Source organism: Anthonomus grandis, chromosome 13 (assembly GCF_022605725.1).
Source record: "Anthonomus grandis grandis chromosome 13, icAntGran1.3, whole genome shotgun sequence".
Classification (NCBI taxonomy): Eukaryota; Metazoa; Arthropoda; class Insecta; order Coleoptera; family Curculionidae; genus Anthonomus; species Anthonomus grandis.
Window position 1 is genome coordinate 13650590 of NC_065558.1, and position 278005 is coordinate 13928594.

The following is a 278005-nucleotide window of genomic DNA, read 5'->3' on the forward strand; positions in this document are numbered from 1 at the left end:
TTGAGTTTGTGATATTTTTGTCTTATTATTCACAAAAACTCAATTCTTATGCTATTTTAACCATTTTTTTACATGGTTTATAATCAGATATTAGTGTTAGTGTTATAATCAGATAAGTCAAATATTAGTGTTTAAAAGAATCTTCGTTCTATAATATCAACCTAGGAGAGAAAAAGAAAATATAAAAAAAATTATACTCGCATGTAATTTTACACAAAAATCACAGACGGAGGTAAACAGTTAAATATTACCGCTTTTACCTAATTTATTATAAAACACTTAATATTATTTGGTTTTATTATAAATGAACAGTTACGTCGAAATTATTATTATTATTTCTATTTCTTAAAAGCGATATTCTAAATAAATTGTATATTGACATTTATTTTAATTTTTTGCTGTAAATAGGTTCAAAAACAACCATTCAAAAAAAATATGCTTTTTTTTGGTTCTTTTTGTCAGTACTCATATCTTTAATAATATTTTGGTGTCAAATTATTAAGCAGTAAATTGAACAATTTTCGCATATTTTAACCCTCCTCATACTGATTATCGAGATATAATTTTTATATGATATTTGTCATAATAAAAATCAAATTCTTAGGTTTTACTTTTTTGGTTTTTTTTCTTACTTTAATTTGAATTTTTTTTAGTATATGAGTATAATACAGCTCGATCTAATTCTCTCGATTCTAAAAAAATTATGCTTTTTTTTCGGTTCTTTTTGTCAGTACTCAATTTTTTAATAATATTTTGGTGTCAAATTATTAAGTAGTTAATTGAACAATTTTTGCATATTTTAACTCTTCTCTGACTGATTATCTAGATATAATTTTTATATGACATTTGTCATAATAAAAATCCAGTTTTTAGGTTTTACTTATTTATTTTTTCTTACTTTAATTTGAATTTATTTTAGTATATGGGTATAATACAGCTTTATCTCTATTTCATAATTTACCCAAATCTTTGAATTAATACGTTAAGCACAAGCTAAAAAATGCACTTAAAAATTGAGATGATGACATATGAAGCAAGTAAGGAAATAGCTTTCAAAAATTAAAAAACCCGATCAAAAAATATTTCAACATTTTCCTTTAATATTTTTATTTATTTCTACTGCATAGGAGCATCTCTATAATATTGTCTCTTTATTTATTTTTTACTTACTTTTTAAAAAAGTTTTTTTTAAATCAGGGTAAAGGTCTATGGTGTGACTTTACCTTTTAACCCTAAATAAGCGAATTTATAATGTCGCTGGTCGTTGTTAAAAAAGATACCGACATATTTATGAATTTGCTCTCTCAGATAACGCTGGGTTGTTCTTTCTTTTTTGAGAAAATATCGGTGTATGCAAAAGCGATAGTCTTATTTGGGCTAATTTATACCACTGCTATTTTGTCCAATGTGTTTTGGTATCTTTATTGGGTGACCAAAGTGTAACATATCGGTAGTTTTTTTAATTTGAATGTCATATGGTACATATGCCAATGGAGGTTGAGAGAAATAACGGTTTGGAATATTAAAACTAATAATATTTTAAGTTATTTTCATAAAAATTCTAGCTCTAGGAGAGTTAGCCTTTAGCATAAAAATGAAAATCGTCAAAATAATTATGTGCAAGGTATCCCAAATTCGAGTGACTATTGGAATCGCAATTGTAAAAGAAATAATTGTTGGATATTATTGGACTCTTAGGAGTTATTGAGTAGTTTTTCGATGCATTAGAAAGGCTTTGCAGAATTTTGTATGTATTTTTAAAACTCATGTAACAACAATTTTGTTAATATTAGTTTTACGTGAAAGCTTACAAGTTTCTTTACCAAAAAGATCATTTTATATTTTCTTGGAAATACAAGCCGTAAAACAATATTGTTAAAATTCTTGATACTGGTGAAGCTCTCTTAAAAATCTAAATATTTTTTTTTCAATACCTATACTAAACAATTATTTAACAAATATATTGGCTACTTTCCATAAGACCTACATGAGAAAGGAAAAGGAGGTAGATACTGCAGTTTTGGCACGGTAATTGTTTACTGTAGGAAGATTTGTACACCTAAATTAATAATTTGTGCTCTGAAAATATGTTTTATTATGAAAATGCCATATATCGTTAAACAGTATTTACCCGAACAATTTGAGCGTGGTTTAATATAACATAACATAGTGCTTATAAATAAAAAATTTAATAATGGTTATTAGGAGACATATTATCAATACTAAATTACTACGATATACGTCGAAATAATTGGCGTTTATATTTTGCATTATTAAAACTATGTATTTCGTTTAAGGTGTTTACTTTTCAAATATTTAATCGGAGTCTTTTAAATAGCATTTTAATAAGAGTCAAACTACATAATCTGATGTTATTTAACCAACTTTATATCTTTTACAATTCCGAGATATCACTTGAATTTGGAGCACCCTATATTTTAAATTTCTTTGACAAAAAAGTGCAGAAAAATTGAAATGAATGTTAATAAAAATTACATTTCATAAAGTTACTATACCTACTCAATGGTATCATTACCCTTGTGAATTATGCTAAAGTCAATGATATTAGTCATCATGCAGTCAGGCAGTAACACCATAAACTTAGAACATTGAAAGGCTAGAATTAGTAAACAACAACTTTGTTTGAGTTCAACATGTGTGCAGAAACTTTTACAAACTTATTTATCGATTCTCTATTGTCAAGTTTACACACATAGTCAAAAAAGGAAATTTTCAACTATATATCAATGCATATAATAATATTAATTTAACTTTTTGATTTTAGATTAAAAATAAAAAGTAGAAATAGATATATGTTATTCTAAGCGTAAAAATAACAATTTCGAAGTAAAAAAAATTAAAAAAAATTCTTCTAAAAAATTTGAGATGGCAACACCGCAGGTAAAAGCTGTTGTCATCTTGACAAATGGCTTTGTGTTTACACTCGGCATTTATGAAATTTTGTGTTTTTTCTTTAGTTTTTGGTTAAAAAACGAAAAAGGTTAAGTCATTTCAGTGTTTTTGTGATCTGTTATGATAGTAAAACGATGTTGCGATGTTGTTGCTTTTTCTCTTGTTGCTTTTCTCTAATATACGGTTTCTACATTCATTTAACTTTAAATGTTGACTTCTTTATAGAGTATCTTATCATATTTTAGTAAGGAGGAATAGTATTATTTTGTGCCTGTTGAAAATAACTGACAATTTGCATCATTGCATCAGAGATATTGCAAGCACATAAACTGCCTATAGTTACACGTCAATGCTAATTCTAGGATTTCAATGTTCTAAGACTATAAAGTAAAATTAGGTCAACTAGTGTAAAACAATTTCATACAAACAAAACGCATAAACGTCTGTCGATTTTTTCTTGATCTTTTATCTCGCCTTAAACAAAGAAACTAAAAACGCGAAAGTAAGAAAAAATATATACGAAGCAAAGATCGATGGAACCGTAATGTAGAAATGCAAGCATAATGGCACAAACGGCCACAAGGCGATCGTTATGATGATAAGTTTATGTTGGCGTTTTTACTTTGGGCTTTTTAATGACGTCGAGACTGCAGGTCGTGAGAAGATGGGACGTTCGCCCAGATGCCACACACATAAGGGAAACCCTTATATATATATATCTAAATTACCCAACTTAGCTTTACTGTTTGTTAAAGGAGTGAATATAACACTGATCATTACAGTCAATTTGTCATTTTGTTGCTTTAATACAGGGTATCCCGAAATAACATCGCAATATTTTATTAGCCGCATCTTGAAAAGTGAATCGTTTTCATGTTACAGGGTGTTTTATAATTCCTATTGAAGATGGTTTTTTGTTGGTTCTTTTTAATTTTACTATCCAAATAATTAAAAAGTAACCAGAAAAAAAGTTATGACATTTTTATCTTTGCTGACCACTAATTTTAAACGACCCTGTATACATTTTAACATAAAATGTTATAAAATCAGTTAGTAATAATAACAGTAGTATACGATAAAAATTTCGAACAATAACGACCAGGCGTTTCGAAAATATTAACAAAAAACCATCTTCAATAGGAGTTATAAAACACCCTGTAACATGAAAACGATTCACTTTTCAAGATTCCTGTATATGAAGTTTTTGTCCTATATATAGACAAAGATGCGGCTGGTAAATATTGCGAGGTAATTTCGGGACACCCTGTATAACATAATCGCTTTAGAGTTGCAAAAGCTTTATTTTTTAATGGTTTGATTTAAACTTCTTAATAAAAAAGTATTACAGAATTGTATGTAAAAAGCATTAAAAAACGACAATTTAAATCCTTAAAATAAAAATAAATCTACTTAATACTACAACATTCACTATTGCATACACATTTAACATAAGAATAACTTTAATTTTATTTAAGATGGCTTCTTTGCAAAATTTTTTATATTAATGGAAAGAGAATTATGAAACTTAATTGAAAGGTATCCTGGGCCATTTTCTTCAACCTATGGTAAGTAAGTATAAGCAAATTTTGTTGTTTTGTATTGTAACTTTGGACCCCACGATGCACACTAACTTGTCTCAAAGCTGTAATCCTTACAAAAACCCAAACTAGCCATGGTTCGAATTGTCCTTCTCTGTAGCCTAAAGAATCTTACCACAAAAGGAGAAAAATCCCAAACCAAGATACTATAAGTGTTAAGTGAAAGATGGTATGATAAAATGTAGAAATTACATTGGTTGAGACTCATTTAGTAAGATTCAGTAGAACTAATAAAGCCATATTTAATCTTGAATTTTTTTGTTCGCCTCAAACCAACTCTTCACCCTTGACAGTATATTTTTAAGCTTGTATTGCCAGAGTAACAAATCCCACCGATAGGAAGATCGTGATGTCATCTGCAAAACAGGGTCTAGATATTTTTATTAGAGTTAGGACGAAGATCATTAATATAGGCGAGAAGTAGTATTGATCCAAGAACCGATCTTTAGGCCACTCTAATAATTAATCTCCCTTCAGCAGAAGACACCCACTTTGATAGACAAGCAATAAAATCTAAATTAATGCTATTAATAAATCAAGAAATAATATTGAGAATATTATTTACAAACATACACTTTTTTGCATAATTTGACTAGGATGACCTTTTACCTGTGTCGAATTTCAATATTTTAAAATAGAGAGTTTTTGCTTATTATGCATTTTTTAAATTTTAGACAAAATTTGTCATTTGGTCATCAGCTTGTGAATTAATGAATAAATAAAAACCTCGAAATGAGGAGCGCCTAAATATGCAACAACCATATTGACCTCAATAGGCATATAGACTTACAGCGGATCGAATATCCAAGTAAACTGATAAAACAACTATTAGGAAAGTAGAAATAACAAGGAAAGAGCCACAGTGAAACTAAACTAGATCCTTTGGATTTCTTTAGCCACAACTAAAGAAATCCAAAGGATCTTTAACGATTTTGTATATCAAAGGAATATTGAAGAAAATCAGGAGAATTGCCAGAAAATTCAACATCAAGAGTGTCTTCACTTCGAAAACTGCCATACGAGGTTTAGTACCAAAGCCCAAATAAAAATGCCTCCTGGACATCAACAACTGCATATACCAAATCTTCTGTGAATGTGAAGAGTCAGACGAGACGGCGACTGAAAGTCAGGACAAAAGAACATCAAAAGGACCCAAATAACTGACGTTTACGGATTAGGAATAGCAGAATACGCTTAGTCCAATGACCATAAGATACATTGGACAAAAGCAAAAACTGAAAGAAGCAACATTGGAAGAAAAAAAGGTTCCTGCAAGAAACTTAGATCTATCACGCAAAACCAAGGAATCTTCAGCCAGCTCAGTATTGATATTGTCAATATATAGAGACCACTACTGTAAAGGACCTTACAGGAATTAATGCACTTCACACATGATATGACTCGAGAGCATACACCTCTACACACACTTCTATTATTTTGGCCTATTGAATAGTTGTTAGTTTACACTTGAAACGTTGTTCTAAATTTAAAATAAATACAATGGAAAATTAGACTTTACTAGTTCACCAATGCTTACCAGTTTAAAAAATTAAAATCATGTAGTTATATGACTTGTATTTTTTGGGTGCCATTTCCTATCGGATATTGGATATCAGTATTGTTACTTAGTTATTACTATTCTTAATTTATTTGCTGCAACTTTAAAAAGTTCTATTGTGCTACAAATAAACCAAGTTCTTAAATTTCTCAGCCATGAAATTCTCCTGCTATATGACGTAAATATTAAATTTACCTCCCGTACAATAAAAAGACATTTTAGAATTGTGTGCTTTCAAGAAAAATAAATATACAAAAAGAGAATAATTTACTTCTATAGAGCGAGCGCACTGATTATATGTATACCCATAAAACGAAAATAGCGATACAAACTAATAACATACGCCAAACAATCTAAAACGCTTCCTTAATAATTCGTCAAATAAGCCCGGTGCATAGACCTCTACACACGCAAAACGGAACAAATTTCTGGAAAATAGGGGAGTTTCATCGGAGTATTTTCTTGAGCGGCAATTTCCCGGAGCCGGCCTGCGGCAAAATATGGAAATTTCGGGTTGGGAGAACCCTCCAATTACAGCAGAGGTGGAGGCAAAATGGCGTGAACGTAAAGAGAAGGTATCTAAAGATTATGTACTAGGTAATGTTATGAGTATTTTTTAGAGGATGGGCTGATTAGGGTCACTTCAATTAGTTCTGTTTTTACTTAAAAAGCTCTACAATTCAATAATCCAAAATTAAATATTTGCATAAAAGTGGTTTTTGAACTGAATGTCAATATTTAGGACGTTATTTTTGGATCTATTTTAGGAATAAAGCGCCTTTAATATCTGACTTGAATTTTAATATGTGAAACTCAAAAACAAAAAAACTAATTTGGGGTAAAGCTGACATCTGACCTATTTAATTATAATTAAATTAATGAGTGGTTTATCAGTTGAATTTAATAAAAAAGGAAAAAAATTCGTTGTGTCCATTTTGACTGCTGGATATCTCCTTTATTATTAAAGATATAATCTTGAGGTTTTCTGAAACTTGTGTCCCTTTTTTATCTTCTTAAGTCGTAAATAAAAACTTTTATTCGGAAATAGACGAAAAATAAAAATTTAAGAGTAATATTTCATGTTAGGGCCTGCATAATTTCGAAAAAAGTTAAAATTACTCTGATTAGATATTTTTGCGTATAATCAAAAGAAAAATGTAATTAAATGTTCACATTTAATTTTTTTGTAAGTAAGAAATCTAATTGTTAAAAAAAAGTGCACTTATCAACTCGAAAGAACATTTTTCGTGTGATCATTTGATCACAAATAATGTTATAGTTGGTTTTATATTTTTTTCTTTGGCATAGGACTTGATATTTTTATGAATATTTTTTTAATTATCTAAGAATATTTCCCTCTGTCTTACTCTTTCTTATTTATGTAATGTAAATATCAATATTAAATTATATGATGATTTGATTCTGCACATACAGATGTTTTACATTTAGGTGCTTGACTGCATAAATATTCACTAATATTTAATTGTACAGGAATATTTTAATATAACCATATTTTTTTGTAATTGACATTTTTATAATTTTCAAAATTGTTAATCTTTTTTATTGGCATTATATAAATATATACTTTCATTAAATTTAATGGAATTTTTTTTTTAAATAGTTTTTCTCAATTGTTTGCTTACAAGTATATTTTTAAACTCGTTATTTAACCAAGCAGATTAATGATTTTCTTACCAACCTTTCTTTCGTTTTTCTTACCAAAATTATACATTTCTATCAAAATACGCAGTATTACGTTTTGCACGAACCCCATTGGCGAAAATAAGAGATATGGAGACTCAAAACCACCTTTTTATAATTGTCATATTAAATTTTTTTTATATTATCTAAAATAGTATCACAGATATTAATAAGAAGATCCTTTAAACCTAATTCTGATTTTGTAAGCTAATATTAGGACAAGTTTTCTATTTAAAATCACCCCACAGTCAAACCACAGTAAAAAGGTAACTTTTTTGAGACAATGTTCTGCATATTTAGTATAATATGAGCATTATAGTTTTTTTATTTACATCAATTAAAAATATATATATATATTTTAGAATACAATTCAATGTCGCCATAACTTGAAAATTATAAAAAGAAGGGGTGAACAGATTATTTAATGCGGTCAAGCTAAATAAAAAATAAGGTATTTACGCCAATTTCTAGACATTAATTAAATTATTTAAAAAAATTATTTTCTCTTACCCCATTTTTAAAATCACTTCAATTTTTACTTAAGCGGGTATAAAATGGAATATTCTTTAATCTGATACAAAATGTGGATGCTGACTCGATTTGTATAAGCAAATTACTTTTATCAATGAATATTTTATAAATAATTTCAAATTTGAGAATAACAATCAATGTTTTTTGTTCCATCACTATCGCAAAAAAAACTTTCTGCTTCCATGAACATTTCAAAAAATATATTTATTTTTTTAAGAGCTCTTTGTTTCATCTGATACAAAGACTATTTAAATTGGGCCAAACTAAATCAACATTTCAAGAGACTTAAATTATTTCCAAAACACTTTATATAAAAACTATTTTCAACATTCCCTTAGCGGGAATTTCCCGGAGTCTGCATTTAAGTATGCAAATTTCGGGTTGAAGGACCCCTCCTCAATTAGCGCAGATATGGAGGCAAAATGAAGTGAATGCAGGGAGCAAATATCCGAAACTTTATGTATATACTTTAAATTTACCATAGCTCTAAAGCTAATAAATATATCGATAAAAATGCATAATCATCAAATGTTGGTTTTCAATTTCATAGATAAATTATAAATAGTTTATTTTTAAAGAAGGCACTATTATGAAATGTTTTTATTCTGTTACGTTTAATTTTCCTCAATTTAAATTCATAGAATGATCGCTGCTTAGTAATAATTGATTTCCTGCAGGAAAATATTATGTAAATGTTAAGTTGGAAAGACCCCTAACTAAAACAAGCATGGGGGCAAAATGGTCTAAAAGCAAAAAGAAAATATCTGAAGCTTAATATTGTCTCAGGACAATATCATGATTACTTTTAAAAAAATTACTTATTAAGGCCATTCAATTGTCTCAGGCTTTTTATGAAGGGTAAATCATTTATTATAAAGTGCGATTTTAGTTGGATTTGTAAATGACTAGGCAATTTGAATTTTCTTTGTTAGTAGGGCCATCAGTCAAACAAAAAGTATCTAACGTCAGTATAGAATAACACATTTATAAAACGAATCGCATAATCAATCACCCTCGGAATTTAAATTGTTGAATAATATTCGTTTCAAAAGGACTGTCTATCAAAAACTAGGAAAAGATTATGCAAAATATCTATTAGATTCAAACACAGACTAAAGAAAAATAAAGAAAATTGAAAAAAATGGACACATTTAAACACACATACCTTCAGCTAAAAATATTGCTGATGCGATTTTAAAAAATGTACCTATTGACAATAACTGATTAATAAATTGATATCAGCAATTTTGTGATATAAACGGGTAATTCTGATAAGATTTAATAGACTTTAAGAAGACATTTAATGAGTCAAATGTCTTCTTAAAGTCTACAAATATCGGTATCAATGGCTTGTTATATTCTATAACTTTCTCTATCAGGAACTGTTTCTCCAGTGGTTGCTGAAAATCTAGATTACTACCGGTAGACTATGTGCTTTGTAGTATTCTTCCATGATTTTCGGTATCGCTTGTTGTGCGTTAATTACGTGTCCTTGCTTATTTTTTAATTTGTGAATGTTCTTTAATCCCGTCCTCAACCTTCGTTTTAGAACCTTTAGCTTATTGTTCTGTATTTCTCTTCTAATAGCCTTTAAATAGACTTTGTTTAAACTTCTTTGCTTTATTATGTTCGTTGTGTCCTTTCATAACTTACCTTTTCTGCATTAGGTTCCTTGTGTCTGTAATAAGTTTTTAAGCTCTCTTCCCACTTTTTTGCGTTTTTTTGAGTACCTTCACAAACGCTTCAATAAGCTGTCCAATATTATTTTTGTCTAGCACGTAATTTTGTAGGTTTATTTTTTTCTAATATGCCTTTATGTTAGTAAACTTGCCCTTTCCATCCTTGCTACCACCTTTCTTTTTTGTCCCTTTTTTTATTATATTTTGCTAACTATCATTGCTCTTACGATTTCATGGTCACTACCAGTTAAAAATTTGTTTAATATAGTTTTGTTTTAAGTAATCTCTTTTTTTTATTAGTGATTATAATGTCAATTTCTGCCATTTTCTTTGCAGGCTCTTTTTAATAATATCGTAAAATTGATGTTTTCTTTTTATATCTCAGTATTGACGTCGTCGTTGAATTATTTCACTTTTTCTGTGTGGGCACTTGTAATGACGACTTAAATGATCATTAATTGAATTTGTTTATTTACTTTGTAGAAAAGATATATAACTCTTATTACTTATGCTTTTAATTGTAAGAATATTTTTTGTGTCCGTTCGTATCGTTCGTATTGCAGACCGGGCAGACTATACATGTCAACCTGTTTAGGATATTCAGAGATTTTGTGGACGAGTTAACCTAAATAACTTTCTTAAAACGCAATAAATGATTAACATTGTTTCGGCCAAAAATATTTTAACTTATGCCATTCAAATAAACTAAATGCATCTCTAATTATAAATAGTTAGAACTAACTATAAATAGTTAGACCACGAGATTAAATTGAGGAAAGACATACAGACCGCAGAATTAAACAGGAGAATAGGATTGATATGGGCAGCTTACAAAAAACAGAAGGAGATCTATAAATCAGATTTTTCCATCTATCTAAATAGGAAAGTCTTTGATCAAGGTGTGCTCCGGTTCTAACATATGGAGTAGACATACTGATCACAACCAGGAAAGTAGTAAACAAAATTCATATAGCACAGAAAGCGATGAAGAGATTAACGAATTTATCTCGCAGAAATAGAGTTCCAAATCATATAGTTATGAAGAAAGCCAGTGTTACGAATGCACTTAAATGAATTACAACGCGAAAGTGGAATTGGGTGGGCTAAAGTCAGAGATGGAAGAAGGGTTAAAGGGAAAAAGGTAGAATGAAGACCTAGACGTGAGGCATATTAGAACCGTTTCCCAATGAGATGATCGGCCGACATCAAGCCCATCCAGCATAACTGGATGCAAAGTTCTAAAGACCAGAAGCAATTGAATGATTTGCGGGAGGCCTATGTCCATCATTTGATGGTTTTTGACATCAACTGGTATCCAAAATAACAAAATTTCTTTTATTCAGACCCCTGGATTTTCTTTAAAGTTCGCACCTAATGACACCTTTGCCAAGCTGCCTACTAAATGTTCAATAGAAGAAATTGTATTAAAGTGATAAAGGGTGACTCACATTAAGTTTCCACCTATCTACTAAAGTAGTATTAGGATGCCACTATCACGTAGCACTGTTTTACTAAGAAGCGTATTAAAATAATTTAAGCCTATTATTAAAACGCCAGATTGAGGAAAAATGCATTTCGTTTTTAACATGAATTTTTTGGCGCCCAACATTAAAACTTTTTGGAGGTTAACTCGGTTTATAGAAATATAGAAATTTCAGCAAACTGGACCTGTACATAAAGTTAAAACTCTACACCGTGCTTTTAGATACCGTTTGAAAGTAAAAGATTTCTAATTACACCTTTACAGATTAAAAATAAGTCAGGAATTGAAGCGAAAGACCCTTACGAGGGATGTGCATTTGTCTAATTGATAAGGAAAAAAGGGGTACAATTTTAATAAAAACTGTCTTTAGCAATGAGGCAGATTTTTCCGCTGAGGGGTTTGTAAATATGCACAATCGTCTTATTGTAAACATCCATAAAAGGTGATTGTTTGGTGTTCTTTTTATACCGTAGGAGTAATTGGTATATTTTTGTGATAAGAGGTTCGTGCAGATATTGGAGTCAATATTAATGACATTCGTTTACGAAACATAAATTTTTCTGGGAACAGTTAGAAAAAAATATGGATAAGTGTCAGCACGCAAAACGACGTAAGAAATATACATTTATTATCTCTTCTCTCGCTAATACTAGAAGAATACATCAATCAGAAACAAATTTCTCAGTTTCTTTTAATGAACTCGAGGCTTTTGACGTATTCTATATCTTTTCTGTTCTATACCTTTTGTGCTCCAACAGTATCATGACCGATATTAGTTTACTAAATTTAATGTTTGTGGATCGTAAAGTTTCTATAAACAGTAAAAAATGTTGGTTCGATGTTTGAAAAGTAGGACGTCAATGCTGCCTTTTAGAAAAGTGATTTCCATTTTTTTAACTATTCTTTAATAATGATCAGGATGAGACTGTAACAGTGGTTTATAATAAGATATGACAACTTATTTCCACGGGCTGAAAACTTAACATCCAATATTATTTGATGATTCGGTGAGATATAAACAAGGTGAGTTTGCTCACAACATGACGAAACTTTTTTTTGAACCCTTGGATTAGAATTGACAGTAAAAAATAATATTTGCTAAGATACCTACTAGAATTCACTAAAAGAAATAGCGTATTGAACTGATAAAATATGATTCCATTTAAATTACCATGTAACTGTTAAGATAAAATTGATCTGTCACTATTATGTATTATTAAAAAGTTTAGAAAACGGCCGATTGAGGAAAAATGCATTTTTTGGCGCCCAACATCAAATTTTTTTAAAGAAAAATTTGGGATTTGGTTGAACAATTCCAACAAACTGAATCTATAGCAGACATTAAAACTCTGCGGCACACTTTTAGTTGCTGTTTGGAAGCAAAAATTTGTATTAACATATTTACAGACTTTTAGTAGGTCAGGATGCCAAACCAGGATGCCAATGTGTATTTGTCCAATTATTAAAAAGAAGCGATATAATTTTAATGAAAAATTTCTGTAGCAGTGAGGCAGATATTTACGCTAGAGGGTGATTCTTCCAATATATACTAGGACTAGAAAGAAAGAAGTACAGATGGCTAATGTATTTTCATCTGCTGGTCAAATAGAGAATGTGCCTCGAGGCTATATGCTATATTTTCAATTATATTTATTAACATATATAATTATACATATGAGCATTTCAGGCTCTCATGTGCAGTTGTATGCAAATGACACCCAATTATTGCATTGCTTTGACCCGGTTGATCCTTAAATTGCTGCAATATTTCTAAGTCGTGATTGGGAGTCAGTTAATTTTACTTGGGTCAATTCAACATAATTTAAGGATCAGTACCTAAATACGTCAGGATGCCCAAAGGCTTATGTTAGGCAGTCAAAACACATATATTGAAAATTTCTACTGTCTCTTTGGTTACAACTTATCTGTTTCCTGATCCACGTGTTATAAAAAATAGGCTTAAGTTATTGAAAATTAATCAAATCAAATCAAATAAAGTAAAACTGCCCATTGTAGTTTTTATCAAGATAGATAGAACGTCAATGCCGATTTATTTGAGAGAGAAATTTATATTTTGTGAAATAGTGCACAGAAGAATATATGATCTGTTAAATATGCCTCTTCTTCAGCTTTCCCTATTTAAAAGAAGTCTTATCGAATCCATGCAAACATTAGTTTCTAGAATTCACTACTTCTGATATATAGTACGTTTATTACCAAAATGTATAAACATATCCAACTTGCTTTTAATCGATGACTGCTACTAGTTTAAATGCAAAATGTTCGTGGATCATAAAATTAGCATTTTCATGAATTCTATTACTATTTAAACGTTTTTATCAAAAGAGGCAAAAATTAAATGACATCTGATTTATAATATATAAATAAACACGTTTAAATACGTGCATGTTCCAAAAAAATGTTCTAAAGTAAGTTCAAAGTAAGTCCCAAAAAAAAAATATTTTGGTGTTTTTGGCGCCCAACAAGTTCACCTCCGTTAAATATACAGCTTTGCTCCCAAAAGGTAAATAGTATCAGTAATTTTGAAACTACTATTTTGTGTAGTTTTAGTATTTTTTGCCATTTCACGGAAACTGTAGTTGGGTTACCATAAGCAAATAACGCTCACGAGTGTATACGTTTTCGATAAAAACGTATTGTCGGAATCACAGTTGAGGCTTCTTGTTTTTTTTTTTTTTAACTATTCGATGGAAGTCGTGAACCGTAAAATTTAGGTCAAAGAGTTCGGATAATGCGAGTATCAAACTGCGACAAAATTTCAAACTAAATTACCTTTTTTTTTGCTTTTTGATGCTAAAGAGCAAAGTCACCGTGTTTATATTCGGTAAGATAGATTAGCGGAATGCGTGACACTTTTCGTTTTGTCGACATGCGAACGGGGTCGGTTTAACTGACAGCCACTTCATAATTTCGGTCCGGACGGAGACATGAATAAATGGATTTATACAAACCAGATTTTTTTTTGTGTTGAAATCCCAAATAAGGACACAAACTTTGTTACTAAATCATTGTGTTACGAACATTTAAATATAGTGTCAGCTTTTATAGGGAATTTGAAATTTATTTGTAGCTTCGTAAAAGCGCCCACGGTTTAAGAAGATAAAAAATAGTAAATAATAATGATAAATTGGTCCTTTATGTATACTTTAAAAACAAATTAGTGCATAATATAACCTCTTTAAATTTAAAAATATGCAATAACCGATGCAAAGAAAGTATGGCAAATTTGTTCTTTGTTTTAACATTTTCTCTGGTATAAAATGATCATTCCAATTTGAGCGGATATTTCTGTTATTCTACAGTAAGTTTCGAGTTTTCTTATCATTTTCGAGTTATTCTCGAAAATGGTAAGAAATACGTTCGTATAATTAAATGTTAGGGATTTTTATATTTATAATGTTGTCAATAGTTTTTTCGATATACAAAGGAAAATATAAAAAACATTTAAAATTGATTTTATATTATGAACTAAAAAACTATTAATAGCGAAATACTTTCTTCGCTTATTTCTATATTTTTGTCTTCTCTACAAAATGGTTTACTTAGTATTATGATAACATAATTAATTAATGTAAAGAATAATGTAAAAAATACCAAACAATCTACTGATTATACGTATGTTGATTTTGATATATATACAGACAGTATAGAAGGATATTTAGATAGTTAACAAGATATTTTGAAATGAATGAAAATAATTTAATGAACTTTTTATATAACTAATTCTCCGAATATACAAAGTCTATCAGAACTAAACAAGACGGTTCAAAGTTATTTAAAAACTAGTGCAATGATTCCTGCATATTTTCGACTAATAAATGTATTGCCTGTCCTTGATAAAATTATAAAGACAATTATATATTAACAGTGACAATATTATGAACAACATTAACTGTTGTATATTACACAATCAGGGTTTATTAATAATTACTCTAATGAATCTGATTTTCCGTATCTGTAGAACATAGTAAAGAGGCATTATTTATTAGTGTATTTTATACTTCAACGTGCTTTTGAAACAATAGACTGTAATGTTTTTATTAAAAGACTGTTGCCTTAGGATGTATGTAATATAGCTTTGTACTAAATTAAAAATTGCTTGGATCAGGGATATAATAAATTATGTATAGAACAAAGATTTTCAAACAAAATAGAAAATTACAAGTTTTAGTCAAAAGTCTTAAACTTATATTATGAATGAGAATATGTTACACGTGTTTCGCCCTTAAAGGCATTTATTAGACTTGATCAACATCGTTCAAAAATTATATTCTTCATTGATCCATAGTGTGCACGTCTTAAATTTGCTCTGTTTCTTGGTGTTCAAAATATATGTTGCATATATATATATTGAAAATATTGCACAATCAGGGTATATTATTAATCACTCTAATGAATCTGATTTTCAGTATCTGTAGAATATAGTAAAGACATTATTTATTAGTGTATTTTATACTTCAACGTGCTTTTGAGGCAATAGACTGTAATGATTTTATTAAAAAACTGTTGCCTTGGGGTGTATATAATATAGCTTTGTACTGGATTAAAGGCATTATCAGACTTTATCAACACCGTCCAAAAATTACATTCTTAATTTATCCATAGTGTGCACATCTTAAATTTGCTCTGTTTCTTAGGAATGTAATTTTAGAAGCTGTTGATCAGGTTGATGGTACCTTTAGGAGCGAGACACGTGTAACCTATTCTCAATCTTATTATAAGTTCGACATTTTTGACCAAAATTTGTAGTTTCTTGTAATTGGTAGATCTCTTTTAAGAAAAAATGGACGACTACTTTCAAAATAAAAAATATTATACCACAAGGAAGTGTTTTTGGACAGTTGTTGTTAAATATTTATATAAACGATATCTATACTATTTTAAAAAACCTATTCGTAAATTTATTTGTAGATGATACAGTGAGTTGTGTATCAGTTAAAAATTACAGTAAAGCTACAAATCTTCTACAAAATTCAGAATTGAATATTTTGTATCAATGACGTAAAAATAAATTAAAACTAAATGAACTAAGGACAAAATGCATGTCCACTAAAACAATATATTTAGAGGTATTCTTAGATTAACAATTAAATTTTTATAGTAATGTAAATTAAATTGGTAAAAACTTTGATTTTTTTGGAGAATTTCTAACTGCTGGCCTCAATGGACTAAAATGTTATTATATAATACAATAATTTTACAGCTCTTTAATTACTGTTCGATTATAGTTTTTGTCCTAAAATACGTCTAAGTAACAAGTAGACTTAAAATTAAAAATAAAGAAAATTTATAGGGCGTTTCATTAAAAATAAGCAAAATAATCAATATCTGTTATAAATTATGCCAGAAATATCAAAATATTCAACTTAGTGATTCTCTTAAAATTACGTCAACACATTTAAAACAAAACTACAATGAAAGCAAAAAGAAAATGGGAGCACGTAAAGTTAAACTATTTTAGTTTTTGTTCCTAATTCTAAATTTTATTGTTCTCTTTTTAGCTTTGTCTTTTTTTACTTTTATAATTCTTAAAAATATCGTACTTAGTTATATTTTATAAGTTTCAAAAGTCCTGGAACATGTTATTATACGAAAATATATTATTTACAAATAAAAAACAATATAAACAACTTAACACAGATGCCCAGGGCTGTAATCAACGAATAAAATATTTATAAAAAATATCGAGAATTATAGAGAAGATATATTTCTTGTATATTGTTTGTAATGAATGGCATGATGTATAATTTACCAACATAATAATGTTATATTTATTTATGTTCTTTGGGTTAATCATTAAAAAAAATCTCTATTAGCGATTTTAAATATTTCGCCAACAAATACTATATTTATAGTTTAATAATTATATTTACATGAAATGTAGATATGTGTGTAGATATGTACATTTTAAGAAAATTATTATTAAATCCACAACATAATATTACGATAAAATCAATTTTTTATTTGTTTGATGGTAGATAGATAGATAGTAGATAAGATACGCTTCGTAAATCTTTTCATTTTAAGTGTAATTCAATTTGAATTTAGTTGTACAACAAAAAAAAAGACTAATGAACAAAATATAAAAATTTTAATTAATTCATTCATCATAGACTTTATTTTGAGTACAATTTAACCGTAAATCTCTTAGGGTTTTGCAGATTCACACGTTTATTATAAATATATACATGTATATTGGGTACAGAATAGGTTTATTGTTTCTAACCTTAGAGTGTATCTAATTTATACAATATATGTATCTAATTTAAACAAACAAACAAATAAAAACAGAACAATAAATACCAATTTAACATTAAACAACAGGTGCATCATTCATAAATTTGTTTGTTAAATCTGTTTATATTGTTATGCATTGAAAATCCGGTCGCTTCTGATTCTACTAAATCAGTTAACGGTGTTGTAAACAATTGTGGCTAATGAGTTAGGATGTTTAGAGATTTTTATTAACAGAAACCAATTTTCGTATAGATTTTTTTAGATGATTTCAATTAATTACCCACTTCATATTTCTAGTAACTACATGAAAAAAAGACTGAATAAGCATCTCAAGGTGCAAATCAAGAAGGTCAAACATATTTATGCAAGGTAGAATAGTTTAGGTAGTTATTGGCTATATGAAGTTGTACTAGAATCAATGGTCAGCTATACTGACGTTACTCTGGTTTAGAATCAGAAGAAACGTATCTACACTACAGCTGCAGTCAAAGTAATGCTCGACATTAGATTTGCAGTAATATGCAGGGTATCTACTATAAAAACCGCCAAACTTTAAGAGGTGATTATACAAGTCATTCTGGTATTTAACATTTTTTGATTTTACCAAATTTCTTCGTTTTTTTTTTCATATAAACAAGAATATCTTCGTTATTATTACCATCGCATAAAATTTAGATATACCATCTAAAAGAGAATTAAATTTGCTATAAGATAGTTTCCATTTGCGACACCGTAAATAAATAAGATATCCCGATATTCAATGTTTGTGAAACTAGGCATTATTTTTTTAGGCAAGTTTAAATCAAATTACTTACTTAACTACTTTAAGTCGAAGTGAAAACTTAATGACGGTTCTTGTCAAATTGTAAATATCTATGCTTTTGTTTTAAAATCAAGTAATACATGGTTTGTGAATTTCCTTCTCTTGCGAATTCATTGCCATTTACAAAAGAAGGAAAACCTGCCTTTTTTCTTAAAGAATGAATATGTTATTTATTTACGGCTTCTCTAATGGAAATTTGTGGAGTTGTTGTATTAGGGAAGATAGATCTACAAATACTCACCGCAGTGGTGCTCAAAAGGTCAAGAAATATAAAATTTGAAAATTTGAAAATTTTTGTGGTTTTCTTTCTTTTGCCCATGATATTGCTGTGAAAACAAATAGCTATCACAAAAGTAAGTATATCATTGGAAAGCATATTTATTGCAGTAGTTTTTGCTGAAAAAAAACTTGTTCCTATTTACCAAATTTTAGATAAACGACAACAAAGAAGATACCACAAATTTTGCACATTTCCCAAATGTTACATTTAACTTCTGATAACACCCGGTATAAAAAATTATTCAAAAACTTAAATATATCCATCTTATAGCAAATTTAATTCTCTTTCAGACGGTATATCTAAATTTTATGTTATTGTAAAAATAACCGAGATAATAAAGAAATTTGATAAAATCAAAAAAATTTAAATACCAGAAGAACTAACAACTTTTCGAAAAAATGTTATTCGACTTTTTTGTTGCAAATGACTTGTTTAATCACCTCTTAAAGTTTGGCGGTTTTTATAGTAGACATCTTGTATAGAGAATGGGATTGAGTATGCAATTATTTAATATTAAATACTGAATATAAAAATGACTAAAAATATGGTAATAACAAAGAAGCGAAACAAACAATCAAACATAAATTTACTAGATCGACAAATAGAAAGAGTTTGAAAACATACATAACTGGGCCTCTGAATTGCAGAAAATAAAACAGCAAGAAAAGTGCTAAACTAGAAATAGTCCTCCGTTACAGAGGGGAGATCTCTGAGAATTAAAAGTGAGAAGATTAAGCTGCTATGTGTTTTTCAAACTTTATTATAGGCTGGAAAGCTAGACCTTCAAAATGTGGTTTTATAGGAACATGCTCAGGATATCAAGAATAAAAAAAAAACATTTAAATACTTCCAGGAATGTGTAAAGAATATCAAGTAATTAATACTGTAAAAGCAAGAAAGTTGCTTTTGTCGTGTTAAAGATGCTTAGACTAATTATGCAAAGAAAGATATATAGGAGAAGAAGCATTGGTAGAAACGAGAATAGTTGAGATACTTAAGGGATTGATTTAACTGTAAATCAATAGAACTTGTAAAAGTTGCGGCAAATAAAGTAAGACGAAATGACAATGATGATTTCTAACCACCGATGTGAGATGGCCCATAAAGAACAAGAAGTATCTCAGGATAGTAATGCCAGAAAAAAACTACTTTTGAAAAACAAAAATATAATTTTTTTCATTGTAGGGACCAGAGTCATACGAATCGACCACTATTTATAGCCAAGCATCGGTACGAAGCCTGGAAAACTTGATCACTACATCAGCAAGACAAGGGGATGGGTTATAAGGATAAAAACTAAGTGTCACTGGATTATACAGCCTTTTGGCTTATCAATCGCTAAATAAATAAAAACCAAGCAATAATAATGAGCAAACCCCAAAGAACTACAAAGTGGAGTTGCTTACAAAATTCCGTGCTCTGACTGTCAAGGTGTACGTTAGTTAAAAACTAGGATAACGGAACACATAAGAACCGTTTAACCTGAAATATTATTAAGAAAAAAAATATGTAACAGCTCTGGCAGAACATGCTGACGCAAACACACCAATTTAATTTTAAAAAGGTAAAGATCATCGACATCCAAAATACAACAAAATAGATTATTTTCAGAAATTATAAACATAAAATAACATTAAAAAAATATAAACAAAAACAAGATACGACAACTTAAGCACATCTCATGCAAATTTAATTAATCTAATAAAATCTAAAAATCAAAATTGAATACTTTCCAAACAACCCTTGTATTCAACAACATTTAAAAGCATACTTAAATATTAACATACTTAAATTTATAATTTAAGTATTTTAAATAACATAACGTTTTAACTTGTCTATATATGTTTTTACTATATTTTTTTTAACTTTGTAGTACCCTGAAGAAGTCCTAATATAGGCCGAAACGTTGGCAATTAAAGGAAAAAAATTGAAAATCTTGGATTTTATTTGACCATTTATCAAACTAAACCCTTAAAAATTAAAAATAATGAGCATTGTGAAAATTTCTTTCCAGAATTGATGACAATCAAGCCAACTTGTTCAAGAGAACTAGGAAATGTACAATTTGATCATTATTTCCTAAAATTATTCAAATATAATTTTTATAATTATTTAAATAATATTACATTATTATTGCAAATATCTTATATCAGGGGAGTGATCGACTTTTTGGAGGTTTGTTTTCGTAACTTCTACTATTAATTTAAAGATAAGTTTTACGCAAAGGACAAAGAACTTTCTAATGGGCTTCATGAGTACTAGACATTATATACATAGAGTGGTTTGACGAGCACATCATAAAAATAACTATCATTTATCATTTGGAACAAAAACGATACAGAACTAACAAACTTCTAGAGCACCTTAATAACACTAAAGTCAAGCATCAAGTTCAATCACTTCAGCACTGTCCTATGAACTTAATTCTATAATGCAAATTTGATTCGATACCGCAAATTCGATTTATATAATAAAAGTATAAAACAAATGTACAAAATTAGGACCAAAGAAAATACTTCATGCAAGAACAATCTGTGTACATGACTTATATTTTAAATTATTTTTTTTGTAATTTAATATGCAGTTGATATATAAATTTCCTATATTTAAAATAATATTTTCAGAAAACAAAAAATAAGTATCTAAAGTTTCTGTTGAATAAAATGTTTATAACAGCATTTTGACAAGTAGATAGTTTTCTTAGATTCAAATCATATATACTGCCCCAAATAATAATACAATAGCTAAGCATTGGTTCCAGCAAAGATCTGCACAAAATTAGCAACATTTTGAAATTAAGTTTCCAATTTTCTTATTTAAATAAGTAGCGTGTTTTTCCTATTTTAGATATTTATTAAACATAATTTGCTTGCAATTCTTTAAATGAATTTACAAAATGAATTAATACAAATGGGGTTTATTAGACATTGTAAGGGGAAAACTAAGAAGAAATTTTTTAAAATAATTAACGGTAAGCAAGTTATCCAGCTGTTAGTGGTCCAGCCAACCATATACGCTAGTCAGACCTATATCTTCTCTTTTAAAGGTTTCTCCCAAGTTTTTCCATTAAAAAATAGAACAGTATCATCCGCATATGAGATAATACTACAGATATGCTTTGACAAACAGTACCAATGTTGTTTATATATAATAAAAAAAGTATGAGACCGTACCATGTAATATACCAAATTCTATTGTTTTAAGAGCACTTATTGCTTTAATAATGTTTACAGCTTGATTTATATCTTTTAGATGGTTTTTTATTAAATTAAGATGTCCATTTAAAACTTCATTTTCATTAAGGCTTTGAAATGAAATATAATGCATCACGGTGTCAAACCCTATAGATAAGTCCAAAAAAATGCCAAATTTTTTGTTTATTCTAATAATTTAAATTAATAATTTTTACTAGTGCATAAATTGCATCCTCTGTACTTTTTTGATCTCTGAAGCCCTATTGTTGTTCATAAAGTAAATTGTAAGTATCTAAAAAGCTAACTAATCTTTGCTTTAGACATTTTTGAAAAGTGTTTGCAAAATTATTTATTACTGATATGGTTCATCTCTTGTTTATTTCCAGCTTTAAAATATGTTAAAAGTTGTGAATATTTAATATAATATATGCAATGAAGGTTTTTGTAATTTGAATATGTATGTTTTTTTTTTATAAAAATAAATGAGATTTTAACATGACTAGATGATGAAAAATTCCGTTTTGCTTACAGGCCTTACCATAAAAATTAACAATCAGGTTCTTTTTCAGGACACATCTTGGTTTGTATATCGATACTGACTTGAGATTTTCCTACCATGTAACATCAAATTACAAGAGGGGTATTCGATGTTAAAAACTTTGTACCTAAATGATCATGCTTTGGTTACCCAGGTACAACAAATACTCTGTGACTCTCTTATTTTATTGTATTTAATTTTTTTTACAGTTTATAGCCCCTGCCTAGATAAACTGCCTAAAGAAAAATTGCAAAACGGGTGTATTAGATTTATGTTTAGTATAACCAAGACTTATGGAATGTCTCATAAATTAAAGGATCTTGGTTAGCTTATGTTACCGTGGAGAGATTTATATTATATCGTTTTTATACAAGATTGCCCACTTTATTTGTTTAACAAAGTAATACTTAGAGCTATATAAATTAAGCTATCACTAAAAATAGACATTCCCCAATATCGCAAGGAAATTTTTAAATAGTTATTTTCTTATAATATTGCATTCATAGTAAACAAACCTATACTTGAACTTTCTCCATTCACTACTGGTTTCGAAAATAAGCTAAGAAAAAGTTCAAATTGTTTATTTGAAATATATTTTATGATAGGCTATAACAGTTCTCAACTATGTTATTGGGAGGCTGAAACTTGCCTTTTAATCCGCACTGCCATTATCATGTATATATTGTTTTTAATTTACTTTGTGGATTAGTAAACGTTATTACTATTAGTAATATTATTGTACAATCATGATTGTCGTATAAAATATGATAAAAATGTGGATAATTTTCCGCTTAAAAGCTTTACAATCGCTTATTGGTTTCGAAGAGGATCTGTAATCAAAACTCTACTCTCGTAAACACAATATTCGATATTTTTTCTATAATTTTCTTATAGATTTACATAGAACATAAAACAACTTAAATAACCTTAACCTTGCAGGAACACTAATAATATTCTCAACCAAAATAGCATATATGAGAAAGAAAAATTAAAAAGTCTGCGACCTTTCTATAGTCCCTTCTTCTCACATCACTTCAATCGAAGTAGATGTAAACACAAGCTAATTTTAGTCCCCCTATTTTAATTTAACAATCGTGCCGCCTTTTTTAACCTGCTTGCTTGGGTCTTATATTTTGTCTTCATATATGATATAACGACAGCAATATTTGCTCTAGTGGCGGATTTATGAAAAGCTTTTCGAATCCCCCTTGGTGTTATGTAAATAACGTGCTATTATTACAGTAAATTCATAACGCTTTGCATACTAAATCCACCAATGATTTATTCCTAAATTACTCTTAGGAAACCCCCTGGTATATTTGTATAATGGCTTAATAATTAGACAGTATTTGGATTTCCCATCTAACAAAAAAACACACAATGTCATTAAGTAATTTCATATTTTAGTTCATTGTTGTATAAGATAATTGTTGAGAAAAGATTATTTAAGTGCGTGCTTTATAACCTTAAAAGTTTGTATAAAGTGAAACTATAATGCCAATATTCGTTATTAATTTCTAATGATAAACATGTCAAGAAAACTCTTGCAATTAACTGAAAATGGCAACGAGACAACAAGAAACTTTTTCAATCGAAAAATAATTAAACGCCTTGTTTCCAAAAAGACTGCAGACTTTCTAAAATGGCATTCGAAGGTATAAATGGGGAAAACTTTCAATGCCAGAAAGTTCTCTATTAGATTTCTTTTAAAGTTTAGAGAGGAAATAATTGAGAAATGCTACGAAATTCTTTTATTGCAAATAAAATAAATTTCGAGGAGGCTTGTATTCATTCTGGCGAATAAAACCTTAAACTCTCGTAATACAGCTCACGTTTTTATCAAGTGTACGTATCCGATTGTAAACAACAAAATTAATTTTCCGTCCGCTCGTCAGAAACACATAAACCAAATTATAAAATAATATTTCCAAGTCTCGTCTTGATGAAGAAACTTTTTCAATTAAAACTTCCAACTTATAATTTATGCAAACAGTAATCTTACCTCCTTTCTCCGCGTTAGTAATGGTCACCCAAAAGTCAATAGTTTTTTCCGGGCCGAGCTCCTCGTAGTCCCACTTCTTCCTCACTTTTACCGAGCCGTTGGGTTCCACTATAACCCAACTGTTCTCATCCCTAATTTTAAACGTTTCCTTTTCGGTTTCCTTTTCTAGCTGGAAAACTACGCGGCCTTCTTGTTCACCATCGGTTTCTGTGAATTCGATGCGTTTTGTTGGACGAACTGCTCGTGTTACTCTACGTTTGTCTCGGTGCAGAATATGGATGTCGTCTGCAAATAGACGTATTATTGTTTTAAATTTTATAAAACATTTACAACACAATTTTAGAATAATTCAAATTCAATTTTTTTTATTTGCTCAATATATACGTATATACAAATTACACACAAACAATTTTACACCTATATATACTATATAACCCGAGGTCAAAAAGACTACAGCGCGACCATAGTGGCCGATAACACAAATCATATGTATTTGTGCGCAGTACACCTGTATAACTTAAACTATACGAGGTACGTCCAGAAAGTAAGTTCCGTTTCTATTTATATCCGCTGCAGCGCTGCAATCGCAGATTCGCGCATGCGCGATAGACGCCTATATCAAGGAGAAGAAACGTGCGCCAGTTTGAGATCGCTGTCAGCCACGTATGCTTTGTTGTGCTTGTGTACAATGTCGATATTGATTGAAAATCCCGTTGCTTGTGAAATTAGATCTGTGAGTCGTTTTCTGAATGATAAGCAAGTGAAACCAATTGAAATTTATTGGCAGAATTGCGAGGAGGACCTAGTAAAGTGCACGATGAAGAACGAAGTGGGCGTCCATCTTTGATTACAGAAGAACTGCTTCGGGTGATTGATAAAAAGCTTAAGAAAAATCGTAAGTTTACAATTAGTGCTCTCGCTATGGAATTTCCCCAAATCTCACGATCATTAATTCATAAAATTGTTACCGAAAAACTGAAATTTCGTGAACTTTGCTTACGTTGGGTTCCGAAAATTCTTACTGAGGAATACACACAACAAAACGGATCGATAGTGCAGTTTTTAATCGGTTATGATAAAGGCGGCGAAGATTTTCTATCACAGATAGTCACAGGAGATGCAACTTGGGTTTCTTACGATACTCCTGAAACTAAGCGGCAATCAATGGAATGGAGGCACACTTCATCCCCAACAAGGGTTAAGCCGAAAGAAATCTTGTCACCTCAAAAAATCACGTGCACAGTGTTTTGGAAAGGCATCTTACCGATTGATTTCTTACCGCGAGGTCAAACAATCAATGAGGATGTTTACTGCGAGACACTTAGCAAATTTTACCGCGCAATACAGAATAAACGCCGAGGATTTTTGTCAAAAGGTGTTGTTTTTCTTCACGACAATGCACAACTACACGCTGCAAATATGATGAGAAACCTCCTGCAGGGATTTGGCTGGGACGTGTTTGACCATCCTCCGTTCAGCCCTGACCTCGCTCCTAGCGATTTTCATCTGTTCTTACATCTTAAGTCTTTCCTTAGAGGTTAACACTTCAACAGTGACGAAGAGCTGAAAGAAAATGTGTCCATCTGATTGAAGACACAGGCGGCAACCTTCTGTGAAGAAGGTATAGAAAAATATGACAAATGCCTGCAAATTTCGGCAGTTATGTAGAAAAATAGTTTAAGAGTAGTAGATTTTTGTGCAATAAATATTTTTTCTGTATCAGTACACAATTTATTTTTATTACCAAACGGAACTTACTTTCTGGATGTACCTCGTATATAAATAAGTTAATAAGATTCCTAATGGAATAGCAAATGGCAGAAAAAAAAGGGTGAAAGGCGTGCGCGACACAAACAGGGGAAGCTAACCCTAAATATATTAATTTTACAGGTTATTCTATCTTATCTTAGCGGAAAAATCTTAGCGAAAAAACAACCGCACAGCACGCATGGTTTGGAAGAAATGTAGGTTAACTTTTTTTATTAATAAGAGATTGCTAAGCGTATTTTAGGAATCTTTTATAAGTATAAGTTTCATTCCTTCACTTTAATTGGGAAAATATTTCACAATTTAATCCCTATGTATGTAAAAGATTTCTGAAAAGCTGCAGTGCGATGTTGAGGTACCTTGTATTTATTAACAAATCTTGACTAATAACGCTGCAAGGTATGAGGGTTGTCCAGTTTTTAAGATTCTATGTAAAAAAGTATAAAAATTAAGTTAAGAACTCATATTAAGGATATTTTTATTATTTAAATGGGGTGTAATATGTTATGTAATATGTAAATGGAATATTGTAAGAAAAACGCATACAGCTGTTTTGTATTAGTATAACCATAAACCACATCACCGCACAGTGCTTCGAGCAATGGACAAAATTCAAACATTCAAACCCAAAATTTGGAAAGACATTGTATCATTTATAAGTACTACACCCTGTATATAAATATGTTGATATTTTCCTTTTTTTGCCTCTCGTTATCAGTAAAATTATTGTAAAGTTGACCGTCTCATTTTTTTTTATTTTGTACCTGATGTTTGAGATCATACCGTTTGAAAAGTGTGTGGTATTTAATCGTTTTTATAATTTTATATTATTTTTCAATCCTTTTTTATCCAATCTGAATCTTATCCTTATTTATCCCAAAACACTCCTCAAGCAAATACTTTATTAATGGGCTTGTTCGATAGCTTAAACTAAGCTCAGTTTTCGCGGTAATTTGCGGTTTAGCAAATATTTGTTTTTTTAGGATCTCTTGTCAGCATAACGCACAAAGATTTACTATAAACATGGCTGGTGGATTCCAAAAAAAGTAAAACCAAAGCAGTAAGTGATAAAATTTGTCAATTGATTTGTCAATCAATTAGCAAAAAAGTTTTAGAAATAAAACTAACTTGTAATTCACCATAAGACATGGCTAGAATCTAAAATGTGTTTGAATATTAATACTAGGATAATTAATGAGCTTGGACCCTCCCTCGAAATTTAAAGGAAGACCTGCAAAAGATTTTACGGACAGTAGCCAAAAAACGAAATAAAGACGAATTGCCGATTTGGTTTCCAATTATACATCGGAGGAACTACTTTCGCCGCACAGGAGTCCGCTAAATAAAATACAAATATCGTTGCAATAAAAAAAGTCTTCCCCTACAAGATACAACACTTTTTTTAGATTTGGACCTTTCTCAAAGAAAATACAATTTGCTGAGGTCAGTTATTAATAATTTATATGATGATTGTTTGCCATCTTTTTATAAAGTTTTGTGTTTTCAAAATCAATTGATTCCGCAAAAGTTTATCTTTACAGAACAAGGAGCAGAAATTAAATTACAACTTCGCTACTGCAATATACCTTTAAGGGCATTTTAAAAATTTTAGAAAGTAAATCATTAAATATGAAATTAAATGAAAAGCTCATTCCTGTTTGTAAGTATGGTTTTGATAGGAGTTCGGGGCATAGCATCTACAAACAAAAATTTGGTAGTTCTGATACTATAACTGACGAATATTTGTTTTTAGTTACTATGTCACCTCTTAAACTGGTAAATGAAGAAGTCGATGTTTTCTGGGAAAACTCTCGAATTTCGTCTACGTTTTATTGTAAACCCATAAAATTTTTATTTTTCAAAGAAAATTCCGATTTAGTCAAAAGCGAAAGCGCCAATCTTAAGAACCAAATTGACAATTTAGAAAGTTGCCATATTTTAGTTAATGGTGTGTATGTGCAAGTGCAGTTTCAATTTCATTTTACCATGTTAGATTGTAGCTGCATTAATACCCTATCTGAAACCAATTCAGCTCAGAAATGCTTTATCTGTGGTGCATCTCCAAAAGAGATGAACACAGATAGGTTTCGAAAAAGTTAGAAAAATTGAGAATCTTAACTTTGGGTTTTCATCCCTTCATTTGTGCATTCGTATATTGATTAACTTTTAAATTTTCACAAATTTTAAGAATTGTGTCAATAGGATAAAAAATTAGAATACCGAAATTTAAACAGCTTTTGAAGGATACCAGTAAATTCTACATCGACCTATACCCTTGGTATTACATTCCATGAAGTGTGCATAAGCTCCTAGTGCATGGAGGCGAAATTATTAAAAATGTTGAGATGCCAGTCGGACTTTTAGCTGAGGATGCTCTTGAAGCACGGCACAAAGAGGTTAGAAATGTGCGTCTAAATCATTCAAGAAAACACTCAAGAGAAAGCTTAAACAAGGACATCATGAATAGATTATTACTTACTTCAGATCCATTCATATCTTCTTTGAGAAAAGTTACAACTTCCAAATCGCGAGAATATAACATAAATGATATTAAAGATTACCTGTAGGATGATACTTTTTCTTTGCAATGGTATTCTGATATGTTACCTACAAATATTAATAACCTGAATTCAGACACGGATGATTCTGATTTGCCGAAAAGTGATTAAATTTAAAAATGAGTTGTTTAATTTGTCGTGTTCTTGTCCTGTTTTAGAACTATATATTTGTTAATTTGCTTACAACTCTTAGTGAAAATGAAACCTACTTTGCATTTTTTTATCAAAGGTCAACATTTGGAGGGTACTTAATTGAAAAAGTTTGGTGTATATAAATAAAATAAATTATTTTCTATATTTTTAAGTACATGAGTGCGAAATTAATTATGTAAAATATGCCATATATAGCTCAGTGCATAAGCTTCATAATAGTTTTGATTTGGTTTAAATCGGTTAGGTACAAAATGAGTAGTTATTTTTGTTCTGTATTCCCATATACTCGAAGCACTGTGCGCCGTATCGAATCCCGATAATATTAAATCACATAATTGATACTTTATTTTGGATGGTAGCCATTTTTTGAAATAATTTAAGTTTTTTCAATCTTATATAAGCAATTTTAATTTGCTATAAATATATGTTTGTAATGTTAGCGAATCATCAATAGGTATACCCAAATTTTTCACCTGTGAAACTGAGGCCAAAGGCATATTATCAATTTATGGAACAAATAATTGCCTAATTCTCTCAATCTGATATTTAGCATTAAAAAATAGCGTACAGGATTTAGAGGAGTTTAGTTCTAAATTATACTCATCGGAGATTTTTTTAAAATTATTTAGGCCTGTGTTAATTTTGTCAATATTTTCATTTATATGAACTAAAGAAAATAAAGTGTATATTTGAGAATCATCAGCATATTGCTAAATTTTAAATAAAATATAAAATAAATTAAATTCTTAATAGAATTACTCATATCTGCAATATATACATATGGAAAACAACAGAGGGCCCAAAACTGAGCCTTGAGGTACACCTGTGGCAATTGGTACAAGTTCAGATCAAACGCACGAAAAGATTTTCACTCTCACAATTTCCGCACAAAAGGTTCTATCTAATAAATATTGTTTAAAAAAATTTACAGAATTATTAGAAAGTCCTTAGTAATCAAGCTTGGCTAATAGCATATTATGGTTAATCGTATTGAATGTGTTGGTTAAATCAAGAAATGCCAGGCAAGTTATCAGTTTTTTATCTTCACCGTGATGAACATCATTTAAAAGATTAACTAAATAAGTAGAGGTGCTGTAAGCAGATCGAAATCCTGATCGACATAATGGGATAAAATTTGACGTGTTTAGGAAGTCGTACAATTGTTTATTGATATATTTTTCAAGAAGTTTAGAACCTACCGAAAGAATACTGATTGATCTTAGATCCTTTAGTTTTTTTAGGATTCGTCTTTTTAGCTAGCGGTTTTACGATTGCTTTTTTCCATGAAAATGGAAAATAACTTTCTAAAATACAGGATTTTAATATATTTAAATAGGGGTGGAATGCAGTATGGCAAGCAAAGTTTAATGTGCCTTACTGATATACCATCATCGCCAACTGCTTCAGTAGATATACTATTCAGAACCTTTAATAGGGAATTCTCGTCTATAAGCGTAAAATTTAGTTTGATATTAACATTGGGATGGATATTTAAACGGTAGAAAAAGATTTTGTCATCTGATATAGAGTTAGAAGCTTGAAAAGTAGATGAAGAAAAATTGCAAATAATTATTAGAAAATAAATCATCAGCCTAAAATGTAAAACAAAACAAAAATTAAGTAAAACATTTAAAAATATATAGTCATATTAATGTAAAGATATTGAGTTCCTCACATATAGAGTCCACACTCTTTATCTCTTTACCATCTACAACTATTATCAAAGGAAGACAATTCCTTTGTCGAGTATGAAACTTAACGCACTGCGTTAATATATTTAGGTATAAGGAATTGCAATAAAGGCAATTGTTTACATGGGTTGAATTTTCGTTAATTTCTTTAATATTATCTGATTTATATGATATTATTATAGACGTATCGCCTGTAAAAGATGTTACAGGCATATTGGGAATAACATTCGATAGTTCATTTACATAAAACAAAAAAAAGCTGGGGTCCAGCAAGGAGCTTTGCGGAAGAGCCTTATGTGTATTAATATTTTTCGATCTGACTTGACATTTACTGTTTGCAGAGTAATGACTCATAGAAACTTATTCTTGAGAAATTAAAAAATTGATCTCTAAAATCATAATTATGTAACTTGTTTACGATTGATAAGAATATTTTACGATCTTTGCAATCGAAAGCCCTGCTAAGGTCACACAATACCTTAACGGAACTCTTACTCAAATCAGTAAACTCCACAAGTTTCTTCAAACCTATGAGCAGCGATACCAGTGGCTTTATCGTGCTAAAAGTCATGCTGTTTCTCATGAATTATGAAATTTTTTGCTGTATATAAGAATAACTTGTCTAGAAAGCAATATTCAAATATCTTCGAACAAGAAAAATATAAAGTAATAGGCCAACAGTTATACATAGCATGACATTTTAAAAAAATGTAAATACAAAATGACAAGTTAACCAAGCAAACAAAAGGATTAATGTAATTTCAACTAGACGTGTTGAAACACTTGGCACTTTATCATTCCCCGACGATATCTATTATCTCTTAATTTGTTTATTATGAATTTGCAAATTTATAGAACATGATGTGATGAATGATATTCTTTTATCACATTGGCTTATGCTAAAATTTGTATTTTGCACTAAAGAATCTATTAAAGTCTGCCACTGCGTACGGACAATCAACGAATTTACTACATTATTTATATGCCAAGCAACTTTTGCAAGATTAGATGCTTAATATGCGAAACTTTTTAAAAAAGAAGTTATGATTTATTATCTTAAACCTGCGTACTCCCTCTATACTCATTATTAAAGACGCTAATCATTACAAGATACCAAAGTAAATAAAAAAATGTTAAAAAACATATTTCTTACCTTCCTCGAGCCTTTGCAAATCCAACACTCCATTATTCTCCGATGGTTTAAAATGGAAAATAATCTGTGCGGGCCTCGGCGACGTCCTACTGGGTACTCTCAAATCATGCGCCTCTACCACCAGCTCCAACTCCACCTCTTCCATCGGCTCCAGAGCCAACAAAATATCACCAGTTTGAGGTACGATTACCAGAAAATTTGTTGGAGTAACCAGTTTATATGCCACCTTATCACCATCCGCGTCGGTAGCTTCTACTTTGCCAATAGAAGAGAATCTTTTCCAGTTGGTGGTGACGTTATCACCCTCCATAGAATCATCTCCCACAATAAACCTGTAGACTTTTTGCGAGAACACTGGACTATTGTCGTTTTCATCAAGGATTTCTATTACAATATTGGTGATGGCTTTGTTGATACCACTTAAGTCACTTGCCTGGATAGTGAGGACGTATCTGGGAATATCTTCGCGATCCAGTACTTGCGCTGTGACAATATAAACCCCTCCAGAGTTATCTACTGTTACGTTAGCCATATTGTCACCTGTGACGCTGTTTCTTAATCCAAATGCTTGACCTATGTTACCAGCTATAATGCTGTAAGTTACCGGAAAGTTGTGACTACCAGTGGCTTGAATCAGACTTAATCCAGTCACCCTGGTACCTATGGGCTGGTTTTCCTCCACCCTTCCCACAATCTCTTCACTTTCATCTTTGAACTGCAACATGTTTTTCCTATCCAGCACATACAACTGAACCAGATGCTTTTTGGTCATATTGCCGTTATTTTCGAGCACCAGCAGATCGACCGGTTGATCTACCAGAGGACTCACATCGCTCACGGTCATAATCGAACCATCTTGGAGCATGGTGAAGAACTCACTAAAACTGGAATTGACTAGAGTGTAGTGTTCGTTGAATTTTTTGACGCTATAGCCCGGATGAGCATCGTGGGGTATCACTGAAACGGTGTCGCAGCTTGCGGATGAGAGGAGGGTGATGGCTGCAAGAGCCAGCATTGCTATGGCCCTCATTGCGGTTGGTTTGGTGAGCTTTCAGCTGATGTTGTTTGTCGATCGGTGGGACATCATTCTAGTACCCTGAAAGTAGAGAATAAGTTTAGTTTGGTGCAGTGAAAAATTATAGATATTTTGATATAAAAACTGATAGTGATTGTTATATTAGAGGTGATTTAAAGGTGAGTCTGCATAAGGACATTTATACTTAATATACATGGTCTTTTCAAAGTTGAGTAATTTATTTTTAAACCTTGTAAAACTTGTAAACAGAGATTAATACCACCAAAATTCACCTATATAAAAGTTGCATATTAAGACAGTTACTTCAAATTATTTTAATACAAACTTTAATTAGTTAAATGATAACCGTTTTTACAAGATTAGTTTAAAATTATCTCTAGCTGTTTGATTAGTACAGAGTCTTGCTCGCGAATTCACGACTCTTAAAAAGCTTCGAAAATAATATCCTAGTATTCACGAATTAAATCACAAAAATTTTGAATGCGCTTCTGAAGTTCTTCCAGAGTAATTGATCTCTAATCTAAGCTCCATCATGATCCAGCATTTCATTCAAATAGCCCCATAGAAAAATATCGCAAAGGAGCTAGGAGGCCAAGAAATGGGTCTATTGGGCCCTACAGATCTATTCGAAACCTCATTATGTAGATATTCATTAGCTTCCTGTCTAAGATGTGGTTGAGCCCCATTATGTAGGAACCACATATTATGGCTCACATTTAGAGGAATATCTTCTAATAACTATGGCAGATTATTTCAAAAAGAATCTAAATAAATTTCAACGGTCAGTTGACGTGGAAAAAAATATAGAGTCCAATAAGCATGCCATTCACCACGCCAGCCAATGTTTTTAATAAAAGTGAAACTATGTTGAAAATTAGATCTTTTTACAGCACGCAGATTTTTTACTGTTCCATCATAACTGTTTTGGATATTTTGCACTCCATTTCTTATAAAACCGGTCTCATCGATTCCTCGATTCTAGTGACAAATTTTGAAAAACGGTAAGAGTAGTAAACAAAAAATGCTAAGAATTTACACGGTATTTGCCGATAATATAAAAAAAAAATTTATTAACACTAATATTTATTCAAATTTTTAATGTTTTACTATCTCTTTAATTATGCAATTTGTATATAGGTGATTTTTGGTATATTAACTCCCGTTGACAAATCCTAAAAGCACTAAAAATGAATGACTCAATTTTAAAATACCCTGTATATAAAATTAAAAAAAGTTTAAGTTAACCTTTAAATAATTCTAACCCAGATGGGAGAATTTCAACTTAATTTTTATCTTGATTGTCTATCGTGTCCACTACTGTTAGGTACCAGAGCATCCCATATTTTAAATTTAACAAATTACGGGAATTTTTATTATTCCGTCTACGTTCAGATAGAAGACCGCGCTTATGTTTTGACTTTATTTCGATCCACATGCTACTTACTATTGTATTTTTTATAAATATTTATATTGATTGCGTTTTAATAATTATAAGTAAATAGTTTCGTACATCACATAATTTTCATTATTGTATTTTATCCTCATTCAATTTAATTAAAATTATAGTCATCAATGCGGTTTATCTGCAACCGCTTTTCCCAGGCTAGAATACTCGTATTTCATGCGGTTTATTTAAATGTTAGATATATCGTTAACTTAAGAATAATAAATTAATTAAAATGAAGAAATCTATACCAAAATTAAGGGAAAATACATAAACATATTTAAAAAATATATAGAGAGCGACTTAAAAGTAGATTTATTATATTTTTTTTAAGATAATATATTAGTTAATCCAGTTTTTAATTTTGCAAATTCTTCGCACTATTTAAAAAATCTATTTAGGAAAATAATATCTAAAAGTAATATAGATATTTATAATATATGTAATACGCTACATGAATTATGCATTAAATTGTCGTAGAATCCGAAACTGCATTTAAAAATAATGTGTGCTTATAAAATATTTAAAACTATCAATATATCTTTAAATATTATATAAGGTTTTTTTTTGTATTGATCATATATAGGGTAGGCTATTTTAGAAATTTGTAGAAAAAAAAAGAATGAAAGAAATGTCTATTTTTTTTATTTTTAATAGAAATCGTATTAATTTTTTCTCTTAATAATAATTGAATTATATCTAATTTCTACTGAGGCAGAATATTTAGGTAAGAGAGTTGTTCAAGCTAATTTCATTATAAAACAATGATGTTTTTGATGCAGTTGTTATCAAGGAAATATTAAAATGTTGATATGATAGTGATTTGTATTCAAGCAAATTTTCACGAGTTACAAGATATATTTTTAAATAGGTCACTTGTAAGTTTTGCAAAATTTTATAGCATAACTAGCATTTTTCAATGCTAAGCCACTATAAGACATTTACCATGGGGATTATATCTATCACAATTTAACAAAATACGCATTACTTTATCTTATTGCATTTTAAGTGTGTTAGTATCTTCTTTTGTGCATGAAATTAATAATAAACAACAATAAGAAATATGAGAAAATGAGAACCACAAAGCATGAACTCAAAAACGGCCTTATACTATTTTTATTAATATCTTTATTTATGGAATACATCATTGGAGTCAAAATACAAAAAAATTAAATTAGTTAAAATTATTTATTTATTAAAAATAAAGATTTTTACTTTTGTCATTTAAAACTTCTTGTTAGACGAACACTTTTCTTTTTTCTTGGACATATTTAACAAAATAGCCATAAGTCAGTTTTTATATAACGTAATAAATAATTATATAAAGTAGTAATCAATTTCGAAGCCTAAAAACTATATAAAAAAGAACAAACTATGGTAATTAATAAATTTAAATAATTTACAAAATACCTTTTTTCAAATATAACGTATTATTAAAATTTTAAATAATACATTACATTTGTTAGAACACAAATTATTTAATCCGGAAACGTATATTATATTTATTAACGTATATTTCTACCACAATAATTAATCTACGAATTGTTACGTAATTATGCTTAATTCAGACGACGAGCATTGTTTTAATATATAAATAACAAGAATCCTTTCAAATGATTTTAAAATAAATTGAGATTATTAGATAGACTTTCTGGATAATTTGTGTAAAAATGGATTAAATATTGAATTTTTATAATAATTTTAAATTTTAAATCTCTTGCAATTGTCGCCTTATTTTAAATTATATTTTTTTACGTTAATAAACCAAATTTCTTTTACTTAAATTGAAGAATCTGTCTAAAAATGGATGAAATTTTATTTTTTCGGTTTTGTTGGGCGCCAAATTTGTTAACTGTTTTTCTGACAACACCTAATTGGGGGTTCCAGGGTTCATGGTGACATATTTGTCGTATATAAATAAATCGCAAACTTTAACGATAAGCCCAGCTTTAGTGTTACGAAGGATGGCGAGACAATATTACAGATAAAAACTTCTTATAAAAGAATACATTTTAATAATTAATTTTAACTTCAAGTAATAAAAAAGGTGTTGCAACTAACTATTCTTTAATTAAATTAATTAAGAACACAGGTTTTTGCAAGAATTATTCACATGAATCTCTGGTTGTGATAGATGTGATCATTTTCTTAGAGCTCTTGACTGTGATAATTTTGTATTAGCAGTATTTTTAAATTTTAAGAGATAATTTTATTAATTAACATTATAACTACCTTCTTCTTCATATGATTTTAAGACAGTGTCTTGTTTTTTCATAGTTGTAAGTTGACTCCGATATCCAGCTTTCCGTCTATTAAATAAGATCCCAATGGCCCCGAGGTGTCATTGGGATCTCATTTAATTCAACTGCCTGGAAAATAATTCTCCTCTTAAATGCATGACTGGTATGGTTAAAAGTTTAACAAATTTGGCCCTAAGAACCACCAGATTAAGTCATCTTGATCCTCTGATAGATGTGATTTCCTGAAGATTTGACTATGTAGACGACATACTTCTAATGGGTTTAAAATAGAAAGGTGTCACTAGGATCCCATTAAATTCAACTGCCGAGACAATAATTCTACTCTTTAATTAATGACTGATTTGGTTGAAAGTTCAACAAATTTGGCCATGTCAATCACCTGATTTAGTTTCTCTTGATCCTTTGTTAGACGTAGGCCGATCTTCCGAGGATTTGACTATGTAGATGATTTGACTTATTATAAACTTCTTGTAAGGCCAACACTTACGAAACTTAAAAATATTTAACAAAATAGTCATAAGTCAGTTTTTATATAACTGATAATATTTATAAGGTAGTGCCAATAATTTAGAGTGTTACAAAATGAAAAAAAGTTTTGAAAATAAATTTTCTTTTGCTGAATGTCCAAAGTATGGTTATTAATAAATTTAAATAATTTACAAAATACCTTTTTTTTAAGTACAACGTACTATTAAAACTTTAAGAAATACGTTACATCTATTAGAACACAAATTATAATATCCGGAAACGGATAATAGTCATTAAAAAAAGGCACCACAATATTTCAAACCGTAAAAAACTAAATAAAATAATTCTATTCGCACAGTTTCTGAATTTCTATCACATTGTATTTTATAATTATCTTTGCAGTTCCTCCTTTAAGATTAATTTTTTAATAGTTATGCTCGACTACGAATAAAACATAATTTTTTAGGACTATTAACGATTGATGGCCCATGACATAAATGATTAAATTACAAATAAATTACATGTTAACTTTTTCTGTTTCTAACACAATAATTAATCTAAGAATCGTTACGTAATTATAGTTAATTCAAGACGACGAGCATTATTTTAATATATAAATAACAACAATCCTTTTCAATGATTTTCAGATAAATTGAGATAATTAGATAGACCTTCTAGATAATTTGTGTAAAAATGGATTAAATATTGAGTTTTTATAATAATTTAAAATTTTTCGCATTTTCTCTCGCAATTGTCGCCTTATTTTAAAATATATTTTTTTCACGTTATTAAACTAAATTTCTTATAATTAAATTGAGGAATCTGTCTAAAAATGGATGAAATTATATTTTTTCGGTTTTGTTGGGCGCCAAATTTGATACCTGTTTTTCTGACAAAACCTAATACTTAACGATAAACCCAGCTTTAGTGTTACGAAGAATAGCAAGACAATGTAACAGTTGTCAAACTAATAAAAAGAAATATTACAACAAAAAAAAAGAATATAATTTTAACATGGAATAAAATAATAAAAATCTTACTTAACATTTTATAAGTTATGTTTTATCTCACATATGCGCGTATACTTAGTTCCTGACATTAGTTAACCTGAGGTATCTACATGAGGGTATCTGAATATCTGGATGTCTCCAACTCAAATCCGTCAAAATGGCTGCCCGTAGATTTTACCATGTATAAGTCATCTGTCAAGCTTAAAACCTTCCAAAAATAAAATACCATCCTTAACATCTACTGAGTAGTACTGTATGATTTCTAAGTATGTACCAGCTACAATAAAACTAAAAGAAGAGTAAGATCTTGAGAAGAAAATTAATATTTAGATTAATTTATTTACAATTTTGCTAAACCAATCATCGCAGACCTCACACAATAAAATCTCATTCCAATTTTCAGAATAACACTAACTAAAGCAAATCAAATGACCAATCAAATCAATGAATGAATCTACAAAAACCCGCTAAGGAACATCAAGGTACTACACTATCAACACTACTACCACACTATACACTATCAACTTAATCTAGATTATGCTTTAATTATGAATTTTTATCTCAATAATTAATGTTATAAAACAAAAGATGTTACCTATAAATATTTGTAATGTGACTTAAATATAGTTATTTAATTAAGGTTGTTTATTAAATAATAAATTTTAAATTAAAAAGTCTTAGCAATAAAAACACCATAGCAGTTTTAACAGCTAAAATTATATGTTCTAACGTGGTTTTGCCTACTAAAAACGATCAACTGCCATGATCATTATTGCCATCCTTTATGATTCTTGGAATCTAAGACGCACGGTCATGTCTAAAATTAGGTCATTGGCTATTTTTTGTATTTCTATCTCATTTTATATTTCACTGATGACCTGAACTATCTTAGAATACTATTTTTCTTGTATAGCTAAAAAAGCAAAAGCTAGAAAAGCATCAAGTATTTTATTTATGTATTCTTGAGTATAATATGGATAATCATGCATAAAAATGGGTAAAATAGGGTATATTTTATATGGTATATTTGCTACTATATTGTTTTGTAATTTGTTGTTGTGGGCCATGTTGGAATAACCTAGGATTCTTTGGAATGAACATGATAATAATAATGGCACAAATATAAACTCTCTTGACATAGGTTATGTTTACATTTTTTTTACGTTGTTATGCATACGACCTGCATGATTTTATTGCAATTCTCAACGGTTCTGGGATGTGGGATAAAAATTCCTTATGTTCGCCTAGGGTCCGATAACCGGCAAAACCGGCACCAGTGGAAACTGGTGTCTAAAATATTTTTAGGTTAACCGTTTTTCTTCTTATACCAAAAATAAATAAAATTGCAAACTTAGCGGAATATTTTGTATATTACTGCATGCATATTTGGATTTTCCTGCAATTTTCAAATAATTTTAATATCGTGTTTTGGGTAAAGAGTCATCGAATTATAAGATTAACTGATTATGAAGAAAATATTTTAGTGGCTAGAAAATATATTATTGCTTTTTTTCAATAACAAAAAATTCCAAAATTATATTCTACGATTGACGAAGAAGTAACTCATGTGTGTTTTTAGGTTTAGCCAAGGCTTTTTATATCATTGACCATAGAATTTTGATAAATGTTTTGGAAAACCTTGCACTAAAGACCATTTAAAGTAACGTATTTTATGTATTTGTTATTCATTATATGTATGTTCCTTATATTTATATTCCAACATTCCACTAATAAGGATTTTCTTTTTTCAACTTGAATTTAGTAGTAACTACCTTAAAATAAGTTCATAAAACCGTTACAATTTTTATTTAGTACCGGGTATTCTTTATTGCTCCTACGCTATTTATTACTAAAGCTTGCCTTATGTGCTTTTTCTTAGCGGGTCTTAACGAGAATTATATATATCAAAGGCCCTTAAAATAACTCTGGTGCGTGTAACACATGTTTTCTGCACGTGCATTAACTTTGGGAAGTCGTTGGAGGTTTTTTCTACCTATGTACAAAATTTTAATTGCCGACGGTCCCAAATATTATAATGGCTATAGGAGTTACGGATGTTGAGAAACTTTACATAAAAAACACACACAGGTAGTAAATATTTAGATATCTCTGATTACTTAACTACAATTAAAAATAATTTCTTAAAAGAAAAATAAAATGTTCAATTTAACACAATTATTTCCTTTGCAAAATTGGGTTAATTAAGCAGTACGAAACAGCGGACGTCCTTTTTTAGTAGTTTTTTTCAGTATATTAGCAACTTTTTCTTACAATTTTTTAGGTATAATTATGCAATTAGTTTCTTTTTTATTTGTTAAAATATCTCGAACAACTTTAAGTAATTTAATGGGCCAAATATTGATTGGTAGAAAGGGCACTTACAAAATGGCCAGCAAGATTTACAAATTTTCCACTAGCGGATTTTTTTTTATTTTGGGGTTATTTAAAACCAAAAGCAAATAAAAAAAAACTTAAAATTTAAAACTTGCAATTAGATAGGAAAAGGAAAATTAGTCGAAAGGCTATTTAAGTGAACTACTCTATACATTTTTGAAATATACTATATTTTGGCCACAATGTTCTTCGTAGACTTTGTTGTCAAATAATAATTTCTTTTCAAAAACTTTACTAAACATATCTGAATTATTTTTCCAAAAATGTTGCTCATGAAGTTTAATACTGACATAGTTCTATAGTTATTTAAAACACTTTTTGAACTTCTTAGATGCTGTTATTTAAGTGAATATATATTATCTTTCTTTTAGGCTCTAGGAAAGTATCCTGATTCAACACATTTATATATCAAAAATTCTAATAAATGGTTGCTAAGAGATTTCGGTTTTTTTTTCATCAATATCTTACCTTAGTGACATTATTACTTTCATTATTTTATTGTCAATAGTTAAAAACGAAGATGAGATATCTAAATAATATATATTTGTTAAGCAATAAGGAAAAATATGAAAAGATGTAAAAACGTCTATTTTACTCCAGGCATATTTTTCAAGCAAATAAATCGAAACCTACCATCGAATAAAAACATTTTCTCAAAAGGGTCTGACCAGCACCCTTTTAAACTAATAAATTAACATAATTCACCTTTGAAAGGGCTCACGCCAAGCTTAAGGAATTTTGTACGCCCATTAACATTTTATTCAGAACTCAACAATGTGTTGACAGATTCGTGTTTTATTTTTTTATTTGAAGAGTCTTATCTTGTCTTGGGATCCAAAGAACATAACGAAAGTGAAAAAGCATTCTTTATAGATAAGTGACATCACAGGACCAATGAGAGGGAGTCATTAATCAATGTATATTTTGACATTTATTGTAACTTTACAACGAATAAAAGACATGATTTCAAAGACAACATTAACGGTCATACTGAAATTTTTTTAAACATGAAAAAAACGTTGTTGGCGGTTTGGGTGTTTTAATAAACTCCGTGAATTTTCACTTTACATCACACCGAAACTACACGATAATGATCGAGTTGCTCGACTGAAAAGTCCAAATTATAGGGCAGCAGCCGGATAATAATTTTCTGGTTGGATAAGTGCGAGTATTGAACGCGGCAAGGTGCATGAAGGTTTCGTTGGCCATCTTTATTGATTGATTATCGTGCCGTATCGCTGAAATTAATTTGCCCGTTACAAAAGAAGAAACGAGATTATTACCATGGGAAATAATACCAGAGAGCTGAATAAATTCTGATCAGTATTTTTTTAAGAAACAAATTGCAGATGATTTGGTTGAAAGAGTTCGAATTGGCTTATCTTATAAATTTAATGAAAATTATATTTCTCTTTGCTGCGCCCACATTGAAGATTCGAGAATTGCGTAGATGAGTTACTAAAAAAATACTAAATTTCTCCTAAGAGCTGAACTTTTTGCCCCATATGAGTACCCAAATATATCCTATAGAAGTATTGATTTTTTGCTTATAGTTCTTGAACTCACAGTTACAGGATATGAATCCACATGAACAGAAATTTGAAATGTGTCAAAGGTGTAAAGTACAACTTTTTTGTTGTTTGAATATTTGGCACGGGAATGCCTAATTTAGAGAAAGCAACACTTTGTCGTAAAAAAGGTAGTCGTTCAAAAAGTCACTTGAACTTACCTTTTTCGAGTAAAGAACGTTAAAAGAAAATCATCCGTGTGAAATTCTAATAGTAAATCAGAAAAAATTGGTAAATAAATTTGCAATTTAAGTTTAGTGTACCCTATCCCAAATAACGAGCTACAAATTTTAATTAGTTCTAGAAAATACTATTGTATTAATTTATGGTATACATTTTGTGAAGAAATTAATCCAAAATGGCTCTGTTCCAATCCTATAGCTGATAGGTGCACCTTGTCCCAATATTGTTAGTATGCCAAAGTCCAAAACAATTATTAAGTGCATACTCTCACTTACAAAGAATCGCTTATCTTTTGCACTAAATCTTCAAAAATCATTTATAAAAACTGCTATTATATAGTTCCAGAAACTCACCTTTGAATTTTGTAATTTGATATAAAGCCAATGTGAGATCATAATAATTAACAAACACACATACATCCAAGTAAAATCCAGGAGGATTTAATGGAACCCTTTGAATTACAACATAAGTCTCCCCAATATCATATTCGGTTTTAGGTTTCATTTTTATTATACTCCTATGTGTCCTCGCATTTGTCACATATTTTGGGCAGAAACAACGTTACCAGAAAGCAATCCAACTAAAAATTCTGCAAAAACTAGAAGGACGTTGGAAAATCTAAGAGTCGAGGAGTGGACCCCAAACCATTCAATACCTTAAATCTGCTGACTTTATATTTGTATTAGTATTTAAGCAACCGTTTGTTAGATTTTCGTTTAACATAGTGTTAAAGGTGTTGCTGTTCATATTATTTGTTCACCCTGATTTAAGTGCGTTTTAAATAAAATTTCCTTTTTTAAAACGTTAGTTTCTGTACCAAGGACATAACTTACGAATGATAAAACTTTAGCTTAAGATTTAAATTAAACGTAAGCTTATTCTTTTGAAACCAATGAAGTATGCCTCTTACATCTATTTTAGCACTATTTTTGACCTGAGATCATGAGTCAGCAGAATAAGAATTGCCGTGACGTTAGCAAGACTTATGATATTATTTTACGATTCTCTTTGTAGAAAACTATGTAAAACTTTGTAATATTTTACTATCCAATGCTTCTAGATTTCGCTCGTAAGCGCAAATATTGCATCTTCTTGACTTCCTTTTTTTGAGTTCAAATTGCTTTTCTAATTCTTTTGTATTTATCTTTTCAACAATTTTATAAATATTCGATATAAGTAATATCGATCTAAAATTGCTTATTTTAGGTTTTATTAACCCAATCTTTAAGATATCTGGCAACGCATCAACACTGCAACAACTGCTTTTAGTGTTTTCCGGTGCGCATGCACAGGGCGGTAGATTTCATAAGGGTAGTGAAATTTGAACCATATAATTCGGAAAAGATTTGTACATACAACATCTAAGTGAATTTTTCGATTGATTTATCGAATAAAAATGGTCTATGGATCTTGGGAGTGTTTGCACTTATATTCAGTTGAATCAATTCATTTTTGTTTTCTCAGAACTAATGCAATGTAAATTATGTACGAATACAATGTACGAATTGCTTAACAACTTGAAAAAAACTTGGCTTAAAATCTTTGAGACTTTAATCTTGTTTGAGGAAGATGTAACTGAAGATGCGACTACACTTAGAGTGTCAAGACGACTGTTTCCAGAAGAAGAAAAAGAATGTTATAGAGAGGAGATAGGGAAGTTCGGTTTATAGGTAGTAATAATTTTCGGCTGAATACTTTTAGCATCATCCTTAGCAACTCTGATTTGGAATTAATAAAAGCTTCCTAGCATATGAACAGATCTACGATATATTTTCACTGAATACTAAATTTTACAATATCGATTTAAGTAAAATTCGTAAAAGATCGGGTAATTTGAGGAAACCTTATACTTCGGATATTGAGTTAATATTCGATGACGAAATGATTTACTTTTACGCGTACTGTACTTAATACTAAAACGTAATTTCGATTATACTATTATTGCCCAACAGTTCTTTGATAAGTAAATTCAATTACGTGAAATGCATTTAATATCCCTTTAAATTGTATACTCAACGATCTTTCAACATTAGTACCATAAACAACAAGAGATACAAGTTTAAAAAAAATAGACATTTTATAAACTTCAGTATTGTCTGTACCGGAAGATGTTTTAGACTGGATCTCCACTTTAAAAAAAACACTCCTAATCCTCCTTTAAGCATGTTTTACTTGATTTGCTTTTGATTGGCCTATTTCTGTTAAACTTTGAAAATACTAGGAAACATTAGAAAACATTGAAACGATTTCGAATTGACAACGGACCATTTTTTTCCCTCTGTCATCATGCTTCAAATATTAATAAATCCTACAACCCCTATATATTCCAAAACTAATGGCAACCGCGCCCTACAATGCCCCAAAATCAATAATACGAGCCCTCCTACTTGTTTTTGACGTTTTTCCTCAATTTTTTCGGGAAAAAAAGTCCGGGGGGAGAAAACTTATTGTAAAGGTGTGTCTGTCTTGTTTCGCTTTTAGGGCTGATTTTCTTTCTGACGAGAGAGACATGAAGGGCGAATAAAGACGTGAAAGCAAATAGTGTTAATACCATCGCGAGGGGGGAACTTACGAGTGCGTTTGAAGAGTAAGGCTTAAATACGTATTTTAGACGTTCAATATAATATCAGCGCTTTTAAAAGTGATTTTAAGCGATTAGATTTTTGAGCTTAATAAAATAAAAAGATCGGTCGTATAGATTTTATCATAAATTTAATAAATAAATTAATAGATTTATATTCTGTTTTCAAAGTTTTTATAGTTTTGTTAACAAAATATTATCTAGGGTGATTTTCCATACTTACTATATGAAAGGTTGAAATAGAAGGGGAGGAATAGCATATAAATATATAACATCTTTTTTTAATTTTTATTATTTTGTTCACTTATTTTCATTTAAAATCTTATAAAAGCTATTTTTAATTATATTATAGCTTAAGGTTTATTTCTTTAACTACAGTATACAAAGTATTTATAGCAAGTCAGAAGTAAACATACTACAAGCAATATTCAAAGAGGTGACACAGTAAATATGTTGACACGATGATCAACTATGTCTGAGCAATTTTCAGTTGAAATGAGTTATTAGTAAAAATGCGCTTATTGCTACTTTTAGATTTTGTTCTAAAACAGTATGATTTTATTAGGCTATTTATTATATAGATTAATACGTAAACTATTTTTGATGCTTTTAGTTAACCTGTAATGTGGCATTTCGTAAGTTCCGCGGTTGAAAACTATAGATAATGAACCAATTGCATAATGGAATAATTTGCACAAATCGCTAATATTGTAATAAAAAATTAATAGTGAAGGTGATATCATTATTCCCTAAAGGGAAAAAAGTTTATTTATTTATTTTGCAACACTACCTCACAAGTAAAAACCGAATTCCAAGACAATAAAAAAAATACAAGACCTACTTAACTTAACAACAGCTAAAGAAAACAAACTATTTCTGTTAATAAAAATAGATACCTATTATAAAAACCTATTTATATAATTTTTCTAAAACTGGCCAGAGATTCCGCAAATAGATCGACATTCTCCGATATAACATTATAATTATTACACATTGCATGTAAAGGTGAAAACTCCAAAACATTGAACTGTGGTACTATAAAATTTAATTTTTGATTTGAAGTAGACAGGAACAGTCTAGCATATTCTTTTCCCCCTTGGTTTACTAAAGAAATAATAAATAATATTATTAAGAAGGAAAAAGCCTTTGGAGACTTTAAATCCCATCGCACTCATTTTTATCACTCCAGATACACCTTCTTGAGGGGTATAAAATACCAGGTGAATTTAGCTTATCGAGATCATGTTATGCAAGCAGATGAAAATATACATTCGGATCTATCAATCTTTTGGTCATTTGTTCATAGTAGAGAAGGTACGTCCCGGATTTCTGCATCTATGAAGGACTCATTTTGTTCGTATGTAGGCTCAGAACAAATTGTGTCAGCCCTTGCCCGTGTCTTTACGAACGTGTACAGGGACACTAAGCCATTAAATCAACAGAAAATGTCCACATAAGTCCCACTATCACCACAGGTGAAATTATTAGTGCTGGTAGATCCCTGAAACATAAAATTACCGCAGGTTCCGACGGGATCTCTAGCTTTGTCGTTAAGAATTGTGTGCAGGTACTATCATTATCACTAAGTCATATATTCAATCTAATAATCCATACTGGCACATTTTCTGAAATGTGGAAGACCGCAAAAGTGTGCCCTGTATTTAAGAAGGGTGATTCCAGTTTTATTGAAAACTACCGACCTATGTCGATCCTATACAATTTCAATAAATTATTTAAAACAATCCTCTACAATGATATTTTTTCAAAATTTGTTCTCGACTATCTATCGACCAGCATGAATTTTTCGCAGCTCGCAATCTTTGTTGTTTTTCTCGGCAGGTGTGTGCGGCTATTAATGAAAATGCCAAGTAGATGCGATATACACAGATTTCCGGCTTTTGACCAGATTGACCATCAAATATTGATAAACAAATTAATGTGTATGTATGGATTTTCAGTGTATGCATGGATTCTACTTAGTTAATGATATTTGCTATGATGATATAACTATGATGATTTCTACCTGACAAACAGAAAATAATCTATAGAGATCAAGGGATTGAAGTCTGTTAATTTTACTCCAGCTGCAGGGGTACCCCAAGGTTCTAACCTGGGACCACTATTATTTATTGATGACCTAAATATCATTAATTATCATTAATTAGTATAAAATACGCGGATGATTTAAAGATTTTCCGGAGGGTTACTACCCTCGAAGACTGTTCCATCTTGCAGCATAGTCTTAACTTGGTTAGGGAGTGGTTTTGTTTTAAATAGACTTAGTTTAAATATATCTAAATACTTCATTATACCATACTATACAAATAAGAATCCTATAATATTTGACTACCAAATTAGTGATGTTTCCCTAATAAGAATATCTGAAATTTTTGATCTGGGTATAGTGTTTGACAAGGAACTCATTTTTGTTCGCCTCAAGGATGCTAGGATTTGTTTTCAGAAACTGTAAACTATTTGATAACACCTCAGTTAGTAAAACACTTTTTTATAGTTTTGTCAAGTCAAGACTTGAGTATGGTTCTTTAAATTGAAATTTTTACTACATTGAATTCTCTGGAGGCCGTTCCAAGGTAATTCCCAGATAGGGGTATAGATCATACTTTACTGTTATCAAAATTTGGAGGAGTGCCCTTAGCTGAACGCCGGACCTTACATTCAATCACTTTTCTGTGGAAGGTCATTAACAACAAAATTGATTGCCCCTTCTTTATGGAACAATTATCTTTTCATGTACCCCGGAGCAAGGTATAAGCTTGCTTTTACTCCCGACCAAGCTAGATCGAATATTATGTTGCATGATCCCATTTTCATTATGTCCAAAAATTTTCATCTCATCTCTGATGAGGGACCCTATTAATTTGACGCTAGTCGTCAATGACACAAGGCTTAGGATGTCCTTCCTCTTTGGAAAATGGACTTAGAACTTTCTTGTTTTATTTTTTTTATAAATTTGGATGTCAAGTTAGTAAAGAGCATCAAAATATCTTTTGAAAAGGTGCTCTTATTGCAACATCATCAACTCAAAGAACGGCACTGTATTTTGAATGAGATTGAGGATAACCCTACTCTTAGCGTAAGACCAATTGCAACTCAGGAAAATATTCCGTAAAGTGCTTTTAATGAAATTTTACAAGAGCATCTCCTACATCCCTTTTATTATCAAAACATTTAAGCTTTAAAGCCTAAAGATTCAGTGGATCGACTTAATTTTTGTAGGATCATTAGAAACCTTCATAATCGTAATCAAAATTTCACACGTATATTATTCTCTTCAACGATGAAGCTGGCTTTGGATATCATCGTTTAATAAACCTTCATAATGAACATTACTGGTGTGACGAAAACCCTTATGTAGTTATAGAATAACGTTTTCAGAATAAATTTTCCCTCAATGTGTGAGCCAATATTGTCGACGATCATTTAATAGGACCAAAATTTTTCCCGCAAAGGCTAAATGGTGAGGTCTACTTAAACTTTTTTAAAAATGGGTTGCCCAATCTACTAGATGATGTTTCTCTTCAAATAAGGCATGAAATGTGGCTGCTACAAGACATTTATATCAAAATTTTCCTGAAAGATGGTTTGGACGCGGTGGGTTTGTGCAATGGCCTCCTAGATAGACCAATCTAAGCGCTGTGGATTTTTTCTTTTGGCATTACCTAAAATCTCTCGTTTATAAGGTACCTGTAAATAACCGTGAAGAGCTGAGACAACGAATTATTGACAATTGTGAAATAATTAAACAGAAAGAGGGCATATTCTCTAGGATTCGTTGAAACTTAATTAATTTAAATACTTATTTTATTTAACAAATTACCCTTTAAAAATGTATGTTATGAAGGCTTGCTGTGTTAATTTTTAAAATACGAATTTTTAATTAATAAAGGTACGGTTAATGTTTAAAATCGTTTTTCACATAATCCGTTAATTCTACGATCGTGCATTAAAAATATCTTTTTAAAAGATATTTTGATGCTCTTTACTAATTTGACATCCAAATTTATAAAAAGAATAAAACAAAAAATGTGTAAGACATTTTCCTAAGATGGAGGACAGCTTAAGACATTTGTCATTGATAACAAGTGTCAAATTAATAGGGTGAATACAAAGAAACACGAGTAATATGCATGCAAAATGGCGAAAATTAGTACTCTAGAAAACAAGTTGTTAAAAAAAAAATAAGATAAAAAATATTTTTTTAATACCCTGTATCTTCCTTAATTTGAAGTTTTCGAAAAAATTGTATAGAAATTTGTTGCATTAATTTTTCATGTAGAATCGCACACAGAACTCCTGACGCGTAATTTCCGGACATCCTGTATTTGGTTGAGTATAATAGTAAGTAGTGAAGTCAAACCCACTAAAAACCAACTAAAAAATATATCAAAAAATGCCTTAAGGACCCTTTATCTCTATTAGAATAAAATAATATCTATGTCAAAAGAAGGGATAGAAACGTATTAATAAAGCACCGTCGTAAATAATCCACTGCCAGACACCGACATGTACTATAAAAGCCCAGTCACGCATATTTTATTCCACATGAAGCACAAAAAGGTGTAAATTTATCAGGCCACACTATATAAATTAAATTAAAAATAAAAAAAAGTACCTGCCAGACGTGGGTAGCAATGGCACTTTTACATATTTTAAACACAATGTTGTGATCCTGTTATACATTTTTTAACTCTCTATGTTAAGGCCGCTTGACATGATCACAACATTTTTGACTATATTTTACATAACTCGGCCCGGGAGATGAAAAGAGTATATTTTCGTTTTTATGCTTGTGACAAAGGCTGTAGCAAAAATTTTTTTACATACAGCCTTATGTAGGAATAGGCAAATTTTTGGGTTCTGCGTCCATTATTTTTTTAATTTAAATAAATAGTGACTTGAATAAATGAAATACAGGCTTTATACTTATAGATATTTATTGTTTAACGTTGCGAAAACTTTATACGATTTAGTAAGTTATTAGATTAACTTTAAAATAAAACTTTCTGATCGTCATATGTCCTAAACTTCTTAACTTTTGAACTACTGGTAGGATGGTTTATCAGATTTTAATAATGACTTTAAATTTTTTTAGATAAAAGCAAATTTCCTTATTAGGAGCTTAAGTCTGATTATACAAATTATTTAATTCTTTATTTTTTTTTTCAAATAGCCTATTTTTGTACTTATTTATAAATTTACTATTTTTTTTATACAAATCCTATATATGGAATTTATTTATGGATCCCTAATGATTATATAGAAGAACCAATTTCTGGTTTAATATTTTTTTTGTTGGGGGAAAGATTATTAAACAATAATAAAAATATTACAATACCCTATACAAGAAAAAATTAAATAAATTTTGTAATAGTTAAAAGAAATCAAATATTCGTTAAATATTTTTATTATTATTTAAACTAATTTTTTTAATCTGTTCATACATGTACCTTATACTTTCCCAATGTTTGGAAATTAATTATTGGCAACAACGGACATATTTATAAATTTATTTAATTCAAAGCGAATCTGGTTTGCTGCACATACATTTGTATTTATAATAATCCCTGCCCATTAATTAGGTTGGCAATTTGTAATTTTCAAATGTGGCAATTTGCATGCAACTAAATCTCGTATGTTATTGTCGATACACGCAATTGAGCCAAGTTTAATTGTGAATTTATTTAGATATTATTGCAGAAAAATATGGATTTCCAATTTTTTGAAAAGATATATCTCCAGTTTCTAAAATTTTTTTGTATAGGAATTTTCAACTGTATCTTTGTAGAAAATAGTCCCGGAATATGTCACTGAACTATACATATACGAATATTCTTAAAGTGTGCTACAATATGAGTTAAGTGAAAGAATCTTTGTATAAGTTACTTACACGTAACTTGAAATTAGTACTCTTTTTCTCAAAAGCATTTATTTAATTGATTATTTTTACTATAATAATAGAAGTAGGTAATGTTTAAATTGAGTAAACTCTTCAATTGAGTTATACTGAAAAAAGACCATTTAGGTAGATTCATATAAAAAATATACGTTTTTCTACTTCCATCATGCACTTTTTACACTTTTTAGTTTTATAAATATAAAAAATAAAATAAAAAATAATAAAAACACATAAAGCTGTTTCTATTAGTAATGAAAATATTTAAGCATCTGGAATATTAATTTCTTAATTTTACCCAAATTTAATCATGAAAGTTAAATGAGCCTTTTGAAAAATGCTTTTTTCTCTCTGCCTCTTTCTGTACTATTGGCAAATAATTTTTATAGAGTAAATATATTTTTTATTTATGTTTTTAAATAGCATCTTGCTCCTTTTTGTTTATTTAATGTATTTAAAATCACTCGTTCCAAGCATCTATATAGTGCCTTATATTAAGACGACTTTTATAAATGACACACAATACTTAGATCAAGAAAAGAAGTGTTTACATATAAGAAATACTACTTACTTAAATGAAAAGAATCAAGAAAGTGTTTATGAACATATTATTATGTCATACACGTCAAAGATTTTGAACTTATTTTTTTAACAAAAAACTAATTTTTTTCTATATCACTCTTAATTACGATTCTGTTAATTTGACGTTTTGACTATAAAGAAATGTGCATAACTTAATGATTAATGATAAATCCTTTCATAAATGTTTGAAAATGAAGAAACGTTTAGTCAAGATTTAGTTATCGTTTATTTAGTCGAGAGACTTGAAAGATAAACATAACGTTAACACTAAGGTACTTCATTAAATTGTTTCCTAGTTGGTAAATCAAAATCCCATTAAAATTCACCAGTGATCATTTATGTGAATGATGAGTGGGAGAATCAAAATAAGTTGAATTTCACTGCCCTCTGAAATTCTAATATAATGGTCTTTATAATAGTCAAGTTATCTCTATAGATATTATTCTGAAAATTGGTAAGGAGTTTCTACACATCCGGACCCATTTTTCGATATACTATTTAAATGTTTATATTCGCCATTATCGTTCATACAAGCTTTAAACTAATTTTTGAACTTATTATTTCCTCTTTATCCATTATCAGTTTTGAAATATGATGAAGTGAAAATAAACCATTACAAGAAACTGCAAATATAAATATTTTCTATGTATTCATATTTCTAATACACGCTGATAAATTACACATTATTCATCTTTGCACACGTTAAAATATGAGAAAGAATATTTAATATATGCTTGTCACATGCATAAAACTATTGGAAAAGATATATTTGACCTCTCATCATTGTAACATTTTTGAATTAAATATTTTGTAGATTAGTAAACATCATTAGTTTGTTTTCTTCTTTGTATATTTCACAAACTGGGGAATCTCAATATAACCTCTGTGAAAAAATTGTGTTTTCCTCCTGAATCTCACATATTATTTTTATTACTTAAAGGTACGAATAAAATTCTATATTGAATAATATAAATATTAAAATTTATTTAGTTTTGAAAAAATATTGACAATACAAACTGGAAAAATATATATTAAGTAGACCAGAAAATAGAAAGAGCAACAAAAAACCAAAAATCAATCCAAAGCTGTATTTATTAAAAAAAATTAATTAATTACAGAATTATGGCTACGATGACAGGAAAACAAATAATTTAGAAACTCTATTTATATAAGCTCAGGACAAAACAAAAACGATTTGGCAAAATTTCATGTTTTTTTCGAGATATCCAAATTCCAATAATTTTGCTGACTTATTTATTTTGACAGTTTGTAGAACTTATAAAAAGTAGCTGATATATCAAAAATCAGTGATCTAAAAGATATTTACAAAGAAAGAAAACCCTCCTGTAAAATACGGTTGTTCTATGGATTGCTGTGGAAATTATGCATCATATTTTGGGTAAATGGAATTTTGTCTATAAACATAGTTAATTTTCTAAAGTCTTCATTATCGATATACTGTTTTAAATGCAGCTCTTCTTTTAATAATAATATCAAATGCAGGTTATAAATCATATGCTTATACAGTTGAAATTTTTTATAGAAGAAGATGAAGAAACCCTTTTTATAATTATTTATATATTTTGCGAATCATTGGCTGATTTATGTTACCAATCCAAAAATCATAAAAAAAATACCAATCAAAGTCTATATTTTTCAACGAAAATAAAAAATGTAGAAGTATTAAAATATATTGCATTGAATGTATTATATTATTGATTATGTATTATTAATTAGACTTTGATAATATTCATTTTTCGAGAACAAAATAAATAATATTTTGATCATCAAATGATTAAATCAAATGATCAAATGATTGCTAAATTTTTGAAAATAATTGTTACAAATTGTTTATAGAAAGAAGAACATTAAACAATAGATAATTGGTTAACTAATTACGTAATAGAAAATAATTTACATATATACAGAGTGTATTACTAAGCACATATTGCAGCTGTATCTCAGGAACTGCTAATCTGACAATAATGGATTTTTTTGATATTATAAATGTGACCAAGAGAAAATTTTAAAAATTTTTAGGTTCAAAATTTGGTCACTAGGGGTCGTAATTAAATGGTCAATAATGCAATTCTAATTTTGTCCCTAAAAGATCAGCCCTTTTAATTACGTTCCCTAGTTAAAAGTTAAAAATTATTAAAAAATTAAATCAAGGCATATTAACTTGGTGAAAATCGCGGAAATTAAATTATCATCACTCATTATTTTTCTGAAAAATGATTATGGTAATTATTCTTCAGAAATAATAATTTTTCCATTGAAAAACATCTTAGGTGTAATTTAAGATTAAACCAAGATGAATTTACGTGGCAAAAATATATTTTGTACCAGTTCTTGTTTCCTTATAAGTCAAATTGTTGTTCAAACTAACCAAAAAATTAAAAAAACTACAAATAAATTATTCATGTTTTTTTTAAAAAGAGAAGTTCCTAAAGAAACTTTCAGACAGAAGTAGATCCTATAAGTAATCTAAGTATATTTTTTTAAAAATAAGAATTATTTAAATGAATAATATTAAGGTAAAATGACGAGTAAATGAGCTGAAAAAATTACTTAAATAAATTAAAACGTCAAATAAGTTTCTTGCTGTGGTTTCTAAAGGTTTAGCAACGGTACAAAAAAATATACATTATATTTTTTTATAATTTAGGTACGAATAACAATTCACTGTAATCATATAAAAAATTGTAATAAATGCTATAGTAAAGAATTAAATTAAGTCATTTATAATAACTTCTTTACCTTATTTAATTTTAGTGCTAAATTTGCTAAGGGCGCTAAGATATACATTTAAATCAAAGATTAAAAATAATATTATAATTATGCATAATTTAAATGGATATGATTTCCATTTTATTTTAATTATTTAAAAATATAATTATTCTTTCAGATCCTATGACTCTTACATTAAATTTATTTAATTTTTTATCACTTCATTTTTATTCATCTGGTGGTAAGAAAATGTAAAATTATTTCTATTTGGTTGAACTAGTGTATTTTATTGATCACGAACGTTTGATTAAGCCAATATTTTAACATTTTAATTTTTCCCTTAATTTTACTTTATATACTATGTTGTAAAGATTATATTAAATATATGTATCAAAAATATTTCATCTTTTTCAAGATCATATGTATATACATTATTTGGAATATTTTGACGCGTGATGGTTGATCAGAACGTTTTGCAAATATTGCAAATAAGTATGTGGTTTGTATCTCAGTTATATATAAAGAGTTGATATACAAAAAAAAATATTAAAAACACGAAGCCAAAACGTCTGATTAAATCCAAAATAGAACATCATTAACTAACTTTATATACATAAATAATATAGCCCAAACCCAAAAATTCTAATACTAAAGTACATAAGAGCCATATATTTTCGCCGTTCCCCCTTTATAGTTGATATATATTTTACATAATAAAAAACATGAGTAATTTAAATAAATATTACGTTTTGAGGTTAAAAAGCGAGTGCATGAACTAAAAACTTAGTTAATTAAAATGAACATCAAATTAGTTTTGCTTCGGTTTTTAAAGCTTTTTCAACAGTACGAGAAAATATTTATTAAAATTTTATATACGGAATGGTTCTTATATAGGAATAAGTAAAACTTACAATTCCCTATAATCAAATAAACATTTTTGAAGTGTAATAAAAAATTAAATTAATTTATTAGTATTAACTTCTTTATCTAATTTTATTTTTACTAAATTTGCATCGGTAAGATATATATAAATCCAAAATAAAACATGTAGTAAGTAAATTCATTATTTTTCGGGTATAGATTGTTTTAGAAAGAAATCTGAAAAAAAGTCATTAAATTTTTTTATACCAAAAATTATTAATATTAATTAAATAAATAAGTTAATTTTACTTAAAGGAAACATGATACTTCAATCTGTGTTCTTAAAAGTTGAATAAAAGAACAATTAGTCATTTAGTAAGTAAATTAAAAATGATTATTGTTAGAAAGAAAAGCTTGTCAAGAGAGTGCCAGACAGAAGCAAATCCTCCCTCTATTTTTTAGTTTTTTAAGTCTAATTTAAATATCATTTAGTAAATATGAATAATTGAAATAGATTTACGTAAGTTAGTTTTGCTAAGGTCTTTAAAGCGTTATCACCAATACGAAAAAATATATATTATAATTTTGTATATTTAAATAAGTACCATTCAAATTTTATACTTAACATTAAATAAAGTATTGCTAGAATTACAGATTTAGAATAGTGAATTTTATTGATTAAAAATGTTTTTAATTAAGCCAATGCTTCGACAATCCATATATGAAATTTTGGAATTTTCCTCTAAGACTAGTATGTCAATATTCATAAAATTATACTCCAGATGCTATATTAAAAGGATTGCAGATATATGTATCAAAAATAACATATATATTTCAATTTATGTTTTATGTATTTATTATTATACAATTTATTTTATGTATATACATCTACACGACAAGTAATTTGTAAATACTTATTTTTAGAAAAAAAGAGCTTAAAAAGAAAGTTCCAGAAAGTGCCAGGTAGATAGCAGACCCCCCCTATATAATTATTCTAAGAATATTTAAAAAAAAATTAATAATTTAAATAGATATTACCTATTGAGGTAAAATAAGGAGTATATGAGATGAAAAAATTTGTAAAATAAACTGAAGATTAAATTATAAGATATAATTAAAACAAAGGCCATCATAGGGTTATGTAGAATAGTATGTAAAGCTGAACTTCTCCATTTTTTGTTAAAACATGTACGTTTACAAGAGTAAAGACATTTATTATTATTAAATCATATTAGAATTATGCATAATTTAAATGGATATGATTCACAACATATTATAATTATCTATAAATTCCTAAGTATATTTTTTTTTCTAGATTTTATAATCTTTCGCATTAAATAAAATTCTAGAATTTCAAATATTGAATAATGGATTTTATTGATCACAAACCTTTTTTTATTTTGACATCAGTTCATATATGGAATTTAAAATTTCTCTCTAAGCTTATTATGTGAGCATTAAAGGATGAAAATAGATGTATGTATTATAAATATCTTATATATTTCAAGATATTATGTATGTATATACATATTAATAAATTATTTGGAATATTTTTATTTGGAATATTTTGATGCATCATAGTTCTATATGAAGAGTTGATTGATATACAGGAAACAATATTAAAAACACCAAACAAAATATTTAATTGAATTTAAAATAAAATATGATAACTTACTTAATATACTAACTAACTTAATAAACACAGATTCTAAAGCCCAAACCCAAAAATCATATCATTGTAGTACATAAGAGCCATATATTTTGCCGGTATATCAGTCCTTATTGACCCTAGATATTTCACACTACAAATCAACAAATTACTACACTACTCCAGTATCACTCTACTCCATGCTTTGCCCAATTGGAACGTCGCGCACGCGCCATTTCCCACTTTTCCAAGCCCCAATATGACAGCCAAACTGGCTTTTCCTGAGAAAAATGTGCAAGTTTTTTAAAGCAATCCGATTTATCGTTTCCACCATTATATATATAAAATACTGATTTATTTCTCAAACTGACTTATTGCGGCAAAACGCGTATTATGCGTCGCGACGCCTACCTTACAAGACATCTTATAAAAAAATACTTACTAGCAATAAAACTCGCCTAAGCACTGGGCACTAGTGTATCATATAATCCAAATTGCACTAAATTAAATTCACTATAATCAATAAATCCCTATCGCGCCTTTAAACGTCCAAAACAGACCGCCGAATACCGGAAGTATTCGAAATAACTTTCAAGACAGACTCGCCGGATGAATCAAAATTCTCAAAAAATAAAATAAAATCAATAATTTTGAGAGTTTTTTTTCAAAAATTGAAAAATTATATTAATAAAATTGAATAATTTTTGAAAAATTGATTATGGCAGTGTTTCACCCGACGCCTAAACTGCCCAAAGACCGCGCCGCATCGATACTATGACAGAGCAGAATAGCGCTCGTCTCGACTACGATGGGAACGAGGGAGACCTCGCGCATTCGGGATCGACGACGCGTCGATGTTGCCGCACTTCTTCGGGAAAATTCGGGAGAGCCGGGAGTGGAAGGGAGACCGCGTCGCGACGCTCGTTTCGGGATCACGCGTTTGTAGTTACTCGATCGGAGAGGGTGAAAGTTTTTCTTCTACGCTCCTGGGGGAGAGTGAAGAAGGGTTTTGAGGTGTGGGTGCGGACAGGTTTTCTTGAGCGGGGTTTTTTGCCCTTTAAATGTTATATAAGATTTATTATATCTGACTGTTAGCGCGTGAAAGACGTATCTTTAAAATATTGAAATGAGAATATTCAATATTATCAGATGTATTTATTATATACTCATTTAACTTTTTATACAGTGGCGCATCTAAAACGAAACAAAGTCATTTACTGGCAGTTCAGCTTTTTTTTTTGGAAAAACGCTCAGAATCGTCAATTTTGTTTTCGAGAGGGGTACAAGTTTGCTGAAAAATCACCTATCAGTATTCTTCCTACTATCTCCAAAGAGGTAGAAAAATTTTGGAGAATCAAAATAAGATTTATGTTAACAGATTTACTATTTTGCCTTCAGATCAATCTGGATTCAGAAGGGACTTCAGCTATTCCACTGCCCTCCTAAAGGTAATGGATGATATCATGCAAACGGCTGAATGTAATGAATTATCAACTTTAATACTCTTGGACTATTACAACGCCTTTGACAAATTAAATCATAAATTATTATTGACAATATTAAGCTATTAAGGCTTTGGAAGAAATGCTTTGTTCTTTGCAAGGAGTATTTGACAGGATAAACACAGTCAGTAAAAATCAATAGTTGTCTTCTTTTTTATCCTTGTTTGCGGCGTACCACAAGGATCCATTTTTAGAACTTTGTTTCTCACTTTATATACTTCGCAAATATCTTCTTATCTCAGATACGGGTATGAGAGAAATATACTATACTAGATGCTGATAAGATACAAATTTACTTGTCATTTTTACCAAATAAAATTAAAGAGGGGGACGAACGTTTTTCTCTGCTTTCATTGCCAGAGCCTCCAAAATCACTATTTAAATTTAAATCCAAATAATCCCTTCTCTTTGGTATTCAATGTAGAAAAAAGTATGAAAAACTTGTAACAATTATCGTAGAGGGTGAAACGATAAAATGGACTACTGTAGCTAAAAATCTTGCTGTACTATTGGATGTTAAGTTAAAATTTAGATAACATATTGACAAGTGCAATCGATTTAAAGCGTATTCAATACATTTAATTATTGCGTATAAGACTAATAAATAAAATAAGAATGTAACTGATGAGATGCCAGAGATAAAGTGGTTGGATATGGCTAAAAGAAGGTAACGACATAGTATATTAATATTTAACAAAATTATAGGATGCTAATGACCTAGACTTCAAAAGAAATAAGAACTTTATAACACCTCCTTAACACAAAAGATATTTATTTGAAAGAAGTGTCAGTTACTGTATATACAATACAATGTCATACCTTCCAATGTAAGCTGCCTTCCGCTTCCTCTATTTAAACGTAGAATTAAGATTTTTTGCCATAAAATTAATTTAATCTTGTACTTGTTATTTGCAACATACAAATATTTGTCTAAATGTATTATATTTATATAGCAAATCATTATTATTTATTATGTTAGCTGTATGGTTAAGATAGGAAGCATGCCTCATTGTTATTATTATTATTATTTCAGTATAACATTATATTGAATATAAATTTTGACAGTAGCTGAATAGTCCTATGGTTGGAACCTTTGGTATGACGCTTAATTTTCGCCTGAAGAAGAAACACGTGTCTAAAAATAAAGAGTTTTAGTTAGTGGTAAAACTGTCTCGAAATTTGAGTAGCTGAATGCAGAGCAATTAAATTTTAAAATAAAAAAAACTAACTGAGTAAATTTTTATATAGGCCCTAATTCTAAACAAGTAAAATTCTTTATCAAATAATAAAGGAAGATATTTTCATATTAATAAAAATTCCTCTATTCTCAGAAAAGTCATTGCTTTTAAAACAATATAAAACTTTTATAACCAGTTATAAAAAGAATCTTTATTCAAAACTCTAATATCAAGTAAGCCCTTACCCTGTTAAATAAATATAACTAAGACAATAAACGTATGGGCATTAATTTCAATAAAATTTTATGACTCAACCAAAACAGCGGATGGCGGGAAAAAGAACTAAAGAGAACCGCCGCAGTCTGCCTAAACAGACACCATATACACAATTAAGCCATTTAAATCGACCGAAAATACGATATTCTTGTTAATTAATAATTCCTTACTTCTTGTATATTTTATACAGGTTGTCTATTAATTAATCATCAGACAAGATACCCTTCACAATATCTGTCAGTGACAGTATCGGCTAAAAATAATTTACCATCATCGGGCCGCCATTTTTCGACCCTTTGGACTGTCTCCCTCTTCCCTTTAGAGCATCGGCGTCTTTTTTTAGAGCGGTGTCTCTTGCTAGGTTGTCATATTTTCATGCAAGTCCCTACAGATATGATTTTTAAAGTGTTTCACTCACATAAGCACTTACTAACTATAAAACCCATTTATGGATTTTTGTTAACAATAACACCCACGATATATACATACAGATCCTTTTTAGTTTTAGTTTTAAATTATGTAAATATCCACGTAAACCGTACCTGTCTTTTCGTGTTATATCTGAATGAGATATTAGAAGTTAAAAGCTTTTATGTGGAATTTATGGTAATTTTGTTTGGTTTTGCTTTTGAAGTTTACAGATTAATATGGGCTTAGTTCTGATTTGGCTGGTTCATCTATCAGTTTTTATACTACAGGGTGTAACTTAGTATAAGATGAATTATGCAATTAAGTGCTTAAAAAGGATCGTAAAAATTTGCAATTGAGCTTATTAGGATCATTTATGTTTTTATGTTTTTAGAAGCTAAACTTATGAGAATCGAGTGTTTTTTCTGCTTTTTTATGAATTGCAGCATTCTACGTTTTACAAGTTATTTTGTTAAGGGAGATAAGGTAAAATATAATTATTAACTAAATTACTACAATTTTTACATAATATATATTCATAAAAGCATTTTACAAAATTGTCTGTTGCTATGTTTATATTACTTTCACTAATATACACAGTTTCATGTTTCGTTGGTGATTAAATATTCTAGTTCATTTTGGTCAATTGAGCCTTTTACTTATTATTTGTTTTGCTCTTGTATGTTTTTATTACTATCGGATCTGTCTTTTAGGCGAATATAGCAATAAGTCACTAATTCTCTGGAAAAATATAAAAGGCTTTATTTTTCTAGAGATTGTATTTAATTTATGAAATATCTGTTCAATAAATCAAGATTTATATCATCTATCCATCCATTGGGATCGAATTAATTTTTGTTTTGTCCTAAAAATGCACGTTAATGTTGGATAAATAAATGTGTTTAATCCAAGAACATTTACACTTTTTAATTTTTTAACTAACAAAATTATAATTTTTATGTTTTCCAAAATTTGTATTTAAATCGTAGTGTAGATATTTCTGCATATGTACAGCCATACCGTATGGCTTGATACTTGCCCATTATAATAAAATATTCTATAGCCAGCGATTTCCAGTAATAAGGTGTCTTCAATATTGAACGTTTCAGTTAAAACTAGAACATTGAAATTTAATTATGGTGAAAACGTAAAAAGGTAGCGGGATTAGGGACAATAAATCAACCTCAAGTTTTTAATTGGCCGACGTTTTGACGATATATATTTTTCGTCTTTATCAAGGCTAAAAAGAGATAAATTTCCTTTATTAGTTTCATTAAAAATCAGGCCCTTTTATTGCAAAGACACAAAAAACACAACGGAATAAAAAAAAGAGAAAAAATATAAATAATAATAAATTATCCCACAACTTATAAGTACTCTTTGTACATGATAAAACACAAATTAAGATTAAACATAACTTAAATAAATTGGATACTGAGGTTAATTTTCAAGTTAGTTTCGACAGTAAAACGGCGACTTTATAATGCTGGTCAATTACAAATGCAACATCTTCTGAAAGTTATGGTATGGCCCCCACAATCACCGCACCTCAATCCTATCGAATTACTGTGGGATGAACTGGATAGACAAGTGCGAAAATCATGCCCCACATCAAAAGAAGACTTGTGGAGGATCATCCAAGAAGAGTGGCACAAGATACCTCAGGAAACTTTGGAAAAATTAATTAGAAGACTACCGAAACTCTGTGAAGCTGTTATTAAAAATCGAGGCGGACATGTAGATGAATCCAAAATTTGATTTTCTTAAATTTATATAATTGAAAAATGTATTCTTTATATTCATTTTGTTATAAATAAACCGTTTTATAAGAATAACTGATGGGTTTATTATTTTTAGTTATAACTTTAAAACAGTCATATGTGGGCAAATACTTTTGAGCGGTAGTGTATATCTAAACAAAAAGAAGGATCAGAAGTAATAACATCAATTATTAATCTAGAAAATATAGATGTGATTTTAGCTAGTGATTTTACTAGTTGATAAAGATGCCTGCATTATCAGTTAATAAGAAGTCAACGTTTAAATGGCCACCACAAAATACATAATTAAACTGAGGTAAAAAATTTGTTGTCGAGTTTTGTAGATCTTCATTAGGCATATTTAAATTTGCGCTTAAAGGGCGATAAAGAGATCAAAAGCAACACGTTTTTCTTTTTATTTTTACCCTGTTTCAAAGAGGGATAATCAGACACAGAAATTCTTCATGTTTGGCAGAAAGGCTTAAGGTTGGACCTTTTAGAGATCTTTGAACTTAATAGAGCCAGAGGCAATGAACAGACTAACTTTGATAGCAATCTATTTTTTAACTCCTTAAGTACACACAACCTTTCTACTTCCAATAAATAAATAATATCCTTCTTAAGAAATACTTATCATTCATATCTCTCCCTTCCCCTATCTTCTTAATTTTACCCTTTTCTTAAATAAACTCTTCTCCCCGCGCTACTATAGTACTCTGTCGACGTTCAATAATAATTCGAGCCTATTCGCCTTTATCGTTATAAATTTATCTTTCATGTTCAAACCTTAGTTTTAACTGTGTTTACTAGATTTCGCGCCATTTACTGTTGATTTTATTATCATAATTATTGTTTTTCATGTAAACATCACAGCTATGTAGGTAAGGTTTTTTTTTAAACTTTGACTTTTATTTGTAATTTCGTTAATTTCTGTTATACCTTTTAATTTTGCTTACTGTTGTTTTAATGTGTTTCTTTTAAAAGAGAAAATAAATGTTAAAAATAAGTGAACCCATTGAAATACATAACTATTGACAAAAGATTGGCATTTTCATTTGAGGAGAAAAGTCTTCCCGCCCTGCCCAACCCGCTACATAAGAAACCAATTTTTTTTCCAAATTTTCAAAGTGTCTCATTCCCTTAGTTTTGCTCGGATCCCGTTATCTTCAACAAGATCATCCGCAAGGTCGTAGCTCTTATATTAGCTTCCATCGTTGATTTCTAAAGTATATCCCTAAATGTTCACAATATAATATAACTTAAATCCATTCAAATCATTTTATTAAATCATATAATAACTTCAATAGTGAATTTAAAAATAATCATTGTTCAAAATATACTCAATCCTCTCCTGCTGCTTTGGGGTAAGGGTTATTAGTTCCTTCTTATCGATCTTTGATATAATAGGGTTACAAAATTCCCTTAAAAAAGAATTATACCAATAAGATATGAGTATTGAAATGAAAAACAAACTACCCACCTATGGATCCGGACCCCGTCCAAAGCTCTGGTCCGTAGCAACTCGTGAGCCTTAATTTCCTTGATAAATTGAGCCCTCATCTTTTTGCCGGCGTTTATGTACCTTTGTCTACATATCACGCTACTAAGAATCCGGAAAAAAAAGGTTACAATCATGAGTAGGGTCAGCTTTAGGGTGAAAAAGACGGCATTATATGTGATTTAAAAGAAGCTTGAATTTGGAAAGGGAAGAAAGCCAGGTTTTAGTAGAAATTCCAAATTTTAGTATAGAGGTGGTTTGTTTTTTTTATTTTCAAATTCTAATATAATTTCAAAATGCTTTCATTATCCAAAGACACAAAAATCTTATTGACAAAAATCTACACAAATATAATGAAAATAGGTCTTATATTTACCAACAAACAAGTAGCAAAAATAAGTTATGTAGCCGATTATACAAAAAAAAATAGTAAAGATTTAAACTTAAAAATTGAGTAGTATAGGTGTACATGCACAAAGCACCCAAAATACATAAAGAAAATAACTCTAATGTATATAAATAAATAAAATAAATAAATAAGTAAAACATGGAACAAATTATAATATTTAAGTAAATGTGTAAAACGTGCATACACAGATATGACAGAGAAATATACATATATTATACATAAATAACAATACTAATTAAAAAAAACAGTACTAGTAATTGATAAAATTAAACACAAACTACTTCAACACAAGTATAAAAACAAGAAAACACAAGCCCATACAAAGATCAGGAAAGGAAAACCAATACCTTTAGATAGTGTATACATTAAAAAATTTTTAAAAACACTATACAGTGCATCCTAAAAGTTATGTCTAAATTCATTTAAAATTCAGGGGTGTGTTCGAAAAAAAAACGCTCGGAACCGTCGATTTTTATTTCAAGTTGCGCATTTTTGTACGTGAAGTTTGTATATACAGGGTTGCTCAAAAATAAATTACGACCATTAACTTAATTTTTTCAAATAAAAGCACCTTTTTTTATTTAATTTTTGAAATTCGCGTAGAATTTACGTCTGTTTCATACATCATGTCCTATACCTAAAGTTAATAGTTATCGAAAAAAAGACGACCAAACAATTATTATTGAATACAATTATTTGATACCTTACGAGTCACTTTATCTCTGCGAATTTTTAGGAGCCCTAACAACTATATATTGGAACAAGTAGTCATTTTACGAATAAAATTCCAGTTTACCGTAATTCTTTTAATTTATTTTTTTTTATTTAAAAATAATAAATAATAAATTAGTAACATTTTTTATGTTTTAGAGAATTATTTTTAAGGTTTAATAAAATTTTGATGTTAAATAATATTTATTTAATTGTTTGATAATTAAAAAATGTTGACAACTTAATGTTGGAACATGGGTTGCTTTTGCTCAAATTTTTTCAGTTTTATTAGCATGACGCGAAGATGGCTTTGAATAAACAAAAGTAAGTAGTGCGTTGTCAACAATAAAAATTTTGATGCGTCACTTGACCATTAATAATCAATTACTGTCATTTTTATTACGAGTAAAATATAATAATGGCTCATGAAAAACCTACTGATCTAAAAGTGCGAGAAATTATTATCCGGCAGTACCATAAAGGGAAAACAATGCGAGAAATCTCCAGTGAATTAAATGTTGCAAGAACTACTATATTTAATATAATTAAAAAATATGGTGAAACTGCCAGTATTGGTGTTCACGGCAAAAGTTCAGGACGTCCAAAAGTTGTTTCTCAAAGAAATGTAAGGAACTTGATTAAAATTTGTAAGTCGGGAAGAAGAAATACTCTACGAGAAGTAACTGCAAGATGAAATAGAGAAAGTGCTGTTCTGTGCTATATTATTTTTATTTTTCTCATTTTTTCGCCTAGGCCAAAGAAAACCCATTGTTAACGGAGGCTCAAAAAAGGAATCGTTACATTTGGGCCAAATCAAAACTCTCGTGAACCAAAGAAAATTGAAGCAAAGTTATTTATAGCGACGAAAGCAAATTTGATGTCTGTGTCAGAGATTATCGAAAGCGTGTGATTCGGGACAAAACATAAGCATTCCATAAGGATTGTCTTAAAAGGACTAAAAAGTTTCCACAGGGCGTCATGGTGTCGGGTTGTATGTCAGCTAAAGGGTTGGGAACGTTACATTTTATTGATGGCATAGTAAATGCAGAAAAATATCAAGACACTCTTGAACTAAGTGCAGCAAACTTATATCCATCTGGAGATTTTATCTTTTAACAGGACGGTGCCTCATGTCACACTGCTAAATCTACCAAAAAATGGATGGGGGTCATTGGTCATTGTCAGCAAACAGTGTTATTTTTCATGCAATATCTTAAAACTTGCAAAGTCGTTCATATATAACAGAAACCCAATAGGTCTAAGCATTGAATCCTGAAGCACACCACATATCCTCTGACTGGACGCAAAGTGCTCATATAAGACCAACTGATTTCTATTAATAAGATAAATAAGAACTCAAACCATTTTAAAGAACCTCCTCTAAACCCAATCTATACCTCTAGTTTGTGCAAAAGTGCTCCATAATCGGTGAGGTCGAAGGCCTTTGTTGAATCACAAAATATAACCACAGATATTTTGCGATCATTCCTAAAGATGAATGTAAAGTAAAAACTTTCTAAAAAATTAAGAACAGCATCATTATCATTGATTTACCTTCTAAAAAGCTATAATGCATCGAACATAGGATACCGTTTCTTTTTACATAGCCGACTGTCCTTTTCTTGACAAGCATCTCTATTACTTCTCTGTTACTTTAAATAAAGTTGGGTAACAAAGCAACCAGTCTATAGTTTAAGGAGCTATCTAAATCCCCACTTTTATAAAGAGGCACTATATTTGCAATTTTTAGGTAGGCAAATATAGTGCAAATATAGGTTGTATAAAATCCTTTGACAGGGCCTATTTCAAAGGATTTTTTATATTTCGTCAAAGTTCTAAAAGCTACCTCGGGAAGTTTTTGCAAAACTCTTTTAGAAACAGTATCCCATATGGGTTTTTTATGGTTTTTTAATTTAGACAAAACCTTTTTTATTTTACATAAATCAGTTGGCGGAAAAAAAAGGAACTCTGGAACATGTAAATTTTTAATGGAGTTCTTAAAGTTTCCTTTGGGTTTTATATTAATGGAGATGCATTGCACTATAGTATAATAAAAAATGTAAAGTTCATCAACCGTTAAATTACTATCAGGCAGGAAATTGACATTGACACCTCTAAGCTCATGTACAATTTTCTATGCTTTTTTATATCTATCAAAAGAGAAACCATATCTGTTTCTATTAGAAAGTAGACCTATATGCAGAAAAATAATTTACAAAATTGCCATTAAAAATATTAAATTTTCTTATACTTTTTCTCTTTCTTTGTATAAATCTTAGATCTTTCTTATATAATTTATTTAGACCTCACTAAAGCATTTGATAAGTGTCCATTGACATATACCATTCTTTTAAAAAAATTACATTATTATAATTTCCATAACAGTGCAATCCAGCCATTTGAATCCGATCTTTCAGATAGGGAACAATATGTTCATTTTAATAAGTGTGATTCTGAAAAACAACATTTAGAGTTTGGTGTACCACAAGGGTCAGTGTTGGGTCTCATACTGTTTTTCATTTATATAAACGATGTTTCTTTCTCTCTAAGTCAGAAATTCAACACCGTACTATTTGCTGATGACACTACCTTTTATGTAAGTTATCATCTTTCAGAAATTCATAATATTAACTACCACGCATCAGAATAAAATCTTTTTGAATGGTTTCTGGCGAACCGTCTGTCTTTAAATAATTCGAATCACAAAGTGTAAATTTTTTTCTTCTCAATACTAATAATCAAATCATACTAAAATTAATATTAAATCGCATGGTAATATTCCCCAGCCTTTGTTGCCTTATTGTAAATAGCATGCAAAGTTTCTTGGTGTATTCTTGGATGAGGGCTTAACCAGGGAAGAACATCTGATTAATCTGTCAAAAAAATTATCACAGCAACTTTTTCTTTTTAGAAACCTTGTTCTGGTAACTTCTAGAGAAACCCTTTTAACAGCTTACTATAGAAATTTCCATTCTCATTTAACGTATGCCATTGTATCGTTGGGTCATTCCTGCCATATGGAAAAAGCTTTTGGACAACAAAGAAAATGCATACGCATCATGTCTGGTCTTGGCTATAGGAATGAATGAATATTGACGCTATCCTGTGTATACATAATGCAGTGTCTGTTGCACATCAAGTAAAATTTGAACCTATATAATTGTTATAAAAACAGCCATAATTATCCTACAAGGAACCACACCAATCTTGTATCTGATTTCTGCCGACTTAAGACATCCAGAAATGGCTCCAGATACCTATGTGTAAAGTTATATAGCTGTGTACCAGCCAGAGTAAAGATTTAAAATCTAAACCAATTTAAAAAAGAAATTAAATGTTTAAAAAAATATTTTTTTCATTTGGGGAGTATTTTGAATCAAATTTTAATTTGTCTTAGTTCTTTCAATTTAATGATAGCCAATTTGAATTCTAAACTTCGATATTTCAATTTTATATTTTTATATGCATATGTACAAGCTATGTAAATACTTTATTTGACTTGTAAAAAGTACGTTTTTGTATACTAATTAACTATCTATCTACATACATCCACTATATATCTATCTATGTTAAATGAGGATTAGTAGACTCTAAAATTCATTGCTGATTTTCTTATATCAATTGTTAATAAAAGTTAATGAAACTCTGACAATGGATCTTGAGTCCTCCATAACCCCAACTTGTAAAAACCTATCATAGTTATTTGTTATAAAAATCCTATCCAGTCTTCTGGTTCTCTTTCTGTTTTTCTTTTTAATAAAAAAAGGACACACCACCTTCGTGGCCTAAAAGATCGTTTTTAGTAACATTACAATATACTTCATCACTACTGTACTTCTACTGTACATCACTAGGAAATACATAATCCAAAGTTTCAGGCTGAGGTACCACATGAGTGAGTGTATTGGCATGTTATTACAGACCACCAGAAACTATTAAATTTTAAAGCATTTGTGTATTTAAATTAGTTATGGTGTAATTTCGCAGTTCCAATGTGGTCACCGAGGTTCCAACAATCATTCTCAAGTTTCACATAAATTGTTTAATAATTGATTTAAAAAAAAACATTAAACCTCTTTTCTATCAAAATCATTTTTGCCTAAAATGCACGGTTATTTCAAGAAAAAAAACCTACTATCTGTCCCTACCAAAATTTTAACAGAAGTTTACCCTCTTGCCTTTTTAAATTATAAGCTTAACGATCCAAGGTTAAAATTACCAAAACAATAAAAAAATCTTACTAAGGTAGCTTCAGATTGGTGTAACTGGGGTCGTTACTGTCGTTTGGGGTAAGTTGATATTTGCTCATATCAAATTTGGGCTTTTCTTCTGCTGGCTGTAAATTAAACGTACTTTCTTCCGTGAGGATCAATTCAGATTGTTCCTTTTTGTCCTGAGGGGCAGCGGGGATTTCTGGATTATAATTGGTCGCTTGGATATGTTTTATCTAGAAAATTCACAGTTTAAGTCAATTTTTCATATAACTTTTATTCATTTCCTCACTTCTTCGGGAGACAGGGAGATCCTATTTAAGTGTCTGCTGCTGCCTGTGAAGTCCACTTCTATCACTTTATCACTCTATAAAAAGCTTTAGGTACATAATGATTTTTAAATGTTTTTTTTTTAATACTTACCTGCTGTTGTACATAAGGGCACTTCATTTTAGGAGTTTCAGTGTGAGGTACCTCGGACATTATTTTATTTTAGCTGTAATAATATTTATATAAAAAATATCGGAAAAGCTGTTAAAAAATTATTGAAAAAAATCGTGACAAATTCAAATGTGACGGCGAAGCGACAAATTGCGGTTTTATTTTTACGTAAAACAAAGCCACCATATCATATTTAATCGATTTAATGGTAGCTATGGAAATATATATAACTGATATAAATATGGATTACGCGTTCAACCGCGAATTTATAAATTTTATATCTAATTTATTTTATACAGGGTGTCCCGTAATAACATCGCAATGTTTTATTAGCTACATCTTTGTCTAAAAATAAAACAAATACTTCATATACAGGAATCTTGGAAAGTGAATCGTTTTTATGTAACAGGGTGTTTTATAATTCCTATTGAAGATGGTTTTTTGTTAATATTTTCGCAACGCCTGGTCGTTATTTTTCGACATTTTCATCGTATAGTGCTGTTAATAACTGATTTTATAACATTTTATGCTAAAGTGTATACAGGGTCGTTTAAAATTAGTGGTCAGCAAAGATAAAAAGTCATAACTTTTTTTCTGGTTACTTTTAAATACTAAATATAATAATCCCAGTTTAAACCTTTATTGGATTAACCGGGTCAAATAATTAAGAGAAAAAAAGGAAGCTTTTAAATGCTGTTTCTAACATTGCTATTCAGGAAATGTCCTATTCTTTTAAACTTGAAAAGAAAACTGTTACAATCTTACTCTAAAGATCTGATAAGAGTCAAGTCAAAAATTAATAACATCTATACCACCCAATTATTGTGTAGCCTCTAGCAAAAAATTTAAATATATGTCTGGGAGATTTAGTTTTTTCCAGTGAACTAAAAATCTATAGAGTTTTGGATTAAGAAATTCAAAGGCAATGGCTATCAAACAGTTTATTGATTTGGTTAATAATTATAAATTGAAAAATTAGAGAATATACAGCTGTTACTTTTTGTCATTTGAAGGCATTGGGCTATGTGTTCTTTATCAGTGTTGCAATGAATTTATTATAAATTTTCAATTTCAGTTTGTTTATCTATTCCTAATTTTAAATTTTCTTTTGCAACCTTCGCATGTTTGTAAAGTAATAATGACACATGACAACACTAATAATAATATATTATAATAAATGATTTTTATTAAAAACTTCATAAAATTCAAGCTTCTCCCTCGTTATCCGTAGTAGGAGGTTCAGTTGGGGATCCTTCTGTGTCCGCTGCTTCTACAGTAGCTTCTGTCATTTCTGACGTCTCCACTGGTTCCGAAACTTCCGCACCAGCCTCCGCCGGTGCTGCCGCTATAACAATTATATTAATACCAAATTTAAAATTCCCATAAATAATTAAATTACCCTCTTCTTCCGCTAGCACTGCGGCGACCTCTTGCGTTTCTTCCTTTACTTGATCCTCATTCAGCTCTTCTGCTGGTGCACCTTCAATTGGTCCTTCTTCAACAGCCGGTTCTTCTTTTACCTCTACTTCTTCTTCAACCGCTCCAGTTTCGACTGGCTTTACTTCAGCCTCTCCCTCAGCTGGAGCTTCATCACCGCCTTCAGCAGGAGCAGAAGCTCCCTCCTCTACAAGGCTTAATTAGGCATAAAATAGTAAAAGTTTACTTCCTAAAATAGACCTTCAACAGGGGCAACTGCACCCTCCTCAGCAGGTGGGGCTTCTGGAGGTGCCTCCGCAGGAACCTCATCCACGGCTTCTGGTTTAATTTCATCTCCCTCAGGTTGTGGTGGGACCTCACCTTCTGGAGATGGCATCGGACCTTCTTGCATGTCTTCCATGCCAATAGGAGATTCTTCTGCTGGAGTTGGTGGTGGAGGTACCTCTTCATCCAGCTTGTCTGTTTTGATTGGTGGTACCTCTGGTGGAGTTTGCTCTGAATAAGACAATTGCATTACGGCAAGAATATGGATTAGTTAGATGTAGTATACCGACTAAGGCTTCTTTAGAGGCCTTTTTATCTTTGGGTTTGGCTTTTTGGTCTTTGGAACCAGGCGCGAACAATTTAAATTCGTTGGGTAAATCGTCATCGCTGTGTAGTTGATCAGTAAAGTATATTCGTCTTATTCGTACATTTGCGTGTATTTGAACTCTTACTGTTTCTAGATAAACTGAACCTAATTTAGGATAATTTTAAGGTGAATCTTTAAAAAAAATACTATTTTTACCATAAGCCCTTTTAGTGAAATCTGCCAAATTAAATTGCACCTGATTCCATCCTGCGGCGAGCCCTATAGGCATCGTAGTACAAAAAGGTCTAACCTTTGTTGTAGATTGGAAATTTGATACTCTAAAGCGGCGTCTCATTTCTTTATCATCTGAAGTCAAACATTATGTTTATTTGGTATTTAAAGGCTAAAAAGTTTTGCTAACCTAAAATTTGAATCTCAAAAGAAAAATATTTTTTCATGTTTTTTATAACCATCACCAAGAAGGGCAGCTTGACCCCTAGTGAGGCCCTTGGCTTTATTGGACAAGTGATATAAGTAGTGGCCACATTGGTGCCTCCAATATCTAAGACTAAGGATTTAACTTCATCGTCGATTACTCGTCTTATGTGTCCGTTTTTGACCTGCAATTATTGAGAGTCGTTGGAGTTAAAGAAGAGCAGATACTAGAGATTTCCGACAACTTCAGGTACCTGTTTATCCCATAACGCTAATGGATTGCTTCCCACACTGTAAAATATGGAAATGAATCCACTCTGTTGGGCACTAGAAAACATTTTCTGTTGTCAACTATTTGCGGTTTTGTTGAAAGACGTATGGCAGATCAAATCAAGAGAGAAGGACGTATTCAAAAATTTAGTCACATTCCACAATTGTTGGCTTTGAATGTACACAATGCATGCTTAAAATCACTGCCGAGATAATCATTTTATCACTTTCTAGATTATAAGATAAAATATTTTATCATGTCATTTCATTGAAGAACCTTAAAAAATTGCTGTCGAATTATATTTTAAATACAGTATAATGAACTTATAATGCTTGAAGCTTATAATGGAAACTCGCATGTAATGAACGAATTTTGAAGTCTCGGCTTAAACACATGTAAAATCCTAGGACAAGATGGACTCCTTTATAATCTCGGAACCTTGCTTATAGTGGACTAAAAATTAGTCTACTGTGTCTATCATAAGCGAGGTTTTCCGGGAATCCCCTGAAACGATATTTTCTGATACAATAGTAAACAAGCTTTTGTTCGAGCTCGGGCTTGCAGTTGTTTTGTAAGTGTTATTCGAGGTGCCGTATTCTCGAGACTTTTAAAAAATATGGAGAAAAACGTAAAACGGGCTTGTACGCTACATGAAAAATGAGCAGTAATAAGTGGTATTGAAAAAGGAACTTCTCGGGCGAATGTGTGTTAAAAAATGGGGTAAAGAAAATCCACTGTATAGAATATATGGAAGAATCGTGAAAAAAATCAAAATGATTGAAAACTTAACGACCAAAAGAAAAAAATGCGTTTGTTTTCAGATCCTCAGGTCGACGAAATGTTATTCAAGTGGTCTCAACAAAAAAGGGGCAAACAATTTTTCAGTAAGTGGGCCAATGTTACAAGTCAAGGCAGAAGAATTTGGAAAATTAATCGGCGAGGAGTTCACATGCAGATTTGGATGGATTGACCGCTTTAAAAAAAGGCATAACATTGTGTTTGGAAAAATATGCGGTTCAGTCGATTTCAGTAGAGAGAAATATTAAGAGATATTGGATGACTGGTTGGCTCGTGTTTGGCCTCTGATTGTGATGACATATTTAAGGCCGACGAAACTGGATTCTTTTTATAAAATGTTGCCCGATAAAACTCACAAGTTAAAAGGTGAAACATGACGTGGGGGAAAGATGTCAAAAGAACGTATCACAGCAATGGTTTGCGCTAATGCTTCTGGAACCGAGAAACGAAAATTACTCATTATAGGTAAGTTTAAGAGTTCATAAATGTAATTTGCAATTTTAAATTCCATAAGAATTTTTAGATTTGTTTTGTTGCTTAATACATACTGTGGTTACGAATACATTCTCTGCTGTTTCAGAAGAAATTCAAAAATCCCCGGTGTTTTAAAAACGTTAAGACTCTTCCTGTAGACTATTCTTGGAATAAGAAAGCTTGGATGTGGGACAGACAGCTCTTCAAAAAAAAATGGAAAAATTTTATTGCTATAAAATATATTGCTTATAGTGGATAATTGCCCGGCTCATCCGAAAATTAGACTCCATTGTTTATTTTTATTTTATTTATTTATTTATAACATCATATTATAGTTACACAGTTATAATGAGTTATTACAATATCAAAATTATGCAGTTATATTCCCCTAGATGCAAGCATCTGTATGGGAAGTAATAAATGAACAGTGTACAATAAACATTTTTCTTCTGTTCAACTTATTTAAAGAAAAAATATATACATTAATATGAGCTCCTAAGTATATTTATAAAATAATAACAGTGAGGTAATAAAGTACCTAAACAATTTAACAAGGGAAGGCATCTACTAATATTAGGATACAATAGACTTAAACTTATTAAGATTGTTTACAATATATTCCTTCACTATTTTTGAAAATTTTTTATTTTTGATGTTTCTAATATGTTTAGGTAATAAATTGTACAGTTTTGGTCCTATAAATTTAATGGATCTCCTTCCGAACTCACTACAGCATACAGGAAGAATTAGTTGATTATCTTCATTAGATCTAGTGTTTTGGTTATGGTTTATTGGATATCTAATATTTTCACGATTGTGTATGAAGCAACAAACAGTAATACAGAATAAAGTTCTTATGTTTATATAGGTTTCATTATAAATTTCTTTAGTAGGGTATAAGAATGGTTTTTTAAGGATTATTTTTAATATTTTATTCTGCATTATCTAAAGAGGATTTAAAGAATTGTAATGCATACTACCCCAGAGTAATATTCCATATCTTAGTATTGATTCCACTAAACTTTGCTATATGGTTATAAGCATATTTCTGTCTAAAATATTTCTAATAGTGTAAAATTTGTAGACTAGGAAATTTAATTTTTTTGTTAAATGTGCAGTATGTAAGTCCCATTTCATGTTACTATCAATGATAATTCCCAAATACTTTACATTTGATGCTTCCTGTATTTTATCTGGTAGATTTTGAACATCTAAGTGTGTGAACAATGCTCGATTTATTTTAGTCTTTGAGAATGCAATATAGTTGGTTTTTTGGACATTTAATGTTAATTTGTATATATCAAGCCATTTTTTTACAAGCATAATTCCAGTTTGAGCACATTTTTTTACTTCCTCCCACGTATCTCCGTCAAAAGCAACAACAGTATCATCTGCGTATGAAATAATTATACCGTTTATGTTTAAAGTTGTAAGTGAGTTGATGTACAGAATAAACAACAGGGGTCCCAGAACGGTCCCCTGTGGAATCCCAATTCTCACTGTACATGGGTCACTTAAAGTGTCATCTATTTTAACGTACTGTTGCCGCTCCACAAGATAGTTCGCAAAGACCTGTAACACGGGACCCCTCACCCCGTTTTTCTCGAGGACATCAAGAAGCTGTTTGTGGGGCACCGTGTCAAAGGCCTTCGCCAGATTCAAAAATACTGCTAAGCACTTTTTGCCAAAGTCCAATTTATACCTTACATGTTCAATGAGTTTGTGCATGGCATCGCCAGTACTCAAGCCCAAAGAAAAACCAAACTGGTTTTCAGACAAAAGTCCATTTTTATCCAAAAACCCGGCTGGTCGCTCCTTTAAACACTTTTCGTACAATTTTGCGAAATTAGAAATTGTACTGATTGGTCTGTAATTATCAACTTTTGTCTCCAGATTTAAAAATGGGGGTTATAATGGATGTTTTAAAAGATTTAGGAATAATTCCGGTTTTAAAGATTAAGTTTATTATATATGTCAAGGGTTCAATTAGAAAAATGTGAAGTTTTTTAATTAGTTTTGCTGAAATACCATCATGTCCCGGGGCACTGTTACTTTTTAAAGAGTTTATATGCCTTATTAATTCATTGTGATCTACTGGCCTTAAGAACATTGAGTTATTTGCATTTTTTTATTGAAATATATTTGACGAGTTTGGTATTTTGTTGTACATATCGAGGCCTATCTTAGAGAAGTAATCATTACAAAAATTTGCTTTTTCTTTTAAATTGCAATTATTTTTAGCTTCCATGGGAATTTTAATAGGGATTTTATTTTGTTTTTTATATTTATTGTTATATTCAGATAATATTTCGTATATTTTTTTTAAGTTATTTTTATTTTCATTAATTTTTGTCTTGTAGTAATGGTTTTTTGTGTAGTCAATTATTTTTTTTAAATTATTACGGTATATTTTATACTCTCTTTCTTTTTCTTCTGTAAAGTTCTAAAAATTTGTTTATGAAAAGTGTATAGGCTTCTTCTGGATTGTTTGTTTTAGACACGTCATTCCAGTTTTCATTCTCAAATAAATAATTTAGTTTTATGTAATTTATTTTATTTTTAACATCAGTTTTTACAATATTTTCTATTCTCTTTTTCATTGTATTTCATTGTATCAATTTAGTTTCTTTACCACCTAATGTAACATCAGTTCTATAGCCCATGGCCCAGGGTATCATTTGGAGTTTAAAATAAGTTTATAGGAAACAAACGCTGATGAAAATAATGGAGAATATGAAAAATACTACCAATATTCACAAAAGCATTACTAGTTTGGAAGCTGTAAATTTGTTAAGTCATGCATGAAATGAGGTTTCTTCACAAACGATCCATAAATGTTTTCGTCAAGCCGGGATAGTAAAAGCAACAGTTACTACTACTATGGAATCCAATCGTGAAGATGACCTTTCACTGACCGAGTTGATAAGAATAAACAAATTAATGGTTTTAGAGAATTTTGAGGATTTTGTTAATGTTGATATGAACGTTACTGTAAGAGAAGAATTATCTGATGCAGACTTAGTAAATCAAACACTTTAGGAAGAAGAAGTTGAAGATATTAAAGATGATACAGCAGAAGAAACCGAGGTAACCACAGAAGAGGCTCTTAGCTGCGTACAAATATGACAACGTTATTTTCTACAGGAAGAGAACAGCACTGAAGTGTTTTCAAAATTAAATTAACTTAAACTTATTTTGCAGAACAATTATATAAAAAAGCACTCGTAGCTAAGTAGAATCAGCATCATTAAGTATAATAACTAGTTGATCAGTGGCAAAGAGGGCAATTGCCCCCCCCCAGAAAAGCTAGGGAGAAAAAACATAAAAAACATATATTGAGTTTTGCTAATGACGCAACATATTTAAGTAGTACAATACAAAACGAAATAATAAACGCATGTAACACAAATATTTTACGAAAAATAATAGCAGAAGTAAAATCTGCAAAATATTATGCAATCTTGGCAGATGAGACAACTATATTGCCAAAATAGAGCAGTTTGTTCTTTGCGTTCGGTACGTATGCGATAAGTTATCTATTAAAGAGTCCTTTCTTCAATTTATTCCGGTAACTTCAACCACTGGGCATAATTTAGCAAAAACAATTATCGAAAATTTGACAAACTGGGGTTTAGATTTAAATAATCTTAAAGGCCAGGGTTACGATGGGGCAGCGGCAATTAGTGGTCAGTTTTCTGGGGTACAGGCTATTATAAGAAAGGAATATCCTACAGCTTTATATGTTCATTGCGTCTCACACTCTCTTAACCTTGCTATATCCGATGCATGTTCTGTCCAGGCTGTACGAAATTGCCTGGGTGTTATTGAAAATGCTTACAATTTTTTTAATACTCCCAAGCGTCAAAATATTTTAACTAAAAATTAAATGAAATGCCGGATAATGAGAGATCAAGACGAGAAAGATTAAAACAACTTTGTGCAACTTTGGGTTCAAAGACAAGATTCAGTAAGCGTAATGAGAGAGCTTTTAAATTCTGTGGTATTGGCTTTAGAAGAAATAGCTGAGTGGCCAGACAAAGAAACGTCTACTTGTAGCAAGTTGTTACTAAACACCTTAATTACATCAGAATTCCTCATTACTCTTTATGTAATTGAACATGTTTTTGCATTTACCACTCCGTTATCAAAGTTGCTGCAATCAGTTAATATTGATTTAGGCAAAGCAATATTACTGGCTGAAGATTGCTTAAAAGAGCTTAAAGATTTACGTCATAAAGCAGATAATAGTTTTGCAACTATTTTTGCAGACGCAAAAAAAAATATAAACAAATTATTTGGTTTAGAAATAACAAAACCACGCATAACTAGCAGACAAAAAAATAGGGCAAATTTGAAACTAAAACAACTGAAGAATATTTCAGAATATCAATATTTATTCCATTTTTAGATTGCGTCTTATTACAGTTAGAAGAGAGATTTGTTAAACATAAAGATATATTACAATCGTTTAACTGTCTGATTCCACCAGTAAATAAGAAACTTTATAATCAACTTCAAAGTCTTAAGTATTTTGTAAATTTTTATAAAAATGATTTAGAAAATTGTTCATTTACTATGGTTTCTGCTGAGCTCAAACTTTGGTATAGAAAATTTGAAGCCTGTGCACCAAAAAAATATCCGAGCTCCGCTCCCTAGTAATTTGTGATCAGGATATATTTTCCAATATATTTATACTGTTAAAGATTTTTGTACTTTAAAGTAAGCACAGCAACCCCTGAAAGAAAATTTTCTACACTTAAATTGTTAAAGACTTACTTACGAAATACAATAAGTGAAGACAGATTAAATGGTTTAACTCTTTTGTACAGAAATCTCAGTTAGTGCCGAGGAAGTACTTAACGAAATGCAGCTTAAATCGAGGAAACTTGATATTGTTATTTAATTTTATTTGGCTTTTTTTGGTATTTTATATAGATACCTAATTGAGTTTTGATCTTGTTTAGTTTTTTTAGGAGTCAATTTATTTTTGTTACTTTAGAATAATTTTTTGTTTGCCTTGTGCCTGTTTTACTATCCATATATTATTTTAGTATCTTTTATTTTTGTTTATTTTTGTAGCTTTTAAATTAATAAAAGCATTTCAAAAACTAATAATAACTAATTATTTCTCCCTTCCTAATGAATAATACCATATCTCCAATAATAGGCCAAAAAAATTAACTAACATACACATACATACATATGTAAGTATATTGTATATTAAATGGTGATAAACGATGTTGCCCCCCCCAGGAATGAATCCTGGATACGCCACTGTAGTTGATGTAGACCATGTCAGATGCTTAATCATGATCAAGCTGTTAAAATGTTTTCACGAAAGTCTCATTTGGTGTTTTTTACGTCACCTAAAGCTACCGTGGAAGATGTGGCAAAACTGCTCAAGTATTTCTGGGATAAATTTAGAATTTTGGATGTAATAGCACAGTTACCTTTCTTAGCCTATCAAGTGGTAATATTTTCAGTTACAGGCCATTTGATATGAATATTATGAAGCAGTATGATTTTAGAAAAGGAAATTCAAAGAAATCCATTTGTTATTTATTAAAATATGTAGAATTGAAATACATACCAGCTGCAGGTATCGATATTTGAAAGATATCCTACAGCAGTCAAAGATATACCTTTAGCCCTAAAGGGTTTTAAAATATACAGAAGTGTGCCAACTACGTCAACGTATTATGGATAAGATGGAGTGACTTTATTAGAACTGTCCAGGAAACTAAAATTTTTCCATTAAGTTGGCACTAGGTAATGAATATAAATATTTCGGAATGGTATTGAGAAATGGCACCACTATAGGTTCTTTAAGTCGAATTGTAGCCAAGACAATAGATTTACAAGCCAGCGCAATAACAAATTCCGGCATCAAGTTTTAGTAGGAATAGGCTATTGCTTATTTATTTTCTAGATTTCTGTAAGTATATTATGTATTAATGTTGTGAATTTAAAAGTTTAACAGAATTGTAATTGGGCTTTGCCCGTTTATAAGTAAATAAATTGCGGAGCTTTGCCCCCACCTACGTTTGAAATAAATCAGTTGAATTTTTCTACATACAGTGTTTTAATTCACACCTTAACAAACGGTAAAAACGCTGCAATATTGTAATAATAAGTATTGTGGGTTGCCTGATACGAGCGGTTCGCTGGCAACACCGATATATATTCAAAATAAGTTATTCTGTCAAATGTCTTGGCACAGCTGTTGTTCTATATTTTGACGTTTACTTATTTGTTTTGATTTTTTTTTATTTGTATGAACATGATTAATTTATTATGCTTTCTTAATAAATGTCTCTCCTGAGACCGCAATGCATAAGTTTCAGTTGGTTTTTAATTAATTATTTGCGACACGCTTCTACACAGCTATTTCCCCGGCGACCCGGTTAATGGGTAGGTAATTATTACGTTCTGACTGTTCAGAAAACAAATTACCTTATATTATATATAGCAATTAGAACTAATTTTGAGGGGGACATGATAACTAAAGTAGGCCAGTTACGTCGCTTCCCAGTTTAATTCGAACAATGGATTCTAATAGTAGGAGCGAAGAATTAAAGAGAAAAGACTCGGAGCTTACTCAGCAATGGCTCCAGACACTAAGCCAGATGCAGAATCAGCATATGAACACTGCTCAAAACAGAATTTCAGTTCCTAACGCTTATGCTCTTCAGCAGCCAATGTCCCATAGACAACGCTACTTTTTAAGGTGAGCCAATTCTTTTAATTTATCTCTGTGAGACCGAATAATGTGTGGCCGAAGTGAGAAGACATACAATTTCTGTTGCCCTTAGAAGATATTAATACTAATAACATTTATTTGTTTCTAGAAATATTAATAAATAAATAAACATTTAGTAAGCAACAACAAAATATTACATAAAAGGTAACATTTTTATAATGTGTTCTTCTATGCTGCCTGAAAAATACAGTATTTCTCAGGTATTATAATGCTAAATATCATTACTAATTACAACAAAGGTATATACAAATCTAACAGAAAAGGCTTTTGTATTTTTTCTTAAAAGTGAAAAGAGAGCATGACCTTATTAAGTTGTATACTTCAGAGTTTAATAAAAATACACCCTGAGGCAAATAAGTTTTTAAAACCTTCAGTTCTATGCAGTGGTATTTAAAATCTTATGTGTAAATCTTGTCTTATTGTAAAATAATCTGAAAGGTATTTAGGGTACCTAGACTTGAAAATTCTAGAAAAAAACTGGCATGCATTATCCCAGAAGCAGAAATTGTTGAATGTAAAGTTAGCTTAGGACTGTGGTGACTGTAGTGAGCACCCATATTATCAAGATGAAGTTTCATTTCAGAACATCAATATATCAACACTCACAGAGCTGAAAGTCTCAAAATGTGTGAAAAAATTAAAGAATAAAGAAACTGCTGGATTTTACAGTATACCATATTTTCTCCACAGAGACTGCACTCTTATACTGTCAGGTCCTCTGTGTAAGATATTCAATTTATCAATTCAGACTAATAGGTATATCTCCTGAGGAGTGGAAGCAAAGATCTTGCTAGATCTTCACCTGTTATTGACAAAGGTTTGGTCAAGAACTACCCGCCAATCTCAATATTCACCAATTTGTCAAAGGTTTTTGAAGTGTGCATATATGACAGCCTTTTTCCTTGTGTCAAACATCTTATATCCTAATATTAGTATGGTTTCTTTCACTCTAAATCAACTAGTACTGTTTTAATGACATTTCTTAACTCTACTAAAATAAAAAAAGTAAGGATCCTTTTGGCTCTACTGTAGAACTAATTAAAAGCATAAAAGATCTGTTGCTCTCACCCCTAATCAGGCTTTTTAACCAATGTATAAAAAATCACATTTTTTCAAGTATCCTAAAACATGCCACTGTTATTTAAAAAAGGTGCAATGGATGACATCTCTAATTACACACCAATATCTCTACTTAACTACGTCTGTTCTCAAAAATATTTAAAAAATGCTTCAGAATTGCCCAGTTTTTTAAATCCAACAACCTTGTCACCAATAGGCAGTTTGGCTTCCAAGCAAACCTGAATAAATCAATGGAAATACTAGATCTTTCAACTTTTATTTTCGATTCCTTTGAGAGAGATGATTCAGGCTGCTGGCTTTTGCGGCCTTAGTAAGGCATTCAATTGTATTTCTCATGATATCGTTATCAAGAAACTGCTACATTATTACTTTTACATAAAAAGTGTCTCTCTCATAAAAAGTTACTTCAGTGAATGGTTCCAGAGAGTCCGTGTGGGTGGGGTTGATTTACAGGAGAGCATTGGGGTGCCACTGGGATCAGTCCTTCGACTACTGTTGTTTTTGATTTATATCAATGATTTACCCTGGATCGCACTTTTTTCTGATTTTTTTTCTTTTTGCTGATGACACCACAATTGCCTGCTCTGCTGGAAGCAGTTTTGAGGCAGAGGGTCTAAGGAAAAAGGCACTGTCACACCTCTGACCAATGGTTCTCATGTAACAAACTTTTTCCAAATTTCTCTAAAACTTAGAAAATTACCTTTTCTTGTTGTGTTAGGGATACAGAGGGCACTGGTAAAAATGTTTAATTTATTGGTGTCTTCCTAGAGCCAGAGGTTAGATGGAATGCTCATGGTGATTCTTGTGTCGAAATTGGGAAGCAATATATTCTTGCTAAGAGGTCTGGCAAACTGTGTTTCTCAGCATCACTCAAGCCTTACTACTCCTTATGATACAGGAAGCTCCGGAGGTTTCCAGGGTGCTCTCCTTGCAATGTAAAGCAGTTAGGATTGTGGCGGGTCTTGCCTATCAGGCTGACTGCAGTCCTGCTCTTATTGCCCTAGTGATTGTGGCTATTCCTTTATTCTTTATCCTTGAGAGTCTCCTTTATATTAAAAACCATATTTTCCAATACCAGATTTATCAGCAAGTAGGTACATTCCCATAATACCAGAAACAAACAAGATCTTGTTCCGAGTTACCAACACTTGGAGAGATGCAGGGATGGTCCTAGAGGCCTGGCAGTACAGTTCTATAATCACTTGCCTAAAGCTATAAGAGATCTACCTTTTTGAGCTATTTAAAAGAAACATCAAGTCTCTTTTAGTCAATAAAGTCTTCTACAGCCTTGACTTTTTAAAACACGAATTTTAATTGTTGTGTTCCATTACAATTAAAAACTGTTATATTTATTGTATCTAATTTTTATTTAGTCTTTCATTATTGTTTTAACTGCTTTAGCATGAGTATGTATAATGTATACGTCTGTTACTGCAATGTCCTTTTATTTTATTGTTTTTTTTATGCAACATATTAATTATTTTAGTTTTTAAGTTAGTTAAGGATGTTTAAATTTAATTTATTGAATATTGACCTGTGCAAGTGTTTTCTTTTTGGCACTGTCGGCATTAATAAGCAACAATTATAATTACTTTGGCTATCAAGCCATTTGACAGGATAGACCATGCAATTCTTGCTCAAACTGGTCTTGCACAATAATCTTGTCAAATTGTTGTTCTCCTATATCACCAATAGAAGCCAATTTGTTGAGTACAGTGGATTTAGGTCTAGAGGATATGTTGCCTCTAGTGGTGCTCCTCAATGTTGCAATCTTGCACCCTTTCTGTTCTCTATTTTTATTAACGACATAATCACAGAAATCTCGAGCAACTGTCTCCTTTTTGCTGATGACATGATGATATTTTGAGTCATTGGCACCTGGGGAGTTTTTGATTGGTGCACATTAAATAAATTACCATTAACCTTAGAAAAATGCAAGAAGCTTACTGTATCCCTTTTAATGCATGAGTTTAATTTTGAATATTCCATGCAGTGCCTCGTCTAAATTGCGAGTCAGTTCGCGATTTGGGAGTTATCTTGCTTAAATCTGAGCCTCTATCGAGCTTGCTCTTAGTTTAATGACCTAAATAGGACAATTGACATTTTCAGCCTACCCTTAATTGCATTTAGAAAGCTGATTGTAGGTAGTATTGGTTCTGTTAACGTGTAATAATTTCCGTAATACAACGTGGATGTGGTAGTACTATAGGTGATTCTGTTGGGGACTCGCTGGGGAGATTAGATTGGATTTAATAATTTACTCAAAAATTATAAGTATAGGCTTTAAATTAATAATTTTGCAACCTGAGTTTCGCTATTCTCTAGTTTTTTTACTTTTTTTATATTTCTTAAATGGTATATAATAGTTTATACATATTTTGTATTTTTGTTATGTCATTTAACCTTAAACATTTTAGAATTGTCTTCTTATTGGGATATTCCTATTAGACTATAAAATTTTGAATTACCAGGAGGAAAATCGGATAACAGCTGTGTCATCATTTGCATAAATATTTATGGAACAGGGGAATTTTCCAGCTATAACACTGCATTCTAAGTTGTCCCTTGGGAATCAGATTTTTTAATTGTTATGGCAGAGAGCAGTTAAGTTCTGGCTCATCTGGGCTACATATGTGATGTACAGTCATTTTGTATATGTTTCTTTGGTAAAGTAAATAATTTGTATTTGAATTTATTTCAAAATTCATCATGTTATAAAATGTAGGAGCTTAAGGACTTGTAGCATATCTATAATGACTATAATGAGACGTTTAGGTGACAAAGGCTTTCAAGAGAATAATATTACTGATATACTCTATGATTTTAGCAAAGCATTTGACTGTGTTGGCCATAAGAAGCTGTGATATCAACTGTAGTACCATGGCTACAGAGGTTTATCACTTTAATTCATATAGATCTAACAGAGTGATAGGCCAGAGAGGAATCCTATCTGATATACATATGCAATCCGTAAGCTTGAAATCCTCAGATGTGACAAGATAACTACATTATGTTAGTACAAAAGAGAACAAAAAAAAAACATTTTGTTTTTATTGCATTCATTTTATGTCAAATTAATCAGTTGCTCAGTTCACTCAGTTGATGCCAAGCTACCACTGTAGATAGAGTGAGTGCAAGTTGTTTAGAGAGATAAATTGTTTAAGCAAAAATATGTTCTAATAGTTTCACAATTAAAAGTTAAACTAAAACAAATACACATAAATTTAATAAAAAGTGAACAATAAACGCTATTGCATAATTTTCCAGAACAGGATTTTAAATTTTATCATGTTATGTCGGGTTTGCGATTTTGGAAAAGACGCTTAGGTAAAAACCATTGAAAGAAATTGTTCTCAAAGGTCGTTCATTAATATGGAAATAAGAATAAGTATGTCCTAAGGCAGTGCTTTGTAGTATATATTTCGATAGTTAGGTATCTGATTTATTCGGATTGAAAATATAATAAGAGAAATAGATAACTTGTTTTAATAAAATACATTCAACTCACTGAATATGATTTTTAAAGAATACTGCTCAAACAATCGAATGCTTGCGTAAAATTGAGGAAACAGAGCAAAGATCACGAAAGTTTTTAAATTTTTCCAAGTAACGACGAGTATAATGTTCGTTAGAGCTATCGGATGGCAAAAAGAGGTCTGATTTTAAAACCATGATTTATCTGATTAAAATACGTATTTCTTGGACCTGAATAGCAAAAAAAGATTGGGTTAAATTATATAGTTATTATAATAACCAGTCAAACACTTACCTTTCAAAAGAGATATCACTAAGTACTTCCGAAAAAGTGGGGTAATAAAGTCGTTACTATTTTTGTAATACAAAACACAGTTTTTCACACAGACATATGAAGGACATGACTTGTGTGTTGAAAGATGATAGTACACTTTCATATAGAGTAAATTAGTATTCTTAATAACTCAGTTTGAAATAAACTTTTGAAATAGGGCTGAATATCGCTCTATCTCTATATGCAAAAAAAAACATATTTTTAGATACTATTAGACAATGTAGAAATGAAATTTGTTATTTACTTGTAAAGACATCAAATATTTTTTCAAAAATTAAATCACTATTAAATTATCATTATTATCACTTCAAAATTCATTGCCACAATAATTGTACGGGGCATAAAATTCAGACATGTTTGAAAATTGTGGTCTGTAAAATTAATTTAATATATTTTTATTCCAGTCCTACAACAGAAGAATCGATCAAAATTGTTGGCGTTGATCGGTGAGCTTTCCCTTAATAAAATGTTTATTGTGTATTCTACTATATAGCATGGTGATGATTATTAGAAATTATTATTTATTAACCGAAAATTATTTGTGTGATTTTTTATTTAAACCAAATGCATTATTAAGTTACCATTCATCTAGTTCTAGTAATGCTTGCTGTTTTACGTTACATTATTAGATTCCTAGACAAAACCTGGGCAACATTACATTTTTAGCGTTTAAAAAAATGTGTTTTCTTTGTGTTTTAATTCGTGATATATTGTTGCAACTTTAATGCCATTAATCATAATACATAAAAAAATTTATATTTCAATGAATCATATTTAAATATTTAGGGAGCAATTATCGTGCCAATCGGATGACAGCCAGTGTAGCAGTGTGGAATCAGTTCTAGAACTGAGACGACCTGATCCAGAAGAAGTCTTATCTAGTCTCGGTTTTGGACCTCCAATCAATTCAATTAACGAACGACGAAGAATTCCTGCTCGATTCTGTCAACCTTCTAAGGTATGTACATATTTTGTCTCAATATATGACTTTTAACTTTATTTGTAAAAATATAATTTCCAGTTACTGCCTCATATAGATGTGAACAAGTTCCTGGAAAAGTATTATGGGGAGAGCTACACTAATTACTCAATGTAAGTTTTTGATTGACAAAAAAAAATAATTTAATTGATTTATTTCAGGTCTCTCCCAGCTTCGCCTATTAAACATAAAGTAAAATCTCCAGAAAAAAATTGAGATTACTTTATCTTAAATCTGAACTTGTGTTTCTAATTCACATAAGATTCTTTTTATATCATAGGAGCAAACTTTTAGGCAATATTCTGTAATAATTTTTTTGCTCAATTGTATGTTATTGGTGCTAATAATTGTAGTTTTATGTCTTGCCATTCTTTCTTGAATGTAGACCAACTATTCTTCTCTAGTACCTGTCATATCGAATTTAAATTTTCTATTTTTATCTGTGTGAATCATAAGATCAATATATATAATTATATTTTTGTGTAATTAAGGCTGATTATTACATAATTATGTAGAACGTTAAGATGTTTCCTCAACCTACGTTTATTATAGTTCCCTATACACTTATAGAATTATTTGGGAATAAAATATAGTTAATTACAATAGTATAGATTTGGGCAGCTTTTGTGTTATTTTATATAGGAGACTCGTTATATATTAATATATATTTAATAAGATGTTAATTATTGCCATTTTTCCCACGTTATATTTGCTTATAATATAAGATTTTATTCTTTTGTTTAGCATGAAAATCATGACCTTTTTACACATATAATTTTTGCTTTATTTCCTCTCATTTAAATCCCAATTTGATTCGATCACCTTGAGAAAAACAGATGCTTTTACATTAAATTTAGGAGTTTCGGTTTTAAATATAAAGCAGCACCCTCAGTCACCTAGAGATGGGCAAATATTTAATATTTAGATAAATATCCAGTCAGATCCAAAGGCCTTACTTTTAATATTAAATATTATCTTACCTACTTTTGCTAGCAGCTGAGAAGTTAATGTTCAATAATGTCTTTGTTAATATTGTCCATACTATAAAACTGAATCGAATTATTGTCTAGTTGAAATGAAACCTGTGTCTGATTGGTCAAAAAAAAATACAAATTGTCAAGAGCTTAAGTTAAATTTTCAGAAATTTTATAAATTTTTAGTATTAAGTTTTTCTAACTCTGTCCATTTTTCTCTACAGTTAAATTGAAACTTTTTATTAGTTTTTTCAGCGTTTATAGCGCACGCTGTATAATATCTTATTTATTTACGGCATTACCATTTTACAATAAATAGACTAATTATAGCATACATATATGGTAATAAAATAATAGATAAAGATCACACAACCACTACTAAAGTTCAAAGTACTTACAATATTAAAAATTATATCACAATGATTTATATAAAACATATCACATTACAACCTGCTTTAGTATTACTGCTGTATTATTGCTGATTGGCTACTTAGTTTTCTTTCTAATAGAACACATATTAGAAAGAAAACTAAGCAGCCACTCCACCACCGACCCCCAAGACCCTTAACTTTGCTACCAAAAGATTGTAGTCCACCCTGTCAAAGGCCCTTGAGAAATCAGTATATACAGAATCAACTTAAGCACCTACCTCCATATTTCTTGAAATAAAATTTGTAAATATTAAAAGAATGGTATTAGTAGACCTGCCTTTAATAACCCCATGCCGTTCCTCATTGAGTATACCAAGGCAATTACTGGTTAATTTTGAGTAAACAGATAGCCACATTAGATTTAAATCTAATGTGGCTTTCTTTACAGAAGCTTGGAAATATTCCCAATGACATCCACTTTTTAAATATTAAATTTAAAGGCATGGCTAAGAAGTATACACATTTTTTTTAGAAAATAACATGCAATTCCATCTGGTCCACAACTAAGTTTAAAAGGCATTAAATTTACAGCCTCAATTATTTCCGTAACATTAATCTGGTAATAATTCACATTAACACAGTTCTGAAAGACATAACTAGTAGAATAATTCATAAGGTATTAATTAAATTAATTATTAATTAAATTAAAGTAATAATATAGGTTCTTTCTATACAGTTAAAAACAAATCTACCAACACTTGATTATTACTGCACCAATAAATTCAGCTACTTGGGGCAACATAAAATTCTTTTTCAAATTTTTTTTTGTTAATAAATGTCCAAAATAACCTAGGAATATCATTTTTATTAGACTTTATGTTATTTAAACGCGAATTATCGCATGAATCTATTAGTTTTTTACTTTGGTTTCTAAGTGTTACAAATGTTTCATAATCATGAATATAACCTGTCTCCATGTATGATTTATGGGCTTTTTTCTTGTCTATGATCATAGTGCACAGTTCCGCACTGAACCACCTTGGAAATGTCGTCCTAAATCTTTTTAAAGGTACATAATGTTCAACAGCCTGAAATAAACAGTTGTAAAAGAGACACATTCATTACCATCTAAAGCCATGAAACAATTTTTCCAATCGTAATCCCACAAATAAATGCTGCATTTAACAGACTTTAAGTATAATTTTCTCCTTGCTATACATCAATTTTTGGTGTCGTTAAGTGTTAATATTCAATTAATACAGTCGTTTAAGTATTAATTTTCATTTATAACACGCGTTTTTTTTTACTACCCCGATATAATTTTTACCACGTTGGCATTTTTTACTGTGTTTTTTACGAAAATCGAAGTGTAATAAGTATAAGATTTTTTCAATCAGAAAATCAACAACTTGCAGATAAATAAGTTTAACACGTTGACTGCCAAGCACGAGATAACTCGTGGTTGGCAATCTATAGTCAGTCGCCAGACACGAGTTGCATTTGCGTTGAAATTTGTGGTGCTGGGCGCTCAGAATAGACCAGTAAAACACATTGTGGCGTCATTTTTAAATTATATTTTCATCTTGTTTAGTACAGAGGAAGCAAAATGCAGTGACACAAAAAGAAATTAAAAATGTTTTTAGTTCTAACAAAAAGCGGAAAAATATAAACTGTGCCTTAAAATAGGGAAACTTAATTGTTAGTGTTTACAGATAGTTAAGATAATAATATGAAGTTTAGAAAAAAAAATGTCTAAAAAATCTTATAAAAATAGTGAAAATCTGCTGGACTTAGGCATTTTATCACCGAGAAGAGTAGACACAAACATCTCTCTAAATTTTAAAGATTTTATTCTGTTTCCGGTCGATTTACGAAACAGCAAGTAAGCGTTATGTATATATATTTCGAAAATATGCAATGCAATCTTTTTCGGCCATCTAATGGTTTTTCTTAGTGCACTATAGTAACTTTGATCGGACTAGTCGATACCTGACATTCCTGCATCGTAGTCCTTTATTATATTAGGTTTCACAGAAACTTTTCCGTTCCTGTTGCGCACTTCAATCATTTGTACTTTATGCATATTTGAAATCGTCAATACCTCTCGCTTGTCCTTCCACTTGCAAACAACTACTGATTTGCGTCTTTGCCATATACATTCGCCTTTTTGAAACGACATACTTTGGATTTCCCTTTCGATTACCGCGTAAGGTGCCACAAATATATGTTTTTTTCGCTGTCATGTTATTAGTTAAGCCTACTGAATCATAAAAATTATCAGTATAGAGTACATAACCCTTGTCTAAATAATTTTCCATTAAGTGAAGAACCACACTTGCAGCATGATACAGATTCGTATAGTTCATATAATTTTACCCCGTACTTATGCTTCTTATTTTTTATATACATCCAAAAATAAGCCTGCCACGCCATAAGACCATTGATTCATCAATGCATAAGTTTTTGTCTGGAACATAGTGATTCTGCATTATTTTGTTGAAATAATCAGGACTGGTCTAATCTTAAATAAACGATCTTCAATCACTCCCGAATTGTCAGCGACATGCAAAAAACGCAACAGTAACTGGAACCGATTTCAGCTCATAACCTGGCGCTAAAAGGGCATCTTGTACATGATATGTTGAGACCAATAATGCTCAATGGATGGGAAACTGCATGGACCCATATGTAAAAGAAGACCGAAAAATATTTGCAGTTCAATTGGGGTGGTTTCGACCCATCAGGTCAATCTGGAGGACCTTGTCAAAGGATCTTTTGCGATCTCCTGAGTCGCATTCAAATTTGTTTGTTGTGCCAAATAGCTTAAAAACTCATAGAAAATAATAAATTTACAAGATATTTTATCGTTACTGGTTCTTGAGACATAAATCCAACATCATTTACCAAAAAATCAAAATGTGATGGCTCCTCCTCAATGTCAACCCACTCTGCGTCTAAGTCTGGCACATCTGGTAGCTCGTCCGCAATGTCAACCCACTCAGGATCTAAATGTGATTCTTCGGGTAGCTGGATTTGATCCTGATCACTTTCACTTGAAGTTTGTTCACTAGACATTTCATATTCCGGGTCCTCATCCTAATTATCCTTTAGGAAACTGTCCCACTCATTCTCATCCATTGCGGCAAAATTCTCAAGCTAACGGTCCTTTAAAGGTTCGTTTTCGCGACATTTTTATGCTCAAGTAGCTCAAACAACAATAAATATATGTCGAAAACAACCAAAAACCGTTAGCAATAACCAATAGTCCACACGTTTACAAGCCTAGCCGCATGCTAATACTAAACTGCCTGCTTCTGCGAGCGAAAAAGGTTGTGCCACCACGTGTTTACCATCTCTCCACCTAACGAGTTATCTCGTGGTTGGGCGCCGCAAGAAACTTCTGCTCGGAGACGCCCGACCACGAGATAACTCGAAAATTGTTTTTTTTTTACAAAAAAAAATTAATATAATAAAAAAACATATAATACTGCCGTAATATTGGAAAAACTAGTAAGTCAATATTTGAGATATTGAATAATGCTTTAGGTTTACGTTTATGTTTCGCCTTTTATTTTAATTAATACAAAGGCAAAAATAAAAATGGTTTTCCTGTTTTTTTGTATGTTCCTCTCAAATATTGGTATAAAATTATTCTAATATGATTGAAATGGGAGAGTTTGATATTTACTAGTTTTTGCAAATTTTTATAAACAAGTGATTATTATATTATAGGAATTTAGTACACAGTAACTAGGGTTGCTAGGTTTTAATTAAGATTATTTGAAATAAAACACAATGGGGACATTATATTGAAAAAATAACAACTGCATTTGCTAGTTTTTTAAATGAGGTTTTAATATCATGACTGTTGGAAAATAATAAAGCTAACACAACTTACTACGTTTTAATTATGTATCAAATTTTACTAAACATAAAAAACATCTTTTAAGAAACCTAGTATGTCTATTTACTAAAATAAAATAATAATTCACAAATAAAATTAATGACATAAAAAATATAATGATTTATCAAGTGATATATTTTATACAAAGAAAAATAAGTCAAATGTCTTAGTCATTAAAAAACAAATAATTAAAACTCAACAGTGGGTAAAAATAAAATATTTTCACTACGCAAGTTAATATTAAAAGAAAAGCGTGTTTTTTTTGTTCTAGATTTCTGCAATAGATCTAAAAAAATTATTTTTCAGATGTATTGCACAAATCTGGAGCATTATCATTCGTTGGCAAAAATTGCCAAAATAATTTTCGCCTTTCATCTTGAAAGGCGGGGCATAATGATTGCAAAATTTTGTCTTTTTTAGCAGTATTTATTCCCAAAGGCACAGAAACAGGACTTTCCGGGAAATTCAAATTAATTTTTTTTTTAAGAAATCATATTCCTGAAGCTTATCAGAAAAAGATTGTTTATAATAAAATTGTTTTGATCCTTTTCTAAACTGAATGGTTTAGAATTAAGCATTTTGTTTTTCGAGACGACTTTTCAATTGTTTCTACGAGTTGCTCAAAGTCATAAATGTTCGGATTTCTTTTCATTTCAGCACTTATATTCCCATGAACAGAATCCGCTGTCATAAATGAATGTCCTGGCTCAAAGTATTTTATTGTGATTTGTTCTGGACCCCACGAAGCATTTACAAACAAAGCAAGTGATGAATAAAGTGTCCAGTTCTTGTTTTGCGCTGAGCAATTGTCCGCCCAAAAGACAAAATCGGTTACAACTGCATCATAACTTTTAATAATATTATGATAGGCTGAAGTTACGTCTGCCGCAGATCTTTCCCTTGTAGCTTCATGCCATACTATACATATATTTTCATCCAATTTTAGAGATGCAAAAGTTTCGTTAAAAACAACAAGCCTAAAAAATACTATACGTTTCAAATACATGCACATTTTATAGCGAAGTTTTTTTTGCTTACTTTTTTACAGAGACTTTTCCTTATCAGCTTGATATTCTTTTCTAGCATCTGTATATCTAGTTTTGTGATTTGCCATTTTGCTGCAGGTTTCACAATTCTCGACAGGGCAGGTTTTATCGTCTAAGAGGTGGCTATTATATTTTAAACAGGCATCACACTCATCTTGAGAAGGGCGGCTGAATCCAATATTTTGTTGGCCGAATATTTTTCGGTAGAGATCGTAGAATATTTTCTTAAATCTGCTGCAATAATCATCCCACAGATATTTAATAGTTAGTTCTGGAGAAAGGTAACGCCTATTTGGTGAATGTTGAAGATTATAGTGAGAAACTAGTTTTTCTGTTTCCTCTTTTCTGCTTTGTAATAACCCTCTTGAGATTAATCCCCTTTCATCTTCTAACTTAGCAAGGCCCTCGGAGCTATTTAATTTTGATGAGAAATGACTGGTTATTATACCGTCTGTTTTTAGCCCCAAAGTATGTAAAAACATAGGCTTGCATACTGGTAGCCTATCATCTTCATTAACAAGACGTGGTAGAAAATATTTTAAAGAAAATTGCTTGGGTTTTAAAGCTTGTTGACTTCGGTACTTTATTTTATTCTGAGTAATATAGGCTTCTAAAAAAAGTCTTCTGCCAAAAAAGTTTAGTTTCCAACATTTTTTCCTAATTTCGTCTCTTGAATTTTCATTTATTTTAAGATAACACTTCTTTCTGCAAGTATTAGTGCACGGACCTAGTAAAATATGCTTTTCGAGATGGGACGGTTTTTTCTTTTTACCTTTTTCTTTTAATCCGAGTACAACTTTGTTTATAATATCTTTTAGCATTAATTCACAAATGTTGTCAATATCTTCGGTCTTTGGTGAATTTGATACCGTTACGGCATCGGTATCGTTAACGGCAACGGTTGTCAACTTATCGGATGTATTTTCAGGGATTTGATCAATTTCTCTTAGGTTATCAAGATCAAAATATTGTCTGACTTTTTTAGTTCGTTCAAGACTGGGATCATAGTCTGGGTCCTTATCGCTGTCATCAAAATTAGAATAAATAGGACGGTTATCATCATCATCCAATGGCAAATCTTGATCTGCAGATGTGGATTTCGCCCTAAGAACAAACAAAAAGTTTAAAATATTTAAAATATAATAAAAGGTACTCCTTTCTGTAATATTACTTACCTCTCTAAGCTCATTTGCACAATTTTTCGTGCACAGGATCCCATTATAATAAAATACCTTTCGTTTATAACCACAAAATCCAAAATCACAAACAACAAAATTAGTAAAAACACGTGGACGCGACCGTGCACCACCAACCACCACAACTACACTCTCCTCTATGAACAATTTTTGACTGACAAAAAATTTCTAAAACACTGTAACTCAAACATACTTATAAAAGCTGCTCTTCAGTATTAGAACTCTGGGAAAAAAATTGGCAAGACCTAGTAACTTGAGTTACTGAATTTTGCACAGCACAAATATAATTTTTTTGTCTACTTACTAGAAAGATGCATGGTAAAATAGGCATTTTTACGGATAAATTGGGCGGGCAAAAAGTCATATAAGATAACTTTTGGCGCCAAGTTCAAAAATCGATAATAAATTAAAACCTAGTAACTCTAGTTACTAGTTTGTTCCATATCACGGCAGAATATTAAAAATTATTTTAATTTTGACATAGTGGCGTCTAAGAATGGTTTTTATATAAATGTAATGGCAGTCAACGTGTAAACCGGACTAATTTTCCTTAGATTTAATAACGATTTACGTTTAGCTACTTTTAAAAGGTACTTTACGATAGCTTTTCCCACTGAGAAATATATTCTCAGTCATTTGATAATATAGAAATTAAATGTACATAAAAATAGCAAAACTGTAATTGTCGATTTCTTTATTTGCTATACAGAACAACAGCTAAATTAATTTAAAAAAAAAAAACCAATCGCCATTATCATAACACAAAATAAGGCACAATGGGCCAAAAATTAAAAGACTTTATCTCTGCATAGATCCCAAGTTTAATTAGGATATAAAAAAACAAGCATTTCTTAAAAACTAAACAACGAAAGAACGAAAGAAAGTACTAAATTAACAAACTGATTTAAGACTTTGCATAAATAAATCTTAGCTGCATTAAGATTCAATTTTTAAAAAAATGGTAAAAAGTATCCAACAGATCACTTAAACAAAAGCGATAACGCCTTTCTGTATAACGTAAATAATATATATGTACAAGTTTTAAAAAAGCGCAATATCATATAACATTAAAGTCTTATTTACAATGTTTACTCAACATTCTCACCATCGCTGGACAATAGCCTGGACACGTAAGCAGGTACGATCTTATCGTCGTGACTCCCTGACCTTCTACCGGCAGAACTGGAGGGTCGGCTACTCGAGCCGTTGGTCGTATTTTCACTTTCTAAAAAGGGACTGTGGGGTCTCGAGATGGCCCCCGGAACGATTTTGTTATCGTGGCTTCGTCGAGAGGCCGCGCTACGTGGCCTGTCGTCCAAAGCGCTTGGCGGTCTCGACTCTGGGTTTGGTAAAACTATTTCGGTATGTTTGTCCAGACTAGATCCATCAGGGAGCTAGAATTTATGGAAACATGAGTATCGGAATTATATTCAGTAATTTCTGATGCTCTTATCTGCGTATTTTGCAACTAATTAAATTACTTTTTTATAATATTCTTTAGATTAGGGTAGCGCCTCACAGTGGTCAATTTTTGGAAATTAGCAGGAAGAGAAGATTGGTGAGAATTATTTGGCATAAAATGATAATACATGATTGTAACAAGTTTTGTACGATAACTTAATAAAAATTAATATCCAAATAATAAAAAAAAATTCCCCACAAGGTGTTTTAAAAAATAAAGCTAAAAATAAAATGTTTAATTTTTTAATTTTTTCAAAATTAGTTTTTTTTATATTTATATTATAGTTTCAAAATAATTTTAAAAACTTATAATTAAAATAATTTAAATAAAGTACATAATATGTATATACAGGGTGATTGGTTATTTCGTACAATAAGTAAATACGTACGTACTTTTTAATAATTAGTCCCGAGGCTTATTGATCCATGGTTTAATTTAATATAATTTTAATTTATTTTAATAAAATTCCACTTTCATTCACCATATAATTTTTTTTTCATATATACATACATATAAAATAATAATTTGGTCTTTTTGTCTTGTTAAAAAAATTGTTTTTTTTTTTTATGAGAAATAAGTTATTGATATGTCTCTATGTATGTTCTTGATTTCAAAATTAAAGATTCTACTTCATTACACCTTTATGAAAATTAGAACATTTCAAAATACTAAAATACCTTGACATACCGAATTTTATTATACATTAACTCTACTGTATTATTTCATTCTTTTTGGAATGGACCGTCTTTAATCGCCACCCATATCTAAAGCTTAAGATTAAAAAAAATTATCCTTAAGGGCATCAGAAATAAACTTTTATCTATTGAAGGAAAAAAAGCTGAAAACGTGCATGAAAAATCCGCAGAAAAATAATGAAAGTATATGTGAAAGTAAAAATATATAATATTAAACCCACATGAATGGCTCATGAGGGTTTAGTTAACTTAATCCTTGGGCAATTTTAAATAAGAACATTTTATTATTTTTTTTTATAAAAAGATACTATTCGATTTTATATCTGAAGAAATTCGTAGATATTTAGGACATCGAAAGATTGTGCGAAATTTCATCTAAATTTTTCGGATTTACCTCAAATATTTTGAGGCTGTTAAAGAGAGACTATTACAAAAGTTATGGACTTTTAGAAAGCCACAATTTACTAATCAGGTGTAGAACTAATTTCTTGTGATTATGAATTACAATTTTTGTTAAAAAGTACAATAATTACTCTAAACTAAATATGACCAATGAATAAGAATAATAATAACAAATATATGAGGTGTCTCAAAAGAAATTTTATATCTGTTTAGCTTGCTGTGTTTGTTATGCACATATGATTTCATTAAAGGAAATACATCGAGCCAAAGAAAAAAAATTGTGTCTAACGCTTTAATAAATATTTAAAATAAACAGAATTTACAAATTAAATTTACTACAAATTTTTTTGTCAAATTTTCGCCATTGTAAATTGTTTTCTTTCGAATCCATTTTTTGTGCTTGATCAAGTGCATTAGGCGAGTTAATTTCTTAAGGATTACATTGTTTATTGTGAAGTCTTGTATTGAGTCGGCGATCTTCCATAACACCATACATTCACATTCGGATGGCATTATTTTTTAAACTTACCTTATTTTTTATCCATTTATAAAATTGAGATTAAATTCTTTTGAGACCCTTTGTATAATATTGTTGTGCTACCATCGAGTAATTTAATAAATGCCCAAAATGCACTAAGATCAACTCAAACAAGCAAATATGTGAATATTAAAATATGACTTAGCAAAGCTTACAAATGCGTTATTAATAAAGATACCAAAACCACGTGCCTTTAAAGTGAACAGATCTTTTAATTACCTTTTCGCAGAAAAACAAATTATAAGACTCAGGCCTGTTGAAAGAGGAAAAAAAAGTTAATCTCTTGAGAAACAAAAAAAAAACAGCAGAGCTTAAAATTATCTATCTTACCTGTGTTGAGGCCTCTTCAGGTAAAATGTTGGCGTCATTAGTAATATCCTTGCTATTTTCAACATTCTGGCATGCAGCTTCGGTTTCTTTTTGCGCCTCATTCTGGCATTCATTTTTGGATTCTTTTTGCGCCCCAATTTCTGCCACTGCTTCATTTCTGGATTCTTTTTGCGCCTCAATTTCTGCCACTGCTTCATTTTTGGATTCTTTTGGCACCTCAATTTCTGCTACTGCTTCATTTTTCTCTTCCTCAATAGTAACTTCTTCATGCTGAGAATCATGCCCGGAATCGACTTCATACTCGGGCAATTTTTCTAGCTGGGGTTCTTCACTGGCTATCTCACTTTTATCACTGGAATGCTCATGTTCGGCAGTATCACCGCCTGCTTGGTGGTCAATGACTTGATCCACACTGTCAGTCTGAATGTTTGAAAGGTTTAGATTGTTACTTTTTACACCGCCCAAACGTGTCCTGATATCGGCGCCATCTTTATATAAACGCACGAAAGCTTCACCGACTTTTTCCACTTGAAATATGGAGCCTAAAAAGTAAGTAAGCATCTATTAGCATAAAGCTATAATCTATTTAGTCGCAGTAGACACGTTTAATACCGCTCCCAGTAACTAGTAAGATTAAATGGTTTAAAGAGATGATTACTTAGTGAATATTTGCCCTTTAGAGCTACGGTTCTAAGTGCATATTATTGTTTCGGCAAATTATTGCTTTTTGAAAATTAAACACGAAATTTTGTGATTATTGTTATAATATGCCATTAAATAAAATACCAATTATAAAGAATTTATTTCTAAATTTTTAGCCAAAGAAGTAGTAGAATTACGTCGGGAATACGAAGGCATTAAGCTCGAAATTGATATTTTAGAAAAGAAGTCTAAAAGTAAGCAAAGCAACGAAATCTGCAATACTACATCGAAATATGGTGAATTTATCTAAAAAATGTCTCAAGGGAATAAGGATGAGCATCTTAGAGGAGTTAACCTGATATTGTCATAGTTTATTAAGATATGCTAAGGAATAGCAAAAAATTACTAATGTGTGAACAAAGCTCGGCAATTAAAATCGATAATGTAATTCACCTTATTAAAACCATATAATGATGTAAAACACTTAATTGATTAAAAACTTTGGGAGTTTTGAATTCTTATTCTTTGTCCTTTTTTATATTCTTTTTTTATTTGATTTCTAAATTTTAATAAAAGTAGTAATTCAGGGTGTTTTTTTTACACTGGGTAAATGAAAGACTAGTCAAGTAAAATGAATATTTTAAATGAATTTAAAACATTTATTTTACAGCAAAGATATGATGGCTTATTGATGCACATGGGATCACGATATGGAAATCGACTTTTGAATTTATAGGGGAGCATAAAGGCGCGTGTGGGGGAGGTGTTGGAATCTATATAAAACAAGACATAAAATACTTTTACTGATAAAGTTTAAAATTAATAAAAAAAGTATATACTAGGTAATATAATATATAGCTTTTGGTGTATCTGATCACCTATTCACATATTATGAATTAGCGTAGATGAAGTTCGCAGGTTTAGCACCAAGAAATTAAAAACTTCCTTTTTTGAAAAGGTGCCGACGTTTCGACGTTTATTTACGTCTTTTTCAAGTCTGTTTACTGTGAACAAGCTTTTTTGTCGACTGCATATACAGTGGTGGCCAAAGAAATAAGAGTGCCTGGTTTTATTTTAATATTCCTAATCATATATTGTGCTACATAGAGAAAAAAAAACAATAAAGATTTCATATTTGTACAACGTATGCCATCGGTGATAAAAAAATAAATACACGTTATTCTTTGCCAGTTTAATTTGTAATTATAAATAAATAATTTATTTCTTACACGTTTTATGGCGGACAAAAAAATAAGAGTATTTTTCAATAAGTTAATCTTCGTCTTATCACTAAAAGGAATGTTGCACCATTTTCTTTGAATATTTTCATTAAAATAATTCTTAATAAATGCCAGTCTTTGTTTTATATTTTTTTTTGTCCACTCGACTATACAATTTTTGGTCTTGCAAACGTCTTCTTATCGACCTAGTGCTAATACTTAGGCTTGAGTTTCGTTTTATAGAGGTAGATGTAGAAAAAGGTTGTTTACTGACTTCGCGTACAATAAGCTTATCAGTCTTCCGTGTGGTTTTTCTTAAACGGCCTCGACTTTTAGGAACATTTTCCGTTTTACTTTGTGTTTTTAAAACCCTGGAGATTACACAAGATGATCTTTTAAGCACATTTGCAATAAATGCATAGGATTTATTTTGACTCCTCAATTACAAAATTAGACGGCTTTCTTCAGGGCTACAATGCCTTGCGCGACCCATATTTACCAACGCGATGCAACGATCTTGTTGAAAATGACTTGTATTTATGGAAAATATCACAAACAAATCTTTTATCTGAATAAACGGAGACCAAATAGTTACAATAAAGAAATACTCTTATTTTTTTGTCCACAAAATTTTTAAACAATAGTGAAAAAAACTTGCTTTTAAATGATATGTCATTCTTGGTTTATTTATAAATTTTATCAAGTAAACAGATTAAATGCCGGAAGAAAATACATAGTATTTTATTTGCAAATTCCAACATATATAATTCAGTTTGATTTAAAATTTGATATGCACTCTTATTTTTTTGGCCACAACTGTATTTTTTTTATACTTCACATCACTAACATATCACTTTTACGATATACATACATATTTACAAATAAACGAAGGCGGTCATCAATAGAAATGAATTTTTGCAAGTCAAAGTCATTTTTCCTTTTTCTCACTTCCTCTTTAACGGATCTTTGAATGTCAGTATTTTCTTGATTACTATGTTTTTTTAAGAATTCATTTAGGGGCAAGTCAGCGTCTGAATCAAATTCATCTTCCACCTCAAAAAACTTGCATGCTTAAAACAGTTTGCAATGGTTTTTGCACTTACTTCCTGCCAAGCTAGATGTATGAAGTTTATTTACATCTAAAAGACTCACTGAAAAATCTTGTCCATTATCAATTGCCTGTAACATGTTTATTATCATTATTTTTCTTTAATGACTCTTCAATGAATGAATTAATGAATGAAAAAAAACTTCAATGAATAAGAACTGGTATTAGGAGGCATAAAGACTTGTGCTGTAAGATGTGCTGGAAAATTATCGACTAAAAGTAATATTTTCCTCTTGTTCTTCTGTAACTCTGCATCCCACTGGAGCAACTCTTCAGTAAACAAATTAGATGTGATCCAAGCCTTACTGTTTGCTCTGTATTTAACTGGCAACATTTTGTTTTTAAAATATCTAGGATTGGCGGATTTACCGATAACAAGCAACTTTCTTTTTTCTGTTCCAGACATGTTTGCAGCGACTAGCATTGTTATTCTAACTTTAGAAAGTTTTCCGCCAGCACAGGTTTCTCCAACAAATTTTAAAGTTTTATCTGGAGTTAGTTTATAGAAAAGTCCGATCTCGCCAGCATTAAAAATGTCATTACTGCTGTAATTCTTACGAAGATCGGGCCAAACAGTAGTAAACCAGTTATTAACAACATCCATGTCAACTGATGCAGACTCATCAATAATTTTCCCTCCAGTAATACAGTGTCTCTTCTTAAAACGTTCAATCCAGCTTCTAGAACATTCAAAAGTTTTTCCTTCAATTTTACTACCCATTTCACTAGCTTTTTCTTGAAGAATAGGACCACTTAATGGAACGTTTTAATTTCTTTGTTGTGTAAACCACTGTAAAAGTCCTCTATCAACCCCTTCATGAGCCGATTTTCTAAGTCTTTTACACTTTGCATTAACTTTACCATATGCTGATAAAATCTCTTCCCTCTTTTTCCAAACTATGCAAACGGTTGATTTTGGCAAATCTAATTCACGACAAATATCACTCTGTTTAACACCGCTTTTCATTTTTTGAATAATGTCATATTTTTCTTTTAATGTTAAAGCTTTACGCTTATGCTTCTCCATTTTGACTGTCCAAGACACCCAGCACAAAACAGCAAAACACTCGTATAAATAACTCACAGGAAGTAACGCGTAAAGTGAAATGCCACTGAAAACAAAACAACGGCGATCGTGCTAAATTTAATTCTCGGGGAATTCCCCGAAAAGTTCACTATAAGCGAAATATTTTTCTTGGTCTTGATAAAATTTAGTTCACTTTACCCGAGAGTTCATTATAACCGGGTTCGCTATAAACGGAAAAAATTACATTGTTCTTATGGTAGTTTTTTTTTGGGTATTTGAATAGGCGTTTACTATAACCGAATGTTCACTTTAAACGAGTTTGTTATATCCGACGTCCACTGTATATTGTTCTGTTGCCATTAGTATATACCAATCACAAAAAACTGACAAAAAAGCATCTTCACAGTAAACAGTCTTGAAAAAGACGTCGAACCTTTTCAAAAAAAAAAGTTTCTTGATCCTAAACCTGTGAACTCCATCTACTCTACTTACTAAGGACGCTACTTTTAGTCATTATGAATTAACAGATTCAAACGACCATCGGAAATATACACATCATGCTGTTTAAAGAACAAAGACGACAGCTTATTTATTGATATTTTAAGAATTGCTCCTTTTGAAAACATTTTGCAGATTTCTGATACTTTAGCTCCCTACAAAGATGTAGTCATAAAAAAACCGCAACCTCCTTGGTTATTTAGTTATTATTAGACATATGATTTCTTTGAAAAACGAAGCTCTAGACAAATATAAAAAACCCAAACTTCAGACTGATTGGGAATAGTATAAGCAATTCAAAAATAATTTAAGTTTAGCTATAAAAGCTGAAAAGCAATATTTTTAAAATATTCTATTCAAAATAAAAACAATTAAACAATAAACCCTCGACATATCATACAAAAAATGTACATTGCCAGATAACTTAAACAGACCTAATGAATTTAATAAATATTTTTTAAGTATTTCTAGTATTTAAGAGCCTAATAATGAGTTATATTCTACTCTACTAATCTAATGAGTTACTTATTATATTGGGTATTACGTCACTTATAGCAAAAATCAATTTAGAAATTTTTTATCTCACACGCTCAACAATTATTGAAAAGAAGAAGAAAATAGACTTATTCACGTATTTAAAAGAAATATGAACTTAAATCTGTAACGATACCGTTCGATATATTTAATTTAATTTAAGTTCAATAAGTTTTAAATACAATAATTTACTTGAGGTATAATAGATTTTTTTATATACCTAGGAGCTGAGGTATAATCTATTAATCTCTGAGCTCGTTTCTTCTTTTCAATATCCTACCTAACTTTGTTATGAATATTATAATTAAAAAACGATAAAATACAACAAGAAGACCTACTATTTTTAAAAAATACCTAATTTGAACCAACGTTTCGGTAGTTATATCTACTACCGTTATCAAGGTAATTAAAGTAAAATTAAATTAAATTAAAAATAAAATATACTTATCTTTCAAATTTTTAGTAATCCAGTCTCATCAAAATTTCTTCCTAATTCGAAAATACTTTATATACTTTTTTATATGATTTGACGGTTTATTAATAGTTTGACAAACTATTTTGAAAGATAACAAAATTTTCAAAGGTTACTTTTTTAAAAATTAAAGGGGGGGGGTTACTTTTATTAGTTGTTTATTACTTTTTTAAATTAATCATTTTTTTTAATTATAATATTCATAACAAAGTTAGTTAGGATATTGAAAAGAAGAAACGAGCTCAGAGATTAATTGATTGAACCTTAGCTCCTAGGTATATAAAAAAATCTATTATACCTCAAGTAAATTATTGTATTTAAAACTTATTGAACTTAAATTAAATTAAATATATCGAACGGTATCGTTACAGATTTAAGTTCATATTTCTTTTAAATACGTGAATAAGTCTATTTTCTTCTTCTTTTCAATAATTGTTGAGCGTGTGAGATAAAAAATTTCTAAATTGATTTTTGCTATAAGTGACGTAATACCCAATATAATAAGTAACTCATTATGAATTCGTCACAACAATACAGATTCTACTAATCTAGTTACTAATTTTAAAACGAAGTTCAAATTTTCATTAATTAATGAAAAGACTGTTTTTAAATATGTAACAGAAATTAAATCAAATTTCAATGTTCTGATAATTTAAATGTTGAAATGCTCCGTTTATGTTGTCCTCTTATATTACCCTATGTGGTACATATCATAAACACTTGTTTTTTGGATTCTGTATTACCTGAAATATTAAAAACTTCTTTTGCAAAAATTTGAATACATATTCAGATGTAATATTATAGATATGTAATATTATATTAGTACAATTATTAAATGGTTCATCATGACTATTGGAATGGAAAGAACGGAATGTAGATTTTCGGATATATTTCTGTTATTACTGGACATAACCGCCTTTGTATTGAATACTGAAGGTATATTATAAGAATCATTAGCTTCATTTTGTACAAAGCAAGAGGCTGTTGGCCCAAAATGATTCCGAGTTATTTGAACTTGTACAAGATGATTCATGGGTATTTCCATCACTTTGAAAGCTGACATCGCCATAATTATTCAACATTTGTCTTGGCACATCTACTTTTCTACCAATTGTATTTTCTACATAATCTTTCGCTGCCGTTGAAGATTTCCAACCCCCGTGTTTTTTGACCGTTAATTAAGCACCCCCAGAATTGGCGAACATTGTAGCAGACGACCTCCGAAATGACTGTTCAATATAAAGGCTAAAATTAGATAAATTTCAGCAATTTAAAGACATTTTCCCAAATGCTTTATTATGCTTCTAGGTTGCATCATGCTCTTGTTTATTTTTTGTGAACCTGGAATAATATTGAAATAAAAATTTTTCAATCTTATTTTTTTTTAAATATATATATATATTTTTTGATAGTCGATAACACGCGTCTTTTCAAGAGTTACTACAACTGTGTCATTTGAAATAAAATTGTAATTCTTACATTTTTTGAAATTTGACTTTTTTCCTGACAAGTTATCGAATAAAAACTGTTTTATTCAGAGGTTTGCTCCTTTTTTTCACCCCTACGACTTTGATCCAATGAAGTAAAATGCAGCTCTAATTTTTCTGAAAATTTTAAACATAAGATCAAAGCTGTAGATCTTACGGTATAGCATCTATCTATCATGGAACTTCAGATTTAGTACGTGCAACAATATGACATTCTCAGACTACAGTTGACTGTACTGTACAATGCTGATAAAATGTGTAAATATTTATACAGATATTAAAAAACATTTTTTAACCTGGCAAAAAGTAAAGCAGCTGTTAGATCCTAGTATAATATGCTGGAAAATCAGAATAGAATGCATTAATTATTTTAAAACTCTGCGGTAAATAGTTCGTTCGCAAGCGTTAATAAAGGAAATCAAAAGTCGCGCAGTCGGTCTGACCCTGAGACGGAAAAAACTGGAAATAGCAATCTCGAATTGTGCAGCAGTTTGACAAGAAAGTGTGTTTTTTGAACATAAAAAATGCTTTAAAAAAAGTGCACTTTTGACTTTTTCTATATTAGCACCTACCTTCGGGATACAATTTCAAAAACATCTTATCCGACTCTTCGTCCCATTCCATGCCGGGCATCGGCTCCAAACTAACCGTATTCGGCAACGATTCTCCATTTATCGCCACGTTAAACTTGGTCAACGTTTCGAACTGTGTCAGCATACCGTCTTCAGTCTCGGGAAGGATTTTTGGCATGATATTTTCACCGTCAAGCAGCAATTCGACCACGGCCGTTTCTCCAGTGGTCACTTTTTTCATTTCGAAGATAGTTTGCCCATCGGCAGAGAGCGTCGAGAATTTCGCTTGAGCCTCCTTGCTCCAATATGGGATGCCTTCCGGTTTTTGTAGGCAACACTTTTGAGCTAGCGGCGGAGTTACCAAGAGGTCCTCTGGTAGTTGTCGGAGGCTGCTGCTAACGCACGAATTGCCATAATCGATAAATAAGAGTTCGATCCCTACAAAATTAAAAATAACGAGGATTAATATTGCAGATAGGAGGTAAAACGACGGTTACATAGGGTGCAATGAAAGCTGTATGTAGCTGTACTTATGGTCATTTTAACCGTAACCACGAGCTTCTGCTATTTATTTTCTAAATAACTTAAAACATCTATTTATTACAGCTACATTTGGAAGGATGTACATGTCATATTTTGCTATTCGAACTTTTCAATATGTACAGGGTGAGTTTTTCAAAGCGCGGAGTAGTATTATGCATTGATAATATTATTTATCGATGACGTGCTCCTGGACTATTATTTGGTTAAGCATTCTTCACATTTTAAAAATATTTTGACTATACAGAGTGCTCCGAAAAAGCAGGGCACTACAAAAGTTAATTTTTTTAAATGGAACACCCTGTATTGCAAAACATTTTTGAATTCTTTGCGTAATTACCAATCTTTTTTGATAATGGTTTAATATGCCAAAAACTAATAGTTTAGGAGATAAATCAAATTTTGTTAAAAATTTAGAATTTGCACGCATCTCTTTATTATTAAAATTTAGCACCTAAATTTTGAATACAGACTTAATTTTTATCATCAGAAGTAAAATAAAGTTACTTTGATATGCGTGCTATGTAAAATTATTCATTTTGTTATACAGGGTGTTTTTTTTGAAAGGCCAAACTTGCCCAACTTTAAATATAAAAATCTCTCTTATTTTAAATGAAACACCCTGTATATTTTCATGTCATCTAATAGCTTACTTAAGAGCCTATAAATTTTATTAATAATATTCTATCCCTATCTCTAATAGTTTTTGAAATATACTTATATTTCTTCATTTCGTGTTATTTTTTTCTTATAAAATGAAATAAATTTATGGACGTTTCTTTTTATTAAATTCACTTATTTTTATATAATAAAAGTTAATTTCTGTTCAACAAATGTTCAAAGATATGTCCTCCTTGTTCGATACAAATATTAATTCTTTTAATTATATTTTGTCGAACATGGTATAACATTCCTGGTGTTACGGTTTGACAGGCATCCCTAATTCTAATAATCATATCCTCCCTTGTAGTTGGTTTTGTTGCATAGACTTTCTCTTTGAGATAACCCCACAGAAAGAAATCTAGCGGCGTAAGATCGCAAGACCTTGGCGGCCATGCAACAAATCCTCCGCGACCAATCCATCTTTGAGGATATTCTTGATCCAAATATTCCCTTACTGCACGATGAAAATGGGGAGGCGCACCATCTTGTTGAAACCACATACTTTGCCGTTCCTGGAGATTGACTTCTTCTAATAATTCAGGCAATTGCTGCTGTAAAAATACTCGATATGAATGCCCATTCAAAGGTTCATTAAAAAAATATGGTCCAATTATACGGTTATTATGGATGCCGCACCATACATTAAGGGACCAATGATTCTGGTGCTGAACCTCACGTACCCAATGAGGGTTCTCTGTTGCATAATAGTGCATATTATGCCTATTGACAGCACCATTGCTTTTAAATGTCGCCTCGTCCGAATACATAATATAGTTAACAAAATTTGGATTAATTTCAATTTTGCGAAGTAACCATTCACAAAAAGTTACACGTAGCTGAAAATCTTGATTGTGAAGTTCTTGATGCAACTTAATGTGATATGGGTGGTATTTATATTTCCGTGTTGTCCGGTTTACCGTTGTCTGCGAAACATCAGAAAGTAAGGCTAACCTACGGCTACCAATGTGGGGATCCTCCTCAATTTGCAAAAGAATTTCAAGTTCTTTACCTTCATTTGCCACCCTATTAGCAACATTACCTTTTGGCAGATCCACGCTACCAGTCGTCATAAATCGGTCCATAACAACGCGAAAACTGCGGGAATCGGGTGTGCGCCGTTGAGGATATTTTTCTCTATATAGCCTTTGAGCTAGCAGACAATTTTTATTTGCTTCACCCAAAACAAAAATCATATCAATAAATTCATTTCTTGAATAATTCATTTTTAATATTGAAAACAAATATCTAAAAAACACTTTAAAACAAATCTAACTATTAATCTCTAATTAACTAATGTAACTGTCTTTTTGTTATTGAGATTTTTTCATTTGTTTCCACGGCGCCTTGATGGATACATAAAAAATACGAGGTGCTTCAAAACTTTAAGTCGGCATTGTCAGTTTTTACAGGAGAAAAACAGAAAAATCCATGATATCTCAAAAACTGTTAGATATAGAGATAGGACATTATTAATAAAATTTATAGGCTCTTAAGTAAGCTATTAAATGACATGAAAATATACAGGGTGTTTCGTTTAAAATAAGAGAGATTTTTATATTTAAAGTTGGGCAAGTTTGGCCTTTCAAAAAAAACACCCTGTATAAAAAAATGAATAATTTTACATAGCACGCATATCAAAGTAACTTTATTTTACTTCTGATGATAAAAATTAAGTCTGTATTCAAAATTTAGGTGCTAAATTTTAATATTAAAGAGATGCGTGCAAATTCTAAATTTTTAACAAAATTTGATTTATCTCCTAAACTATTAATTTTTGGCATATTAAACCATTATCAAAAAAGATTGGTAATTACGCAAAGAATTCAAAAATGTTTTGCAATACAGGGTGTTCCATTTAAAAAAATTAACTTTTGTAGTGCCCTGCTTTTTCGGAACACCCTGTATAGTCCAAAATATTTTTAAAATGTGAAGAATGCTTAACCAAATAATAGTCCAGGAGCACGTCATCGATAAATAATATCATCAATGCATAATACTACTCCGCGCTTTGAAAAACTCACCCTGTACAGGGTGGGCCAATTTAGACGTTTTCTTATGGGAAGTCATGTCCCTGTTAGAGATAAAAAAATTTTGACCTCCATTCTCCGGGCTCAAATTTTAAAAGAAGTTTATTGAAGCAAATGAAATTTTGCTATGGCAAACAGTTTGGCCGCTAGAGGGCGTTTCTGAAATTTGGTCATTTTCGTTTTTCGGCTATGGCTGCTGTGTTTTTAAAGATAAATGATTTCTGTAAAGACTTTCTTATAGCACTTTTAAGCGCTTAACATGCTCATGATATTTAAATTTATACAGGGTGCTTCATTATTAAAATTTTTTTTTTTTTTTTTTAAATGGAATGCATATTATTTTTTGCATTTTCTTGTAGCCCTTAAAATTCCCTTTTCTTTTTAAATATAAAATAAAAAATCCAGGTCCGTATTTAAAAAAAAAAGTTGTCGCATAAAAAATCTAAATACACTTTTTTAATCAGAATAAAATGCCGCAACTTTTTTCTAATGTAACCGCCCTCGTATCTTTTATAGGATAGGAGATAGCAATACTGTCCCTATGAAAAAGGAGACACCCTGTATATTTGTCATTACAGGTATTATTAGCTGAGCCGCCATGATAGGCGTGGGGTTGTTTTCAATTTCGCTTTTTATCTTTTAATTGATTAAATTGTGTTGGTTAAAATATTAATATTTTATATTGATTTTAATTGTATTTATATAGTCTTATAAGTTAGTAACAAAACAATAACATAACATTAATAAAATAATTTTGTAAATGCTTTATTATAAACTGGAATCAATTTTATAATCTTAGATAAAACTATTAAACGAGTTTAATGAAACAAAAATATTTTATTAGCGTGGGCCCTTTTTGAGTTACAGTATTTATAAATGCTTATAAGAGCAAGTTTAACGACAATAAAGTTTTTTTTTATGTTATATAGTACGCTATATGATAATTTAAAGCACATTGTGCTACTTGGGCATGATTTGCGAACATAATTTATATTATAGCCCTGGTAATCATCTTCAGGTAAGTTATATAGTACATATAAAGTATAATTTTGCACATTCAATGCATCGTAACTCAAGAACAGTAGATCGTAGAACGAAAATTCAATATTAGTTTTGTAGGTTTTCTACGTTTTTTCAAATTCCGCCGACAGTAAAAAGAAATGTACGTCGAAAAATCAGAAAAACGAATTTTTAGTGACTTTGACATCCTCTAATTTTTTTTCAATTGGTTGTAAAGCCTCACGTCTATGCAGTGAATCGTAGAGAATTGAATTGTCTACATTTTTTTGTAGAACTTACCGCTTAGCGCGAAAATCAAATCTAAAGATATTTTGAGTATTCCAAAAAACGGCAGGAGTGAGGATCCATTCTTTTTGATTTCAGGCTTTTCACATGAACCACAAACGATAGCCAAATTATGAAAACTTTAAGAGAATTTAAAGAAGAATTTAAGAGAACTCAGATTGAGTGACCTAGTATTTAATTTGGTTAAATTCGTCGAATTAAACATAAAAAATAAAATTAACAGTTTTTGTACAATTATGCTGAAGTGCAACGCCAGAGAAACTAGGAAATCAACGACAAGGGCATGAATCATAGATCATTAGGGCATTAGTATAAAATAATGACAAAAAAACAACAGATGGAAATAAGAACATACATTGTCGCGATAATTTTCTATAAAATAAGTGGTTGAATAGAGTTTCTCAGAGATGAACAAAAACACTATGATATAAAAGGTTATTTCCAAAATGAGTATAAAACATTAACAATAAATTTGTCATTAGTTGTCTAATAAGTGTTATGTATTTTTTAAATGGTCTGCAACATAACCAATGTGCGTTAAGAAAAATTTAATGATTGTGTTATTCTCTCCTACAGGCAACGTACTGATAAACAATGAAATTGAATTTGAAAGAATTCTTAACTGCAAATTACCGTAAAAATTACAGTAACTTTTAATATTTACTTTTTTTAACTGTTCTGTCACTAACAAAAACCATTCACTAGATTGTGTTATGATTTTTAATGAATGGTGATACCATATAAAGAGTCATTTAATTACCACATTTGCGTGCAAAGAAAATAGCTTTTTGCATTCCATGAAGTTACATTCTATTAATTTCATGTAATGCAAATATTTCTGATTTTTTTTGAACTTTTGAATTTTTTTTGAACATCGGCAATAAGCATCACTATAATCTAAATGCATTACATCTTACCGGCAATAGTGTTTGATAAAATTCTCGCCCTATACCACATTTCGTCGTCAACATATAGTGCGGCGCATAGGGTGCCCGGCGACATATCTTCTAGCTCCGGGAATTTTTCTGCACCAGAAAGCTATAAAATTAAAAATTAGAAGGAAAGAAACTTTTAAATTTAAAATCTTACTTGTTCGGCAATCCATTCCAATTCATCGATGCAATTCTCCATTTGCACCCAGAATTCCGAGGGCGAATTTAGGTTGCTTATAAAACATGTCGATTTACTTGTTTCGACCACTTCACAGGGCACCTAAAATATTTAGGCCATATTTATTTAATTTCACAGACATATAATACCACGTCTCTGACATGAAACAAGAATTATTTATGAGATGGAATGTATCAAAGAAATCTGATTTTTTAATAATATATATTGTCCTGAGGCTGCTAGAAATTTAATAGAGCAAATTTTTATCAATAATTGTTTTTATTAGAATTGTTTTATATAAGATACGGCTAAACAAGAATATTATAAATGGGTGAATAAAACTAACTTGTAAGACAAGTTGAGTAAATGACCTTCCCCCTCCCAATATAAGATTAACTGTTTAGCCCAAGAAAAAGAACATGACAAACATTGTATTTACACACGTAATATACAGGATGTCCCAGAGTTCACGGAGAGTAATGAAATTGCATATTCTGCATAAAATTCTGAGAGGAAAAGCCCTTTACCACATTTCTGTAAAATGGAAATTGCTGGAGTTCCCTCGGAAGTTACTATTAGGCTATTTTATTACTCTCTGCAAACTCTGGGCACCCTGTATAAGGATGTCCGATAACCACAATATTGGTCAAAGTAAAGCAACCTTTAAAAAGTCAAGTCAATTTTGACTTTAGAAAATTTTATTTAGCTTTTGCAAAAATAAATAAAAAAATCTTGTGTAATTCTTAAACTTAAGAACAGCTTAAGTTTATTTTTACTATAAATATTGTTTTCTATATAATCATTGTTATTTTTAATTACTTCCAGGCAACGGCTTTGCATTGCAGATGCGAAAGCCTGTAAATAATTTGAGGTTGCAAATTTTCCATGCTTATTTTACAGCTTCATAAAGTTCTAGTGCATTTCAATAGGATTTTGTATTTTCTTATCCAATATTTGCCATAAATTTTATATTGGATATAAATCCGAAAACTGCCATAGCCACATCAAAACCTTTATTTTTTCTTGTTTAAACCAAGCTTTCAAGTATTTGAAAGATATGATATTGCACATAATGCTTTAAAGGCATTCTGTATTTGGAATATAGTACCATGTATTCTTCTCAAATGTCTATTTAGATAAAGCGATCCTTAGCTGATCCTGAAAAACAGCCCCAAACTATAACGAAACCACCCCCAGCTTTATATATTTTATTATTTGCTTTACAGTAGGCACAGTGTACTTTGGATTAAGCGTTTGATTCTTCGATCTTCTAACAAACAAAATTCCATTATTATTAAATAAATTAAATTTCATGACTCCAAATGACTATTTTCCAATTATAGTCTGTCCAATTAGCATGAAGTCTTGCAAATTCCAGTCGGCCACGTCTTTTCTGAGAGCAATGGTTTTTAGCCGGTCGTCTAGCACGTACTCTAGCATCCAAAAATCTCTTTCAGTTCTTGACGATACTTTCACCCACTTTAATTCTTGAGAACATACGACCTTCCTTATGAAATTGCTGCACAATTCGGGGTATAATTGATTTATGAATACAAATCATCTCGCTATTTGTATTTTTTTAGATATTCACGAAAAAAGTCGACTACGCAACTTTTGAATTTTTTTTTGGTAATGCTTTTCACATTGTATCAGCATTGAATACATTCCTGGAAAGGTACAGGTGGTCATCTATATTTCATTACAGTAAAAGTTAAATATTAAATAATAATAATGGAGCAAATGATTTTTTTTTAAGTTGCTTTATATATTTATGATGAAACAATGTCCTGAATAGTATATTGATTGTTTCCTCACTCCACTATAGCAGAATTATAATTTTTTTAATGCGTTGGAAGATAATGGTTAGAAACTTTTAAAAAAAATGTATACTACTCGGTTACGATTTGAAGCTTTCATCACCAGATGTGGTCACCGACATAATACGAGAAATATTCAAACAAACCCTTTTTCCTCAGTATCTCAACACCGATCAACTTACACGCATCAGAGAGAATTCAAATGCTTTGAACATATAATAAGAAGGTATTTTATTTGCCATTCTATTTCCCCATAATTGCACAATTATTAACAGAGCTTATCTTGTATATTATTAATTAATAAATACTATAATGAGAGTTTGTTAGCTGGGCACAACTAAATATCACAGACGTCTGTACATAAATATCAATGTTCGACCTGTATCAAGGCATACTCAAGATACTTCAACGGAAAATACATATTTTGGAATGGATTTGTACCAGTTTTCTCCTAAGTAATACAAAAATATAAAAGTTTAAAGGTAATGATATAAAAATTAAAATATTGATAAGGTTAAAAGGTTTTATTTAAGTAGGTTTTTCAGTATTTTTTATCGTTTATAAAACTGGACCAATAAAAATGCCATGTAAAAGATGAACAAGTCGAAACGTCGACATTTCCGTTAAAAGTTTTGTGTTGATTTGTTTATTTGCCCTATCCAACAAACTCCCACGAGAAATTATTTAAATAGATTTTGAATACAGGGTAAGAAATATTATGAGCATTAAATCCGAAAAAACATACCTTCATATATCAGACCAAAAGAAAGAATTAAAACAGACGAGAGAATTTTTTCTCTATAAAATTCTTAAAAAATATTCGGCACCTGATAGGCTTAAAGTTCTATTTTAAGGTACTTTCTAGATCTTAGTAAAGTAATTGGGGTAAAAAATCAGTGTAAAAATATCAGTTAAACAAAGTTAAAAATAAATTAAAAAAGTAAAGAAGCTCACTTTGATCCTGATGATGATTTAGTTAAAAACAATTTCAATAATGAACTTAATTTAATCTCGAAGTACTGAAAAGAACATAAGTTAGTCATTAACCCCAAGAAAACTGACTATTTTCTAATAAAAATTCGCGTAAAAACATTAGATTAAAAGGAAATGCTAGGTTTAACTTTGAATGACTTTTTGAAGAGATCATGTCAGTATTCTTATACAGATCGGTGTTATTTATGATTTGAAATGTCTTAAAATACAATATTTATATAAATGCTTGATGTCTACTTTATTATATCGTTTATTTAAAACTTAAATTTCTGAATATTTTTATGATAAACTTTTACTCAGGAAATCAGGCTCATAGTCGAAAGCTCAAATGTAATACACCGACCATTCCGTCATCATCATTCAATGGCTCTGTTTACCCGGTCTCTTATGACAATGCAATTCATCTTTTCATTAAATCCTGTGTTTAGTGACAGTTTGTAAATGTTCAAAAAAAACTTGAAAATGTAAATTGTTTTTCTGATCAATTTAACATTATTTTATAATTGAGTCTAATCTACAGAGTGTCCTATAACTTAGATGGACAGAGACCAACGTTGAGTTAAAGTTTTAATTTTATTTTCATTATTTATTAATAGTTCATACAAAAAATTAAACATATCAGCACAAAATTTGGTAAAAGAGGGTTATTGGTGTCAAGAAATTCGAATTCATGTGTAAATCCTATACAACTTTTTTGTAGAGTATAAGGATTTTTCATAGATATCTTAAATTCTAATTTCTATCAATATTACTTAGGAAAGGTATACCTTTGTCAAATCGCACAAAACAACCATTTTTGAGAAAATTGAATTTTGAATTTTCACCGCTTCAATTTTTGATTTGGTTCAATTACTGAAAAGTATGGAAATAATGTGTCAAGCAGCATAGTCATGTGTTTTGTAAAGATATAATTAACTTAAATAATTAACTTAATTTAATTGTTAAATATGTCTTGAATACAGTACTGTATTACACAACAATATTATTTATTATAATGTGATTACATAGTAGAATATGGAACAAGAATAAAACGGTAATATCAACAGCAATGGACATTAATTTTTTTTTTGACAACAATTGCTCAAAACGGCCTCTGTTAACTTCAATACACTTAGCTACCCGTTTATTGAAAGACAACAAAATGTTGTTGATTGTTCCCGTAGCTCTTGCCGAGTAGTAATTATGTCTTGCTAAACAACTGGTTTCATGTATCCCCATATTGCAAAGTTGAGAGGGTTAGAATGGGTCCTTAAGGGAAAATTTGGCTCCCACGACCTATTTAGGATATGCTTGATCGAGATATTCCAACATCCTGCAGGAAAATTATGGGTCTCCGCAATTGCAATTGGAGTTCTTCCAAAATATCGATCAGCTTATTTCGATTTAAAAAATCTAAATAGAGTTCGCCGTTTAAATTCAGTGGTAACTCTGTTGGTCACAGAAAGTAATTATCAATAATATGACACTAAACATTTATTTTGAATTCGTGCCGGAAGTGGCCTTCTGTTTTCAAATGAGGGTTTTCATTATTCCAAGCATGTTTATTTCTGAAATAGAAAATTCCTCTTATAGTAAAAGTCGCTTTGTTACTGAACAAAATCTTATTTAGGAAAAATAGGTCGGCAGTTTGCTGGTTGTTGGAGCAACAAGTGAATTTAAGACTCTTCTGTAGATCGAGAGGTAGCGAACTTTTTAAATAAGCCGCATTAAAAATTGCAGATTTATTTATCTCGAAAGGGGTCGCTCTGAGCGACTCGACAAAAGTATACCTTTTAAGACTAATATAACTTTTTAGACTGACAAACTTAAATACACTGACGCAGAAAAAAATTGTGCATGTTTTATTACCTCACTATGTCGCTGACAGCACCCTCTAGAATGTACACAAAAATGATAATTGAATTCAAATTTATCGCCCACAAAAACCCCCTAGCACCAAATTTTGTGCTAATATGTTAGTTTTTAAAGGACTTAAAATAATAAAAATAAAATTGAAAGCATTATTTTAAGGTACGCAAATTTTTACAAAAAACTTGTATAAAGATCATATGGGTAATATTCAAATTTAAAATAAACTTCGTCTTCAAGGTCACAGTTTTTCGGTAAATTTAGATATATCCCAGAGAACTTTTGTCTAAAGCATTTTACTTCATTCAAAAAATATTGTTTTCCATACAAGAAATTATCTAAAGTTTAAAAACCAGTTTTATGGTCGGTGGGATTAGACGAACGTTTTTGTCTAAAACTTGCTTTTGTATCAACTGAAATAATAGATTAAAATTGGACACCATGTATATAGTCATTAGAGACCATCTAGTAACATAATCTTTATTTTTTTAAATAGAACTCTATATTTATAATAAACTCTTGTATTTACACTTGCTCAAATTCTATTTTGGAAATGTTGTTATCTCTTGAACCGTATTTCAAATTAGGATTTCAAACTTATAAAAACTTTTAGGTTTGATACAAGATAAATAAACGCTCACCTATAAATTGGTTTTAACATAAATTTTACTTACCGCCAAGTTTTGAGCCAACAAACCCTCCTTAACGTTCACCCCATTCGAATACAACTCTACAATATTCGTCTTTTCGTCTTGAATAATGAATTCAGCACTCAGATTTTCCTGGTTACCCAGCAATACCTGGAAGGATTCGATTGCCTCTTGACTCCACTCGTCTTCTAACGCTTTTAATTTGAGGCTGCATCTAGTAGCGTAAACCGCCAAGGATAATAAGTTTGTCGGCAGTGTTTTAATTTGGGCGGTTTTGTTATTTATAACGTCCGTATTGCCGTAATCTACGAACCGGACGGTAGTGATGTCTTCGTCTGCGTCTAAGACTTCGGCTCTAAAAAGGAATATTTAAAATTAATTATTAATTATTTAATTTCAAAGGCAATTAAATAATTAATAATTAATTTTGAAATATTATAGTTAAATAATTTTGTTTATAGAAAATTTGGATCTTTAATATTGTGATATTTTGGTTCTTACAGAAACGTTTAATATTAAAGATACCGATGGCTATCATAATCCTGGTTACAACCTATTTTACAATGAAGGAAATTATTATAAAAATAAAGGTGTTGTAGTATATATAAGGGGTAATATTGACATTTTCACTTTTTTAACACATAAACTGCCAATTTCTGGAGCAACCCTTAGCCGATTTGTTTTTTCCATTGATCGTATTATTTCTGGTCTCACTTCGGCGTATAAACCGCCTCCAATTCCAATAAATTCTTTTATTGACGAGTTAGAAAACTTTTTGTAACGAATGTAGGAGAATATGGTGACATTTTTACTGGGGACATTAACCCAAACTTAACAAAAGGGATAAGACATATATCATCACTAAATTCGTTTGAATAACAATTTAATGGTATTCCCAACTAGAGTGACAAATGAAACCGAAATCTGCAATAATTTTTTTCTGCAAAATGTGAGGGTGATCAGCTGAGTTATTTATCCTAAATACACACATAACAGATCACTCTCTGATCATGCTACAAATTGAGTCCCAATTCACTCAACTGAAACTTACAAAAGATCATTTTCTTATCAAATTTCAAAAATTATAAATAGCTGCCAAACTAATACCGAAAACATTTTTAGCTTATATTCTTTAAAAAAATACATTTTTAAGAAATTACTGCAGGAACAATAAAGCATAATTTAGTGGTTGTTTCGTTCGTTTCTTTTTTTTTTTATTTTGTACTTTCTTTTCTCTATTCCGATGATGATAACAAAAACAATTAATGCAATAGACTATATATTATGACATACATACATATAACAGAAGACTGTATCTTTTGCTTTGTGATGTGTTTTGTTTGTGGGGTTGAATTTGTTTCTTTTTCCTTGTGTAGGCATATATGCTGTCACATTTTGTTTTTTTGCTAGTTGATGTACTCTTTATAAATTATAGCGTTTATATTATTCCTATTTTGAAACTTAGTATAGTATAGATAATTAGGTTAGATGGAAGAACAGGCATTTAGATATCTGAATCTTTGTGCGCTGAATCTCGCCTTTAAACTATTAACCTTGTAATTATTGTATTTTTTTTTCCTAAATAAAAAGACCTTTATTATTATTATTATTATTATTATTAATAATTAAGGCTAATTCGCAAAACACAAAAAATACGTATCAAATAATAGATTATGACAAATTCCGTAATTTAGTAAGATTGGGCTGACACCATGGAAACAAGAGATGTAGACCTGGCGACTCACAAATTCACCACAAAGTTTATAGATATTCTGAACTCGTGTAAAATTGAAAGACCTAACAAACATAAGGCAAGAAAGATAAAAGAATGGATATCTATTGAGCTAATAATTGCAATCTGTAAGAGGGACAAACTAAAAACGAAATTGGCTAAAAACTTTAAAGTTTAGAAATTACAGTATTGGCCATAATAGTTGGAACTTTTGAAAAGTTATTATGTTTTGTGTGCCTTTTAATTAGCATTTTATTTTTTTTTATAAAGTTGTTGTACACGAAAAACTAGTGTTAATTAATTTAAAGGTTGAAAAAAATTCAGCACCAGTAGCAGTTCAGAATAAAAAATTTAAAAAAGCTGGACAAAATACTTGGAACTAAATGATTTTTATTCAAAAACGACATAAAACATAACTTATTGAAACCATAATATTATAATTAATATTTGGTATGGTAACCCTTAGCATTAATTACTGCATGCATTCTTCTGGGCGTTGATTCAATCAAATTTTCAATTATTTGTCTGTCAATGTGAGTCCAGGCTTCAACAAGCTTATGAAATAGTTCATCAGCATTTTTGACTGTTCCAGATGCCCGAATTTTGCGATCCAGATGTTCCCATAAATTTTCAATCGGGTTTAAGTCTGGACTCTGGGCCGGCCACTTTAAAACTGTGATCTTTTCTTGGTCCAAACATTCTTTTACCAATTTTGACGAATGTTTTGGATCGTTATCATGCTGGAATACAAAATTTACTGGCATAGACTCAAATGTGTAAGGCTCCATTATATTTCGAAAAATATCCCGATACATAAATGCATCCATTTTCCCCACAATTTTATGTATTGGCCCAGTACCATACCAAGAAAAGCATCCCCATACTATCACATTACCACCTCCATGTTTAACCGTAGGTCGGATAAACTTTTTCTTGAGTCTTTCACCTTTCGGTCGTCTTACATGAAGTATTCCATCACTGGAAAACAGATTGAACTTAGATTCGTCACTGAATAGCACTTTTTTCCAATCTTGTACAGTCCAGTTAAGATGATCCATTGCAAATTGTAGACGTAACTTGACATTTTTCTTCCGCAGCAAAGGTTTTTAGCAGGTCTGTAGCTGTTAAGTCTACCAGAACCCAATCTCCTTCTTACCGTTCTTGCAGAGATAATGGAAGGCTCACCTTCATTTAATTTTTGTAAAATTTTGGAGGATGACAAAAATGGGTCATTCTGGGAAATATTTAAAATTCGCCTATCTACACAGGCAGTCGTGGCTTAAGGTCTTCCAGTACTTTTACATGGTCCACATTTCCAAATATACAATATTTCTTAATTATCCGTGACACGGTGTTCTTAGGAACGTTTGGTCTTTGAGCAATATTACGCTGCCTAACACCCTGATTGTAAAAATCTTAAATTCTTAAGCGAATGTCGGTGGAATAGGCCTTGCCTTTTTCCATGATAACACAAAATAAAATAAATAAAAAGAACCCACTTGCACACTGGTATGTCAAAGACTGCCTGTAAAATACATCTTTTATAAAAAGTTCCAAGCATTTTGTCCAACACAAAAATTTAAAGTATTTCTTATTGTCTGAAACAAGATAAGGTTGAAATTCTGGTATGCTTTTTTGTTTACTTATAAATATGTTTATTGATTGGATGTACAAAAATAAAATAAAATTTAAAACATTGGAAAAATTTTAAATTTTTAAAAGTTCCAACTTTTATGGCCAATACTGTACTTGAATGATTTAATAAAAAAAACCAAATTTTGAATATTATAAGAACCAAAGTCCGCAAAATAGTAAAAATATAAAAAAATCTATCAAATCACAAAGGATGTGGCAAACGCGAAGGCAGACAGGAAGATTAAGGCAAGCATAGTAAATACCAATGGCAAGAAATTAACATCAGAGAAAGATATGACCAACAATTGCAATAATTACTTCATAAATATTGGAAATAAAATGAAAGAAAAGATAAAGCCCTCTAAAAAAGACACTGTTGTTCTACGACTGTTGTTCATTGACATCCTAGAACCATTAAATAATTCAATATTTTTAACACCTGGTAAACACAAATGAAATAATTAAACATATTTCGACACTAAAGTGTAGTGCTGCATCAAGAATAGATCAAATTCCAACCCAAGCCATAAGACAAATAACTAGCAATGCCTTTGAGCCATATTGTAAACCTTAATTTTACAAAATATTTCAAACAGTCGATTGTCACGCCAATACATAAGAAAGGTCCCACTGCAAAAGTTGAGAATTATCGCTCAATCAGCCTAATAAATAATTTTTTTAAACTTTTAGAAAAATGCACTAAAGATTGTTTAAAAACTCTTTTGAATTCACTTGCGAGTTTTATCAAATAATCAATTTGGCTTTTGAGAGGGTATCAGTACAGGGTGTCCAAATTTGGACACTTTTGTTGGTTATCTCGGTCGTTATAGAAGATAGAGCCATGCGGTTTTCGCATTACTGTGCTACTTTTTTATAAAACGAAATATGCAATTGTCAAAAATTTGACAATTTTTTTTTATTTTTTTTTTTAATCTACTTGAATCTACAAAGTGATTTTTAAAATTTTGGATTTTGGAATCCCCCTTGTTAATCTCCGTTATTGTTTAACATTTTAAACAAGTAAAAAAATTATTACGAATTTATAATCTGTTTTGCTGTAATAATTTTGGGTTTTTAGATGAAAAAAATGCGTGCATCTCAAACAGAACGACATATAATTAAAAACTATGAGAAACATGCAGTCTCCATCCATGTCTATGTTTATTCTAAATATAGATCCCTCAATCTTTTTTGTGAAAGAACAGGAACTAATTTAAAAATCCTAACAGGTTTGGGATATAGCAGTGTCAATCATTAGGGGGTCACTAAAGGGAATTGATAGTGAACGAAAAAGGAGACAAGGGCAACACAGAAAGGATCTGAAAATTAATACATCGTACTTATCAGGGTTTGAGTTTATGTCAAAAGTTATCACAAAGTGATATCAGTATGTTCGAGTGACATAGAAAGAGAAATCTGACACATTCATTCACCAGCGCTTGTATTAGTCTTGGGAGAAAATTGTTATTTAAATTGGGTTAAAATCAACGAATAAAATCATGACATAATAGAAAGACCTATGTAGACAATTTACGGCGTTAAAACAGTTAAATCATAATAGTCGCAAAGTCAGGCCACCATCTTAATATTGTATTTATGAGAAAAGATTTATCTCTTTTTCATGTACTATCGTGCCGAAAAAAAACTGGGATAACAAAATCTCCTAAATCTCTTGGTCTATTAGAATAATATATTTTGATGTCAAAGTTAATTTAATTTTGTGACAGCCGCGTCAACAAAATTGTTCTTGATGTTCAAAATGCCTGCATTATCTCCTCAACAAAAAAGCGATAATATACACTCGTCTGATAGATGGAGTTCCTATAAGAAGAATCGCAGAAGAAATGGTAAAAGTCATTACATCACATTACATTAGTAAAAATACCGTTTCCTTAGCTAAGGCAAAACTGCAGAATATAGAGCTATTGTAAGAAATCCAGGTTCTGGTCGACCAAAAATTTCGAACGACATTCAAGATAGAGAGTTAGTTGGCTTTCTAAGAAACAATTCGTTTGAAACAGCAATAAAGGCGAAAGAAGACACGAATTTTCCAGGTTCTGCTAATACAGCTCGTAGTAGGATAAGAAATTCGAAAATTAAAAGTTGCTGTGCAACAAATAAAATATTTTTGACTGAAGCAATCAAATAGGGAAGATTAGAATTGCCCATCAATATGCACACCAAAACAACGTATACGTAATATTTTCGGATGAAAAAACCTTTCAATTGTGCAATAATGGCAAAATCCGCGTTTACAGGCCTTCTAATACCAGATGTGATGAAAGATATACACATAAGACTAATCAAAGTGGACGTTTTAGTATAAACGTTTCCTGGATTAGTTTTAGAGGGCCAGGCGTTTATCAAATAGTGCAGGGAAGGCTTAATGCCTTAGGATATTGCAATATCCTGAACAATGTTATGATGCCGTCGGTTGGTGTAGTCTATTTGCAAGATGTTATCTTCGAACATGATATAGCGTATAGTTCAAAACTATCTAGACGAAAGACGAATTTAAGTTTTACGCTGGCCCTTGAAAAGCCCTGATATCAACCCAATTGAAAACGTTTGGGGTAAAATGGCAAAATATATGTATAAAGATACCTTTAGGCCTAGAAATCAGAATGAATTACGCCTAAAGATAGATGACGCATGGGACCAAATAACCGAAGAATATACCAGAAACTTAATTTTAAGTATGCCACGACGTTTGCAAGCTGTAATTGATAACGATGGTGCGCTTACTAAGTATTAATAATTTTTTATTCCATATTATCAAAAAAGATATTAGTTAGTTTTGGATTATTTATAAAATGTGTTCCAAATAAAAATAAATATCGAAAAATAAAAATGTTTTGTTTCAATATTATTATTTAAATATGTAATTATTAAGACTCCAAAAATTCATAATGCGTAAATATGCATACCATACCCAAGGAATGCGATTTACTATAATAGACTAGGAGACAATTCCCTACCTAAAATTTAATGTCCCAGTTTTTTTTCGGCACGATGGTACATCAGGTTAACATTTTGGAAGTCCAGTAAATTAAAAAAAATAAACCAAAATTGGGTGTTTAAAAATATGAGAGAATAGATCATTTAATAGTTTTCTGATATTGACAAAGATGAACTTAGACGCCAAAATGGTGACTTTTGACAGAACTTTTACTACTGAGCAGGACTTTTATGTAGAATGAGAAAATTAATTTGGTCGTAAAGAAGTTTCATAGATTGCATCTTTAAGGACTGATGGATTGGTGCGCTGATTGGTGAATGAGATCTTTTCTGCCTTTTTGTTTCCTTTTTCACGATCAATTTCTTTTAGGGTCTCCCTTATGATGAACACTATTGTGTCCGCAACATGTTGGCATTTTGAACTAGTTCCTGTTCTTTCACAAAAGGAATACAGAACTATATTCAGAATAAACGAGGCGAGAGAGACTGTATGTTTTTCATTTTGTCTTAACTTACAACTCCACTGCAAGTATGGACTACTTCTTCAGAATATTAAAAAAAAAACTTTAAACGTCTAAATTAATAACATTTTCATATGCCATGCAAATCTAACACATTGATATTCAATCTTTGGAGGTAGTTACATAACTAAATAACTAAGTTTTAAAAGTTTGACTCAATTTGGTTTTTATGAATGACACTCTTATGTGAATGAACTTTGGTATGTTGCATAAATGTTTATTTTTTGGGACATATGCACTTGTTTTCTGTCATCTCCGATTTAAGACGAAAGTGATTTCGTTTTTAAATTTTAAATGGAAACCCCGGTATAATTTTACATATTTCGATAGAAAATTTATAAAAACAATTATACTCCACTTCTAAATGCGTGTTTAAAAAAAATTATGTTTTTAATTTCGAAGGAAACACTCTATCACAACTGGACTTTACATTTTTATTCATATACTTGGAAGGCCTGGTTGGCCATCTATTTAAAATAACCTGTAAACATAATTAGTTAAATAAAGATCCTGTGGCAAGTCAAAACGATTTAATTAAAAAAAAAACTCATAAAAATAGAAGATAAATTAAAAACCCTTTAGATGAAAAAAATAATAAAAATGCTCACCTGTACCACTGCTGATCGACACTAAATTGAGCAGCACACAAGACCCCCACGGTTATATTCTCTAAAACCGATAACTCTTCAGCGATTTCTTGTAAATTCTGTTGCAAGTCGTTCAGTGCAACCGTTGATTCTGCTAATTGAATATAGAACTCCGTCGGACTGTCCACATGACTCACATAAATTGCGGTGCCTTTCGATGGGATTACAGGTTCTTTAAGTCGAAAGAGAAGGTGAAAGACGTTCCCAAATTTCGATCAAATAAAATCTTAACTACCCAAGCAACACTGAGTCGCGCAATACACGTTAAAAATGATGTAGTACTATGCGTCGCGTTGACATATACGTAAAACGCTTTATAAACTTTAAAATGTCTGCAACTTCAACGTATATATACAGGTTTTTATATTCCCTTTATAAACGTATTTTATAATCCCTTTATAAACATATTTATACATATGTATGAAACATGTATTAAATGTTATGTTATTTATAAACTAATATGTATATCAAAAAAAAATTATAAATTTTACTCTTCTATATAAATTGTAACTATATTGGTGACCAGAATTTTAAATATATATATATATATATATATATATATATATATATATATATATATATTATTATTTCATCAATATAAGAGAGAATGATTTATGAATTGATTGAATAAATAATAAATGTCAAAAGTTTTGATGGTTTTTGGAAAATTTGAAACGATATCAAAAATGTAGTGTTGTTATTTTTTACCCAATTTTTCAAGAACTACAAAGAGTTTGAAATTTTTTTAAATCATTTTAATAGTGGCCCCCAATTTCGCAAAATAATTCTATTTTAATCATTGATCTAGAACTCTAGACACACTTTTTAGAGGGTGTATTTATTATTTTGATAAATAAAATTAAAAATTGCTAAAATTTAAAAAATAAAAACTTTTGTTTATAAAAATAAATAGAACATTTATTTTTTTTTTAAAGGAGACATATTTTCTATGTCCAAAGAACCCCACAAGAGTTTTATGGAGAATAAAACAAAATTCTGCAACATTGAGAGAAGCTAATCGATTGACACTGTATCTTTTACAAATTTTGAAATCCCATTAGTAAGTCTATTTACGTTATTACACATATTTACGTTAAGGATCTAGATACTATACAGAATACTACAAACAAACCAAACATTCAAAATAATTTTCCGAGCCTCTTGCACATAATAAACATACATGCATACATAACATGCATATTTTAAATTCATTTAAAAATAAATAAAGATTTGTTATTTAACGCTTACTCTCAATTGCTAGTAAAAACAAGGTAACCAATTCTAAGACCACATTGACGAAGGAAAAATGACTTAGTTCGTAATTAAGTTAGTTCTTAACGAATATTAGGACAGAGTAATAATACCGTATCTAAAAAACACCTTCTAGAAGAAGGCATTTAAATTCCGATGCTAAAGAAATAATAAAAAAGAGATTTTAACTCTAACGAGGTTGCAGCCAAGACGTGTTCTTTGACAAAACCATCTTTGTCTAGAGTTAAGGATATATCGGGTATTCCCATATTTCTAGAAGAAAACAAAGCGACTCCGGCTCCTTAAAATATGTGGATGAGAATGATTTTGATCCATTAAGAAGAAAAGTTTATCAGATATATGAAGAACAATCAATACCTACTGTGGTTATCCTAAGAAAAAGACTAATCAAAGATGAAAAAATGTATATGTAGCATATCTAGCTTAAGAAACATTTTGCTTAAAATGGGTTTTAAGTAAGACGACTAATAAACGCTAAACAATAATAGAGTCTCAACGATTGCGGGAATGGCGTGATAAATATTTAACGGCTATAAGACATTATAGGGATGACAATCGACAAATAATTTACCTTGACGAAACTTGGTTCGACACTCATGATACTGCACAAAAAGCATGAAGTGACTCCTCAAAAAAATGTAACACCAACGCACCCTCAATTAAAGCGAAGAGGAAAACAATAATACATGCAGGCTCAGAAAGTGGCTTCGTTCCAAACTGTCTACTACTTTCAGCTAAAAATATTGCACATCCTTCCCTGGATTACCACCAAGACAGTGGCTCACAAGTTTCAAAATTGGTTTGAATATCGGCTTCTTAAAAATATTCCAAAAAATTGTGTTATTGTGATGAATAATGCTAGTTAATAGTCGTCAAGTTATCTTGTTCTAATAGTACTAAAGCAAAAATTCAAAATTTTATGATAGACAATAACATATATTTTGAAGAGACGTACAAAAAACAAGATTTTAGAAGTACTAACAGCTTTTGAAATAAATAAAGAGTATGTGTGTGATAAACTCGCAATGGAAAATAGGCATACAGTATTGCGTCTACCTCCATATTATTGTTTTTAATCCGCTTGAACTCATATAGCATCAAGTAAAACCAAATATTCGGTGAAATAATGCTTCCCAACATTAAATGCATTTATAGTAGAACTAATAAAGATTGTAGTAAATAATATTACAAGCGATAGTTAGAAAACGCCATAGAACATGTTTTAAAAGTAGAAAATTCTTACCCGTCTATAAATGCCAATGTTCAGCCCTTAATAATAAGTTTAGACAATGATAGTGACAGTGAAACAGAATTAAATTTAGAGTAAGGCAGAATAAGTTATTAAACAGTGTTTGAATTTTTAAGAATTTTGTATTCTATAATATGCTCCTATTTTATTACTAATTTTATTTACGCTTATATACTTTTATAAATAAATATTATTTAACTATCTTGTTTCACTAGTTTTACCTTACCTTGGAGAAGAAAATAAGTAATACTATTAAAATATTAATACATAAATTTGTGCATTTTATAATATTCCTTATTAATATTTTCTAATAAAATTATAATTCTTTTATTTTCTAATAAAATTATAATTATTCTACTTTCTATTTAATTAATAAGTTTCATTTAGAATCATTTTCAAGCCGACCCTGTTCCCTTTATCACCTCTTAAAAACGTTGGACCTTGCACAATGGGACTTAATGGTCTAATTGATTTGTGGTAGTAGGAGTCAACAGTATATCTTTGAGTGAACTATATTGATAAACATCCACATGGCGTGGCGTCTCTTTTATAAATATAACTACCTGTCCTATCCTGTTGCAAACAAGAGTAAGCTGATTGGTTAGACCAGATCATGTGACAATATTTTCCAGTGTCAAATATACAGTGGTGGCCAACTAATTAGAAACAGTGTGAATAAATTAATAAAAATCATAAATCTTTTGTAAATAAGATTGTTTATTCTTAAATTTCTCGCCCATTGTCGTAACTAACATTTACCTTTAATATTACCATAAATTTAGTGGATTTGTCTTCGCATATATACTTTTAAAAAAAGTTAAATTTTTATACAAATATTGAATTGGACAATTAATTAGAAACCAAAAAATTATCAATTTAAAAAAACAAAATAAGAACTCTAAACCCTAAATAAATCAATACTTTGTAGCAAATCCCTTATTTTCAATGACAGCTCTACATCTCCTGGGCATTGACTCCACCAGATGTTGACATCTCGCTAGTGGTATCGATTTCCACGCTTCTGCTTCTTCTGCTTCTTCCGCCAGATCTTTAAGGTTTTTAATATTTTTATGTTCTAAAAGTTTTTTCAGGTCTCTCCGAAGATTCTCAATGGGATTGAGATCCGGACTACATGAGGGCCAATCAAGTACATCAACATGGTTATCGTCAAACCATTTTTTTACAGACTTAGCCGTGTGCTTGGGATCATTGTCTTGTTGCAAAACCCAAGACACCGGCAAAGTTTCATCAGCAAACGGCAACATGTGGTTCTCCATAATATCTTTATATTTTTCTTGGTCAAGAATACCGTCAATTTTCACTAATGGACCAACACCACGCCACGAAAAACGTCCCCATAATTTTATATTTCCACCTCCATGTTTGACTGTGCTGGTTGTATACTTCGAATTATTTTCCGCACCCCTTGGTCTTCTCACAAATATTCTACCATCACTACCAATGCCATTTATTTTTGTCTCATCAGACCATAGTACTTTTTTTTACTCTTTTATAGTCCAGTTAATATGGTCCTTAGCAAATTTTAATCTAGCCTGGCGATTTTTCTTCTTTAGCAGTGGTTTCTTGCGGGATACTCGTCCAAATAGGTTGGCCTCATTAAGTCGTCGTCTTATAGTTCGTGATGAGATCGCGATAGCTGGAGAAAGTTCTTCTTTAATCTGGTTGGAGGTTAAAAATGGAATCATTTTAGCCATTCGAACAATACTCGGGTGCCTGGGAAAAAAGTTGTATGTCAAAAATAGCGAATTTGAGTAATTCGCACTTGAAGTGTTATTTTGGGCTGTGACTACAATTTTAAACATATATTTTTTTTTTGCTTAGAATTAAGTAGAATAAAAGGAGCATTTTTATTGTAAAGTAATTAAACTTTTCTAGTGTTTGGTATAAAATAGTATTTACATTTTTTTTTGACTTACAACATTTAGATTTCTTAAAATTTTGACATAACTCTTTTTACACAATAAAAAAAAACAAAGGATTGGAAATATTATTTTAATTAACTAATGTACCAACAAAAGCATTTAAGGTAAGTAAAACTATTTAAGTCGTCCTCCAATATTTAATAAATTTTAAAAAACAAAACATATGTTTGACTTAAATCCCTTTTCACGCGTGATTGCAAAAAAACTAAAATGCATTTGTAGTATGTCTGACATAGAGCATTTTACATGATAAAAGTGTAACTTATCTCGTTAGACACATTGAAAATAATGGACTTACGCGTGTGTAATGACTTAGTTCGTTATTCCCATACGTAAAGGAGGGTTTTTAAATTCGGCTTCTGACATAAACCAGTTTTGACAAAAAAAAGACATAACACCTTTTTCACATGCACCCGCGAATAGTTTCATCAGTTCAGTGGCTGGTTTTTTTTAGATCTTCTTTTGCGTGGAATATTTTGATACGTTTTATGTTCTTTTATGTGTTTGAGTGCATAGAAAACCATTTTTTTTGAACATTTTAGGTGGTCAGCTATTTTACTGTAATTCCAACCTCTTTCCCTTAGCGTAAAAATTATTTTACGCATTGACGGATCACAATTTTTGTTTCTACCCATTTTAAACTGTGGAAGACACAAAGACAAGGCTTGTAGATACAAAAAACATAAATTGTAACCAGTACAAAGGTTTGAAATGAACTATACGCAAGTTTATTTTCGTCGTTTCTAAGTAGATGGCCAACTGTGTTATCTATAAAGTTTGTTTATATTCTGCATTCCTTACAAATTTCTTAGTGGAATGTCTATAAATAAATTACATATTGCTGTTGTGCTGAACAATTAAAATTTTACAACAAGTTGGTTTTAATTTATTTTAAAGAACTGAAACATTGAATAAAGTATTTTTTTTTAAATCGTTTCTAATTAGTTGGCCACCAGTGTACGTCTAATACAGGCATATTCTAATCCTTTTAGACACCACTTATTAAAACTAAAAAGGTCGAGCCTTAATGGACTACATTAGTATTTTATTTACCATCCTATAATGGCAAAGGAAAGCTTAAAAATATTATGAACTCACTAATGTGATCAAATGAAAGATCTGATTATGTTATAAGAATTTTTAGTGTGGAGTATCAATGGGTATACAATATACTATTGATCGATGCTCATATAATAAGGTTTTAAAGTCAAACCAGTCACAAAATTTATCATTGAAATTAACGTATAGAGCCAAAACGGATTAATATAAACCTTAATTAATATAATATGTTTCAAATAAACGTTATAAACCGTATATTTATGGTAATTATAATAAACGTATATGGTAAAAAAACCTGGGAAAAATCGTATATGTAATATATTATATGTTTCTTAAAAACACTAATATGAAAACCATATATTATTTATACGAATGAAATGTTATACTATTTTTATACGTAAAATGTATTTAATTAACGTATATATTACCAATCCATGTTGCTTGGGTAGATACTTATTTATTTATAAAATATAATTTTTCTATACACCAAAACTTAATTTCAAGATTAAACAAATTACCTGGTATGACTTCTGGTTCAGCGGCAACAGGTTCAACAACTTCGTTAATTACTTCCCCAGTTTCTTTAGGCATTAAACAAGCTGATTCCAATGTAGCTTCCTCAGCTACGCAAGCAACGTCTGCCTCTTGAGTATATTGAGCACAATCTTGCACGGTACCTTCCCAACCACTTTCGCCAAAGTAAATATATACTAAGATATTTTTTTCCAGGTAAGACAGCGCTGATCCGTCCAAAATGTTTATCTGGAAAACCAATGTAATCAAGATCAATTTTATAAAATAAAGCGTTACGTTTCCAACCTGTAAACATAACATATGGGGCACATTAAAGTCGGCCTTTAGAGCTCTGATTTGGCTTAGAGGCACGTCTTCTCCATTGCCGTAATCAACGTAAAATATCGTCGCTTTTTCGTCGTCGAAAGCATCCACCCGTCCGCGGTACCAGTTGCCGTCAGGACTGTGGACCGCGTAGATTAGACCTACCGAGAAACACTTAGCTGTAGGCTATTTTTGCAAACAGTAGACAGTTTTCTAAGATGCATATGTTTCGACGCTTAGCATAGAGGTAAACGTTATCTTAGCCGCTGTTTGACAGCTCGCCAAAAAGTGCTTTCGAAATAGGTAACATGTTTACCGTTAACCTAACGATAGCAAAAAGCTTTATTTCCAAGAAATTCGTTTTCATTGTTTTCATTTTTATTTAATATTAAACAAAGTATAGATATTTTATTTTAATATTTGGTCTACAATATTATATCTAATTATTTTATTGGGTAGCGTTATTTAAAAATTGGAAAGTACCTAAAGTTATAATATGATTGAGGATTTTGCAGCTCTAGAGTCAGACAAAAATTATTGTGCATGATGTTCTAGTTTATTGGATTAACATAGGGATTATTTGCTAGGATGTCCATTAGAAGCATTTGGTCATCTTCGTCACTAAATCTGACCCTACTTCTCTTGAATTTTGTCAAGGCACTGAAATTTAGATTTGGGTTGGTGGTTGTCATTGTTATGGAAAATAAATAAAAACAAGTTTCTTTTTACTGTTTCAGACAAAATGAGACTAAATAAACTTCAATATGCTATGTCTACCGTCCGTAAGATAGCAGAGGGTGCCGGTAGGGATATACGATAAATGATACTTCAAATGTCATACATGTCAATTAGTAGTTATCGGTGATACTTTTTTAATGGTTTCAAAAACTGTCTAATCTGATGACTAAAATGATTCTCTGGAGATTACTAGGTACAAATTTTTATCTCATATTAAAAAAAAAGTGTAGTTAAAAAATGGCGTTTAAGAGTAAGAACACCTCGTCAGTCCTATTTCAGTCAATACAGTGTTCGGACTTAAAATATTTTTTTAAATTGTTGGTAGGTATTTTTAAGCCCTGATGATGCACTAAACTAAATAGAGCGAAAGGCGTAGCAAAATCTCTCTTATTTTTAGTGTATCCACATGTTTTCGCAAAATAATGTAAATAAACCCCTTATTAATTTTTTAGAATTTACAGTTTGTTAGGTAGAAATAGATTTTTGGATAAAATATTTTTTATCAAAGTTTCACCAAATGGCAATTGAAATAAAATTTTGAATGCAATTTCTCAAATAATCTACTTAATCACTTATTTAGGGTTATTTAAAAAATATACGGGAACAAGAAGAAGTTTGTTGAGACACTTCATAAGACCATAGAACCATAAATTTTAACAGATTTCAATTTTAAGGACTTCCAAGAAATTGACAGGCTATGGAATAAAAATAGATTTTTGGCCATTATTAAAAATAATTTTTTTAAAATATAATTTTGAAAATTTTTATCGCGGATTTCCTAAATAATTTGACTAAGTACTTGGGAAAAAATGTTTTTGGACGACAGTTTGAAGAACTTTATTGGATTTATGTTTTTTTTTGGGCTTTTGTAATTAAGTTTCTAATTTTATTCTTGTAATTAAAGTTTTTAATGTTAAATACCGATGTTTCGGGCCTGTTTATAATATATGTTTAATTAATTAAATCAAGGTTATTTCAATCTCAATGATTTATCAAGTTATCAAGGCCAGACTGTAAAAAAAATAGGGACGCTCCAGACACACTGAAATAAGGTGATTCTTCTGTTTTTGACGCACACCCTTAGTGATTACGTAATGAACAAAATAAAATAAAAATAAAACAAGGACAGACACAATTTAGCGTGAAAGGAAAAAATGACTTGACTACCCTAGTAATAAATGAAGTAAAGGATGTTGATATAAGGAACACCCCAATCAGCTTTCATTAAATCAACAAAGACGTGACGCACGTCAGTATTATCTCGCGAGATTTAAGATAATATTATCTCGATGAGATTTAAGTACCGATCCAATGATTGCTGTAGTACTACTGCCTTCCGGTATCGCATACATGTTCCGTATTTTAAGTTTTTGGCTGATGACCTCGGTCAAATAGCTCACTCCTCTCGCCCCGAGGGATCCATAAGGTAATAAGGTAATCCATAAGATAAAAGAGCAAGACTTCATGGAAGGGACATTGGAGTAAGAGAGTAAGGAAATATAAGATTGGTCGAGTTTAAAAATAAACAATTTACCAAGAAACGCGTGTGTTATACCGGGTGAACTTATTATTAAATATATTAAACTTAAAAAAAAACTTATGTTAACTAAAAATAAGTAAAATTAGCAAAAAAAAAAACAAAATGAGAGAGAACGAAACAACCGATATATTTTTCAATTTTTTTAAGTTTATGCCAAAGTGTGATATTTTCAGTTTATGTTAAAAATATCTTTCTTTAAGAAAATACCAAGTTTGTGCCCAATCTTAAAAACAGTGCTCTAAAAAATTTTTTTAAATGCGCCACTGACTCTGTAAAAATATCTATTATAAGCAGTTTTCTTTTTTTTTTATCTATCGAAACAGGGCCTAAGAAATAATAACATGGAGATGTTGAAATGAAAGTGAACATTTTCGTCTTTGCCCTGTATTTCAGGAACAAAAGTAGTTGGAATATTTCTGTTGGTGGCTTTAAAAGTTTAATAAAAAAGCAATATAGGGTCGCGAAAACCGCAAACCTATATCTTAAAAAATGACAGATACCTTGCAATCTAATCCAAAATAGGACACAGTGTACATACTATTTATACTGACTTCTTCTTCTGTCTTCAAGGCATTTGATAGGGTCAATCATGTAATTTTGCGTATTTACTAAAAAATCTAAAATGAGTTCAGTAGATATGAATAATATAAGTATCACAATAAATGAAGAAAAATTGGTGTATGATGGGGCAATATTAAGTACTTGGGTACAATTTTGGACTCTAATTTGAATTTTCATGCACACGCTGATTATATTATGAGAAATTTTTCTAAAAAAGTCGGACTTATTTTAACAGAATAGGTCAAAATCTATCAATGCATACTAAGCTTTCACTATGCAGTGCCCTTGCGCTTCCTCATATACAGTTTTGTTCGACACTACTATATAACTTACCACAGTATAAAATACAGCAACTCGAGAAAATTCAAAATAGGGCTATGAGAGCGATCCTAAAGTATAACAGCTACACACCTATCACTATTAGACTATATTAGACGTTCTAAGTTTGTTATCCGTTCGGCAAAGAATTGTTTTTAATGTTAACTTATTTATATTCAAGTTAAAAAGAGGCATTTTACCTAAATATATTTGTGATAAATTAACAATTTTTCGTGATTTCCACAATTATAAAACCAGAAATTGTGAGGATTTTATTTTGGTAAATAGATGTAGTACCAGCCAAAAGCATAATCATGTTTTATATAGAGGACTAAGTGAATTCAACAAATTACCAAATGATGTAAAACTTTGTACAAATGTTAATCAGTTTAAGAGGCTATTGAGAGCGCATATATTAAGTAAATTTTAGAGCCTATTGTTAACTTATTGTTTTTCTTATTTTTTCAAAGCAAGTAAAAAGATTAGTCCAACGAACATTTATTTAGATTACTTGGTGTATTAGTATATGCACAGCAATCCTAGGAAAAAAATATTTAAAACTGTATAAGAGAAGGTCCAAACCAAAAGAAACAGCTAATTACCAACATTTCTTTTTTTTTTTTTAATAAAATACACATTTAAACAAATTGATGCAACTTATACAGTGGTGGCCAAAAGTATGGAAACTTTAAACTTTTTCAAAAAATGCAGAAAATATCGCAATGCGAAAACTCTCAAAAATATAAATAAACAGCTTATCAGCAAATAAAGAAATTCCAATGGAGGTAAAGCAAAAGAATGTTGTTTATTAGTTTTGATGAAAGAGGAGCTATTTCTCTGTGGCCAAATGTATGGAAACATTTAATAAAATCATAATAATTGTTTACTACAAGCTGTTTAACGGTACGATTTTTTTTGAGTGAAGACAGGCATCATGCCTAAGTGTAAATACTTATCTAGTGATTTAAAAAGTAAAATAGTTGAACTATACCAGAAGGGTTATAAACAAATTCAAATAAGTAAAAATTTAAACATTTTAAAAGGCACTGTTTTAAAAATAATAAAAAAATTTGAAGAGAGAGGAAATGTTTCGGTAGCCCACAAGCAAGGAAGACCAAGAAAGTTGTCCAAAAGGGCTATTAAGGTAATGAAAAGAATATCGATGAACGACCCAAAGAAAACTTCTATAGATATTTCTGGAGAAATGAGTGAAATGGGGATTTCTGTGTCTGCTCGCACGGTGAGAAGAAGGCTAAATGAAGTGGGGCTTTTTGGAAGAGTTTCTGTCAAGAAACCACTAATATCAAATAAAAATAGAAAGGATCGCTTGAAATTTGCACGAGATCATCTTACCTGGTCTCACCAAAATTAGAATACTGTATTGTTTGTGTTTAGTGACGAAAGTAAGTTTCAATTATTTGGGAATGACGGGAGACATTAGTTATATTATGTCCGGCGACCAAAAGGTACAAGATACAACCATGAATACCAAATGCCTACGGTAAAACATGATGGTGGAAGCGTAATGGTGTGGGGTTGTTTCTCCCGATCAGGTGTTGGCCCCCTGGTTAAAATTGATGGAATAATGGACCGTTTTCTATACAAAGACATATTGAAGAACAACATGTTGCCTTATGCTGAGAAGGAAATGCCATTAAGAGATGGTTGTTTCAGCAAGACAACGATCCTAAACACAAGTCCCAATTTGTGAAAAACTGGTTAAATAAACAGAGCATTGCTTTAATGGATTGGCCTTCACAGTCCCCAGATCTGAATCCCATACAGAATTTATGGGATCATTTGGACAGGAAGATTCGAAACCATTCGATTTCAAACAAGGCTCAACTGTGGGAAATATTGCAAACTGAGTGGGCAGACATTTCCAGTAAAGGCTGTGCAAGACTTGTCGATTCTATGCCATGAAGATGTAGAGAAGTAATAAATTCGGAGAAATATGCCACAAAATATTAGCAGATTTTGATTTAGATGTAATTTATATAAATAACTTTCTTCAGTTTCCAAACTTTTGGCCCAGAAAATATTAATTTAATTTAATTTTCTTTTTATAATACGTTTAATTTCCAATTAATATGTTAAGTTAGGTAATATATTATATATACTTTATCACAATATGAGTAACTTTATTATAGTTCCTGGTTCCTTAAAAAAAAATACAAATTAAAAAAGTTTCCATACTTTTGGCTACCACTGTACATATTTCATTTTAATCCTTAAATATTATGTTAGCCAGTTGTATCCCACTATTTTTATTTATAAAATTTAAAAATGAAAAAATGCTTTTAACACATTTTTCTCCCTTTAAAAGGAAAATAAAGTAACCACAACAATAGTAAGTAAATAGGAAAAAACTCCGAAGAATCATCTTAGAAACTGAACCTATATCCTCTAATAGAGCCTGAAAGTTCGGCAAAAAAATATTTTATTTAATAATATTTCAGCAAAAGGCACCATAACTCAAACTATTTTGTAACAATTTCAAAATTCATAAAGGTAAAATTATGTCGAAAGGCTTTAAACATTAATTAAAACTCTTTATAACAGAAACATTCAATACATTACCTTCTTCCGGGATAATTGTATCCTCTTCACTCTGATTCTCGTAAGACTCAAACATTTTATCCAATAATGCGGCAATTTGATCCGCATATGCGCTCGGCTGAATAAATACTGATGTTTCATTGGCGTGCGAAACAAACCCGTAAATCTGCGAACTAAAATACACCATCGCAATGTATTATTTACCACTTACATTAAAAAGAGAAAAAGATTTTACCTAATAATAACCATTGGACAAAGTGGCTCGACATTTTCAAATGCTCCCTCATCGGGTTGTAAAATAACAATCTTATTTCCCTCGTTGTCGTAGAAGGTCACATCTAGCAACTCGTTTTCCAGCACATTATCGACGAAAATTATCACTTGATGCTCGATGAACGCCTAAAATTGCATAGGAAATTTGTCAAAATAGTTCCCTAAGAGAGCTCCAACTTGCCTTTAAATTCTCCACAAAAGTCTCAGAAGCCATCTCCAAATTATGAGCTTTACATGTCAAAGCCAAACCGCTTTCTAAGGACACAATAATATCACTTAAACTATTGACACTTTTTAAGACCACCCTCAACTGCTGAGATAATAAAAGAGGAATTTCGATATCGCTTTTTCCGGACTGTTGTTGAGCAACCTCCGCTGCCAGGTTCGCTTGTACTAGCTGCTGTGCTACTTGTTCTTGATTGTCCCATAGTTCCATAAACACCCTGTAGATAAAATGATGATTTTTTATTTAAATACAAAAGCATAGAGCTAAACTAAATTTAAGATTAAATTTAACATCTATTAAGCCTAACCAACCGACAAAAGGTAAAGAAGCAAATATAGAACCTATACTTACAGGACACCACTTTTAAGCAGCAATAAATAAAAGATTAATATAACAAAATTAATTTTTAAATTAGAGAAGCTTTTTGGGAAATATATATATCATATTTTTTAGTAATATGTCATATGTAAATTATTTTATTAAATTTCATGGTATTTTTAATTTTGTGAGCACGAAATCATGGGTCATCATCTTCTCAGCTTTATCGTAGTGATTTTGTAGTAAATCATAGTAATGATCGTAGGATTTACAGATTAGGTGATCAATTTTGGTAAAATTGGTTTGAAAAAATCATTAACAAGACATTTACGATGACTACATATCACAATATCAAAAAATTGCCAATAATTCCTACTCAGATATTAATTGATTGGAACTGATGTTGATGATGAGAAACAATAGCGGCATGGGAATTTTCATCAGCCCATACATGGGAGTTATGTAAATTCACAATACCATTTTTGGTAAACCCTGTATCATGCGTAAGAAGAATAATGCTAATGAAGTTTGAATTAGTTCGCTGCTGATCTAATAGCTAGTTTGCGAACTGTATTCTAGGAGAAAACTCTTCAGGAGTTAGTTCATGCACTTTTTGTAGATAATATGAGTATAACAGCTGTTCTTGAAGTAATTTAAAAAAATATATTTTGAATATATTTTAAAATATTTTGCTCCAATTGTACCGTACGTACTGTTCTTCTCTGACCAGCATTAGTACTTTTTTTCCCCAAAATTACGATAAAAAAAAGTCAATATATCAAGTATCACCTTAATAAGTGGATTCGCCTACCAGTTTCCCTTAGACATTGGTCCATTTGTTGATAGGTCTTTTAATTTGAAATAAAGCGATTAGGCAATCTTTCTTCATACAGCCTTTTTGCTTTTAATGCATTGCAAGACGCAAGACCGTACATAAGATGTATATCTGCATACTCAATAATCGTGAGTTCCATATTTCGACTTAGTTCAAATTAAATTCACCAAGAAATCCAAAAATCAATAAATTATTATCGAAATAAAGGATCAATGTATTAACAATGTGAAAGATGGCAAGTTTTGAAAAAGAGGTATTTGTTTATTGTGTACCATACAAACGTATGCCAGAATGGTGCGTTTAGAAAAACAAAAATTGCCGATAAAAAGATGCAAAAACATTTTCGTTCTGGGAATTGGTTTATTTGCCTTAACCCATTTAGTTCGTAAAAAAACTTTAATTTATGCAGCTCCAAAAATCTTCAATAGGATTCCGCTTAACATGAGAACGTGATCCTATATCAAAATTAAGTCACTGCTTCTTCTGACCGCTTCTGAAAAAAATGCTCGAACCCATCGATTTATAATCGAATGTTGAGTTTAGGGTTTTTCTACGTGGAAATTAAATATACAGGGTGACTCAAAAAAAGATATGACGTCATCAATATGTTTTCGAAATGGTAATCACCATCTCTCAAAAAGAATAAACACCACTTAAAAATGTAAAACATACTTCAAATAGTTGCTCCAAAATACATTTACTCTTTGACACTGACAACAACTAAAAAATCAAAATACCAACATTTAATTTATATAGATATTTCTTTAATTTTACATTTTATCATCATTTTTCGTTCAAAATTGCTTATGTAACCACTATTTATTTGTACCATATCCTTTGTAAAAAAATGCGTTCTTTCTGATCCTGCATTAAAAAATGGCGGTTTCCATTTGAAAAACATATTAATGAGGTCATCTCTTTTTTCTGAGTCATCCTGTACATTTAATTTCCACGTAGAAAAACCTAGGTGGCTATTGCGTCGTCGTTGCGCTTATCAGTCCGGTTAAAGTTCGGTTGCAATTCCTCGAATACCTATGTACGTGTTAGCCGATCATGTTTACAATTTATTTCAACCTTTGGTACGAAGACGGATACAGTAATAAAATAAAAATGGTTTTCAGTGTTGATCAAAAGATTAATATCATTAAATGGTATTGTCATGCGGATAGGGCAGAAGAAGTTGTCGGCCGTTTTATATTTGCATATCCTGATCAGCAAGTCCCTACTGCTAAAACAATTTATAATATCTGGCATAAGTTTGAGCAGTCGGGATGTGTAAATCGGTGTGCAAAATGTTCTAGTGGCGATCAGGAACCTCGTCGAACACCTGACGCTAGGATTGAAAAGGAGGTCAAGGTGTGTGCTTTTGTGGAAGTAAGTGAACCTTGTTCTAGCTCCCAAATTTCTGAAGAACTTGATATTCCAAGTCGTACAGTGCGTAATATTTTGAAAAGAAATAAGTACAAAGCCTATAAAATTAAAAACACTCAAGAAATTTTTCCAGAAGATCAAACAAAACGCTTGGAGTTTTGTGAAACCTTGAAGAGAAAAAATTGATCAAAATGACTTCACAAGTAATATTTTATTTACAGACGAGTCATCTTTTTCTCTTCTAGGTCTTCTAGGTCTCGGGAAAATCTACATTTGAATGTACCATTACGAACTCAATACCCGCAAAAGGTAAATGTTTGGGCTGGTATTTTAGCCAATCACATTGTAGGGTCTTTTTTTATTGATGGTACCTTAAACTCTGAGAGATATTTACTTTTATTGCAACAAAATATTATACCCGCTGTACGAAACTTGGATGTCAATTTTGAGGAAATTTGGTTTCAACAAGACGGATGTCCCGCTCACAACGCTAGACAAGTGCAGGACTATTTAACAAACACTTTTCCTGAACGGCTTATTTCCACAAGAGGTACCATACCATGGCCTCCGCGATCTCCAGATCTGACGCCTTGCGACTACTTCTTATGGGGCTATTTGACGGAAATTCTTTACCAACACCGACATGAAAGAGCCGTTAATTTGGACGAATTGCGACTTAGAATTAGTAATACTTCTAGGTCCATTACACCTGAAATGTTAGCCAATATACGTAGAGAATTTTACGGCAGCTTGGGATACTGTGAAGCCCAACAAGGAGGTGTATTTGAGCACCTTATTAAATAATCCATTTAATTAGAATTATTATTTTGTTTAAGAGTTATTTTTCATTTTATTTTAGAATATTGTATTTAGTTTTCACCAAAGGTTTTTAAGATTTGAGCATATTAAAGTTGTTTTTTTGACTTGCGATTATGAGCACGTAACACAACATAAATTTTTATCTTTCGTGTGCGCGTAAAATTCCAATACTTGATTCGAGGCTAACCTACCCACCTCCAAGCGCTTGCTAAACATCACTGCGAGCAAGCCCAAATTAAATTCACATTGCGAGCGGTACGGAGAATCGGCGTCGCTATCGGTGGGAGGTTACCGATGCAGTCGTTCTCTGTCTACTCTCTATCTATTAGGTCTAATATATTAAAACTCAATCCGTGAGATTCAACTCGCCAAACGTGTATAATTCACAATAGATATTGAAGATATTTGGAAAAGAAACATAATGTAACTTTCTGCCTATTTTTTTATAGATAAATATATATTTTATATTTATCTATAAAATAAATAAATATATTTAAAGATAAATATATTTAAAAATCATATACAATAATTTTTAAACATTTGTCTGGGGTATTGAAACGCTGGTTAAATTTAAAAAAAAAACACTTTTGGTTTGTTTCAAAATAAGATAAAAGGAATATAGGCAGAGAGCGATGTGTTAATACACAGACACATAAAAGTGAAAAATACGTTTTATAAGGAGTAAGAGAACTAAAATTTTGTCAAAAATGTATAAACTCCCTGGCAAGATTTATCTATGATTAATGTGCCATGGCCTTATGTTTAATAGATATCGCGGTATACAGGAGAATTAGATTAGACCTATAAATAGAGGTAAATTACTACGAATTCTACAATCAGTGTATGTGAACAACAAGGAACCAAGACCATACTCTTATGGAAAAATTAATGAATTGAAAAAATGAGCAAGAATAGTGTATTCAATCATGGACACAAGTATTGTTAATATTTTAAGTTGATTTATAGAATTTAAGGCAGGTTTTAAAAAAAATTAATTACTGTTATAATAAAAACGTAAATATTTAAAGTCTGTTATGCGATCAAAGTTGTGATAATTTATATTTATATCCATTAGACATATTTATAGCAAATTTTAAACGTAAAAGCGCTTTGCTAAAAGTTATAAAAACATTTGCTCATTTGCTCAGTTACGCATTGTTTAATTTGCCATAAAATTCATTCAAGTAACAGCTACTTCCTCAAATATTTACATTCTATAGAAACTGTGTAATAGTATTAAATCCATTTACCTTAATTACATTTTTGCAAGTATCGGTATTCTTTTGCTGATATTTATTAAAATATTAATAATCTATTTGAAGAACTGAATATTGAGTACTTATTAATAACTGTGAGATGCAGACTATTTTAATCAATACTTGGGACTGTCCTACAAGGAGGCTCTATACTGAATAAAGTGCTTTAAAGTTTGTTCTGACGAGATAACGAGTTTTTGTTGAAGACTTTGCAACCTCTTCACAAGGAAGTATTTTGCAAATTCGTGAAAATATCACAATGTTCTGCAAATTTCTTCATTTTCCTTAACCCATTTAGTTCGTAAAAAATCGTAAATTTATGCAGCTCCAAACATTTTCCATAGGATCGGTATTAACATGAAAACCAGATCTTACATCAAAATTCAATATAAAATTAAGTCATTGATTCTTTTGGCAAGCCTTGAGAAGTTGCAAAAAATACTAATACAGTATACTCGCGGTAACGTGAACTTACGATTTTATGAACAACTCATTAATGTGAACACCAATATTTTTCTATGTTAATTCTATAGTGTGAACAAACCCATATTTCGATAATGTGAATTTTAAGAAATCTTTAGTAATCCTGTGTAGACTTGTTAGTGGATATTGGGTTAACGCATTTGAAACGTTGTTTGGTCATTTAGTTGATGTTTATTACATAAGAGAAAGTGTCGCATCTTGCGCAGTGGCCTTTTAAAATGGTTAAAATTAATAAGAAGTGTTTAACTCTTTATGAGAAATCAAAAATTTTGGAAGAGCACAAAAATGGTATGAGTGTTACTGCACTAGCAAAGAAATATCAATTAGCAAAATCAACTATTTGTGCAATTAAAAATAAAGAAGAAAATTCTAAAAGTTGTTGGAGAGAGTTTAAGACCTAATAAAATAAAAAAATGCACTTTAAAAAGTGCACAAAACTCCAAAATGGAAACTTTGCTGTATAAATGGTTTACCAAACAGCGTGAACGAAATTTGCCACTTATGGGTGATATGCTTAAAGAAAAGGCGCTAGATTTACATAGAAAATTAAAACTCAACGATAAATTTATTGCAAGCGATGGATGGCTTCAAAAATTTAAATGGCGATATGGTATAAGGCTGCTTAAAATTGCAGGTGAAAAGTTGTCCTCGCAGCCTCACCTTGTAAATCCCTTTATTGAAGGCTTAAGAAAAAAGATGAAGCAGCTTAATCTTAGTGTTTTTAAGATCAAATTTATAATGCAGATGAGACGGGTTTATATTGGAAGTTATTGTCAGATAAAACCTATGTTGCAATTTTTGAAAAAACGGCGCCTGGTCTAAAAATAGCTAAACAAAGAATAACTCTTTTGGGTGCACAAATGCTACAGGATCACACAAACTAACGCCTTTAGTACTAGGAAAAGCAAAATCACCCAGATGTTTTAAAGGATTTGATAATACAGTCATGTATAAAAGCACTAAAAATGCCTGGATGACGCAGGAAATTTTCAAAAATTGGTTATTTAAGCATTTTGTTCCAGAGGTAAATGAAAGTTTTGTTTGCTTTTTAATTTTTTTAAGACTAAATTGGGTTTTTAGGTTAAATCATTTTTACAAAGCAAAAACCTTCCTTTAAAAGCCGTTCTCCTGTTAGACAATGCCCCTTCCATCCACCGGCAGAAGAATTAAAAACTTCTGATGGATACTGAACTGGTTCTGATGCTATTATGCAATTGCATATGGCCTGGTAAAAAACAGAGCCTTCAGTAATTTAAAAATGTTGGAATATTTTGGAAAAAATTTGGAGGAGGATGACCTACCTTTAGCTCGACTAAAAGAGATATGGAAAAATGATGTTAGAGCAGCTGCAGTTAATGAAACCATTACATTGCTTCAAACAATTGAACAGGTATTATTTAGTACTAGTTACTCCTTTTAATTTTCGATTTTTGGAAATTAAAAGAAGAAAGTCTGTAATAGTTTTAGAATTTCATTGAGATATGATTGTTTTTAGATTGATTATAATCCCAAAGACATTGAGGAATGGAATACAGATGCAGTGGAGGAAAATCTCGATAGCAATGACTCAGAAGATAGTGACTGCGAGATATTAACTTCTGAAGAAAAAAAAGTTACGCATTTGGAGGCTCTTGCAGCCTTGAAAATTGTCACACAATGGGCCAATCAAAACTATGTCGACATAAAGGACATTATTACACTAAAAGGTTTAGAAGAATAGGCTGTAGCCTTAAACCTGTCGCAAAAAAAAGTGCAAACAAAAATTACATCTGTTTTTAAATAAAACTTTTGTATAATGCTTAAAACTGTAATAAATAAATTTATAAATAAATACAAACATAAATAAAGTACAATGTAGTTCCCTTTTATTTTAATTTTAGCTATTTTTAATATAATCTCCATAATGTGAACATTTCAGTAATGCGAACTAAGTCAAAATTTTTTGAGTTCACATTAACGCGAGGCTACTGTATTAGGAATTTTCTTTATTGGTGTGTATATATACTCTACTTTTTTCTATGTTTCTTGATATATCTATGTATTTTGAATAGAAACAAACAAACTTACAAGTTAATTGTATTTCCAATTACATTGCTTATAGCTGTTTTGTGATAATAGTTTTTTAATTTATTCAACCGAAAATTTGTGGGACGCATCCTTCAAACTACTTGTAACATTGTTAACATTTAGATCTTAGTTTTACATATTGGATTTTTAGTAAAAAGAAACTTACTTGTTATCGTCTTTGCTTAAAAACCGGGCCATAAACGACTCCTTGCCGAAATAAGAAGTGAAATTTGAAGGTTCGGGCCAAGTATCTCCTTCGACAGGCCGTATTCCGGTCAGGCTGCAGCAAATCGCTTGCGCCGGCATTTGCATGAATTTTTTCTCTATAAAAAAGCAAAAACGATAAAATTAATAGAACCAAAAATTAAAATTAGGTTGTTGTAAGATGAATTTAGGGTGCAATACTAGATCAATTCTAGTTACTATTTAATTAATTTGATTGGGCCAATTTGGGGTCAAAAATTCCAATTTTATCGAGGCCTAACACTTTTCATGAACGCAAAACTGTATTTTCTTCTGATAGTTAACAATAATGCATAATAACAATGCATAAGTTGAACCTAAAATATGAATAAATTTTATATAATCAAGAGTAGGGAAAGAGTGCATTTTGTATTACTATTAACACACTTATTGTCAAATATTTAAAAGGCTATTTTTAAATCATGATATTTAATCTATGATAAAGTATGTAATGCTATATTTTAATTTTTAAAGAATCTTAATATGTTTTGTATCTGGCGCCTTAGTATTATATAGAAACATGTTATTTATATCTTTGTAATTTATTTTGATGGTATTTCAGATTATTCTATAATATACAGAGTGTAAGATCGCAAATTTTAAGGGATCAGAACAGATAACGCATTTATTATATTTTTTACAAATGCAGATAGAATAAAAATGTAATTGAAGTGTGTTTACTTACCCATAGGCCAAATTTTTTGAACTGTAGACACATTCCCGAAGTCTACATAGAAAACTTTATACTTTCCACCTCCCAGGGTCTCCAAGACTTGGGCTCTATACAAAACATTATCTTCGGGGAACAGTCCAACAACCGGAGCTCCCACTACACCATTCTCTGGCTTCCTATTCCTATAAAACTGCTGGATATCTTCCATAAGCGTTTTAAATTCGGCCTAAAAATTTTGAAAAAATAAGCAATATATTTTCGGAAAGACATTGCCGGCTCTTACTTGTGAATTGTGTAACTGACAATAGAAATGTCCGGGATTATGGAACCAACTGATCACGACCAGTGCCTCCGTATTAACCACGTCTAACTGTTCAAAAGTGGCGGTATTGGGTACGGTATCTATCGGCGTGCTGACGTCACTCACACTCCACGAATCGGTCGGTGTTGTACCAAACGAGTTGCCTGTCCTATTATAAATCAATATATTAAAAAAACATAATAGACTTATCCAAGTATTGAAGAATTATTAATAATTATTAATTTCTTTTTTAACAACAGTTTATCTCAGACCTTAAAACAGTTACAAAATAACTGGCACCAAGGCCTCAACAGTAATTACAACATTATAATTTTGCACTTATATGGAGAACAATATTTAGTCTTCTTTACATTAAATTTATTTGATTTTTCATATTTATTTTCCTAGATGTATAATATTATTTGCGTCAAAAAAATTATTAAAGATATATATTATTATATTCAATAATCTTGTTTTAAATGTAATTATTTTTCATTTAATATATTTATTTTTTAATATACTAATTTAATGTACTGTACCTTATTAATATACTATACCTAATTTAATATATCTATACTACCCAGTGAGCATTTTATTCCTTAAATAGAATTGTGGCACCTGTGACGTTGCTGTTAAGTCACAATTCGCTTAATTTGTGTGAAAATACACGCACCTTAGTATATAACTTGACTTCAGCAAGGAATTGTGTACTATAAACCTATTGTAGGAATTGCGTAACATATTGTGACACTGTTACTTGATTATTTTTTTTGTGTGACCCCAAGCAGGAAATTTGTTTAAACAATGCCCTACCTGTGCAAGCTGAAGGCAAATCAGGAATAGTGGGAAATAATGCGTGACTAATTGTAGGAATAGTGCAAAAAAGTGTGTACATTTAAACTGCTAGTAAATGTGTGACGCATTTAGGGAATTATGTAAATCAAAAATTTATTAAATATTTAAACCAGTTTTGTGTAAAACAGTAAGAATTTTAACGTTACATTGAACCAAAAAGTGTATAAAATTGCAGTGTAAATCAAAATGGCCGAAAATGTAAATAAGTAACTTTTTATAATATCATCTAATTAAAGTGAAGTTTTAAGATGAATTCATAAACATAAGCCCTCTTTTTTCTATTGTTGACACCAATGTAAAAGACATTTTAACCAAGTATTTTATAAACTAGCCTATCAATTTATTGCACTAAATCACCTAGACCTATATTATTTAGTATTTATTTCCGACACATAGCATACACATGTCAGTTGACGTTTCGAAACATTGTGTATTTTGACACCCAAAAATGACACAATAACGGAAGCGTTATTAAAATTCAACTCCAAAATGCTCACTGGGTATAGATATTTGTTTTAGTTTTTGGTACTTTTTGCGGCTTATAAAATCATTTTTTTCATCTTAAATTAGCAGAGTTCTAGAAATTAAATTATACACTTTTAACAATTCTATTAATAGTATTTTTAATGCTCTTATATTTCATTTTCTATATAAGTTTTACTTGTTCAAGCATTTTAATTGTACTTAAAAAAATCACACATTTTCTTTAAAGTTTTTTTAGTTCCTGTTCTATCATTTATTGAGAAGATGGGTCTTTATCGCACAATTTTGGATAATTAATCTTTGCCGTTTTGCGGATACAAACTTGTGTTATTCTAACACGAAATTAGATATCGTATATGTCGAGTTTAATTTCTATCTATATGTTCTGTTCCTTTCTGAGTATAGATCATGTACACGGTCTTTTCAATAATTATATTTAATTTGTTATAGCACAACCACTCAAAGTATTTTAACAGGTCATGATTAATAGCGCTCTTTCTAGTCCATCCTCATTTTCAGCAGAATATACCAAAACAGCGTCGTCAGCAAACGGTAGGTATTTTGATTTTTTCAGCAGACATTTAAGATTTTTTGTTTATAAGAGATACTCAAGAGGACCCAGTACAGACACCTGAGCACCACCAACATCCAGATCTCATTATTCAATACTTTTTCCCTATAACAGTAAAATGCTTTTTGCCTTTTGTATATCAAAGTAATAGTTTACGGCAAGTTCCATTAATATCCATTTTTTACAGGTTTTCTAGGGAGTAGTTTAAGGTCCACGGTATCGAAGGCTTTTTTCAAATCAATATTTACCACTACAAAAAACTTATTTTTCATTATTTATTTAGTTTAATCTAAGCACAATAACTCTTAAATACAATATTTGAGGTAAAATAGATTTTTTATATAACCAGGAGCTAAAGTTTAATCTCTCGACCTCTAAACTCGTTTCTTATTTTCAATATTCTTCCCCTAACATTATTTTTCTAAATATGAAATAAAAGGAATCAATTTATTAAATAAAATTCTCAACTTGAACATAATGTTTGGGTATGAAGTATGCCGTTTTTAAAGTAAAGAAAATGAATTTAAAAATTAAATATATAAAAATAATGAAACCGAAGAAATCCTCCATTTCCCAAAGATACGGATTATAAGATTCTTAGTTACTTATTTTGTTGGCTATTATATCATTATTTAATTAAATATCAATTTAGAAAATACTCATACGCTCAATTATTGAAAGGAAGAAGAAAATAGACTTATTCACGTATTTACAAGAAATATGAACTTAAATCTTTAACAATACCTTTTCGTTATATTTAATTCAATCTAAGTCCAATAATTCTTAAATACAATTCTTAATTAAAATTTAAAGCCCCAACAAACATATTTTAAATAGACATAAACACAAAAGGATATATCAAAAAGTGTATAAGGAATTTTAAAGTTTTAACATATGTTCAGTAATCATAAATTACCTAAAATAAAGCGCTCTGCTAAGCTTTTGAGTATAAATTGCTTTAGATACATCGGGTTTGATTCATTTGTATTATTATTTATGTTTAATAGGTCTTGATTTATATTTTCATTAAAAAGTAAATTCATTTATCTTTAAAAATTGAATTTTCCAACTACATTTTTTTTTTCTTCGCTACATGTTTTGCCTATAAAGGCATCATCAGACCTACAATATTTCATACTTTAAAAAACTGAAAACCTTACTCACCAGCCAAAAACTTCCTATCATAACAAAAACAAAGACTGTACAAGTAAAATGTCAACACCTATACAATTATTAAACCCAAAGAGAAATTTAAATTAAATGTAACATATGTTAAATATATTAAATGTAAAAATATCATTAAAAGCTTTTAATTCTTCATGTCAGTGAATAGGTGTCAGTGAAGTGAGTGGTTCTTTTTTTCAATAAATTAGCATATGAAATTCTAAATTTAATATTTATCTATATAGGCAGGTAATATTCAATAAAATAGATAACTATAATTATAGTTATGAATTCGTCCCAATTATTTGTTTAAAATGTCGCATGAAAATGTTTTAGTACCTTTTTGCTGCACCGAACTCGTTACGCGAGCTGGTTCTGGGCCCTTTTCGAAAACTGCGCTCCGATCCGCTCGAATTTACGTCGTTATCGTCTCTAACAGAGAAAAAAAAATCAATTAATATCATTTATATTCCACTTTTTTTTCACAATAACAGCAATGCAAAGCAGTAATGATACGATACAAAATACTGATAGGTAACAAGAGTGACGATTTTTTCAATTTAATTTCTTTTCTATATACAGTGTGCCCGCGCCAGGATGTACACACCCTCGTAAAATCTTGTCTTATCTTATTTTTTGACCAATTTTAAGTTCATTTCTTAAAAAGTACTATAAGTTTATAGGCATTTTTTAACTTATTATGAATTACTTCAAATACATCCAATTTAAGTTTAATTAGAGCCTTGAAAAAAGAAACAACTTCTGTCTCAAACCTTGCAATTATATGTCTATGTTTCTCTTATGGAAGCCCAATAATTGAAAGAAATATCTGGTTTGCAGTAAGTGACTTTTGCAGTAAACGAGTTTTTAATGCAACACACATTTAGAAAATTGGTTTTCTTTCTCAGAAGAATAGAAAGAATATATGAACAGCGGCGGTACTCTCTAACTCGATAAACATAGAAATAGACAAGAAAAAATATAGAAAGAAAATATCTTTCTATGCGCGATTAGCACTCGCTAACCTTTTCTCTATGTCACTCGGCATCGTTCGGCTTTAGACATTCTTATACTACCCAATCTACAAACATTAGCCTATTTTTATAGCTAATGGGATTTTTCACAGCCCACAATGTCAATTACTGAAATGTCATTCGACATTATCGATCTTTTAAGTAATATCACTGGGAATTTCCCAATTTCGATAAATTATATGACCTTATAAACTTAATGATCGTTTTAAACCTGAAAAAAGTAGTTAACAAATTATAGTTCACTCAAAGATATACCGTTGATCTTTTGACCGTAATAAAACCCTAATTAACCGTTGTAACCAAGTGAGTAAGTTATTTTTTTGTGGACTTTTATGGTTTAACATTTTCTAATAAATTACTATTCTTTATTTAATTAGTAAGTTTCATTTAGAATCACTTTCAAGCCGACCCTATTCCCTTTATCACTTTTTAAAAAAGTTGGTTCTTGCACAATGGGGCTTAATGGCCTAATATGAGAATATGAGAATTCGTTGATTTTCAAATCTTCTACAAAAACATCCCCACAACAAAGCTAAATACAACTTTTTTTCAATGTACTAAAAAGAGACAAAAGTAATAGCAAGACCATACAACCTCTTTCTATATTTCTATTCCGAACTCTACCCGATCGAAGCCAGTTGAGATTGAGAGTAGAGTTTAGACTTTTTTTCTGTAATAGAAAGAAATGTTCTTTCTATCGAGTTAGCGAGTTCGCTCGCAGAACTTTATATGTTAATTGATAATACAATGTTTATAAAAATTTAATCTCTTTCCTAAATTATAGAAATTATATTTAAGAACTTGAAGGGAAATGTACAAAAGTAAATTTGTTCGTTTTGAAAGAAAGTTTCTCATTAGTTCGCCATAAAAATAAAATTGCTTGTAAATTAAAAAATGCCGCATACCAACATTTTTAATTGTACTTCGATTTGCGTTGGAATGTCAACAGTTGATTTTTTAGCCGTTAATATAATAACTAAAAAAGGAGTCTGAATTAAAAAAGATATTCTTTGATAGAGGATTTAAAGTTTTCCTACGTTCTGCCAATTTTTGTTAGATAAGAAAACACGTTAAAAACTAAAATACAAACGAAAACTATCAAATCTGAAAGTATTAGTCTCTTATATTCTCAATGAAGTGAACAATTATGGCTTTTGGAAACTTATGTGTATTTAATATGTCATTGTAATTGTAAAGCATTGGAACAATCCAAGCGAAGATTTTGGAATAATAAAATAGAAGTTTAAATTCGATTGGCAGCAACATTTTGCCTTTCATTTTTTACGTTCAGACGCCCACTAATTGAATTATACGATATGGAATTATTAAATGACTAGTATGCAATAACTTTTTTTGTAAATGCTTTGACAACTACGTTCCTATGCTTGCTATATGGAATATGCAAAAAAAAAAAATTAGCAAAAGATCTATTTGGAGATTAAAGGTTTGCCCTAAATAATAGTCTTTAGTAGATTTTCTACTCATATTCTTATCAGTGCTCACAAATATTTGGAATAATAATTTGGCTGTAATTAAAGTAATGTATACACTATAATTATACGTTTTTAGCGCAAATAATGAAAAGAAACTATAAAAAACCTTGACCTATTTAAAAAAATTACTTTGCCTATTTAAATACAGGATGTCCGGCAGTTTACAAGAGATTTTATTTAAAATATTTTAGTTAAAGAATACTAAATGCTAATTTAGTATTTTTTAACGTAATAATTAATTAATACCACTTGATGTACTTAGATAAAACCCTGATGATGGTTCCTTTATGTACGAAACGTTTGTACCAATATTTGAGTAACCTACAATTACTAAGGAAATTAGCCAATTTAACTTCAAATATAAAATAAAAATCCCGGAGCATACTTAAAAAATTTGAAACTGATATCCAAATTTGAAAGACTAAAAATTTGGTAAAATGACCAAGTGCATAGGGTCAAGTGGTGTAAAAATGAGACGCCGAAGATTTTGGGTAAAAATAAGACAAAGTCAATTTTTTGCCGCTAAAAATTATTTTAATGAGACGAAAAAAGGACGTAATAAAGTCTAAATATTCTAAAACCTAAAGACACATTCATTCAAACGATAATATTAATTTATACATGAATTATTTAACCTACCGTAATATAATGCAATTTTCATGACAAAAACTTTTAAAATCGGCGCGCAAACTTTTGTTGCGCGCCCGTTGTAATCCATCGGGCGCGCTCGGTTAAGATCGCAATGTGAAGACTGATGTGTCGCGGCGCTGTGGGAACAAGCCGGGTAGTCTGTTGCTAGAAGTAATTGAGTGTGTAGAGTGTGACGTGTTTTTTTGCTGGGGTAATTTTGAGACGACTGTTTGGGTAAATATGAGACAAGTCATGGGGTAAAAATAAGACGTTAACATGTATAACAATTTTAGGTATACCTACATAAAGAGCAAGCCAGAATGCCTAGAAATTACGTCCCAAAGGCAAAACCCTATACAGACGACGATCTGAAACAGGCGCTTACCTTAGTAAAAAAAGGTAAGTTTGTCTCAAATTTCGCATTGATAAATCAAAATTGTTTCGAGCTATTCACGAAAAAAATGTTTCAAAACGTGACCGAAAACAAGTGCTGTCCGATGAACAAGAAAGAGATTTGACGGAAAAAATTAAAATTATGGCTAAATGGGGATTCTCTTTATCCAAACAAGAAATACAGTTAGTTGTGCAAATATATGTTAATGAAAATGCTATAAAAACCACATTTATGAAGGCAAACCTGGTGACGATTGGTTTCGTTCGTTCTGTAAAAGAAATCGACTTAGTCAGAAGAAATGGAACAACTAGAAAAGTGTAGGAGAACAGCTACCAGCGACCCTTTTATAATATATTCCTTCTATGATCGTCTGGGTGAAACAATCCAACAACTTGGTTTGCAAGACAAGCCTGCACACATATTTAACTTGGATGAAACAGGGTTTAATATGGATCCAGGTAGAATAAAAGGAGTTGGAGCATTGGGCCAAAAAGTTCATAGAAGGATCTGGTAAAGAAAATATTACAACCATGGCGTGCATTTCTGCCAGCGGCGTATTATTAGTAATATAGTAATGGCGGTATTAATTATATATCAAGGACAAAACCTGTGGAGCACATGGAAGGGATCAAACGATTTGAAAGGAACCTGCTATGCTGTCTCTGATAAAGGCTGGATGACAACTGCGGTTTTTAATAGGTGGTTTTCCAAATTTTGTTCAATGGTTTCCGAAAGGCCGCTGGTACTTATAATGGATGGTCACGTCTAACATCTGGATAGGGGAACCATTGAACTTGCCATACAAAATAATATCACATTGTTTAAATTACCACCTCATGCTACAGATATTTTGCAACCGTTGGATAAGTGTTGCTTTGGACCTCTGAAGCTAAAATGGAACCAAAAGCTTACAGAGTGGCAGAGATTAAATCAGAGACGTTTCACCAAAAGCGAATTTGCTGATTTGATCTGCGAGTTATGGAATGAAGGTATTACAGAGACTATAATAAAAAAGTCGTTTGAATCGACTGACATATATCCTTGCTCTAGGGAAAAATATCCAGTCGACCGTCTTAATAAAATTAAATTGCAAAAATACAATGAAAGTGTTCAAAACCCCAATCCATTAGATGTGTTTGAATTAAACCAAGAAAAGGAAAATGATGAGGTTGTAGCAAACAATGTAAACAATAGCGAACAGAAAATAATTGAAAAAGAAACAACAAACGAGACTAATGACACTAAAACATTTCAAGATAATAATGTTGAGCCACAACCGTCTTCGTCCACTACATTCAAGAATATTTTGCTAAATAAGATAAACAAAACAAATCCTGAAATGAAGCGAAGGAGAAAAGTTAATTCCAGTTGTGCTGTTTTAACTAGAGTCGAATATTTAGATAGTATTAGGGAAAAAGAAGTGTCACAAAAGAAGGAACTTTACTAGTGACAAAAGTGGCCGAGTCCTCTTCGGATGATGAGAGTGTAACTTACCAAGAAGAAAGCGACATTGAAAATATGACATTAGACGAACTTGTTTTGATTGTTACGTTGCGCTAGTAGAATCTATTGGGGATGACGAATTTTCTGTGTCTTATTTGCGTCGAAAGGGGGAAAAATTCATATTTCCTCAAATACCTGAAAAATATGAAGTACCAAAGGATGACGTAGTAATGAAACTACCTCCTCCAATAACCCATGGAGGTACTGCCAGAGTTTCACAGAAATTTGTGTTTTTTATCGCTATAAATAAATATAATGTTAACTAAATCGTTTAACTATAACTACATGCAGAGTATTTGGAGTTTTTTTATTTATTTAGGTAATATTTTTGATGTACCTATCTAGAATTTATTTTCTGTTTTTTATTTTATTTTCAAACTGCGACTTGAGTTTGATTGAACTGTTTTTACATATTTATGTATAAAGGTTTTTAGTATGGAGTAAAAATGACCCAAAAAAATGTTTTTTTTTCAAAAAAACTATTTTCCAGTTTTTTTTTGCTTTTTTTAAATAAATGTGAGAAAAATCGTACAAAATGTTGTTTCATTTTTCAACCAGGGTATCTCATAATTGTCCCATACCACGGACAACATCATAAATGCCTGAAATTGCCATATACCATTTTTACCCACCCCCTGTCTCATTTTTGCCCAAAATGGCAGGTAAATATGAGACAGGAGTTTTATTTTTTTTCTTAACACCCATAACGATTTCCTTGAATTTGTCATTTCTATGTTATTCAGCATCGAAATCTACATAGTATGATCATTTTTTGAACATTTATTTCAAAAAGGAAACGGTTTAAAAATTAAAAGTTTTATAAAATGTCTCATTTTTACACCACTTGACCCTACATACTCCATTTTGTAACGAAAAAAGAATTCACTGGTTTGTTATTATGTTTTGTTTATATTACTACATCTAAATATCAACTAAATAAAATCTAATCAATCAAAAAATAATTCAAACAAATACGAAAATAGTTTTGGCTATCCCAAATATAAATAAAACTAGTTCTATATTAGTGCTGTATTTCAACCTTCAGATATTTTGATGGTGCAATTGGTCTATAATATCAAAAGGCTATTATATGATGACAAGAGTACAAAACTATGAAAATCAAACATTCTGACACCTAAGCATGACCCCGATGTTACTTACGTTTATCGAACATATTAAGTTACCTTTTATATTTAGAGTAATTTGACCTAAAATTCGATTAAAATTATATATTATGATTAAACCATTATCAAGTATTACATACTTTCTAAAATCTTTCCGATAGCCATCGCTTCCCCCATCCTTGTTTTTCCATCCGCCGCGGTCGTTCCTGCTACCGAAATCTCCCTTATTCTCGTCACGATTGTTCCTATTTCCGAAATTATCTCCTTTATTTTCATCACGATTGTTCCAGCGTTCCTTTCTATCGAACTTATTATTGTCGCCCCAGCTCTGCTTATCCTCCCGATTGTGCCTGCTTCCGAAACGGTCTCCTCTATTATCGTCACGGTTGGTGTCTCGACCTCCTCTTCTGTCGCTCTTATCGCCCCAACTGTCTTTATCTTCCCTGTTATGATTAAAACGTCCTCCGCGGTCGTTATTGCGGTCACCTCTGTCCTCTCTATTACCACGATCATCGAACCTGAAAATGGAGTTAATTTGAGGTACATGGGAATAGTTTTTGGAAATTACTCACGTCTCCAAAAGTCTTAGCTCCCCTTGCTAAATTTTGCCTTTTTATATTATTTATTTAATTTAAGGTGGTCATGTTTTGTAGATAACTACCTTCTGATCTTAGCATAGAAATAAACAACAACATGTGGCAAAAAATTGTTTTGGATCTATGATATGCAGGCATTTATAAAATGAAGTAGTTTTGAACTGATTTCGACTGACAAAGTATCGATTAAATTTTTGGTAAAAATGCCAGGCAATATGATTTCTCAATTTGATCGAACAAGAATAGTGGCTTACATCAAGAAGGTTTAGCAAATCACCAGATTCAGCGTCATTTAAATATTCCATGGACTTCGGACAAAGTGGCCTTTTTCCAGAAAATTTGCAGCGTTGATCAAAGGCCAGTCACTGGTCGACCTAGAGTGACATAAAGGAGGGAAGAACATATGGTTAATTTCACCCGGAGAAACCGAATGATAACAGTAGCAGCTGTTAGAAGTAATTTTTTGCGTATGGTGGTTTCGACAAGTACCATAAGAAGCAGGCCTAAAGTCTAAAGCCAAAAAGGCTTATTCTCGTAGAAGAAAGAATGGCAGGTACCATATGAGCTGCCAACATTATGGAAGCAATCATTCAACTTTACGTAATGAATTTGGGAATAATTTCATTTTTGAAGACAACAATACCAGACTATATCGCACGCTTACGGGAAGGCAATATCCAGAAATTGAACTGGCCACCGATCTCTCCAGACCTGAACCCCATTGAACATGTATGGGATTATCTTGGTAGAGCAATATCCAATCGAGGCAATCATTGCCAGCAGCATCCAACAGTCTGCATGACAAAATACTCCTTTCTTGCATGGTATATTACACTTGCTGCCATTCTTGCACAGGGTTAAATTTTACAAAAGGCAGAAAAAAAATGACGTAAACATTAATTTTTAATGCGATTTCTTAGGAAGTAATTAGAGCTTTTCATGCATAGAGGTCCTCTTTGATTGAGTGGCCATCAAGGTCACCAGATATAACTTCATTCATTCAGTCCAAAATTTATGTGAATAGACCGAATAATGTTGATGATTTAAAACAAAGAATTGGACAAGAAATTAGACTAATTGACCGGCAAGTGATTGAGAATGTGCAATTGGAAGTTATTTACTGACTTTAAAAATGCATTGATTTAAATCGACAACAAATTGAACATCAGTTCATTCATTGTCGCATGTTTCATTAGTCTATTACATCAAATTTGATAAACCCCTGATGTTAGGCATATGGTATACTAAAGAAAAAGTATTCAGAATATATCATAAAATTTTAAAATATCGTGATATACAAGGTGTTTCATTTAAAAGAAATGAATGTTTACGCCAAAGTTTCTACTTGAGGTACTCTCTATAGAAAACTTTTATTGCAAAAAACGCGCGGTGACAATGCTAGTCGACGTGTTGGAAAAGTAAAAGAAGAAAAAACACCTGAATTTAAAAAAAATTTGTTGCTTTTATCGTGAATGCACTGTATTTCGAAAATAATTTTTTACATATTTTTTTAACCAAGACCCAGACTTTCGGAGGGTGTTTATAAAGGAATAATATATTTATGTAAAAATTACAATTTTTTTTTAAAGTCGATAATATACTCAAGGGTGTTACTTAGACAACATGCAAACAAATCCCAATATAAGTATTTTGGCTTTTTTCGTATAATGCAGACTGTTAAAAATTCAAGAGTTAACAAGTAGTACAAAGAATACAAGGTATAATATTACGCGTTAACGTCGCAATAAGAGTAATCGCCATTAAAATTCATAATATGATTAAACTGGGGCATTATCATAATATGTTTTATCGATGTTTTGGGAATTGTTGAAGATATTTGCTGGGTTTTGTGACTCTTTATAATATTTGTGACATTTAAGCCAATTTAAGAACTGTTTAGTATAAAATCCTTTGATATCATTGTCTAGAAAGACAATCAATGTCATTTTAGTTAAAATGAAAATAAGAAATATATTTTTTTAAAGTTTCTCATGTTAACATCAATTGAATGCAAAAAAATTAAAAGAATATCACGTATTTAGTGCATAAATAAATCTTGCACACACCGTTTTATTAAAGTTTTAATGACATTTTAAATAAAATTGCCCTCATCTAAAAAGTGTTCTCATGTGACATTCGGAATTCTGCATCATAAAGAAGCGACTCAACAAATGTCTCAAACCTTTTACTAAGTAATCATAGGACTAGTTAACGGGCTATTTAAAAACAAATGTTCGAATACTAATAAATAATCGGAAGCAGTAACTCGGTCTTGATTTGTTAAGCGAGAAAACGAGATATGAGCGAATAATCGCTATCGAAACAATTTGGGTCGGATCAAGTGCGTTCGTCATAAGATTTTATATTGCCATTACGTAATTTTGAATGCAGTAGGCTAGGTTTAAGAATGTGATGTAACTATTTATTAAAATATAAGACTGTCCAAAATTAAAATTAATAAAACACGCGATGAATTTGGAAGTGGTAGATACAACAATTTTATTGAACCTTTACATCAAATTGTAAGCAAAAACTTTAGTAAAGTATAATGGATTTCATTTATAGCGAACGTAATGATGCTCGGATTGTAACGACGGAATTTGCCAATAATTTCTCGATTTTACTATACATTTTGTATGATAAATTACGCGGCTGTAAAGACAGATTCGGCTATGAGATCGACATCTGAGACTTTTTTTGGCTAATTCTTGCGATAATAGCGACTCCAAAAAGGAGCCGTTAATCACTAATTAAACGAGTCTTAATTTGATGGTACAATTTGAGTTCAGGTTCAGAATAAGCAGTCGATTTAACAATACGTGTTTTTATTAAGTTGATACGTTTAATTTATTTAATTTTTATTAAAGTTATGGCGCAACATACAAGACAATTACAATTTACAATTGAAGAACAGTCTGCTATAATTTCGATACTGATAAATAGATTAGATAATTAGATTAATTAATAATTAGATACTGCAAAATGTTACTAGTAATGTCTTAAGTAGAGATTTAAAGTTCCATATTCTACAATATCCACCATATGGAAAACTCGAGACAAAATACGACAGTTTTGAATCGAAGTAGTTAAAAAATAAAAAGGATCGTAAATCTTGTCATCCAGAAATTGAAAACGCATTACTAACGTGGTTTAGGGATCATTAGAACAAAATTATACCATTAAGTGGTAGAATTTTTCATGAAAAAGTGAACCGTTTGACAACTATACAACTTACTTTTACTTATACAACTTAAGAAGAAAAATACGTACTGAATCACCTTTTTTAAGCACAGAGCATATTTCTACTTGTTTTCATAAATTTAGAAATGTATTTGTTTTTATTGACAAATTAAATAACATTTTTAATGGTTCAGCAAAAATAATCTTAAAAAGGTCAACCATACTTTGAAAACTGAACCAAAGTTTACTGAATAAAATACAAGTTGCTTCACTGGGCTCCACGCGCCGAATTACCTATTCACCGCCCCTCACTTCATTTGCCGGGCGACGCTCCAACAATCGAATCTGTTGGGTTACACAGTGAGTAGAGTTTAAATCGTTTTGATGTGCGAGCGTTTTATTACTAGTTGTACCGGGTGGACTCAGTGGACATTTTTCCAAATAAATTTCAGAAAATGAAGGTTAAATTAGCGACACAGATATTTAGTCACTCTGTTGCAGTAGCATTGCATACTTGTATTGATTTTAAAATTCAACCTAACCCTCCAAACACCTTACTTAAAGTATTAACAAAAGATTATCAGAATCTTAAGACCCCTGAAGGTAACGCTTTAGTTTATGTTACAGGATATTTTTTAAGGAAATGTTTAGAAAAACATTCTTGCGATGTATGTATAAGCTTTAGGAATTCTAATACGTTAGGTGAAGACGAAACTAAATTTTGTCATTTTAAATCATACAGTGAAACTAATTTTATTTTATGTTTTCACATAAAATAAAATATGAAAGTTGGATTTTGGTCAACTTCTTATTTTATTCTTATATTATTTTGCTATATAAATGCGTTATGGAACTTTTGTACATTTAACTCTTATTTCATTTTTATTTTATTTCTTATTTTACTTTATTTGTCTGTATAAATCCAGCTTAACAGACTACATTGTTTACAATTTATAATGGCAAAATATATTTTCCTCTCAATCTTTTGTCCTTTTTTTACAATATTGCACTTTTGCCAAAGCTATTTATCCGCTTTTTAAGTCTGTAAAAATATTTAATTTAGTAAATGTATTACCTTTTAAAGGTTATTTGAGTCGGAAACATAACCGAGCTTATAATGAAAAAAAACTAACCAAAAATTAATAAAATTCATAGAAAAATCGACTTAATTTAAAAGCAAAAATATTAATAAAAGCAGCAGTCAAAACAAAAATATCTTGGAGCATTAAAAAATTTAGTCACTTCGGCAACGTTGCGCTACAGTCTTACGCACGTTTTACTATTTTTCGAGTTCTGTCAAAAATTATAAATGAATGAATCCCGAGGGATGTTGCCAAGGAATTAAAGGAAATAAACGCTTTAAATTATTAAGTTTAAGGGCGTATTTTGTGTTTAGAGTGTGTTTTACCAGTTTTTTTGTTGGTTTCGTACTTTTTTGGAGAAAATTAATGCCAAAATAAAAGATCATGGTGCATTCTTGTGTAGTAAAGAGAGTAGAGCATTAAAATCCAAATTTAACGTTTCATCGGTAAGTTTATTTGTTTACGTTGAGACAGCAAAACTTTTGTATTTTTACCACCAGCGTCGTCACATGAAAAATATTAAGGTTAATTAATTATGTAATGACATTTTTCGCCTCTATTTAAAATTGCACAAGAGCGACGAAAACAACACGTATAGATATAGAAAATTATTTGTACAGTACACAATCCTAACCCGATTTGTAAGGGAGGCAAGATGAAAATTACAAATTTGTCAATTATTAAATTATTATTTGCACTAGTGCATAAGCTCTACCCCACTGGCAACAAACCAAACAAAAATTTAAAAATTACTAATTTTAAAACAATAAAATTCCACATTTTTGTGCTGGTTATGAATGAAACATTACGTTTATTACTTATAATGTCTTAAGTAATGCTATTATTAGTCTGACAAAATAACAAAAACGTCAAAAAGTGTAGTAATCAATCATTTAAAATTCAAACATGTCATTACTTAGTAGTTATGTCTATCTTTAGTTGTTAAGTTTAGTAACAGTAATATATGCATCTTTTCACACAAACTTTTGACTTTGATTTAAAAATAAATCCTAATGAAACCAGTCGTACCAAAACAACCGTTAATAAGATACCTAAGTACCTAATTATTAACAAAAAAAAATTAACCATTTAGTTCTTCAATTACTTAAACTTTGATAATGTAAAATTTATTTAGTTTGGTGGCTATGAAAACAAATTATCAATTTACATATTTTTCCCAAGTAGGTACATACTAGGGAAAGGTACATAAATAATAATTTTATGCCAGATAATAAAGTTATTATAAAATCGTGCTCCGTCTTCCCCTACAGTTCGAATTAGACGAAACTCGTAAAATAATAGCTATTTTTTACCAGAACTCCCCTTTACATTTTTTGCTAGTTCCCAGTCGGCGAGGAGCTCGGCGGCCTGCCTTTGAGATCGAAATATAAAAGGTTTTTCGCTGAGTGAAGCAGCTTGTATTTTATTCAGTAAACTTTGACTGAACTGAGTCTGATGATCACCCATTTTTTTTATTTAGTTTTGAAACCAGATATAATGTGAACGTCAGCAATATTTTTTATATATTTATTTTTTATTTTAACTTAAATGTTTGTGGTATAAAACGAGTAGTTTTACCGATCTGATAATGCCTTAGAGCAAGACACGTGCAATCCATTGACCATTGACTTTGTGTCCCTCCAATCACTGAATTTTTATTATTAAGAGGTCTCTTTGAGAAAAATGAACTACTTTTTTGAAGACAAATAATTCATAATCTAAAATTATAACTAATAAAAATAAATAATGATATTTAGACGAAAATACTACTTAATATAGTAATAAGATATAAATTACCTATTACCATATAAAAATTGAAAACCGATAAAACGTCGCCTAGCAGAATTGATTGCCCGATTTTAGACTACACACAATCAAACAAGGCTTTTTTCCCGATTCACGACAAAATATACCGATCAACACTTTTATCCAAAAATCGACTTTTGTCCAGTTAAACTAAAAATTTTCGGAGAGCATACACTAATATTCTTTACTTCAGTTCTTATATTATAAGCCTATCTTAAATTATAGAAAACTGTTAATATGTAGTCTGTGATTTATTATTAAAATCGGTTATCGAAAATTTTTAACTTCAAAATAATAAATTCGAATAAACTCGAGCCACAAAATCTAAAGCGCACTGTCGAAGAAACGATCGTTAATTGCAACATTTGCGATATCGAGAGCCGCGACATCGAAAATCATTCGATTCTCCCATCACTACATAGGACTTCAAAAATTAATATTAAATAACATATTTGTTACCTCTTCTTATAACCCTCTTCCCGATTATCCCTTCGATCTCCGAACTTATTATCTCTGGGTTTTCTATTGTCGAAACTGTTATGATGAACTGGAGAGGGAGAATCGTCGCCCCAACCGGGATCTGCAGGCGAGGGTGCGCCTTCGTTAACTGGACTGCTTATTGAAGGAGAATTTTGGAATCCATCTACAACAAATTTAATTTACTTTTAATTTACTTTTAAGTTGTAAGCCTTACTTAGCTTTTATGGTTCGACTTTAATTGTAATGTGAACTATGTAGGTATAGATTTAAGATTTGTTTTTTGTACAATATACGGAAAAAACAAAAACTGTAACTTTGTGTTTAATTTTTGTTTATAAAACCTACAAACTTACTTTCAGTCCTATTCCAGTTGTTGTTCCGATTATCTCCGCTTTTATAATCCCCCTTTATTCTATCTAGTCTGTCTTTAATGCCTCCCTGCTGACCTCTGTCTTTGTTGTATCGGTCATTTCTATCGTTACGGCTGACAAAGAAGCTCTTAAAGAAAAGCATTTTATTGGGGCAAAATCACTTACTCAAATCCTTTATTTTGTTGTCTCCATGAGCCATCAGGTGACGTTGCCTGGTTGGAATTTACTTCGTTTTGCCTGAAAGATTTTAATTAGATTTTAGACAGGTTTAAGGTTTAAAATTAAATAATACAATATAATATTAAGCTAAAGAAAAATGTTATGGAAGAGGCTTATAGGCTAATAAAAATTTTAGAAAACATACATTTACTCAAAGCATTACCCACCTACAAAATCTCTAAGAGAAATTCAATATTTAAGATTATTGATTAAAAAATCCTACTAAGAAAGACATTGAAGCAACAAGGAGGTCCAAGTTGTGGTTACAAAGAGTATTAAATAATAGTATTTAATATTATATTACACATAATAAATCGACGACCTTCTAAAAATGTTATTTATTGCTCTATTACACTGAAACGTTGGAGAGTTTCTAGAGTTTAATCTGGGAACAACAAAGTAAATTTGATTTAACAATGAGCTACAGTCGATTTTATAATTAACTAACTTATATAAAAAGACCACGGCCGCTACCACACGGCGGTCGGCTAAGGCTTTCATGTGAAAACGTACAAGCATTATATCTTGACATGTTCCTGTTGCTGGATAAACACCATCGGTCTTGTACATTAAATATTTTAAAAATTGACGCTGAATTGACTCAATTTTATCAATCTCCACCTGATATACTGCATGGCATATAATTGAAGCGTACTCAAGCTTGGAGCGAACAAATGAGCAATATAAGAACTGCACCACCCTAACTTCATCAAAATTGCGACAATTTCTAATTATAAAACCCAGAGATCTGAATGCTGCTATAACTGTATTATGAATATGATTTTTACAGTTGAAATTTTGGTCAAAAGTAACACCCAATTTCACGACACCTAGTCAAAGGAAAATTTTGTATTTCATAATTATGCTCAATAAAATGTTTGTTTCTACAAAGAGTTACCTGAAAACACTTTGATAAATTGAGAAAAGATATGGTTTTTATTTTTCTATAAATTTTTAAATCGTCTGCAAAAAGCAGTTTAACAGATAAAATATTCAGTGCAAGGTCATTGATAAAAAAACAAAAAAAAAAGAAGCGGTCCCAAGTTTGCGCCCTGTGGGACACCAGATCTTACGATGTATTGATTGGAGCGAAAACCGTCGATTTCGACAAACTGCATTCGGTCTAGAAGGTACAAAGAAAATAATTTTAATACATTTTTAGAGTAACCCAGATAATAAAGTTTTATCAATAAAATAGTGATAACTACTTGATCGAAAGCCTTCTGAAAATCCACGTACAGAACATCCACTTGACTTCTGTTGTTTAGGGCTTGACATATGTATTCGGAAAGACAACATAAATTAGTGATACATGATCTTCGTGCCATAAAACCATGTTGATCGGGCGATATTCGTGTACTTACTTGTGCGTGTAATTGTTTGTGCATACAAATTTCAAAAAGCTTAGAAAAATTGCGTAGAATTAATATCGGTCTATAGTTGCTAAGTTCTGACTTGTCGCCCTTTTTAAAAACTGGAATAACTCGCGCGATCTTCCAACAAGACGGAAACGAACCTGTTTGAATGGAAAAGTTAAAAATGTGAGCTAATGGTTTCGCTAAAGGTGTAACGCAGTCCTTAACTAAAAAGCTTGGAATAGAATCAGTACCACATGTTAATCTGTTTTTGAGTTTTTTGGATTCGATTATATCGGACTCATGAACAGGATTATGCAGTAAAGTATGAGGAACAAAGTTGCTTGCATCTGAATCAATTAAAACGCTCTGGAAGAAATTAGCAAAAGCCTCGACTATTGACTTGGGATCCGAGAACTCATTAGTGCCATCTTTCACCACACCTGGTATTCTGGAGTCACCCTTCTTCATCTGTATGTATGTCCAAAACTGAGAACTGTCAGCGTGGATATTATTTTGTAATTGACGTAAATAATTTAGAAATGTACTATCAAGTAGTGTTTAAAGAGTTAGTCTAGCATTTCGAAATATTTTACAGTAATAGTTAGTTTTGTGTTTTTTATATTTTTTGTAAGCTAATTCTTTATTTTCAATTAAGCGAATGATTTCAGAAGTGTACCAAGGGGGATATCTTCGTTTCCGATTTATTTTTAATGGTACAGTGGTTTTAAAAACATTATTAATTAAGTTATACAAAATGCCACAGGCTTTGTTAACGTCTGTGCATTCAAACAATTGCTTCCAATCGATATTCAAGATTAATTCATATAGAAGAGGAAAATTTGCCTTACGAAATTTAAACGCCTTAGGAGCAGTTTTGCACAAACCAAAAGGAAACGATTTTTCCGTAATTAAATTGTCAATATTGATAAATAAGGGGGAGTGATAATGATCGACTCTTGATAGGGGTCTGCTTGTTTCAGAGATTTCGCAATCGATATTTGAAATTACCAAGTCCAATGTGGCCCCATAATATTTTTTACAATGTTTAATTGTTTTAGGCCCAGAATATTTAAAAAAGAGTCAATCAGTGCAATGGTATCAAATTCATTTATACCATATAGAGGAACATTAAAGTCACCCATGATAATAAGTTTTTGATTAAGAATTTTAAGATATGGGAAGTATTTGTATTTATCCATCTAGTCATTATGTAATACTGTAACTATCATCAAAAGCATTGTCATATATTTCAAAGTGTAGTTTTATGTATTTAAAGTTCTACTAAAAATGTGCAAAATTGACTCCTTTCACCCAAATTAAATTGCTCTACCCTCGTTAAAAGCAAAGTTAATTCAATTTGAATATTGCTATTTGTTTTTACCCCTTTAATAATATAGTATCAATCAAAACGCTTCTTTTCAATAATTTAACTTATGAGAAATTATAAAAAATGTTTTAAGCAGTTTCTGGTAGGAAATTTCAGATGATGCTTGAGCTATTTATTTCGAAAAGACAAATATAGTTTTTATACGTTTTGACACAAAGGCGTGTACAAATACATTTTTTCGCCAAGAGAGCACACAAAAAACAAAACAAAAGTAAAAACTCCAAGTCAGGGTCTCATTAAACATAAATATAATTTTTAAAAAGCTAGATATGTTTTGCTGCTATCGGAGCATCATCAGGCCTAAACCTATATTATATATGTTGTTAGTTGTAATGTGTTCTGTGTAGGTATAAGTCTAGGCCTGATGATGCTCCGATAGAAGCGAAACACTTGTGGCTTTTTAAAAATTATATAAATGTTTAATGAGACCTCGACTTGGTGTTTTTTCTATTATTTTGCAATAAAATCAGACACACAATAGCCACATATTTCAGGTTTCAAAAAGTAATTTTTGAAACCTGAAATATTTTTGTGAAAAAACATTAGTGTGAAATTAAATATTAATACTTGATGTCGGACCTTTCAAAACAATTGCTTTTTTCAATATTAAATATCATAACAATTATTCCATGTTGTTTTGTAAAATAAATATGCGCATTGTTAGAGGTAATTTAAACATTCCAATTAATTTAAAGACATAAGATTAAATTGTTTTATTCACCTCGCAAACAAATAAAAAAATAGGCTGAAATATAAAAAATTTTGTAATAAATATAAATATGTGCCTTTTCAATCTTTATCTAATGATTATTATAATAATGGGATATTGAATTGATACACAACTTCCGAAAAAAAGTACACTAAATTTAACAAGGATACTCAATACACAGGTGTGTGTCTTATACCTAGGCGTTAATAAACTATTTACTTTGAAATATATGTTATTATTATAATTTAATAAATCCATAAACCTGGTAGTATTAAATAAGCCAAAAACACCCGATTTTGATGACCAGGGTGTTTCTCTATTAAAAACCCTCATTTGTGAATTTGCTGTGAAACTGCTCATTGTGAAACTGCTAAGAATATTGGTGTAAAAAATTCATCAAGCCATTAAATAATTATAGAATGAATAAGTTTTTACTAAAACACAAAAATGTATCTCAATAATAAAGCAGAATTAAGCGATTTAAATATCCATTTCGTTATATACACCTCATAAATATTTACAGGTGGCCATGAATCAGCCTACATTTAACCTGTTTAGTGTTTCAACATACAGATATTTTACGGACAAGAGACCTTTAAATTCCTTCACCCTGAAAGTGAAACACAGGGCGAAATGTCAGAAAAACATCAAATGTCAAGGTAATGATTTTTACTTTATCACTTTGAGACAACTAAAGTACTTGATTATATGATTCATAATAATTTACTATAGCGTTCGCGCAACTGAAGGTACCGAAAAGAATATCCTATTTTCCTCCTAACTTTCTATTCGTTATAATGGCCCATTTAACTAAAAAATTGGTATTAAAAAAACCTTTTCTCAGCAATTGTTCTCCTTTCAACATCCATATTGAATATAACAGCATGAAAAACAGCAAAGAGAAAAAGTATGCAAGCCTTAGGGATGAAACGAAATAAAGTGTTAAAAAAAAGACAATTATTAAAGAAGACAAAATTTGGAGAACTTTAGCAAAGAAAAAGAGTTATTTTCGTAAGAGCTTACATGGCTATTTAATTAGCAAAAAAATAATAGTTTCCACATACTAGTTGAAGATATTGTTATAAATTTATTTAGTGGCTCGGAGTACGCTGAAGAATACCAGAATCTTCATGCTGCCTTAAATTGCGTCTCTTATATAAATAAAATGACAATACCAAAGGCACAAACGTTTTTTTTCAGTTTGTTAAAAAAATTATATTAAAGAAGACACATGGTTAGATGCTTGCAGTGAGATAGACAAAAATTAGGCTGTTTGTTTGTAAAGGGAATAAATAATTTAGTAAATAAAAATTCAAGTACAATTATATATTTTAATGGCAAGAACAAAAATAATTTTAAAAAGGAATGGATGAGCAAAGGACTTTTAAACTGAATACAGGAGAAACATCGTTTATATAGTCAACTCATTAAATATGAGTGAAAATCTGTAGAGAACGACCTAAAAACTAATTATAATATTTGTAAAAAAATAAGATGTCTGAAAGAGTTTTTTTCAAAAGCAAATAGAATAAAATAGAAATTTGTCAGCTGAACTTTGGAAGGTTGTAGACTCAATATGTCAAAAAATTAAAACTGGAGCAACGATTAATAACATTAAAACTGAACAAACCAAACTAGTTCTGAACAAAACAGATATATGTTATGAGCTTGATAGGCATTATTGTACTTAGAAAAAACTTATGCAGAATACCTTTATGTAATGCACAATGAGTTACTTATTTTAACAATACAGATTTTACTTGTAATGCACAAGTTGAAGAAATAGAAAGTCTAGAAGGCACTATGTATTTTCTTGAATTGAACGGAAGTGATGATTTAGATGCTGGAAAAAAAACTGGAGAGGCGATATAAAATTCACGGCAGATCTGGCATGCATAAGGAAAGCACAGAATAAAAATAAATGGACACATATGAAGGAGATCTACGTCCAAAAATGGAATACATAATACTTAAAACTTTTCTACAATATCAATGACAAAGAGTTTAATCTAGAGTGACTTAGTCAATTATATAGTAATAATTATTAAATGCATAACATAAATGGATCTAAGTAACGCTTTCTTTGGTTTTAATTGTCTTCACTTTTATAAGGTTTGGTTCCGTTAAAATGTATACAGTGACCGTCTAAAGTTCCGCAAAAATTCGAAAAAAAATTAAAGACATGATTTTTTTGAGAAAACGCTCGGACCCGTCGATTTTTATTTTAAGTTGCGCATTATTTCACTGTGAAAACTCTTATTAATGTATCAAGTGTTCAAACTGATCCCCATTTACTTCTTGGCAGAAAGCAAGACGGTTTACAAACTCATGTAAAACACTATCAATTATTTCGGGTGATATACGTCTAATTTCGTATCTAATTCTATGTTCCAAATCTTCTACGTTGATTGGCTTCTCAATATAAACTTTACTTTTCAGGTACCCCCATAGAAAATAGTCGCAAGGATTTAGGTCTGATGACCTGGCCGGCCACTCTATTGGCCCTCTTCGTCCTATCCATCTTCCTGTATTCCAGTAAATACGGACATCTCGAAAGAAATGTGGCGGTGCGCCGTCTTGCTGAAACCACAAATTATCTGTCGGGACAGCAGGGTCTTGTTCGTCTGGGTATAGGGCAGCCTAAGCAGGGATAAGATCTTCTTGAAGAAAATTGAAATAGCGTTGTCCTGTTAAGTTTTCTTCGAAAAAGTATGGCCCTATTACTTTATTTTCCACGATACCAGCCCAAACATTAATAGATTTACGGTACTGTTTATGAGCATCAGTTGCCCAGTGTGGATTTGACACTGACCAGTACTGACAATTTTGCCGATTTACGACACCGTTTAAACAAAAAGTTGCTTCATCCGAAAACAAAACTCGTAACACAAACTGACGGTTATTATTGCAAATGTTCATCATTTGCGCGCAAAATTGGTTTCTTCGATCAGGATCGTCTTCATTTATTTCGTGTATTAGTCTAATTTTATAAGGGTGGTATTCATTTGCTTTTAAGATGCGTCTTACTGACGTTCCGGCTATATTATTATCAACTGAAATTTTTGAAGTTGCATTGTTTGTATTTTCTTCGACGGAGAGCAGAACGTTTAATTTTGTTTCTTCAGAAATTTTTGGACGACCTGATCTTGGCAAATCCCTAACATGACCTGAAGTTATGAATTTGTGCTCTATTCTACTAACTGTTGACTGAGAAATAGGATGGTTTGGGTATTTGGCATTAAACAGTTCACTTTCTTCTTTTTGCGTGCGCACTCGATCCCCGTACTCGATTTCGCTTAAATTAGCGATAATTTATTCTGATAAAAACTATTAATTTTCGAGCTGACAGTGACATTCGAAAATAGAGATTCTTTACAAGTGCAACCATGGAAATAGAAACAATTGGCAGAGTTTGTAACATGATTTTTATGCTCGATTTTACCTTAATTTGTAAATAGACGTACTTATTTGTTTTGTCGTTATTTAAATGTAAATATTTCGGAAACAGTTGAGTTTTGAGATAAGGTGTGTTATACGAAACTCGCTTGGAATTTCGCCTATATTTCATAAAAGCAATTAAAAATATAGCATTCCATTTAAAAAAATGACCGATGACGTCATATCTTTTTTTTTGTTCCACCCTGTATACAAAAATTTTGTATAAAATAATGCGCAACTTAAAATAAAAATCGACGGGTCCGAACGTTTTCTCAAAAAATCATGTCTCTAATTTTTATCGAATTTATGCGGAACTTTAGGCGATCACTGTATGTATTATAACATAAATACATAGCAGGAATATTTCAGGAATTTATCCTTGGGGTATTTTTAATAATACAGAGGCGGTGATACTAAAATGGCTAATCTGGAAAAATTTATGTATTTAAAATTAAACCAAGTTTCTTCAAAATTGAAAAAATATGTTTTTTAAGGAAATATTTTGGTTTAGGTAGGCGGTCTTCGGCTTTCCTGGAATATCCCCGAAATTTTAAATTCATACTTTTGGAATACAGCAGCGGATCTATCATGATCTAACTCTGATTTTTTGGTGTTTGGTGGTTAATAAACTATAATTTAATACAAATTTATCAACACGCTGAAAGACTAAAATTAACTCTATAAAGAGAAAATACAAATAAACCCTAAAAACAAAAATTCTGTATTTTTTTTTTTGGAATAACTATTAAATGTAAAATTACTTTAAGAAAACTTATACAGATAGAATAAAATACGTACTGCAGTTGAGGAAAAAAGTAGAATATTTTCTGCTATAAACTCTTTGAAAAACTAAAATTAAGACTATAAAAAAATAAAAAATTAGATAACTAAACCACTGGCTTTTTTAATAGGCACGTGTTTTCAAAATGGCTGCTTTCTCGACTGTCTTAAAATTGTAAAAATTAAACTTTAAGAGAAAGACCAAATAACAAATTTTATACCAGATCATTGCTTTGTGTATTTTCAAAAATATTTGAAAAAGTATTAAAAGAATTATTAACTTGCTGCTCTTTCTAAGAAGCAGTATAGTTTTATAAAGAAAAGTCAATTCAAGATGCAATAATTAACATAACAACGCAAATAACTTACGCTCTAAATTCAAACAAATGCAACCTATGCATCTTTGTCGACTTTTCTAAGGCCTTTGATACGGTGTCGCACGACATACTTACAGGCAAACTAGAGAAATGTGGCCTAGGATGCAAAGTTTTAGACCTTTTGAAAAGTTACTTAGTAAATACAATGCAATCTGTGACCATTTTAACTAACAGACCTTACACCTTACTTACTGAAGAGAAACGAGTTTTTTTTTAATTCAATTTAGCAAAACTAAAATGATTAATGCTTCTATCAATATTAAGCATTTAAAAGTTTATAGCAAAAATAAAATGCACTGTATATCCGACGAATTCCGACTTACGGTCTAAGATACTCCTTTAGTCTCCAAGATAACCCAACGCAGCTTGCAAACCAAACATAAAAATATAACACGACCAGGAAATTTATTTAAAAAATGCAATTGTAATTTTAATTACTGACCTGGCTGGTTTCCTTTGAGACGTCGATCTCGCATCGCCAGACAAATCTGCGGATTTTCTGTGTTCCAAAGTATTTCCCGCCTGCACCAACATCGTCGGAGTAACTTGACTTTTGGCAGTGGCTAATTTGTCCAAAAGCAACGATGCCACGTTGTAGTTGTTCATATCGTACAATTCCACTAGAGCCTATAAGTTATGTAGAATAATTAACTTATTTGTAACCAAATAAAACGGCTTTTAAACAAAATCATGCCATAATATAAGTCAAATAAACCAGCACATATACATATTACATATGTCCTCCATTGTGGTTTTATTTTTTATAATTGAAATAAATTAAGATTTCTCAAAAAAAAAAGTGTATTCTAAAACTTGTTTGCTATCTACAGAGTTCGCAAAAACTCACATTGGAATGCTCCAATTTCTTAATCCAAATTGGAACCTGTTAACATCTACCAAGCTAGAAATTGAGCTAATGGAAAACCGTAAGCACAAAAAGAACATTCACATAAGCATTCTTCCATATTGCTTGATTTAAAAAGAAGTTACCATATAATAAAGTGAATAGCACATAATTTACAATATAATTTACATTATTTACTAATTACAGGAATAATTTTTCCTACCTATCATGAGAATAGACACATCCAAATTAAGTAAGCGAACAGAAACAATGATAACCCAACTAGCATTTTTGGCAACAGCTACGCAATCGCGACTATAAAGAATACTTTAAAGTTGTGGTTACTACTCGCGGGAACCGTTTAGGCACCGTTCTGTTACCACTTTTTTACCAAAATTGGGAATGATTTTGCTGTAGCAAATACGTAATTCTATCATCCCGGGAACTTCTTTTTAACGTTCCATAGTGGTTTTCGGGATGTCATAAAGTAGTAATTGTGCAGTGCTAGTTACTAAGAAGTTACTGAGACAATATTATGCAAACATTTTGATTCTCTTTCTCTGTCAACACAAATAATTTTACATGTCCGTCTTTATTCTAAGTGATGGCGTTGTATCGGGGTTAATCTACTTCATATTGTATTTAATATAGCTGATAATATCGCTTACCGGAGTGGAAAAATGTAAACGAAGCAAATTTTACTGTTAAACATAGGCAATATAGGACGAAAATAAAGAACGCCTCATTAAAATAATGACTTTTAACAAAAAAATATACCAAGTCTAAATATTTAAATTTAATTTTTTAGAGAAGGTAGATAATTTTTTTCACTCCTCTTTACTCCTATGAATATAAGAAATCTATAATTTAATAAAAAATGCATAAAATGTAAAAGTATTCCGATTTTAGCAAATTCATAAAATCGTGCAATACCTTTTCACAAAATGGAGTCAAATAATTTAAAAAAATATGGCGAATTGTTGTTAGAGTTACCAAGAAGTTTCTTTTGTTACTTCAAAGTAAAAATGACTTAGGAATAAGTAAATTATTTCAAAAGAATGCTACTATAAAGTATATTTTACTGCATAGTAGAAATAATTACTTAAAGGCAATTTGCTTTAATAGCCAAGGTGGTAAATATATTTCTTTAAAGAAGAAATAAGGGTAACTATTTCGGTCTTGTTACTGATAATATTACTTCAAAGTGTATTACTGCGTGGTAATATTTTGATGTTCCTATGTAGTCGCAAGAACCTGAAATTTAACTTTGTAATCGCGCTTACTTAAAAGTTCCCATTTAATCGTCCCACCAACCAATATTTTCTACTTTATAGTAATGACGTTGTAAAGGTAATTAGGTCAGGTCGCTAAGCGGTATCAGCTATCATCAGAGTTACCGCAAAGTAATAATTACTATATAGAAGTATTAAGTTAATATTACGTATTTCTTACTACTATTTTTTACTTGGCAGTTATTTAAACTTGTGTACTGATTTTAATTTACCCTCAAATTATTTTTTATTTCGTCTGAGACATTATCAAATTATATTCTTAGATTGTTTTTTCGCTGCATATAAACCACTTAGTAATATTGCCGTATCTTTTCGGCGAGTTCTATATCAAAAAGGTTTCTCAGAAATTACTTTTAAAGAAATTTAGCAAAAGTTTATATTTTTTTAAACATGTTCAGATAATCAGTGTTTTTTTTTTCCAAAAAATTACTTCAATCGAAATTTGAAGATTCGAGTAACAAAGAAATGAACTATCTCTGAGATTGGAGGGCTAGAAAATTTTAAATTAAAGTTAGAAGCATTATTACTACCTCTGTAATTTTTAGCTGTGTCTACAAAAAAGCCAAAGAACTTTATTGGTGTCAATACAAAAGCTTACACAGTCAATGAATATACAGTATTGGCCAAAAGCCAGTGTGGTTTCTACTAAAATATGAATGTACATCTTCAAAAGTTTCATAGTTATTAATATTAGTACTGACTTGCAATAGACAACAATAAATATAGAAAAAAAGACAGTTAAAATATTCAGTCTTGAAAAATGCATTCTACACTCGGATCCTATAGTTCTAGTTTTCGAGGATCGTGATGGACTTTCTCTAAAGGGAGAAAATAAGGCTAACATTAGATGCATGCTCCGAAATGCAAAAGTTCCAGATGAGATTCCATGGCATATATAATTGACATATGCATCCCATAAAAGTTTGTCAATTTTTATCCCAAGAAAGATAACTGGTCTTTACCTGAATTCATATTTAATTTAACTAAAACTCTTTTCGAAGAATTTCCTATATTCTAATTAGATCTCCCACTGCAGATCCTCCGAAACAACCCCACACCATCACCGAACCACCACCGTGTTTAACTGAGGCCACCGTACAGTTCTCAGGGACCCTTTCATTGGCATAACGGCGAACAAAAACTCGCCTCTTCGTTCCAAAAACCTCGAATTTCGACTCGTCACTCCAGAGAACTTTTTTTCCAGTCATCAATGGTCCATTCTTTGTGTGATTGGGCCCACTCAAGTCTTTTCTTCTTATTAACATCCTTCAGTAGCGGTTTTGATACAACTAAACGTCCTTTAAGACCAGCATTATAAAGCCGCCGTTTTACTGTCGAAACACTGACCACTTTTTTACGCTCCTTGTTGATTTTTGCTGTGATTTCAGGGGCGGTAAGGCGTCTATTGCGTTTGCTTGTAATTATAATATTTAAATCCTCCTTTGAACTTGTTGCCTTTGGCCTTCCCGATCAAGGTTTGTTGCTAATAATCCCTTCTCTGGTGAATTTCCTAACATTATAATCGACAGTCCGCCTTGGAATTCCCAAATCCGTCGAAATTTGACGCTTAGTCTTTCCAGCTTTATGAAGTCCAATGATAATACCTTTTGTTTCTACCAATAACTCTTTTGTTTTAGCCATTGTAAAGAATGTTGAAAAACCAGCAAAGAAACGGTGACAATCGTCAATAAGCAAGCGAAATTATTTACCAATGTTACACAAAATCAATTCTTGAAGACTAAACACCTTTAAATGTTTCAAATTTCATCGGAAACGAGCTGTAAACAGATTAGTTTTTTAGAAGAAGTGCATATTTTCACTACATTGTTTGTGATTTGCCTATTTTTGACTATTTGACTATTTTTAAATACTTTGTGTTTTTCAACGAATCATAGTTGATAGGTATGCTTTTTAAGCATATGTGCAATTTACAAAAGAGATACAATCTAAATATAGGTATAAAGATAAGATTTTTGTATCTAATTTAAAATATTAAAAAGAATACATGGTGGGCAAATCATTTTTGAGCGGTAGTGTATATATATATATATATATATATATATATATATATATATATATATATCAAAAAAAAGTAGAGGTCTCAGCACTGATCCTTGGAGAACACCAAATTTTAATTTTGTAAAATCAGATTGCAAGCCATTCAAATGAACCACCTTATATCTGCCAGAAAGACATGATTCTATTAATTTTATGCTAGAGCTCGAAAAATTATCAATATGAAATTGAAATATTAATATTAACATTTCAATTTCAATTTTTGGAGATAAAGCAAAGGTTTTAAAGGATACACAATAAAAAGCTTTGCTCAAACCTTAAAATGTGAATTGTACTACTATTTCTAGAAAGTGATTAATTGCCATTCTTGTTGATTTAGCACTTCTAAAACCAAACTGTTTATTACTTAAAAAATCATTGGAGTCAAAGAAAACTGTAGTTCTAGATTTTAGGGGCTTTTCCAAAGATTTTCGAGAAAATAGATACTAGTAATATAGGTCATTGCAAAGGTCTTTTTTTATAAATAGGTGCAACTCTAGAGATTTTAAGGACATTGGGAAAACGGATATATAACGATATTCACAATATGCTTAATCAACTTAATATTCATTCCATAAAAATGACGACTGTTTTTGGTTTTTAATAATTTGATTAGGTCACGCAGCTCAATATGTTAGATATTTCGGTAAATGTGAATTTATTATCTCAGGCGTGCAGATTAGCTCTGTATTCTTTAAAATGTGGTAACCTATTTATAATTTTAGAGGCTATATTCGACAAAAAGTTCTTGAAATCATGAGGTAAAAATTCATTAACTGAGTTCTCTTTATCTTTTACAAGGTTGGAAATTATACAGGCTATGCCCCAGATGGATTTTGGACTGTACTTTTTAGTTTTTAGGTAAGGGTCATATTCTTCAGATTTAGTTTTCTTTAAGTTACTATGATGTATGCCTTAGTTAATTTTTTAAGTCGGTAATAAAATTGCAATCTCTTTGTTTAGCTAACTCAGACACAAAATTTAAAAGTTCTTCCTTGTTCCCTTAAATTATTATTAAACCAAACAGGTTTAAACCTTAGTTTTTACATTTAATAAGGGCAAAAGCCTTATTAATGTTATTCTGTAGAAAAACAACAAATAAACATTTTTTCCTCAGTTGAGATTTAGAGTTAAATTTTAATTTACATTATAAAGTTGCAGTTTATCCTACTTACAAGGTTAAAAAATACAAACATGTTCCTTGTTGGTTTTTTCAATAAGGCAAGGTATGAATTTTTGGTGCATGTGAATGAATGGGTATGTTGGAATTTAAGAAATAAATTTTCCGGGGCGGTGTATTAGTTTAAGACATACCTACATACAATAATAGAAGTTTAAATATTTAGAAATTCTAGCAAAACCAATCGTCTCAATTTAAAGTCAAAACCAAATTTTTGTAGTTTGAACTAAAACTACAAAAAAGATACAGCAATATTATTAAATGGTTCTTATATAATAAGAGCATACTTTCGTTAAAAAAAATAAAAACACACCCTAATGCCATACTTTATGTGAGCGTCCTGTAGATAAACAACTAATTTTAGAATGCACGTTTTTTGACATCAGAATAGTTTTGTTTAAATACTGAATTTTAAATTATAGATGAATTAGGGTAAGCCATATATTATTTGAATTGAAATGAAATGACTATTAAAATAACTAAGAAAAAAATTAGAGACTAAATATCTAAACTGACCGCATATTTAATAGCAATGACAAAGTCGTACCTTTTTTCCAATCATTTCAGTTACTTTCATAGTAAACGTCTGTTCCAGAATGAGTTCCTCTAAACAGGCATCTCTGGTTTCATCTGGTTCCATATTCTGATAACCGGTTAGGCAGCATTCAATTGCCTGGGGCCGCAAAACAGTTAACTAAAAATTTACCATTAAAAAAATATAGGGTTAACTTGGCACTTTTGTTACCAATTCTCCCTCCACCATTCTCAGATTTGCTATTGGAACGGCTTCCTCGTTACCATAGTCAATGTACCTGACTTTGACCGTTTCTGCGTCCACGACAGCGACGATTTCGCTTCGGTACCATAACTGATCCATTTCGAAAGGAGCGCAACATGGAAGACCTTAAAAGAAACGTGCGTGAATGCCGTGATTAAGTCAAACGTCGGGTCATTTACCGATTTTCACTTCTGAAATAGGATCGCTGGTTTGGCAAGATATTTGTAAGTCTTCCATAAGTTTCGCCAGTTCTTGTTCTTTGCTGGCGAGCTGCGCGTAAAACCGGTTACAGCTGAATGCGTAGCTGACTTTGATTGGTTGGGTAAAGCCGCGGGTTAGAGGTAACGCTTCCGGGTAAGCGTGTTGAGCTGCCCTAGTATTAAAGATTTATTAAAAAAAAAACGTTTACAAGTATATTGACTATACCGGTTGTATCAAGAAAGTGGCCCGATATTGAAAAAACCTTCAGTGAAAACATAGTTACTGATGTGTTTTTAGCTATTCTTATTCAATTTTTAAAATTGAGTTTTTATAGTCAGGCCCTTTCAAATTGACTGGTCCATTCGGATCATGATTTTATTTTCCCAAAAAATTTGAATAATGTTGTTTCCCTATCGGCATGTTATATTGCAGAAATATTGCAGCAATAATTCTTTTGATACAGTCAGTCAAAATGAAACTCGTACACCTAAGGTTTCTTTAACATTCTGTACAAATAACGTGCAAAATATTTCCAACTATATATATCTGCAATCAGCATGAAATGTTAAAGTTGTTGAACAAAAATATGCAAAGAATGCGTGCTGAGCATAAAATGTTATGGTCAAAATGAAACCCGTACATCATATTTACTTTACAATAACATTAATATTATTTATAGTTAGCACTTGGTATTAAGAGCATTTGTTACTTTTAACACTCCTGTGTAATTTTTAATTGAGTTTAATTAATTTTTTGTCCTTCTTTTACCATATGAGGCGTCAGCGTGGACAAATAAGCGTTGTAGAACGCAAATTAATTATACAACATTGGAAAGATGGAAAATCATTGCGACAAATTTCCAAAATGGTTTGTAGGCCGCACTCTACCGTGCAAGGAGTTGTGGACCGTTATAAAAGTGAAAATAGAATATCAAATAAAGTAAGGAAAAGCCCTCGAAAAATGTTTAATTCGTACGACGAACGTTGGATCCTCAGGAAAGTTGCGGAAAACCCGAAAATATCTGCACCGAAGTTAGCAAAAGAAATTGAGAAATATTTACGCAAAAACAGTTAATCCTCAAACAGTCAGAAATTTTCTAAAAAAAAATAATATTCATAGTAGAGTGGCTCGAAGAAAACCTTGGATCAGTAAGGTAAATAAAATCAAGAGGTTAAGCACAGTAAAGCACGGAGGTGGTTCCGTCATGGTCTGGGGATGTATGTCAGCTACAGGTCCTGGAAATCTACATTTTATAGAGGGTATAATGGATCAGAACATGTATTTGGACATACTTAAGCAGAATTTAAAGGCAAGCGCCCGAAAATTCCGAATTGAAAAGAAAATTTAAATTCTACCAGGACAATGATCCAAAGCATGGGGCACAGAAAGTAAAGAATTGGTTGCTCCATAACTGTCCAAAAGTACTAAAACTCCACCGCAAAGTCCAGATATTAATGTCATGGAAAACTTATGATCACATTTGAAAGTTGCTATAAGAAACCATGAAATTTCAAACAAAGAGCAATTAAAAGTAGTGATTCAAGAAGAATGGTCTAAAATATCATATAGAATATTGTGAAAAATTGGTGCGATCAATGCCCAATCGTTTGGCAGATGTTATAAAAAATAAAGGACTACCAACAAAATATTAATCTCTTTTTTATGTTTTTTTTCCTGTATATTTTTAATGGTGTACGAGTTTCATTTTGACTGACTGTATATTACTTCTGCAATATTGTTACGAGATTACAGTGACATTGCATTTCAAATATAACAAATATAATATAATATGTTTATTACTACAATAGTGAACAAATAACATAGCAAATTCAATATTGCACAAACATTGCAAAGTTAATAATGCATATATGTAGTAAATGTAATACTGTTGCAATATTTTATTATTGTTGAAAATGCAATATATCAGTGAATTACTAGTGTAATGTTGCGTCTGTGTTGCAAGCAAACTATTGCTCTAATATTGTTTATATAAAATTCCCGCAATATTTAATTTGAATTTATATTTTAATATTTCATCTGCAATTTTGCGTATATACTGTTAACTTTATTTGCACCTATGTTGCACCTGGAATACTTTTACAATATTTAATAACCGTCACAAATACGATATACATATATCACTGAAATTCGATGTGTAATATTGCAGCCATATTTCTTATGTAAGATATTTAATGATTGATTAAATAGCTGATTAATCTCACAGGTATCTGCTAAATTTTGTAAACAAATGTTTATTAAGTGGGTTTCAATGAAATATAATACTAATAATCGAAATATATAGATAGTACAATTATTTATTATTATTCATGTGTGATAAATATACAGTACCGATGTGGCCAAAAGTAGATAGAAAAAGTATTATTTTCATATAATTGTTTAAAGATTTACCCACAGGTCCCCTAGATTTTAAATTATAGTTATTTGTAAGGCGGTCTACAAAAAGATACCAATAAATTTCAGTTAAATATTTTGCTTGCTATCAGATAAAGCAATAATATAGATATAGCTGGTCAAAAGTAGATAGACAAAAACAATTTTGGAATTATTTTTTTGTCTAGATATTTATAAAATAAAATTAGTATAGTATTGCTTCTCTTTAACTCAAGGTGCAACATGCCACGCGGAATTAGATTCTCTCTTGATTTAAGACAACGCATTATTAATGCATATCAAATTGATATTGCTCGTAGATTTGATGTTAAAAGAAAAGCTTTTTGGGCAATTATCAAAAGATATGACAGGATCATTAGAGCCAAAAAATAAATCCGGTCGACCAAAAAAAATTGACATTAGAGCTGTACGCAAATTAAAACAAATTAGCCAGAATAACCCTTTCATGACTTCTCGTCAAATTCAGATGGAATTACAGGCTCTAGGGATTTATGTGTCCTCAAGGACTGTAAGACGAAAGTTGATAGAATAGAATCTATATGCACGTAGACCAGCAAAAAAACCATTGCTTTCAAAAAAGAATCGCTTAGCCCGATTGGAATTTGCCCGTCAGCATATACACTGGACAAAGCATGAATGGAAACGTGTTTGCTGGAGCGACGAATCGAAGTTTAATTTGTTTAATTCCAATGGAATTCAATATGTTAGACGTCCTTCTGGCCAGCGTTTGAATCCCAAGTACACAAAACCCGCAGTTAAGCATGGGGATGGATCAGTGATGGTTTGGAGTTGCTTCTCAGGTTATGGAATAGGCCCGTTACATCGCATAGAGGGCATAATGGACAGGTTTATGTACAGGGATATTCTCAGAGATGTTATGTTGCCCTATGTTGAGGACAATTTATCATTGATATTCTAATTCCAGCAAGATAATAACCCGAAGCATTCCTCCAAAATTATGAAGCAATTTTTCAAAGAAGAAAAAATACCAGTTTTAAAATGGCCATCCCAGTCACCCGATCTTAATCCTATCGAAAATTTATGGGAAATTGTAGATCGTGATATTAGGGATACAAACTATTCAAATAAAGGTGAATTATTCGAACGGTTGCCACAGAAATGGAAAAATATTGGTTTTAAACTCATAGACAATCTTATTGAATCAATGCCATGTAGATGTCAGGCTGTAATAGACAATAATGGGTATTTTACAAAATACTAATATTGTAGATGTTTTAGTTTGTAATTAAAAAAAAAAATACTTCGAAAAAAAAAGGGTATTGGTTATTTTTTAAATTTGTTATTTCTTATTATTTACCAAATTAGGTGATTGTTTCTAAAGAATGTTTTATTATTTTTATACATGTTTAAGTATACTTAAATATCTTTATTACAGAATTTTTATTTCCTTTGATTTTTAAAAAAAATCATTTGTCTATCTACTTTTGGCCATTACTGTACATAATATATTCAACAAAAAACGCAATTACATATTACACAATTTACAAACTTTATTCCTAAACTAATTGATAATATTCTAATTGGCACTCATACAACTTAATTCATGCTCACTGTGTGAAGAATGGGAAAAGTGACGTAAGTTGTATCACTGTAAGGTAATTTTAAAATTTTACATTATACATTTTCGCACAATTTATGTTTATTTATGTTTTTTTTTCTATCCGTTAAAATAAAGCATACTTAAATATGATGTGTGCTTAACATATATAGAGATATTGAAATATATATTATATAGATGTATATATATTAATTAAACAGAAATTCCTCTATGTTTTACTCTCTTATAGTAAATGACTTTATTCCAATATATAAAATATCCTTTAACTTATTCATTACCTTTCATCAATAATATTATTAATAAGAATGGAATATTTATTTTGTTATATTTTGTCAATATTGCAAATTCAATATAAAATTAATATAAAATAAAGCAGCAATATAAATGAAAGATATAAGTAATGTTACGTGAGTATTACTACAATACAGCACATACATTAACGCAATATTACAGTAACATACCCGATTGCTATGTTTCAGCAATGTTGCGGATGCAATGAAAAAAGCGGATATTAAAACATTGCTGCAATATGACTGTAATAAACTAGTAATATATGTGCAATATTGCTCCAAGACGCAATATTGCAGACGTAATATTTCTGCAATATAATTTGCCGACAGGGTTCTTAGTCGAAATGACAAGCAAAAAGAAAAGACTTCTATCAGAAAAAGAGAAATGGGTAGACAATTTTTACACCGACATTTCAGCCCTCAATTACACCATCTTTAAAGCTGGAAATGACACGTTACAGATCACAGAGTAATAGTTGTACAAAATATATCGTGATTTAAGCCTGGTACAAGATTTTGTTTAATGCAAACGCAATTCTTTTTATATTATATAAAACTTGAAAATTTAAATTAAATTAATAAATTGAATAAGGTAAGAACCAATAAGGCATTCATAAGAAAAATGAGTTGATGATGATCGCCAAAAGACGAAATGCCGTATCATCAATTTTTAAACATCTTTTTTGTAAAGCGGAATAAGTGCCATAAAAATCTGAAATTTACTTTAGTTTTTAAATAATGTCATAAACCAAAATAAAAAAAAATATTATTTTCGGATTTCACTGAGATTCCAATGGTCACGCTCGAATGTGGTATACCCTATATATAACTAGCATTAGCATTAAAAAAAAAATAGGCCAAGAAGGTTTTTTGCTCTTATTACACATTATTTCATTTCTCTGAAAAAGAAAAGATATACTGACATCCAGAATATAATCAAATAGATCATAATTACTTCCATACTTCTTTATAACAAAATAAACAATTTACCTGTTAATTACATCCAAGGCGGTAATCTTAGTTTCAGGATCCCAAAGTTCACACTTATTTATAATGGATTTTTTCACTGAAGGTAACACTTTCATGCACAGCAGTCTATTATCGACAAACTTCTTGAAAGCCAACATCATTTCAATAGTAACTGTGGACCTTTCGACGCCGTTCAGTGCCACCCTGACCGCCATAACTTTCGGCAGGACAAAGGAAAACGGTATTTGATACAGACACTCGAACGGTAACGTTTCGTAGTTACCGAAATCTACATAGAAAACCTAAAATCATGATAAATAATAAACAATATGCAAACAAAGGTTTTTTTAAGCACCTTAAATTGATTGTCGACCGCGTTAGTAACCACGGCCCTGCAAATGTTGCCGTCTTCCTGACACCGAGCCAAACAAAGGGTGCCTGGAAGCGGCACTTCGTCCAATAATCTCAAGTTGATTTCGTTAATTTCTTTCATTAATCTGGCCAGAATGTATTCGGATTTTTGAAGTTGCACCGAGAAATGTGTTGGACCTTCATTGACAAACGACACATAGACTCCATATTCTTGATTCGGTTCTATAAATAAATGTTCCTATTATAATAAAAGTAGCAGATAATAAGTATTATAATATTAAATATAGAAGCCGAACGTCTACAACTAACTTTTGACGTCACGCCAATCAGGGGAAGTTCTCGGCCGCGCGTGAAAATCTGAATTTTAAAAGCTATTTGGATTATTTCAACTTTAAACAACGGATGATGAATCTGGGATTATTTGATCTTTATTTATCATAATATAAAAATATAACTTTCAATTTCAATTTCGTTTATTTGGCAAATATTAAATTATACAAGAATATCTTTATTTCGATAGTATTTAGCAATTAATTTTATCACAATATTGACCAGAGCGCGATTCAAGACACTGGAACGAGGAGTTTTTGCTTGGTTATATTTGTGTGTTAATACTATAGATATTTTTTTTTTGGCATAGATAATTTAAAATTCAGACAATGGTAAATTTAAGTAAAGTTAAGTCAAAGTAAGTGCGTGTGCTTATAGTGGATACAGTAATTAAAAAAAAATAAAAGCATTTCAATGAGTCTCTTTAAATTTCGAATTTTCAAATAGCAATTCTTGGTTTTAATTGCTAGAAAATATCGGAAATCCAGAAGCATAATTCATAAACGAGATGCTATTCAAAAATAGTTTGTGAGGAACGTTTTGATAAAAATATATTGTAAATAGTAATTAAAAAAAGTACTTTTGAAATGAGCTGTACCTGTTTCATGGAAAGGTAAGGATACTGCTATATTTTTTATTGAATAGATTCATGCCGGGTTTATATTAAAACTTATGCTTATTGCATAATTCGTAATAATTTATAACTCATAAAAATTCACAGGGTGTAACAAAATAAACCCGTGTATATACAATGTAGAAGCCGATTTTTTATACTATTTATTTTTTTTTCATCTTCAATTTGTCTGTGTAGGTGTTATGTATTAATGAAAATTGTATAAACCTGGCATTAATCTTTCTTCCTTATATTTTAATTTTAGTCCAAAACATTTAATTATTGAAAATTTTATTTAAATTTTTGGATTATGAAGAGGACGTTTTTGTGTAATATCACTATTTTTAAAGTCAATAACAAAAAACTTATTTGAATAAATAGAAAATGTTATATAAAAATGGTCCTATCCCGCAATATGTCCCTAACCCACTACTTCATTTCCTATCAACTTTATTTTAAATAGAATAAATATTTTTTTAAGGGATTTTATAAGGCATTTTAAATCTTTTTGTTCCGTATTTTTTATATAAATAAGTTAAGATCGACTTTAATAATATTTGCATAATATTTGATGAATAGTATAAGGGGTTAATTAGGAAAAAAAATCGTAATATGACAAAATTTGTTGAATCAAAAGTTGAACCAAAAATCTAATTAATGAAACAAAACAAAATAGAAAATATATTACCAAAATTACATACGTAAATGTTGAAAATAGTGTTAAAAATTTTAAAAAACATTGTTTCGTAGATCCATTTCTTGCTCTTCTCATCTCACTAGTATTCAGTTCTTCAAAGCCATAGATATGTATCTCATTGCCAAAGTCCAATCCTCAATCCAACATTTTATAATATCTTTATGTTTACAGAATATGTCAAAATTTGAAATGGCCTTATATAATATAGAGTAAATTTTTTAAAAAATAATTATAATGACCATTTTTAATGTTTTTACTATTTTGATGTGGATTTCTTACGTTTTAGTTTAGGTATTTTGTTGTATGACTGGAAGTTTTTTGTATTTTTTTATATTGTTTTTTTGTATTATTTTTTATATTCATTAAAAAAAAAGTTATTACTGTTTTAGCACCATTATTTGTTTGTTGTGTTTTTTTTTAGGACAGGACAATTTCAATTTGACCCTTTTAATTTGTAAATATTTTTTTAGCTTCGTTTAACAATTTTGTTAGAAACAATAAAGCATTTTTTGATTTGAATTGGAATAAGCAGGGCTTTTAAAAGCAGTGATTCAAATATAAAGTTCTTTCGAGTCTTTCTGGTTGTCAGGCAACAGCCATACATATATTCCTACCTATGTTTTTATAAAATAAAATCACAAATTATTATCTGTGATTTTTTTCAGCACACAATATCAAGACATGTTTAGGAAAAAGATTCCCAGCAGTCAACGATGATGCCAATGATAACGATGCCGATAAAAATTTAGTCAATCTCTATCTCTTGAATCCATAATAAAAAGGAAATTTTATGACATAACAAATCCAACAAAATAAGGAAGACAAGTATAGACTGAAATAACAACTACGTCATCAACCAAATCGTTTATTAAAAACAAATAATAAGTTGAAAAACAGTAGTTCTAACTGCGTTGAGATCAAAGCCACAAATGCAATTTTATAGATCATGATAATATTACTACGAATAATTGTAATAAAATACATTTAGAAATTTGCATGTTTACGTGGATGGATATTTCGCCTACCTATAAGTGTGAAAATTGTGAAGATTTCTGATTAAAAAGCGATACAGAAATAAGCGATGATAAGAAAATGTTTTTATTTAATAAAGATTTTGCGTGTATAAACAAAATCTCGAGCCTATCAGACACGTTTTTTACTTTATCACACATCATTTTTATGAAACTAATTTAAAAGATCTTGGACCTTCAAAAATGAATATACCTTCAGTATTAAGAATTATTGAGCGAAAAATATTTACTATATTTGATGTAGGTACCTCATATAATTAAAAGCTTACGAAATAATTTAATGAACCTATAATTAAGAATTCTGGTAAATGGGAAATTAGTAACTTGGACTGATATCCTTAGAACTTATGAATTGCATAGAAAAAGTAAAACCATTGGGATGTTGACAAAACAACTGTTTTCACAAAAATGAGAGTAAACTATACTGTTTAAATCTTTTCCTATTATAGATTCCGAAATCCCCATACTGACGGTGAAATTTGAAACACCTTGTATATATGTAATTTGTTGTTATTCAATTTGCTCCATACTTGGGTTGTGACCAGACTCCTTGACGGGGTACTTCGGGAAAACCGGAGGCTAAGATTGTCCATGGAATACCAGGTACCTAATGTCTCTCTAGAAATTAACCGATATACCCTTTTTGGCCTAGGTCAACATAGACAACCTAGAAAATATGTCCTAACATGGTCGAAACATCAACACGAACCGACTAGCGATACAACCTCAGCAGTACCAGCGATGTTGATATTTAGCATATGACGTGGAACGCAACGTTTAGCAATTTAATTGTATTGCCTATATTTAAATCATTTTATATTTTTATTTATACTCATATGTGTAGCACATTTTTGCTAAATAAATATACATTATTACTTTTATTGAATTCTTATCAATAAAATTATAGCCTGTATAATATGGACTCTTGGTATTATTCATTTTTACTATAAAACTATATTAACATTATTTTTATTAAATAAAAAAATATAACAGGATTTAGAAAATATAAGGAGTTATGACAATGCAATTTAAAAAATAAATAAAATTATTTAAAGCCATAATAATAAAGTTATATATCTTGTGTTATAATCAAGAAGACAAGGCAACTTTTTTTACTGAGTATTACTCAAAGTGAAACTATTTATGCATGAATATAACATTTTCTCTTTACAACGTTAAAAAAAATACATGCTGCAAATATTAAAATCATGTTGTAAAATCAAGTGAGATCCTAACATCTAAAACAAATAAAATCACTTACCTAACACACAAGCCTTGTAGGTATTAATTGCAAGATGTGGTGGTGGCTGAGCAGGCACAGAAGCTGCCACAGCCACTTTATTATCTTTCTTTTGAATGCTCATACTTAATAGAACCGCTTCTTGGACAACCAATGTTATTGGTTGCATTAAACCCCTATTAATAAATAAGGCACCAATGTCACTGCCATCAATGATAAACAGCTTAACTAGATAATATTGTGTGGCTTGTGTTAGTACTTGGCACTGTACTTCTCTAAAACGGAGCTCTTTTGATATTACATCAAAAACTTGATCTTTCCATTCCCCACCACCTACAAAATATTAGCACATTTTTTTTTCAAGAACCCACAGTTGAAGGTGTATTGTCCTTACCAGGGCAATGAGCTTCTGCAAGTATAAAACCTGTAGCTAAAGGAGGTACAGATAAAAATGATGAAGGAAAACTCTGTAGGCTCCTTATGTTATCTAGACGGACAATATCTTTGTTTCCATAGTCTATAAATGAGACTTCAACATAACATTCAGTTTGGTATTCAGTGTTTAGGTAATCAATGCTTAATACCCTTGCTCTAAAAGGTGTAAAAAATATTATAATAAAATATGGCATAGTTTTATTTCTTAAATGATAATAAAAATTTTAATTTAATCAAAGGCATGCCTTATTCTAATGGAAATTAAGAAGGGACACGTTAGTTATGGAAAGGCATTCATAAATATACAATAAACAAAAAAGGGAAACTTAAATTTTAATGAAACCTTTTCTCCTGTATACTTATAATAATAATAATAATAATATCCTTTATTTGCCAACAAAATCGTATACAGGACGACAAAGCAACGTCATACAAAGGAGGATCTAGCTCCCATAGGGTACATTAATTTTTCTTATCTAGAATTCATAGAGGCAATATACTTATATAAACAAAATAACAAAATTTAAAATAAATATTCTAAATATCTAACACAAGTTAAAATTATTATCCAAAAGTAAAATTATAAAAACATTTAATCTGCAACCAGTGGTAAACAGCTTTTTTAAATTGGACTGTAGGTTCAATGTTTCTAATATCAGCAGGTAGCATTCTATAAGCCCTGATGGCCATATAATGAGAACCTCTTTCATAGTAAGCTGAATTATGCAATGGAATGCGGAGATCGCTTCTATGTCGTGTAATCATAGTCACATCCTCAGCGTACATTGCCCTATTCTCAACAAATGATTGTGTCTCTTCACAAATAACACCAAGGAAGAAAAGTATAAGGAGGGAAGGGTGAGTATTTTTAGTTTGCAGAAGTAAGGTCTACAGGAAGTTCTGTAGGTCATGCCCAATAAACAACGAATGATACGCTTTTGCATTCTAAATATATCTAGAGCTCCTCTTGCAGATCCCCAGAAACAGATACCATATTGTAAGATCGATTGTACCTGTCCGAAATAAAATAGGCGAAGAGATACCTCAGACACTACATCCCTTAATCTTCTAATCAATCCGCACAAGCTAGCTAATCTGGAATAAAGGTTTTTAATATGTTTCTCCCAATTTAAATTTGGGTCAATGTGTATTTCTAAGAATTTAATACTATTGGCTACAGGGATTGACTGCCCACCAGACCACACAAGTAGAGATTCTGAGACAATATTGGCCTTCGAAAAATTAATCAACCCCGTTTTACCAGAGTTCAAAGACAACTTACTGTCCAGACACCAAAAAAAACTTTTAATGATCAAGAAAAAAATAGACCATTTGAGTGTGGATTTGACCCATACATTCCCATGTTCTCTTTAGTTTTTGGTACCATTTTCCTAATATAATGAAACCCTCTGACTAGGACAATATATTATATCCTGAAGATAATTTTAATTGATAAATATTAATAGAAACCCATTTACATTACGGTATCTTTTTTCGGGGGGTCGTTGTGGCAAATGCATCCAATATTTGATTAGTCAAATTGTATTCATTAAATATATTACTTTGGTCTTAAATATCTCATAGGCATACTTAAGGCTTGTTTATTAATCTTAAAGCCACATAACATATAACAAATTCTTTAATTACATAGAACAGATTCAAGGTTTTTATTAACATAAATAACAATGGGTTTGTAAATATGCCATTTTTTGATAGTATATTTTTATCTAAGAAGCTTGTGACAAATTATGTGAAGATTGATAAAGTTGGAAGCAAGATTGTCTTAAAAGCTCTTTAACAGTTGAAAGAACTCGTCCATTATCTCAAAGAGACCTACGTAACTAGAGAAAAAAATGAAAACTCCAAGTCTCAGTCTCAAAATGTCTTTTTAATTAATCAGGTGGTGACATGTTTCGCTAATAAAGCATCATCAGACCTACAATAAACAGAAAAACACACGTAACTACAATAAAACTTTACACTAAAACAAAATCAAATATTAAAATCTAGCTCTTTAATAGGACTGGCTTGAAATACATTAGACATGGAGTGTGTTTTCTTTAGATATTTTTGCAAATAGTAATTTCCACTATCTGGCCAAACTGCATTTTCAGTACAACACTAACTCCAGATATTCAATGGAATATCCAAGAATCCTAAAGAAATAAATATAAAGAAGGCTGTGATAGAAACAACAGAATCTTATTTAGACTTTCATGAGACAGCACTTTTTTTTCTGTTCTGAATGTTATTGACTTAGTAATTGACTTAGTATCAAGCCTCTAAATATCATTTCTAAACCCCAATATGAGAAATATAGATGCCATCAAAAGTATGATAGGGATATATCAAAACTTTCAATAATCTTATTTAAAAGCCTACCAGTACCTACTCATAATTAATTTTTGATCATTAACTTACACAGCTTCGTTTTCAATGCAACTTTTTCCAACAAGTACAATACAATTTATAGAAATATTTTGGCTATGCATTCACACAGATTATTTTAATTTAAAAAAAGTCACATCTATATGGGAACAAACCTCTTTAACAAATTACCACCTTGGATTGAAATGATTAACAATAACAAATCTTATAAGGTAGAGTTTAAAGAAGAGCTTTTGAAGCATACTGTTTATAGTGTTGAAGGTTTTTTTTTATTAACTTTGTCATATTAAAACTTCTGTTGTTGGAATTCATTATTACACATGAACTTAATTAGATTTGCATGCAATCAGTCTGTGAATAGTAGGAAATTCACTTTTTCTATACCAACATTGTATTTGTCTTTTGAAATAAACATATTATTTATTTAGTGCTTTTGGATAAATCTGGTGGAAATGTGAAGAGAAAAACTTCGTGTCAGTTGTACCATCCTCTATTTTCAGTGAAAAGTTTTTTTTTAAAGAAAAAAGACTCACTCATTTAATCACCAATAAGGAATTTGCAAAAAAAAAAAATTGCTAAAAAAGATCCAAGAGAAACTGAGTGGGTGTCTACTTCTTTACTTAAGATTAGATTCTTAAAATTATACTCTGGTCACATTAACAACCGTCTTCAAGTAATAATTTGTAAAAAACCAAATCATAAACAAAAAAAAAACAATAATAACAAATAGAGGGCTTTTGACATGGAATCAAACCCTGAGGAGTATATCCAATACCAATTTTAAACCTTTTAGCCCCTGATGATGGACACCACTGTGTCTGAAACATGTAGAGAATTTTAAATAACTAAATGTTCCATAAATAAGTGGAGGGAGACTGCAGGATTTTCATTTACGACTCCACTGCAAGTATAGACTATTTCTTCACTAACAACAATAAATGTAGTCCCACAGTTAAGAACACTTTACTACAGGTAGTTGCGAGAGAGCAAGCAAAAAAATTTTTTTTCTTTTTTTTTTGTTTGTCCCATATTTCCACATTTATTAGGTCTTTTTTCATGGCTTTAACTACATTAGAAGTGAGAGCAGAAAATGGAATGGAAAGAGAGATTTAGCATCTCTCCTGAAAAACTGAACTGTATATGTATAAATTGATGGGATTAATTTGACGAAGTTGGTTTGGTAATTGAGTTATCCAACGCAAACACACCCAATTTCAAATAACTTGGACCCACTATATAGCACCAAATCTAAAACCTTCATCAAAATTTTGTTTATGTAGAAATCTCATATTAATTCTTGTTTTTTATCATGAACAAAAATTACCACAAAATTTTATTTCAGCAAGTCTTGACATTCCTAAGGGGTCTATTGTAAGAATAGTGCACCTGTTTTAAGAAACTGGAGGTATGAATAGGCAACCTGGTAGTGGGAGACATCGGGTTACAGGCGAAAGAAAAAATTGATATTCAGCCAATTTTACAATTGGATGAAGGCTGGTGCCAATTTGCGATCAAGGAGACCTTTAAGGGTGCCAAGGCTTACTGCAGCACATAAAGCAGGGGCCCTATTCACAGGAACTGGCTCTCACCTCAATATAAATTAAGTGAAATATAAATATCGGTTCTTTTACAATAATATTTTAATGCTTTACATTTTTGAAAGAAACATGTTTATTTATAAAAGTCCGGAAATACAATATCAAAACTATAGGGTAGAGCATTTCAAAAACCAATCACATAATTCTATCTATAGAAGAAACATAATATAAATTAGAAATATAATAGAAAAAATATAGAACCGTTAAACATTCTTAAAAGAGAAATAAAAAAACATCCAGATGGTAAGAATAGCATAAGAACATAGTAAGTTTACTGTGATAAAAACATGTTAACTTTTTCTTTCAATTGCCCTAGTGAAAGGAATCTCCATTCTAAAGAAATTGTATTGAAATTGTATTACACCCCTATGGTTTCCGTACTTTGATGACAGTTTAGTAAGTTAGTCTTAGTAAATACAGTCACTTGGTCCCTGAGTAGAAAAAACTTCTAGACTCTAGACCATGAAAATCCTATAAACCTTTGTACTTATAATGGTTTTACAATTATTATTATTACAACAAAGATAATCTACAATATAGGTAAGTGTATATGCAATCTTTTCATTTTGACAGAATGTTTCTCATATTATCTATTCTGTTTGGTTTTTGCCTGTTAATAATGTTTTAGGTGCTAGTTTTTTTTAAATTTTAGTTGTAATTCACACCTTAATAACCAATGTTTTGAAAGAATAAATGTTGTGCAAAAACTCAAAAATTAGATTGAAGAAAACTTACTTTTAACTGAGGATTAATTATTACTTTTACTGTATTCAAAAATTTAACCTTAATTAAACAATGCTAGAATGTATGTTTTTATTTGTGTATCTTTTAAAGTCCTGATGAAGATCTCATAGAGGTTGAAACATCAATGAGTACTTTTTGTTTTGACCTATATCTAACAAAAAAAAAAACAATTAACCAATCTTAATGCACATTAAACAGGATGGAATATGAAAAAGTGCATGGATTCATGCTCCTATCTAAAATGAACAATGGAAAATTTTGCTACAGAATCCTTTACTATTTCTCATTATAATCCTAATAGTTTACATGCCAGATTTGAAATATAGGCTGTATGGAATTTAAATTCTAATGTAGTCTAAGTAGATCCCTAAATATTTAACTAATTTTAACTAGGGATTGTTTTTGGAATGTGATGTTATTTATATGTAAGGATATTCATGCCAGTTTAAGCTACAGGCAAAAACAACAATAGGATATCTATTAATATTTTAATCAAAGATCTGAATAAAAGTTGTAAGAGACTCCTGTTGAATTGAGTTGTAAGGTAGTGGGCAGCTATACATATACTATTATGTTTTACTTATACATTAATTATACATACACTATATTTAACTTTGGATTGTTTTTGGAATGTGATGTTATTTATATGTAAGGATATTTATACCAGTTTAAGATAGATGCAAAAACAACAATAGGATATCTATTAATATTTTAATCAAAGATCTGAATAAAAGTTGTGAGAGACTCCTGGTGAATTGAATTGTAAGACAGTGGATAACCAAAGGGGCAGTTATACATACACTAATGGACAAAAGTAGAGAAACTTTTTAAAATTTCTTATATTATAAAAACCTTTAGTATTTAAATTACTATTTCCTAAATAGTAATTTAGTAATAAGGCGTTTTTTTTTCCATCACATTCCACATTTCTTTTATCAGTTATTTAGTTTTAGTATGAATTTATATATTTTAGGTTGGACATAAATAGAGAAACTCACATAAGAATTAACCAAATTTAGTCTTTATTTATTATCGCTTTACATGAGATCTGTTAATAGTTTTTTTATAGAATATGCCTTGCGGAAAGATTTGTCAGAAAATATTTGTACAAAAATAGTTCATGCTCACAAGTGTGGTGTATGACAAGTAGACCTGAGCAAAATGCTTAGTTTGCATAAATCTGTTGTAAGCAATACAATTTCTAATTTTAAAACACAATTTTCGTTAAACAGCATTAAAAAAAATGGCAACTGGAGAAAAACAACTGAAAATAATTAAATGATCATAAAAAAGTCCCATAGCCACAAATCGGCAAATAAAATTTAAAGTGAATTGCCTAATGTTAATGCTAGTTCTAACAACTTACAAAGATGTCTACGGAAAGCAGGAGTTTTTAGTAAAAGAGCCACTAAACTACTAATCAGCAGGAAGAACCAGAAAGCCCAATTCAACTTTGCAAAAAAATATTTGCATTGGACAACCAATGGCTGGCAAAAAGTTCTTTTTACTGATGGAAGTAAATTTAATTTATTTGGGTCTGCTAGAATATCATGGGTACATCACCCAGAAGGTAAAAGATTTGATCTAAAATATACAAAGCCTACTGTACAGCATGGTGGTGGATCCTGCATGATATGGGGTTGCTTTTCTGGGTATAATATAGGACCAATTCATGTTATTGGTCATTCATGTTATTTGGAGGGTATTATGGATTGATTTATGTATTTAGATGTTCTAAAAAATATAATGCTTCCATTTGCTGAGGATAATTTACCACTGACCTGTATATATCAGCAGGTAATGACTCTAAACATAAATCAAAGGTAATTGAAGAATGGTTTTTACCAGAAAAGATTAGGGTTATGGACTTTCCTGCACAAAGACAAGTTTGAAGACAATTGATCTTAACTCTATTGAAAACCTCTGGGAGAAACTAGAGTGGCATATAAGACATCAGATCAGCAATAAAAATGATCTAATAAAAGGTTTGCTAATAACAGTGTTTGTTGATAATAAAAGTTTTTGCAAAAGTCAATAATAAGAAGAAAAGATAGTTATCTAATAAATAAAAAGTTATTGTTATTGGATTTAAAAAAAATACACACACATAATATACATCTTAAAAACATCCAAATTATAAAATCTACACTATAAAACTCTATAAAACCTATATGCCCTTAATTAAACGCTATACAACCTTTTAAGAAGATAAAGTCAAGTAATAGTTGAAGGGAGTGTACCCTAGTGAAACACTAAGAACTCATGGGTCTCATAGGGACTTATATGATGCAATAGTTTTTTAATTGGAAATTTAAACTTGTTAGATGTTAGGGCCTTTACATTTTCTGGAAGACCATTAAATAACTTGATAGATAAGACTTTAAAGTTTTTTTGGCTTAAAGATAGTCTATGTTGCAGTATAATTATTTAATTTTTATTTCTTGCATCATAAGAATGAATTGATTGATCTGTCAATCAATTTAATAAGGGCTACTTTACTCAATATCAATTTTATTAGTTTAGACTGAAGTATTATGTTGAAATATTAAGTAAAAACATTTGGTTTCTTTACTTTTGTCTGATGTTTCCTAATAGACTCCTCATGCCAAACTCCTGTTTTATGTTATTTGTTAAAACAGGTTCTATTGAGTCTGACAGACTGAATGCAACCTACAAGACATGTTCACAACAATTCCAGTACAGAACCTCTCATTCCTATCCTTTCAAGCTTAAGGATGAATATTGACTTCTTTAGCTAAAACTAATTGGTCTCCGTTTGAGTTAGTCTCAGGATCTAATGTCACAGTTTCCTAATTACAGAAATGATGTCTCATTCATGGCTGAGTGGACACAGTTTAAAAACTAATAATATTTTGATGCCTACCCAAATCACTTTTTAAACATTACCACAATATTATCATAATTGTCCTGGTAACAGAGTACATTCATACTTTCTATTTATACTACATTTGATATGATGTTCATGTTAACAAACCAAAGTAATTGAAGCCTATTCTAGCCTACCATAATAGGACCCACATGAATTTACCTGTAGTATCTGTTGTCTTTAAATTTGGCACAAACTACAGAATCAACATGGAGAGCCTCGACAGGTATTTTACTAGCGCCCTGGTCGAGTTGCGGCCCCGCTCGTCCCAGAAATTGCTCCACATACATCAAATTGTTTTTTTCAGCTTGCCCCTGCCCCCACACTTTTAGAAAGGGACCTTCTTTGTCCACGTAGGTGATGACCAAGTTTAATCGTTGGTGTAGAGAATCCATCGTTGATGGTAGCGGCGATGATTGCAGTTTATTGCTAATATTTAATTAAATTTCGCTTGATTGGTATTTTTTAAAAACATTCGAAATCAGCCGGCATGAAATTTCATTACATTATGGCATACCAAGCTAATAAAATGAAGCTTGAGGTTTAACGAATTGGTGCCAAATTAGCATCATTACAAAATTGCAGGGTGCAGAAACGATTTAAGTTAAAATTGAGCTTACCAACAAGATTTTATGAGTACTTTTTTCCTAAAATATCAGCGAAAGTACAAAATCTTTCAATTTCGCAAAAATAAATAAGCCTGGAACTTAAAACGAACACCGTTATGTTTTTTTCTTGTTTTTAACGTTTTTTGACATTGACAGGTCTTTTGTTCTTCTTCTCTTCGCGAGCTTCTAGGTTCTTAAGGTTATTTTTCATGCATGCGTCATGCAATCATACGACGGATAAAATTATTTCTAGTGGTGGAAATACTGGCTTCTTATTGATCAGAAAATAGCGTTTTTTTTTTCAAATAAATTTATTAATAACCCTTAGGTCTCGTGCCCATTTGCAAGTAAAATTACTAGATTTACTCTCACAAGTCACTTGTAGTGCATGTAAACAGCCAGTAAAGTAATATTGCAGAAAGTTTACTTGCCGGGTAAGTATTTGCTAACTTGCTAAAGCTTGTAGTGTACACGGAGTATTTTAGTGAGTTCAAATTATCAATATTGAAGCTGTTAAAATTTTTTTTTACTTACTCAGGGAAAAGTTTATAGGTTTCCTTTATACCTGAAATACTGCTATAATACCAAACACACTTTTAACTTGCACGTTATGCTTTTTCTTGCACGTAAGAGTCAATAATTAAATACACGATTTGGCTCTGGCTAATTTTTCAATTCATATGGTTTAGACAAGTAGGTTTCATTGCAAATGCGTCATCTGCTACAAAAAATCATGGTGGATAGGCAAGAGTGGACTAGTACAGGTTCCTGGATTTGATGAAAGATGGATTTCTTCTTTTGGGGATATGCACACATAAAAACAATTCCTTTAAACAAGAAAAAAGGTTCTTTTGTATATTTGATTTTAATTTATTGAAGTGGATAATTAACATAAGTCATTTTCCTCAAAACAATTTCTTGCATTTCATTATTTAAATAGATTAATTTCTTTAAAATATTTTATAGAAATAAAGAAATAGCATTATTTTAAAAATGCCTGTTTTTAATTCATTAATATGAAGTCTTCAAATTATGAATATATTAAATTATTAACGCGAGTATATTACTCCAAGACATAGAATCTTTAAAACAGGTACAGGTACTTGTGTGTACAAGGGGCAGCTGCCCCCCCTGCCGCTCTTTGGCGACGCCCTTGCATTCGTCCAATCAAGCCTAGCTCTGATTCTACTAGAATTTCGTAGACTAACGACTTTACATGTCCCCACAAGAAAAAATCGAGCGACGTTAAATCGGGTGACCTAGGTGGCCAAGAAACTGCTTCACCTCTGGCAAACCAACGGTGCCCTAACCGCTGAGCCAAATACTCGCGTACTTGTACAGCAAAATGAGTCGGCGCTCCATCATGCTGAAACCACATTTGCTGTCTAACGTTTAGAGGAACATTTTCAAGGAGTTCTGGGAGAACTTCCTCCAAGAAACGCAGATAAATAGGTCCTGTTAACCGTTCCGGTAGAAGGTATGGCCCAATTAAATAATCATCAACAATACCTTCCCATAGCTTGACAGAGCAACGATTCTGATGTTTTCTTGGAAAAATTGCATAAGGATTTTCTTCGTCCCAAACATGGCTATTTCTACTATTAAAAATACCATCTCTTGTGAAAGAGGCTTCATCGGTCCACAAAATATATCGTAAGAAATTTGGTTGTGCAATGATGTGATCCAGAAGCCATCGACAAAATTGAACTCTAGGATGATAATCGGCTGCAGTCATACCTTGAACTTTCTGGAAGTGGTAAGGATGGAGTTGTTGCTCGTGTAGTATCCGCCAGATAAAAGCGTTACTCGTATTCATATTCTTAGCGACGTCACCTGTGCTATTTGATGGTTCATCGACAACTCGCTGAAGCACCTCTTCTTTAAATTCGACCGTTCTTACGGTTCGAGCAACACCAGTATTATGCATCTTGGTCTTAAACATGCCTGTCTCAGCGAGCCGCCGATGAACCGCAATAAACTTTATGTATCCAGGATGCTGTCGTTCGATGCTGCTCGTGCATTGCAGTTTGTTGCTCCGTATGCCAAATGCATATCCGCCAATTCTTAATTGGTACAGTTTTCCATTAGCAATAAATTTTTTAAAAATTGTAAGTTATAAAATTTTTAAACATGACATTAAGAATTGACATTGATAAGCGTTGATTTTAAACAATTGTTGTTATAGTATTATATACAAAAGGTAAAAATAAATGCAGCAGATCCTATTTAGGTAATTAATGTTTTTTATAAATTTTAACGCGTCTACGGCGGGCCGTAGTGGCGCATTTCCGGATATGGGTTCCTGAACTCAAATAGATTCTTCTGTTGCACTGAACAACCCCCAGAAGTTTGATCCCATAGTTCTGAAACACCCTGTGCAACTAAGTCATTGACAATAATTAAGACGAATCACTTTGCAAAAGACCTGCTTAAGAATGAAGCTGACAGACACCTGCACTAAATGCATTGTGGAGCAGCTCATTTCTAAGACGAATCATCTTAATTATTGTTAACGACTCCGATATTTGATACTAATTCGAGAATTCCTTAAATCAAGAACTTTTTGGGCCACAAATTAAAAAACTACAAACTTTATGAAAGATTTATAGTTTTAAATCAAGCACAACATACTCTTAGGGCAATTAAATACATTCTTACTTTAAAACCTAAATAATAATTAATCCAAGAACTTAGTTCCTTATATTGAATCTTAGTCTTTACAATAATAACTTTGTATACTTGATAAACTAAAAGTATCTCTCAAGACGATTATCTGGAGATTTTCAAATAATAGTTTACTTATCTTTCTATAAAAAAGGAGTACTTGAGCCATGCCTATAAAGTTTAAGAAATACAAACTTTGATGTAAAGAAATATTTCATAGAAATATATCAGGAAATATATCATCTATATAAGTCAGGATTACTTTAAAGGGAAGTAAAAAGGTTTCAATTAAGGAATTTCTTTTTTGGGGGTGTAAAGGAGAAAGTATACCAAGTCACTCCAACCACAAGTGAAAATATGCAGTTAAAAATTACAGAGGTTATCCGAACAATAACACCTAATATGTTAGAAAAAGTGAGTGATTCATTTTCAAGAATAACTAATGCCTGCGAAACCTAGGAGGCCATATTGAGAATAGTTTGTAGTGTAGTTATAATTTAACTTTGGGACAGTTTGGGTTAGTTTTAATACATAATTCTTATATTTATATTAGACACTCTGTATGAAAAAAACTTCAGACTTTTACCGAAAGATAAAGCTGATACTGTAAACTAACTACATTAAAAATTTCGTTTATGTAGATTGAACACAGCTATTGTTGCAAAATCTACATATAACTGTTAAAACTACATATTTTTCCGTAACTTATTTTTGACGCACCCTGTATATGTACAATTATTTTTAGTTTGTAGATTTTTATCAACCTTTTAATCATGTCACAAGTTTTTTTCCACTCGGTATAGTTTAGGCGCTATTTTAGCCGTATGCATTGCTGACCCACCCTGTATATTTAATATTTTATGTATTATATTATATACAAATAGGTTGCTTTACAGTCACTGTATATTCTATAACAAAAACCTTCAGATCTTATAAATTAAAGGTTTTCCAAATTTTTAAAGAATTATACTTAAGTATACTACCATTACTACCGCTCGAAAGTATTTGCCCACATATGACTAAAAATAATAAACCCAGCAGTTATTCTTATGAAACGGTTTATTTATAAAAAAATTAATATAATACATTTTTCAATTAATTAAATTTAAGAAAATCAAATGTTGGATTCATCTACATGTCCGCCTCGATTTTTAATAACAGCTTCACAGAGTTTCGGTAGTCTTCTAATTAATTTGTCCAAAGTTTCCTGAGGTATCTTGTGCCACTCTTCTTGGATGATCCTCCACAAGTCTTCTTTTGATATGGGGCATGATTTTCGCACTTGTCTATCCAGTTCTTACAGTAATTCGATAGGATTGAGGTCCGGTGATTGTGGGGGCCATACCATAACTTTCAGAAGATGCTGCCTTTGTAATTGACCTAAATATTGCTTGCACAATTTCGACGTAGGCTTGGGGTCATTGTCATGTTGAAAGATGAAGTTTTCCCCAATTATTCGAGTACCAGAAGGAAGTACATTGTTACTTAAAATTGTTTTGTAACCCTCTTTTCGAAGAATTCCCTCTATTCTAATTAGATCGCCCACTGCAGATCCTCCGAAACAACTCCACACCACCACCGAACCACCACCGTGTTTAACTGAGGCCACCGTACAGTTCTCAGCGACCCTTTCATTGGCATAACGGCGAACAAAAACTCGCCTCTTCGTTCCAAAAACGTCGAATTTCGACTCGTCACTCCAGAGAACTTTCTTCCAGTCATCAATGGTCCATTCTTTGTGTGATTGGGCCCACTTAAGTCTTTTCTTCTTATTAACATCCTTCAGTAGGGGTTTTGATACAGATAAACGTCCTTTAAGACCAGCATTATTAAGTCGCCGTTTTACTGTCGAAACACTGATCGCTTTTTTACTCTCCTTGTTGATTTTTGCTGTGATTTCAGGGGCGGTAAGGCGTCTATTGCGTTTGCTTGTAATTATAGTATTTAAATCCTCCTTTGAACTTGTTGCCTTTGGCCTTCCCGATCGAGGTTTGTTGCTAATAGTCCCTTCTCTGATGAATTTCCTAAAATTATAATCGACAGTGCGCCTTGGAATTCCGAAATCCGTCGAAATTTGGCGGTTAGTCTTTCCAGCCTTATGAAGTCCAATGATAATACCGTTTGTTTCTACCGATAACTCTTTTGTTTTAGCCATTTTAAAAAATGTTGAAAAACCAGCAAAGAAACGGTGACAATCGTCAATAAGCAAGCGAAATTATTTACCAATATTACACAAATCAATTCTTGATGACTAAACACCTTTAAATGACAAATGTTTCAAATTTCATCGGAAACGAGCTGTAAACAGATTAGTTTTTTAGAAAAAGTGCATATTTTCACTACATTGATTGTTATTTGCAAGACTATTTTTAAATACTCAATACTTTGTGTTTTTCAAGGAACCATAGTTGATAGGTATGCTGTTTAAGCATATATGCAATTTACAAAACAGATACAATCTAAATATAGGTATAAAGATAAGATTTTTGTATCTAATTTAAAATATTAAAAAGAATACATGGTGGGCAAATACTTCGAGCAGTAGTGTAAAATGGTTTGAACAATGAAATCCATACTTAACATAATCAATTCATTTCAGTGTCCACTGGGTTGCCTACCAACACACCTTTAATAAATAGTTTATTTTGAAATAAATTTGAATTTGTACTTAGGCTTTACAGCTTTTTATATTTAAATATACCGTACCCATTTGTATGTTTTTAATAAATTAACTGTGCCACATAAAGAAAAATATGTCGCAAGGGTAAATGCGAATTGATTTGAACAGAAATTATTTTTAGTCTAGCTCGCAGTTTAACCAGAGTATTGATCGCGGAAAAAAGTTGCGCGCGCTCCACCCAAAAGGGGAAAATGATTTTCGACCGTAAAATCGGAAAACGAAAATAACTCAACGAGGGGGTAAACAAATCACGAGTTTTGCGCCCTTAACGTGACTGAATCGATAATTCTTTATTTAGTAAAAACCTAAAATTAGTGAAAGTGAAAAATAATGGCTTCGCCTGTGTTAAAAACCCTCTCGATCCTGTTGGGATTATTCTTTATTTTTGTGGGAACGATAAAGATTTCTTCGGTGATATCGAAGGACCTTCATAAGGACTTGGTAAGCGCCAGAATAAAATTTTATTGTAATCAAAAATGTTCATTAAAGCCACATCATCTTAAAGTTATTATACAATAAAATATAGGGGAATTTTTAGATGAGTTCAAACAACATTTTTGGCGGTTTGCCTGCCCAGGTTCGCAAATATTTTGGCCTCCGGTTGTCCTTGCTTGCTTTGTCCAGTTTTTATTTATTATTCATTGATACCTATATAAATTGAATAAGAAATAATCTTAATGATTTTTTTGAGTGAATTAGGAGTTACATCCCCTTTAACTTAAGCTATTACCATCATAACGATAAAAAAACATTCCTGAGATATCCCATAAAGGTTTCAGGGACTGTTCAGTAGCCCATATTTCATTTTAGCTGTTTGTACTTTCTGGATTTACATGGAAATAGTCCTTTAATTTAAGATATTTTTATTTTAACAATAGAATTTTTTGATTCTTAAAATTTAAACCTTGAGATCTGAAAATTATTTTAACCCGATGATTTTTGCTTATAAAAATTCATTAAATAAAAAAAACAATCTGCCTCAATAAATCACTTTTTCGTTTCAATTGAGCATAATTAAAAAAAATAAGTATCTGAAAGATGTATAAAATATATCAAAAGAATTAGACAAAAACTTAAGAAAGGTATTTTATGAAGAGGAAAAAAATTAATCTAACACAATAAACCATAAAAAATATAACTTAATTTAAAATCGATATTCTATTTAGCTTCATGTATAATTGAGCTGTTTCCATTTAAGTTATGCATAAGCAATTTATAAATAATGAATATAAGGATTATAGATTGATCATATACAGATAATTAAATATTTTCATTTACAATACTGATCACCCATCTGGTTAATTTAAAAATAATAATTTTCACTTCATAATATATTCGTTAGATCATTACAAAGTCAGCCATATCAATTTAAGTTATGCATAAAAGATTTTATAATTAATAAATAGTTATTAAAAAACTATTCTGATAATATTGACTTGTGTATTAATCTTGGTAAAAAAAATTAATTAAATTTAATACTTCCAATCAAACATCAATAGCTTAATAAACTAGATTAAAAATCTTTTGTTTATCTTTTGAATTTGGAACTTTTCATTAGAAGGAAAGTAATACGAAACGATAACATCTGAATTAAAATTTTAAACCTTCTTCTTAATTTAAGTGTGAAAAATAGTTTTTGATTAATTAATCTCAATTTTATATATTAAAAAAATAGAAAATAGTTGTTTTGATCAGCATCTTGCACTTTCAACAATATTGCCGTTGTCCTCAGATTATCATTTTAATATGTATCATCTGAAAGAGTTTTTATATCAACCCCTCAGTATGGACATATCTATATCAGAAATTTATAGGATATTTATTTAAAAAATAATGAACAAGTGGAGGACTATAAAGAATACTAATTACTCCACTGCAAGATAAACTACTCCTTCAACACCAAAAAAGGATTAAGATTTAAAGTAAAAAGCAAGTTTTTCAAAAAAGTTTATGAATTGGGGGTTACAATTTTTATATACATGCTGACTATATATAATTAAAAATTTTGCACCAAAAGTTATAATGTACTAAGTTGCTAAAAGTATTATAATCTTATTAAATTCTATAAAATGCATTGTATTTTATTTGTAACTTTTTTTATGCTAAATAAAGATTATTATTATTATTACTATTATTATTAAAAGTTTTCATTGCAAGGGTGGGCAAGAATTATTTATCCATTGGTGACAAAATCAGTGCCGTCTATAAGGTATGAGGCGCCCCGGGGCAAGTAGTGTCTACACCGACCCTGACAAGCCCCCCCCTGCGCTTTACTACCTCCTCCCCCACCCCTGCTTAAAAAAACATTTTTTTTTATAATATAATAAAAAGTTATTTAACAACGTCATTAGAAATATACGCAAAACATAAAGTCTATGGCCAGTAAAAAAAAAACACAAAAGTAGCAAATAAAAAGTTATATTAAATATTAATAAATTACGTTATTTTATATAACAAGGGGAACTGTAAAATTATTGCAACTAAATATAATTTCTGGCTTTCGCTTCGGAAAAAGTCTTAATTAACGACTGAATATCCACACTCTCAAGAATTTCGTGTTCAATCGAAATTGTTGATAAATTATTTAGTCTCTCATTTGACATCATGAATCTCAGATGGTTCTTTATCAACTTAGGTTTGCTGAAGGATCTCTCTCCTTCTGCCACTGACACTGGTAACGTTAAATATATTCTGAGAGCTATGGTCAGGTTTGGAAAATTTGAATCCAAGCCGTCAAATAAAGCCGTCAATAAAGCCGTCATTTAAGTAATTTTTCCGCGCTAGCCTCCGATTTTATGTAAGTGCGTATCACTATGATTTCACCGAATAAGTCGTCACCATTTATGTCTTTTTCATCTCTTGCCTCATCCGTGAGAAGTAGGTGTAGATCTTCGCAGCATTTCATCAACAATTGATCCGGATAAAGCTCTAAGTCAAATAGAGAGTTTAAAAATGAAAAAGGTTCATTAACTGTGTTCATCAAATCGAATCTGTCTTTGGTTGAATTAATGGAAACGTCTAGCATATAAAAATATAAATTAATTTTGAAATTGTCTGTTGGATCGACGACATTTTCGTCTGCAACTTCGTAACTAAATGGTTGACGTTTCCTTCGAATTCGGGTTACAGGAAATTCTGTTTCCGCTTCAACATCTTGGGCAATTTTCTTTGCTTCATCTAATAGATCATTGAACTTTTCATCACATCTGTTACTTTGTAAAAATTCCAAAAGATTTGTTAAATATTCTTTAACTCTGGGCAAATTATATTCTGGATCTTGCAAAATCTTACTGACAACGTTGACCCTTTCAAGTATTTTATATCACATTACCAACGAGCATATAAATTTGTAACTTATTATTTTTTCTAAAATATTTTTTGCTTGATTTCTCGCAGACATATCCTTACTTGCATCATCTCTCAAATCTTCCAAAGCGTTACACACATCTTCAAAACAGTGCCTGAGTGGTTTTAAGGCATCTATTCTCCTTGACCACCTAGTCTCTGATAAAGCTTTTAGTGTCAGTCCTTTACAATGTTTTTTAAAAATATCCCAACGGTTGGTGGAAGAAGAGAAAAATACATATAGTTCTTGGACTAAATCAAAAAAGTTTGTTGTTTCAAAAGTCGATCGAGCAGCATCGTTTACCAAAAGGTTTAAAGAATGTGCAGTGCAGGGCACATAAAAAGCTCGAGGATTTATATTTAAAATTTGGCGCTGCACTCCTTTATTTTTGCCTTTCATATTAGCTGCGTTATCATAGCTTTGTCCTCGCAATTTATAAATATCCAAATTTTATTCCTTTAATTTTTCGGTCACAAAATGTGATATACCTGTTACGTCAGTAATCTGGCAGAATCCTAAAAAATGTTCTCTTATTCTTATCTTCTCTAAGTCATTCATTACATCCACAAATCTAATTATGATTGATAATTGTTCTTTATGCGTAACATCAGGGGTACCATCCAGTATGATTGAAAAATACGTATTTTTTGGTATGTCAGATAAAATAATTTTATTGATTTCTGCCGAAATTAGCGAGATTATCTCATTTTGAATAATTGGGCCCAAATAGTGGGGAAACCGTTTTAAGTTTTTATTGCTCTGGATGCGTCTAAGGTGGTCTGCCATAACGTTGTTAAATTTGGAAATCATCTCAATACACTGCAGAAAATTGCCATTTAATATTCATTTCTCTATGGCCGGCCGGGATGCGAAGCGCACGGTCATGGAGCCGCAATATCAGAAGGCATTACTATGTGGCAATTCGGCGGCAAAGAAAAAATATCAAATTATAATTACTACAGAAATAATAGGGAAAAAATAATTTTAATTGATTGAGAACGATTTTTTTTCATTTATTATTCAGCAACCGCAAACATCTCGAAATTCTTGTCAAGCATTTTTCCGCCCCTAAGAAGCAGGCCTCCTAGAGACGGCCCTGGGCAAAATTATTACTGTATAAAAACATTGCCTACCCTCATCTTTAATTTTGTTCAAAACTTTTTAAAACTTGCCCAATTTTAAGATTAAACAATTATTACAACTACTTAGTTCAAAATAGAGCAATGAGAACTATAGTAATACATATAGCCCAATTTCAATATATTAAATATGTTGTCTGTGAAACAATGAAAAGTGAAAAAAAAAAGGAAAAAACATGTTTAGTATTCATGTATTTATAATATTTTTTTAAATTTTTTAAAGTAAATTTTTACTTAAATCTTTTAAAGTTTAATTAAAATATTTAATTTTAAAGTTAACTTTTTGATGCTAAGTAAAGAGTTTTAATGTCATTATTATAATTGAACCAAAGAAAATTATAAAGTAAAATAGAAGTTTTTTAAATCAAATGATTACGTTTACATCATTATTATTATTATTATTATTATTATTATACAAAATTAAACTTAAATTGAGAAATACAAAAGGCAAAATTGAGTGTTTTTTTTTATTTTTTATAATTGAATATTTAATTAAAATATTTGTAGAATGCAATTTTTAAATCTTAAAAAGTAAATTTTATTCAAAAATAGTAACAAAACTTTAGTTTAAATATTAAATTATTTAATAAAATTGCAAAGCATTTTTAAAAAAAAATCTTTCTAATACTTTAAAAAAATATTATAGAAATATTTTGAATTTGTCATTTGTCATAACAAATAAACTTCAAAAAAAACATTTTATTTTAAATTAATTAATTTAGTAAATAAATGAAAAATAAGAAATTGTAAGCATTATAAGATGCAATAAATAGCTTTTTAATTTTTTTTCAAACATATTCTTTTTTTTCATTTTCAGATACAAGAAATATATAGAAAAATTAAGTAATATAAGTACTAAAGTTTTTTAAAATTACTTATTTAATAAAAAAAAATATAAAACATAACCTTTAACTTGATTTGTAATGGTAACTTTAAGAAGCATTTGAAAAAAGTATTAAAAATACTTATCAATATACTCAGTAATAATTTACCAACAATTTAAATATGCTTTTTAGTGGAAGTTTATATTTAATCTTTTACTTTTTTAATTTTGACAATTCAATGCAGTTATCTTGCATTTTTTTTAAACTATTATAAACCTTTTAAGTATTATAATTTAGCTTAAAAAAGACAAAAAGAAAAAAAATGGAATTTTTTATTATACAGTATTGAATAATCTAAATATATGTAGACAATAAAATTATAAATTATTTTTTAATGATATCAAAAAGATATTTAAAATTTTTTATTTAAGTTTCATTTTCAAGTTGTATTGGCGACATAAAACATTTTAACATTTAACATTTTATATCAACTAAAGAGCAATATATAAAAAAAATACGTTTTAAAATTTCGATTTTTTTTAAATTTTTATAAAGAAATATATATATAAAAATTTAATAAAAATACTCTTCAATATACTTAGCAATGTTTGCTAAAAAAGGAAGCGTAAAATATAATTTTAATACCGTTTGGAATTAAAATTAGAATAAATAAAATATATTAATAATTTTATAAAGTTATTTAAAAAGATATTCAATTTACTGCTAGCTTATATTTCATTTTTTACTATGTGTTTAAATTTTGAAACCTTCTAGTTACTGTACTATGCCCTAAATCATAATAAATATTTGAAATAGACAAATTTGGCTTAAAAAAGACCAAACCAAGCATATAAAAATTTAACTGAATTAACGATAAAGTCGAAAGTAATAGAAAAAAAAATCAATTTAATTTAATTATATAAAATAGTTACAAGTACAAAATAGGCAAAAAATGAGGCATGAAAAGTACTTTTTCGTTTTATTGAAAGTGAATACTCAATTAATAATAAATTGATTTGTTTTATTAACTTACATTTAAATACAAGAAATAATATTTAGTAATTACTAACTAATAATTAAAAATCATTAAATTTTGTTAAATATTGGCACTTTCAATGCTATGACTAAAGTACGTCTTTTATGTGATAATCTGAAACCTCATATTATTTTTTATTTTCATCTGACCGTTTGGAATAGGACAAAGAGATAATAGAGGAGAGAGGTTTAAGACATTTGCAGAAAACAATGAATAAGTAGTATTACACAATACATATAACACATTCTACAAATTTCCAAAGATTACATCTTAGTTAACAAAAGCTTCATTCAGTTAATACTTATCTTGGAGCGGACATTGAATCCAGATAATATATCTCTAGTAGGAGCTATAAGTGTGAACCTATAGAAAGGTAAGAAGAAAATGATTCCTCAATATAACATGAAGGCTTTACAACAACCTCTGACAAAATAAAAATCAACCAAATACGATAACGCAAAGGTAAGAAATTAAAAAAGGTGAACATTCAGAATAACTAACGAATTCACCAAGTTAATAGGGTCAACAATGTAATAATTTTTAAAACAAGAAAGAAAAGGAAAAAGAAATCCAGGATGACCAGTAAAATTTTAAAACTTACTGGTTATGTCAACTGTAATGTATACGTATGTCTCTTGATTATAAAAAAGCATTTGATCGCGTACAGCATCATAAAATAATCAATATCCTAGAAGAGACCGGTTTGATCGATAATGATATAAAATTAATTTCAAATCTCTACTGGAATTGGACAGCATGCTTAAGATTTGATGGAGATCGAACAGAAAATGGCAAACAGAACAGGCAAATATTCAACATAGGGTCACATAAGCATGTGCCCTCTCGTCTTTGGTTTTTAGCTCATATACCGATAACATTTTCAACAAAGCCCTTACGAGTAGAAGAAGGTATCGCGCAATACAATCAACAATATGGTCTTAATATCAACGAAAACGAAAACGAAAATGATCATCAGTAAAAGAGATATAAATAACATATGTCAACAACGGAATTCGAACTGAACGTGTTCAATAATACTGTTACCTTGGAACCATCATAAATAAATAATATGATAGTGCAGAAAAAATAAAATGTAGTATAGGAAAAGTCAGGACGGTATTTCACAAAATGAGTGCAATCTTCAAGAGTCACAACATATTTCTTGAAACGAAAGTAAGGCCCTTAAGATGCTATGTCTTTCATTGTATAGCGTAGAATCCTGGACACCCACAGAAACTACTACTAAAAACCTGGAACCACTTGAGATGCGACTGTATAGGAAAATACTCAGAATACCATTAAGACCTCAAATACAATCAAAGAAGTGCAAGGACGAGTAAAAAAAGATCTAGAAGTCATATACACCATTAAAAAAGGAAAAATAGAATATCTGCATGTTATGAGAAAGAAAGATCGATACTCCCTATTGCAGATCATACATTGTACAAGGAAAGGTATTGGGTAAAAGAGGGCCCGGAAGAAGAACATCTTGGTTGCAGAACCTACTGACTTGGTTTGGGAAAAGCTCAGTAGTATTGTTTCGAGTTATTACAAAAAGAAGTTATAATTGCCAAAATGTTTCCCACCATCCGAGAGGAATGGTACCTGACTGAATGAACTGTAAATTGGTCAATTATTCCAATAATTTTTGAAAAATGTAATATTTTATTAAAACTTGAAAATGTTGGCAAATGCTATATTTATTATTATATCCTTTATTCACTATTTTATGAATATTTATGGATACATGGTTTTTAATTATAATATAGATATTAATTCTGTCACTTTTTTAAAATAAATTTACTTCTAGCGAAAAGAATACGTCAAATATGCGAAAGTCTTTCCACTCTCAGATATGCTAGACTTCAAAGTACCATCAAAATGGTACCGAAGAACGGTAGGGGTGCTGGAGATTGTCTTTGGAGCCGCTATGGCCTTTTATCCAAATCGTAAGTACATTCTTTTCCTTTTTACTTTTTACTACTTTCGTAAGTAAGTAACAAACCAAAAAAAAGTCTATTTTTATCCGCTTAAATTGACAAATTTATGTAGGCCGCGTTATATTTTAGCGGTCGCGTTTTTTTCGAATAAAATAAACTAAAATTACACTCAATATTAGCTCACCGGTCTCTAAATAAATTCGAATTTATAAAATTATCATCAGCATTGCGTTAGCTGATGTGTATTGTCCGCAAAGATTGCCAGGAGTGGACTTTTACAAATTTCTTGTTGCAGAGAAATGTCATTGCCATAAATTTGTTAATTAAAAGTAAGAATATTAGATTTATTAAAAATAGAGGTTAGGAAATTGAAGGTTTTGCATTGTCCAAAATAATGACAAAACCGCTTTCTCTCATTAAAGAGCGGCCCCTTTAGGTCGACTAATAGGTATTTAGTGTTTTTTTTTTTTAAATAGTCACAATAATAACGGCATGCCTCATTTTGCTGTATGTTTCACTATTATTTTTTCCTCAACTTCTTATGGCTATTTACACTTCTTCCGAAAGAGTTCAAATTAATAATAAATGGTTTTATAGGGGACATTCGGAATAACAATGTTATTTGTCTTCAATTACATTTGAAAATAAACCGATTCCTTGGGAAAAAATAATTTTAAATGTGGTTTCAAATTTTGAGACCAGCTTTTTGAGTTAAAATTGTCATAAATGCCACACTAAAGTGCAAGAACCTCCTATGGAAAGAGTCCAGGAGCAAGAATGGAAGAACTGGTTTATAGTGTCCTATTTTCAAAAATTGAATGTTTGAGCTGGTATTTTTGGGGGACCATATTATAGGACCATTTTTTATTAATGGTACTTTAAACGTTAAAAAATATCGAGTTGCTGCAAAACCAAGTTCTTCCTGTCATTCAAATCCTAGCTGATTTAGACCTAGGATCAGTATATTATTTTCAACAAGACGGCTGTTTAAAGTGTCGTTATGGCAAAATAATTTTTAACAACTACTTTTTTTAACTGTCTTATTTGTGTGATATTTAGTGGCCTCCTAGATCTCCAGATTTGTCCCCAAATGACTTTTATGTTTGAGATCATTTAGAGGAGTTGCCAAAGAAAATTATTAAGTGTGGCAATTTTATAAGTACGAAAGGGCTATTATGAAGAACAGCTGTTTAAGCCTTTTATTTAAAGAATTAGGCTTTGGCAATTAAGTTTGTACTTAAGAGTTTTAATTTTATTTCTGTGTAGTATTTTAAATTATCTACTTTTATTAGAGTTTATATTCTATTTCTATAAAAGTACCTAACTTAAATTTTCGTTATATAATGCACATAATCTTATGGAAAATTTGATTGCAAGTACCATAGATGTAAATAGCTCCGCACGGCGTAAATAGCTATTTACATCTGTGGCAAGTTCTACAGTCACCCTTATCAAAATTATGCGCTTACTAATGGCGTACTGAAAACCAACGACGTAGCAGAGCGAAGGAAATGCAAGCCTACGTGTTACCCTTTTAAGCACCTGTCTTTGCGTAATTTGCGATTCTCGAACCTGTGTAGAAAGGGAAAAAATCTAAATTTGTATAAAACCCATCTACCGGAGTCAGAAAATAATTTTCCTCTGCTCCTATATTTCTTACATTAAAAAAAAGCAGCTGGAAAACTTTAAGGAAGTTTTTATCAGCCGAAATATGAATGTTCCTCCACTTTTTATAATTTAGAATTTCAAAATTGTATTCCTAGCATTGAAATCACCTAATTCTTCACTAAAATTATCATGTAATTTTGCAAAAAACTAATTTTTCACATTTACTCATTTGCAAGCTGTCAAAATGGAAGGTTGAAAATTATCTTGCGATCGGGTACATTCCGGAGATACTCGATCAATGTCCCATAAAGGTCTGAATATACAGTACATTTTGTACATCCGTTTTAATATCAGAATTAAACTTAATATTTAATATCTAAGTTTATATATATTTACGAAATGTTTTTTTCCTTAATAAAGATATTACCTTTTTAATTTGATTTTTTTTCGAATGCATACAAGCATGCATAAAAAAGTAATAAAAAATTGCTTAAGAATTTGTTCAAAACAAGAAAAAGTTAAAATCCTCGAAAGTTTCGACAATCTGTCATCTATTTTCTTGAAAATAGGCCTTTTGGAAATAATTTTTAATTCAAAACAAAAAGGTAGATTTTTTTTAAACTAGATATTCTTGAAGTGATGGAAAATATGGAAAAATCTGTTTAAGTCAAAGTGAATATTCGCCATAATTTTACAAATAAAAAGGTTAATAGTTTTTTTTTATTTATTGAAATATAAAAAAATCGATAATAATAGAAAATTAAAGCCTTTGAATTAAAAAATTGTGATTTAGAATACAAGGTTTTAACTTGAAACAATTTTTTAGTGCAATAACATAAATTTAACAGACTCAAAAGAATTTATTTATAATATAGTGAATTTGTAACTTCTTAAAAAAATCTAAAACTTTTATTTTGCACAATTCAAATTAAAAATAAAAATAGAAAAATTAAGCCATCTTGGTTAAAACTATATATATTCAAATTTAAACTATTGATTTTAATTATTTTTTCAATTTTCATTACAAAGTATTCATTATTGAATAATTAATTGATATTATATTGATTCATTATTGATATATGTATATACAATATACATGGTCCCGAATTGCAGTATTTAAACTTTAACAGCGCACTCTATGTTTAGAAAAAGGCCTTATTTTCTTTATATATATATATATATATATATATATATATATATATATATATATATATATACAGGGTGTTAAACTTAAACATTTTAAATGGCAAGGGGTATCGAGTGGTGATACCCCACTTGATTGAAAACCAAATCGATGATGATGGAAACCCTATACTTGATGAGGCTGAAATATATTTCCAGCAAGACGGCGCTCCTCACTATGTTCTTCCCGTTCGGCAATGGCTAGACGACCTGCAATGGCCTGCTAGATCTCCTGATATAACGCCGTTAGACTTTTTTCTATGGGGTCATTTGAAATCTATTGTGTTTACTCCCCAACCTGAAAGTTTGTATGAACTTCGTCAACGCACCATCGACAGCTGCCATGATATCCCACAACATGTTTTTGAAAATGTCCGTCAGGAGCTTGAACATCGCCTATATCATCACTTATTAAAATAAAAACTGATATTTTCATGTTTTTGTTTTCTATCTGAACAAATTAAGATAAACAAAGATTTTTCTAACTTTCTCGAAAACGAATTGACCGATTTAAAAAAATCAAACGTCAAAATAAAAGACTTCGAAAGACCTTTTAAACAAGCTATTACTCGATACCCCTTGCCATTTAAAATTTTTGAGGGGATGACCCTAGGGGCAGAGGGTGAACAGAGATGAAGTAATTTTAGGTTAGAAAGTTGTCCCCCTTGACAAACGTTTTGACGTATTTTGGCGTTTTTTTTTTAAACAGTGGTTTTCGATAAATCCTTGGTGGGAAGTTTTTAAATGAACACCCTTTATATATATCGAGAAAGGCTTCGTTTTAGAAATACAAGTTGTTAACTTATTAACGTACTGCTTTTTGGTACGTCACTGCTTTTTTAAAAAACTAAAACTATTTTTGAAATCCGCATTCGGTTCAAAGCAAGTTTAATCGCGTTTTCCTTTGTACGACTTTAGGTAGGTTTTCGAGTAAAAAAAAAACCATTCATGTCAGTACTTCTAATGGACATAATTCATTCATTAGTAAGTCGTTTTTCAAGAATGAACTGAGTTTTGCCTCTCAGACGATCATCTATGCCCACAAATGTGAGCTCTAGTTAGAATTTCCCTCAAGAAGTTCAGATATTCTGAAAGGAGATTCTTCATTCAATTTAGATAAAGATTAGAAAAGCTTAAGCTCTTTACACCTAGTCCAAGTGAAAATTAGATGAGTCATTATTATTTCCAAGTTTTTGGTCTCTGATAACTCTGGGGACTCTAGATATCATCGTTATGTAAACTTCTGATTCCTATCGCAGTATCACCACTAGACAGAAATCATTCAAACTTTTAGTTTCCTAGATAGCTTCTCAGAAAGTCGTCCATGCCAAGTGATACCAGCTCCTGTAAGAAGTTCCTTCGAGAAATTTATATACTCTGTAGGAAAATGCTGCATTTAATTCATTAATTAGATTCTGCATTTAATGATGAGATGAGCTCAAGTTTTTAGACCTTGTCCAAGACGTAAAGCCAAGATGACTTATTGCAATTTTCAAATTTTTTGGATTCTCGTAACTCTGGGTGAGGCTCCAGAAATCCATCAGGTTTCTTAGCTGAAGTTCCGGTTCATGTCAGTAACTTAGAATATATTTATGCATTACAGCTTATTTAACAATACGAAATTTAGAAGACAAGGAAGGAAAATTCATTGGTTTTTCCTTACCTTCTATGACCTTTGAGAATACTGAAGTTTCACAGACCAATCATGCGTCTTATGTAAGATGCTTTACATTTTGGTCCTAAAAGTACTTAAGCTTCAATTTTCTTTTTCCTACAAATAGTTTAGGCCTTTAACTGAAGCTAAAGATTTATTTCAACATATTTAAGATATCCAGAAATTCATTCACACGAATGTTCATTTTCTTCTGCAGATCTTTTGCAAGAAAACTCGTTATTTTCATGTAAACTGACATAGAACCTGCGAGTTTGCTGTTTTAAATTTTTTAATACTTGAAAACCTTGGATCGTCCAAAAAAGTTAGGATACCAAATTTGCTGCAAACTGAATGAGGATTCAAGGAATCATTTTTATTAGAAAAAGCAATAGCGAACCATTTTTGTTGTGCGAAATTCTAAAACAATTTGTCATTAAATATTTAGAATTATAATTAAATTATTACTTTAAAAAATCAGAATTTTAAGTAAATTGAAGAAAATACCAATATAAATTTTAACTTTAGAGTAGATACATTATTAAAAAACACGAATGAGGATCTTTATTTCGGATTTGAATCAACTTACAAAAACAAAATTATTATTCAAAAAAATCAGAATTTTAAGTAAATTTAAGAAAATACCAATATAAATTACTAAAAAAAAAACTTTTTAGTAATTCGTTAAAAAACATGACTGAGGATCATTATTTCGGATTTGAAGCAACTTGATACTAACATTTTCTTTTATATTTCAATTTACTGATGAGGCAGATAATCTATTTATATAATATAATTAATCCTTAGTACAAATATATATATTTTTTTTCAAAGAACTATATACCTCACCTTAAGTTTAATGTTAACAATTATTCTAAAAATAATTTAAAAAAAAATAAATGATTAAGAAAAAATTGTTTTTTGAATGTCGATTTGATCCTATCGATTAAATGGAATCTTAGCAATCAAAATTTTTAATTGAATAAGCTTTTGTTTTTTATTATTTCAACCTATTTATCATGATTCTATTCTTAACACTATTCCATGAACAAGACCAAAGTTCTTTAAACTGAGTAAAATAGGATAATAGTTAAATAATATACAACGTTTAAGTTGCATTGCAAATTATTGAAGGTAATTTATTTTAAATCACACATTAAATATAACTTTAATAATTAATATATTAATAAATAAAGTTATATTTAATTTGTGATTAAACAAGAAGCAAAACTTGTCTTTAGTTTAAGCCTAAATTTTTGATTTTTATTTATTCTTGTTTTTAGTTGAATTATATATATATATATATATATATCGAGATAGGCTTCGTTTTAGAAATACAAGGTTAACTTATTAACGTACTGCTTTTTGGTACGTCACTGTTTTTTTAAAAAACTAAAACTATTTTTAAAATCCGCATTCGGTTCAAAGCAAGTTTAATCGCGTTTTCCTTTGTCCGACTTTAAGGTTTTCAAGTAAAAAATAAAACCATTCATGTCAGTACTTCTAATGGACATAATTCATTCATTAGTAAGTCGTTTTTCAAGAATGAACTGAGTTTTGCCTCTCAGACGATCATCTATGCCCACAAATGTGAGCTCTAGTTAGAATTTCCCTCAAGATGTTTCCCAAGTCCCCAAAGTTTTTGGTCTCTGATAACTCTGGGGACTCTAGATATTATCGTTATGTAAACTTCTGATACCTATCGCAGTATCACCACTAGACAGAAATCATTCAAACTTTTAGTTTCCTAGATAGCTTCTCAGAAAGTCGTCCATGCCAAGTGATACCAGCTCCTGTAAGAAGTTCCTTCGAGAAATTTATATACTCTGTAGGAAAATGCTGCATTTAGTTCATTAATTAGATTCTGCATTCTGCATTTAATGATGAGATGAGCTCAAGTTTTTAGACCTTGTCCAAGACGTAAAGCCAAGATGACTTATTGCAATTTTCAAATTTTTTGGATCCTCGTAACTCTGGGTGAGGCTCCAGAAATCCATCAGGTTACTTAGCTGAAGTTCCGGTTCATGTCAGTAACTTAGAATATATTTATGCATTACAGCTTATTTAACAATACGAAATTTAGAAGACAAGGAAGGAAAATTCATTGGTTTTTCCTTACCTTCTATGACCTTTGAGAATACTGAAGTTTCACAGACCAATCATGCGTCTTATGTAAGATGCTTCACATTTTGGTTTTAAAAGTACATAAGCTTCAATTTTCTTTTTCCTACAAATAGTTTAGGCCTTTAACTGAAGCTAAAGATTTATTTCAACATATTTAAGATATCCAGAAATTTATTCACACGAATGTTCATTTTCTTCTGCAGATCTTTTGCAAGAAAACTCGTTATTTTCATGTAAACTGACATAGAACCTGCGAGTTTGCTGTTTTAAATTTTTTAATACTTGAAAACCTTGGATCGTCCAAAAAAGTTAGGATACCAAATTTGCTGCAAACTGAATGAGGATTCAAGGAATCATTTTTATTAGAAAAAGCAATAGCAAACCATTTTTGTTGTGCGAAATTCTAAAACAATTTGTCATTAAATTTTTAGAACTATAATTAAAATATTACTTTAAAAAATCAGAATTTTAAGTAAATTGAAGAAAATACCAATATAAATTTTAACTTTAGAGTAGATACATTATTAAAAAACACGAATGAGGATCTTTATTTCGGATTTGAATCAACTTACAAAAACAAAATTATTATTCAAAAAAATCAGAATTTTAAGTAAATTTAAGAAAATACCAATATAAATTACTAAAAAAAAAACTTTTTAGTAATTCGTTAAAAAACATGACTGAGGATCATTATTTCGGATTTGAAGCAACTTGATACTAACATTTTCTTTTATATTTCAATTTACTGATGAGGCAGATAATCTATTTATATAATATAATTAATCCTTAGTACAAATATATATATTTTTATTTCAAAGAACTATATACCTCACCTTAAGTTTAATGTTAACAATTATTCTAAAAATAATTTTAAAAAAAATAAATGATTAAGAAAAAATTGTTTTTTGAATGTCGATTTAATCCTATCGATTAAATGGAATCTTAGCAATCAAAATTTTTAATTGAATAAGCTTTTGTTTTTTATTATTTCAACCTATTTATCATGATTCTATTCTTAACACTATTCCATGAACAAGACCAAAGTTCTTTAAACTGAGTAAAATAGGATAATAGTTAAATAATATACAATGTTTAAGTTGCATTGCAAATTATTGAAGGTAATTTATTTTAAATCACACATTAAATATAACTTTAATAATTAATATATTAATAAATAAAGTTATATTTAATTTGTGATTAAATAAGAAGCAAAACTTGCCTTTAGTTTAAGCCTAAATTTTTGATTTTTATTTTTTCTTGTCTTTAGTTGAATTATACTGTATTATATTTTAAATCCGATTGAATACAATATTGCCATAAAGTATACTTGAATTATAAAAAAAATTAAAGATTGGAGGGACACAAAGTCAATGGTCTCAGATTATGTTTATTTTTTTAAAAACTATTACACTTGTTTCGCCCTAAGGCATCATCAGATCTAAAAGTAGAAAGCAACCCTAGTATAAAAAACAACAACGCATAGACACGAATTACAATGTTAAGATACGACTTACCAGTTAAGCTATTCATCTAACACCACAAACATTTAAGTTAAAATGAAAAATAAATATATTAAAAATATTAACGTTTACATTATATCCGGTTTCAAAACTAAATAAAATAAAAGTATAAGCATACCTTATATATTTCTATTTTTCTTAACTGATACGACTAAGCATAATATAATTCGTTTCTTACTACATTCATTTAGACCAAATCTTCTTATTTAGACAAAATCAAAAATGGGGCCAACATAGGCCTCCTGGGCCTCACCTTAATGGCCGTCTACTCGCACTACATGGTAGCCGACCACTTCGAACGAACTGCGCCTGCGCTGGTATTCCTCTTTCTACTCTGCGGTAGACTGGTGGTGTTCTACCAGGTCCAAAGGAAAGAAATGTTGATGTCCGAACAACTCGTTTCGAATGGATTCAAACAGGAATAAATGCCAAAAACGACTGAGTATAGTTTTTAGTTTAATTTTGTTGTTAATTATTGTTAATTTGTATGCATTTGAATGAGAGATTGTTTGAAGAAGAGATGTGAAAAATCAGGCTAAAAATTTTGTTATTTTTTTGTTTCAGGTTTATTATTTTTTCATAATCTTGTGTCTTATTTATTTTATTTTTTTAATTTACTGATAGCTTTAGAGTGATATTGGGTAATTTTAGTATGTAGTGTCATGTGGTGTAGATGTTCTTCAATGAATTACTTTTTATTATTACTATTGTTTCTTTATGTTTATTGTCCATTTTTGTGAAAAATTCTTGTGATAATAATTGTTGAAATTTATTATATTTCTTTTCAAGCACTAATATTAAGAGTAAGTAAGTTTAGGGTAAATACAACAGTCTAGTCAAGCCAAAAGAGGTACAATTTTTAGCTAAATTGAATGCACTTAAGGAGTACAATAAAATTATCTCACTTAATTCTCTTGTAAACAAACCTTTATTAGAAAAAAAAGTTAATAAATTATGTGTAAATATAGTCAATTTATTTAATAAATAGAAACAGGAAAATACGACTAAAAATAACATGTAAATTAAATTAGTCTCATCACACTTTTAGTTTATAGTGTAGGACGTACAGAGTGATTTTGAAGTTAAACCATTTATTAATTTTACCAACTAATTATATCAAATGTTTAAGTGATAAAATTAATTTTTTTAGTTTTAAATCAGGAAATAATAGAGATTTAGCAGTTTTAAGTACGGGCCTGTCTAATCCAGTCGTTTTAATAGTAATTCCCGTAAAGCGGGCGATGAGGACCGTATTAAGATGTTTTTTATTATTTCAAAATTTTGAAAAAAAACAACTTCAAAGTGACTATGTAGTTATTAAAAATGGAATATCATTAACATAAAACACCAACGAAAATTTATATTACATAAGTAAGATAAACCATAAAACTATAAAAAAATTCTATTTCTGTTGAGGTCCAAAGAAAACAATGGCGTCTATAAATTATTATCTGCTTACTGTGTATTTCAAGATCTGGTAATAATAAGTTTCACTGCCACACGTGTAAAAACCATCAATAACGAACGCTGTTTATCTGTATAGATCACGGAATGGTATAATGGTTTTCTTTTCGCAAATAAATGGCTAAAGAACACGATGTTTTTGTTTTATTTAGCGCAAAAAAAATCTCGGGTATTTGAAATAATTTGGAAAAGCGTGGAAAGGTAAGGCTAGAAAATGAAAAAACAATGGTATCACATTTTTAAGACCCCGAAAAAGTAAAATATGTGACAAGCAAATGGCTCAAACTTTAAAAATACAAATTTATTTAATATTTAAATGAAGGCTTCCAATAATGAAACTAAACTTGATAAGATTTTTGAAGCCGGTAAGAAATCCTATCTCTCGAGGACAATAAGACAGATAAATTAATTAGCTAAAACGGATTTTGACTATTTCGTGCAAAATATTGCAATTTTAATAAACTGCCTGATAAATTGATCAGTAGAATTTTAGATGTGATGTTGCAAGAACAATTATTGTTGTGCATAGGAAACTGAATACTCAAAATGGCAGAGATCGGATGTCAGTAATCTTCAGATAAAGAATTCAGGAAATACTAAGCAAAGTATTTTATCAGGGCTGGAGAACTATCACATAAAAAAGACTACACTGAAAAAAATTCAATCTTTAGATGCCTCATTGAAAAATATCTCAATAAGGTCAACGAATATCTCATTACCAACACAAATTATGCAATTGTCGCAACAAAACAGGTTAAGGTGGCTTATAGATACAGCTTAATAAAGTGTCAAACGCAAAAATATAGATCACCTTTATTTAACTTTTGACCATCTTAGAAGATCTAAATACCACAACAAATTAAAGATAATAAGTCACTATTTCATAAATTATTTTAGGGCCAGCAGTAGATATCTTAATTGTGGTCAACATATGATCTTATTAAATCTCATCTCAATAATCAGTAATAAATATGCATTGACCATCTTTAGATATCTTACTGATCTTAACAAATTGGTCTATTTAACTTTTGGATTTCACGCATTCGGGTTGAAAGGAGGGGATAAAAAATTCGCAGTTATCTGTTCATTTTTTGTCATAAATGCGATCACGATCATTAGTAAATAGATCAACGTCGTCAATCAAGTAACGCGTTAGGTGGTATTTGTTTGGTAAATGTTAACAAGTTGTAACCGGTGTAATACGGCTTTAGCCGTGTAATGGCTTTTAAATTAATTCTTCTAGAGTGGGGTCCTGTCATCATACATTGAAGAATTTGAAAAGAAGTTTATTTTCCTTTTTCCCTTCTCTCAAGAAAACAAATTATCTGTGTCTAAATTTGCTTAGGGATATCCCAAATAGTACAAGTACTTCCTGAGTACCTACATGCCAGCAAGGTTACATTAGCACGTCCTAGGTATATCCAGTTTTATATCCCATAACGTACTCAGGACATCCAGGGGAAGTCCTACATAATAATTCAATCCAGCTGCTTTTTAAAATTACTCATCTCAAAAAAAACTGCATGTCCATGTCTATACAGCGTGTCCATTTAGTAGTCCCTTCTCTTGTTGTGGCAATTTTTTAAAGTAGTTTTTGAATTAGATTTGACATTTGAAATTTGATCTTTTTCAACTTACAGAGGTTACAGAGCCATAACTACTTGTCATACGATATAATGATTTTAAAATTCCTATCTTAACTTTTTTAAATGTGTTTAATAAAGGAAAAAATGCTACTGTCACTTGTCTTTTTTTTCCTTAAAATGTTAAAATATTTCATGGTTAACCTAGCTATGTCATAAGATAAATCTTAAAAAATTAAGATAGGATTGTGAAAATTATTTTGCTCTATAACGACTGCTATAATCCTTATAGATCCATATCTATAGCCTCTTAAAGTTAAAAAAAGTCGATTGTCAACTGCCTGTAATTCAAAAACTTGTTTAAAGTATATGTGTTTAAATTTTGATGCAGAATCATAAAATCAAATATTATATATAAGATGTTTTATTTATGTCAAAATAATTTTAAAGTAAAGCTTTTTTTACCCCCTGTCTGAAAAAAAAAATATTTTTTTTTGCTTCAAAAATATAGCCACAATATAAAAAGGAAGTACTAAATGGAGGCACTGTATGTTCCATTTTTCCCTAAACATTCCCTCATTTTAGTATACTTATACCTATGTAGTTTATTTTTATTTACATTTTAATTAATTTTCTTTTCTTGAATACTTTTGTCATATTTTTTAAATTACTAGTCTTCTCATTATGATTAACCTTTCTTAATTTGCTCGTTTTTTATAGATTTTTTTTTTAAATTTAGCCTGGAATGTATTTTTTATTTTAGAGTATTTATACATTGTGTTGCAATCTACAGTCCTAGTAGTAGATTCCAAGATTTTTGAGGGTGCATGTAAAATTCCATATAAATAAGTTTAGTTTAGTATTAGGTCATCCATTCTTTTTCCCCTCTTGGTGATCAAATGAGTAATTGTCGTATTCGTATTTTGAAAATATCTTCTTTCTAATTCAATATCAAACTCACCATATGAAATATAATTTCATGACTGTTATTTTGACCACCTATATTTATATTTACTTTATATATACTATATTACTATATACTATATTTATATTTATTTATATTTACTTTAGAGGATTATATATTATAACAAATAAATGTAGATATTTATTTTTAAATAACAATGATATTTAATGTTAGATAACCACCTTTTTCTCAGTGTGCCTTCTCCTCTAAGGGCATTAGCGATCACACTACCCCATTTAACTTGATCAATTGCAGCTCGGAAGAATTCAATTGAAGTCATATTCATCTATTGTCGCAAGTTTTCCAGCTATTAATCCCTTCTTAGAGACTAGTGTTTGGATCGCCTTGAAATTATGTTTTTCTTCCGTAAAGTGTCTAATTTTACCAGAAAAACATCATTTTAATCCCATCCTTATCTGACTTTTAGACTAAGATAAGGATATATAAATGAGAATTCAATTTTTCCACCTTTTTCTATATCGTCGTTTCATATTCTAAATAGTGTTTGGATCGCTGCGTAAATAGTTTTTTTCTCCCGTAATATGTCTAATTATACCCGAAAAATTTCATTTTATTTTCACTCTCTTCTAATTCTTAGATTGAAATAGTGTTATATAAATAAGAATTCAATTTTTTTACCTATTTGCTATATCATCATTTCATATTCTGAATAGTATTTGCAGCGCGAGCAAATAGTGTTTTTCTTCCATAGTGTGTTTAATTATACCTGAAAAATATAATTTTATTCCCATCCTTCTCTAATTTTTAGACTGATATAGGGATATGTAAATAAGAATTCGATTTTTTCACTTTTTTTCTATATCATCATTTCATTTTCTAAATAATGTTTGGATCACCTGAAAATAGTTTTTTTCCGTAATGTGTCTAACTATACCCGAAAATATTATTTTATTCTTAACCTCTTATAATTTTCAGATCGAGATAGGGATATATAAATAAGAATTCGATTTTTCCACCTTTTTCGATATCATCATTTTATTTTCTAAATAGTGTTTGGACCGCCTGAAAATAGTATTTTTCTCCCGTAATGTGTCTAATTATACCCGAAAAATATCATTTTATTTCCATCGTTTTCTAATATTTAGACTGAGATAGGGACATATAAATGAGAAATCGATTTTTCCACCTTTTTCTATATCGTCGTTTAATTTTTTAAATAGTGTTTGGATGGCCTGCAAATAGTATTTTTCTCCCGTAATATGTCTAATTATACCAGAAAAGTATCATTTTATTCCCATCCTTTTCCAATATTTAGACTGAGATAGGGACATATAAATGAGAAATCGATTTTTCCACTTTTTTCTATATCGTCGTTTCATTTTCTAAATAGTGTTTGGATGGCCTGGAAATAGTATTTTTCTCCCGTAATATATCAAGCTATATACAAAAAAATATCATTTTATTCTCACCTTCTTCTAATTTTTAAATTGAGATAGGGATATATAAAGGAGAATTCGATTTTTCCCTCTTTTTCTATATTATCGTTTCATTTTATAAACAGTGTTTGGATGACTTGGAAATAGTTTTCTTTGTCGTAATGTATCTAATTATACTCAAAAAATATTATTTTATTTCCATCCTTATCTAATTTTAAAACTGAAATATAATGTAATAATGTAAATAAATATAATGTAATATAAATGAGAATTCGATTTTTTGACTTTTTTTCTATATCATCGTTTCATTTTTTAAATAGTGTTCCTTTGCCTGGGCCCCTTTTTCGTCTATTCGTCTTTCAATTATTAGCATTCTGTATTTTTCGCTTTTCATCATTATGTGTTTAAAGTAACTTGGTTTTCTTTGTTTGACAGTATTCACTATTTCTGTTTGTTTCTCCATATGGTTTAGGACCTCGATATTGGCAGTATGACTTGTGTAAGAAATTCTCAGCATACTGCGGTAGCACCACATTTCAAAGGCCTCCTCTCTCCTTTGTATTGTTTTTGTTGGCGTCCACGTTTCCATACCATAAAGCAAAGTGCTAATAACATAACATCTCAGAACACGGAGTCTAGTTTTTAAGCGAGTCTCAGATTACAAAGCATCTTACGAATGTTATTAAATTTTGTTTTCGCCTTTTATTTTCTTCACTTTATATCAATAAAATGATCTTGACTATAATTGAGTATGCAACCCAGATATATCATTTTCCTCCTTTTTCTAGGGTGTTTACGGTTATATCAGCGCTAGCAGAGTTTTTACTGATAACTTTTGTTTTGGTTTTATTTCATGTTTTAGTTTTATTTCTTTGTTTTAGTTTCATGCCGTTTTCGCAGACGGTAAATATTCAGTTTATAAGTAGCTGTAGTCCTTCTTCTCTGTTGCTCATGATCACCGTAACATTCGCGTATCGGAGACGATTCAGACAATAGCTATTGATATTAACGCCATCTGTTAAGATGTCCAGTGCCTTTTAAATATTTCCTCCGAATATACATTAAACAGTAGAAGTGCTGCACCCTTGACTTATTAATTTTTTAATAATGACATTGTCAGTTGTATTGTTTTTAATTCTTACTGGCAATAAAGGTTTAAGATGATATGAAGATCAGCAGTCTCTACACTACTAGTCGCCAACCAACACCTCAATAAGTTTGTCATGGTTCACGAGGTGAAACACTCTGCTACAGTCTATGAAACATAGGTATACATTTGTACTGGCATCTTTCACTAAGTACTTGTACAAAAAAAAAAGAGCTTCTTTTGTACCTAGTCCCTTTTTAAAACCGAATCAAGTGTAACCTGTCAGTTTCTCCAATTCATTATATATTCGTCCATGAATTATCTGAAGAAATAGTTGTAGAGCGTGACTCATTAAGCTAATTATTTCTCGCATTTTTTTGAGCTGGGCTTTTTTGGCAACGGAATAAAAATAGATGTCAATAAATTCTGTGGTATTGTACAATTGTACATAATGTTAAACATGTCTTGTATGTCGTCAATGTATTGATTGGAAAAGAGTTTAATAATCTCACCTGGAATATAATAGGTTCCATGTTTGCTTTCTTGTGCTTTAGCTGCTTTGTTATGTGAATAATTTCCTACTTTGTAATCGGTAAACATTCACTATCTATATTTGTTTTCCTGTTGTTCCTCATCAAACATTTCTTCCACATATTCCTTTCATCTTTGATGTGTTATTGAATTTCCTTTCCTTTCTTCTATAATTCCCTAATGGTTCGTGTTCCTGCTGCAGTTTTTTTTTATCTTTTTAAGCAAGTTAACGGTGTCGTGTTCTCTCTCTAGTCATTCGTTACATTTGTTGTGAAGCATTGCTTCTTTCGCTTTTTTTTAATTTCCTTTTTGATCTTCCTGTAAATTTCCTTATATTTTTAAACTTCTTTATTGCGATATTTTATCCTTTCTTTCATTAATTTAAGGATGTCGTCTGTCATCCATGCCTGTTTCTTTTGCACTCTCTCCCCTGTTATACAGTTGTCAATGGTATTCTTTAGAATTGTTTGAATGTTTTGCCATTTTTCTTCCGACTTTGTTGGCTCTCTAATTTTTACAGCGTTTCTTTAATTGTTTATTTCTGTTATTATACGTGACTTTGTTGGTTCTGCATTTACTGTTGAGATCTTTTCTAATTTCCTTTTGTTCTGTTTCAATTATTTTTACTCTGACTTTTATGACGTAATATAAAAATGAATATAGTTTACATTAATTTATGTCATAAAAAATTTATTGTTAATTATGGATACAAAAATTAAATAAGGTAAATTTATAAGAATATTTTTTTATTAAATGTGTAAATTTTATTAAATATTCTTCTCCTTTTTAGTTTACAGTTCGACATATCTAGACTATATAAGAAGGATTATTATAAAATAATCAAAAGAAAGTTGAAAGTCAATAATAAAATAAGTACTTAATGATGTGTTCAACTTAGGAACAATTTTAATTTTATTTCAACAATTTATTTGTTTTTGGATAGTTTTTCTCCTTTTGTTTTATTTATATTGATATTATTGTAGAATATTATTTATTTTTTTTAAGTATTTGTATTGTTTAGTCAAGTCGGTCATGCGCTGGGTGAGTTTTCTTTTCTTTTGTTTGTTTTTTGTATATTAAGTTAGTTAAATATTTTTCTGTATGTTTTATTTGCTTTTTGACAGTAGTTATAATAATATTGTAATTTTATGTGTACTCGGTTAAGTTAACAGCATTCGCTGCCCTTTTTTATTTTTTTCTTTGGTTTTTTATTTGATTTAAATACTAGATGCGCCAATTTTGCAAACAATGTTTAAGTAAAATTCAAGTTCAGTTCAGGTCCGAAATAGCTACGATATTTATATTTAAAACGCCTCGCCTTGGAGACTGTACCGTATACATTTTTTCTTTCATAAAATGTTGAAACATATTATTGTCTCCTGTTGTATAAAATAACAGGACCGCACTTTCATGGTTAAAAAAAATTTACATAAACTGGTCCTACGCGCCGTCACGCATTTTCGTCCATTATCAAATAAATGTTTATTACGCACTAAAAATTTCGTGTCCGATATTTAACGAAAAAATAAAAATAAAAATGCCGTAAATTAACGTATAATAAACGTCAATTTTGATGAGTTTTATGGACTTGAGAGATGTTTGTTATGTGATACTAACGCATTTTTTATTATTGATTTTTATTTTGTGTATAATACGATGTTTAAACAGATTTCAACACCTGTCGATTAGGTTTTTAATGGATGGGATTTTTTAAAGGTAGTGATGAATATTAATAAAACTAACAAGTTATAGGTAATAGAAAGTTTCCGATATCATAAAAATGCGATCAAGTAATGATGTCAAAACGCACAATTTTAAAATCCGAAAACATGAAAATATTTATAAATATATTAATAATAATAATAAAAATAATACATTTATTAGTCACTAAAATTATACATTGTAAATTATATTTATCATGCATAAATGTTAAAATTAATGAATTAAATTGTAACAGGTCATTAATTCAGACTTCCAGCACTATTAAAAAAATAGTGCCTAAATTCTGTTGAAGATATTGCTAGATATTGCTTAGAAATTACTACAGATTACTGTACTCACTTGCATTACATAATCAATATAAGTTGTAATGACAAACTTAAAACAGAAAAAACGTCAATACTAGAAGGATTGACGTTTAAGAAAGTTTAAGAAAGGATCTTTCTTAAACTTTGGTATATGCTTTATTAGACATAATTTTCAACCGTCTGAATTCTGGCTGCATCAGAATAATCAAAACCGGGGCCATACATGTGTTGCCAAAGTTTAACGATGATAAAACTAAAGTTTAATTTAAGGACTTAAAAACTGTCTATGAAAAAATAAAGATTTCAGAGCAGAATATCCATTTTTAACTCAAAAGTGACATGTTCTTTAAATCTTAGGTTATTATCAGCAATAAGCCCTACACTTTTAGCAGATGTTTTAAATGATACATCATTATTTTTTACAGACACATTTAAATATTCCAAGATATGTGACCGGTGATTATCATTCTAGAAAAGAATGGCAATTAATTTAGTAGGGTTAATTTTTAAGAGCAGCTTTTAGGCCTCAACATATAATATATTTAAGTCTTCATTAATACATTATTTAGCATAAACTACCTCGTCAATTTTGAACGAAAAGTAAACCTACGTATCATCTGCGTAGCAATGATATTTGCAGTGTGCTAGATTACTAGTTATTTGTGATGTATAAAGGTTAAAAAATAATGGGCCTAAAATGCTACCTTCAGGCACTCCCAATATCACAGCAAGTACATCAGATACTTTAGTATTAAGTATTACTTTTTGCTTACTTAGATAAAAAGGATGCGACCAATGTCAAAGGCGAATTATCAAATCTGTTATATTCGAATAAAGTCAATCATATCTTATGGCTTACCATGTAAAGAGCCTTTGTGAAGTGTAAGAGTACCATAACTGGATCCTGATAATCGTCAAACGCCTTAAGTATATCGTCAGCTACTTGTGACAGAGCATTGCTACAACTACAACCTCTATGGAATCCAGATTGATCCTCGGGCAATAGATTGCTTTCGTTTAAATATTTCAATATTTGATTTTCCATAACCTTCTCTAGTACGTAGATATAGAACAAATTTATATAGAACGAATATAGACAATAGAATTTAGAGAATTTTAAGAATGGATATAGAACGAATTTAGCTTTAATTAATATTTTAATAGCTTTTTTCCCATATACATGTATAATATGAGTAAATGAATCGAGATTAGCAGGGAAACTTTACTTTTTACATTGTTTAAGATACTTATAAAGGTATTTTGTGTTATTAACTTAAATTAAAAAGTCATTTTCTATTCCTTAAAGAACATTATAAGCTCCTCATCTGGGTTATTTGTATTATTATTATTTATGCCATTTATTTAGTTTATCCACATATTATAAGGATATAGGCGTTTGTTTTTTTTCTGATAAGTATTATTTTCTTTAATTCTTGATATGCTTCCTTGTTAGTGCAATTCTCAAAACTGTAGTTCAAATTGGCTTTTGCTTCTGCTCTAGTTGGACTGGTAGTAAGATTGCGGTATTGCTTATAACTATTCCAATCTGTTTGTTCTTTTGAGATTCTAAGCTTATATAAATCGTGTTACGAGGCCTCTGCATAGGTCTAATGCTGGGCGTAATCCAAGCACTTTAAGGTTTATTTTTACCAGTTAGCGACCTCAAATGTGCGTGCAAGTTCATAACCAGAAATACAGATTGAACAAAAAATCTATCTTGCTATTCACATCTTCCGTATTATCAACTATCAAATGATGTTTTAAAATCTTTTCATTGCTTTATCTAATTATTTCATAATATAAGAGAATATTTATCACCAGACCCTCTTTTACGATAACTTTACAACCTATGACGAAAAAGTAAGATTCACTTAAAGCCTTGATAATTATAATAGCAAAATAAGCACGCATCTGGTAAGTATAGGATAACTATTCGGGTACTACACAATCTACCTGATAATGCTCTCTAAGTATATTGGTGAATGCCATTAAATTGTCATGAGACACAGATGTTTTTTCACCTAATTTAAAGACAGCCAGAGTACATCTTATTAGTAAGGATGCCAATATTAATCAACTTTCTCACTAGTCCCCGATCCTAAGGAACACGGATTCTACTTTTTCAAAAAATGTAGAACAGCTCATCAAATTGCAGTATAATGAAATAGTTGTGTATAGTCTTATTCCTAGGGATTCTTGTAAAATAAAGGTACTACACATACATGAATGCTTGCATTTTAAGTTTTTGTACAAATGAATTCTAGTCAAGCTGTGGCTGTAGCTTTCACTGTTTCGTGACTTGTCATAAGCTTTCGAATGTGTCAGTCATAATATCAAATCTAATAAAATGTCAAATCCGTTAGAGAAGTAGGTCCGCTTTTTGGGGGTCATCGTTGTTTGGTTTAGATCTTATCTATATATTTGTATTCAAAGAATATGTTATAATAGTCAATGTTTTCCTGAGAGAAGAACTGTTGTAAAAGTCTTGAAGCCTTTGCTCTTTTTCATCTTCATTTCTATTGTTTCTTTGATGTTTCTTTTCATTTATGTTGACCTGTTTTATGCTGGGAGCAGCTCCAGTTCTTTCACGCTCATCTCTGTATGTCATCTCGCCATCTTAGCATGGGTCTGCCTCTGCTTCTCCTTGTTTTCCGCGGTCTCTATTGCATAATAATTTTCGTCCATTTCTCATCAATTCGCGAAACGTATCCTGCTCAATGCCACTTATTTTTTGCCGTTTCTTCTATGATGTCACTCACTTTGATTTTTGTACTGATATCCTCGTTTCTTTATCTATAGCTACCTTAAGCTAATTCCTAGCATCGCACATCGGACAAACACGTAATCGTTTTGCACTTTTCTTTATCATGGTGATTGTCTCGAGCCCTTACAATATAACTGGTAGTATGTAGGTCGTATATATTTTCCGTTTCAGATTAGTTCCACTAGAAGTGTGTAGTTATCGATATTGACATTGATGTTGTTATTGTTTGAGCTTATGATCTTCGTTTTCTGGACGTTCATTTTTAGTCCTACCTTTTGTGATTCTTTCTTTAGTTCGCATTCCTTGGTGCTAAGTTCATCCCGGTCGCTTATGACCACATTGTCGTCGGCGAATTGGAGATGACTCAAAAATCTCCCGTCTTTACTTCTTAACAAGAGTACGTACATCTTTAGGGTAGATCTTAAAGGTAACCCTTTGTACTATAGCCGCTTTGGAACTCGATCGGTTCCACTGGCTGGTAGAAATTGAACTTTTGTTGAGTCGATTGATTATGATTTTGCTAAGAAACTTATACTAAACGGATTAAAGACGGTTCATTCTATTTCTTTCACTATAGACTTGGTCTCCTCTTTTCAAAAGAAATATTATCTCGGCCTTTTTTAAGGCTTCGGGAATTTTTTCCTCCTCCACACATTTTTTAAGAAGGATAATTAGTGTTTTCTCTAGAGTTCTCTATTCTTCATTATTTTTGTTGTAAGGCGGTCCTCTCCTGCATTATTTCGCCTCTCTTGTTTCGCGAAATATCTCTGATCTTTGCATTGAAGTCACCGATTTTAACCTTGCACTTCGCATTTCCTTGGTTTTTAGCTATCGTCAGATCTTCATAGAATTGCGCAATATCTTCGTCTGTTGATGTTGATGTAAGTGCATATGCCTAATATTATCTGTATGCTGCAGTTAAAGCCTATTGTAAATAATAATAGGCATAATGTAAATATAACGCGGTCATCTGATATAGCTTTGCTGTTCATGACCAGATGATTTCTATTACTGTTTACCATGATCGCTACTGCTCTGATATGATGGTTTGTTTCGGAATTTCTCTGAAAAAGCATATATCCAGATTTCATAATCGTGTTGGCCTCGCGTTTTTGTCGGGTCTTGCTAATTCCTAGTATGTCCTATTTGATGTTTTAGAGTTCGTTTTCTAAATTTAGTGTGTAGGTGTTCCTTAAGTCTTATTGTGCGAATGTTGTATGTTGTATGTTGAGACTAGGAAATTCTAATTTGCTTTCCGTTTTTTATCTGGTAGTGTCGAGGTTTTTTTCTTTCCTAGAATCCTTGAGGCTGGCTAATGTATCGGCGCGAGATTCTGAGTACTTGGCTCTACTCGTCTGGGGTATTTCTATTTAAAATGAGGACATTACATTTTAGTTGTAAAAGGAGTTTGGTATTAAAAGGCCACGCTTGGCTAGCGTTTTACTGATTTCTGTTCTCAGGGATTAATTCAGCTACCCATTTTGGGTCTGACGCTGTTTGCGACCATCCAATTTGGAACAGACTCTACTCTATTAGCCCGTAGGCTAATACAGTTTCCAGGTTATGGCGCCTGGAACCTTGAGTAAGAGCTGGGCACTCCATGAGGACGAGTTACTACAATATATCTCTCGTCTATGACGCTTGATATGACTGATACTAGTAAAATGTGCTATCTCTATGGCGTGACCCCATTACAACTCATTATTCTTTTAATTCAAATCAATCATATTCCTTTATTAAATAGTTAGGAAGAATTTACAATTTTTGCTAATAACACAACTGTTTTGCACTGTAATCTGGATAATACTTTCATTCTCTAGATTTTGGGGACTAAAGATGAATATTTTAAATTATTTCCTATATCCTAGGACTTAGTCAGAGACTCTCTTCTGGATGTTATGTGTAAAGGTGCATTACTGCTTAGCTAAGTACAGTCCACTGTGCCTTTCTGCAGTCACATTTAAAATATGGTATTACTTTCTGCACTATGTGTATTTGGAATTATTTAATGCAAGTCAGATGTTTGTGTCGCAGATTATCGAGAATCTTGTCGCAAGTTGTTTGTAAGTCAAAGACTTTGACGTCACTTTTTATCATGGAGAATGCTTCATAAATATAGAGCAATCAGGAGAACCAAGTTGGATCAGAATCTAACATCCTTAATATTTTCTCAGTTAACATTTTTTTCCTAAAAGAATTGTTTTACAAGCAGATCCAGTTTAAGCCAAAACCATCATTTCTGGATAAATCATTTTTATATTTTAAAGCAATTAGGTAGTTATTTTCTAAAATGTTAAAACTATTATCTTTATATGCAGGGATAAAAAGCACTACTTATTTTTCAGACATAAGAATAGATTGTATTTTAAATTTTAAAAGAGTGGTCAGTAAGTTAAGGTCATCTTTTAAATACAATTTTTACAACTTCTAAAGCAAATATATATCTGAATTAGTTTAAAAATAAAAAATTGATCCAGGCATATAAACTATTAATTAGTATTTCAACTGCCTTTAAAAGTAGTTTTTAAAATTAAAAGGGAAGCACATAACTATATATAGGCTGTTAAATTAGAAATTGCTAAAATATCGTTACGCCTTAAGAGAAGACATACTACAAATGACAGCCCTGTTAATTATTCGTCGTCTCTAAATTGATAATGGTTAATTGGAGGGCAGGTCTTGCCTAAAGACACAAATAAGGCCGCCATAGACATAAGAAATCTCGGATTCAAGGCTAAAGCCGATCATCTATCATCTATGGGTGTAAACGGTGTAATTACTGTAGGTAAGTGTGTTATGGTTTAAGGCGGAACGTTTTTATCGAATGTGAGAATTTTTTTTGAGAAAACATCATATTCATTAAATGCAACTTAAAAAAATTATAGTACAATAACTTTGTGTTTATAAGGGCTGCCACAAATTACAATTGTATTGACGAAATCATTATTTAAATATCCGAAAAAAGATAATACAATGATTTTTATTTTTTCTTGGATCTATATCACTTGTTTTTCTTTTTATGTAATAATACTATTTGAAACTTCGAACACTGATTTAACATTTTTGTAGCAAAAAAAAATCTTTTGTCTGTACTTGTGCTCACTTTGGCGCTTTAAAATTGTCAGAAGGGTAAAAATATGCAATAATCAACCAATTCTTCTGGAAGTTTGTAAGATTTTAATGAAGCATTCTTTGATATTTGCACAGCTGAACTCTGGTAATTCTAACCAAGCTATTTCTAGTATGTTCATAAAATTAACACTCAAAGTAGGGCTCTCGTTAGTAACTCCGTTAGTTATAAATATTTCTTAAAATTTAATTCATTCTGGAAAAGTATACTATACAAAATAAAAATTCACTATTCAAAGTAAGTATAGGGTGAGTGGTTTAGTCAAGTCAAGTGTTACAATGCAATATGTCAAAAACGGCTGCAAATTTTAAAATGGTAGTCTAAAAACCTAACCACCAGATGACAAATAAAACTTAAACTAATGAGCAAAAAGCAGTTGATGTTTTAGCTATTAATCCTCAAGCAAGAACCAGACCAGGCTGAGTATAAATAAATCAAATGACAAATATATAGATCTCAATCTCTTGCAAAAAAATCCAAAATTTTAATAATTACAAATTAACGACATAAGCCACATCAGTCAATGATTGATGACCTTAGCAAGGAACATAAGTTGATCTACAAATTGATCAGTCGGAAAATACAAGGAATCCCTTTAAAGAGAACTCCTTGTACCTCCTATACTTTACTGAAAATATGAAATATTAAGCCAATTTGTCTAATTGAGTTGTAAATCTTGTTAATCAGTTCACCGTAGAATTACCCACTGAAAAAAAACCTGAACCAAATTACAAAACATATTCGTATTAAATACGCCTTTTTTAAAGTGTATTTTTATCTAAAAGCATATTTTTATGCAACTAATTCAGTTTTATGTCAGCATCAGTTTATATTTAATGCGGCAGGAAATTGATTTATAGCAAATCAAATCCGTAACCCAAATTGACGCTCAGGTGTTACATGTGTTATAATAGCGGAAAAACGCTGCTGATTTTATCTCGCATTGTATACTTTAAAGAACACCGATGCATGATGCAGAATATGTTTGGTCAGTTAAGCGTGACAAAATTGGTGTCACCCTGTATAAAAGCTATTCATGATAAATTATCGTTTTGCTACCGTCAATAAAAAAATGACCACGACACTTGTAATGAAATTCTTTCTCATCAATTATTACAAATCCATGTAGTTTCTATTCCCATTCGATCATTTATGCTGATGGGTTGATGGTTAAGTTTGGACGGTGTTTTATTATAGCTTAGTGGTTTGATGGATCATTAGTCATAAATGAGTAAAGAAATAAATAGGATGAACACTTGTTTTAATGAAGAATATTACTTTAGTAGATTTAAAGTGATTGAGATTTATGTGAAAGTTTATATACATTTGGTTATAGCTGAATCATATTCACTAAGTCATTAACATTTTACTTTCCACTTAATTTTAGGGATGCTTAACCCCCACACTTTTGCAATGAAAATTATATAAATAAAAATAACACATATCCAAAATGGTGACAACGAAAGCGAGAAAGAGAGAGGAAAGAGAAGCTAATCTTATATAGGGTGGTACATGACGTCTCTCAACATATATAGAAAATGAGACAAACAAATTTTAAAAAAATAGGCTTTCCATAATACTAGACCCCATGAATTTAAAATCTTTACAACAATATATTGATTTAAAAGATTTTTTATATTGCGACATGCTGCTTACATTAGATACATCTTTTTTTTTAGATATAATGCCTTGCACATTATAGCATTTTTTAATCGTCATATTTATTTCTGATCATTTTTGTAATCGTATACCTACCTCTGACCGTTTTTAATTAATGAAAACACCGATTGAATAAATATTTATTGTTAAAAAAATAATGCGTTAAATAATCTACCTATTTATTTAAACACCGATGTTAGAAGCACTGCATATTAGTCTTTTGTTAGTGATAGACATTGGTAGAGTAGTAAACTGTAATTTTCGAACTTACATTGTCTTTATTTTAAATTTAGAACGACGTTTTGGTACTGTTATGATACCATCAGTAACAACTACAACATATTTTACGACCTTATACTAGAGGTTTTAATTTATTTATTTAATTAAAAGCATAAAAAAAATCTGATTTCAGAAAATATCTAGAAAAAGAACAAATAATAGAAAAGAACTGAAATTTAAAAGAAATGAAATCTAAACTAGGTAATAAGAACATAATAATGCTAAAAAAATAAGTTTTTAAATTACGAAGTAGACCCGAGGTAATAAAAGCAACTGAAAACAACAAGCAAACTTTTTTTTTGGCAACATCACGCGACTTTATTGTTTGTGCCGTATTTAAACGCAGTAATTTTTGTGATTTTTTCGTCATTTTAATTTGTGAAAAGTGTTACATCTGTTTGTTTAAATGACACAGAGGCTATGAAATTTGAAGTTTGATTTAAAAAACAGTTTTTCTCATTATAATACATTGTTAAACTTATCAGCTGTGCATTTTGTAAACAAACCAGGTAGGCAGTGTTGCTACATAAATCTATTAGTCTTGTGATCTGTGAGTTCTAATATTGAACTTGTGTATACTGTGCTATAAGGCAGTGCTTTGAGTCATTTCCATAAGGGTTAAGGTTATACTGTCTTACCTGATCTACAATGGGTGAGGGTGGTTCAGATGACCGAATGGGCAAGGATATTCAGCTTATCTGTGAATCATGTAAGAACAATTGCTATTTTAAGGAATAGAAAAATGTCTTGTTTGGTTTCAAATGCCAAAGGTGTAGAAAAGCTATTTGTAAATCTTGCAGTGGTCTTTCTTCAAGTGAGGTTAGATGTGTTTTATTGCAAAAACCTGTATTACTTGCCTGGTGCAAATGCTGTATACCTACTTATGCAAAAATTAACACAACATCTACCAATAGTGATGTGATATCAACTGATGAGATTATGACGGGACTTAAAGAAATGATCCAAGTTCTTTTTGATGTAATGGAGTCCAACATTAACACCAAGCTTGAATCAGTTAAAAAAATATTTATTTTACAAACAAAGAGCTAAGCAATGTTATGTTGAACAAAATTGACAGCAATACTTTCAAGCTTGATAACTTTGCTCCTTCAACCAGCACCAGTGATTTGAACTCAAGTTCTCAAACATCAACATGTCAAGATTCCAACCAAATGGTTTAAAATCACCAGCCCCAGCTCACAACAATAAACCAAAGAGTCCCTATAATAACAACTCTAGAACGCAGGATAAAGAGCCATTAGTGTCAAAAAAGGCTTTGGAGACAGCGGTCAGTCTCGCCATTACACAAACTAACTTGGGATCTTCTCTAACCAGTTCGGGGTCTTCTAAAATCAGTCCCGAGTTATCACAATCTAGCCCTGGAACATCATCTTTGGATCCTAACAATAAAACTGTCTCCAAAAGGCACAGGGTTTCAAGGGGCACAGGGAAAAACCTACATTTATCTGGAGTACCAGTGACTCATAAGAAATGGTTATATGTTGGAAGGGTGTCTGGTACAATTGTCACATCTGATGGCTTCCAAGAAGTAATGGCATAAAATCATTTAAAGTTGGTGTAAGTGACAAATATTATGATATAATTTCTGATCAATCTTTTTGGCTAGATGGAATATAATATACATTTGAATATAAACCCAGAAATTCAAATGTACATTTTTAAAGACCAAATGTACACATACAAGGCAATTGATAGCTCTTAATGAGGTGACAGTTTATTATCAGAATGTAAATGGCTTAAGAACAAAGTTGGTTGAAGTTTGCAAAAATGCTTCAACTGCAGTATATGGTGTGATGATGTTGAGTGAAACTTCATTGAACAACAACTTCTTGGACAGTGAACCGGGTCTGCATAGCTTTACTATTTATAGACGGGACAGATGTTTTGAACGGACTGGTAAAACCAGGAATGGTGGAGTACTTATTGCTGTTCGCTCGTCTCTAGAGTCTGAATTGCTGCCTGTGGCTCATGAAGAATCTGAAGCGATCTGGGTTTCCGTTATTTTTGGTAAAGTGAGACGAATTTTTTATTGCTTTTACACACCTCCCAATTCTAAACCCGAAGACTACCAACGTTTTTGTGAGACAACCGAGAGGGTGGCCGAAGACTATGGTAACAGCTCAATTTTGATTGCCGGTGATTTTAATCAACCAAAATTGACTTGGTGTAATGACTCTCTTGGAATCTTTAGTAGTGGTGTTGTGGGGCCTGCAGAATCTTTACTAGAAACAATGCCATACCTTAACATGTATCAGATCAATAACATTCAAAATGCAAATGGGTTATATCTAGATCTAGTTTTTAGTAACAATAGTAATGATATCCTATCATGCTCAAATGATTTTTTAGTTAAATGTGATCGACATCATCCTGCATTGGTGATTTTTATAAAGTTAAACAATTTTGAATCTCTTAATTATTGTGAAGAAATACACGACTTCAAGAATGCAGATTATGCAGGTCTTAACAGCTACCTTCTTGATGCGGATTTGGGAGTTTATTCTCATCTGATGTTAACGCTAATGTGGACTGTTTGCATAATGCATTGGGCAACGCTCTCACCGTTTTGTACTTTTTTGTACGTCTTTATAAAACACTGTGCTTTTGCTTTGGCACGTCCACTATGGCTGATTTATAATTTGTCTTTCAAGACAGGTAGATTTCCAACCTCATAGAAGTTAAATTATTTGACTCCTACATTTAAGAATACAGGTTAAAGGGATGATGTGAAAAACTATCGTCCTGTTTCTCTGGCTTGTCACTTTGCAAAGGTTCTTGAAAGTTTTGTCGCAGATTTTTTATCAGAGAAATTTAAAAACATAATCTCATCTAAGCAGCATGGGTTTGTCAGGGGTAGGTCCATTACCACTAATTTGTTGCTTTACCAAACAGCTTTGTCGGGGGCCTTGGAGAGCCGTATGTCGGTTGATTCCATATATACTGACTTTTCCAAGGCCTTTGACAGGGTTAATCATTCTCTCCTGGCTGCGAAGTCACTCTATGGCATTGGTGGTTGTCTTTTGGCCTGGTTGAAGACATATCTGTCTGGAAGAACACAGATTGTAAAGATAAATAACTTTTATTCTAGTCCTTTTCCAGTTACTTCTGGGGTTCCTCAGGGTGCCCATCTTACCCCTTTTTTATTTAATCTTATTACTAATGATGTTGTTCATTGTTTTGATTATTGTAATGTGTTGCTTTTTGCTGATGATGATAAGATTTTTAGAATTATAGACAGTAACTTGGCACATCATGAACTTATTTCTGATCTTCACAAATTTGAATTATGGTGCAAGAACAATAGAATGGTCCTAAATGCTAAAAAATGCAAATATATTCAATTTACCAGGAGTTTTAGTCCACCATTTCATCAGTACCAACTTTTCACTTAGTTACACTTTACACTTTATTACAGCAAGTTCACTTATTAAGAAGGTATCAGAGATACGTGATCTTGGGGTGCTTTTTGATTTCAGACTAACTTTTTCAAAAAATATTGAAAACCTGTGTAATAAGGCTTACAAAATATTGGGTTTTATTAAGAGGCACACTCATGATTTCAGCAGTATTGATTCCATCAAACTTCTGAATTTTTCATTGGTTCGTAGTCAACTTGAGTCGAATTCATGTATATGGTCACCTTATTATGCTAAATATATAATGTGTCTAGAAAAAGTTCAACTTAAATTCATAAGATACATTGCTTACAAGCTTAATATTCCTTGTATTGATATTAATTACAGTGAAATGTATAGATTGCTGAACATGGAAAAGTTGGAGACTCGACGTAAAAACTGCGATATTGTCACAACATACAAGATTCTTAACAATGTAATACAGTCTCCTGAGTTGTTGTGTCAGCTTAATTTAAATGTTCCTCCTACTACAGTGCTCAGACAGACTAGATTATTCTACCTTGAACAACATCGTACTCTATATGGTGAAAACTGTGCAATAGGTAGAATGATGATTAACTCAAATAGTGTCAGTATAGATTTGTTTCATTGTTCTCTGAGTTCACTTCAACGAGTTTTAAAATCTGCTTAAGTGCAATATAATTTTATATCTTGACTTTGCTTAAAGTGTGTCTTCTTTTCTATTGCAGTTACTCTGTTTTAAACCATTGTTGTCCTTATATTTTATTTAATTTTATTAATGTTACCTGTTATCTGTTATTTATGCTAGATATTTAATGATAGTACTAATACTGCAAGTGCTTTATTGCGATATAAAATCTTATTTTGTTGAATATTTTATATACTATATTTATTTTGTAAATTGGTTAATTACCGTAATATATACTGAATCCGAAAAGATCTATATATTGCAAGAAATCATTCCTTGGCTAACACTAAAAAGAATTTAAAAAGAGCAAAGTAGACCCTACGAAACATGAAAAGAAATAAGACAGAGCGAGATGACGGTATCCTAATAGAACTTCTCAAAGAAGATGAAAAGTTAAGGTATATCGTTTTGAGGATATTTACTTATTGGATGGAATAACGCTAACGCAATCTATAAGAAAGGTGACCCAGCGAATCTAGACAATTATGGGCTCATATACCTTCTGTGATAATTATAAAAAACCAGATTGGTCTTTTCAAAAAGTTATCTTACATTTCTCCTGTAAAATGTACAGGGAAGCCAATAATTGACCCCTTAAAATTTACATAGGATTTCCTATGTTTCGCTCGGCGACGCACCACCCGGTATATGCTATCAATACTTGTAGATTATTTTGGTTTCAATTTTTTATATCTTTTTTGACCGTGTCCTCTCTAAGCTCACATTATTAAACCACATTATTAAAGTGGCTCACATGTTCACTAAAGTTTTCTAGAGAAAGCGGGCTGAAGACTAAATGAAAAAAAAAGCAAACGCATTTCCTTTACTATTTGCATCATAGACTTCTTTACAATCAAACACATGGTCTCAGGTTCATCTGTACTCCTAAACCATTTCACTTTCTTTACACTGCCTATATTTTACCTTAGTGTGTAATTTATTACTGTTTCTTGCATTTTGAAATTCAACAAACTGATGTTTCCTGGCTCTCGTTATCCTATGATATAAATAAGTATTTAAAGAATCAAGTAAAACTGAGATTTTTTTTCACACCCATTTATCCTTTTGATCAAATCATAGAGAATGTTATCATTTTCTTTAGTATAATCGTAAAGATCTAAGATTTCAATTGATATGATTAATGATAGGGAGTTATCTTCAATTATGAGGGGTTTTAGTCATCTATTAACAGCTGCCGCACTTTTCCAAGCCGATCAGTCAAAGCAGTTTTTCTCTTGTCTAAAAACCTTCAATAAAAAATCTTACGTATGTTTATGGGTGCTCCTCACATTAGATGCCTAGAAGTCCGTCTCCAGTATAGTATAGCTCTTACCTGCCCATCATCTTATTTTGGGAGATAAATGGAGTCATCAGACGATCGTTAATTTGTTGGATTGGATTATGGTGGTTCCTGTGTTCTATCAAAAAAATTCTCGTTTTTCTTTAAAAAAATTTCTTGTCGCCACCAGAAAAACTTTATTTTGGTATTTTGGCAGGAATAATTAGCGCTGTGCAGCAAATACCACCTTAACCAAAGGACATAACTTGCGCAAAAATAATAAGGCTGCCGATTTCCTAGCCAAGGGTAATCTTTCTTTGTAAAGAGCGTTGGGTTCCATGGTCTTTGGAACAAAGGTCAGTCTTCAGACAAATTGGGTTCAATTTGTCTAAATATCTAAAATCCAGAAAATCGGAGGCATAAGGTTTGCAAATTGTTGCTGATAGAAAAAAACTACGACTGACACTGTTAATTAAATGACCATCTATATAAATTGAAACTAAACACAAGCCTAAGGCATGCATTTACAATCCTCTCATCAATATGTGGTAGAATATTACTTTGGAGAGATCAAGCGGCTTGTTGGAGCTTTGTTTTAAATTTATTTAGAACATTTCTGAGTGAACATAAGTTCTTGAGTGATGCCACATACAACGTTACCATGATTTTCAGGATCTCAGTTTTTTCCCAAAAAAACATTGCATTTTCTCCTAAAATTTGATTTTGGCTTTGAAGCTTTTCAACTAGAACTCTAAGCAGGGACATTTTACTCTCTGTTGGTTTCGACCATTTAGAGGTTGGCTGCTTTGATTTACCAATTTCGTGAGCACAACTGGTATTTTTTGCTAATGCAGCCTATCTTAAATACGCTGTTTACAAAAGGATAAACAATGTTTACTTGTTTTAAAGTGCATTTTCGTGGATGTAAATAGCATAGTACCTCTGTTATAAGTACTAAAATTTTAGTTCTATATTCTAATAATTATTATACGAAGATTAGTTATTAGAATATTGAATATAAATTGTATTTATCAGAAACAAACCGTACACACTTAATCTACAAAATAACATACGGGACACCCACCAAGTTTAAAGCCCATTCTGTCTTTTGTGGAATTTACGACCATCGGATTTTTGCTCCTCTGTGTATATGGGTTTGCCGCTTCGCTTGCGGTTTCCGTACTTTCAGAGACATAAATAATTTCTGGCGGATCTTGAACTAATAGAATTCCTTTGAAATATGCCACTTTTCGCCCGTTTAAAAGGCGTAAATCAAAAATGATGATTTGTGTGTGTTTTGAACAATCAGGTACTTCTGGTACAAGTAGTAAAATTTTCGAATTGTTGTAAATGTAGGTAAACTATAGAAAATAAGCATTAACCGTTACCAGATAAATACATTTTCTTAACATATATTGAGTTTGTAGTATTATTGTTATTGAACGGCAATAAACAATAAGCAACTTAACAATTAAAATAGCTCATTTACAAGTTTTTTTGCTTTGGTGTGTGAAGTGACAATTATTTTAAAATATATTATTATTATTATTATTAATATTATTTTTATAAAGGTTTATATATAAGATGCTAATTGCTAAGGTGGTGATTTCTTAGGTATTTTTCAGAAAAAATAAACTTATGTTCTAAAAGTGCTATAATTTGAAGGAAAAAATTGTTTTTTTATTATAACTCATGTCTTTGTGATATTTGTGATTTCTGATATTTGTATGAAATTTAGTACATGGCCTTTAAGCATAGATAAAACAATTTTCGATGTAAAAGATTTTAACTAGGGGTGCCTGTACAGGATATAAAAGAGATAATATTTAGAAAATACACATTATGTAGGTTACTGTTTTTTCCTAAAATAAAAAATATTTTTAAAATTCATATTTATTTTAGAACAAATTTATTTCTTCACTTTTTTTATTGGATATGCCAACAAAAAAAGATAAGCGATTTATAGAAAGGATTTTTATGCATGATTAAATTATTCTTAAAAAGCATTTAGTATTTTTTCTTTTATATTGCTTAAGGTCTTTTATTGAAATTTAATTGGTACATGCCAGGTATTAAGACCCTTTTTTCACTTAACGAAACAATGCGATGAATAAATAAAAAAAAATCAAAATTAAATTGAATTATTTATTAATAATATCCCACTGTAAACCAAAATAGTAATAACCCCCATTGCAGTTATACATACTTCAGCTCTTTTTCTCATGAAGTCTCATACCCTTTGAAAAATTCTAGGGGTATTTCTGCGAATGTTACAACCAACCATTATGCAATTTATCTTCCGTGCTATAGAGATGTTGTAAATCATCTTCTTAAGATATACCTACAAAAAAATAATAATAATCTTCATTTAGCATAAATAGTTACATACAAAAATTAAAATTATTAAACATAAAAATACATATGAAATTAACAATAATTTACATACACCTAATTAAACAACAAATTTTGTCAGTAGGAGTACCATATACCTAAGCAATAAATGTGTCATTGTATATCGTAAACCGATAGTTTGCCAAAATAAAATAATTTAAGTTTTTGTAAAATGCGTATATCTAATAATTAGAAAAAAATTGTGGTGACACATGTATTCAGGCTTCCATATTAATTATAACGTCTTAGTACTATGTTATAATTTTTTTCTGGGTAATAAATGAAGAATATGTAGGAATACATAAGTTCTTATGATTGCAGCATTCTTCAAAAGCACTTGTTATTTTTAAAATTAAATTTAAAATAGTATTTTTATTATGATAGATTGTTATGAAAAAATATCAGTCCTTTAAAACCGTTATTTTTTTTAATAATGTCACAAATGTACAAAAAAAATTATCTTTTAAATAAACCTTATTTAAAAGATAAGATTCAAAGAAAATTTCACTAAGAGAATGATTAAAACCACTTAAAAAATGATCATTTTTAGACCCTTTATAAAAAAGTTTAACAATTAATCTTATTTATTTGTATATCAGAGCAATAACATGTGCTTTTTTTTTATTCTAAGTTATAAAATTCTATAATATATTGCATATTTTTTCTTTTTGTGAAAATTACGTTTTTTTGAGTATCACTTTTGAAATCCGGATACGACATTTTTTTAAATAATTTATTACCACTAATGCGAACTAAATACGCAAAAAGTACAATTTTGCATTAATTTATTAAATTTAGATTAATTTTTTAGGGTGAGATATTCAAATCATTGGTCAAGATATTTGTCGTTCCTATGATTCTTATTTCTTGCCTTTAAGGTCTAATTTGAAGAGAAAATATATTTTTTTTTAACATCTTAATAAGTAAATGTAGTATTGAATAATAATAGCTTAAGCAAATAACAATTTAATATTATTGTGTGGGATAAAGAAAAATTTATGCAAATTTGCTGCCTTAAATTTTGTTGGAAAGCTGACATTTTTGGCACTAGTATATATTAGGAAAATAGGCAAATAATTAAGAAAATAATAATAAAATTTTACATATTTCGAGATTTCTACTATTTTTTTGCATGCTCCCATATTGATTAATTAAATAATTAATATTTTCAAATTATTCACTAGCATTTGTGCATATTGTGCAAATGTATGAAACATATTTTTTATTATTTGCAGAATTATACGATTATATATTTTAGAAGTTATTTAACCAAAATTTAGTAAATAAAAAAATATATCCGTTGTAGAAAATATGTATACATTTTCTACCTACTATGGAATTCCATTAAAAAAAATCAATATTTGGTTTACTGTTCAATTTCTCGATTGGAATGCTAGGATATTCATGCAAACTATAAAATACAAGCCAATGATTTGCTTACAAGTTTTTGGCTTTTTATTTGGAATATTAATTAACATTAATAATTTTTAATATATGAATGTTATTTCAACTAATCTTTTACCTCTAGTACCTAATTTAATATGCAATTATAATTTTTAAGTAAATAATATAATTATCTAAATCATAAAATAATAATTATTGTGATAATGTTTATATGTATTTCACTAAAGAAATATATAAAGTTTGTACAATTTTTTCACATACTAGAATATTAATGAGTATAACAAATAAATAATAAGTTTTAAAGTGTTCCGCTATAGCAACTAATTGTGCAAATTAAATTTAGAACTGAATGACACATATTTCGATTTTTAGCATAAAGGTTGTACTACTTCTGGTATATTTGTAAAAAAATAATTAACATACTGAAATTTAGTATTAAATGAATGAAAGTATCTCGAAATATTTGTTAGGTGAATAACATGCATATGGAGTTCTAAAAAGAAAAAAAGCTTTTTGCCATTCTATACATAATCTTAAAAATTATGCCTTATGCAATTATTTGTATACTTTTAGCATAAAACTATAAATTATATTTCGATTATTTGCATACAAGTTTTTGGATTTATCTTAGACATTATTTAACATTATGGAATAATACTTTTAACTAATTTCTAACCTTGTCATGAGTAATTTTTATTATGAAAAATTATTCTTTTTATATATAGAAATATAACGAATAAGTATTATTGGTGGCAAATTTCGTTCCAAACTATAAAATATATTTCAATAAGTGAATTAAAACATCATATTTATTTATTATTTTTTTTAATAGTAACCTCAGTCAATGTTGAAATGTTGAAATCTGCCTGTGCATATCATTTACTTTACACATTTTTGTTTAATAAAGAGTATGTTATTATTTGCTGCTACATTTTTTGAATTTTTATTTGTATTTAGGAACATCTTGTTGCAGATTTGAAGGTCTTCTAGTGAAATGTTAAAAGACGACTAGAATTGCCTTCTTTGCGTCTTCGAGTAGTAGTAGTTTTTACTGAAGAAGAAACAAACATCTTTCGCATATATCATGACATTTTCCAAAAATTACAAAATATTTCATAAAAACTACGATAAAACCTATTTTTAGCTTTTTTACATAAAACTGACTGACCGGTCTGTCTAACTCTTCTTCCTTCTTTTTCTTCTTTATACAAATACCTTCCAGTAACTTTATTTTTCCTTAAAGTCCTATATTTGCAGCCTTTTTCCCTCAACTTCCGAATAAGTCATGTTCTGATTACTATCTTTATTTCCAGAATGAATTTCTGTAATATCCGAGGTGGTTGGTAAGTAGTTAATATAGATACACCATTTTCTTCATTTATGATCGGATCATCAGAAAACATCAGCAAATCTTCAAAATTCATTGCTCTCAAGAATTTTTTGCAGATCATAGTCTGAGAGGAATTTATTTTCCACCATTATAAAAGCAAGAGTCTGCAGAGAAAAAGAGGCAGTTAAAGAAAAAAAGTGAAAAATTAATTAGAACTTCCACATTAATTATTTAGATTTAAACGTGGAAATAAGAGTAAGCAGCAATAATACGTAATCTTATAACATTGAAAGGCTAGAATTAGCATTGCCGTGGAACTATGGGCAGTTTATTGGCTTGCAAAATCTCTGATGCAATAATACCAAATGCTTGTGTAGAAATGCCAAAAAAAAACTTTTTAATATCATAAAAATTTGTCACTTATTTTAATAGGCTCATAACTACTGTACTGAAAAGTGCAACAACATTGCAACGCCGTTCGACCGTATTCTTGAAGCTACCGACACAAGTAGTCTTAACCAGTGACGTCGTCAAAAAATATTTAAATTATAAATATTTATTATTAATATATTATGCTTTAAATATAAATAATACTACTGTTTATGAACTCTTAATGCGCATTTTTAACGTACTTCATTAGAGTAAAAGTACCTACCTAATAAAAAACATTTTTATGGAAATTAAATATTTTAGAATTATTATAGATTCCTTAATAATTCATGTTTGAGGTAACACATTTTTAACATTTCTATTTTTTATTCTTATAGCCTATTAATAGATAAGAATTTCAAAGTTTAAAGATTCTTGTATTTCATCCACACTTCACATTTAAGTTTTTATTTACGTTTATTTCTATGATCCCCCATTCTATGTTTATGATAACGGTTTTCCCTTGATATAATATTATGAGAGTATCGGTAGTTACAAAGATTGGCTTAAAACCCCTTTTTCCATGGTGCGGCATAAACGACACAAGCTTCTGCCATCGCTACACACAAAAAAATTTAATCTATATTTAAAACTATAGCCACTCTTAAAAAAATTGTCTTGAAATAACTGTAATTATGTTTAAATCTAATATAACAACATTGAACACCTTAATCTTATTTTCAAATGTATGCTTGTCCTAAAATTTAAAGTAAATCTTATTTTAAATCAACATAAATTTGTAATGGTTCACGAACAAGCTATATTTAACATTAGTGAAAATATTGCAGTTAAATCAACTATAAGTTCCTGTTATTATAATTATATATAATGTTCTCACAAATATATTTTCAGTGCCTTCACACAAATATTTATTTTTCTTAAATCAAGAATTAAATTTTTTCAAGCGAGAATAATTTACCTTTCTTGAAATGCACAACAGATTAATTAAATTATATCTTTCTTATAAATTATAGCATTCTCTGCAAGATGCCAAATTATTTCACCCGATATTTGCTACACTTGGATCCAGTTAAAAGTAAACACTTGCTTCGAACTTCGACCAATAGCAGAAGCGAGTAAATTTTATTTAGACTCGATTCAACAGCTTCTCATTTTCCTTCTCAAATTGTTTGTTTAATGATTTGCCTTAAACACAGTTTGTGATTTGTGATTTCCACGAGTGTTATTTGATCCCATCAATGCAAATGATCCTTCAAGGTATGTGATAAAAATGAACCCACTTTTGATTTCTTCGTTTACATTATTCTGGTTCTCTGTTCAAAGTGCTTAGTGATCCATACACCGGTGTGCATATTTACACATCCTCCTAGGCTAGGGCACCGGGGTGCTAAAATCAATGAGGATGTGTAGTAACCGTTCAACTACAGATGCTCCCAGGTTTCGGCACCGCGCTTTTCGCGATGTTATTTGCTGCTATTTTTAAAATTTTAACGTGTTTCCGATGATTTAAACAGCAAGAAAATCCAAAACAAAAATATAACTGATTCATAAAGATATATAATAAGGGTTTTTATTAATAATTTTGTATAAATAAGGAGTATACCTACCTACATTTTTTTAGGGAATAGGCATACTCGTACGTTTATCATACTATGTCCTTTAAAATAATTTGGTTTTAATTTTTGTTTTCTGAATAAAAAATACATAATCATTGTAACGATAAGGGTAGTAAAATAAGGCTCTTTGGTGCTTTTTTAATTTTGTTCGAAATTGGTACATAACGTAAAAATGTTTTTATTTAAATAGCTGCTATATTACATTATAATTATCAATATGTCTATTTTAATAATTGAGCTGACAAGACAATTTAAAAAGAAATAGGTTATGAAATATCCAAGCTATAACTTAGACGTTAGCGTTATTATTTGCTGCAATATATCCTAAAGGGTGATTTAAATGGAATTTTTTAAGAAGACGCAAAATAATCGCTCTGTATATTGTATGATGTACCGTGAAAATTATCACGTATTTTATAATTAAATTGTGGCTTATTAGCGAATAAGATTTTGTTTAAATCATATATGTATTGCTTTTCTTTTAATTGCACATCATACGGAGCAATTATTTCATCTCAAAAAGTTTATTTTTTTTTTTAAATTTAAATACAGGGTGGTTAAGTGGTAAGATTTTTACAAATGTTGTTTTTTTTTTCGAATATTTCCGAACGTATCCGGATTTTTCATGTTTTTTAAACGGAATTTTAATAAGCATTAAATTGCGCAACTTTGCCATAATTTACCCCTCTCTTACGGTTTGCGAGAACCCAATGATGATGCTCGAATTTGGGCCACCCTGTAGAGTGCGGATCTTTAATGCCCCCCCTCCCCTTCAATGTGACTCCCCTTCCCATTTAAATTTATTTTTCAAGATGGCGCCCAGCCGCCATTTTGATTACAACTGTCAATTTTATAGCAAATGAGAGTATTTATAGACTTATTGACTCACGCCAAGTTTCAAAAAATATATCATATAATAATATGTACAAAATTAATTAAAAAACCTTAATATAATATATCAATCTCGTAAGTCTCAAATCTTATGCTCTATCTTATTTTCTTGCTGTTTAAATCATCACAAACATGTTAACATTTTTAAAATAGCAGCAAATAACATCGCGAAAAGCGCGGTGCCGAAACCTGGGAGCATCTGTAGTGGAACGGTTACTACACATCCTCATTGATTTCAGCACCCCGGTGCCATAGCCTAGGAGGATGTGTAAATATGCCACCGGTGTCGAGTACACGTTGCATGGCTGCGATATTTTAATTGTGTTTCATATACAGGGTGTTCATTTAAAAACTTCCCACCACGGATTTATCAAAAACCACTGTTTAAAAAAAAACGCCGAAATACGTCAAAAGGTTTGTCAAGGGGGACAACTTTCTAACCTAAAGTCAAAATTCCTGACAGACATTTTCAAAAACATGTTGTGGGATATCATAGCAGCTGCCGATGATGCGTTGACGAAGTTCATCCAAACTTTCAGGTTGGAGAGTAAACACAATAGATTTCAAATGACCCCATAGAAAAAAGTGTAACGGCGTTATATCAGGAGATCTAGCAGGCCATTCTATAGGCCCCCTTCGCCCTATCCTTTTATCTGGAAACTCGTCGTCTGAAATATATTTCCAACAAGACGGCGCTCCTCCTCACTATGTTCTTCCCATTCGGCAATGGCTAGGCGATATATGATATACCTACTGTATAAAAAAGAATAAATATTTTTTTAATGTTAATATGAGTTTTTGTTACCTAGATTACGTTGTTATATGCTTTTATTCCATAATGAAATAAGAAGCCTATTATTTGTAATAAAAACCCTAGCGTTTTGTTTGAAGATGCGTATTTCAAATTGAAAATTATAGTTCCATTCTACTTAAGAATAGCACATTTTTAATAAAGTATAAGCTATACTTATTTCACGTTTAATTACTTCTAACTAACAACACAATTAAAAAAATTGTATCAAAAGATTACTATTCTTAAATACAGCTTTATCCTATTGTAATAATATTTACAAACTTGTTCTGCCGAGTATTGCTATACTAAGAAAAAGATTATTAATATTTAATTAAAATGTAATTTTTGCATTGGATTAACACCAATACGTTTTATGGAATAAAATTAGTTGTCATTGCGGATATATGAATCTAAGCTTATCTTCAGTCAAGATTATTAGTCTTAGTTATAGTGAAGCTTTTTTTCTGTGAATAGTTCATAAAACAGTCCAATAAGATCTTTTTCCTTTTTCAAAAAAAATTTAACGAAAAAATACAGAACTTCACAAATGCCGAAAGTGAACACAAAGCCGTTTGACAAGCTAACATTCCGCGAATCACTAAGCTATTGCTTGCGGTGTTGCCATATCACATTTTTAGAAGCGGTTTTAGGAAGAACAAAAAAACCCCTTGCCCCTGAGCACATGTTGAACTTTCAATGTTCTAAGCACGTAACTGAAGTAAACAGCAAAGAATAAAAAATAACTGAATACTAAAAATAACTTTCATTTCAATCAATCAAACGAAATCATTATTTTAAGTATTATTTTAATGCATACCTAATATACCCACAGTATTTTATATTTTATTATTAGAATTTACAATTGACTATATAATATATAATAACTAATTTTTTTAAACTATAGCGGAAAAATTATTAACTTGGCAAATTATGAAACACAACAACTGAACACGTATAAATGTCGTTAAAAACTATTATTACTAATTTTTGCCGAAATGTTTATTTATCTTTCTACTTGAGTGGTTTTCCATAGCTTCATTTTAAATCATATAATTTTTTAACACTCCAGGGCTTTTGCACAAATATGCCAGTAAAATAGACAAATTCGTTGGCGTCAAAACCCTATTTTTGAATTTTTGTTAGTTACGAGATTTTATATTGGCGGCGACGAAAGTGTATCGGTTACTTTAAATATGACATACTAATTTGTTTGAGTTTTAGAAGCAATATAACTAGTGTTTTACCTTCGTTAATATTAATTTCATTTTTAATAAATTAATTGTTCATAGTTTCGTAAGAGATGTTTTAATTTTGTCCGATAGCGTCTTTTTCTCCTTACACTTGGCCTACTTTATTATTTACAATATTTGTCAGATCCACCTACATAAAAGATTTTTCTTTGTCAAATTTACATACCAAAGTATAGAATAAATTATAGTTCATCTCATCAGCATACTAACAAATGTGACTAGTATAATTTTATTTGTCAGATTCGGCATTTTTTTTGTATTTTTGATATGGTAATAGATTCAAACGCACGCCACATGACTCATTTGAAAAATTATAATAAATTTACAATTGAATGAACTTGTATTTAAGCCCTTTTAACAAACGGTATCTGAAAGTATGGTGATCGCAAAGATTTAAGGCCACAGGTGGCACTAAATAATGTGGCTAATGTTCTGAAACTACAACACGAAGTAGTACTAAATGCCATTATTTCTCAGTTACTTATAATATAACATAACTAATTTATTAACAGTCGGCGAGAGGCATTCTTGCTGCCGAAGTATTTTATCACACTTATTAGCTGTGCTTTCAAGACCTTATTTTTTACTTTAAATCTAACATTCAACTACAAAGTCCTAATCATAAAAATTAGTATGATTTATTTCCGATATTCTTCGAAGTAAGTTTATTATCACCTTGGGTTGTCTGTAGAGTTAGAGTATAGATTGTAAGAATTTATTGATGTCTGGTCAGTTTTGTTCCCATTTAAATTATTTGTAGGAAGTCAGAAGCGGTATACCCAGATTAGATAGGAAAGGCATAAGAAATTTATCATTTAGGTACCATTTAAGATAGAATGTTTCAGACATAATTGATACATTCCAGTGATATTTCTTCAGTAATGTAATATTAATGACATGATTTTCAACAGTTTTAATTGATGAAGTAAATTTATTCTTCCAAACAGAAAATCAAAAAGACAAGTTTTGCGTTCGTGGGTACCAGTTAAAGTTGTCCAAGTCTTTTGAAAAAATTTTTGACTAAAGTACAATATATCAAGAAAAGGTAGGTGCTCTAAGTGGGAGCGCTAAATGTTTGGCAAATAGGAAGGAAAAGGATATAATGCTTTCATGAATCATAAACATCCATACAAAATATATAAAAGTCTTTTACCTTTAAAACATAGAATATAGTACGACTATTCCTCGATTCGAGCAATAGACTCTGAGACGACTTGGAGTTGATAAAATGAAAAAAAAATGATATCATTTTTGTGAATAAACAAAATCAATCTACAAATTATCAACTTGCTAGAACACATGACGCTTAAATAACCAAAGAAGTTCCAATCAAAAGAGGCCTTTTCCAGGGATTTTTCAGAGGGACAGTCTTAGCCCTCTTTGGTTCTATTTGGCACTAAACCTACTTAGTGAAATGCTTAATTAGAGTGGAAGTAGTTACATGATTGGTGGAGATGCTAAGATGAGACACATCTGTTTTACATTGACGACCTAAAATTGAATTCGAAAAATCAGAAGCAATAAAAAGAGCGTGTTAAAACTTCATTCACCTACATTCAGCATATCAGTATAAACAGAAATGACCCTAGATAAATATGTGGTACTCAGAGTTGAAAAACGAAAAGTAATAGAAATAGAGAATATGATGGATATGATGAGCTTATAAACAACATGACCATTATTCCTATACTATCACCATAGACAGCTTATAATTCCAACAAGGCTTCTGTACCTCAAGTTCTGTTAACAAAAAAATTCACCAATTGCCAAAGGTACGATGGTGGGCGGGGCGTACTTAGTCTAGAGAATAAAAGAGCAAGACCTAAGAAAATATTCTAGGTTAAAAAACTTACCTTTCTTTCAAAGCGTGGTCGAATGTTGGACTATCTACGTTGAATTCGTCCCTCGAAGTTGTGTAAGTAAATTAGTTGGACAATGGCAATTGAAACTATTATACGGCCATTTTTATAACAGTCTACATGGTCATGTCGAGCTCACCTGACATCTGGTTACCTTGTCCCTGAGACTGGAGGTTTTATTTTTGAGAATCAAGACTGGGTGGTCTCGACGAGGTACTACCGGCAGCACATTCTAGAACAACAAGTAGAATCTAAAAAGTGTCTGTTAGGTATCCAAGTAGAAGAATTTATACCATAATAACACCTACTCTCAGCTTGCTCCAAAGATGCATACGTGTCAAGTCATACAACATGGGTAAAGTACTTCATCAAGCAGTTTCTTAAAATCTGGACCTTTCAACTGACATAACTCCATACAAGTATGAACCCCAATCTATTCTTATAAAACCCACACGAAAATTTACTGGATAACCGAAATCATTACAGATCAAACCGTGCAGCACAACAGACCTGATGGTGATAATTATCTGTAAAGATACAAGAATTTGTCACAACATTTCTTAATAAACGGATTTCTTAATACGTTTGGATAACAATATTAATAGAGGATACATAGAAAAGCTCACAGAATATCAGGACCTATATGTTAAAATATAGAGGCTTACAAATAACGTCTATTTGTAAGCCAAGTTCTTGATTTTTTATATCTTCATAAAAAATCAGGAATATTCCCATATCCTATTATTAGTGGTAATACCAAGTAACACTAAAACTTGATTGGAAGGACCTTAAACTCCTCTTACCATCAAACCAAATGGTCTACTAACTGTTGTACATAGATATGCTTCTTTTCCTGCTAAATTATTAAAGGGTCAGCATGACTTTCTGGCGTAAGTTTTTTAGCCGTGAGTGAGCTCGTAGCAGTTATCAAAAATTAGTAGAATCTATTTTTTTGCTTCTATTTGTACTTGAAATTGATGTTATTAATATATAATATAATAGTTATACAAAAAAAAAATTACGCACAATAATTGTTAACCTTGCATTTTATACGTTGTCGGTTATCTTCAGTTAAATACTTTCATAAGCAATAATTTATTCAATACTGAGTGTTTTTTTTAACCATATTAAAGATCTTATGGATATCACAATATCCTATCCTTCTAGTCAAGATATCTCTCCATGTATAACACCATAAACAGGATGAGTTACTGTACTGCAACGTAAATTATTGATCTTGTATAAGCTATTCCTATATAAGCTATCCTTGTTACAATATTACAGAGGTAAAAAAAATAAAACTTTTATTTTTTATTGTGAACAAGTTTCTTCAGAAGTTGTTCACTACGAAAAAATTATTACTTTCATTAGTAATTAAAGAACCACTTTCAGACCAGTACAGTATATTAAAAAAGCAGGTGAAGAGTAAAAATCATGAATAACTATTTGTGACAATGAGATAAATTGAAGTAAGAGAAATTGTTAAATTAAAAATTGTCACAGAAAAATATTAAGTGAAAAAATTAAAAATAATTGAATTTATGGAAATCTATGAACGCAGTTAATGATGTTTATATACAAGAATAAGAGAAACAAAAGAAAAAACAAAAGAAAATTCTATGGCTATAAAAATTATTTTCAGCAAATTTATGATTTTGGAAAAAAAAGTCTTTGGAGCATTATTTCGTCATCCAATCTCTATTTTATTGCAATGCCAACAATTAATAACGAAGAATAGTATCAGGATTTTAGTGCTGACTTATCTATAACTGAAAATTTAGGTTACACTTATTAGGAATACTAGACTTATTAAAATATATTTATCAGTATTTTATATTTATTTTTAATATAAAATACAAAATTTTCTTTTTTGTGCCTATGCACCTATTGCTATGAATTTCACTTTAATTCTAAAGCTTTCATGACATCCATTCTATTAAATAATTTACTATCTTGGAAAAAATAAAATAGAATATGGAGCTATACCCTAAACTGAGTCTTGCGCAATATTTTTTAATAAATATAAAAGAACTCTAAAAAATCTTAGCTTTTAAAATAATGTATAAGTATCCTAATACTACGAATTTAATTTATTAAGTAAAATTAATTCACAGATTTATAAATGTAAATACAATAATACTGGATTATGGCAAATTATCTTTCTCGTCAGATTTTTTTTATGTCATTATTTTTATATGAATCAGAAATATTCTGTAATGTTTAAACACTAACAAAGATAGGATGATCTTTACAAGAAACATCTCTTTATGGTTGGTTTTTTTACTAGGGTAATAATTCATATAAAATGTATAGTGCTTCACCTTTACCATTTTTATAAATCATAATTTGCGAGAAAAATTCTGCAATTCCAACCATCTACCAAGAAATCCAACAAATCACCAAGACGGAAAAAGTAATATTTATGTGGCCTTATTTGTCTGATATTTACGAGCGATTTAAAGCAAAAGACATACGGATATCGCAGCCATATATGCGAAGGAAAAAATCTGACTAAACGTCTTGGTCCACTGAAAATTGCATATGTAAGAAACACTTCGTTTTTATCTCTAATAGTTGGCTACTGAGATAAAATCTTCCATCTATAAATTCTTTTTATCGACAGTTCGTGCTTAGGTCTCAATCCACTAGATCGCTGGTTTACGTTCCCGCTGACATAAACGTGATTATTATTTTCAAGAGCAAAGAAAGTAGCTGGACAGTATAATAGGAATACTTCTTCAGATAGGTACATGATTATTTCGGTTATGCTCATGCTGAGATAATGATCCGGCTATCTTTAGACTGCGTGTTTTTATTTGATGAACTGGCTTGTTTGAAAATACCTACTATATTTAAGATTTATAGATGAGTTTTAATGTTAATATAATGACAGTGCTTTATTGTTCGTATAAAATTATATTTTATGAGGGTAGAACCTAAGATATGATAGAAAATGTCTTTTTTGCCTCATTTTACTTGATCTAAAAATTTTCTTTATTCACGAAGAAATTTGTAATGAATAAAGGTGCATCTTTGACTTAATATCTATTTATCTATAAAGGTTTTTCATTTAGATTTCAAATTGTAGTACCTTGAATAAAGCCGGTTTTTTGTCCAAAAGTTTAATGATTGATCAGTGTAGATAGCAGATAATAAAATTAAGATATGCATATTTAGCACATTTACGTACCACGATGCTTATAGTTTATGTATTTTCTTATTCTCAAAGGGAATTCTTGAAGAAAGGGCAATTTTTTGTACAATTACTCATCGGTTCCTACATTTGACACATATCCTAAATCAATAATTCATATCTAAATAATAACAAAAACTGATATTGCTGTGTTTCATCTTTAATTATTTTACATGAATTATCTTTAGCTTGTAATAATAATTTTAAATCAAATTAAAAAAAAAAACAAGATTGGTGCATCTACTGAGAAAAGAAATTCATTCATAGCTCATTTATTCATTCAAACATAGTTTCATCGATTTTACACGAACCTGAATTTTATGAGAGAAATTAAGTACTTCTAGACATTAAAGCAGATCACATGCAGGTAATGCAGAATCTCAAATATCACTTAATGCGAATAGATCTAATGTCAGAATTTCATGAATTTTAAGCGGAACATTTTTATTCCAGAATTATAACTATGGAGATAAGGCCCCAGATGCAGAAAATACAAATAAGACTATATACGTACCATGGTAAATTATTTGAGATAAAGTTATTTCAATACATTCTTCATTGTTGCCTACATCTAAGATTTTTGAGTTCGTGTTAGCAATGTTAGAGGTACAATGTATTAAAACAGTTAATAAAATAAAAAATACTTATATAACAAATTAAATTCATACTATCAATATAATTTGTAATAAATGAAAAAATCTAAAAAATGAGTCCCTGAACTTGTAGTGAATTTTTGGGCAACATATTTAATGAAAGAAATCATTAGTATTATTATTAATGAAAATTATTCTTAACTGCAGTAAATGTTTTTTTATATTTTAATAATATTAGAGAAATAGCAGAAAAACGACAGTAAAAAATTGGCCATAGCAATAATGTTAAAAGAACAAATAAAGGAAAAACCTCATTACTCTTTAAAACTATTGAACACCACAAAACCAGTTCTTTTTTTCTTAAATTTATTTAATAAAATTATTATCGATTTAGGAGAACTATTACCAATAAACTTATGTAAATCAGATGCAACGAACCAAAGCATTTAAGCAACCCGAGCGCAATTATACATTTCACTTCAAAAAAAGCAAAAAAGGCTCATAACGCCTTAGTTCCATACGCCATTATTCGCGCTTAGATCCATTTCGACTTGTCAAATTAAGCGGTGGTTTTAATTTTATAGACGCGGTGTGTGCAATCAGAGATTGCAAAACACCCCGCGTCTCGTCTATGTAGCATACGTATTATACGCATTCTCGCTTATTGATTATTATGTAATTTTTAGGTGGCCTGGTTCGTGTTAGTTTTTCAAGGAAAATTGGTTTTGGATAGGTCAGTAATGAGGAAATGAATTGATTCGTTTATGTGTAATAGAGAAGATATATTTAGGATTTTAATGTACTTATTTAAATGAATTTAAATTCTTCGCCAAAGTTTGATTTATTTACTGTCCCCATTCAACAGAGTATATCTAATTATAAAGTGAGAAGCACAAAAATACAACTAAAATTTCTGTTTCTCATTAATAGGACAAGATAAAAAAAACGCGCCTTAAAAAATAGACTAAGAATTTGAATCAATTAATAAATTTGCATAATAATTATAAATTTACAAATTTATTTTCCTGAGTTGATATTAAATTTATCAAATAAGCTATATATGGTAAGCTCATATTTGGATATACTCCATGGCATTTAAATTAAATAAATTTACGAAATTTAGGATGAATACTCTCTAGCTCTTAAATAAGATTTTTATGTTATGGTGACCATAGCCGAGAAGCATATTCTCTGACATGGTTCTGACAATAAACCCTAAAGGCGCGTTTAGACCTGAGCACGCACGCACTAATCCACTGCGAATGCTCAGGTGGAAACGGAATTAGTTGGCTCGCGCACTGCTCAGTTTATACGGGAATGTGGAGTAATGTTATTTGTGTGTGAGCATTAATAAATTTATAATTGTGAACTGGAATAACAAGATTTCTTTATTACTTATACAAGAATTAGAGAAACTGCCGGTGTTATGGAATACTGGAAAAAAATGACGCCTGGCAACAACTGATAAACAATTTAAATATTAAAAATTTAGATATAATTTTTTAAATATCATTGCTTTCTTCCTCCTTAATTGACCGCTCTGGTTGTGATTACATTCCCTGTGGCAATAATAGCCAAACTGATACTCCAAATTTGACGAATCCTGTAATTTTTCCCCATTCTCAATCCATAACAAATTGTTGCAATAATACCCAACTTAATACTTACAGCTGTTTGGTGGCAACTAACTTAACTGATATTTTCATAACTGTGTTTAAAGTTTAACCAATAAAGAAATTAAAATATATTTATTTGTTTTTATGTAATCTTATAAAAATGAAATTTGACAACGATGACAACAAATTTAATCTTAATGTTACTTATCTTTATATATTTCCGTTCACGTAGTACTTCTATTAGAGCTTGGCAAACTTCAGGAACAATACAAGTTATGAAAGATTTAGAGACTTTAAACAGGTACTGGATGCTGCTGTATGAATCTCCAGTTGCCAAAAAGCGTAAAGCCAGAGCTAAACGTATTCTATAGAATCTATACGTATTCTATAATATCCTAGTATCTCTTTAGGTATCATTTGTCTATAATATATATCGTTTTGATTATTTTTGGTTCTATCAGGCTTAAAAATAACTCAAATTCGGCTTTGGTAATTCTTATAAAAATTTTAAATTGATCATAACCATTTTTGGATACCAAATGATTTAATATAATATTATTTGTTCTTTGACGAAAAAGTTCTGTTTGCCATCAACGACGGCGTCGAGGTTTTTGTTCGCCTGTTTTTTTAATTTACCTATACATCACAATACGGCCGCTGCTGTTGCCGCTGTGCGAACAACTGGATCAACCCATGTGTAGCGAGCGTGTGTGCGCGGAGGTTCAGTGCGTGCGTGATCAGGAGCTCAGGTCTAAACGCGCCTTAATATCCCATAATTTTCCTTCTTAAGATCGCAATACAACAAGGTGTTTACATAAAGGAATATATGACAGCGATATACAGGGTGGCCATTTGACAGTGAAACAGAGCCAATTTTATGCATTCATTTTCTAAAAAACGCTAGGATCAGTTGATTTTTGATTTTAGAGGGATTTTTTTCTACTACTAGTCTCAGTGAATAACAAACAGCTCCCTTTTGTAGTTTAAAAATGCACTCAAATTGGAATACACAACACGTACCTCAGAATTGAAGGGCATATTGTAGATGCCAATAAATCTCAATCTACAATATCTATCTACAATAAATCTCAAAAACTTTCACAGAATCAACGAATTCAAGTCTTATCTTTACAAAAAAAAATCTGGTACTAGAACTTAATCTATAGCAATTGTGATAGGTGATATAATTGATTGAAATTGTGAGTGAACGGATAATAAATGCTAAGCACTTTCTTTTCAATGTGCGTTTTTCTAAAGCATGCACTTTTTTCTTGAATGGCACGGTAAATCGTCCAGTATCGGTATTGGCTCGATTTAAATCCAAAATTATTTCATACGTAAAACCGAATTGAACAAACACTGAATGTTTGGGCTGATAAATTTTTAGGAATAGGATAATTGACTCTTTCTTTTAATACCATAAATGTATCTGCATTTACTAGAAAACGCAATTTGTTAGAGTTAATTAGAAATAGCGATCAGTATATAGAAAAACTTACCATTATAAGAAGTATTCATGGGGGAACTACTGCCTGGCTTCTTTCCCAAATAGAAGAGGACACAACTGTTTAATTGTGCCAATGGAGAGTTCTAGCGGATTATATTAATTTGCCTTATATCTTTATCGAAGGACCACAGGTATTTATGTGGCACTAAACTAATTAACGTAAATGCGACAAACTTGTACAATACAAAATATGTCTATTTATTAGCTCCAAAGATAGAAAATGAAACAGTTTTACATTAAAATAGGTGTGTCTTAACTAATACTTAATTAGACATTATTTACACTTACTTTTGCTTCTTAGCAAGCAACTTCACGCAGTTCTTACTAACTTGTAACAATGGTGCTTATACTTTCATTACAATGGCTTAAGTAATTTAACCTATTGATTAATATACGATGGTCAAAATCATAACTAGAGACATTTATACTTACAAAGATAATTTTAACTGGATTCAAAGTGTAACGATAGTTACGGACCTTCACTAGGTCACTAAGAGTGCAAAGATAGATACTTGTTTTTGAGTTATTAGAGATTATGGAACTTAGTCACTAAAGGTGTAGAGAGGGCGAAAAAGAGAGAAGCCTAGTGAGAATAACGGGTAATAGGGAAAACTCTGTAAGCAACTTTTCACTGTAACCCCGACTACGACTCTCGACTCAACTCACACACTTTTTCCGACTCACCTCGATTGTGTACTTTAACTTTTGCATCTATAATTAATTACCAAGAGTTCGCAGAAAGACCCCTATTAGAGTTTAGGAAGTAACGGGGAATACGGGTAACCCATGAGCAACTTCTCACTTAAATTGCCTCTACGACTCGCCACTCGACCTACATACTACACTACCTCGGCGATAGTGACTCGACTGTGAAGATCGACTTTAACAACTAAACTTTGACTGTGTTATTTTTTTCCTACTTTGCTTACTTAGTGGGCTCAAATCTCCTCCTTAAGGGCATATTTTATTAAAAAGGGATGGGAATTAATATGTTAAACTTATGGTATTTGCATTTAAAAATTACCAAGTGAAATGTTTTCTTACCTCTGGCGACCCTTAGGGATCGATCGTATTCTGAATAATTGTAGACATAAACTTAAAAAAAATAAATGCATCTTGGTAATAGAAAAGTATATTGTTAAATAATTTCCAAACAAGGTGTAGCTCATTTTGCGGTAACCCACCATCAGTATTTGGATCAAACGTTTCCAAGTCAATGGACAGGAAGAAGAAAAAGTATTGAGTGGCCTCCACGTTCTCCGGATATAACTCCGTTACATTATTTGATAGCGGCTACTTAAAAACTAAAAGATAATCACTAGACATCACTCAGACATCACTAGAAGTGCTCTTAATAAACCGATAATTGATAGAAGGTAGTGGTTTTTTTTTCTTATCTTTAATCGCTAGGTCTGATTTTTTGGATCTGGATGTCCCACATGATGGTTATTACTTACATCTATGTTGTAGTGTTTGCAGATGTTCCAGTGAAGGTGTTTTGATATTGTATTATGCCAATTCAGGTATTCTTTTGTGGCCCAGCCTGAAATAATATGAGGGATTGTTTCACTGAAGGCATGATAGAGTCTGCATTTTTGTTCACAGCTAGTTTTCATTATTTTTGCCTTCATTCAGTGTGTTGCGATGGCTTGATCTTGGGACGCTATTATCCGTGCCTCTGCTTTTATCTTAAGATTAGCATATGACAGCTACGCCCACGTCTGGGTTTTATTTATTGTCTCTTTTGCAAACTGCCCATGATTTGAAAGTTCTTTTCTTAATTCGACTATCTCTTCTAATCTATCTCTTCTAATTCTAATATATTTTATTTGCTCTTTCGGATATTTCTTAATATTCATAAATTACTTCATTTTAGACTTATTTGGGTTACGTCTTCTGTTTTTTCACCTTCACTGCTATAAGCAAGATTGTCTTTATACACAAGTATTTCTCTCGTTCTTTAAAGTTTATATTTTTGTTAATCCCTTTTATCACAATTTTTTACAAGGATTCTATACTGATAAATCCTTTATCTACTTCTTTTTTGAGGATATATATTCGATGGAAGTGGGCTCGTGAATAAAGTGCGCCATATATTAAGAGTAATTTTCTTGTTTGCGTGTCTAGTTTCCTAACGTCTGCTTGAGCCCATCTGATGACAACTACGCTATACTCAATTACTAGAATTGCTAATGATTTCACTGCAGTTATACAAATAAAGACTATATGTGTGTATATAGTGTTATTAGCTCTGTCTTAAGGATTTCTCTTATTTGACGGAAGTATTCTTTTCTTATTTTGGTTTTCATTCATTTGTATTGAATTCCATCAACTTTATCCATCCCAAGATATTTATAAATGTTTAGTCTCTTTAAGAAATGAAGAGATTAAAATGTCGATGAGCATAGCCCCTTTTGTTACTTTATCAACAGTTATGTCTGGTCTGTTGTGTTCGACTGTATGATCTGTGATTAGGTCTTTGTCCCAATAAATTTTAACTTTCTTATTTTCAATTAATGAATGGTAGTAGGTTTAAATTGTAGAATGGGATATCGATGTCATGATAAAATTTATGTGTCTTTAGTAGCTCTTGGTAAACAATTGCCTCCACTTTATTATGCCTCTCCAAGTATTTTATGTTTACTTATTATGTGCATCCAGATGTAATATGTTCTATGGTTCTATGTTCTATAGTTTGGATATTGCACTTTCTACATTTGTCAGTCTCTATCTGTTGCTTCATATATTTTTCATAATTTTTGGTGTTAATTAAATTGTCTTGGATATCCAGCATAAATCCTTCCGTTTTAGGAAAGAGACTTCCAATCTTCATCCAGTGCACAGAAGCCGACTTGTCGATACTATCCCGGTTTAAATTATTTCGAAATCTACCATGCAACTTTTTTGGTCAGCAGATTAATTCTCTTCTTGTCATCAGTTTTTTAGGTTACCGAAAGATACGTAGTTTTTATCATTTTATTTTTATGTGTCATCTTCGCTATTGTAATATAGAATGTGTTACTATTACTGTAAAAATACTTTTTCAAAGGTTGTATTTGTTTGGCACTTCCTCTGCCTTCATGTTCACGTTATTCGTTCTTTGGAAGCTTTGCGGTGGTGCATTCTATGTGAGGTCATTTTTGTTCTTATGAGCCTGTTTTTTCTAGATCTGTCTGTGTCCAATGAATGACTCCAAATGAGTAGGATGGGCAGATGGAGGAGCCCCGCAGAGAGGAAAGTGTTTTAGTGGGTCGGGGCACACCAAGATTGGTTCCCCCCATCCCCACACTTCCCCAGGCGCGAGAACACCAAAGCCTGGGGGGTCTGCTCGCAGATTTCCGAAACCTCTATAAAAAAAAAATTAAAAAAAAAAAAAATAAGTAGTATAATGTAGCTCTTTATTGCTATTACTAAGTCGCAATGAATTTAGACCCGTCTTAAGACGTGACACTAGCCTGTCATAAAACTTTTCTTTGTAAGTTTTTCTTTAATAGCCTTGTGTTCAATACGATTTGTTTGAAAGTGTCCCAGTTCTCAGTCATGGGCGATATGTTATTATCACCATCAAGTTCAATTTCACGACGCTCTGCGAGTTTTTGTTTCACAGTAACTGTTTAGCATTTGCAAAGCAAAATAATAGACGAAGGGTCCTGTTCACTTCACAATCTTTATTTCAAGAATCCATACACATTTCGGTTGTTAAACCATTGTCAAGGGAAAAATGATATCATTACAAAATGACCATAAAAAGGTTAAAAAACGGCACACACATAACATTACAATACATCATTTTTTTTTAAAACCTTTTTATGGACATTTTGTGATAATATCATTTTTCCCTTGACAATGGTTTAACTACCGAAACGCGTCGGGAATCTTGAAATAAAGATTGTGAAGTAAACAGGACCCTTCGTCTATTATTTTGCTTTGCATAATGGTACTTCACCCTGGAGAAACTTATGGTAATGTTTGGCATTTGTTAACTCCTAATGTCATACCTATATTATTACTAATCTTGGAAATGAGCCGTATGATTGATTCTAGGTATTGTTGTGTGACAGGGTATACTTGCAAGTCATTTATGTAAAACAGGTGATTAACTATAAGTGATTTAACTTCAATCCATATCCGAACCCCCGTTGAGGGCTGACAAGGATTTCATCGCGAAACAAAACCATAATGCGCTGAAGCTAACGCCTCTCTTAAGTGAGAGTTTGGCAACTACAGTCAGGCCTGCTTCAGATTTTATTTGTAGCATTGTGTACCAATTTTTCATGAATTCTGTGAAGAATTTTATGACTTAGGATCAATACCAGAAATCCGGGTTTTTAAAAAGCAGCTATGATGGTTATTATATTGTATAAGTAAATTAGTATAAAATGAAGTAAAGTGACAATTGACACTAGCTTATAGTACAATCTTTTTTCTTGAGAAAATGGCAGAACTAGATGAATTGCAAAAAGGTAGATTATTATCTTTTTATGCATTTAGAGAGTAGTTTTCTCCAGGTAAAGATGAAGTTAAGTCAAGATAAAACTGCAGTAAAAAAATGTATATAAGATTCATTTTAATAGGCTTATAATATCTGATTTAATTTTTGTTGATTATTTATCTTCCTTGGATAAGAGTTGAAAATGATGGAAGGTTATGAAAAGTATGTAAAGTTCTAAAGCTAAATAGCCCATCTTATTAAATGTCTTGTAGACGACAGGGGCTATGATGCAAAATACCAAATTGAGCACAGTTTTTGTGTGTATAAAGATGCTTAAGCTATATAACACATTTTTTTTTACATTTTCTACTCACACCTTAATTAAACAACATATCATAAGAAATCTAACATGTAAAAAAATAGTAACCCTTCTTAATAAAAAAACAATTCTCGTGTTATTCTGGTGTCATAAACAATGTTTCACAAAACAGTTAGCGTTTGCATCATAAAATTAAATAAAAATCCGACGTTAAAATGACTATAATTAAACCTAAATGTTCCTCTTACCAAAACCGCTTCACTATTGTAAAATTACTTGTTGTCACGATATTATATTTTGTAGTCGAACACATAAGTGCTATATGAAAATCGTGATATCTGATTAAAAATTATCTTTTTACAATAATATTAATTTTAAAATCGGAGTTTTAAAATTAAAAAGGTCAGAAAATCAAAAAAAAGAATATTACATGGTAATATATAATAAAAAGCATAGGGATATAATTTTAATAATATACATTATTTAATATTTTAATGAAAATAAACATACAGAAAAATATAATCATTAAAAAAATAATAATGCAGGATGTGAGATAATTACGTATGAATTAAAAAGTCGTTTACTCTCTTCAGTAAATATGATCTTAATGTGTTAAGAACTTGATTTTAAATGGCATATAATTGTAGATTCTTATTGCGTTGTAAAGAATGAAGCGTTTTATTAATTTTAAGTATGGTTTAAGTAGATAAGGGGCATACTGTAATCCTAAGAAATAGTTGCTTCTAAAATAAGAGGTAGGTGCTTGTGAATTAAAAAAATGCCCTCTTTTGTAATTCAAAAATATACTTAAAGATATTAAATGATATCAGAGATGTCATTTGGACTAAATAGACCTATAGTTCTGTAGAAGTTGACAAATTAAGTTCCTTAGAAACTGATTTTTGCGCAAAAGAAACAAACGTATTGCGTTATTAGCTTGATAAAGCATCAATTTGGCATTTTATGCGATTTCTCTAAAGCTTTCGACAGTGTAAATATTATTATTTTAATTAACAGGTTGCAGAACACCTCTCGAATAGTTTAAGTTATTTCTTAATAAGAGAAGTCAGTACCTCAAGGCTCAGTTCAAGGGTCTATTTTATTTTAACTATTTATAAATGACATCGCTAATCTGGACATCAGAGTTCTATCTTTTTACAGACGATATAACTCTCTTGGAGCAACCTGGAAATTAGCATTCTACATAGAACAATATCAAATTACCCAATCAATATTAAATCGTGGTGCTATTCAAATCTTGTGTCTCTTAAAGTTTCTAAAAAAATATCCTTTAAAAAATCAGATATGGTTTTTCGACCTTAGGATGAAGCCTGATTTTGTACAAGCTTAATATTTTACATCGGAAAAAAGTATAACTTAAAACGTTTATTATTTTTTTTTTAAAATAATGATAGTTATAATAATAACAAAAATAGAAGGTCAAGGTATAAATATTAACCCTTCCAAAATTAAACCACAAGGTATAAAAAATTGTATAGTTTAAAATATGAAAGAAAAGTAAATATAAAAAGAATTTAAGAACTGATTACCAAAATAAAAAAAATATCGATGATCCTATTGATTTGAGCAGTTTTATTAAATTTCTTAAAGCTGCTAATTCTAAAATTATTCTTTAAATTACTAGGTAGAATATTATAGCAGCATTGTAACTGAATAACCGTTCAAAAAGGAATGTTTTGTGTTTTGAATAACAAAACTGTTACAGTAACGAGTGCTTCTATCATGGATATCAGACCCCTTAATAAATTTTTTACACCTTAATAAAAGTATTTAGATTGATTATTATTACTGACCTTATAATTAGGAGTAGGTATTTTGATAAACTTATATTCAAATTTTTGAGAACGTGACTGAACGTAACTGTCAGATACATGGTTACATTTTCTTACACTATAGCAGATCTTAGACCAATATTTTGAACCCTTCGTAAACTAATCTGTCCTTTAATACCAGAGCAAGCCAGTAAACAACAATACAATAACTCATATAGGATGAGAATAGAGAATCACAAATTATATTAATATAATCTGGATCGGAAGCGAAGTTCTGTGTATACAAAGAGTCTCTACTTTACGAAAGTATTCATTAAAACATATTTTTTAAATTTTTTTTTTTAAGTCTCTATCAAAATTTTACAGGTGTCTGTGGCCATACTTCTGCTACTACTGACGTTAAGATTAAGATAACCTGACAGCTCAGCAGCAAATTTAGTTGTATTTTTATGGAATTTAATAATAACCAGTGGCGTGAGGACATTTTAGATGTAATATCAATATTTTGATTAATGTTGGTTTCCACAAAATGAGCGTTATAATATAAAGAAATGTAATAAAGCTGAAAATTATTTGCATCAGTGCACACATGTTGCAGATATAAAAATCAGCGAAATAAATGGAAAAAGGCAAAGAGCCAAGAATATTCATCTAAGGAACACCCAGTATAATTTGAACATCCTGTGACTGCCAAAAGAAAAATACTTAAACTTTAAGGACATTAACTCATGATTGACAGTATCAAATGCTTTACTGTATTCAAAGAACAACAAACATGTCTGGTTACCCTGGACACAAAAGGTCCTAATATTGTCAGTCACATTATCTAAAGCGGTTATAGTAGTGCAGAAAAGCCAAGTAGATAATTTGTGTTATAGAGTTCTCTATAATTTACAAAATGATTTGCAAAGTTATAATTTTTTAAAGTATTTTCAAGGAAATAAATAAAAAATTATAAGGGAACAAAAAAAAAGAAAATAAGATAAATCTGACAAATCAAAAGAATTATTTATTTTAGCGATTGACCAAACGTTTGCAATTTTTCACGGTCTTGAAAATTTTTGCTTAGAAAGAGAGATTTTTTAGTAATAAAATTTACTTGGGTTAAAAAATGAGGAAAAAGAAGTATTCGATTTAAGATTCTTCTTCTTCTTAAAGTGTTGTGCAGACGTTAAGTTTTACCTAAGAGTCCTTCATATTTTGTACATGTCTGTTATTTGCTGCGCCTCTACTGATCGAAAGTTTTTAATTTCATTCTAATGGCGGATGCTGCCCAATTAAAATAACTTTCCACGACCTCTTTTTCCCTTAATTTTCCATTCCAATAATAGCCGTGGAAACTTATATCTGACCCCTCTGATTATCTTTTTAAAATATGTTGCCTTTCTCTTTTTAATTGCCTTAAATAGTTCTCTGTCTTTTAGTTTTGCTCTTGTAATAGCTTCTTTATTTTTGACTCTGCCCACCCATGATATTTTGAGAATTCGACGGAGGGTCTACATTTCAAAGGCTTCAAGCTGGTTTATTAATGAAGCCTTAAGAGCTTCCATTCCATATAGAAGAACATGCCACACGTCATGTCATCACGAGTCTCTATTTAATATCTATCTAAGGTCGGTGGTCAACTAAGAATTTACGTAGACGTAAGAATGCGACACCCGCTTGTTCTATACGGCATCTAATATTCACCTCTGAATCTTACTTATCATTCAAGTAGCACCCTAGGTATTGAGTTTCCATAATTCTTGAATGTAGTTAATACCGTGGATTATTAATCTAAATTTTGGCAGGACGCTTTTTAAAATTAGCATAAACTTGGTCTTAGGGGCATTTATTTTTAGAGTCAATACATTGCTTGCGTCTTTTACGACATTTCCAATTATCTACTCTGTCAGCTAAGATCACAGCATATCTGCTATTATTGATAGGAATGCCGCTTTAATGAGTCAACTTTCATTCCTAAAATGTCCTCTTCTTTCCACGTGTGATGGTGCAATAAAATGCATCCTTATATTACTCCTTTTTTAATTAGAAATTCTTGTTTCACTTTCACATGGAAGACGTGCTTTGACGGTTTGTCTGCAATAAAGATTGCAAATTATTCTAACATCTTGGTCGTTCAGGCCTAAGTACTCCAAATATCGCAATAATAAATCGTGCCTGACATTATCAAATGTTTTCTCGTAGTCGACAAACCATATAAGTCGACAAACCATACACCAGAACACCTGCTGACTCTTGATAAGGCTCAAATACGCCCTTCCCTCGAGTATTGCTCGCATGTCTGGAGCTCTGCACCCAAGCATAGTTTAAACCTGCTGGATTCTATACAGAAGAGAGCTATTCGTCTTATCGACAAACAAGAACTGACAAAGAGTCTGGATAGTCTGGAGCACAGGAGAAAGGTGGCTGATCTCTGTTTATTCTACCGTTATTATCACGGTAAGTGCTCCTCTGAGCTGGCAGGCGTGATTCCACCCAGGGCTGTTCCGGCAAGAAGGACGCGTCTAGCAGTTGCGGCTCATCAACATCGAGTCCACCTGCCTACCCCAGGGACGTCGCTGTATCGGGACTCATTCATCTAGAGAACATCTTCTTTTTTCTGGAACGGGCTTCCACCTCACATATTTCCCGACGCATACAACCTACAGCGATTCAAGATAAATGCCCACAAATATCTTCGCGCAAGCACCACTCCAAGAGTGACATAGGACTTTCCTCTTGTGCTTGTGTTTTACCATAAAAAAAAAAAAAAATATATATATATATATAAATACGTCTTTGTGTTAATCTACACACTGACAGTTCTGCTGGCTAAAAATAGCCTCTCTGATACCAAATCCACTTTTGAACCCGAATTGACTATTTCCGGTAGCTTGTTTTATGGCTCATCTGACTTATAAAGTGATAGTGCTTGCAAATAATGCGTTTTGTATTTTTAGCAGCGGTGTAAAAGTTGATCGTAGCTAGTCATTGAAGATCACCCCAGTGATGTATATGTTGATGAATAGACTCAAAACATCATTAAAAGAGTTATTCATATATATCATATAAAAGAGTAGAAGAAACTATATTTTTAAAATATTCACTAAAATTATCAGGATTTCCTATTTTACTGGGATAACTTACTGGCTTCCAACTAATGATTAATAATAACTTTAAAGTTTCCAAGAGCCCCTTAGGATTGGGTTTAAACTGATGAAAAAACGCATTTTTCTCATTATGGTTCTTAAAGCTCCCAACTGTCAACAGTTTTTAACTTTTTGTAATTAGCCGCTAATCAAATTAAAAATACAAAACCTGTTAAAAAAAATTATTTTTTATATGGCTTAAAATAAATTTTGGATTAATTTTGTGGTCGAATTTATAAACAGTTTTTTTTTAAGTTGTTTTTTTTAATCATTTAGGATTTGCGTATAATGTTGAGAAAAATTAGTTACAAAAATAATAAAATGCAATTTTTCTAAAAGTCTGTCTTAGTTTGATATATTTTGAAGCATGGTACTACACATAAGCCAACTTCACAATCTGCACACCAATATCTTGATTCTTTTCGTATTTTTTTGCCATTTGCGTCTTTTTTACGGCTGCATACTTGACACACTCGTGTTGGATTTTGCTTTTTATCTGTAGCAGGTATATAATCAGGAAAATGACGTTCTGTGATTCTTAGGGGATTGGGAAGTGCTGATGGACGTCCCTTACAATAAGTTTCAACTGAACAGTAATTTTCCAACATTTTAGATATAAAATCCATTCTAAATTGGAGATGCGTTTTGAGTCCACCTTTTTTTTATACAACACGAAACTATTCTATAAAGCATGTTCGAGGAGGTGAAAAAATATTTTTTTGTAATATTTTTTACCATATTTTCGAGTAATTGGATAGTCCGCTAAATGCTGGTCAACTTTGTCAACTTCACCCATTGTTCCATTACAGTCGTCTATTGCTACAGGTTTTTGAACTTCTTTTCCTTACTTTTTCTTGGTGGCCATTGCGCAATTGTGAATTGTAGATAAAACAGCTACTATCCTTTTATCCTTCCATTTTATGACTAGCACTTTTCCTCTTTGAAATGCTATAGCTTCATTTTTTTTCTTCAGTTTTTTTTTCATGTCTTGTGGTAGATCCTTCCTATTACACCTAAATGTTCCATAAGTATCTGTTTTTGACGCTTTCAAGATGGCGGCTAATTCAGGTGAAGTATAAAAATTATCTGTAGTAAGGCAATGTCCCTTCCTGAGTAAAGGCTTCATAAGAGTCATTACAATTTTAGTAGAACTAGGTAAATTATCGTATGACTCGTCAAATTTTATGCCCTTCCCTGTGTATATAATAGAGTCCCAAATGTATAACCACTAGAATATGTAATTTTTTATTCCAAATCTGGCTCGTTTGTTTGGAATATACTGGATCCATCCTAATCTGCCTTCATACAATAATAAGCTCTCGTCTATGGTAACGTCCCTTTCTAATGAATATATTGTCTTATTTTTTTCATTTAGGTAGGTAAAAATATCCCAAATTTTATATTCAATTTAGGACACGGATGTGTATTAGCATCATAGTTTTCGTTATAAGAAAAATGCAAATTTTTTTTTATTTGACAAAAACGTTTATATGGCATTACCTTAGCAAACATGGGAGTGGCTATTATAGACTTCTTGGACCAGTAGAGCGATAAATCCGTTTTTTTTTATGAAAGACTGCATCATATTTATTGTGAAAAATACTCTTATTTCATCACAAGTTGTTGGTTTTCATTCATCTCTGGTTCTTAGACGCCGAAAAATTCTCCAAGTCTGACTGGCATACCGGTTTATTTCCAAAACAATTCTGCTAACAAGCACATTATCAAAAAACAAGTTGAAAAATTCCAGCGGATTTTTATTGTCAATAATGTTGAAGTTTAAAGACGATTGGCCAGTAAATTGAAATTTTGGAGGGCATGCTGCAGGACTATTTATACTTTGAACAGTCCACTGGCCAGCATTTATTAGAGGCTGCGTATCACTTACATCTGACTCTTCATCAGAAGACGAACTACTAACTTTTTCTTCCTCACTTGACCCCGACTCGTCCAAACTATAATTTTCAACGTCAGAATCGCTCGATGACATTTTAAGACCCGTTCTATGCAAAAACCAATACTAAACTAAAATCTAACAAACGAGTAAACAACGACGATAAAATGAGGATCATGTGACACCCAAGACTAATAGAAACACATAATAAAATTCTTGGAAATGATGGTATCAAGCGCACGAAATAATTCGGTTTAGCGCCTAAACATTTATTTTGCAGCCCGAACAAAATCGGATAAGAAATAAATGAAACAAACTTACAAATGAATTAACTCGGAATAGTTAAATTTTGATGCATAGCACTAAGACGACTTTACTCGGGATATGAAGTTAAGAGGTTGGTAAGAGCCTCAAACTTCATTAATATTTAATGTTGGATCTAATCCAGGAAGCAAACGACTCTTATAATTTTATAATACGGCAATTCTTAAAAGGGGTATGCATATTAAATATGTATGTCATTTCATCACTAAAGAAATCTACCATATTATTAATATAATCAAGAGAATATATTAACTTCACATTAACATTTACAAGGTTGCTTACAAAGTTATGACAATTAAATTTGGTGAAGTCTCTGTACGTTTTAAATTTGGGTAAAATAGACTTAGACAGATCCTAATGCTTGTTTTAACTAAATAGTGAAAAGAAATTTAGACCCACGGAAAGACTTCGGTACCCACTTCAAAGTTGAGCGAAGAAGTAATACTAATATCAAAAAGTGTACTAGTTTGCGTACTTCAATAATTGTGGAAAGATAAAAGTCTAAAAATATATGATATGATTATTATGAATTCCTAATATTTTCAATCAAAATTACTCATTCAAATATTATTTTATAACCAGATGTTTTTAAGAAATATATAAATTAAAACTAATATATGTGCGCTTCAATAAAAATTAAGACTACCTCCCTAAATCTTTTTTAATAATCATTTGCTTATAACACACCTAACACCATTGGACCCTAAAAATTCTTTCACGGTCTTCGTTACCTACTAAAAGGGCCGTCATTAGAAACCCAACAACATCTAGATAACATCAGTTTTACGATCATCTCAAACATTAATTTAATTCTTGTTCTCATGTGATAGAAATTTGGAATTCCGTTTCAGGTACATACATGCCCTTTAGTTTCGTGAGATTAAGAGAGTTTTTAAATGAGATTGAATGGAAGGTTTAACATAAAACTAGACTTAATAACCCATATTGAAAACCTTATGAGTTTTTTTTTTTAATATAATTATACCAATTTTTTGCTTTAAATCTAAGTTTCTTGCAAGCAATTAGAATTATATCCTCTTCAAACCAATTATCGTGATAATAAGAGTGTCGTGTGCCATTCATATACCCATTGGGCGTTATTAACTCCAGCGTAGTTAATGCTTTTTTCTGCTACCTACATATTTATTTAACCATTTAACGGGAACACATTTAAAACAAAAGATATTTAAATAAATTATGGCTTGACGCTTTGGGCATATGTTCGTGTTGATATATTAAACATGTTAGTGCAGTTCCGTAGTTATATGTACATACACTTATTTGAAATTTTACTTGGTTAAATAAGCAAGTGGTTCGCCCCCTTAGATTATCAATTTTTTGATAATTAGTTCCATTAAATTAGAAATGACCGCAACTTTTAAATCTAAAAAAAACTTGGACATACTTGGATTTATAGCAACTTATAAGTTAAGGAAAAGAGGAAATAATGTAATAGCTAAAATATTTTCACTTATCCATTCGCCTTCAGCTACTTTAACTTCATAATAATAAATGGCAACTTCCTACCTCATATTGGGATCGGACCTTTCCAAGTTATTAAGGAACTAATAAAAATAGATTGTATCGCACTCTGGAATAAAATAAGATCTTAAAGCGTTGGTCAGTAGCCAATAGCAGTTAAAACAAGTACGAACGGTTCTAGTTACAATATTGGAAGTCCTGTGAGAAGATCTGGATAACTTTACTTGCCAACTGTAGTAAGAAACTGCATGTCATCAGCAAAAAAAAGTCTAAAGCACCTGCCTGTCTGAAGCACAGAGACTTCAAGGAGCTAATAGCAGTTAGACCAGATTTGAATTATTTTAGTAGCTGAAGAACCTGTAATGAAATCTAAAATAACTTTTATTTTATTGACTAAAAACCTTTACTAATCTATGCATTGAGAGACTTGCGCGTCATCAACAAAGAGAACCGCCTACGAAAGCACCGCCTAAGATCTTGACTAGGAGCAAGTAAGAATAGTACAAGTAACAGTGGCATAGTACTGAAAATCCTGTAAGAGCACCTAGAATACTTTTTATTTAACTGATATATTGTAATGTAAATGCGGTAAGGAGCTACCTACCTGTCATAAACAAATAGAAACTAATAGAAACGTATCATCCATTTTTCTCTAAGAGACCAAACGAAAACAAAACAAAGGTAAGAACACAAAGTCACGGTCTCATCAAATCCATATAATTTTTTAAAAGCTACACGTGTTTCGCTCCTATCGGAGCATCATCAGGCCTAAAAAATACATTAAGATATTTTTCCCAAAAAGAACGCTTATAAATTATGATAAAACTCATTACCTAGACCTACACAGATCACATTACAACTAACAACAAAAGAAAAGCTAGGTTAAGTTAACAATTCCCACCATAGATAAAAATGTATGCTTAAAAAAATAAAAAAGTAAAAATGTAAAATGTCACCAGTGGGGAACAATCCGAACTATACTAATAAGTGTGAATATAAGTAAACAATCTTAACAATAAAAACTAAAAATATCTAAAATCGAAAAGGAAAAGACTTTTTAAAAGAAGTTGTTTTTAATGAGCTGAGGTTCAAACGTGAAAATATCGTTCACAGGCATAGGAACTTCTTAGCTTTAGTTATTTCCACTTTATCTAACAAGTCCAGTTTTTTGCCTTTTTTAGCACTCATGCAAAATATCCGCTCCCTGAGTTAAAGAAAAACCATGTGAGGAGGCCAATAAATGATTTGCAAACGCCGATTTAGTTTCAATCATGTCAGTATCCCTATACCTGTCCACCAAACTTGTATGTTCCTTTATTCTGGTGAAAATTTTTCTCCCCGATCGCCCTATGTAAATGGCATTACAGTCATTACATCTTAATGAATATACCCCTGATTTTGAAAAGAAATCTGTCTCATCTATTGTACTAACTAGCTGACTTTTTAAACTGTTTGTAGTTTTAAAAGCAATTGTAAGATTTGTAGACTTGAAAAACTTTGCAAGCTGAAAATAAATATTACCAAAAATGACATGACATGACATGATGATCTAAAAAGGTGACTATTTTCATTATTAAGATGGATTAAGTTGTAAGTAAGTTTGTATTTATTATAGAATTTAGAATAAAGGCGATTAATTATATTAAGTGGCAAACCATTATTACAAGCAATATGTTTAATTATATTTAGTTCATCAAGGAAAGCTTCACTAGAAAGGGGGATGTTGAAAAGGCGTTAGAAAAAAGAATTAAAAGAGGCAAATTTGTAGGAATAAGGGGAGTTTGAGGAGTATTGGATGACATTGTCCGTAGTGATGGGTTTGCGGTAGATCTCAAATTCAAGTTTGTTGGTATTTTTTGAAATAAGCACATCAAGAAAAGGTAACTTTCCATCTCTTTCTTCTTCAATGGTAAACGACATATTTGCGTGCAGAGAGTTTATAGAAATTAGGAAATCCGCCAATTCTAGATCATTTCCATTCCATACCACAAAAATATCATCCACGTATCCTCCTATATATAGTAAGAAAAGCACCAAACTTCCCATTGACAATCCTTTTCGCCTAATGGTGCATAAAAATCTCACTGAGAAGAAGAGAGAGGCAAGACCCCATTGCTACTCCAGTAACTTGTCTAAAAAACCTGTTGTTGAAAACGAAAAAATTCTGATCAAGTACTAGCTTGAGGAGTGTTAAAAGATCATCTAGAAAAAATAGAAACTACTTAAAAGGATTACGGTAATTGATCTGGTAACTACTGGAAAAAGACAATATTATTAAAATAATCTCGACTATTAAATCAAATGCAACGGGAATCGATGGTATTTCTATAAAAGATATAAAATTGTGTTTGCGTTTTTGCTTAAGTCCTTTATTGCATATTATTAACGAATGTATTCTTCAAAAAAAGTCTCCAAATGTGTGGAAAAGGGCAATTATTAAACCCATTCCAAAAAATTCAAATCCAAAAGAACATAAAAATCTCAGACCAAGTAGTATTCTACCGGCATCATGTTAAATTCTAGAAAACATATTTTTAATCAAATTTCAAATTTTGTTGATATTCATAAATATATCCCCGATTGTCAATCCGGTTTCAGGAAAAACTTTAGCACGTCTACAAGTTTGGTGGGTATTTTAAATGATATTATAATAATGATTTAAATGATATTATAATGATTTAAATGATATATAATTATAGTGTAAATGAGGAGAATGGTCAGCCAACATGTATGGCCTTATTGGACTTTAGTAGGGCTTTTGACACCATTAACCATGATATGTTATTGGCGAAATTAAAATATATTGGTATTTCAGAGAGCGGTATTAATTTTTTTAAGTATTATTTGCGTAATAGAGACAGTTGTGTTATGGTGGTTCGCCAGTCTGAAAAGCATTACTCAGAATTTACACCTTTTAACCAGGGAGTTCCTCAAGACTCTATAGTATCGCCGTTACTTTTCTCTATTTACGTGGCTAATATGTACAGGGTGGTGCGATTTCGACTGTTTTAACAGAAAACTTGTATTTTCTGAACAGATAGAAAAAAATTGACTTTAATGTCATGAGCTTAAATCTTCTAAAAAAAAAATTAAAGTTATCAAAATTTTATTATGTCAAACTGTTTGGCCGCTAGGGGGCGTTTCTTGAATTTGGTCGATTTCGGTAATTAGCCATAACTTTTTTGCTATTAAAGATAATTGACTTCTGAAAACACTTTCTCAAAGTACTTTTTAATGATAAATATTTTTATGTTATATATTTTTATACAATCAGCAAATCCTATATCTATTGGTAATACTTCAATTCCTGTTGTTTCCGAGGCAAAAAATTTAGGCGTTATATTTGACAGCTCTCTCTCTTTTGAATTACACATAAAAAATAAAACGAAAGGTACTTATTTACGTTTAAAAAAACTTTTTAAGTTTTAGCGAAATTTATCGGCAAAACAAAAGTACTTATTGTGCGATAGTCTTATTTTGTCATTGTTTGATTATGGTGACGTAGTCTATGGAAATTCTTTATCTTCACAAAATAAAAAAACTATACAAGAAGTCCAAAATTCCTGTATGAGATTTTCTTATAGTATCCCCTACAGAAACCATATATCGCCTTATCTCAATAATAATAAAATATTAAATATGAACAATAGAAGAAAGCTACATATATTGTATAATTTTGTATATTGCATAGTAAATAATAATCAACCATTTAATTTAAGAAGTTACTTTCAAGAATTTGAACATGCGCATGCCACACGAAATAACAACGTTTTTATCGTACCATTGCATAGAAGCGCAGCATTTCAACGTTCCTTTAAGTATGTAGCTGTTCAAATGTGGAATGGCTTAAACAATGACATAAAACAAATGCCCTTGGGAGCTTTCTCTGGTCAAATAAAATCTAAACTACTTATGGAACAAAGAATTGGCAATTAATTCAAGTAGGGTGATATATAAAATGTGATAATGCGTATAATAACATAATACAAGAAATAGTAACATGTAACATAATATATTCATGTGTATATAATATATTAATTTTCAATGGAATGTTCGAAGATTATATTTTAAAATTCCGTTTTTAGTTTTATTCTTTCTTTTTTCGTAACATACATGCGTATATTTTTTGATACCGTAGGCCGATGCACGCATCTTGGGGTTATTTTTTGGGGTCTTTTTTCGCCTCGTCTGTCCTCTCTCCTTGCACTCGTCCGTTGTCGCACTGCCGCTGCCTGTCTTAAAATCTTAGGTTAATTAATTGTACATCTTACTTTGCATTCCTATAGAAAAACGTTGTTTTTATTTTTGTAAAATTGTTTTTGTAAATTGTACAGGGTTTTTTCATCCCTTCTTTGCTTGTGCTTACTAGGGAAAACAATTCTATAATCGAGAGAATAGTCCTATTTGTCAATGTAATTTTTTTTCTTGTAATTTTTATTGACCTATAAAATTATAAATTTTGACAAATAAACCATTTTGATTGATTTGATTGAACTAGATGGTACAGAATGAGCCTGTGAATACTAATCTTAAATGCAAAAAAGACATAAATGTCATCAGCATACGACTTTGTAAATGTACATACCTTATAAGATTGCTTGCAAGTGCTCTTAAGAAATGCTTTTCAATGATACCATACAAAGTTATCTTCAATTTAGTTGTTTTTTCTTCTTCTTTATTAAATAAAACATTCCTTCCTAAGAGAAATTATATTTTGCTACGACTAAAGAAATCGCTTTTTTCAAATTACTTTTGTAGTGCTTAAATACTTTTATATAATTTTATAGTTTTAAAAAAATTATCTATATTTTATGGTAAAAATCATTTATAAAATTTAACGATTAAAAAAATAGTTTTAGGTATATAAAGTAAAATAGTTTAAAGTAGTAAATTTTGAAGAAAAGATTAGATTTTTAAGGAACGTAGATCTGGCAAGATCTACAAGATCTAGATAACAAATAAATATTGAAGCAATAAAAACTTTCTTATGCTCGCTGAAGCAATTACCAAAACTTCGCAAACTTCACAAGTCAAATAGCACGTACCTACTCATAAAATCTGGAATATTATAATAATGAAGTTCTGATTAGAATAATGAAGTCTAATGAGATTCACTGTACCAGCATCAAGGAGCTGTCAGTGTTTACACAGAAGCATCCAAAACATTGGAGGGTGTAAGTGGCTTTTGAATAAATAAACACAGCTCTATTTTTACTACCAAGGCTTGTGCTATTATTGATGCTCTAGACTATATATCTCAGCATCCAGTATCTAGACGATATTTTATAATTACAGAGTTAATGTCATGTTTAAAGGCATTAAACAAAAAAGTCAAAAATAAATATAAAAATTTATTTATTTTTAAAATATTACTAGAGGTTTTAAGTCTAATAGAAAATGACATCAGAGTATCATTTTGATTGGTCAAAGCACGTTCCAAATTTTAAGAAAATGAAATTGCCGACCATCTAGCTAAAGAAGCTATTGATAAAGACGTATCGTATCCGTTCATAGACTACAATTATACAAAGACCAATAAGCAACTTACCTTGGAGCCATCAATTAAAAATACCAACTGTAGTAGGAGTAAGTTAGGACATTTATTAGACTCATTTGTGGTCATGGCAATGCAAGATACCTAAGTTACAGAAGATGAAGGTAGTCGAAATTGTGTATTGTGTAATATGCAATAATACTACTACAGTTGATCGAAGCCATTGGATTTTGGGATTTCAGTTAAATCAACGGACATCCACTTTTATGAACCAAGAACTGGCAATATTGAATTGCTACCCATAAATGCATGTAATTTAAATATATCAAAGGAAGTAAAATTAATCATTTATTAGTTCATTTTGTACAAATGGCGAAACAAAAGCTTTAATTGAGCTCTCTGTATGTTTTACCTTATGTGACAATCCTTACTTTCCTACTAGTGTTGTGTGTATATAAGAAGCCTAGACGGAATGCTATGGTCATATCTAAATTTATATACAGTGCTTTCATTACAAAACAAACCGCCCTTAATAACTTCTTTAAAAAAATATACGTCAAGCTAGATATACAGCAGGACGTTTAATTTTATATTTAACAAAGTTCTGGCAATCATCTCCTCACCTCTAGCTAACCTCACTGATATGTCAACTGAGATCCCTATCGTGTAACCCATCATTGTAAGCAGCATTGTCATTATTTATTCAACCAAATAATTATGTAGGTAAAAGAAATGCTGAAAATTTCAGTTTCTGTTTATTTGACTGATTAATAAATATTCATTCCAACATATATGTAAAGTGGTCAACTTGGCTACCCTAAATGTGGGTTGATGTCAGTTCTGACTTAACAAAACATCATTTAAACATCTGTAGGCCCAATATTTTACCACCACTTTACATAAACGGTCTGCACCTTATACTGTCGTAGTTCCCATATGGTATATAATAAATTTATTTAATAAAATTACCCCGCATATAATTCCCACACCAATTAAAAATCCTCCAAACAAAAAGAAATGAGAGACCTCGAAGTATGCAGCATCGCGCGGTGAGAATTCTTCTTGTCTTCTTATTTCGAAGAATTGTCACCATTGTTAATTAAAAAAAATTAAGTAATGTTTAATGGTGGTCAAAGGTGATGATGCGAGGCAATGAGGTTATGTAACTTTAATAAGAGGAATGTTATGATGTAAAAAAGCAAAAACCTTGTTGGTACAGCCTCTCTATTATTTTAAATCTACTTGATGAAAATAAGATACTGATGACCTAAAATGGTATTCTAGTAAGGTATTCTAATATGGGTGTGTACAGGATGTTCCTAATTGGAGGGTGACCATCGAAAACTTTAAAATATTATGATTAGTTGAATAGTTAGTTAATGTTCGCTAATTGTTTTTAAAACAAAAATCAGATTTTTATAATGCTTATACATTTAAGGACAAATTTAATATTTTTACTTAATTTTCGTATTTTGGTTTTTAAAATATGCCACTTTTAATGTCTGAGACTGCAAAAAAGAGAGAGTCAATAATTAATGATTTCTCCAATCACAATATTTTTAATTAATAATCATCCCACAGATTAAAGTCACTTGCGCTCAATATTTATTTTGCTTATCCTTTTAAAAATATTAGAAAAAATTGTGGAATATCAAAGCAATTTATTTTTTGGTAAGTATGCTATTCTTCCAAACAAACAATCAGGGTTTACAGCTAAATACAGCTGCAATACTTAATATTACGGATGATATCGTTACTTCTCAGGATCATAGCCTTGCCTTTATACTAATTTTATTAGATTTGGATATCAAACCTATCAAATGTCGATTAATCATTAACTAATGTTTGCAATCTTATGTTATTATGATTTTGATAAGTCTGCCATTGATCTTATTTCGTTCATTTTAAGTAATAGGGCCTATATTATAGAGGGTGATAGTAGACGACAAACTTTCTTATAAAAAGCGATGGTTTCAGTTCCTAAGGGCTTAATATAAGATCCTTCACTCTATAAGATTATAGAATTATTAAGTTTGTACAGTCCAGTCTGCATGACATTTACACCAATGATAACAGAAATTTAAAGCTTTTTGCCTTTTCCATAAACCAGATGCAAAAATGTTAAAAATGAAATAGAACATAATCTCTTTATTTTAATTTACTCACTAGTCTTGAGGGGACATTGAAGCTAATTCTACCCAGAAGGTCGAAAAAGATATTTATTTTAACTGCTTGTAGGATTTGTTAAAAGAAGTTGATATACTGAAAATCACCAAGTCCTATGGTTGGAACCTTACCGAGACCGGTTTACCACTAACCAAAACTCTTGGAGTTTTGGTTATGAAAATCACCTAGGTATATAAAAATTATATATAAATAATAAAAGAGATAGTAAAACATTAAAAATTTGCAAAAATAAGAATGTTAATAAACAATTTTGTTGATATTCTTAGCGAATGTTGCATAAATTCTTGCCGTTTTTATTTGTTGCTCCTACGTTTATTAAAATTTGTATTATTGTATGGTTTTCAGTAGAAATCTTCTTCGATAAGTTGTATCATTGTTGTCTTAATAATGCGTATTTCATTTATTTGATTATTTTGTGCGAAAAAATGGTGCATGTTTACGAAACCAATAAACTACTGGACACAACATACTTACATATACAATACAATACAATACAAAATCGTTTATTTGTCTAAATAAGAAAAAAAAAACATTTGATGTAAAATTTATGTAAAAAAGTATGACAAAAAGGACAGTTCATCGATTATAAAAAAACCGCTTCACATGCTCCTTATAAAGGAAAGCATATGTGAACTATCCTATACATAACAAACAAAACAGCTAAATATTCCTAAATAATTCCATATAAAAACTAAGCTAAAAAAAAAATCAGAACTAACATATGAAGAGAGCCAACAAAATGCAGCCGCAGGATGCATCAGGTTGTATTAGTGGAAGCGGTACACATGAATAACTACAAAAAAATCGCAAATTGTGATACAAGCAAGGCGTTTGGTACACATGTACTATAGACTCAAATAATCATTTTTACCCGAAGTTCCTATAAATACATCCCTTAGGGGAGGAGTGGAAGCCCCATTCTGACCCCCCTCAAAATTCAGATGTATTTATTCACCAAATGTCAGTAAAGCAGCTTTCCCCTGATTTTTTTAAACTATAGCGCAAAAGATAAATGTTTAAGTTAGTACATTTTCATAAATGAAATTTGATGCAAATTAAAAAACTAGAAATTTTGGAAGCGTTTGGGGGTGGGGGGTGGGGGAGGGGGAGAGGCATCCTCTCTTGCACCTCTACCGCTCAAAA

The 278005-nt window shown here is 30.5% G+C and overlaps 6 protein-coding genes across 13 annotated transcripts; 2 read left to right on the forward strand and 4 right to left on the reverse strand.

Moving 5' to 3' along the window:
• Nucleotides 1-24364: 24364 nt before the first annotated feature.
• On the reverse strand, nucleotides 24365-57347 carry LOC126744178 (neural-cadherin-like). The gene is made up of 3 exons (XM_050451537.1): nucleotides 57003-57347; nucleotides 31881-32976; nucleotides 24365-24843 (listed from the first exon to the last, which is right to left on the reverse strand). Exons 2-3 carry the CDS (start codon nucleotides 32908-32910, stop codon nucleotides 24365-24367), a joined length of 1509 nt encoding a protein of 502 aa, XP_050307494.1. The 5' UTR covers nucleotides 32911-32976; nucleotides 57003-57347.
• A 5601-nt stretch (nucleotides 57348-62948) lies between these two features.
• On the reverse strand, nucleotides 62949-69137 carry LOC126744114 (uncharacterized). Its single transcript, XM_050451463.1, has 5 exons — nucleotides 68937-69137; nucleotides 68806-68880; nucleotides 68544-68749; nucleotides 63165-63287; nucleotides 62949-63105 (listed from the first exon to the last, which is right to left on the reverse strand). The coding sequence occupies exons 1-5, from the start codon at nucleotides 68994-68996 to the stop codon at nucleotides 62997-62999; spliced, it is 573 nt and encodes a 190-aa protein (XP_050307420.1). The 5' UTR covers nucleotides 68997-69137; the 3' UTR covers nucleotides 62949-62996.
• A 967-nt stretch (nucleotides 69138-70104) lies between these two features.
• Nucleotides 70105-71793, reverse strand: LOC126743737 (uncharacterized). Its single transcript, XM_050450951.1, has 7 exons — nucleotides 71652-71793; nucleotides 71384-71582; nucleotides 71179-71328; nucleotides 70942-71127; nucleotides 70632-70886; nucleotides 70354-70578; nucleotides 70105-70299 (listed from the first exon to the last, which is right to left on the reverse strand). Exons 1-7 carry the CDS (start codon nucleotides 71733-71735, stop codon nucleotides 70160-70162), a joined length of 1239 nt encoding a protein of 412 aa, XP_050306908.1. The 5' UTR covers nucleotides 71736-71793; the 3' UTR covers nucleotides 70105-70159.
• Nucleotides 71794-79155: 7362 nt separating this feature from the next.
• Nucleotides 79156-86335, forward strand: LOC126744063 (uncharacterized). Of its 7 annotated transcripts, none has more exons than XM_050451395.1 (6): nucleotides 79156-79355; nucleotides 79410-79667; nucleotides 84993-85034; nucleotides 85375-85546; nucleotides 85610-85680; nucleotides 85729-86335. In XM_050451395.1, exons 2-6 carry the CDS (start codon nucleotides 79486-79488, stop codon nucleotides 85781-85783), a joined length of 522 nt encoding a protein of 173 aa, XP_050307352.1. In that variant the 5' UTR covers nucleotides 79156-79355; nucleotides 79410-79485; the 3' UTR covers nucleotides 85784-86335. The 7 variants fall into 7 exon arrangements, with proteins under 7 accessions (XP_050307352.1, XP_050307353.1, XP_050307351.1 ...); XM_050451396.1 differs by having other exon boundaries at nucleotides 79417-79667; XM_050451394.1 differs by having other exon boundaries at nucleotides 79430-79667.
• A 7504-nt stretch (nucleotides 86336-93839) lies between these two features.
• Nucleotides 93840-192972, reverse strand: LOC126743598 (maternal protein tudor-like). 2 transcript variants are annotated; one of them, XM_050450764.1, is made up of 30 exons: nucleotides 192564-192972; nucleotides 184744-184940; nucleotides 184371-184682; nucleotides 180422-180660; nucleotides 180088-180368; nucleotides 174795-174988; nucleotides 174583-174740; nucleotides 174385-174531; nucleotides 168909-169093; nucleotides 160364-160435; nucleotides 160181-160311; nucleotides 159807-159990; nucleotides 152824-153201; nucleotides 152744-152767; nucleotides 146845-146937; nucleotides 143415-143601; nucleotides 143144-143357; nucleotides 142382-142538; nucleotides 135022-135283; nucleotides 134803-134966; nucleotides 134589-134740; nucleotides 128834-129012; nucleotides 128533-128776; nucleotides 122453-122663; nucleotides 115023-115353; nucleotides 109670-109792; nucleotides 109498-109618; nucleotides 104046-104483; nucleotides 96486-97027; nucleotides 93840-94452 (listed from the first exon to the last, which is right to left on the reverse strand). In XM_050450764.1, the coding sequence occupies exons 1-30, from the start codon at nucleotides 192794-192796 to the stop codon at nucleotides 94147-94149; spliced, it is 6459 nt and encodes a 2152-aa protein (XP_050306721.1). In that variant the 5' UTR covers nucleotides 192797-192972; the 3' UTR covers nucleotides 93840-94146. The 2 variants fall into 2 exon arrangements, with proteins under 2 accessions (XP_050306721.1, XP_050306722.1); XM_050450765.1 differs by lacking the exon at nucleotides 152744-152767.
• A 5484-nt stretch (nucleotides 192973-198456) lies between these two features.
• On the forward strand, nucleotides 198457-216321 carry LOC126744005 (novel acetylcholine receptor chaperone). Its single transcript, XM_050451312.1, has 3 exons — nucleotides 198457-198794; nucleotides 206509-206647; nucleotides 214934-216321. Exons 1-3 carry the CDS (start codon nucleotides 198684-198686, stop codon nucleotides 215146-215148), a joined length of 465 nt encoding a protein of 154 aa, XP_050307269.1. The 5' UTR covers nucleotides 198457-198683; the 3' UTR covers nucleotides 215149-216321.
• The last annotated feature ends 61684 nt before the right edge of the window (nucleotides 216322-278005 follow it).

What these genes read in the sequence shown, in the direction of transcription:
- LOC126744114 (XM_050451463.1), bottom strand. Translation starts at nt 68,996, where the DNA reads ATGTCCGAGGTACCTCACACTGAAACTCCTAAAATGAAGTGCCCTTAT. An exon ending in TCTCCCTGTCTCCCGAAGAA is followed by an intron (nt 68,750 to 68,805) that starts GTGAGGAAATGA and finishes TGAATTTTCTAG; the next exon opens with ATAAAACATATCCAAGCGAC. An exon ending in GACGGGGTCCGGATCCATAG is followed by an intron (nt 63,106 to 63,164) that starts GTGGGTAGTTTG and finishes TTCTTTTTTAAG; the next exon opens with GGAATTTTGTAACCCTATTA.
- LOC126744005 (XM_050451312.1), top strand. Translation starts at nt 198,684, where the DNA reads ATGGCTTCGCCTGTGTTAAAAACCCTCTCGATCCTGTTGGGATTATTC. An exon ending in AGGACCTTCATAAGGACTTG is followed by an intron (nt 198,795 to 206,508) that starts GTAAGCGCCAGA and finishes ATTTACTTCTAG; the next exon opens with CGAAAAGAATACGTCAAATA. An exon ending in TATGGCCTTTTATCCAAATC is followed by an intron (nt 206,648 to 214,933) that starts GTAAGTACATTC and finishes CTTCTTATTTAG; the next exon opens with ACAAAATCAAAAATGGGGCC.
- LOC126744178 (XM_050451537.1), bottom strand. Translation starts at nt 32,910, where the DNA reads ATGAGGGCCATAGCAATGCTGGCTCTTGCAGCCATCACCCTCCTCTCA. An exon ending in TTTGCAAAGGCTCGAGGAAG is followed by an intron (nt 24,844 to 31,880) that starts GTAAGAAATATG and finishes GTCTATTTGCAG; the next exon opens with ACGACATCCATATTCTGCAC.
- LOC126743737 (XM_050450951.1), bottom strand. Translation starts at nt 71,735, where the DNA reads ATGTTTTCTAGTGCCCAACAGAGTGGATTCATTTCCATATTTTACAGT. An exon ending in TAGCGTTATGGGATAAACAG is followed by an intron (nt 71,583 to 71,651) that starts GTACCTGAAGTT and finishes CAATAATTGCAG; the next exon opens with GTCAAAAACGGACACATAAG. An exon ending in TGCAGTTGCCCCTGTTGAAG is followed by an intron (nt 70,579 to 70,631) that starts GTCTATTTTAGG and finishes TAAGCCTTGTAG; the next exon opens with AGGAGGGAGCTTCTGCTCCT.
- LOC126743598 (XM_050450764.1), bottom strand. Translation starts at nt 192,796, where the DNA reads ATGGATTCTCTACACCAACGATTAAACTTGGTCATCACCTACGTGGAC. An exon ending in TGAACCAGAAGTCATACCAG is followed by an intron (nt 122,664 to 128,532) that starts GTAATTTGTTTA and finishes TTCGACTTAAAG; the next exon opens with AACCTGTAATCCCATCGAAA. An exon ending in TTTATCAAACACTATTGCCG is followed by an intron (nt 104,484 to 109,497) that starts GTAAGATGTAAT and finishes TTAATTTTGTAG; the next exon opens with GGATCGAACTCTTATTTATC.
- LOC126744063 (XM_050451395.1), top strand. Translation starts at nt 79,486, where the DNA reads ATGGATTCTAATAGTAGGAGCGAAGAATTAAAGAGAAAAGACTCGGAG. An exon ending in AGACAACGCTACTTTTTAAG is followed by an intron (nt 79,668 to 84,992) that starts GTGAGCCAATTC and finishes TTTTTATTCCAG; the next exon opens with TCCTACAACAGAAGAATCGA. An exon ending in AGCTACACTAATTACTCAAT is followed by an intron (nt 85,681 to 85,728) that starts GTAAGTTTTTGA and finishes GATTTATTTCAG; the next exon opens with GTCTCTCCCAGCTTCGCCTA.